This window comes from Sinohyriopsis cumingii, chromosome 2 (assembly GCF_028554795.1).
Source record: "Sinohyriopsis cumingii isolate HCF-2022 chromosome 2, ASM2855479v2, whole genome shotgun sequence".
NCBI lineage: Eukaryota > Metazoa > Mollusca > Bivalvia > Unionida > Unionidae > Sinohyriopsis > Sinohyriopsis cumingii.
The window spans coordinates 161,541,577-161,829,934 of record NC_142962.1 but is presented as its reverse complement, the minus strand read 5'-3'; the positions used below and the strand labels follow the sequence as shown (position 1 = coordinate 161,829,934).

General features: G+C 39.8%; 1 protein-coding gene across 1 annotated transcript; it reads left to right on the top strand.

Moving 5' to 3' along the window:
• Positions 1–108,852: 108,852 nt before the first annotated feature.
• On the top strand, positions 108,853–247,826 carry LOC149806224 (uncharacterized). Its single transcript, XM_089951175.1, has 10 exons — positions 108,853–109,275; positions 113,608–113,707; positions 114,851–114,985; positions 135,228–135,356; positions 153,147–153,275; positions 156,623–156,799; positions 186,338–186,491; positions 189,910–190,073; positions 243,016–243,166; positions 243,489–247,826. The coding sequence occupies exons 1-10, from the start codon at positions 108,943–108,945 to the stop codon at positions 243,655–243,657; spliced, it is 1,641 nt and encodes a 546-aa protein (XP_089807301.1). The 5' UTR covers positions 108,853–108,942; the 3' UTR covers positions 243,658–247,826.
• Positions 247,827–288,358: the final 40,532 nt, after the last annotated feature.

Below are 288,358 nucleotides of genomic sequence, written 5' to 3'. Positions count from 1 at the left end.
AGAACTCCAGATGCACCTGGAATATGCCAGGCGCATAGTAAACGAACTATCAGCGGAGGCTATCGTAGAAGAAGCAAGAATGAAGAAAGAAGAGGAGGAGAGAAGAGAGAGGGAAGAAGAGGAAAAGAAAAGAGAAGAGAGGATGTCGTTCAATATTCCCGAGACAGAGGATTGGGGTGTTGAAGTGAATCATCCTCCCTCTGCGCTCCCCAGAAGAAAGGTGAAAGAAGACTGGGGAAGAAGATGCGTGTGTGGCGCAAGGCCAGGAAGGTGCAACCATTAGATAGGTGCATCTGGAGTTGAAAAAAACCAACAGCCCTTTTCAGGGCTACCCAATACTCTAGAAAAGAAATAACTATTAATTTGCCAATGAGTGTAGGTAGAGTAGTGTGAAAATAAACACTAACTCTTTTTTAATACTGAAAGTGTATGTGTTTGTGTGTGTGTGTGTGTGTGTGTGTGTGTGTTTGTGTTTGTAAATGTTGAAGTAAGTTTGTGTTAGTAAATGGTGAAGTAAGTTTGTGTGAATAGTAGATTATGGGTTTCTTTATTGTTTCTTAGCAAATGTGGAGAGTATAGTTTGGGTTATATTATATGAAATGAAAAAGTAGGGGATGTTTTCCTTCACGTCCGCGCGTTGTTTGGTCATGATCTAGGTAAGATCCATTTTATGTTTTTAGGGGGATGTTTTCCTTCACGTACGCGCTTTAAGTATAAGAACCCACAGTATTCGTCGTTCAAACCATTCTACATAGAAAATGGCTTCAAACCACCTGGATAAATTTCAATCATTGCAAGACATCCTTGACAATTTGGGCATGAGAGAACAAATGCTCGTAAGACTCGTTGAAGACCACTATTCTTATAGTCCGCATAGAGTAAAAATGGAAATTAACAACTTAAGAAAAGCAAAGGACATGATCAGTGGTGTGATGAAGGAAATAAAGGAGGAGAAGGAGGATGAAGAGGAAAAGATAAGAATAAGAACATGGAACGAAAAAATTGAAAAAGAAGAAGAAAATGAGAAGAGGAAGAAAGAAGAAGAGGAGGAAGAGAAGAAAGAAGAAGAGGAGGAGAAAAAAAAGAAAGGGAAGAAGAGAAAGAGTGTTGGAGATAAAATAAGAAGTTGGTGGAGGAAAAGAAGAAATTAGAAGCAGAAGAAGAAAACCCAAAGGCCCTTTTCAGGGCCAGCAATATATCTCGAAAAGAGATAGTCTTTGAATTGCCTACCCCTTTTTTAAACAATTTTTTTTAAAAAAAAAAAGAAAAAAAATCCCATGTTCCATTCCCCTTGTCCCTAAACAAGCCCAAACTCTATTCCCCATGTTAAATTCCCCTTGTACGTAGAGTGACCCACGATTTATCGCCATGTTAAATTCCCCTTGTACGTAGAGTGACCCACGATTTATCGCCATGTTAATTCCCCTTGTACGTAATCTGACCCACGATTTTTCGCCATGTTAAATTTCCATTGTACGTAATCTAACCCGGGGGGGGGGGGTCTGTAATGCTAATTCCCATTGTACGTAAAGTGCCCCCATTCACTACTGCTGCGCGATTTGAGATATTTACAACGTATCCATGGCGTCATTCAACGGATAGGTTTTCCGGGGTTGTATCTGTTATATTAAATAGCGGAACCGAAGAAATATTTATCCTGGAAGCAGATGATAAGAAATTAACCGCAATATCTTACTGGTGGTGTTTGGAATTTGTAGCTGAAACACCTCAATTGGTTACTGCGTAAAAATATATGGACGGTGCACAATACAGATACAATCAAGCGTATGAATGGCAGGCGGCGCTAAAAGATCAAGTCGAACAATATACAGTAAAAGTAAAAAAATATCGACGACGATTAGTTATCGTTGATGCGATTGTTTATTCAGTATCCGCTGTTGTTGCTGGAGCAGGTGTTATATTATCAGCGGTGACAATGATGGCACAAGTAGCCGTAACTATTTGTATTTCAGCAGCAACAGCGATTGCAGGTGTGCTCAATATCATCAAAAAAAAATATGTACTTGCATGAATGAAAAATTATCCGATTACATGATAAGATTACATACAGCGACGGTCGCATACTCGAAGTTATCCTCGTTGTTATCAGCGAGTCTCAGTGACGGAATTATATCTGATTTCGAGTTTTCAATGATGACTAAAATATACGACGAAGGTATCGGTATTAAAGATGCAAGTACTAATAATGACAGAATTACTCCAGCAGATCGTGACTAATACAACTCCGTCAAGGATAACGATGATCTCGGTAAGTTCAACTAATCCTGAATTTAGTATTAATTTTCCTACTGCAATTCCAGTAAAAGAAATATCACTGGCTCAATTACGAGTATATTACAGCTGGCCAAATATCAGATCAAAATCATTTAATGATACACCAGCAAATAATTTACTTGTATTTTCTAACAAGAACAAACCAGATGGTATTCCTGACTGGATAGATGTTGGAATACCCACTGGCAGTTATGAGATCGAACAAATCAATGAGGAATTTCAACGTAGAATAAAAATCAATAACCGGAAAAGAAGCAAAAATATCAATTAACGTTCATGAACCGATGCTGTCCTCGACGGTTGAGATACGCTCTCCTGATTATGCCGTTGATATCTATCAATCCACGATAAGATCCGTACTAGGTTGGCCAGATGTTCCTCCAGTGTATGAAGGACCACCAGAACCAACTCGGGATGATTTTACATCATCGAAAAGTTTTCATCATAATATTAAAATGAATTATACAAGTTTCTGGTGGAACATAGAAAAACGGGTATGGGATAAACGGGATCAATTTCATGTCGAGCGAACTGGTGAGTACTACTGGCTCTTACACAACGTTGATGGTGGTAATCCATTTTACGATATAAATATCAATAATGTCATTGATATCATAAATTCAGATCACGAAGAACAACTAGACAATTTACGTGATAGTTTTCGAGAATATTTGTCTGATTTGACATCTACGCGTGAAGAAATTATTAAACGAGTAGAAATTTTAAATCATATAGCTGATACCATTGAATATTTTCATAATAGGATCATAAACATGGTTTTTGAATCATCGGGTTATAATAGAAGTTTTTTCGCAACCAAGTACAAAATATCCGAAGCTGACATTTTAACGTTTAAGTTCTCTGATTATAATCCAGATGGATTAAGAAAATCTGTCAATGATGTCATTGATGAATATTTTCCTAAAATACTCGATGCATGGAGAAAACTAGCACCACATCCAACCGTTCTCAGACATGATAATGATCCACACGGAGGCGGCAGGCACGTATCTCCGGGAATCGTTAATATAACCAGCACGATCGTGGTCAATCTAGTTTGTGACGTAGTCGATGATAGCTATCAAATAGATCTCGGAAAATCAAATCAGGCTCAACAAGGATATATTTTATATACATTTACACCACAAGTTTCCCCTGGAAGTTTAATAGGGCAAGAACCAACTAATCCTGTGTATCTGCGGTGTCACAATAATATGTTAACACGAATAAATTTTAAGCTCACAGACCACCTTAATCGCTTAATTGACATACGTGGAGAAGAGCTTGTGATAAATCTGTATGTGAAATCTTTATTAATCCAGTAAATGTATATAATGTACCAGCACGTGATTGTTTTTATACATGACAAAGAAGCACTTGAAAACGCCATCAGAACAGTGTTTTCAGAAGACACAGAGCAATTTAGCGTTAATTTAGTTATTGATGAATACGGAAGCGAGGATTTCTTATTAACACAAGAACAGTTAGATGAGCTCCGCCGAGAACATATTATCGAGATCATCTGTAACAGAGATCAGATTCTAAATTATACACATTCCTGTATTAAACTCGATCAACTTAAAAAAAATATTTCAGAATAAATAAATATAATCACTGATGGGATAAATTACACAAATTAATCAATTTTGTACAATCTGAAATAATTCTGAAATGAATCAATCTGATGGGGTGGTTGGTACTTAAAAGTATAGAAATCAATCAGTTTGCTAATTTTGATGGGGTGGTTGCTACTCAAAAGTATACAAATCAATCAGTTTGCTAAATCTGATGGGGTAATTGGTACTGAAAATTATACAAATTAATCAGTTTTCCAAAAAATACTACAAAAAAATATTGTATTATTATTCTGAAATATTTTTATTATTATTCTGAAATATTTTATCTTTTTGTGAATCAATCTGATGGGGTAATTGGTACTGAAAATTATACAAATCAATCAGTTTGCTAATTCTGATGGTGTGGTTGCTACTCAAAAGTATACAAATCAATCAGTTTATTAATTCTGATGGGGTGGTTGGTACTTAAAAGTATAGAGATCAATCAGTTTTCCAAAAAATACTACAAAAAAATATTTTATTATTATTCTGAAATATTTTATTATTTATGTAAATTAATTAATTTATTAATTCTGATTGGGCGATTGCTACTCAAAAGTATACAAATTAATCAGTTTTCCAAAAAATATTTTATTATTATTTTGAAATATTTTATTTTTTATGTAAATTAATTCTGATGTGATATACAGTGAGGGAAATTATAGTACTACTCAGGGTTGCTTTGGTCGTTACCCGCTGACATAATTTTTCTTAAGTATCTTATGCGGGTACTGATTGTTTTTGTTTGTTTCGTATTCGCTGGATAATCCCGACCTGATCTTTTCTACTGCAACAGAAAGAGGAATAAATTCATTTACTTGATCATCGTTCACCCTAGCCAGTGACTGAAACATTGCTGCCTGAATCCGCTTTATGAACTTATATTGAGATGATAGAACATACTTATTTTCATTTTTAAGTTCTTCTAACGTTTCAAAATCAGATATTATTTTTTCAGGATTTAGTTCATCAGATATATTAATTCCGTTTTCTTCTAGATTTTTAATAGCAGAAATAATGTCTTTGATATCTTCATGGTTCATTATGTAATATATAAATCTTTAAAATAAAAAAAAAAAATTATCCCTAGAACCCCTATCGAGTCTTTAGCGAGTTCGTCGGGATTTTTCAATGAAGAGCCCCTATCGAGTCATTAGCGAGCTCAGATTATGGATGATTATGGATGACGAGCCCCTATTCGAGTGTTTTAGCGAGCTCAGATTATGAATGAAGGACGGCACAAACATATATTATGAAATGAACTTCTCTTCGAGTTTTTTAGCAAGTTCATTAAGTATGAAAGGAAATATATACAATGAATAATTGAATAAAGGACGGCACAAACATATACGCTCAGCAAAATCCCACCCACAATAATCAAGCCCCTGGGTGATACGAAAATATGTATCAACCACCGGTTAATATGGTGGTTGAGTTTTGCTGAGCGGGGGGATTTGGCGGAGCCCCCAATTATTATAAAAGTCGCAATTATGCGCACACCACCGACATGTTGTTAGCCATGGGGATTCGATCCTGGACCGCGAGCGTCACAGTCCAATACGATACCGATTGAGCTATCAAATCTTGTTACAAACATATGTTTCGAAAGTTAATATATAGCTAATAATCATTGAAAAGGAACTAATTTCGAATATATTTACTCAAAATACAATTCTGAATTCAAGAAATACGTTTATATAATATATTTTCACCAAACAAAGCTGAATTAAGGAATTTCCAATTTACTATACCACGCCATCTATGATAGAACATCCGGTCTAGATCATCTAATTGCTAGATTTTCCATCCTCTCTATGACTGGTCAAAGGGAGTTTACAAATAAATAAATAATCACACATACATACACAATCTCGCATTATATTTCTGCACTGAACAAGGAAAATGCAACTGATTTTTAATTCCAAACAATATCATGGACCTATTTCTGTAATCGAGTCAGTACATGCTATACATTGGATCTAAAATTAACCCGCCACGATCGATACAGACTCGAAGCTGGATTCTGCACTCAGTAGGCTGGAATATACATGTCGGTTTTCTGTAGTTTAGATGTAATGTATATGCTGTCTATGTGTTGCGCTGTTCTAAATGTTTTACGAATAGGGCAGGACAATACACGTACTGTATATTTTTGTAAGTTAGAAATCATAAATACATTCTGTAATGCATACTGTTCAACTTGCTCCACCAGGCATCACGGACCTTGGATGTTGTATATGATTATGACCATAAATTACCTCCCTTTCATGAGTCAAAAAATAAGTAGTATAATAATGACAATTTCTGACCCCCCCAAAAAATAAATATAATTCGAGGTGGTGATGATAGTTAACAATACTGAAAGGTGATTTTCTGCTTATATTTTTTTGAGAAAGCAGATCTGGTTATATTTTATGCTACTTTTTGCACTGAATGCATGCAAATATCAAAGTATTTCGCAGCTGCATTCATTGAATGAAATATAATTTCTTCGCCAGTTTCTGTGTTTGTGGAATTTACCGCCCTCTTTCCGATTGTTTTACATCTTCCAGTATTACCACGTGCAGAGTTCACGCTTTGTGTGACAACACGAATGTTGGATAAATTATTGTTTTGAGGATCCCCGTCAGCATGATCAATAACAAGACCGTCATTGATCATCCCATTATGACATTCATACATAAATCTATAACAGAGATAGCTTTTCTTTCCTCCCTCATATGTGAACGCTAGATAACCAGAATTAATGACATGACCAACTGGTCTCCTCAACCTATAGTGTCTAATGACACCATTACGATCTGATGCATAGTTTGTTATGACAGGATGTGGGACAAATATATTTTGCTCCATATATGCAATAATATTATTTGTTTAAATCATTGTTTGTCTGAAATCTTGATATATAATCCTCCACGGATTGTATAGCGTTTTCACTATTATTATTTTTTTTGTCATAATATCTTTTAAGTTCCCTGAACCGTTTTCCACCGCACTTTCCACATAATTCTGTTTTTCCTCGCACTCCAACACCACATCGCAGACACGGTATAGGTTCTAGACTCCCTCGTCGTATGCCTTGTAAGTGCATCCAACAAAATTCACCTCTACAAGATCTGTTGCATCGATTTACTGAACCGATCATGAGCCATCTGCATTGAGACATTGTATATATCTAATTTTCTTTATTTAAATATTTGTTTTAATTATATGAATGAGTTTGAGAGATTATCCCAAACTAGACTTGTTGAATATAAATTCAACCTCGACAGATTATCTCCAGACTTGCCAGTACGAGATTTGGTTGATCCGAAAAATAAAAGTTTGATCAATAAAATTCACGACGCCAAGAAAGAATTTTACACGGATGGTGCATCTCATATATGGTCAACTTTCAAGATTATACGCAATACTGTCAAGGACGCCACAATGAATGACAAGCGAGCTGCAACTATCATTAACTACATCGCTGAATACGAGGGCAATCAAAAATATTTCTTTAGAGTAAAATTTATTGTACTAACAGAAACAGGTAGTTGGATTATCCGTGACAAATATGATCCTGTCCTTGGCAATAATAAAATCGCCATATTAAGTAAAAATTCCAGACCGGGTCTGTTGACGGGTATTGACAAACCGTATTATGAGCGAGCGTATCCTGTAACAGCGGTTATTTATGGAATCTATGAGATAAATAAAAAACCCAACGTTGATAAACTGACTCCCATGAAATTTTCAAGGTTAAATTGTGTAGCCGAACGAGTAATAGAACACTTTACAAACGCGATGCGTGGAAACGGATTAACTGATTTAAGCTTGAAAAAAATAAACTCGTGGGCTGATTCAGTTAAGGATACCGGTGCTACAATAAAAGATGTTGCTGAGTTAGGAAAACTATTAAAATTTCCAATCAAAGTATCAACGATAACGGGAGAAATACTGTACGAATCAAAATATAAATCAAAAGGAGCTTCAATAAATATTATTGATCATAACGCGCACGCATGGACCAGCGCAGTAACAATATTTCCACGTGATCGAACTGTTAGATTTTACCCCCCAGATATGAATATGCTTGATTTTATCAACGAAATAAGTAAAAACGATCCTGTATCGGTATGGTTATTTAAAAGTAATGAGGAAGGTGGATTTGATCAGTTTGTCACACCAAACGATGAAATATATCGCAGAGAATATCTCCATGATGAGATGAAAAATCTTGCGGAGAAGTTTTTCGCGGAAAATACTGACAAATTACTAACTAACTGCTTTACCGTTCCATCTGTTGTGGCTCATTTCGCTAGAGAAAAAAATTCATGGAAACCAACACGATTTGATTTACTCGAGGATGTACGCGCAAGTTGCGTCGAATACGGACACGGCGGATTGTGGAATACCAAACATAATTACAATGATGTTATTTCGGTTGATATGGTTGCATGTTATCCGGGAAGTTTTCTAGGATACGGAGATTGTTCTGTATACTTTGAAAGATTCGGTCACCATACAAACGAGATGACGCGAGTGTCAATTAATGAACCATTACCTGATTTTGATCTGACTGGATTCGCTTGTGTTGAATCATTCGAGCTTAACGAAAATCTTCACAAGATTTGTTATGTTTGGTTTGGTAGACATTTTTGTGAAAAACGTTGGGCGCCTATAGTTTTATTACAATATATGCTAGATTGTGCGGTACTGACATCATTGGTGGTTAGTGAAGCAATTATATCATATCATGCACAGACCGAAGTTTGGTTGCCCATGTCAGATTTTATCAGTGCTGATGAAGTTATTAGCGAGTTTAAGGAAAAATGTCCTGATGTTTCCGAAGATGATATTATCAAAGAAGCTCCTAAAATTCTCGAGATTAAACTTAAAACCACAAAAGATCTCGGTAGAAAAATTATAGGTAAATTTACTCAGGGTGGTGCATATGATCATAAAAGACATCACGCACGATTAATTCTAGATGATGCCGAGTACGATTTTATAATCGCTGATACAACAGCGAAAAATATATTTGTAAATCGAGAAAGTGTTTATTTATCCGACGGAACAAAATTGAGTACGATCGTTAGTTACATAAATGATATCTCCCCACAGTATACTCATCTAAGATCTTCCATGTTGGCTTATGTTTCTATAAATTTATTATCGATGATTAATAGATTTCCTGAGACGCAGTCAGAGTCGTAACAGATTCGTTTTATATTTCGAGTAAATATTTAGAGTCTGTTATGAAATTTACAAGTAATGATGAACGATGGAGTTCGTGGAGAATAAAAAAGGAAATATTACACAATTATACAGAATCAGCAGATGTCCCGATGAGACATTTTTATCGTAAGTGTAATAAAATATCAGAAATGTCGAAAGCGCCGCCGGTGAGTGATCCAATAACTAGATATAAGACAGTATATCTCAATGGACCTGGTGGATGCGGCAAGACGACTCGAGCGATTAATGTTTTTAGAAATTCAGATATGATCGTGCTGACACCCACACATAGGCTTGCACGGGAGATGAAACAACGGCAAGTACAATCGTGCACGTATCATAGTTTCTTTCGGTGGCGCGGGGATACATGGACTCCTGAACGAATGGGAGAAAAATATATACCTAAAATAATTATTTGGGACGAGATATGTGCGGTGTCATTGGATACATTAAAAATGTTTCTTGATTGGTTGCTGACGAAAAATGCCGCTATAATAATGTGTGGCGATCATGGTCAACCGCCGCCTTTTGTTGGACCATCTCCACATGATTGGTTAAAAAATTTCGTTGATTATTACGAAGAAATAGATGATGATCATAGAGCTCTCGATGCAAATTTAAAGGAATTTAAAAAAATAATCAGATTACAATCAAACAAAATTCAGTGTGAAATAATACGCGGAGTAATCTCAGAGACCTCAATGAGTGATTTTTTAAATTTATGGAGACCCACCGATTTGATAGTAGCAAGCAGAAAAATAATCAGAGACGATTTACAACAGCAGTTATTTCAGCTGCATAAAGAAAATATTCAAAATTACCCGTACCGTTGTGTTGTAGGCCATCAGATACACGAAAACAGAATATTAATGTTGATATTCCAGGGCAGACTGAGAAACAAAATCTCGTAATAAATGATATTGTCGCTGTTGATATCAGTGTGGTCGAAGATGCATTATGCGCTGACAAATCTTCATGGGTGTTGGGATACGTTATGACGATCCACTCGTCTCAGGGATTAACTATTTCTGACACACGAGTCTGGTTTGTAGACGATCACATCGAGTGGTCAAATTTAGTCTATTTAGCGGTATCGAGGATCAGAAAAATATCTAAATTACGGAGAATTATAATTCCTGAAATCGTTAATAAATTTAACGTCATTGATGATGATATAATAAGAAAAAAATTAATCGGATACAAACAATCTGATAAAAAAATAAACGCGACTTTGATCTTGATGTTGAATTTATTATTGAGTTAAAACAGCAGCAGAATAATCATTGCACAAGTTGCAATTGTATAATGCTGTGGAGGTATTCGAGTCATGATTCAAGACAATTCACCGTAGACAGAAAAGATAATAGTCGCGGTCATACACGAGAAAATACCATGTTGACCTGTCTTGAGTGTAATCGACGTCGGGGTGCTGACACCCTTGGCGCTAATTAAGTGCTCGCGGTGGTAGTTGTGTATCCGTGGGAATTATTTGTAGTTGCTCACGTACAAATCCACGTTGAGGAGCAGCCGAATCTAGTCTGTAGATTGCAGGTCTACCTGGCGATCTTGTCACGGTGGATATTTTGTGTGTGGTAACACTCCAAATAGGATCAGTCGCTCTCGCGCTACCACCTTCAAGTTCACCCGGTTCATATAAATATCTAACTGTAACATCACCCAATATTTTTTGTTTTTCAATATTCTTTCGTTGTAATGGTATATTTTTTTTGTAATTGCATTAATGGGTTTCATGTTAGTTGTTCGTGTAATCTCATTATTTAATGCAGCTATCACGCTTGGGAATCTTGCAACCCATTCGCGAGATGTTTTATCTTCAATAAATTCCTTTGCTTATTGATATCCAAATAACCGCTCAGCAAGTGTTCGATTAAATCTCTCAACAATTGCCTGATCACGGTGAATTGCAGTATGACCTCGTCGTATTTTGGTATTATGTCGTTTCATCAACGATGATACTGGACCAAGAAATTCCTTACCAGGATCAACCTGTAGCAGCTGTGGCCATCGTAGACCACTTTGTGGTCCACCACCTCGTTGGTAAATTCGTTCAAACGCATCGGCTACTTCAGATGATGTTTTCGTTGATAGCGGCTCTGCCTCTTTATATCTACTTGCAACATCAACTACAGTTAACGCGTACTTGTACGTTTTTCCACGCACAGTATCATGTGGTAAAAACAGAATATCAGCTTGATGAACTTCATTAGGAACACTGACATCGAAGTACGCTTACTGAATTCGTTTCGGTGGTGGTAGATAAATTTGCCATATTGCCTGTTTGGATAACCACACTTTAGCAGTAGAATGTTTAACCGCTGCTGCATCAGCGAGTTTACCAATTGCTGCTTTGCCTTTCCAATATCCTCTTGGTGAATAATAAATTAATTCCATTATATATTACCAGACCCAAACGCTAATTTACCTTTCATCGCAGATCTTACTAACCAATTAGCTAATGATTCTCTGATGTTTTTATTTTTTATGGAATTTAACGCGTGAATTAATTTCTCATCTGCAATATGCCTATCTTGTAGATTTTTACTCTTATAAGCTACATCATGAATATGACAAGCTCGATCAATAGCGTTTACTGGTTCCGCGCCTGGTTTTGGTTGATCTTGATTATCAAGTCTGATATCGAGTCGAGTACCATGACCGCAATAATTATATCCTGGTAGATGTTTTTCTCCTGGGTATTTAGCCCATGGAGCACCTGGAAACTTTGACATCAAATTAGCAACATCACCACCGCGCTTATTAGGTAAAAACGAAAATTTCTTTCTACCACATACAACACATTTTCCACCGTACGCTATTTTTTTATTTTTTGTTATAACTGTAGCTAAATCAGTAGTCGGAGTTTTAACTCTACAGCGTAAACAATATAAATTCATGTTATAATATATACAGATAAAATTGATTTCTCAGTGACAAGAAAACGAGGACCTGTTAAACATCATCCTGCGCTACCTAATTCCATCAGAATGATTATCATAGGACCATCTGGATCGGGTAAGGCGCAGTTATTACTTAATCTGATAATGAGATGGTTGAAATGGGATAAGTTATATTTAGTAGCACCATCCGTTGATGATCAACGATGTTATGAAGTATTAAAAGATTTTAACGAAACTGCAAGATTACTGGACGAAGATAATGATGTCATAGAGTTTATAACAGATATTGATGAAGCACCGTCCGTTGATGTTTTAGACGGATTTATTAATAATTTAGTTGTGTATGATGATGTAATGCTAGATAAACAATCAAATCCAGCCAGAATATTTTCTCGCGGCAGACATAAAAATACCGATGTGATCTATGTTACTCAGCGATATACACAAATACCAAAAGTGATCAGGGACAATTGTAATATTTTAGTTGTGTTTAATGGCGTAGACACACACACGCTGCGAAATATTCATCAAACCTGGTGCAGCGGTGACATGGATATAATTAAATTCAAAAATTTCTTTTCACGAGGGCAAGCTACTCCGCATGGATTTATAACAATAAATTTACATGATCCTAGAACAAGATATCGTGTGGGTCTTGATAAAATATTTGGATAGTAGGGGTGATGATAAAATTAAATTGAATTAAACAGATATCATTAATATAATGAACAATTGTACATGGCTGCGTCAAGGAACAACATATAAATGCAACAAAAGGTGTCGTGGAGAATATTGTAAAAAACATAATTATCTTATGAAGAAAAACCCTCATGCTGGTCCACGAAGTTGTGTTGGATGTAACAACGGCGTTAGAGGATTATATCAGATTTGCAAAAATTGCGGTAGAGATCGATACAGAAGTTTAATGATATATTACAGAAAAAGAAAAAACATAAATCCAAAAATAGAAAAACCACCATCAGAACTTGAATATTACTTGAAACATAGAACAAATTCACAGGATTCAGATGAAGATTCCCAGATTATTGAGCAGCAGAGTGGGTCCTGTCTACAATTCTGTTTGGGACAAACAATAATCGTAGACGTGGTATTGACCTCTATGAAGGGTCACTATTTTTTTTTGTCTAAACACAAGGGTGACCATTCCCTTAAGTGGTCTGTTTACCCTCTCTGCTGCTCACGTGGAATCGAGATAACGGAAACGGACATTGTTGACATTCAAGCTATTGTGCATCAATGCAAAATAGGATTTAACCGTTTATACGGAATCTTTAGAGATTTATTTACAAAACAAAACGTCAGGTACTTTAAAAAGAAAAACAAAAAAATTGCTGCTGCGTCCGTCAACGCCGGACGTTAAGACCCTGGCGTGGAAACATTGTGCTAATTTGAGCGCTATTCTAGAGCAGACAGCCCAAATAAAATGTGAAAAAGAGCTTAGCGATACCATGAAAGAGCTGTGAAAAGAACCGGAATATTACATTACAAAATAATTATGATAATTATCAAAAATATCTCAGTGATCGGATGTCACTAAAAATAAAGATGAATATATGAAAAAATTAGAAACAGGAAATCGTGACTAGTAAAAATGTTATCGTGGTAAGTTCCTCAGTATTCAAACCATAACTTGATTATAACGAAGGATAACCCTCAGCCAAGATTAAAGTCAGACGACAGGAACTGGAAACAGTGAGCCAGTTCAAATATCTTGGTTCCATAATCATCGAAGATAGATCAAGAGCAGAACTTTTGTCACGAGCAGCACAAACAACGGCAGCTATGTTAAAGCTTGAACCCATCTGGAGAGACAAGAATATCTGTCTGAAAACTAAAATCAGGCTATTGTGGGTACTATTCATCTCAGTCTTTTTGTATTCATGCGAGGCCTGAACCCTGACAGCAGAATTACAACGAAGAATCCAGGCACTTGAAATGAGATGCTACAGAACCATCCTTAGCATCTCATACATGGACCACATCACAACTGAAGAAGTACGTAACACAACCAGGCGTAAAGTAGGCCAATGTGAAGGCCTCCTCACCACCGTCAAAAAGAGAAAGCTGAAATGGTATGGCCATGTCAATAGATCCAACAGTCTATCCTCAACAGTCCTGCAGGGCAGCGTCCAGGGGGGGGGGGGGCAGAAGGAGAGGTAGAGAGAGAAAAAAGTGGACTGACAACATCACAGAATGGACAGGAAAAGTTTTACGGAGACACAGGCATTGGCACATGATCGAGACTAGTGGAGGGAACTGGTCAGCTGTTCTCAGATGTTCGGCAGCATAGCGCCTCGACGACCACACTAGGTCAAGAGACTGATGATGATAATGAACCCTCAGCGCACAGATGATATGTGTCTTGCACACAAGTAGTGTGTGTGTGTGTGTGTGTGTGTGTGTGTGTGTGTGTGTGATTTGGATTTTTAACGTAGCTTTAACAATTGTTCAGTCATATCGCTACGATGTGTGCAGTGTGGCAGTTTATAGTGATGTCTGGTACTGGGGCATCGTGTCGCAGACATGTAGCATGATGTCCCACCCAGTCACATTATCCTGCCACCAGGCCGACCAGTCCTAACACTAACAGCTTAATGCCGAGCGCCAAGCGAGGCAGCTGTTAGTGGTAAGTAGGGAGGGTATAGGGTCAATGGGACTTTCATGTTACAATAGGATCTTTGCACTATATGGTCTATGTAAATTTAACATGGGAGCACAGGATATGGAATATAGGGTCAATGGGAATTTAACATGGGGAATGGGACTGTTGAGGGTCAAGGGAAATGGAACATGGTGGAACTGTATAGCGTCAAGGGAAATGGAACATTTAAAAAAAAAAGAAAAAAAGAAATTGAGGCATGAAAGTGAATGTCTTTTCGAGAGTAGTGAATGGGGTCACTATAGGGACAATGGGACTTACCATTAAAAACACCCCTGGGTCACTATAGGGACTATGTAAATTTAACATGGGGAAAATTGCTGGGTCACTATAGGGACAAGGGAATTTAACATGGGAATAGATTTTGGGTTTGTCTAGGGACAAGGGGAATTTAACATGGGAGAAAAAAAACTACTTTAGAGACAAGGGGAATTGAACATGGGAGAAAAAAATAGCAATTCTAGGGACAAGGGGAATTTAACATGTGATTTTTTTGTTTTTTTTAAAATAAAAAAATAAAAAAGGGGTAGGCAATTGAAAGTCTATCTCTTATCGAGAGATGTGAGTGGCCCTGAAAAGGGCCTTTGGTTTTATATATGCCCTTAACATAAAGGGCATCTGTGACTTCTTCTTGTCCTTAGGCTTCGTCTAATGGTAGGACCATACACTAACACTCTTTTGAGGCATCCTTGCCTCTCCACGTAAATCCTACGTATCCACAGACTGGTGGCGGTCCTATGGACAACTGTTCATTCGGATCGGACATACATCGGTATGTCCGTCCTGAACATCATTGTTGACACAAGGGTGGAAGATTCAACGTCGGTCCACATGCTGAGGCGCCGAAAACAGGTGAATGAATGCAGTGAACTGCGCTTATTTATAGGCAGAAGAAGGATTGAAACGGATTGAGTTCATTGACCAATCCAAATAAGCGTTACATAATTCAGTCAGCCCGCATCCAATCCGAAGAGAGCAGTCTGTGACGTCACGTGATCTATATAGATTCGCTAGCACCTGTGTGCAGTCAATTCATGCATAAGTTATTCAACATGACGGAAACTCAGAAAACGATCAGTTGGGCTGCACCAGCAGGGGAGACCACCCAAGGGAACCCGGACTTACTTTCAGACCAGGTAAACTGGGATTTTGTGGATTTTCTTACCTCGCAAGAATTTGTTCTGTAACCTTCGTCACCTTATTCATTACTGCACGTGGAGAATTTTAGACAGAGACAGAAAGAAGAATTGGAGAAATTTATACAACAGCAAAAGGAAGCGGAACAAGCTTTTCTCCTACAGCAACAACAGCAAGAAGAAGAGGTAAGAAAAAAACAAGAAGAAGAAGAAGTAGCAGCAGCAAAGAAACAAGGGTGTGAAAATCAAACGGTCACGGTATTGTTAGACATTTTAGCGGAGTTAAGAAGTCTGAAACAAATGTATCAGACTTCTTTATTTCGACCGAAGAGAATACGACCTTCCCGAGCTAAACACTCCAACCCTGTAACTAAGCCTATCGTGCCACCCTTAGTGATTTCAACCAAATCATCATCATCATCAACAGTACGCAGTCCAGAAGTAGCCCTTGGCCGTGGCAAAGGCTTAAGGCAGTTAAAGTTGATTGCTTAAACTCACCCCTACACCAAGAAAAAGGCCCTTTTCAGGGTCACCCACGTCTTTCGAAAAGAGATAGAAGTAGTGAAGTGGGATACTTTAGCGTCAATGGAAATTAGCATTAAAAAATCCCTTGGGAACGTTTAGCGTCAAGGGAAATTTAACATGGAGAAAAATCGTGGGAACGTTTAGCGTCAAGGGAAATTTAACATGGAGAAAAATCGTGGGAACATATAGCGTCAAGGGGAATTTAACATGGGGATTTTTTTTTAAAAATTTTTTTTTTTTAAATTTAAATTTAAATTTAAATTTAAAAAAGGGTAGGCAATTGAAAAGTCATTCTCTTCTCGAGAAATATGGCTGGCCCTGAAAAGGGCCTTTGGGTTTATGTTAATGTATTCATTAACATAAAGGGCACCGCATTGGTCTTCTTCTTGTCCTTAGGCTGTGTCTCACTGTTGGCCCGTAAATCAGCACTCTTTTCAGGCATCCTTGTCTTTCAACGTAGATCCTACGTATCCACAGACTGGTGTTTGTCCTGTGGACAACGGTCCACTTGGACCGGACATACATGAGCATGTCCGTCCTAAACATCATGGAAGACACAAGGGTGGATGACTCGACTGTGGTCCACATCTTGAAGCGACGAGAACAGGTGAATCAATGCAGTGAACTGCGCTTATTTATAGGCAGAGGAAGGATTGAAACGGATTGAGTTCATTCACCAATCCGAACACGCGTTACAAAATTCAGTCAGCTCGCATCCAATCTGAAGAGAGCAGTCTGTGACGTCACGTAGTCTATATAGATTCGCTAGTGCTTGTGTACAGTCAATCTATGCGACAGTGATTCAACATGACGGAAATTCAGAAAACGATCCATTGGGCTGCACCAGCAGGGGAGACTGACCAAGGGAACCTGGACTTACTTTCAGAAGAGGTACATTGGGATTTTGTGGATTTTCTTACCTCGCAAGAATTTGTTCCGGAACCTTCGTTACCTTCTTCATTACCGCAAGTGGAGAATTTTAGACAGAGACAGAAAGAAGAATTGGAGAAATTTATACAACGACAAAAGGAAGCGGAACAAGCTTTTCTCCTACAGCAGCAAGAAGTAGAGGTAAGAAAAAAACAACAGCAACAACAGCAAGAAGAAGTAGCAGCAAAGACACAAGAGGGTGAAAATCAAACGGTCACGCTACTGTTGGACATTTTAGCGGAGTTAAGAAGTCTGAAACAAATGTATCAGACTTCTTTATTACGACCGAAGAGAATACGACCTTCCCGAGCTAAACACGTTAACCCTGTGACTAAGCCTACCGTACCACCCTTAGTGATTTCAACCAAATCATTATCATCATCAACAGTACGCAGTCCAGAAGTTGGCCTTGGCCGTGGCAAAGGCTTAAGACAGTTAAAGTTGATTGCTTAAATTCACCCCTACACCATAAAGAAAAAAGGCCCTTTTCAGGGCCACCCACATTTCTCGAAAAGAGATAGCCTTTCAATTTGCCAATAACTCAAAAAAACCCCACCCATTTTACCCTTATAGTACGTGTCTGTGTATGAGTGCGTGAGTGTAGCTTCTTCTTTTAAAATCAAAACTCAAAGACACTTACCTTATATCATTAATTTATTCTTTTATCCATTGTTACAATCCAATTCACAATTCACAACATAACACTTTAATAGAAAGTTCATTGACTTCTTCTGTCTCCTTGTTTAGTCTCTCTGTTTTTTGAATTTTTTCACCGTCATACTCTTTTCCTCTTCTTCTTCCTCCTCCTCGCTTTCTTCCCTTCTTCTTTTTTTCTCCTGTTTCTTTTTCTTCACCTGTCTTCTTTCTTCCTCAGAAGAATACATGTCTTCCTCTGAAGAATCCCTCTCTTCTTCTGAAGAATTCCTCTTTTCTTCTGATTCCTCTTGTTTCTTTTTTGGGCAATCTGGAGACCAATGTCCTTTTTCTTTACAATAATAACAGGTATCTTGACTTTTGTCTTTTTTAGTCCCTGTTTTTTTTCTTTTTTGACGGTCTGGACACTCTGAAGACCAATGCCCTTTCTTCTGACAGATATAGCAAGTATCTTGACTTTTATCTCGAAAGGAAGGAGAGTAGTCCGTCGGCTGGTCTGAAGAGAATTTTCTAATGACCCCTCGCAAAGCTCTGACGAAACGTTCGATTTGGTTAGTCTCTTCCATCGTTGTGCTCGGCTTGAGAGTGAAATGAATAGTGAAAGGACAAGACACACCCCCTTTTATATACGCTGGTTTGCCATGACTATAAATTAGTCTATTCTGTTTAAACTTGAGTCATTTGACGTTTTACACTTAAGATGAAACGATCCTATTCATTCGAGAAGAAAGAAGAAGAAAGTAAGAGGCAGAAACGTGATCTATCGCCTCGAACCAGGGCTGAAATCTTGGCACAAATTCATGACAGTGATTTTGAAGAGGACATGAGTGAACCAGAATTTGAAACCTCTAAACCAAGTTCACCACCCTTAGTCAACCCTGAAAAATACTATTCCATTCGAGAGACGGAAAAGCGCTCCTCTAGAAAATTTAGAACCACGGTTTATAAACACACGGTGAAGTTTAAAGATTTCAAGGCCGTTAGAGAAAGCAGAAGTGTTTATCACTGGGGTGTGGGATTCTTTGCTCACTGCACTCAAGCGACAATGTCAACCCAAAGAAGACGATCGCTTGAGACTTTCCATACAACACGACGGTTTGAAATCCCCTGTTTGGATCGAGTTTAGCACCCCTGCAGAATTGACCGCTTCCAAAGTCATGGACAAGATTCAACACGTACAACAATCCAATGACAACTTTGACATCACCGATGGTAAAGCCACACTGGACATGACCCACGTCTCTCCTCCTCAAGGGACTGGACGCAAAAAGATGTTATTGATGGACGACCTTCGCAACACCAAAAAGAGTCTCGTCCGAATTAACAACACTCATGACCAGATGTGTTTAGCCCGTGCCATCGTGGTGGGACGAACCTATGCCAACAAGAACGACACGGTAGAATGGAAAAGAACCTGGAAAACTATTCAACAATCCGACCGAGCCAAACAACGAAATGAAGCAGAACTCCTGTTACAACAAGCCGGACTGTCCAAAGACACACCCTGTGGCATTCCTGAGATGCAAAAATTGCAAGATGTCCTAGCTCCTTGCTACACCTTGAAAGTGCACCCTCAAGAAATGCGCGGGCCTCTGTTGCTTCGAGGCCAACATTTTAAGGACGGAAAATACATTCATGTCTATTATCACGATGACCATTTCGATACAATTACCAGTATCACTGGATTCCTGGGATACGGTTATTATTGTGAGAAATTTGATTATGCTTATAACAATCGAGAGCAACACAAGCATTGTGGATCGAAATGCCCAGGATGCTTAGCCTCTCCACCCTGTCTGAGCGAAGAACCAGTGCCTTGTTCAACTTGTCTGCGCACGTTTGTCAGCCCTACCTGTTACCAACATTTGAAAACACAAGGTTCACAGCAGAAATGTGCTTGTCAACTCCTGAAATTGTGCCCTACCTGTGGACAAGGCATACTTACCAATAATGCCAAGGCACACGTATGTCGAGGAAAGAAAAAATGTCACATTTGTCACCACATCGTGGACTTGGAACACCAATGCTACGTGCAAAAATACCAACGTCCACCAGAGAAAGAGGACGGTCACAAGAAGAAAGGCAATTTCATCTTTTTCGATTTCGAATGCATGCAAGAGACCGGTATTCACATTCCTAATTTCTGCGTGGCTCATCGAGCGTGCGAGAAGTGCATTCAAGAACCTATCTTCAGTCATTGCCCTCACTGCAGCAAGATTCCTGGAGGGCGTGAAAAAATCTTTCGGGGACCGAACACGCTAGCCGATTTCGCTCGATGGGTCTTAGACCCCATCGACAAGACGTGGAGCCAAGAGGACATCGAACGTTACGGAGATTGTCATCGTCATGCCACGGTGATGGCTCACAATTTTTCCGGATACGATGGACAGTTTCTTTTGAGATACTATATGGAACATGGCACCGAGAGTCCTAAAGTGACTTTGAACGGAGCCAAAATCATTTTCATGCAAGTGGGACAAGTGCAGTTTAAAGATTCGATGAGTTACTTGGCCATGCCTTTGAGTCGAATGCCTAAAACGTTTGGAATGACAGAAATGGCTAAAGGGTACTTTCCACACTTTTTCAATACGGAAGCCAATCAACACGCCGTTCTACCCCATTTACCTGAGGCTCACTATTACGACCCCGACAACATGCGTACCGAACAACGAGAAGCTTTCTACGCATGGTACCAGGCTCACGCCTCCGACCCTTTCGACTTTCAAGAAGAAATGCTAAAGTATTGTCGTTCCGACGTGGACATTTTACGACGTTGCTGTGGAAAATTTCGAGAACTGTTCATGGAACACGGAGGGGTCGATCGTTTGAAAGAAGCTTGCACCATTGCCAAAGCGTGTTCCTTAGTGTATCGACAACGATTCATGCCTGAAAACACCGTGGCTGTCATCAGTCCTCAAACGACCCCCTATGTCAAGCGTCAATACTCGGTCAAAGCCCTACGCTGGTTACATTACTTGTGCGACAAGGAAGACAAATGGATTCAGCATGCCCGCAACGGAGGGGGTGAAAAGACCATCGGAACGTATTCGGTCGATGGCTGGGACTTAGAAAACCCTAAGATCGTGTACGAGTTTAACGGTTGCTTATTTCACGGATGTCCCATCTGTTACCCTGACCGTGGCACTAAAAATCAGTTTTGGCAACGAACCATGGAAGACTTGTACCAGGACACTTGTCAGCGGCGCCTTAAGTTAGAACAGCAAGGATACCAAGTGGTGGAAATGTGGGAACACGAGTACGATCACCGTATGAAAACCGATCCCGAGTTGAAACGCCTCGTGTAAAGTTACCAGTTCATGGACCCGCTGAACCCGAGGGATAGTTTGTACGGAGGAAGGACCAATGCCACCTGTTTGCTATACCAAGTCGACGAAGAGAAAGGAGAAGAAATCAAATACTTGGACGTGTGTTCGCTGTATCCCTACGTGTGCAAATATTGTCGCTTTCCTGTAGGGCACCCACAATTGCTGACGGAACACATCGACCTGAAAAACATTCGACAATACGAAGGCTTGATCAAGTGCAAAGTTTTGCCTCCCACGAACCTCTACCATCCCGTCTTACCTCACCATTGTCAAGGCAAACTGATGTTTCCCTTGTGCCGTACTTGTGCCGAAACGTGCAACCAAGACCAACCTTGTCAGCACAGCCAGGAAGAACGTGCCTTGACGGGAACCTGGGTTAGCGTAGAATTGTTCAAAGCTCTGGACATGGGATACCAACTGTTAGAAGTGTACGAAATTTGCCACTTTCCCAAGACACAACAATACCACAAGGGTGATCCCAGTCAGAAAGGCATTTTCGCCGACTACGTGGATGCCTTTTTGAAACTGAAACAAGAAGCTAGCGGCTATCCTTCCTGGTGTCACACTCCCGAAGACCAAATAAAATTCAAAGAGAAATACTATGAACAAGAAGGCATCACTTTAGATCACATCGAGAAAAACGAAGGCAGGCGATCGTTTGCCAAAGTGATGTTAAATTGCTTGTGGGGTAAAATGGCACAACGACCGTGTTTACCCAAGACGGAATATTTGACAGAACCTTCCCGCTACTTCCAGATGATTCACGACAAAACCAAATACATGAAACACGTGGACGTCGTTCGAGAGAATTTGATCTTGGTCAATTACGAAGAAGATTTGGACTTTGTACAAGACGACCCTTTTGGAAATGTCATCATTGCGGCTTACGTGACAGCCCATGCTCGCTTAAAATTGTACGAAGCTTTAGAACTGTTAGGGGAACGCGTCCTGTACTTTGACACGGACAGTTGCATTTACATCCATCACCCGATTCAACATCACCCTGACATCGAAGGAGACCGTTTAGGAGCCTGGACAGACGAGCATCCCGACGACAAGATTCTAAGTTTCGTCAGTGGCGGTCCCAAAAATTACGGCTACGAATACCGGGACAAACAAGGAGAAGTGCACACGACGTGCAAAGTGAAAGGACTGACTCTGAATTATCGTACCAGTCGAGTGGTCAACTTTGGGGTAGTGAAAGAAGCCTTGCATTCGGGAGAGGATGCAAACTTTAAAGTGACCACTTACCAACCCAACCAGATTGTACGTTTACCCACTCACCACATCGTCAGTCGGCCCTTAGAAAAAGTCTATCAAATCGTGTACCAGAAGCGAGTGCGACTTCCCAATCATTTCACCTTACCGGATGGACACGTCGGTATTGGTCTGTATTTAGAAAGGAACCCTAGGCAAGAACGATAGTTCATTGGGACTACCAAGACCGAACGAACAAGATGAATACTTTCAGAGAAATGCAAAACAAGTTGTTTAGAAAGGCACAATTCAAGTGTGGGGCTTCGGAAGTGGAATGCGATTGTGAGCCTTGCGATGGGTACGATGCTGTACATTGTGACCTTAGCGATGCCGTAAAGCATCATGGGAACTTTAGTGTCACTACCCCTATCATGGAAAGTGATGCTGTGCGTGTCAAACCTGAGGGATGCGAAAGGGATGCCGTTCGTCCTCTTGGACATTTTACTGGGTTTCGTTTTAAAAGGGAATGTTCACCTTCACATCTACCCCCTTACGGATGTCATCCAGCCCTGAGCAAACTCCTACCCATGTTACTCAACCCTCATCGAAACGAACCTGTGAAAGACGAATATTCGTTCCCTGTGCGTTTGTCGGAATACTGCGACTTTGAAAATCGTCTTCAATCGTTCAAAGGAAAATGGCCTAAGTATCTGGGAGGACCTACCCCCGAAGAATTAGCCAGAGTCGGATTGTTCTACTTGGGCGAAGGAGATAAAGTCAAGTGCTTCAGTTGCGGTGTGTCACTTCACCACTGGGAACAGCAAGATTCGGCCTACGTAGAACATGCTCGATGGTCACCGAATTGTCATTACTTACCCTTAGTGGGACCGAGACATTGAAGTAACTTCTTACCATCATCTGTTCATGGATACTTTACAAGAGAACATTCGTGCTTTGCCTGTGGAGTTGAGAGAACGCATTTACCGAGAGCTGGTCAAAATACAAGTGAAACGTAAAGAACAATTGCATCCGTTACCTCACCGGTGTTTGAACCACTGGTACCTGAAGGCTCTACAAGGACTGATTCAATTGAAAGTGTTCCATCGGACAGACATTGATGAACGATCCTCTAGTTTTAAAAAGGATTGGTTTGGTATGGACGATTCTACCTACATCATTGTAAACGTACTGGATCGAATTCCAGAGGAAGAGTTAACGAATTACCAACATCTTGAACACAATGTCAACTTGGTGAAAGAGGAAACTTCTGAACGAATTGTAACGTGTAAATTAGTAACTAAACGATTTAGATTCGACAATGAATTGAAACCATGTCTGTGCAAACAGTACATGTCTTGTGTCAGACCAAAGAGGATTTAGTATGACCTATTCATGGATACTTTGTTAGAGAACATTCGTGCTTTGCCTGTGGAATTGAGAGAACGCATTTACCGAGAACTGATCAAAATACAAGTGAAACGCAAACTCAAAGTGATTCGTCCGTTTTTAAATTATGCTATGTTCCAGAGTACAAGAAGACTGATTATGAGTGGATATTATAATCAGGCACAAAGTTAAACGAGGCTATTGGCCACCACCCAACGATTCCAAAAACAGTGTATATACTTATGGATACTTTACAAGAGAACATTTTGGGCTTGCCTGAGGAGTTGAGAGAAAGGATTTACCGAGAGCTGGTCAAAATACAAGTGAAACGTACAGAACAATTGCATCCGTTACTTCACCAGATCTTTAACCACTGGTACCTGAATGGTACAAGAGGACTGATTCGTCAGAAATTTTTTCAGTGGTCAGACCTTGTTGAACACTTTCAGTTTATGGATGATGATGGACCAGACGTTCGTAATTTTGGTTACTTCGAGATTCACTTACTGCAACGTATTGAGGAAGACGAGTTAAAGGATTACCAACATTTGTTACATGGAATCTGTTTAGAAAAAGACGAAACATCTAGACAAACTATGACGTTTCAGTTACAGTATGTAACATTTAAATTCCCTACTGGAGAACGAACATGTTTGGTTAGAAATTACCTTTATTGCTTCCGAAACAAAGACACTATAAAATCAAGTTGCCATGCCACGGATTATGTCACATATCATTGAACAGATTCCGTGGAAGGTACTCAATGACCATATTCAAACCGTGGATCATTACCATCAATTATTACAAGAACTGTATCCATTCAATTTGGGACGACAAGTGGTGTGTGTCTTAGTGACTTGTTTTCTGGGATTTCGTTTACCAGCCGATTCTTTGTGGACTCTTTACGATCAGTACTTACCACCTCAATGGCCTTAAATGGTCACGAAAAACTCCTTTTGCTCAAAGCCTTGCGTTTTCATCTGGATACTTCTCGACCTCAACAGGAAAAAAAGATTCGTCAACTTTTAGCTACCCAAGACGTGTATGACGATGTGTGTGTGTAGCTTGTGACTTACATCCCCATTGGACAGATGTCCGTGCCTGGAAAGAATGGGGTTTTGAGGCTTGGACCCAAGAAGTGGCCCAGTATGCACGAGAGTTGTTCAAGGAAAAAAGTTACTTTTCAACCCGTGTTAGTGACGGTGCCAGAAGAAAACGTCACCCAGGACAGGACTGTCGTGGACAGACCTGAAAGACCCTTTCGGGAGGACACTTGTGTGACCTTACCCCCTACAATAGAACTGGTTAGAACATTACCCAAAACATGTTGTACAGACACTTGTTTTTATTCCACGTTCATGGTTATCATGTGCCTTTTATTCTTGTACTTAAGCCTTTGGCTTTTATGTATTTTTGTCTTTCATATTCATGTTTGAAAAAAAACATTCAATAAACGTGTTCTGAAAAAAGTATATAAACTCTTGTCTTGTTTGTTTTCGTGTCACAAGTGACATTTCTCACACAATGGCTACCTCTGCTGTCTCTGCTCCCTCTTCCTCTATTGTCAAAGGCATCGACGAACACTTAGATCGTGCCAGTTGGGAGGCTTTGTATCTTCGCCATCCCTTTAACATGCTCATTGCTGGACCTAGCGGTTCAGGCAAAACCGAATTCGTCAAACGTTTGATCGAACATAAACATCATTTGATCGATCGGCCACCTCAACGGATCGTGTGGTGTTACAAGGAGTGGCAATCGGCGTACAACCTCTTGCGAGAAAGTCAAGGCGATTCCATCGTGTTTGTGGAAGGCATTCCTAAAGAAGACGACAGCATCGTCTCTGACTCTCGTCAAACCCATTTGGTCATTTTCGACGACATGTTAGGAGAAGACGAAGAAGAAATAAAATTGTGGTTCACGCGCAAAGGGCATCACCGTAATGCCAGTGTCGTTTTACATCACCCAAAATTTGTTTCAACAAAGTAAAGCCCATCGCACCATCAGTCTCAATGCGCATTACGTGGTCTTGTTTAAAAGCCCTCGAGATAAATCGCAAGTGCAAGTCTTAGCCAAACAGTTAGGAACTCCTTGGCTGACTCAGGCGTACGACGATGCCACTCAAACGCCACACGCCTATTTACTGGTCGATTTGAAACCTACCACCCCCGAGGATTTGCGATTTCGTATCCACTTGTTTCACCACTGGTGCCAAGACGGAGGGCCTGTCCTGTACACGTCTCCGTCCTCGACTTCATTTCACTCCCCATAAAAAAATCTATAAAAACCTCAGACCCTTTTTCGTCTGTCTCACACAGTGTGAACATGACGTCCCTTCAGTCGCATCTTCCCGTCAAATTGATTCGTGCCTTGTATGGCATCAGTCGAGAAAAAAAATCCACAAACACGAGCTCGTGTCTTAGAAGCTAGTCTCAAAGAAGTCTTACGATGGTTTACGGTGACGGCACGTCAATTACTCCAAGGAATCATTCAGATTCCTCATCAAACCAAAAGCTTTTTCGATCGAAACAAAGTCGCTTTGGTCCAACTGGCCGATCCCCGCATCGACACTCAAACCAAAAAAACAAATCATTTTGAAACCTGGAGGGAGCGCTACTCTAGGAGGCGTCATCATTCGCTCACTCTTAAGATGGGATCCTAATGCCCCCAAAGTTATCCCCAAGACAAAAGTCCAACGAAGCCCTAAGAAGAAAAAGACCAAGTCCCCAAGGAGAACTTCTAGACTGGCGGGACCCTCCTCTGACCAAACACCACCCCGGAAAAAGAAAAGAAGCCCCCAGAAAAAGAAACAGAGAAAAAGTCCCCAGAAAAAGAAAAGTCCACAGAAGAAAACTAGTCGCAAGAGAGGCACTTCGGGCAGGACGCAACCTTACATTCGCAAACCACGAGCTGCCACGTCGGTGACTGTGTCTCCGGCAGCCTCACGTTTATCCACTTTTCCGTTGATGACACCAGGAACTGAAGAGTACTTGGAGACGTTGATCACACCAAGAACTTCTCCGTTGATGACCCCCAAAAGAACTTCCCCAGTGGCAGGACCCTCCAATTTAGTGGCAGTGGCTGCTGCTCACAAAGTACCTTCTCCCAAAATCAAAGTCCATGAAAGATCGGGCATGTTACAAAGTTTACTGGATTTGTCCAAGCAAGAACTGGCTCGATTTAGTCCGTTGCGTACCCCTGCACGACGTGTCATGCCTGTCCTCAAACTGATACGACGTCAAGACAATCAGTGGCGACGCTTTCCAGTATAAAAAAGGTGTGTGACCAAGTCGGGGGTATCAGTGTTTTTTGGTGCTCCTGAAGACTCAAAGATGTCACCCTCCAGAAAACCCCAAGGAAAGAAAAGGAAAGGACTACCACCACGTTTAGTCATACATGGGGACATGTTATCTGTCCTGTCCAAAGCGTCTTGACCTCTCCGAGAAAAACTCATTCAATCGGCCTCCAAAGAGGTCATCGATACCGTGTGCGAATGTTGTTTGAACGTTTTGAAAGGCACGATCCCTTTGTCCAAACACCAGAAACAATGCTTAGGCAAACATCGTCACGTTCTTCGCCAAATGGTTCGAAAGAAAATTCCCATTCGTCAAAAGAAGTAGATGTTAGTCCAACGTGGAGGCATTTTGCCTCTCTTGTTAGGCCCCATACTGAAAGGAGTCTTGGGAACCATGTTGGGAGGACTGGTGGGAGCAAGATAAAAAGGCCCTCGGAAGTCCCAAGATCTCAGAATCGACCCCTGACAACCCGATGGAAGGACGAAAACTCGCTTTAGTGCCTTACAAACGATGGATGGAATACCATCGGTGGCAAGAACAACGCACCCCGCATTTACCTCCCAATCCCAATTTGAGCGAGATGTCCCAGTTACAACACGAATTGCAATCCTTGATGGATCGCCAAGATTTGTCCGAAACAGAAAAATCGCAAAAGTACGGTCAACTTTTGCAACGACTGCAACTCTTTCACCAGAAAGCTTTAGACGAAACAGCTCTACCCACCTTGAAAGATTTTAAGACCTTGATGAGAAGTCCAGCACCATCACCAGTACCAGTACCAGTACCAGTACCGGTGGTCAAGACAGAAAAAAGGAAAAGAAGAAGAAGAAGAAGAAGGGTTCCAAACTCCACCAGAAAAAGTACGCAAGTTAACAACACCACCTACCTCCAGAATTGGATGGATTAAAAAGATGATGGCCACCCCTTCTTCATCACAAGAGAAAAAGAAAGTGAAGACAGAAGTGAAACAAGAACCGATATCCGCCGCTCAGACATCCTCCTCCTCTTCAACACCTATTGCTGGTCGCACACGCAAAGCATTGCAATCCAAGAAAATAGCCCAAGAGAAAAAGAGTAGCCTCTTCCAAGAGTGGGTGCGTTATTAACACACCAATCAACAGAAAAAATGGAAAAAGTCTTAGCTAGCATTTACTACGATCCCTCGCATCCTGCAGGTTACGCAGGAGTTCAAAAATTGTATCGTGCTGCCAAAACGCGACTGAAAAGTCTCCGTTTACCTCAAGTAGAACGATGGTTACAAGAACAAGCTACCTACACTTTGCACAAACCCATTCGACGCAAGATTTCCAGAAGTCGCACCCGAGTGGAAGGCATCGATCATCAATGGCAAGCCGATTTAGCCGATGTCTCTCATTTGGCCAGCTACAATCGTGGCTACAAATATTTGTTTTGTGTCATCGACGTCTTTTCCAAATTTGCCTGGGTCGTGCCCTTGACTTCCAAATCGAGCAGCGAGTTAGTGCGAGCCCTGCAACGAGTGCTGAAACAAAGCGGTAGTCACCCTCTTCGATGGCAAACGGACAAAGGCACCGAATTTCTGAACCAAGCTTTCCAAAAAGAATTAAAGAAACGTGACATTCATTTTTTTACCACCGAGAATCCCGAAACCAAAGCCAGCATCGTGGAACGTTTACAACGCACTTTGAAAGAACGCATGTGGAAATATTTTACGCATCACCACACTCTGAAGTACATCGACATCTTACCACACCTGGTGCAAGCGTACAACCAATCTTACCATCGAAGCATCGGACATGCCCCGCAAGACGTGACTCCCGACAACGAAGTGGTGGTGTTTGAGCGCCTGTTTGGTACGTCCCCGACGAGGGCTGTCCCCAAGAAAAGTGGAATGTTGACCGTAGGAGATTGGGTACGCATTGGCAAAACCAAACGCACTTTCGACAAAGGTTACTTACCTAACTGGACAACCGAACTGTTTTGCGTCACTGGACGAGTGCATGGCCGTCATCCTGCCGTCTATAAACTGGAAGACATGAACGGAGAAGTGCTCAAAGGAACGTTTTATTTGCCCGAGTTACAACGTGTCACCAAAAAATAAGACGACGTGTACGACATCGAAAGCATTCTCGAAAGCAGAACCCGTAAAGTGGGCAAACGACGTGTCAAAGAAGTGAAAGTACGTTGGAAAGGATATCCACCCAGTTTTGATTCTTGGATCGACGCTTCGCAAGTCATCGACTATAAAAAGAAGTGACCATCATGCCTTTTCACACAGACGCAGTAACGTCGACCACTCCTCCTTCACCTAGTTCTTCTGTGCAAGATTTACAAAAACAACCCTTGTGGGTGTGGTGTGGAGAACGTGTGCCTAAAACGCAAATTGTCTTTTTCTGCGAAATCTTCGTGGTGTATTGTGTCATCGGGGCAGCCATTGCCAATTTGAGCTTGCAACAAGGAGACAAACAATTCTGGACCATTTTATTGAGCAGGTGCATCTGTTACCTACTTCCCAATCCCTCCCTGAAATTCTCCTCGAACCTTGTGTCCAGTGCCAGTGCCAGTCACCAGTCCAACCACAACCAGAACCCTATTTTTGGTGGAGACACGCCTCTGACGTCCAGTAATAACCCCTCGGACAGCCACAGAACTCTGGAATTACGAGTCACCAAAACCAATTTTACTTAACCTTACCCAGTGACAGTTCCATGGAGGTGTTTCCCCACAACACGTTGTGCTGTTACACGGCCAAATTACCTCAGGCCATCCCCTTAGATCACGAAGCTTATTGGGAAGTGGCTCTAGTGGAAATGATTTACCCAACACAAATCAAAAACATCAGTGAAACTCAAAACACTTTTGACGTCGAAATTCTTGACCCAACAGTGCAGCAAACCATGACGACCACTTCTCAACATAAATCACTTCCCAAGGCCCCAATACTCAGCAGTAACACTTCTCCTCCTCTTTACGTGTATCACTTTAAAATTAACTCAGGTCATTATTTTAGTGGTCAACATCTGGTGGAGACCATCGCTGACAAATTCTATGCAGCCTTTGACAAAGTTCTGTCCAAACTAAATAAACGTGCCATCATTGAGTACCACAAACAGTCTCACCGTCTACTCATCAGATTTGAAAGTGAGGATAGAAGTATACGTATTAAATTTTGCCCTGGATTGTATGACATTTTGGGTGGAGACCTCAATTTGGTCACGGATAAGCAGACCAAACAAATTCACATCGCAGAGATTGACAACAACGGGCATTTTGCAAGGTATTTTCGTTTCCCGGTAGAACTGAACCAGGGACTGAATTTGATGTTTGTGTACTCCGATGTGGTGGAGTACAACGTGGTGGGACACACCTCTGTGCCGTTACTGCGTGTCATTCCTTTCAAAGTAAATTCTGTCATGGTCACTGACGAGGAAGGTGGAAACACTTACCACGTTCACCGCGAATTTGTACATCCTCACTATTTGCCTGTCAGCAAGTCGTATTTGGACACGGTCAACATTGCTATAAAAGGAGATTTGGGACAAAATATTCCATTCACCAAAGGAAAAGTCACGGTGAAACTCCATTTTCGAAAACGGTTCTCTCACGACTCGTAAGTCATGTATCCAGTGTACCGAGGGGTTGCTCGACAGCGAGGACACGGTTTAGGAGATATGTTAAAATCGGCCTTTCGTTCGGTGGCCCCGGTGTTGAAACCGATGGTGACACGCGGATTGCACGCCTTGAAAGATGCGGCACTGACGCAAGGCAAAGAATTTCTCCAAAATGTCATCATTGACAAACAAGACCCTAAAGAAGCCTTAATGAGGGCTGGTAAAAATATCTTGCTGCAAACGGGCAAAGACATTTTGGGTCGCCGAGAAACACCTATAAATGCCCTGCACGCTACCGAGTCAGGCATTCAGCAAGGACAAGGCAGAAAGAGACGACGACGAAGAAAACATCCTTTCACCAGACTTCAAGCGAGAAAGATCAAGAAAAGAAGAACCGTCCGAGACTTAGACGTTTTCGATTATTGAGACACAGCAACAAAAAAAATGATGCACCGAGAGTCTTGCGCCTATTCCAAGACGGAACTGGATCTGTTTGCCATGCCCCCTACCATGATGACCATGCAAGAATCGAAATGGGTGGAATTTCACCCCGTCTCCTCACTGGCCGATTCCGCTCCCATCGAGTTTGAAATCAAAGGACAGCCCGAAGATTACATCGATCTGAATAGCAGTTACTTGTACCTGAAAGCCAAAGTTCTAGATAAGGAAAATGATACAGTAGGAGACGGTGAGAATATAGCTCCTGTCAACAATTTCATGCATTCCTTGTTCAGCTCAGTGGACTTGTACTTGAATAACAAACTAGTCAGCAGCAGCATGGATACATACCCTTACCGTGCCTACCTGGAAAATCTCTTGACGTACGGAATAGATGCCAAGAATACTCATCTCAATGCTTGTGTGCTGTGGGAACCTGATGAAGCGGGCAAGTTTAAGGTAGGTGACGCAGATACCAATGATGGCTTTGGGGAAAGACGAAGCAGAATCAAAGATGGAAAGAGTTTAGAACTGATGGATCGTTTACATCTGGACATGTGGTTGCAAGAGAAATATTTGCTAAACGGGGTCAATGTTCGCCTGAGACTGAATCGCAGCAGTGCCTCTTTCCATTTGTTGGCTGATAAAACTGCTGGCAATCCCAAAAGCAAAATCGAGGAGGCCAAACTCTACGTACGACGCGTGGAAGTGTTACCTAAAGTAGGTAACGACATCAGTCAAACGTTGAGCAGAACGACCGCCAAGTATCCCATACGACGTGTGGAAGTGAAAACGTTCACCATTCCCGCTAGCCATCATTCCATGATCGAAGATCATCTGTTCCAAGGACAGTTACCCAAGCGTTTAATCCTTGGTATGGTCTTAAATTCAGCCTTCAACGGAGTCTTCGATGAAAATCCTTTCAACTTTAATCACTTCAACGTGAAGAAAATCGAAGTCAGTCGCGATGGCAAGACCTTGTGTACCCGACCTTTCGAACCTGACTTTTCTCTCAATAAAATGAATTACTTGAGATCGTACTTGTCCCTGTACGAAGCCACCGGACAGTTAGGAACCAACACCAGTCACGGCATTACGTACGAGGATTACGCAGGAGGCTATGCTTTGTGCGCTTTCGATTTCACTCCAGACCAAGGCAGCAACGAGGGACATTTCCACCCTATAAAATCTGGCCAGATTCGTGTGGAACTTCAGTTTGCAGAACCACTGGACAAGACAGTGAACGTCATCCTGTATGCAGAATTCGATAATACCATAGAAATCAACAGCTTGAGAGAAGTTTTTTTAGACTATTAGAAGCTACGGAAGACTGTTATCCCTCTTTACCTAGTGGAGAAACTTTGAAGATGGAATGTGAGGAGACCATGGAAAAAGAAGAAGAAGTGATCATGATGAAGTCAAGATGGCCAGAACAAGAAGCCCATTTAGTCTCCTGTTTTGCCAAACACTTGGTCGAAAAAATGACGGAACTGATCAAGAAAAATTGCTATGGATGTCAAAACGATCATCCCAGTCAAATTCGACACGATAAATGCCTGATGTTGAGTCAAGAAGAAAAATTGGACGAATATCTGGACGAAGCTTGGAGTCTCATCTCGGATAAAGACGTGTTGCATCAGTGGTATAAAGACTTGCGTGAACATTCTTGTCCACCATTAACCACTCAAGAGATCCATCGTATCGAAGCTCTCCTGAATCAGAGTGAGGAAACAGAACGAACAACCGTTTATTCGTCAGACATTTTCAAGCAAAAAGTCAGGATCGAATTGACGACGTATTATTACCTGTGAAGAAGAAAAAAAGCACACACAAAACATGGATACCTGGGAACTTTATTACCTTTTGAACCACAGTTCTTATACAGCTTCTTGGAATCCTGTCGTCTGTGCTAAAGATGAACTCCCTCATCGCAAACCTAAAGACCATCAAGCTTACGTGATCAACACGGACGACAGTCATCTCCCAGGAACCCACTGGGTAGCCGTTTACTTTCCTCAAGAAGGATGTGTGGAATATTTTGATTCGTACGGATTGCCCCCATTGGAAGACGATATCATCGACTTTATGAGAAGAAATGCTCAGACCACCCGATTCAATAATGTGAAATTACAAGGCACAGATTCCTTGGTGTGTGGACAGTACTGTGTGTATTTTCTGCATCATCGCAGCCTGGGCTATTCCTTAGAACATTTAGTGACTCATTTTGATCATCGTTCTTCTACTAGAAATGCTGTGAAAGTAGATCGATGGTTTTGTGACCATTATGCTTATCTTTTGTCTCAAGCTAGGAAACGTAGTGTCCATCAATGGCCTAATGATTTCCAACAGTGGAAATCACAATTTCATTCACAACGTTGTCAGCCCTGTTTAAAGTAGATTGCCAATTGAGAAAAAAATGTTTGTGATTTGAAAAAAATTGTTTGATGTTATATTGTTGGATTATTGTTAAAAAATGTTAGAGTTGTTGTTGGTTAGTGTTAAGTGATTTTTGAATAAAAATGTTGTGTTTTGAAAAAATGCCCTTGTCTTTTGTTTAGGTATAAGAATGTTGGATTGATGCTCTTTCATTTCTTTCTATCCCTCCCATAACACTCACTGAACGTTGCGACTCGAAAACCGTGTGGGGGATGTTTTCCTTCATGTCCGCGCTTTGACTTTAAGAACCGGGGTTGTTTCCAGTCTAACCATCCATTGTCGACTCATCCTCCTACGAAGATGTGCTCCAAACTAGCTAAGCTCAACGAAGCCTACGTGAATTTGCATAGGGTCAGACACAGTCTGATACCGAAGCCAGAAGAAATAGAGAATGTGAGAATGCTAAAAGTCACTGAAGACTTGATAGAAGAGCTCTTCAGAGAAGAAGTGAACAGAGAAAAAGAAGAATGGACAGAGAAGTACAGACTTCAGAGACAGCAGCAACAGCAGCAACAACAACAGCAGCAGAAGCAGCAGCAGCAGCAGCAGCAGCAACCTGAACCTGACAGAGGCTTTGTCGATTGTCGTATCGACACCAAATAGTGTTTCTTCTTCTCTTTCCGAAGAAGCAGACCTATCGCCAGAAAGTCTATCCTCAGAGGACATCGCATTCTTAGAAACTAAAAAAAGATTGTCATAGCAAACAAAAAAACAGCCCTTTTCAGGGCTACCCCAATACTCTAGAAAAGAAATAGCTATCAATTTGCCACTGTGTGTAGGTAGAGTAGTGTGAATATAAAAGCTAACTCTTTTTTTGAAAAATGTGAGGGTATGTGATTGTGTGTTTGTGTTTGTGTTTGTAAGTGCTCAAGTACGTTGGTATGGATAGTAGATTAAAATGATGTCTTTTTTGGTGTTTGAGGTGTAGATTTGGGGTTAGATTGAATTGCTTTGCGTATGTGGATAGTCTATTGAAGTGATTTATAAAAAAATTTAAAATAGTGATGGGTAGCATAAAAAAGTGAGTGAGTGTTTCTTTTAGGTCCGCGCGTTGTTTTTTTTTGGTCATGATCTAGGTAAAGATCAATTTTATGTTTTAGGTGATGTTTTCCTTCACGTCCGCGCTTTCAGTATAAATTGAAACTCGCTGGACAGTCTTGCTACCTTTGTTGATTGTTCAACACTAGAAAAATGAGCAGCAGACTGACTAAATTGATGGAACTTCAGATGCATCTGGAGTATGCCAGATGCCTCCTGAATGAGCTGGCTGCAGAGGCCCTTGTGGAAGAAGCCAGGATAGAACAAGAGGAAGAAGAAAGAAAACTGAAAGAAGAGGAAGAAAAAAAGAGAGGGATAAGGTCTCACGTGTTCATGATAGAGAAATGTGAGGTGAAGCCCTGGGTGATGGAACCTCCACAGGCAATGACTGCACCACAGTTACAACCACAACAAGAGGTAAGGAGACCAATTGTTCATCCTCGAATGAGGAATAGAAGACAAAGAAGACAAAGGGAAGAAGAAGAAGTGTTCACTATTCCGCAAACGGAGGAGTGGGATAGTGAAGCCACTCACTCCCCGTCAGCTCTTCCAACAACTTCAGTCAATTGGACCAATGATTGGAGTAGGCGTTGTGTCTGTGGTGCCAGACCCGGAAGGTGCCACCATTAACGAGGGCCTCTGAAGTTAAAAACAAACAGCCCTTTTCAGGGCTACCCCAATACTCTAGAAAAGAAATAACGATCCATTTGCCAATGTGTGTAGGTAGAGTAGTGTGAATATAAACACTAACTCTTTATTGATAGTGGAAGTGTATGTGTTTGTGTGATTGTGTTTGTGTTTGAAACTGTTCACGTAAGTTTGTGTGAATAGTAGTTTCTTTATTGTTTCTTAGCGTATGTAGAGAGTATAGTTTTGGTTTTATTATATGAAATGAGAAAGTAGGGAGATGTTTTCCTTCACGTCCGCGCGTTGTTAGGTCATGATCTAGGTAAGATCAATTTTATGTTTTTAGGGGATGTTTTCCATCACGTCCGCGCTTTCACTATAAGAACCCACAGTGTTCGTCGTTCGCACCATTCTACGGAATAACGGAAAGAAAATGGTAGCTGTATCTGACTTGTTCAAAAACTTGAGACACAGTTATTTTTGGATAGTAGATGGAGTATATGTTGTGGAAAGAGTAGAAAAGGAATGGAAATATCCAGTTACAAGGGATTTTGTGACCAGACAAGTGAGGAGTCTGAAACTAGCTATGGATCTCCTTGACAGTATGTTAGAAGAAGAAGTGAAGAAAATAAGAGGATTCATTAACCCTCCCTATGTAAGAGTAGGTAGCTTAAAGGAAGCTCTGGATAATACAACATTAGTAAGATGCTTCCTACAAGATATATTAGTATGGAGTGAGTGGTCTTTTGTGAAATGGGGTGTTGACCAACTTATAAAAGCCGAGGAACTTATGAAACGAGTGCTGACCCAAGAAGTAGAGAACATAAAGGAAAGGTGGACTAAAGAAAGAAAGGAAGAACAGAATAAGAAGAAGAAATTAGAATTTGACCAACTGAATAACAACTGGATGAAAATACAGGCCAAGTTCCGAGCCATGGGTCACCCGGACTGGATACCGGAAACAGAAAAGAAAAAGAAGAAAGGAATGATGGACAAAATAAGAGGATGGTGGAAAAAGTTAAGAAGTTAAAAGAAGAAGAAAAAACCCAAAGGCCCTTTTCAGGGCCAGCAATATTTCACGAAAAGAGAATGACTTTTCAATTGCCTACCCTTTTTTAAATTTAAATTTAAATTTAAATTTTAAAAAAAAAAATTTAAAAAAAAAACCCCATGTTAAATTCCCTTTGACGCTATATGTTCCCACGATTTTTCTCCATGTTAAATTTCCCTTGACGCTAAACGTTCCCACGATTTTTCTCCATGTTAAATTTCCCTTGACGCTAAACGTTCCCAAGGGGTTTTTTAATGCTAATTTCCATTGACGCTAAAGTATCCCACTTCACTACTGATAAACTTTCAATTGAAAATAACTCAAAAAAAAAAAAAATCAACCCATTTTACCCTATAGTATGCATGAGTGTTTGAGTGTACGTTCTTATTTTAAAATCAAAACTCTAAGACACTTACCTTTTTATACCTAATTTATTCTTTTATAAATATTTACAATCCAATTCACAATTCACAATTCTCAACATAACACTTTAAAAAGTTCATACACTTCTTCTGTCTCATTGTTTAGTCTCTCTGTTTTTTCAATTTCTTCACCGTCACAGTCTTTTCCTCCTCTTCCTCCTCACTTTCTTCCCTTCTTCTTTTCTTCTCCTCTTTCTTTTTCTTTACCTGGCTGCTTTCTTCCTCTGAAGAATACCTCTCTTCTACTGACTCTTCTTGTTTCTTTTTTGGGCAATCGGGAGACTAATGTCCTTTTTCTTGACAATAATAACAGGTATCTTGACTTTTGTCTTTTCTAACCCCTTCTTTTCTTTTTTTGACGGTCTGGACACTTTGAAGACCAATGCCCTTTCTTCTGACAGATATAGCAAGTATCTTAACTTTTATCTCGCAATGAAGGAGAGTAGTCTGTCGGCTGGTCTGAAGAGAATTTTCTAATGACCCCTCGTAAAGCTCTGATGAAATGTTCGATTTGTGTAGTCTCTTCCATCGTTGTGCTCGGTTTGAGAGTGAAATGAATAGCGAAAGGACAAGACACACACCCTTTTATATACGCTGGTCTGCCATGACTATAAATTAGTCCATGGTGTTTAAACTTTAGTCATTTGACGTTTTGCTATCAAGATGAAACGATCCAATTCATTAAAGAAGAAAGAAGAAGAAAGTAAGAGGCAGAAACGTGATCTATCGCCTCGTACCAGGGCTGAAGTCTTGGCACAAATTCATGCCAGTGATTTTGAAGAGGACATGAGTGAACCAGAATCCAAACCCTCTAAACAAAGTTCACCGATCTTAGTCAACCCTGAAAAGTACTATGACATTCGAGAGACGGAAAAGCGTCCCTCTAGAAAATTTAGAACCACGGCTTACAAATACACGGTGAAGTTTAAAGATTTCAAGTCCGAAGTACCGTTAGAGAAAGCAGAAGGGTTCATCACCGAGATGTGGGATTCTTTGCTTGCCACACTCAAGCGACAATGTCAACCCAAAGAAGACGATCGCTTGAGACTTTCCATACAAGACGACGGTTTGAAATCCCCTGTTTGGATCGAGTTTAGCACCCGTGCAGAATTGACCGCTTCCAAAGTTATGGACAAGATTCAACACGTGCAACAATCCAATGACCAGTTTGACATCACCGATGGAAAAGCCACACTGGACATGACCCACGTCTCTCCTCCTCAAGGGACTGGCCACAAAAAGGTCTTATTGGTGAACAACCTTCGCACCACCAAAAAGCGCCTCGTCCGAATTAACAGCCCCCAGGACCAGATGTGTTTAGGCCGTGCCATTGTGGTGGGACGAACCTATGCCAACAAAAACGACACGGTAGAATGGAAAAGAGCCTGGGAGAATATTCGAAAATCGGACCGAACCAAACAACCAAGTAAAGCAGAACTCCTGTTGCAGCAAGCCGACTTGCCCAAAGACACACCCTGTGGCATTCCTGAAATGCAAAAATTGCAAGATATCCTAGCTCCACTCTACACCTTGAAAGTGTACCCTCAAGAAGTACGCGGGCCTCTGTTGTTTCGAGGCCAAGATTTTAAGGATGGAAAATACATTCACGTCTATCATCACGATGACCATTTTGATACCATTACCAGTATCACTGGATTCCTGGGATATGTTTATTATTGTGAGAAATGTGACTGTGGTTATAACAATCGAGAGCAACACAAGCATTGTGGATCGAAATGCTTAGAATGTTTGGCCTCTCCACCCTGTCAGAGCGAAGGACAAGAACCAGTGCATTGTTTCACTTGTCTGAGCACGTTTGTCAGCCCTGTCTGCTACCAACAACATCTGAAGATGCAAGGTTCACAGAAGAAATGTGCTTGTCAACTGCTGAGATTGTGCCCTACGTGTGGACAAGGCATACGTACCAATAGTACCAAGGCACACGTATGTTCAGGAAAGAAAAATGTCACATTTGTCATCACATCGTGGACTTGGAACACCAATGCTACGTGCAAAAATACCAATACCAACCAGAGAAAGAGGATGGACACAAGAAGAAAGGCAATTTCATCTTTTTCAATTTCGAATGGATGCAAGAGACCGGCATTCACATTCCTATTTTCTGCGTGGCTCGTCGAGCGTGCGAAAAGTGCATTCAAGAACCTATTTTCAGACATTGCCCTCACTGCAGTAAGATTCCTGGAGGGCGTGAAAAAATCTTTCGAGGACCGAACACGATAGCCGATTTCGCACAATGGGTCTTAGACCCCATCGACGAGACATGGAGCCAAGAGGACATCGAACGTTACGGAGATTGTCATCGTCATGCCACGGTGATGGCTCACAATTTCTCCGGATACGATGGACAGTTTCTTTTGAGATACTATACGGAACATGGCACCGAACGTCCTAAAGTCACTTTGAACGGAGCCAAAATCATTTTCATGCAAGTGGGACAAGTACTGTTTAAAGATTCAATGAGCTATTTGGCCATGCCTTTGAGTCGAATGCCTAAAACGTTTGGAATGACAGAAATGGCTAAAGGGTACTTTCCACACTTTTTCAATACGGAAGCCAATCAACATGCCGTTCTACCCCATTTACCTGAGGCTCACTATTACGACCCTGACAACATGCGTACCGAATAACAAGAAGCTTTCTACGCTTGGTACCAGGCTCACGCCTCGGACCCTTTCGACCTTCAGGAAGAAATGCTAAAGTATTGTCGTTCCGACATGTACATTTTACGACGTTGCTGTGGAAAATCTCGAGAACTGTTCATGGAACACGGAGGGGTCGATCGTTTGAAAGAAGCTTGCACCATTGCCAAAGCGTGTTCCTTAGTGTACCGCCAAAGATTCATGCCTGAAAATACCATGGCTGTCATCAGTCCTCAAACGACCAACTATGTCAAACGTCAATACTCGGTCAAAGCCCTACGCTGGTTACATTACTTGTGCGACAAGGAAGACAAGTGGATTCAGAATACCCACAACGGAGGGGGCGAAAAGACCATCGGAACGTATTCGGTCGATGGCTGGGACTTAGAAAACCCCAAGATCGTGTACGAATTTAACGGTTGCTTATTTCACGGATGTTCCGTATGTTACCCTGACCGCGGAACTAAAAATCAGATTTTACAACGAACCATGGAAGACTTGTACCAGGCCACTTGCAGCGACGCCTGATGCTAGAGCAGGAAGGATACCAAGTGGTGGAAATATGGGAACACGAATACGATCACCGTTTGAAAACCGATCCCGAGTTTAAACGCCTCGTGGAAAGCTACCAGTTCATGGACCCCCTGAACCCGAGGAATAGTTTGTACGGAGGAAAGATCAATGCCACCTGTCTGCTGTACCAAGCCGACGAAGAGAAAGGAGAAGAAATGAAATACGTGGACGTGTGTTCGCTGTATCCCTACGTGTGCAAATATTGTCGCTTTCCTGTAGGGCACCCCCAAGTGTTAACGGTACACATCGACCTGAAAAATATTCGACAATGCGAAGGCTTCATCAAGTGCAAAGTTTTGCCTCCCACGAACCTCTACCATCCCGTCTTACCTCACCATTGTCAAGGCAAACTGATGTTTCCTTTGTGCCGTACTTGTGCCGAAACGTGCAACCAAGATCAACCTTGTCATCACACCCAGGAAGAACGTGCCTTGACGGGGACGTGGGTTAGCGTAGAATTGTTCAAAGCTCTGGATATGGGATACCAACTGTTAGAAGTATACGAAATTTGTCACTTTCCCAAGACACAACAATACCACAAGGGTGACCAAACTCAGAAAGGCATTTTCGCAGACTACGTGGATGCCTTTTTGAAACTGAAGCAAGAAGCCAGTGGCTATCCTTCCTGGTGTCACACTCCCGAAGACCAAAAGACATTCAAAGAGAAATACTGGGCACAAGAAGGCATTACTTTAGATCACATCGAGAAAAACGAAGGCAGGCGATCGTTTGCCAAAGTGATGTTAAATTGCTTGTGGGGTAAAATGGCACAACGACCGTGTTTACCCAAGACGGAATATTTGACCGAACCTTCCCGCTACTTCCAGATGATTCACGACAAAACCAAATTCATGAAACACGTGGACGTCGTTCGCGAGGATTTGATCTTAGTGAATTACGAAGAAGATCTGGACTTTGTACAAGACGACCCTTTTGGAAATGTCATCATTGCGGCTTACGTGACAGCTCATGTTCGCTTACAATTGTACAAAGCTTTAGAACTGTTAGGGGAACGCGTCCTGTACTTTGACACGGACAGTTGCATTTACATCCATCACCCGATTCAACATCACCCTGACATCGAAGGAGACCGTTTAGGAGCCTGGACAGACGAGCACCCCGACGATAAGATTCTAAGTTTCGTCAGTTGTGGTCCAAAAAATTACGGCTACTAATACCGGGACAAACAAGGAGAAGTGCACACGACGTGCAAAGTGAAAGGATTGACTCTGAATTATCGTACCAGTCGTGTGGTCAACTTTGGGGTATTGAATGAAACCTTGCAATCTGGATAAGATGAACACTTTAAAGTGACCACTCACCAACCCAACAAGATTGTACCTTTACCCACTCACCACATTGTCAGTTGACCCTTGGAAAAAGTCTATCAAATCGTTTACCAGAAGCGAGTCCGACTTCCCAATCATTTCACCTTACCGTATGGACACGTCGGTATTGGTCTGTATATAAAAAGGAACCCTAGCCAAGATCGATAGTTCATTGTGACTACCAAGGCCAAGCGAACAAGATGAATACTTTCAGAGAAACACAAAACATGTTCAGACAGGCACAATTCAAGTTTGGGGCTTCTGAAGTGGAATGCGATTGTGAGCCTTGCGTTGGGAACGATGCTGTACGTTGTGACCTTAGCGATGCCGTAAAGCATCATGGGAACTTTGTTCTCACTACTCCTATCATGGAAAGTGATGCTGTGCGTGTCAAACCTGAGGGATGCGAAAGCGATGCCGCTCGTCCTCTTGGACACTTTACTGGGTTTCATTTTAAAGGTGGATGTCAACCTTCACGTCTACCCCGCTACGGATGTCATCCAGCCCTGAGCAAACTCCTTTCCATGTCACCCAACCCTCATCGAAACGAACCTGTGAAAGACGAATATTCGTTTCCCGTGTGTTTGTCTGAATACTGCGACTTTGAAAATCGTTTTCAATCGTTCAAAGGAAAATGGCCTAAGTATCTGGGAGGACCAACCCCCCGAAGAATTAGCCAGAGCCGGATTGTTCTACTTGGGCGAAGGGGATAAAGTGAAGTGCTTCAGTTGCGGTGTGTCACTTCACCACTGGGAACCACAAGATTCGGCCTACGTAGAACATGCTCGATGGTCACCGAATTGTCATTACTTACCCTTAGTGGGACCGATACATTGAAGTAACTTACCATAACCTGTTTATGGATACTTTACAAGAGAACATTCGTGCTCTGCCTGTGGAGTTGAGAGAAAGGATTTACCGAGAACTGGTCAAAATACACGTCAAACGTAAAGAACAATTGCATCCGTTACGTCACCGGTGTTTGAACCACTTGTACCTGAATGCTATACAAGGACTGATTGAGTTGAAAGTGTTCCATTGGATCGACATTGATCAACGACCCCCTGGTTTTAAAAAGAATTGGTTTGGTATTCATAATTCTATATACTACATTGTAAACTTACTGGATCGAATTCCAGAGGAAGAGTTAACGAATTACCAACATCTTTTACGCAATGTCAACTTAGTGAAAGAGGAAACTTCTGAACGAATTGTAATGTGTAAATTAGTGATGAAACGATTTAGATTCGACAATGAATTAAAACCATGTCTGTGCAAACAGTACATTTATTGTGTCAGACAAAAGAGGATTAAGTATGACCTGTTTATGGATACCTTACAAGAGAACATTCGTGCTTTGCCTGTGGAGTTGAGAGAACGCATTTACCGACAGCTGGTCAAAATACAAGTCAAATGTAAAGAACAGTTGCATCCGTTACGTTACCAGATCTTTAACCACTGGTACCTGAATGGTATACGAGAACTGATTCGTCAGAAATTGTTTCAGTGGTCAGACCTTGTTGAATACTACCAGGCCCCCGATGATCCACGTGTTCATAATTTTGGTTACTTCGAGATTAACCTAGAGCAACGCATTGAGGAAGACAAGTTAAAGGATTACCAACATATTTTACGTGGAATCTACTTGGCGGAAGAGGAAACTTCTAAACGAACTCTGACGTTTCGGTTACAGTATGCAAGATTTAGATTCCCCAGTGGAGAACGAAGATCTCTGGCTAGAAAGTACGTGTATTGTTTCCGAAACAAAGAGGCTATAAAAACAGGCTGCCATGCCACGACTTATGGCACATGTAATTGAACAGATTCCGTGGAAGGAACTCAATGACCATATTCAAACCGTGGATCATTACCATCGATTATTACAAGAACTGTTTCCATTCAATTTGTGTCGACAAGTGGTGTGTGTCTTAGTGACTTGTTTTCTGGGATTTCATTTACCAGCCGATTCTTTGTGGGCTCTTTGCGATCAGTAATTACCACCCCAATGGCCTTAAATGGTCACGAGAGACTCCTTTTGCTCAAAGACTTGCGTTTTCATCTGGATACTTCGCGACCTCAACGGGAAAAAAAGATTCGTGAACTTTTAGCTACCCAAGACGTGTATGACGATGTGTGTGTAGCTTGTGACTTACACACCCTCTGGACAGATGTCCGCGCCTGGATAAAAGGGGGTTTTGAGGCTTGGACCCAAGAAGTGGCCCAGTATGCACGAGAGTTGTTCAAGGAAAAAAGTCACTTTTCAACCTGTGTTAGTGACAGTACCAGAAGAACCCATCACCCAGGACAGGACTGTCGTGGACGTGCCTGAAAGACCCTTTCGGGAGGACACTTGTTTGACCTTACCCAATATAGAACTGGTCAGAACATCACCCAAAACATGTTGTAAAGACACTTGTGTTTATTCCACGTTGATGGTTATCATGTGCCTTTTATTGTTGTACTGAAGCCTGTGGGTTTTTTGTATTTTTGTCTTTCGTATTCATGTTTAAAACATTGAATAAACGTGTTCTAAAAAAGTATATAAACTCTTGTCTTGTCTGTTTTCGTGTCACAAGTGACATTCCTAACACTATGGCTACCTCTGCTGTCTCTGCTCCCTCTTCCTCTACCGTCAAAGTCATCGACGAACACTTAGATCGTGCCAGTTGGGAGGCTTTGTATCTTCGCCATCCCTTTAACATGCTTATTGCTGGACCTAGCGATTCAGGCAAAACCGAATTCGTCAAACGTTTGATCGAACATAAACATCATTTTATCGATCGTCCACCTCAGCGCATCGTGTGGTGTTACAAAGAGTGGCAGTCGGCGTACAGCCTCTTGCGAGAAAGTCAAGGCGATTCCATCGTGTTTGTGGAAGGCATTCCTAAAGAAGACGACGGCATCGTCTCTGACTCCCGTCAAACCCATTTGGTCATTTTTGACGAGATGTTAGGAGAAGATGAAGAAGAAATTAAACTGTGGTTCACGCGCAAAGGGCATCACCGTAATGCCAGTGTCGTTTACATCACTCAAAATTTGTTTCAACAAAGTAAAGCCCATCGCACCATCAGTCTCAATGCGCATTACGTGGTCTTGTTTAAAAGCCCTCGAGATAAATCGCAAGTGCAAGTCTTAGCCAAACAGTTAGAAACACCTTGGCTGACTCAGGCGTACGACGATGCCACTCAAACTCCACACGCTTATTTAATCGTCGATTTGAAACCTACGACCCACGATGATTTGCGATTTCGTACCCACTTGTTTGACCACTGGTGCCAAGACGGAGGGCCTGTCCTGTACACGTCTCCGTCCTCGACTTAACTTCACTCCACAAAAAAATCTATAAAAACCTCAGACACTTTCGTCTGTCTCACACATAGTTTGAACATGACGTCCCTTCAGTCGCATCTTCCCGTCAAATTGTTTCGTGCCTTGTATGGCATCAGTCGAGAAAAAAAATTCACAAATACGGGCTCGTGTCTTAGAAGCTAGTCTCAAAGAAGTCTTACGATGGTTCACGGTGACAGCACGTCAATTACTACAAGGGATCATTCAGATTCCTCATCAAACTAAACGCTTTTTTGATCGAAACAAAGTCGCTTTGACCAAACTGGCCGATCCTCGCATCGACACTCAAACCAAAAACAAATCATTTTGAAACCTGGAGGGAGCGGTACTCTTGGAGGGGTCATCATTCGCTCTCTTTTAAGATGGGATCCTAATGCTCCCAAAGTTCTCCCCAAGAAAAAAGTCAAACGAAGCTCCAGGAAGAAAAAGAGCCACGGTGCAAAGTCCAAGTCCCCAAAAAGACCCGTGTCTCCAAGAACTTCTCCAGTGGCGGGACCCTCCTCTTACCAGTCACCACCCCGGAAAAAGAAAAGCCCCCAGAAAAGGAAACAGAGAAAAAGTCCCCAGAAAAAGAAAAGTCCACAGAAGAAAACTAGTCGCAAGAGAGGCACTTTGGCCAGGACACAACCTTACACTCGCAAACCACGACCTGCAAAGGTGGTGACCGCGTCTCCGGTAGCCTCAGGTTCATTCAGTTCCCCGTTGATGTCACCAAGAACTGAAGAGTACTTGGAGACGTTGATCACACCAAGAACTTCTCCGTTGATAACCCCAAGAACTTCCCCAGTGGCACGACCCTCCAATTTAGTGGTAGTGGCTGCTGCTCACAAAGTACCTTCTCCCAAAATCAAAGTTCAAGAAAGATCGGGCATGTTATTTAGTTTAATGGATTTGTCCAAGCAAGAACTGGCTCGATTTAGTCCATTACGTACCCCTGCACGACGTGTCATGCCTGTCCTGAAGTTGATACGCCGTAAAGACAACCAGTGGCGACGCGTTCCAGTATAAAAAAGACCTGTCACCGAGGAGGGGTATAAGTGTTTTTGGTGCTGAAGACTCAAAGATGTCACCCTCCAGAAAACATCCCTCTTTTAAAACCCAAGGAAAGAAAAGGAAAGGACTGCCTCCTCGTTTAGTCAAACATGGGGACATGTTATCTGTCCTGTCCAAAGCTTCTCCACCCCTACGAATAAAACTCATTCAATCAGCTTCCAAAGAGGTCATCGATGCCGTGTGCGAATGTTGTTTGAACGTGTTGAAAGGCACGATACTTTTGTCCAAACACCAGAAACAATGCTTAGGCAAACATCGTCACGTTCTTCGCCAAATGGTTCAAAAGAAAATTCCCATTCGTCAAAAGAAGTAGATGTTGGTACAACGTGGAGGCATTTTACCCCTCTTGTTAGGCCCATTGCTGAAAGGAGTCTTGGAAACCATGTTGGGAGGACTGGTGGGAGCAAGATAAAAAGGCCCTCGGAAGTCCCAACATCTCAGAATCGACCCTTGACAACCCGATGGAAGAACGAAAACTAGCTTTAGTGCCTTACAAACGATGGATGGAATACCATCGTTGGCTAGAACAACGCACCCCGCATTTACCTCCCAATCCCCATTTGAGCGAGATGTCCCAGTTACAACACGAATTGCAATCCTTGATGGATCGCCAATATTTGTCCGAAACAGAAAAATCGCAAAAGTACGGTCAACTCTTGCAACGACTGCAACTCTTTCACCAGAAAGCTTCAGACGAAACAGCTCTTCCGACTCTGAAAGATTTTAAGACCTTGATGAAAAGTCCAGCACCATCACCAGTACCACCACTACCAGTGACCAAGACAGAAAAAGGAGAAGAAGAAGAATAAGGGTTTCAAACTCCACCAGAAAAAAGTACGCAAGTTAACAACACCACCTACCTCCAGAATTGGATGGATTAAAAAGATGATGACCACCCCATCTTCATCACAAGAGAAAAAGAAAGTGAAGACAGACGTGAGGACAGAAGTGAAACAGAAACCGATATCCCCTGTTCTGACATCCCCCTCCTCGACACCTATTGCCGGTCGCACACGCAAAGCATTGCAATCCAGGAAAGTAACCCAAGAGAAAAAGAGTAGCATCTTCCAAGAGTGGGTGCGTTATTAACACACAAACCAACAAATAGAAAAAGTCTTAGCCAGCATTCACTACGATCCCTCCCATCCTGCAGGTTACGCAGGAGTTCAAAAATTGTATCGTGCTGCCAAAACTCGACTGAAAAGTCTCCGTTTACCTCAAGTGCAACGATGGTTACAAGAACAAGCTACCTACACTTTACACAAACCCATTCGACGCTAGTTTTCCAGAAGTCGCACCCGAGTGGAATGTCAATGGCAAGCCGATTTAGCCGATGTCTCTCATTTGGCCAGCTACAATCGTGGCTACAAATATTTGTTTTATGTCATCGACGTCTTTTCCAAATTTGCCTGGGTCGTGCCCTTGACTTCCAAATCGAGCAGCGAGTCAGTGCGAGCCTTGCAACGAGTGTTGAAACAAAGCGGTCGTCACCCTCTTCAATGGCAAACGGACAAAGGTACCGAATTTCTGAACCAAGCTTTCCAAAAAGAATTAAACAAACGTGACATTCATTTTTTTACCACCGAGAATCCTGAAACCAAAGCCAGCATCGTGGAACGTTTTCAACGCACTTTGAAAGAACGCACCTGGTGCAAGCATACAACAAATCTTACCATCGAAGCATTGGCCATGCCCCGCAAGAAGTGACTCCCGAGAACGAAGTGTTGGTTTTTGAGCGCCTATTTGGTACATCCCCGACGAGGGCTGTCCCCAAGAAAAGTGGAGTGTTGGCCGTAGGAGATTGGGTACGCATTGGCAAAACCAAACGCACTTTCGACAAAGGTTACTTACCTAACTGGACTACCGAATTGTTTCGTGTCACTGGACGAGTGCATGGCCGTCATCCTGCCGTCTATAAATTAGAAGAGATGAACGGAGAAGTGCTCAAAGGAACGTTGTATTTGCCCGAGTTACAACGTGTCACCAAAAAATAAGACGACGTGTACGACATCGAAAGCATTCTCGAACGCAGAACCCGTAAAGTGGGTAAACGACGTGTCAAAGAATTCAAAGTACGTTTTAAAGGATATCCACCCAGTTTCGATTCTTGGATCGACGCTTCACAAGTGATCGACTATAAAAAGAAATGACCATCATGCCCTTTCACACAGACGCAGCTACGTCGACCACTCCTTCACCCAGTTCTTCTCTGCAAGATTTACAGAAACAACCCTTGTGGGTGTGGTGTGGAGAACGTGTGCCCAAAACGCAAATCGTCTTTTTCTGCCAGATCTTCGTGGTGTATTGTGTTATCGGTGCAGCCATTGCTAATTTGAGTTTGCAACAAGGAGACAAACAATTGTGGACCATTTTATTGAGCAGTTGCATCGGTTACCTGCTTCCCAATCCCTACCTGAAATTCTCTTCCAACGGGAACAACGAGAACCTTGTGTCCAGTGCCAGTGTCAGTCACCACTCCAATAACAACAGCAACCCTATTTTGGGCGGAGACACGCCTCTGATGTCCAGTAACCCCTCGGACAGCCACAGAACTCTGGAATTATGAGTTACCAAAACCAATTTTACTTAACCTTACCCAGTGACAGTTCCATGGAGGTGTTTCCCAAGAACACGTTGTACTGTTACACGGCCAAATTACCTCAAACCATCCCATTAGATCACGAAGCCCATTGGGAAGTGGCTTTAGTAGAGATCATTCACCCGACTCAAGTCCTCAATGTCCTTCCCAATCAAAATTTTTTTGATGTGGAAGTTCATGACGAACAATTGCAACAGTACTTGAATACCTATGGCAAATATGACAAGAAAACCCCTGGCACAAAAAATCAAAAGTACACCATCTATCACTTGTTCGTTCCCCCAGGCTATTATTTTAGTGGTCAACATTTGGTGAGCACCATAACCTCCAGGTTTAATGTCGTGTTTCTGAAAGCTTTGGAAAGTGTCAAAAAAAGTGTCACCATGGAATACCACAAAGCAGCTCGTCGCTTCTCGATGAAATTTGACATGAGTAAAATCGTGTCCATTTTATTTCGTCCTGAATTGATTGACATGTTGGGCGGAGACATGAACATGAGAATGGCCATGCTCAAGAAAAACGAATTACCAATCATTTACGACAACGAGTCTTTTAGCAAGTTATTTCGTGCCCCGGTGGAACTGAATCAAGGACTGAATTTGATGTTTGTGTACTCCAATGTGGTGGAGTACAACGTGGAGGGACACACCTCTGTGCCGTTACTGCGTGTTATTCCTTTCAAGGTGGATTCTGCCACGACCGCTGACGAGGAAGGTGGAAACACTTACCACGTTCACCGCGAATTTGTCCATCCTCACTATTTGCCTGTCAGTAAGTCTTATTTGGACACGGTCAACATTGCTATAAAACGAGATCTGGGACAAAATATTCCATTCACCAAAGGAAAAGTCACGGTGAAACTCCATTTTCGAAAACGGTTCTCTCACGACTCGTAAGTCATGTATCCAGTGTACCGAGGAGTTGCTCGACAGCGAGGACACGGTTTAGGAGATATGTTAAAATCGGCCTTTCGTTCGGTGGCCCCGGTGTTGAAACCGATGGTGACACGCGGATTGCACGTCTTGAAAGATGCGGCACTGACGCAAGGCAAAGAATTTCTCCAAAATGTCATCATCGACAAACAAAACCCAAAAGAAGCTTTCATGAGGGCAAGGAAAAATGTCTTGCTGCAAACGGGCAAAGACATTTTAGGCCGACGACACATACCTATAAATGCCCTGCACGCTACCGAGTCAGGCATTCAGCAAGGACAAGGCAGAAAGAGACGACGAAGAAAACACCCTTTCACCAGACTTCACACTTCTAAATCTAGAAAGGCAAAGAAAAGAAGAACCGTTCGAGACTTAGACGTTTTCGATTATTGAGAAAGAGAAAAATGATGCACCGAGAGTCTTGCGCCTGTTCCAAGTTGGAACTGGATCTGTTTGCCATGCCCCCCCCCCCCCCCCCCGATGATGACCATGCAAGAATCCCAGTGGGTAGAATTTCATCCCGTCTCCTCTTTGACGGATTCCGCTCCCATCGAGTTTGAAATCAAAGGACAACCCGAAGATTACATCGATCTGAATAGAGTTATCGGTATTTGAAAGTGAAAGTGATCAAAACGGACAACACCAATCCAGGAGGCGATGCTAGAGTAGCTCCTGTCAACAATTTCATGCATTCCTTGTTCAACGAAGTGGACTTGTACTTGAATAACAAACTGGTCAGCAGCAGCATGGATACTTACCCATATCGTGCCTACCTGGAAAATCTCTTGACGTACTAAAAAGAAGCCAAGAATACTCATCTGGATGCTTGCGTGGTATGGAAACCTGACACGGCAGGTGTAGCCACCTTTGGCGACACAGTCTTGACAGAAGATGACAATCCTCACAATGTGAGGTTTAACGACCGTCGTAAGAAAATTCTGCAAGGGCGAAGTTTAGAACTGATGGATCGTTTGCATTTGGACATGTGATTACAAGAAAAGTATTTGCTGAACGGGGTGGATATCCGTCTGAGACTGAATCGTAGCAGTGCCGCTTTCCATTTGATGGCCCAATGAATACAAAATTATCATTCAAGAAGCCGACTTTACGTGCGTCGTGTGGAAGTCTTACCTAAAGTGGGAAACGACGTCAGTCAGACGTTGAGCAGAACGCATGCCAAGTATCCGATACGACGCGTAGAACTGAAAACGTTCACCATTCCCGCTGGACAGCGATCTATGATCGAAGAACATCTGTTCCAAGGACAGTTACCCAAACGTTTGATTGTTGGTATCGTCAGGAATTCAGCCTTCAACGGAACCCAGGATCAAAATCCTTTTGAGTTTCAACATTACAATGTGTCCAAGATCGAAGTCACTCGCGACGGCAAGACCTTGTGTACCCGACCCTTTGAGCCTAACTTTGGTGTCGCGAAGAATTATTTGAGATCGTACGTGTCCCTGTACGAAGCCACCGGACAGTTAGGAACCAACACCAGTCACAGTATTTCGTACGACGATTATGCAGGAGGCTATGCTTTGTGGTGTTTTGATTTCACTCCAGACCAAGGCAGCGACGAGGGACATTTCCAACCTATAAAATCGGGTGAGATTCGTGTGGAACTTCAGTTTGCAAATCCACCTCCAGATCACACAGTGAACGTCCTCCTGTATGCAGAATTTGACAATACCATAGAAATCAACAGTTTGAGAGAAGTCATTCTAGACTATTAGAAGCCATGGAAGACTGTTATCCCTCTTTGCATAGTGGAGAAACTTTGGAGATGGAATGTGAGGAGACCCGGGAAAAAGAATCTCAAGACAAAGACGAAGATGTTATCATGATGAAGTCAAGATGGCCAGAACAAGAAACCCATTTAGTCTCCTGTTTTGCCAAACACTTGGTCGAAAAAATGACGGAATTGATCAAGAAAGATTGCTATGGATGTCAAAATGATCATCCCAGTCAAATTCAACACGATAAATGCCTAATGTTGAGTCAAGAAGAAAAATTGAACGAGTATCTAGACGAAGCTTGGAGTCTCATCTCGGACGAAGTCGTGTGGCATCAGTGGTATAAAGACTTGCGTGAACATTCTTGTCCACCATTAACCACTCAAGAGATCCATCGTATCGAAGCTCTCCTGAATCAGAGTGGGGAGACGAAGCGAAGAAACGGTTATTTGTCAGACATTTTCAAGCAAAAAGTCAGGATCGAATTGATGACTTATTATTACCTGTGAAGAAGAAAAAAACCACACAAAACATGGATACCTGGGAACTTTATTACCTTTTGAACCACAGTTCGTACACGGCTTCTTGGAATCCTGTCGTATGTGCTAAAGATGAACTCCCTCATCGCAAACCTCAAGACCATCAAGCTTATGTGATCAACACGGACGACAGTCATCTCCCAGGAACCCACTGGGTAGCCGTCTACTTTCCTCAAGAAGGATGTGTGGAATATTTCGATTCGTACGGATTGCCTCCTTTGGAAGACGATATCATCGACTTTATGAGAAGAAATGCTCAGACCACACGATTCAATAATGTGAAATTACAAGGCACAGATTCCTTGGTGTGTGGACAATTTTGTGTGTATGTTCTGCATCATCGCAGCCTGGGTTATTCCTTAGAACATTTAGTGACTCATTTTGATCCTCGTTCTTCTTCTAGAAACGATATGAAAGTAGATCAATGGTTTTGTGACCATTATGCTTATCTTTTGTCTCAAGCTAGAAAACGTAGTGTCCATCAATGGCCTAATGACTTCCAACAGTGGAAATCACAATTTCATTCACAACGTTGTCAGCCCTGTCCAAAATAATGTGTTAGTTGGAAAAAAATATTTGTCATTTGAAACAAAATGTTTGATGTTATATTGTTGGATTATTGTTAAAAATGTTAGAGTTGTTTGTTAGTGTTAAGTGATTTTGAATAAAAAATGTTGTGGTTTGAAAAAAATGCCTTTGTGGTTTGTTTGACTATAGAAATCTTGATTCATGCTCTTTGACTTCTTACTATCCCTCTCATGGCACTCATTGAACGTTCCGGCTCGAAAACCGTGGAGGGATGTTTTCCTTCACGTCCGCGCTTTGACTTTAAAGCCGGGGCAGCCTCCAGTCTAACCATCCATTGTCGACGCATCCTCCTACGAAGATGTGCTCCAAACTAGCTAAGCTAAACGAAGCCTACGTGAATTTGCACAGGGTCAGACACAGTCTGATACCGAAGCCAGAAGAGATAGAGAATGTGAGAATGCTAAAAGTCACTAAAGACCTGATAGAAGAGCTCTTCAGAGAAGAAGTGAACAGGGAGAAAGAAGAATGGACAGAGAAGTACAGACTTCAGAAACAGCAGAGAGAGCAGCAACAGCAGCAACAACAGCAGCAGCAGAAACCTGAACCTGACAGAGGCTTTGTCGATTGTCGTATCGACACCAAAGAGTTCTTCTTCTCTTTCCGAAGAAGCAGACCTATATCAGAAAGTCTATCTTCAGAGGACGTCGCATTCTTAGAAACTAAAAGATCGCCCTAACTTCAACTTCGCACACAAAAAACAGCCCTTTTCAGGGCTACCCAATACTCTAGAAAAGAAATAACAATCGATTTGCCAATGTATGTAGAGTAGTGTGAATATAAACACTGACTCTTTTGTGGTGTGAGTGTATGTGATTCTATATAATGATCATGTTTTTTTTCTGGTGTTTAACGTGCGTGAAGAGTAGATTTGGGGTTGATTACTTTGCGTATGTGGATAGTATATTGAAGTGATTAATGAACATTTTTAAATTAGTAATGGGTAGTAAAAAAGTGAGTGAGTGTTTCTTTTAGGTCCGCGCGTTGTTTGGTCATGATCTAGGTAATATAAATTTTGTCTTAGGGGATGTTTTCCTTCACGTCCGCGCTTTTAGTATAAATTGAAAATCGCTTGGCAGTCTAGCTACCCTTTTCATTCGTTAACAAGACAATGAATACCAGAATTGTAAAGCTTCTAGAACTCCAGATGCACCTGGAATATGACAGGCGCATACTAAATGAACTGGCCGCGGAGGCCATTGTCGAGGAGGGAAGGATGGAAGAGGAGGAAAGAAGAAAAAAAGAAGAGGAGGAAAAGGAGAGAGGAAATTTCAGAATCCCAGAGACAGAAGATTGGGATTCTGAAGCCACTTATCCCGCCTCTGCTCTCCCCCAAAAAGAGTGAAAGGAAACTGGGGAAGAAGATGTGTGTGTGGTGCCAGGCCTGGAAGGTGCCATCATTACCCAGGTGTCATGGAGTTCAAAAAACAAACAGCCCTTTTCAGGGTTACCCAATACTCTAGAAAAGAAATAGTAATATATTTGCCAATGTGTGTATGTAGAGTAGTGTGAATATAAACACTGACTCTTTTTTTTCCTAGTGTGAGTGTATGTGTTTGTGTTTGTAAGCGCTCACGTACGTTTGTGTGGATAGTAGATTATTGGTTTTTGTAAGTGTTTAAGTTGGTTTGTGTGGATAGTAGATTTGGGTTTCATTTTAAAGCTTTGCGTGTGTGGATAGTAGATTTGGTTTTTTTTATTGCTCCTTCACGTATGTGGATAGTAGATAATGTAAAATGCGACAAGTAGGGGATGTTTTCTTTCACGTCCACGCGTTGTTTGATCATGATCTAGGTAATATAAATTTTGTGTCTTAGGGGGATGTTTTCCTTCACGTACGCGCTTTTCGTATAAGAACCCACAACGTTCGTCATTCACACCATTCTGCAAAGAATAAAAAAGAAGATGGCTTCGAACCAGCTTGGTAAAATGAAAACATTGCAAGACGTCCTGGACAATTTGGGTATGATGGAGCAAATGTTAGTTAACTTAAACGAGGATCACTATTCTTATAGCCCCCATCGAGTGTAGATGGAGATTAACAACTTACGAAAAGTAAAGGAAATGATCAGTGATCTGTTGAAAGAAATAAAGGAGGAGAAGGAGGATGAAGAGGAAAGAATAAGGATGAGAGCATGGAACGAAAAAATTGAAAAAGAAGAAGAAAATGAGAAGAGGAAGAAAGAAGAGGAGGAGAAGAAGAACGAAGAAAAAAAGAAGGAAGAAAAGAAAGAAAAGAAGAGAAAAAGTGTAGGACAGAAAAGAAGAAGCTGGTGGAGAAATAGAAGAAATTAGAAGAAGAAAACCAAAGGCCCTTTTCAGGGCCACTCACATCTCTCGAAAAGAGATAGACTTTCAATTGCCTACCCCTTTTTTATTTTTTATTTTAAAAAAAAAACAAAAAAAATCCCATGTTAAATTCCCCTTGTCCCTAGAATTGCTATTTGTTTCTCTCATGTCCAATTCCCCTTGTCCCTACAGTAGTTTTTTTCTCCCATGTTAAATTCCCCTTGTCCCTAAACAAACCCAAAATCTATTCCCATGTTAAATTCCCTTGTCCCTATAGTGACCCAGCAATTTTCCCCATGCTAAATTTACATAGTCCCTATAGTGACCCAGGGGTGTTTTTAATGGTAAGTCCCATAGTCCCTATAGTGACCCCATTCACTACTTTCGAGGCATTGGAGTGGCCCTGAAAAGGGCTTTTGGTTTTATGTTAACATACCATACTGTTAACATAGAGGGCACCGCATAGGTCTCCTTCTTTTCCTTAAACTCTGTCTTACTTCTGGACCGTAAATCAAAACCCTCTTTAAACAACCTTGTCTTTCTACGTATATTCTTCTTTTCCACACACATGTATCCGTCATCTTGACAATAGTCCACGTAGATCGGACGTACGTGGGTAAGTCCGTTCTAAACAGCATTGAAGAGACAAGAGTAGAGGATTCCACGTCGGTCCACATCTTGGTGACAAGAACAGGTGAAGGAATGCAGCGAATTGCAATTATTTATTGGGAGAGGGAGGATCGAAACGGATTGAGTTGATTGACCAATCCAAACACGCGTTACAAAATTCAATCACCATTCGTCCAATCGGAAAAGAGCAGTCCATGACGTCACATTCCCTATAAAGAGGCACTAGCGTTTGTGCGCAGTCAATCCATAAGACACAGTGAGCATAAACATGACCTAAACTTAATCTTCTTATTTGCCAAAGGAGATGTACCTCTGTACAGGAACGATCAATCGATAGACTTCAGAGGGAAAGCCGTGAAAATCTACGCCCCGCCGCCCCTAATAAAAATATAGGAGAGAAAGCAGTGGACGTGCATTTCACAGGATTACCGTTAGAAATACCAACCGTAGAGCTCCAAAACAAAATACAGAGGAAATATGGAATCAAGCCCATCAGAGCCCAAATGGCCACATACTGGGGATTTCCCTCAGTATACACTGTAGTGCTTCTCTCCAGAAGATGCCAAGAAAATGCCTCCCTTCTTCTACATCATGGATTTTCTAATTAAAACGTGGTACAAGGGGTGCCAAAACCATAGGCAATGATACAAGTGTGGGAACACCGACCATCTGGCCAAGGACTGTCAGCAACAAGCACAGCAGCAGGCTGCACAGAAGGCGTCTTCAAATACAGCTCCAAAACCATATGCAGCAATTCTAACAAACACAACGCCCAAAATAATAACAGAGACGGAGAGTATGCTAGAGAGTGTTCCAGAACCGGAACAGGAAATGCAGACCCCAAATGACGAAACCGAGAAATGACCAGATGACCAGACTAGTTCAGCTCAGAAAAAGAGGGCGGAAGCAAGAGCCAGAAAAATACAGAAGAAAAGAGAGGCGAAATTGATGGGGAAAAAAACCGCTCCCTTCTATGCTATAGAAGAGCCAAACTTCCCAGAAAGTCCAAATAGCTTAGAACAGACACTAGACAGTACCCAAACCAGTGTAGAAATTTCAAGAATAGAAGAGACGATAGCTACGGAAGAACAGCAAGTAGACGTGGAAACGACAACAACATCAAAAACAGGACAGACCGAAACACCAATGGTTACACAAAAAAGGAAAAGAACGGCGTCTACACCAAGAACACCTTCCGAAGCTGAAATCACTGACTTTATAAAAGAATGCAAATCACCAGGGAAAGAGAATCCAGAAAAGACTCAACAGAAAAAGAACAAATAAGAAGGACAGTAAGTCTCAATAGAGACGAAAAAAGAAGGATCATAACCATTGAAGAGTACAAAGCAAAAAGACTACCCACTAAATATAAAATTTAAAATAACAATCTAAATAATCCATATAATGTTATTAAAAAAACTTTTTGTTTTAAATAACAACCTAAGAACTAAAAAAAAAACTTAATTACAAATTTCATAGTCGAGATGGTTCTAAAATTGAAAATACTGACTTTGAACGTTAATGGTATAAATAATAAAATTGAAAGTATCACAGCACAAGCTAAGAAATATGATGTAATTTTAATACAAGAAACGCACGGAATGCCGATACACGTCATGAAAAAACTAGAGGAGGACTCAGACGCCTTAGTGTTTACTAGTAACCACCCAACAGAGAGAAAGGCTGGAGTGGCGACAATTATCAGGCAGACCGCCAAGGGACTAAACTTTGAAAATTTGGAAATACCGAATGACTTACAAGGACGCTTAGTCCACTTAAAATATTAAACAAATGGAACATATTTAATATATACATACCACCTGGAATTACAAGAAGAAAGACGACCTTTATACAAAACCTGAACCGATATACTCAAAAATTTGCCATGGATCCCTGCATTTTAATTGGGTAACTACCAAATTAGACAAATGTGAAGGACTAACTGAAAACGATAGGGCAATTTTAAAGTGGATTAGAACATTTTTAAAAACAAATAACATTGTAGACATTTTTAGATTTCTTAATAAAAACAAGAGAGACTATACGTATAAATATGATAACAATAAGGAAAGTAGGATTGATATATTCTATATCTCTGAAAGTGAAACCAATGCATTAATAAATTGTTAAATTTTAAAAGAAAAGATCTCAGACCATAACTCAGTACTTTTAGAGACAAAAATTCCAAACACATTGAAATGGGGACAAGGCGTGTGGAAGATGAACAGTGCTCTAGTGCTCGATGATGAGTACGTGAGCACTGTTCGCACGCACCTCAACAGGATGAAAGAACATACTGAGGATATAATGACAGACTGGGAAAAAATTTAAAATGAAATAAAACGGATAACCAAATATTATAGCAAGACAAAAAAGATCCAAAAAAGTGGATAAAAGGAAAGCATTCAGAAATTATGACCCTAAAAAGATCTCTAACAGAGTCAGAAAAAAAAACAATAACCAAACAATGGGAGGAGATGGAAAAAGAAATCACACACGGGATTAAACTAAGGGCGGGGAAATATGAAAACCTATACAAAAAAGGGAGGGGAATATATAGAAGATTAGAAATTAAAAGGGGAGAAAACAAAAAGATAGATGCAATAGTAATTAATGATAAAATTTATAAAACTAAAACTGACATATTAGAATGTATAAGACAGTACTATTCTGAAATATATAAATCTCAAGATATAGATGAAGAGATAATAAACAATTATATAGGGGAAACAATGTATAAGCAGATATCGCTAGATGACAAGAAGTTATGTGAAAATTTTTATTACTAATAAAGAAATGTTAGAAGCAATTAATAGCCTACAAAAAGGGAAATCGCCAGGCTCAGATGGCATAACCGCGGAATTTTATAAGACATTTAAGTATGAATTAATAGATTTTTTAGAACTCTTATATAATAATATACTTTTTAAAGGGGAGACGCCCAAAACACTAAGGAAAGGAATTATTATTCTAACATATTAAGGGAAGGGAAACAGAAAGATTTTAAAAAACTGGAGACCAATAACTTTGCTAAATAATGATTACAAAATCCTAAGCAAAATAATAACTAATTGACATAAATCAAAGCTGTTGGGGGAAGGGGAAAAATATTATGAATAATGCTCTATCTATAAGTGCTATAATTGAATTATTAAACATTAAAGGAGAAAAGGGAGTCATGTATCTATTCGATCAAGAAAAAGCTTTAGATCGAAAAGAACATGACTTCATTTTTAAAACATTAGAAAAGTGTGGCTTTGGACCTAACATGATAATCTGGGTAAAAGCCATGTACAATAATATAAGTTCTAAAATAATAGTAAATGGAGACCTCTCAAAAGAAATAAGTACATGTAGGTCAGTTAGACAGGGCTGTCCCCTGTCTATGCTGATATATGTAATAGCTATAGAATCCCTGAACATAAATATCAACCAAAATAACAACATTCAGGGAATAAAAGTACCAAATATGAAAAGAGATTTCAAAACTATATTACATGCAGATAACTGCACTAACTTCACCAGAGATGGATCGTCCTTCAAACATTTACAACATAAATTCACAAAATTTTGGAAAGCCTCTTGTTCAGCTATTAATCACGACAAGACAGAGATTTTACTAATAGGCAACTGGAGGGGCAACTACCCAGGGCTACCCCCAACCTGATTAAGAAACAAGTAAAAGCACTAGGAATTACATATGGAATGAACTCTACTCACAAAAGCTACAGTGAGTTATTAATCAAGATTGAAACGCAAATAGAAACTTGGCTGCATACGAAAATAAACCTCATGGACCGCATACAGGTAGCTAAAACCTACATGTATAGTCAATTGAACTATAAAATGAGCTCGATGCAACTAACAGAAGCAATGATTAATAACATTGAAAGGAAAATAATGAGCTTTATTTGGGACAACAAAATCTACCATCTAAAGAAATACTATATATGCAGACCTAAGGAGGAAGGAGGATTAGCCGTACCTAACTTGAATCGAATACAAAAATCCAATATTTTGAACAGATTTAAATATCTAAATAACTCTCCACAATTACCATGGGAAGCTGTTGACATATATATATATATATATATATATATATATATATATATATATATATATATATATACACACACACACATATATATATATATATATATATATATATATATATATATATATATATATATGGATACATATGCCGTTTTAATAATACAATATATCAAAACAATCTACTAACTATTACAACCCCCTGGGAGGTGTAAAAGAATAAGTGAATTATCATATAAATATAGAGATAACAAAGAAATATGGGACAAAAATAATAAGATATATAACATATTAAATGAGACAGCAAGTCAAGATAAGCATCCAGTAGAATTCAAACATCCGAACCTAAACTGGCCAATAATATGGAAAAACTTAAATTAAGTCACCAGCTATATAAGGTAGAATATTTTTATATCTACATGGAAGCTGGATGACCGGTGAGGCGGCTTTTAATAGACATATAATTAACACTATACCACGATGCAGGCTATGTAAGAACCATACTGACTCAAAAGAGCATCTAATATTAAGATGCCCAAAGAAGGATACAGAGAGACAAATCATAAAAAAAAAAAATTATAAGTAAATATGGAACTTTTAATGCTATGCAGTTATTATTTACAAATAATGTTGAGGAAAAGAATATATACAATGACCTAATAGGGTATATTAACACCATTATGAAAATAAGAAGGGAAGATTTTGAATCATAATTCTAATTTCTAAAATATAATACAAAATGAATAAGATATAAATACATTGAAACTGTTCATAAAAAAATATTTTGTTAAAAATCTATGATTTTAAAAAAAAAAATCTATGAATTTCTTTTTTAACTTTTTTATATCACCATAATAAGACATAACTTTTTCTGTAAAATAGAGGTCCTTGTAAGACTGCACTATCTTTGACAACAAACAACTACACATACAGCACCTACATAAACACAAATACTACTGCTTCTATCCACATTATATCTCTAAAAATAAAACTATTCTACAACCTATTATCTACCCACACTAAAATGCTTCTATACTATAAAAGAAATAAGAACAACTCGAAAAGATTTGATTTAGTAAAGACAGTCCGAACACAAACAGAAGAATAAAAGCAATCAAACAATATAGCACCATACATATAGCATACACCGGACAATATCGATCCACTGACCTGGATCACTTATGTAAATAACTCCAAAAACCAGCCAGGGCAATGGAGCTTTGAGACACTAGAGTAGGGCGGTGTGTAAACCCTATCAAAATTTATCCAAATGAAATTTGAAAATAAAAATATACAAACAACATACTAAATAATAAATAGCAACAACAAACAAACATAAAATCCTTTAATTTTAGGAACTGGGGGTTCGTCAAATGATATAATTCTGAGGCGGACCACACCAATAACGGCAAACTCAGAAGACAATGAATTGGGGTGCACCGACCGTGGAGACTACCCAAGTGAACCCGACTTACTTCGAGAAGAGGTGAATTGGGATTTTGTGGATTTTCGTTCGCAAGAATTTGTTCCGGAACCAGTACCTTCGCCACCTTCTCCTTCTTTACCACACGTGGAGAATTTTAAACAGAGATAGAAAGAAGAAATGGAGAAATTTATACAACAGCTAAAGGAAGCGGAACAAGCTTTTCTCCTACAACAGAAAGAAGAAGACGTAAGAAAGAAACAAGAAGAAGAAGCAGCAAAGAAACAAGAGGGTGAAAGTCAAACGGTTACGATACTGTTAGACATTTTAGCGGAGTTAAGAAGTCTGAAACAAATGTATCAGACTTCTTTATTACGACTGAAGAGAAAAAGACCTTCCCGAGCTAAACAACCCAACCCTGTGACAACACCTACCATAACACCCTTAATAATTTCTACCAAAACATCATCATCGACAGTACGCAGTCCAAAAGTAGGCCTTGGCTGTGGCAAAGGCTTAAGGAAGTTAAAGTTGATTGCCTCCTAAGTTTGTTATTTAAAACCAACAAATACCCAAAGACCCTTTTCAGGGCCACCCATGTCTCTCGAAAAGAGATAGTATTTTAATGGCCAACATCAATTAAAACTCAAAAGCTCCTTTTTTACCCCTATAGTACGTGTGAATGATTGAGTGCGTGAGTGTAGATTCTTATTCTAAAAATCAAAACCAAGATACACTTACGTTTTATAGACTGTCTTTTCTGGTACAAATTTTACAATTCAATTCACAACACAATATAGCACTTTAAAAAGTTCATAGGCTTCTTCTTTGTCTGTCTTCACTCTCTCTTTTTTTAAAATGTCTTCACTTTCAGAGCTTTATCCTCCTCTTCATCCTCACTTTCTTCCCTTCTTTTTTTCTCCTGTTTCTGTTTCTTCACCTGTTTGCTTTCTTCTTTTTCTTCCTCTCCATAACACCCCTCTTCTTCTTCTTGCGCCTGTTGTTTCTTAGGGCAATCGGGAGACCAATGTCCTTTTTCTTGACAATGATAACAGGTATCTTGACTTTTGTCTCTTCTATCCCATGTTTTTTTTTTGACGGTCTGGACACTCTGAAGACCAGTGTCCTTTATTCTTACAGATATAGCAAGTATCTTGACTTTTATCTCGAAAGGAGGGTGATTAGTCTGTCGGTTGGTCTGAAGAAAATTTTCTGATGACCCCTCGCAAAGCTCTGATGAAAAGTTCGATCTGTGTAGTCTCGTCCATTGTTCTGCTCGGTTTGAGAGTGAAATGAATAGTGGAAGGACAAGACATACACCATTTATATACGCTGGTCTGTCATGGATATAAAGTGACCCATGGTATTTAAACTTAAGTCATTTGACTTTTTGCAATCAAGATGAAACGATCCAATCCAATCGAGAAGAAAGAAGAAGAAAGTAAGAGGCAGAAACGTGATCTATTGCCTCGTACCAGAGCTGAAGTCTTGGCACAAATTCATGCCAGTGATTTTGAAGAGGACATGAGTGAAACAGAATCCAAACCCAGAGAGTCTGCACCTAGTCAAAGTTCACCACCCTTAGTCAACCCTGAAAAGTTCTATCACATTCGAGAGACGGAAAAGCGCTCCTCTAGAAAATTTAGAACTACGGCTTACACTTACAGGGTGAAGTTTTAACATTTCAAGTCCGAAGTACCGTTAGAGAAAGCAGAGGGCTTCATCACTGAGATGTGGGATTCTTTGCTCACCACACTCAAACGACAATGCCAACCCAAAGAAAACGATCGCTTGAGACTGTGCATAGAACACGACGGTTTGAAATCCCCTGTTTGGATCGAGTTTAGCAGCCCTGCAGAATTGACCCTTTCCAAAGTCATTGACAAGATTCAACACGTGCAACAATACAATGACCAATTCGACATCACCGATGGAAAAACGACACTGTCCATGACCCACGTCTGTCCTCCTCAAGGGACTGGACAACGCAAAAAGGTGTTATTCGTGAACAGACTTCGCAGCCTTAAGCGTAGCCTCGTCCAAATTCACAATTCTCAAGACCACATGCGTTTAGCCAGTGCTATCGTGGTGGGACGAACCTATGCCGACAAAAACGACACGGCAGAATGGAAAAGAACTTGGGAGAACATTCGACAATCCGACCGAGCCAAACAACGAAATGAAGCAGAACTCCTGTTACAACAAGCCGGCCTGTCCAAAGACACACCCTGTGGCATTCCTGAAATGCAAAAGTTGCAAGATGCTTTAGCTCCACGCTACACCTTGAAAGTGCACCCTCATGAAGTGCGCGGATCTCTGTTGTTTCATGGCCAAGATTTTAAAGACGGAAAATACATTCACGTCTATAATCACTATGAACATTTCGATGCCATTACCACCATCACTGGATTCCTGGAATACGGTTATTATTGTGAGAAATGTGACTATGGCTATAACAATCGAGAGCAACACAAACATTGTAGATCGAAATGCTCAGGATGTTTGGCTTCTCAACCTTGTCTGGATGAAGGGCAAGAACGAGTACATTGTCCTGCTTGTCAGCGCACGTTTGTCAGCCCTGCCTGTTACCAACAACATCTCAAGACACACCGTTCACAGCAGAAATGTGCTTGTCAACTCCTGAGATTGTGCCCTACGTATGGACAAGGCATACGTACCAATACTGCCAAGGCACACGTGTGTCGAGGAAAGAAAAAATGTCACATTTGTCACCACATCGTGTACTTGGAACACCAATGCTACATGCAAAATTACCAACCCCAACAAGAGAAAGAGGATGATCACAAGAAGAAGAAAGGCAATTTCATCTTTTTCGATTTTGAATGCATGCAAGAGACCGGCATTCACATTCCTAATTTCTGCGTGGCTCGCCGAGCATGCGAGAAGTGCATCCAAGAGCCTGTCTTTAGTCATTGTCCTCACTGCAGCAAGATTCCTGGAGGACGTGAAAAAATCTTTCGGAGACCGAACACATTGGCCGATTTTGCCTAATGGGTCTTAGACCCCATCGACAAGACATGGAGTCAAGAGGACATCGAACGTTACGGAGATTGTCATCATTATGCCACGGTGATGGCTCACAATTTCTTCGGATACGATGGACAGTTTCTTCTCCGATACTATACGGAACATGGTACCGAGCGTCCTAAAGTCACTTTGAACGGAGCCAAAATCATTTTCATGCAAGTGGGACAAGTGCAGTTTAAAGATTCTATGAGTTACTTGGCCATGTCTTTGAATCGAATTCTAAAACGTTTGGAATGACAGAAATGGCTAAAGGGTACTTTCCACATTTTTTCAATACCGAAGCCAATCAACATGCTGTTCTACCCCATTTGCTTGAGGCTCATTATTACGACCCCGACAACATGCGTACCGAACAACGAGAAGCTTTCGACACTTGGTACCAGGCTCACGCCTCGGACCCTTTCGACTTTCAGGAAGAAATGATAAAGTATTGTCGTCCCGATGTGGACATTTTACGGCGCTGCTGTGGAAAATTTCGAGAATTGTTCATGGAACACGGAGGGGTCGATCGTTTGAAAGAAGCTTGCACCATTGCCAAAGCATGTTCCTTAGTCTACCGACAACCATTCATGCCTGAAAATACCGTGGCTGTCATCAGTCCTCAAACGACCAACTATGTCAAACGTCAATACTCGGTCAAAGCCCTACGTTGGTTACATTACTTGTGCGACAAGGAAGGCAAATGGATTTAACATGCCCGCAACGGAGGGATGAAAAGACCATCGGAACGTATTCGATTGATGGCTGGGACTTAGAAAACCCCAAGATCGTGTACGAGTCTAATGGCTGCTTATTTCACGGATGTCCCGTCTGTTACCCTGATCGTAACACTAAAAATCAGTTTTTACAACGAACCATGGAAGACTTGTACCAGGATACTTGTCAGAGACGCCTAAAGTTAGAACATCAGGGATGCCAAGTGGTGGAAATGTGGGAACACGAGTACGATCGCCGCTTGAAAATCGATCCCGAGTTTAAACGCATCGTGGAAAGTTACCAGTTCATGGACCCCCTGAATCCGAGGGATCATTTGTACGGAGGAAGAACTTATGCCACCTGTTTGCTGTACCAAGCCGACGAAGAGAAAGGAGAAGAAATCAAATACTTGAACGTGTGTTCGCTGTATCCCTACGTGTGCAAATATTGTCGCTTTCCTGCAGGGCACCCGGAATTGTTGACGAAACACATCGACATGAAAAACATTCGACAATACGAAGGCTTCATCAAGTGCAAAGTTTTGCCTCCCACGGACATGTACCATCCCGTGTTACCTCACCATTGCCAAGGCAGGCTGATGCTTCTCTTGTGCCGTACTTGTGCCGAAACGTGTAACCAAGATCAACCTTGTCAGCACACCCAGGAAGAACGCGCCTTGACGGTTACGTGGTGAGCGTGGAATTGTTCAAAGCTCTGGACATGGGATACCAACTGTCAGAAGTGTACGAAATTTGTCACTTTCCCAAGACACAACAATACCACAAGGGTGACCAAACTCAGAAAGGCATTTTCGCGAATACGTGGATGCTTTTTTGAAACTGAAACAAGAAGCCAGTGGCTATCCTTCCTGGTGTCACACTCCCGAAGACCAAAAGACATTCAAAGAGAAATACTGGGCACAAGAAGGCATTACTTTAGATCACATCGAGAAAAACGAAGGCAGGCGATCGTTTGCCAAAGTGATGTTAAATTGCTTGTAGGGTAAAATGGCACAACGACCGTGTTTACCCAAGACGGAGTATTTGACCGAACCTTCCCGCTACTTTCAGATGATTCACGACAAAACCAAATACATGAAACACGTGGACGTCGTTCGCGAGGATTTGATCTTGGTTAATTACGAAGAAGATCTGGTCTTTGTAGAAGCCGACGAATTTGGAAATGTCATCATTGCGGCTTACGTCTCAGCTCATGCTCCCTTAAAATTGTACGAAGCTTTAGAACTGTTAGGGGAACGTGTCCTGTACATTGACACGGACAGTTGCATCTACATCGAGCGCACGGGTCAACTTCACCTTGACATCGAAGGAGACCGTTTAGGAGCCTGGACAGACGAGCACCCCGACGAAAAAATTTTAAGTTTCGCAAGTGGCGGTCCTAAAAATTACGGCTACGAATACCAGGACCCACAAGGAGAAGTGCACACGAAGTGTAAAGTGAAAGAATTGATTCTGAATTATCGTACCAGTCGAGTGGTTAACTTTGGCGTATTGAAACTTTAAAGTGACCACCTATCAGCCAAACAAGACTGTACGTTTACCCACTCACCACGTTGTCAGTCGACCCTTGAAAAAATTATATCAAATCGTGTACCAGAAGCGCGTGCGACTTCCCAATCACTTCACTTTGCCGTATGGACACGTCGGTATTGGTCTGTATATAAAAAGGGACACTGTCCAAGATCGATAGTTCATTGTGACTAAAAAGAGCAAGCGAACAAGATGAATCCTTTGAAAGAGACATCGTTCCAGTTTGGGGATTGTAAAAAAGTTTTACCTTCCCCTAGTGTGACTAATATTGAATGGATAAGACCCATGCATTGCGACGGAATTTGTCAGGAAGGAACCTATTTTACCACTTTAGACCGTTTACATTACAAGATTTCAGTGACATTCTTGGAAGTTACTCTGAATGGCACTGGCCAGAAATTACTTGTTATGTGAATTACTTTTGCTCTAGGAGAAGATTGTAAATTCAATCATACTGACTGACGTATTCATGGATACTTTACAAGAGAACATTCGTGGCTTGCCTGTGGAGTAGAGAGAACGCATTTACCGAGAACTGGTCAAAATACAAGTGAAACGTAAAGAACAATTGCATTCGTTACGTCAAGGGTGTTTGAGACACTGGTACCTGAATGCTATAAGAGGACTGATTTATTTGAAAATGTTTCATTGGAAAGATATTGTTGAACTGGACAAGGACAGTAAGATTTTGGTGTCTACTCATCCTACTACATGCATGTTAACTATTCTACAAAGAGTACCTGGGGAAGAGATAGTGGATTATCAACATCTTTTACCTGATCGAATTTTGTCTCTAGAGGAAAATTCTCTGCAATGTGTAATGTGTGAAGTAGAGATTAAAACATTTGGTTTTGATACTATAGTACAATCATATTTGTACGGAAAATTCACTTATTACCTCCGAAAAAAGAGGGTTTTAGTATGACCTATTCATGGATACTTTACAAAAGAACATTCGTGGTTTGCCTGTGGAGTTGAGAGAACGCATTTACCGAGAACTGGTCAAAATACAAGTGAAACGCAAACTCAAAATCATTTCTACATTTTTAAATTATGCTCTTTATCAAAGTATAAGAAGATTGATTATTAGTGGATATTACTTCAGTCACAAAGGTAAGCGAGGCTAATGGCCACCACCCAGTGATTCCAAAAAAAGTGTATATACTTATGGATACTTTACAAGAGAACATTTTGGGCTTGCCTGAGGAGTTGAGAGAACGGATTTACCGAGAACTGGTAAAAATACAAGTCAAACTTAAAGAACAATTGCATCCGTTACGTCACCAGATGTTTAACCACTGGTGCCTGAATGATATAAGAGAACTGATTCAGAGGAAAGTGTTCCAGTGGTCAGACATTGTTCAACACTTTGAGGTCGCAAACGATCGACATGTTCATATTTTTCGTTACTTCAAGATAGACCTACTGCTACGAATTGAGGAAGAAGTGTTGAAGGATTGCAAACGTCTTTCATGCAACATCTGTTTAGAGAAAGAGGAAACTTCTCAACGAACTGTAGAACGAACTTTAGAGTGTAGGTTAGCACATGGAGTATTTAGATTCCCTACTGGAAAACGAATATCTCTAGGCAGAAAGTACATTTATTGCATCCGAAAAAAGAGTATAAAAACAGGCTGCCATGCCAAGGCTTTTATTACATGTGATTGAACAGATTCCGTGGAAGGAACTCAATGACCATATTCAAACCGTGGAAGATTACCAACACTTAGTACAAGAGCTGTATCCATTGAATTTGGGTCGACGCATAGTGTGTGTCTTGGTGACTTGTTTTCTGGGATTTTGTTTACCAGCCGATTCCTTGTGGACTCTTTACGAACAATACTTAACACCCAATTCAACATGAAAGTGGTGCCTTTAAATGGTCACGAAAGATTCATTTTGCTCAAAGCTCTCCGTTTTCATCTAAATACTTCTCGACCTCTACAGGAAAAAAAGATTCGTCAACTTTTAGCTACCGAAGACGTTTATGACGATGTGTGTGTAGCTTGTGACTTACACCCCCATTGGACAGATGTACGTGCCTGGAAAAAAAGGGGGTGTTGAGGCTTGGTCCCAAGAAGTGGCCCAGTATGCACGAGAGTTGTTCAAGGAAAAAAGTTACTTTTCAACCTGTGTTAGTGACAGTGCCAGAAGAACCCGTCACCCAGTATAGGACTGTCGTGGACATTCCTGAACGACCCTTTCGGGAGGACACTTGTGTGACATTACCCCTTGTTGAACTGGTCAGAACATTACCCAAAACATGTTGTAACTTGTTTCTATTTCACATTGATCGTTTTCATTTGTATTTTATCGATCGTTTTCATGTGCATTTTATCGATGTACTTAAGTCTTTGGCTTTTATGTATTTTAATCTTTCGTGTTCATTTTTAAAACCTCAGTAAACCTGTCCTGAAAAAAATATAAAAACTCTTGCCTTGTCTGTATTCGTGTCACAAGTGACATTCCTAACACTGTGGCTACTTCTGCTGTCCCTGCTCCCTCTTCCTCCACTTTCAAAGTCATCGACGAACACTTAGATCGTGCCATTTGGGACGCTTTGTATCTTCGCCATCCCTTTAACATGCTCATTGCTGGACCTAGCGGTTCAGGCGAAACTGAATTTGTCAAACGTTTTATCAAACATAAACATCATTCGATCGATCGTCCACCTCAACGCATCGTGTGGTATTACAAAGAGTGGCAATCGGCGTACAGCCTCTTGCGAGAAAGTCAAGGCGATTACATCGTATTTGTGGAAGACATTCCTAAAGAAGACGACGGAAACGTGTCTGACTCCTGTCAAACCCATATGGTCATTTTCGACGACATGTTAGGAGAAGATGAAGAAGAAATTAAACTATGGTTTACGCGTAAAGGAAATCATCTTAATGCCAGTGTTATTTACATCACTCAAAATTTGTTTCAACAAAGTAAAGCCCATCGCACCATCAGTGTCATACTCATTACGTGGTGTTGTTTAAAAGCCCTCGAGATAAATGGCAAGTGCAAGTCTTAGCCAAACAGTTAGGAACGCCTTGGCTCACTCAGACGTACGACGATGCCATTCAAACTCCACACGCCTATTTACTCGTCGATTTGAAAGCCACTACCCTTGATGATTTGCGATTTCGTACCTAATTGTTTCACCACTGGTGTCAAGACGGAGGGCCTGTCCTGTACACGTCTCCGTCCTCGACTTAACCCACAAAAAGTATATAAAAACCTTAAACACTTTTCATCTGTCTCACACAGTTTGAACATGACGTCCCCTCAGTTACATCTTCCCGTCAAATTGATTTGTGCCTTGTATGGCATCAGTCGCGAAAGAAATCCACAAATACGTGCTCGTGTGTTAGAAGCCAGTCTGAAAGAAGTCTTACGATGGGACACGGTGACAGCACGTGAACTACTGCAAGGGATCATTCATATTCCTCATCAAACCAAACGCTTTTTTGATCGAAACAAAGTCGCTTTAACCCAACTGGCCGATCCCCGCATCGACACTGAAATAAAAAAACAAATCATTTTGAAACCTGGAGGGAGCGGTACTCTAGGAGGTGTCATCATTCGCTCTCTCTTAAGATGGGATCCTAATGCTCCCAAAGTTCTCCCCAAGAAAAAAGCCAAACGAAGCTCCAAGAAGAAAAAGAGCCAGGGTGTCAAGACCAGGTTCCCAAGGACTTCTCCAGCGGCGGTACCCTTCTCTTTCCGGTCACCACCCCGGAAAAAGAAAAGCCCCCAGAAAAAGAAACAGAGAAGTCCTCCGAAAAAGAAAAGCCTACAGAAAACTAGTCGCAAGAGAGGCACTTTGGCCAGGACGCAAACTTACACTCGCAAACCACGACCTGCAACGGCAGTGACTGCGTCTCCGGCTAACCTCAGGTTCATCCACTTCTCCGTTGATGACACCAAGAACTGAGAAATACTTGGAGACGTTGATGACACCAAGAACTTCTCCGTTGATGACACCAAGAACTTCTCCAGTTTCAGGACCCTCATCTTTAGTGGCAGTGGCAGCTGCTCACAAAGTACCTTCTCCCAAAGTCAAAGTCCAAGACAGATCGGGCATGCTACAGATTTTACTGGATTTGTCCAAGCAAGAACTGGCTTGATTTAGTCCGTTGCGTACCCCTGCACGACGTGTCATGCCTGTCCTCAAGTTAATACGACGTAAAGACAATCAGTGGCGACGCATTCCAGTATAAAAAAGGTCCGTGACAAAGTAGGGGTATCAGTGTTTTGGTGCTCCTGATGACTTAAAGATGTCACTCTCCGAAAAACATCCCTCTTCTAAAACACAAGGAAAGAAAAGGAAAGGACTGCCTCCTCGTTTAGTCAAACATGGGGACATGTTATCTGTCCTGTCCAAAGCTTCTCCACCCATGCGAAAAAAAACTCATTCAAACAGCCTCCAAAGAGGTCATCGATATCGTGTGCGAATGTTGTTTGAACGTTTCGAAAGGTACGATCCCTTTGTCCAAACACCAGAAACAATGCTTAGGCAAACATCGTCACGTTCTTCGATAAATGGTTCAAAAGAAATCCATCCCATCTTGCAGGTTACGGAGGAGTTCAAAAATTGTATCGTGCTGCCAAAACTAGACTGAAAAGTCTCCGTTTACCTCAAGTGCAACGATGGTTACAAGAACAAGCTACCTACACTTTACACAAACCCATTCGACACAAGTTTTCCAGAAGTCGCACCCAAGTGGAAGGCATCGATCATCAATGGCAAGCCGATTTAGCCGATGTCTCTCATTTGGCCAGCTACAATCGTGGCTACAAATATTTGTTTTGTGTCATCGACATCTTTTCTAAATTTGCCTGGGTCGTTCCATTGACTTCCAAATCGAGCCACGAGTTAGTGCGAGCCCTTCAACGGGGGTTGAATGAAAGTGGTCGTCACCCTCTTCGATGGCAAACGGACACGTTTTCCAAAAAGAATTAAAGAAACGTGACATTCATTTTTTTACCACCGAGAATCCTGAAACCAAAGGCAGCATCGTGGAACGTTTTCAACGCACTTTGAAAGAACGCATGTGGAAATATTTTGCACATCACCACACTCTGAAGTACATCGACATCTTACCGCACCTGGTGCAAGCGTACAACCAATCTTACCGTTGAAGCATTGGACCTTCCCCGCAAGAGGTGACTCCAGACAACGAAGTGCTGGTGTCTGATCGCCTCTTTGGTACGTCCCCGACGAGGGCTGTCCCCAAGAAAAGTGGAGTGTTGGCGGTAGGAGATTGGGTACGCATTGGCAAAACCAAACGCACTTTCGACAAAGGTTACTTACCTAACTGGACTACCGAATTGTTTCGTGTCACTGAATGACTGCATGGCCGTCATCCTGCCGTCTATAAATTGGAAGACATGAACGGAGAAGTGTTAAAATGAACGTTTTATTTGCCCGAGTTACAACGTGTCACCAAAAAAGAAGACAACGTGTACGACATCGAAAGCATTCTCGAGCGCAGAACCAGTAAAGTAGGTTAACGACGTGTCAAAGAAGTCAAAGTACGATGGAAAGGACATCCACCCAGTTTTGATTCTTGGATCGACTCTTCGTAAATCATCGACTATAAAAAGAAGTGACCATCATGTCCTTTCACACAGACGCAGCTACTGCGACCAGTCCTTCACCCAGTTCTTCTCTGCAAGATTTACAAAAACAACCCTTGTGGGTGTGGTGTGGAGAACGTGTGCCTAAAACGGAAATCGTCTTTTTCTGCCAAATCTTTGTGGTGTATTGTGTCATCGGTGCATCCATTGCCAATTTGAGTTTGCAACAAGGAGACAAACAATTGTGGACCATTTTATTGAGCAGTTGCATCGGTTACCTTCTTCCCAATCTCTCCCTGAAATTTTTCTCGAACGGGAACAACGGAAACCTTGCGCCCAGTGCCAGTGTCAGTCACCATTCCAATAACAACAACACCAACCCCATTTTGGGCGGAGACACTCCTCTGACTTCCAGTAACCACTCGGACAGGCACAGAACTCTGGAATTATGAGTCACACTAACCAATTTTACTTAACCTTACCCAGTGACAGTTCCATGAAGGTGTTTCCCAACAACACTTTGTGCTGTTACACGGCCAAATTACCTCAGGCCATTCAATTAGATCACGAACCGCATTGGGAAGTGGCTTTGGTAGAAATGATTCACCCGACCCAGGTCCTCAATGTCCTTCCCAGTGAAAAATGTTTTGTCAGTGAAATTTCATGACGAGCAAATGCAACGGTACTTGAATACCCATGTCAAATATGATATCAAAATAAATAACTCAGAAAATAAAAAGACAACCTATCGCTTGATCATTCCCGCCGGCTATTATTTTCGTCGTCAACATTTGGTGAACATCATTGCCTCCAGGTTTAATGTCGTGTTTCTTAAAGGTTTGGAGAGTGTCAGAAAAAGTGTCACCCTGGAGTACCATAATGTAGCTCGTCGCTTCCTGATGAGATTTCCTGAGGGGAACAAAATGTTGTCTTTCTTATTTTGTCCTGTATTGTTTGACATGTTGGGCGGGGACATGGAAATGAGGATGGCTATGATGAAGAAAAACGAATTACCAGTCATTTCCGACAACGATTCTTTTAGCAAGTTATTTCGTTCCCCAGTAGAAATGAACCAAGGACTGAATTTGATCTTTGTGTACTCCGATGTGGTGGAGTATAACGTATTGGGACACACCTCCGTACCGTTACTGTGTGTCATTCCTTTCAAAGTGGATACTGCCACGCTCGCTGACGAGGAAGGTGGAAACACCTATCAAGTAAACCGCGAATTTGTACATCTTCACTATTTGCCCGTCAGCAAATCTTATTTGGACACGGTCAACATTGCTATAAAAGGAGATCTGGGACAAAATATTCCATTCACCAAAGGAAAAGTCACGGTGAAACTCCATTTTCGAAAACGGTTCTCTAAGGACTCGAAAGTCATGTATCCAGTGTACCTAGGGGTTGCTCGACATCGAGGACACGGTTTAGGAGATATGTTAAAATCAGCCGGTGGCCCCGTGTTGAAACCGATGGTGACACGCGGATTGCACGCCTTGAAAGATGCGGCATTGACGCAAGGCAAAGAATTTCTCCAAAATGTCATCATCTACAAACAAAACCCTAAAGAAGCCTTCGTGAGGGCAGGCAAAAATGTGTTGATGCAAACGAGCAAAGACCTTTTGGGTCGACGAGAAACACCTATAAATGCCCTGCACGTTACCGAGTCAGGCATTCCTACTTCCCTGAAGCCACAGCAAGGACAAGGCAGAAAGAGACGACGAAGAAAACACCCTTTTACCAGACTTCACACTTCTAAAGCTAGAAAGACAAAGAAAAGAAGAACTGTTCGAGACTTAGACGTTTTTGATTATTAAAATATTGAGAAACAGAAAAATGATGCACCGAGAGTCTTGCGCCTGTTTCAAGTCGCAACTGGATCTGTGTGCCATGCCACACACCATGATGACCATGCAAGAATGTCAGTTAGCGGAATTTCATCCCGTCTCCTCTTTGACGGATTCCGCTCCCATCGAGTTTGAAATCAAAGGACAGCCCGAAGATTACATCGATCTGAACAGCAGTTACTTGTACCTGAAAGTCAAAGTTTTAGATAAGACAGGAGGTGCTATAAATGTGATCTAAGCACACTGCTAACTAAAATGACTGTTCCCTTGTGGTAAAACATCAGCCTGAATTAGTCTAAAGTACACTATCCGTAGCAGCTATTAAAATAGGGAAAATTAATTTTGCCAGGCTAACCAATACCAGCTTATGAAAGTGCAATGAATGAATTACCAAATATATAAAATGTAAAAAAAGTAGTATTTTTGATACAATTTCCCTCTGAAGTTCAGGAAGTGAAAATGACCAAGTCGAGATAGCACTTTTTTGAAAGGTGCACATCTGGAGTAAGGTCAAGTTGTTTACTCTATAACCCATATTACATCCATCAGTCATACACCAACATAAAGGGAATTAAAGGTTCTTTGAATTATACCTAAGCTTTAAAAGGTCTTTTTTAAAAAGCTAGTATGACCAGTGAGGAAAGCCGGGGAAATTCTTTTTCTTTAAAATTCTAACCCTATGCAAACTGTAGAGCGCCACCAAAATAGGGGAGTTGTATAGTAGCCACAAACAGAAAATAGAACAGGGTGGGACTGTCTAGCCTCAAAAGTTTTATATAAGGGACTGCCTAGCATCAAGGGGAAATGGAACTAGGTGGGACTGTTTAGCCTCAAGGGAAATCGAACAGGGTGGGACTGTCTAGTCTAAAGGGGAAATGGAACAGGGTGGGTCTGTCTAGGGTTAAAATGAATTGGAACAGGTTGAGTCTGTCTAGGGTCCAGGTTTGTATAGGGACAAACACAAACACAACATAGACATAGACATAAACAAACATAAACACATACACAAACAAGCAAAACTGGGCAAAGAGTATCGTTTTTAGTCAAGAGAGAAATTGTAAAACGCAACTATCTATTTATACCCTCATCTTGTAGTAAATTCTTAATTAAAAACCTAATATCTATATTTAACCATAATATGTGGTAAATACTATGTAAAAAAATAACATCTATTTATAGCTACAACATGTTGTAAATTCTATGGAAAAATCCAAGTCTATATTTATAGCCTCAGAATTTCCTGGCTGAATGAGGTCATTGTACTAGATACTGGGGAACAATTGGCAATCTTGTTAGAAATCGCTAACCTCCATTAGTCGGTTATTAAGTAACAGTGTTGCAAGTGGAGGACCTGAATACGCGCTATTGTATGTAGGTAGATGGAATGAATTTGACAGGGAAAAACTGTTTTTATAGTGACAGGGAGTTTGATAGGAACAAAAAAGACCTACACACACATTCACACATACGCAAGCACACACACACACAAACACACACACACTCCAACGCTTTGTGTTAGCTTATAATGTAAGCGAATGAGACAAAATCTCACAAAATAGACTGTCTCTTAACCACCAAAAATACTGTATGGAAAAACACTAGTAACTATTTATAGTCACAACTTTTAGGAAAGTCTATATAAAAACTCTAGTATATATTTATAGTCACAACATGTAGGAAATTTCTTCGGAAAACCCCAATATCTATCTATAGTCTCATCTTGTAGGAAGGTCATAAGGACAAATATAGTATCTACTTAATGTTAGAACTTGTGGAAATTCTTTCGGAAAAATCCAAGTCTATTTATAGTATCAAAATACAGACCTTATATAAAGGGACTCCGTTGGGTCTAACATTTAGTTATTTCGAAGTTTGCAATCGAGATGAAACGATTACACGATTTCATTGATGAAGAAGATGAAGAAATTAAGAGGCAGACACGTGATATATTGCCTCTCACAGGAGATGAAGTTTTAGGTGAATGCCACAAAAGACTTGATTCATTTGAAAGTGTTCAAATTGTCGGACATTCAACAACTACCTAATGGATATCAATGTACTTATTTCAAGATTCAAATAAATTGTGAAATTCAAGACGACAAAGAGCTAGAATAGAATTACAAAGACTGTTTTCAATTGCCATGTCGGGTGTGGGATCTACCAGTGGACATCATACCTTTACGAGAAGTCATTTGTGATCGTATGTTAGATGTAAAAACAAATTCCATTTGTGTTAAGATATACTATAGGCTGAAATTGACTCAGAAAAAACTATATCCTTTTGTTTGTCAAATCCACCCAGTAAAGAAAAGAAAACTTTAATAAAACAAAGGGACATTCAGAAGTGTCCTGCAATGTGCGTATAAATCTCGCTACCATGCCACGGCATTTATCAGTAGTGATGCAACAGATTCAGTTGAATGGAGTCAATGACACTATTCAGACTGCGGAGGATTACCAAAATAAAAACTGTTTCTTTTGAATTTGGGACGTCCTGTGATGTGCGTAGTAGTGACTTCGTTTCTAGGATTTCGTTTACAAGCATATTCTTTGTGGACTATTTACGAACATTATCTACCACAACATGATAACGGTAGTTCCTAAAATGTACACGAGAGACTCATTCTGTTAAAAGCTTTGAGCTTTCATCTCTATACTTCTCTACCTCTACGGGAAGGAAAGATTCGTAAACTTTTAGTCACTCTGGATGTTTACGAAGATGTATGTATAGCTTGTGACTTACTTCCTCACTGGAAAGATGTATGTGACTGGCAAAAGTTTTAGCTTTGATGCTTGGACAAAAGAAGTGGCTCTGCATGCCAAAGATTTGTGTTAATGACTTCAATAATCTAGTGACACATGTGACCTTTAAACCCATGTTAGCCACAGTGCCAGAAGAAGAACCTGACACCGAGGAAAACCACCCCATCCAGGACAGCAGTAGTACCGTCGTCGACATTGATACCCCTGAGGGGAGGGTACATGTGATACTGTGCCTAGTATAGAAATTCCAAGAACAATACAATCTGTCCCTTAAACACTACACCTTCGTCAAACACAATGTTGCATAGTCTTTTTATTGTTTTGCTTGTCACGATAAACATGTACATAGTCACTTGACTCTTTTACATTTTTGTATTTCGTGTCCAATTTTAACTTGGAATAAACGTGTCCTGAAAGGTATGAAAACTCTTGTCTTGTCTGTGTTAGTTTCAAAATTATGATCACGTGCACTATGGATACATCTTCTTCCGCTACCTCTTCCTCGACTTTCAAAGGTTAGATCGTTCCAGCTGGGAGGCCTTGTATCTTCGCCAACCCTTTAAGATGTTAATTGCTGGACCGAGTGGTTCAGGCAAAACCGAATATGTCAAACGTTTGATAGAACAAAAAGTAATTTAATCGATCGTCCACCTCAACGCATCGTGTGGTGTTACAATGAGTGGCAAACCGTTTAGCCTACTTCGAAAAAATCAAGGAGATGGCATCGTTGTTGTGGAAAGCATTCCTCGCGAAGACTAAGGGATCGTGCCTGACAGCAGTCTTTGTTTACGCGCAAAGGACATCATCGTAATGCCAGTGTCATTTACATCACCCACAATTTGTTCAACGAACTAAAGCCCATCGTATCATCGGTCTCAATGCTAATTACTTGGTGTTGTTTAAAAGTCCCAGAGATAAATCGCATCTACAAGTATTAGCCACAGAGTTAGGAACTAACTGGCTGACTCACGCGTACGACGATGCCACTCAAACACCTCACGTTTATTTACTCGTCGATTTAAACCCACCCACCCCCGATTATATGCGATTTTGTACCCATTTGTTTCACAGCTGGTTCTAAACACGTCCCCGTCGGTGAGAGAAAAATAATAATATTAAAACCTCCTACAATTCTGATCTGTCTCACACATCGTCAAATGACATCCCTCCAGTCTCATGTTACAGTCAAACGGATTTGTACCTTGTACGGCATCAGTCGCGACAAATCCACAAATCTGTGCTCGCTTCTTAGGAGACAGTCGCAAAGAAGTCTTGCGATGGTTTACGGTAACAGAACGTCAGTTACTTCGGGGCTTCTTTCACATCCGTCATCAAACCAAACGCTTTTCTGACAAACATAGAGTAGCCTTGTCGCAACTGGTTTATTCCAGGATCAACATTCAAACAAAACCCAAATTATTAGGTGTTATCATTCGGTACTTCTTTCCCAACTTGATCAAAAAATGGAAACCCGTGTCTCAAGGAACTTCCCATTCAGCGGTGACTGACGGGAGTAATGCTGGGAGGAGTTCTGCAGGTATTTTACCCATGGGTTCGAGATAAACAAAAAGGAAAAGATCTCATACGTGTTCTTTGGAATATCATGGAAAGTAGTAAATGGGGGCACCCTAGCGACAATGGGAATTAGCATTACAAGACCCCTTGGGCAACTCTAGCGACAATGGAAAATTAACATGGAGAAAAATCGTGGGACAATCTGGCGACAAGGGAAATTAACATGGAGAAAAATCGTGGGTCACTTTAGCGACAAGGGGAATTTAACATGGAACTATAGTGTGGGTCTGTCTAGCGACAAGGGGAAATTAACATGGGAATAGAGTTTGGGTCTGTCTAGGGACAAGGGGAATTGAACATATGGAAATTGAACATGGTGGGTCTGTATAGCGTCAAGGGGAATTGAACATGGTGGGATTGTCTAGGGACAATGATGGTAGAGGGTCAAACACAACAGAGACAGAAACATACATACACTAGTACAAGCGTGAGATTTATATATAAAGCATTACCAAGACCTGAAATCTTGCTGGGGTGTTCAAAAATTTGCATAATTGTAATGATGCTATAAATAGCTATAATCAAGGAAATGCTCAACGACAAAATGGATGTGACTAAAAGTAACGCTAAAATGACGAAATTGTCCCAGAATTTAAAGGAAAATAAACATATCCCCGAAAATTAAGTTACAATGGTTTAGACTAAAATGGATAAAATTAGTAACTACTTACAATATCAACTTCTGTGACGATCGTGAATAAATACCTATGTATCTATAATCAGCTGAAATTCCTATGAAATCCCACTATCTATTTATAGCTCCAACTTGTGGGTTTTTCCTTTGGAAAATCCCACTATCTTTTTATAGCCTCAGCTTGAGTGACGTTCCTGTTTATGAATTCTAGTATATATGTATAGCTACAACATGTGGAAATCCCCAAGTCGATATTTATAGTCTCAAAATTTCCAGCGTCAGTGACGTCACTGTACTGAACACTAGGGGATAAATGTCAACAGTGTTGCAAGTGGCTGACCTGAATACACGCTACTGCAGGCAGGTAGGTAGAGTGTATCTGATAGGGATAAAGTGAGTTTTTATAGGGACAAACAGAGACCAATACACACACACACACACACACACACACACAACGTACGCGCGCAGACATACGCACACACACACACACACACAGAGGGAAGAGGAAAAAACAAACCTCAAATATACTATCAATACAGAAGGGAGATAACACAAACCCCAAATAAACTATCAACACAAACGTACGCGAACGCATACAAACCCCAAATATACTATTCACACAACGTCGCTAACGCATACAAACCCCAAATATGCTATCCACACTCGGGAGGAAGAAGAAAAAACAACCAAATATACGATCTACACAACGTACGCGAACACACACACACACACACACACACACACACACACGCACACACAGAGGGAAGAGGAAAAAACTAACCCCAAATATACTATCAACACAGAAGGGAGATAATAAAAACCCCAAATAAACTATCCACACAAACGTACGCGAACGCATACAAACCACAAATATACTATCAACACAGAAGGGAGATAATACAAACCCCAAATAAACTATCCACACAAACGTACGCGAACGCATACAAACCCCAAATATACTATCAACACAGAAGGGAGATAATACAAACCCCAAATAAACTATCCACACAAACGTACGCGAACGCATACAAACCCCAAATATGCTATCCACACTCTGGAGGAAGAAGAAAAAAACAACCAAATATACGATCTACACAACGTACGCGAACAAACACACACACACACATACACACACACACAGAGGGAAGAGTCAAAAACAAACCCCAAATATACTATCAACACAGAAGGGAGATAATACAAACCCCAAATAAACTATCCACACAAACGTACGCGAACGCATACAAACCACAAATATACTATTCACACAATGTCGCTAACGCATACAAACCCCAAATATGCTATCCACACTCGGGAGGAAGAAGAAAAAAAAAAAACAACCAAATATACGATCTACACAAGGTATGCGAACAAACACACACACACACACACATACACACACACAGAGGGAAGAGGCAAAAACAAACCCCAAATATACTATCAACACAGAAGGGAGATAATACAAACCCCAAATAAACTATCCACACAAACGTACGCGAACGCATACAAACCCCAAATATACTATCAACACAGAGTGAAGAAGAAAACGTTTTTTGAAAGAACCTAAGCCCTCACCTGCAATGACCAACTCTGCCAAACATCTACACCCCACCCCCACTCCCAACACTACAAAACCCATTTAACCCGTTATTTTATGGCATCAGTGTGTGATTTAGGAAACATCAAGACACAAAATGATGGATGAATAGACTGACTATTGTTTACCGACTTGCATGCCTAAAGAGCGTGCGTGAAGGAAAACATCCTTCCATTTCAATTCTAACTAAAACATGATCCAGAGGGATAGAGAGAGGTGAAAGAGCACAATTTCATAAAGTGTGAGTAAAAACAAAACACGCCATCCTTATTATACAATGTCAAGACCAAGAGACACTTACGTTTTCTTTCTGGTCTATTCTCTTTTAGAAGGTAGTATGAAATTTCACATCAGGGCCAACGCATCGGCTTACATTGTCAATTTTTCCATTTCCATGTCTTTACTGGCACAAGTTCTTCATCATCTTCAATTTCTTCTTCTTCTGAATCCCTCTTCTCTGTTTCGTCTTGTTTTTGTTTCTTCTCTTTTCTCGTAGGGCACTCTGAATTCCAGTGTCCTTTCTCCTGACAACGATATTAGGTATCTTGACTTTTGTCTCTCTTTCTTAGACGAAGCAGGTATTCTGGAGACAAATACCCATTTACCTTTGCAGATATAGCAAACTTCATTAGCACTTACACACTTTCGTATGTCTCTCATCAAATCAACGATCAAAAGAGTAAGTTTTGTTGCCACTTTCGCATGTGAATTATGCTTTCGTATGACTTTTAGCAAATATTTGACCAGCAGGTCGATCTGTGCTGACTCTTCCATCTTCTTGATCGTTTGAGAGCGGAATGAATACTCTGACGCTAAGACACTCTCCTTATATACAGGGACCTGCTGCGTATGAAACCTAGTCAAATGTAATTTTGCAATAAGATGAAACGATTTCATTGAGGAAGTAAAAAGCAATGATGTACCGTATCGCCTCACACAAAACCTGAAGTGTTAGTTCAAATCCGTGTCAGCGATTTCGAAGACGACATAACTGAGCTTTAATCAATGCTCTCCAATTATGCCACAAAACCACGAGTCCTGATTCACGCCAAAAGAAATTTCGTTCGGTCCATAAAAAATAGTATCATATCTGAGAAACGCAAAAAGGAACTTCCAGAAAACTGAGAAAGACGGCTTACACCTACAACGTAAATGTATGAGTTCAAGTAGTGCGTAAAACTTAGTCAAATTAAATTTTTATAGTCAAGACGAAACGATCTCTTTTCGAACAAGAGAGCAGACACCAAGCGACAATGGCGATCCGTGTCACACAACACTTTTCAAAATGTATATTATCAGAGGTTTGTTCTAGCGATCTGCACGGTTAAATTAAATGTTGATGTATTTTGCAATAAGACGGACACAATTTCCATGGGATCGCCCATGGTACGAATGTTCGTGCATTAGTTTAATTTTTAAAAATATTTTTTTTATATAAATCGCCTATAGGATAGACCCAGTAAAGCATGGCCATTCTCGTCACTGTCTGAATAGCTACTCAAGTCAATTAGAAGCGAACGCGGTAAGAAAATAAGTATAGCCAATGAAATGGCTTACAACGGGTGATGCATTGTTTTGTTCTAGGACTGTGTGGCATAATAATCCCTATGTTCTTGCGTTGTTACCATTACAGTGCAGACAGACTGAAATGTGAACTTACAAGCCCTCTTTGTGTGTGTTGTACCATTTCCTCTTACCACATCAAAATACTGAGCGTCACAGTATTGGTTCGCGTTTTCAAACTGACCATTTTTTTATATCTCACTTAAACATTTCGACATAAACACTCACACTCACATCGGTAGAGTCAGAACAGTTAGTCCTACACCTGATTGGCTAAATTTAAAAGTAGTCTGTGAGTACATAAAAGCCTGGGGGGATGAGGCTTTCTTTCCTTCCCCAGGAGTAATTAAAAATCACGCGGTGCGTTATTAAACCTGTGATATATGCTCCATTAGAGCGAAAATCACTTTAATTCAAGTAAGCAAGCAAGCAAGTTCGGGTACCGTCTCTAGCACTCTTGATGACACCAACTGTCTGGGTTATTTTCTTTCTTGCAAGCCCCTATGTTCCACTTCTGTTTGTGATAATAACTTGTGATACTTCACATTTTCTAAAGTGGAAATCTTTACAAGCCGTACAAAATACAAAACTTATATGACTTTGGCTTTTGACACTTGCACAGACTCTTCACTTTATAAGTGTCACGAGAAAATTGTATATCCCATTTTTACCATTTTCAAAAACACGCACACACTTGCAGCTTGACCAGAAATATGTACATCTTGTTTTGTGGATAAGTCACAGACAAGTCCAAGCATATATAGGTGGTTATGAACGTTAGGAATATCCCCTCATTTTTTCAGAAATATCAAAGCTTGTATGTGCATTTTCCCTTTTCCACTCTATATTAGTGCTTAGATTTGTTCCAAAAAAAAGAAAAAAGAAACAAAACAATTTTGAAGAAAAAGAAACAACTGAATTTTGAATTCAGGTTTCTCTCTGTTTATAATTTTTTTCAAGTTGATGGTGCATGACAGAGTACATTCGCCTACCTTTCCGAAGTGAGAGGCATTTCTTCACATGTCATTGCCTTTGTGAAATTCGGTTTCATTGGTTAGTTATCGTTAATCTTTAATTTTTTTCATGCATTTCTTTTTGATAGAAGATTTAAGGCTTTCTATTGTTGTAACGATATTTATGTTGTTTAGTCTGTTGATGAAATTATCTATAGCAAAGTGCTTAAGATTTTTCAGTTTCTTTTATTATTTCAAGCCCTACAAAAGGAGACCAAGTTTGTCTTCAAAGACGATTGAAACTCTAAATTACACGGGCGTGAAGGAAAACATCGATGTGTTTGATCAAATCATGCTTGCCGTATCTCTTTGTGTTTTAGAGGTCATATTTCTTTTTAAGTAAATACACGCATCAATAGACAGACAGATTGGGTCATCATCCTTGAGTTTCAGTGTACTTTCGGTTCTTTACTTCATACAAGCCCCAAATTTATTAGTTTGAAAACGAAAAGATAACATACCCCTCAATACTGTAACACGTCTGTTCTGACTCTACCGATGTGAGTGTGAGTGTTTATGTCGAAATGTTTAAGTGAGATATAAAAAAATGGTCAGTTTGAAAACGCGAACCAATACTGTGACGCTCAGTATTTTGATGTGGTAAGAGGAAATGGTACAACACACACAAAGAGGGCTTGTAAGTTCACATTTCAGTCTGTCTGCACTGTAACGGTAACAACGCAAGAACATAGGGATTATTATGCCACACAGTCCTAGAACAAAACAATGCATCACCCGTTGTAAGCCATTTCATTGGCTATACTTATTTTCTTACCGCGTTCGCTTCTAATTGACTTGAGTAGCTATTCAGACAGTGACGAGAATGGCCATGCTTTACTGGGTCTATCCTATAGGCGATTTATATAAAAAAAATATTTTTAAAAATTAAACTAATGCACGAACATTCGTACCATGGGCGATCCCATGGAAATTGTGTCCGTCTTATTGCAAAATACATCAACATTTAATTTAACCGTGTAGATCGCTAGAACAAACCTCTGATAATATACATTTTGAAAAGTGTTGTGTGACACGGATCGCCATTGTCGCTTGGTGTCTGCTTTCTTGTTCGAAAAGAGATCGTTTCGTCTTGACTATAAAAATTTAATTTGACTAAGTTTTACGCACTACTTGAACTCATACATTTACGTTGTCGGTGTAAGCCGTCTTTCTCAGTTTTCTGGAAGTTCCTTTTTGCGTTTCTCAGATATGATACTATTTTTTATGGACCGAACGAAATGTCTTTTGGCGTGAATTAGGACTCGTGGTTTTGTGGCATAATTGGAGAGCATTGATTAAAGCTCAGTTATGTCGTCTTCGAAATCGCTGACACGGATTTGAACTAACACTTCAGGTTTTGTGTGAGGCGATACGGTACATCATTGCTTTTTACTTCCTCAATGAAATCGTTTCATCTTATTGCAAAATTACATTTGACTAGGTTTCATACGCAGCAGGTCCCTGTATATAAGGAGAGTGTCTTAGCGTCAGAGTATTCATTCCGCTCTCAAAACGATCAAGAAGATGGAAGAGTCAGCACAGATCGACCTGCTGGTCAAATATTTGCTAAAAGTCATACGAAAGCATAATTCACATGCGAAAGTGGCAACAAAACTTACTCTTTTGATCGTTGATTTGATGAGAGTCATACGAAAGTGTGTAAGTGCTAATGAAGTTTGCTATATCTGCAAAGGTAAATGGGTATTTGTCTCCAGAATACCTGCTTCGTCTAAGAAAGAGAGACAAAAGTCAAGATACCTAATATCGTTGTCAGGAGAAAGGACACTGGAATTCAGAGTGCCCTACGAGAAAAGAGAAGAAACAAAAACAAGACGAAACAGAGAAGAGGGATTCAGAAGAAGAAGAAATTGAAGATGATGAAGAACTTGTGCCAGTAAAGACATGGAAATGGAAAAATTGACAATGTAAGCCGATGCGTTGGCCCTGATGTGAAATTTCATACTACCTTCTAAAAGAGAATAGACCAGAAAGAAAACGTAAGTGTCTCTTGGTCTTGACATTGTATAATAAGGATGGCGTGTTTTGTTTTTACTCACACTTTATGAAATTGTGCTCTTTCACCTCTCTCTATCCCTCTGGATCATGTTTTAGTTAGAATTGAAATGGAAGGATGTTTTCCTTCACGCACGCTCTTTAGGCATGCAAGTCGGTAAACAATAGTCAGTCTATTCATCCATCATTTTGTGTCTTGATGTTTCCTAAATCACACACTGATGCCATAAAATAACGGGTTAAATGGGTTTTGTAGTGTTGGGAGTGGGGGTGGGGTGTAGGTGTTTGGCAGAGTTGGTCATTGCAGGTGAGGGCTTAGGTGCTTTCAAAAAACTTTTTCTTCTTCACTCTGTGTTGATAGCATATTTGGGGTTTGTATGCGTTCGCGTACGTTTGTGTGGATAGTTTATTTGGGGTTTGTATTATCTCCCTTCTGTGTTGATAGTATATTTGGGGTTTGTTTTTGCCTCTTCCCTCTGTGTGTGTGTATGTGTGTGTGTGTGTGTTTGTTAGCGTACGTTGTGTAGATCGTATATTTGGTTGTTTTTTTTTTCTTCTTCCTCCCGAGTGTGGATAGCATATTTGGGGTTTGTATGCGTTAGCGACGTTGTGTGAATAGTATATTTGGGGTTTGTATGCGTTCGCGTACGTTTGTGTGGATAGTTTATTTGGGGTTTGTATTTTATCCCTTCTGTGTTGATAGTATATTTGGGGTTTGTTTTTGACTCTTCCCTCTGTGTGTGTGTGTGTGTGTTTGTTCGCGTACGTTGTGTAGATCGTATATTTGGTTGTTTTTTTCTTCTTCCTCCAGAGTGTGGATAGCATATTTGGGGTTTGTATGCGTTCGCGTACGTTTGTGTGGATAGTTTATTTGGGGTTTGTATTATCTCCCTTCTGTGTTGATAGTATATTTGGGGTTTGTATGCGTTCGCGTACGTTTGTGTGGATAGTTTATTTGGGGTTTGTATTATCTCCCTTCTGCGTTGATAGTATATTTGTGGTTTGTATGCGTTCGCGTACGTTTGTGTGGATAGTTTATTTGGGGTTTTTATTATCTCCCTTCTGTGTTGATAGTATATTTGGGGTTTATTTTTTCCTCTTCCATCTGTGTGTGAGTGTGTGTGTGTGTGTTCGCGTACGTTGTGTAGATCGTATATTTGGTTGTTTTTTCTTCTTCCTCCTGAGTGTGGATAGCATATTTGGGGTTTGTATGCGTTAGCGACGTTGTGTGAATAGTATATTTGGGGTTTGTATGCGTTCGTGTACGTTTGTGTTGATAGTTTATTTGGGGTTTGTGTTATCTCCCTTCTGTATTGATAGCATATTTGGGGTTTGTTTTTTCCTCTTCCCTCTGTGTGTGTGTGTGTGTGTGTGTGTGTGTGTGCGTATGTCTGCGCGCGTACGTTGTGTGTGTGTGTGTGTGTGTATTGGTCTCTGTTTGTCCCTATAAAAACTCACTTTATCCCTATCAGATACACTCTACCTACCTACCTGCAGTAGCGTGTATTCAGGTCAGCCACATGCAACACTGTTGACATTTATCCCCTAGTGTTCAGTACAGTGACGTCACTGACACTGGAAATTTTGAGACTATAAATATCGACTTGGGGATTTCCACATGTTGTAGCTATACATATATACTAGAATTCATAAACAGGAACGTCACTCAAGCTGAGGCTATAAAAAGATAGTGGGATTTTCCAAAGGAAAAACCCACAAGTTGGAGCTATAAATAGATAGTGGGATTTCATAGGAATTTCAGCTGATTATAGATACATAGGTATTTATTCACGATCGTCACAGAAGTTGATATTGTAAGTAGTTACTAATTTTATCCATTTTAGTCTAAACCATTGTAATTTAATTTTCGGGGATATGTTTATTTTCCTTTAAATTCTGGGACAATTTCGTCATTTTAGCGTTACTTTTAGTCACATCCATTTTGTCGTTGAGCATTTCCTTGATTATAGCTATTTATAGCATCATTACAATTATGCAAATTTTTGAACACCCCAGCAATATTTTAGGTCTTGGTAATGCTTTATATATAAATCTCACGCTTGTACTAGTGTATGTATGTTTCTGTCTCTGTTGTGTTTGACCCTCTACCATCATTGTCCCTAGACAATCCCACCATGTTCAATTCCCCTTGACGCTATACAGACCCACCATGTTCAATTTCCATATGTTCAATTCCCCTTGTCCCTAGACAGACCCAAACTATATTCCCATGTTAATTTCCCCTTGTCGCTAGACAGACCCACACTATAGTTCCATGTTAATTTCCCCTTGTCGCTAGACAGACCCACACTATAGTTCCATGTTAAATTCCCCTTGTCGCTAGAGTGACCCACGATTTTTCTCCATGTTAATTTCCCTTGTCGCCAGATTGTCCCACGATTTTTCTCCATGTTAATTGTCCATTGTCGCTAGAGTTGCCCAAGGGGTCTTGTAATGCTAATTCCCATTGTCGCTAGGGTGCCCCCATTTACTACTATGGAAGGTCAAAAGCTAGCTTGAGCACCTTACAAATGGTGGCGAGAAAAACACACCCAGTATTTACCTCCCAGTCCTCATCTGACCGAGATGTCCCAGATAAAACACGAATTGCAGTCGTTGATGGATCGTTCCGATTTGTCAGAACAGAAAAATCACAATGGTACAGTCAAGTTTTGCAACGACTTCAACTCTTTCACCAGAAAGCTTTAGACTGAAACAGCTACATCGACTCTGAAAGATTTCAAGACCCTGATGAAAATCAATCACCACCACCACCAAAGCCATCTCCAGTGACCAAGACAAAAGCAGCCAGACGGATGCCAGAGGAAGTAGACACGCGAGAAGTCTTTCAAACAATGTCAGCGCCTCCCATCCCTTGTAAGATTTCAACGTCTTTGCTGACCCTTTCCCCCATACCGCAACTAGAAGAACTCAAAGCTTGGGTTAAAAAGATGTCCACTCCACCTTCGACAGAAGCGAAAAGAAAGAAGAGAGACGACAAGTGAAAAAAAGAAAGCAAGAACAAAGCCGTCTGACTGCCACCACCACTGACACCACCACCACTACCCTCGACTTCAACTTCTGTGACACGTCGGACACGCCAAACCGTTTCCAAACTACCCCACCAAAGCAAGAGTAGCAACAGTATATAGTGGGTGACTTACTGAAGATAGAGTGCTGATGGAGAATTTGTTAGCCAATATTTACTACAATGCTGCCCATCCTGCGGGTTACGGAGGGGTTACGAAATTGTATCGTGCTGCCAAAACCAGACTGAATATTTTTCATTTACCTCAGGTACAACGATAGTTACAAGAACAGGTCACGTACACTTTACACAAACCCATTCGATGAAAATTGTATAGAAGTCGCACCCAAGCGGAGGGCATCAACCTTTAGTGTCAAGCCAATTTAGCCAATGTCCCTCATTTGACCACCTACAATCGTGGCTAGAAATATTTGTTTTGTGTCATCAACGTCTTTTCCAAATTTCTTTGGATCGTGTCTTTGACTTTCAGATCGAGCTCTGAGTTAGTGCGAGCCTGAAAACTGGTGTTTTAAGAAAGTGGTCTTCACCTCTCCGGTGGCAAATTTATAATCCAAGTTTTCCATAAAGAACTGACAAAAAGAGATATTCATTTTTCATCACCGTGAAGTTGGAAACCAAAGTCAGCATCAACGAACCTTAAAAGAAAGCATGTTGAAATATTTTACGCATCAACACACTCTGAAGTGCATTGACTTTTTACCGCGTCTGGTCAAAGCGTGCAACGAATTTTACCATCAGAGCGTCGGATGCACCCCCGAGGAAGTGACTCCCGAAAACGAAGTGACCGTGTCTGAGGGCTTGTTGGGTACGTCCCCGACTACTGCTGCTGGCAAGAAACCTGGACTGTTGACGAAAGGAGATCGGGTGCGCATTGGCAAAACCAAACGTACTTTCGACAAAGGTTACTTAACCAACTGGACCACATAATTGTTTCGTGTCCATGGGCGAGACCGTGACCGTCATCCTCCTGTCTATAAAATGGAAGACATTAACGGCGAAGTGTTAAAAGGAACTTTCTACTTGCCCGTGTTACAACGAGTGACCAAGAATAAGACTGACAGCGAAAGCATTCTCGATCGAAAAGCCCATAAATTTGGCCAACGCTTTGTCAAAGAAGTGAAAGTGCGTTGGAAAGGATATTTTCAGAGTTTTCATTTTTCGATCGACGCTTCGAAAGTCATCGTCTATAACAAGATGTGATCATCATGTCGTTCAAAACAGCATCAGCAACAGCGACCACTCCTTCTCCCATTTATTCTCTGCAAGATATACAAGAGCAAACCCTGTGGGTGTGGTGTAAAGAACGTGTGCCTAAAATGGAAATTATATTTTTCTGCCAAATCTTTGTGGTGTATTGTGTCATCGGTGTCGCCACTGTCAATCTGAGTTTGTAACAAGGAGACAAACAATTGTGGACCTTTTTACTGAGCAGATACATCGGTTATCTTCTACCCAGTCCTTCCCTGAAATACTCGTCACAATTAGAGCCTTGTAGCCAACGCCAACTACCCTACAAATAGTCACAACCCGCTTTTGGAAACTCCTCTGACCTCGAGTGACTCCACGGAAAGCAGAACTCTGGAATTATGAATAACCAATTTTACTTAACTTTACTCATTGACAGTTCCATGGATGTGTCTCCCCACAATACTTTGTGCTGTTTCACAACTAAATTACCTCAAGCCATCCAATTGGATCACAAAACTCATTGGAAAGAGGCTTTGGTCGAAATCATTCATCCCATACAAGTTCAAAATGTCAGGGGAAATCAAACGAACTTTACCATTGAAATCTTGAACGAACGAGTGCAAGAATACTTGGATGCCAACGATCCTGGTTTTCACGTTTCCGAAAAGAAAAGCTATCACCATGCAATCAAGCATTAAGCATCCATAGCATGTGAATTCTTGCAGGCTATTATTTTAGCGCTCAACATTTAATGGAAACGATTGACAGTATTTTTCACGATCAATTTGGCAGAAACCTGGAGAAAACCATACGAAGTGTCAAAATCGAGTACCACAAAATAGCTTGTCTCCTGTCCATCACTTTTCATCCCACTGTTTTTGTTGTGGAGACCTCAAAATTTTCCCCAATTCCAGGATCATCAATAACGACTATCGATTTTACAAGCATTTTCGTCACATTGTGGAACTGAACGACGGATTGAATTTGTTCGGTGTGTTTTTAATTAAAAGTGTGCTAGACACCCCCCCCCCCGCATAACCGCTGCATTTAAATATTTCCCAAAAAGATATTTTCTGTACGTTTATGACAGTTGTGCCAGTAAAAAATGGTAATTGGTTAGAAGTGCGTGTGCGTGTTGCAACTGAACAAGATGAGTCCGAATAGGGCCTGCCGGTCGTGCAATTGTACAACGCAATTATATTATTATTTGGAAGAACTATAATGGACCATCAATTTTATTGACGTGAAAAAATAATCGAAGCGGAGGAACAGCTGCAAGGTGAAATTACCATGAGAAACGCTTTGATCGTGAAATACAAACGCACGTGTTGGGTCGTTGATGCTATTTGTGATCTTGCTGTGACAACAGCTGTTGGTCTTGGTATGACAGGAATCGCGATGACGACAACCATCATATGTGCACCAATCGGAATTATTGTCTGGGCTATGTCGATAGTAACCAATGTCTCTCGTGGTGCTATAGAATTAATTTCGTCACGATTACATTCTCGAATACATATTTGTTGAGTACCGCATGCATCGGCACTAAGTCTCAACCCAGTTAGTAAATTGTGTTCGGTGGCTATCGAGGAAAAGATGATTAGCGCATCCGAGTTCGAGATTGTTGTGGCAAAAATGAACAATCACTGACAACTCCGAGCACAGACAAAAAGTGGAGGAAAATAAATATAATACCAAAAACAATTTGTCACGTCGCAACATCCAAGACATTTTTATTATCCAGGACAGTTTTGCCTGTTTTGCCGGAACCTGCTCTACGTCACTGCGTCTACTTTTATGAATCTGACTGTTTATTTGTCCACTTTACTTTCGTGGATTATTAATGCTGATGCTCCTAATAATCCACGATGTGCATAAAGTATGTGGCTTGCTTGATACAACGGGCAAAAGTCATGGGGGATAGAGGTCCTGACCTACAATTGCAACAAAAATCTCAAAGTCCTAATACCATCTTATCGAGAAGGATATAAAGTTAGACATAATAAATAAATGAATTAGCTGAACTGGGCTAAACAGCGAGGAAGATAAACGATTAGACAAATAGATGCAGTTGTGTATACAATTAATGGGGAATCAGACCAATATTAATTCGATACTAGGTAAACGAATAAAATTATATTTGACAACTGAATTACTATAAATTTTAAAGGGGCTGTTAATTATTGCAAGATAATATAATTGTACCAAGAAAAATCATTTTAAGTTGAAACATACATTTTTTAATTAATAATTATTTAAATGTATTAAGTATAAACCCAAGGACTGTACGCAACGGTTAAAAAGTTTCAATATTTGTGGAATAAGCGTATGGATTTTGTGTTCGTAGAAACAATGGTAAATTCTAATTCCTTTTTTTCTGCTACTTTATGACATTTAAAGATGTCTTTGTTATTTAATTTGACGCCTCGACGATTGGTGGTATTATCTGATAGCCAATACTGATAGTTTGATGCCTACACTAGGTATCAGGAAGTGCTACGAAACTAGCATGTATCGCATCTAAAAGTGGACTACGGTAATTATATCTAACTCTGTACTTGTATACAGTATCGCAGTACTTGATACCCCAACCTCCTTCAGCAGCAGAGAGGGTGAACAGACCACTTAGGGGAATGGTCACCCTTGTGTTTTACCAAAAAAAATAGTAACCACTCATAGAGGTCAATTACCACGTCTACGATTATTGTTTGTCCCAAACAGAACCGTAGACGCCCCTCTCTGCTGCTATCAATATTGGGAATCATCATCTGAATCATGGGAATCTTCATCTGTTTCATCTTTATTTGTTTCATCTTTATTTGTTCTATGTTTCAAGTAATATTCAAGTTCTGATGGTGGTTTTTCTATTTTTGGATTTATGTTCTTTCTGTGTTTATAATATATCATCAAACTTCTGTATCGATCTCCACCGCAACTTTTACAAATCTGATATAATCCTCTAACGCCGTTGTTACATCCAACACATCTTCGTGGACCAGCATGAGGATTTTTCTTTATAAGATAATTATGTTTCTTGCAATATTCTCCACGGCATTTTTTATTACAATTGTTAGTGGTTCCTTGACGCAGCCACGCACAGTTGTTCATTATATTAATGATATCTATTTAATTAAATTTAATTTTATCATCACCCCCTGTTACCCAAATATTTTATCAATACCCACACGATATCTTGTTCTTGGATCATGTAAATTTATTGTTATAAATCCATGCGGGGTAGCTTGCGCTCGTGAGAAGAAATTTTTGAATTTAATTATATCCATATCACCACCACACCAAGTTTGATGAATATTTCGCAACGTGTGTGTGTCTACGCCATTAAACACAACTAAAATGTTGCAGTTGTCTCTGATCACTTTTGGCATTTGTGTATATCGTTGAGTAACATAGATCACGTCTGTATTTTTATGTCTCCCTCGGGAAAATATTCTGGCTGGATTTGATTGTTTATCTAGCATCACATCGTCGTATACAACTAAATTATTAATAAATCCGTCTATGGAATCTACGGATGGTGCTTCATCAATATCGGTTATAAACTCTATAACATCATTATCTTCATCCAGTAATCGCGCGTTTTCATTGAAATCTTTAAGTACATCATAACATCGTTGATCATCAACGGATGGTGCTACTAAATACAACTTATCCCATTTCAACCATCTCATTATCAGATTAAGTAATAATTGCGTCTTACCCGATCCAGATGGTCCTATGATAATCATTCTGATGGAGTTTGGTAGCGCAGGATGATGCTTAACTGGCTCTCGCTGCCGAGTTGCTGAGAAATCAATTATATCCATATATATTATAACATGAATTTATATTGTTTACGCTGTAAAGTTAAAACTCCAACTATTGATTTAGCTACAGTTACAACAAAAAATAAAAAAATAGCGTACGGTGGAAAATGTTCTGTATGCTGTAGAAAGAAATTTTCATTTTTACCTAATAAGCGCGGTGGTGATATTGCTAATTTGATGTCAAAGTTTCCAGGTGCTCCATGGGCTAAATACAGTGGGGAAAAACATCTACCAGGATATAATTATTGCGGTCCTGGTACTCGATGATCAAGATCAACCAAAACCAGGCGAGGAACCAATAAATGCTATTGATCGAGCTTGTCATGCTCATGATGTAGCTTATAAAAGTCAAAATCTACAAGATAGGCATATTGCAGATGTAAAATTAATTCATTCATTAAATTCTATAAAAAATAAAAATATTAGAGAATCATTAGCTAATTGGTTAGTAAGATCCTCGATGAAAGGTAAATTAGCGATTGGGGCTGGTAATTAATAATGGAATCAATTTATTATTCACCGAGAGGATACTGGAGAGGCAAAGCAGCAATTGGTAAACTCGCTGATGCAGCATCGGTTAAACATTCTACTGCTAAAACGTGGTTATCCAAACAAGCAATATGGCAAATTTATCTACCACGTCCTAAACGAATTCAGTACGCGTATTTCGATGTCAGTGTTCCTAATGAAGTTCATAAAGCTGATATTCTGTTTTTACCGCATGATACTGTGCGTGGAAAAACGTACAAGTACGCGCTAACCGTAGTTGATGTTGCAAGTAGATATAAAGAAGCAGAGCCGCTATCGGCGAAAACATCATCTGAAGTAGCTGATTCATTTGAACGAATTTATCAACGAGGACTTGGACCACAAGGTGGTCTACGATGGCCACAGCTACTACAGGTTGATCCTGGTAAGGAATTTCTTGGTCCAGTATCATCGTTGATGAAACAACATAATACCAAAATACGACGAGGTCATACTGCAATTCACCGTGATCAAGCAATTGTTGAGCGATTTAATCGAACACTTGCTGAACGGTTATTTGGATATCAATACGCGAGGGAATTTATTCAGGATAAGAGATCTCGTGAATGGGTTGCAAGATTACCAATCGTGATAGCTGCATTAAATAATGAGATCACACGAACAACCAACATGAAACCCATTAGCGCGGTCACAAAAAAAAATATACCAACACAACGAAAAGATGCTGGAAAACAAAAAATATTAGGTGATGTCACAGTCAGATATTTATATGAGCCTGGTGAACTTGAAGGTGGTAGCGCGAGAGCAACTGATCCTATTTGGAGTGTTACCACACACAAAATATCTACCGTGACAAGATCCACTGGAAGAAATGTAGGCGTTTCCAGACCTGCAATCTACAGATTAGATTCTGCTGCTCCTCAACGTGGATTTACACGTGAACAACTACAAATAATTCCCGCGGATACACAACTACCGCCGCGATCACTCCGGTGATTTCGATCACTTAACTAGCGCCTCTACATCGATTACATTCGAGACAGGTTAACATGGTATTTTCTCGTGTATGACCGCGACTATTATCTTTTCTATCTACGGTGAATTGTCTTGAATCATTACTCGAATACCGCCATAACATTATACAATTACAACTTGCGCAATGATTGTTCTGCTGCTGTTTTAACTCAATAATAAATTCAACATCAAGACCAAAGTCACGTTTATTTTTTTTGTCAGATTGTTTGTATCCGATTAATTTTTTTCTTAGTATATCATCATCGATGATGTTAAATTTATCAACGATTTCAGGAATTATGATTCTACGTAATTGAGATATATTTCTGACCCTCGATACCGCTAAATAAACTAAATTTGACCACTCGATGCGATCGTCTACAATCCAGACTCGTGTATCAGAAATAGTTAATCCCTGTGACGAGTGGATCGTCATAGCGTATCCTAACACCCATGGAGATTTGTCAGCGCGTAATGCATCTTCGACCACACTGATATCGACGGCGACAATATCATTTAATACGAGATTCTGTTTCCTTGACTCTGTCAAGGGTCCTGGAATATCAACATTAATATTCTGTTTTCGTGTATCTGATGGTCTATAACACAACGGAACGGGTAGTTCTGAATATTGTTCTTTATGCAGTTGAAATAACTGTTGTTGTAAAGCGTCTCTGATTATTTTTCTACTTGCTACGATCAAATCGGTGGGTCTCCATGAGTTCAAAAAATCACTCATTGATGTCTCTGAGATCACTCCACGTATTATTTCACACTGAATTTTGTTTGATTGTAATCTGATTAATTTTTTAAACTCCTTTAAATTTGCATCAAGAGCTCTATGATCATCATCTATTTCTTCGTAATAATCAACGAAATTTTTTAACCAATCATGTGGAGATGGTCCAACAAAAGGCGGAGGTTGACCATGATCGCCACACATTATTATAGCGGTATTTTTCGTCAACAACCAATCAAGAAACATTTTTAATGTATCCAATGAGACCGTGCATATCTCATCCCAAATAATTATTTTAGGTATATATTTTTCCCCCATCCGTTGAGGAGTCCATGTATCTCCGCGCCACCGAAAGAAACTATGATACGTGCACGATTGTACTTGCCGCTGTTTCATCTCACGTGCGAGTCTATGTGTGGGTGTCAGCACGATTATATCTGAATTTCTAAAAACATTAATCGTTCGAGTTGTTTTGCCGCATCCACCAGGTCCATTGAGATATACTGTCTTATATCTGGTTATTGGATCACTCAACGATGGTGCCTTCGACATTTCTGATATTTTATTACCCTCACGATAAACATCTCTCATTGGAACATCTGCTGATTCTGTGTAATTGTGTAATAGTTCCTTTTTTATTCTCCACGAACCCCATCGTTCATCATTACTTATAAATTTCATAACAGATTCTAAATATTTACTTGAAATATAAAACGAATCTGTTGCGACTCTGACTGCGGTCTCAGGAAATCTATTAATCATCGATAATAAATTTATAGAAACATAAGCCAACATGGAAGATCTTAGATGAGTATATTGCGGGGATACGTCATTTATGTAACTAACGATCGTACCTAATTTTGTTCCGTCGGATAAATAAACACTCTCTCGATTTACAAATTTATTTTTCGCCGTTGTATCAGCGATTATAAAATCGTACTCGGCATCATCTAAAATTAATCGTGCGTGATGTCTTTTATAATCATATGCACCACCTTGAGTAAATTTACCTATAATTTTTCTACCGAGATCTTTTGCGGTTTTGAGTTTATTAGGAATATCATCCTTAAACTCGCTGATAACTTCAGAATCTGACATGGGCAACCAAACTTTGGTCTGTGCATGATATGATATAATTGCCTCACTGACCACCAACGATGTCAGTATCATACAATCTAGCATATATCGCAACAGAACTATAGGTGCCCAACGTTTTTCACAAAAATGTCTGCCAAACCAAACATAACAAATCTTGTGAAGATTTTCGTTAAACTCGAACGACTCAATACAGGCGAATCCAGTCAGATCAAAATCAGGTAATGGTCCATTAATTGCCACTCGCGTCATCTCGTTTGTAGGGTGACCAAATCTTTCAAAGTACGTAGAACAATCTCCGTATCCCAGAAAACTTCCTGGATAACATGCAACCATATCAATCGAAATAACATCATTGTAATTGTATTTGGTATTCCATAATCCGCCATGTCCATATTCGACGCAACTTGCACGTACGTCCTCGAGTAAATCAAATCGTGTTGGTTTCCATGAATTTCGTTCTCTGGCGAAATGAGCCGCAACAGATGGAACGGTAAAACAATTAGTTAGTAATTTGTCAGTATTTTCCGCGTGCTTGCACTGTAAAAACGTCGCAAGATTTTTCATCTCGTCATGGAGGGATTCTGTGCGATATATTTCACCGTTCGGTTTGACAAACTGATCAAATTCACCCTCCTCATTACTTTTGAATAACCATACCGATACAGGATCGGTTTTACTTATTTCGTTGATAAAATCAAACATACTCATATCTGCCACATAATTATCTGCCACAGAATTATCTGCCCCAGAATTATCTGCCCCAGAATTATCTGTGGGGTAAAATCTAACAGTTCGATCACGTGGAAATATTGTTACTGCGTTAGTCCATGCGTGCGCGTTATGATCGATAATATTTATTGGAGCTCCTTTCGATTTATATTTCGACTGGTACAGTACTTCTCCCGTTATTGTCGCCACAGTTATTGGAAATTTTAATATTTTTCCTAACTCAGCAACATCTTTTATTGTAGCACCGGTATCCCTAACTGAATCAGCCCACGAGTTTATTTTTTCACGCCTTAAATCAGTTAATCCATTTCCACGCATCGCGTTTGTAAAGTGTTCTATTACTCGTTCAGCTACACAATTTAGCCTTGACAAGGTCAAGGATGATAATTTCATCGGCGCTAGTTTATCAACGTTGGGTTTTTTATTTATCTCATAAATTCCATAAATAACTGCTGTTACAGGATACGCTCGCTCATAATACGGTTTATCAATACCAGTCAATAGACCCGGTCTGGAATTTTTACTTAATATGATAGTTTTATTATTACCAAGGACAGGATCATATTTGTCACGGATAATCCAACTACCTGTTTCTGTTAATACAATAAATTTTACTCTGAAGAAATATTTTTGATTGCCCTCGTATTCAGCGATGTAGTTAATGATAGTTGCCGCTCGCTTGTCGTTCATTGTGGCGTCCGTGACAAAGTCAGTGTTTCGTATGATCTTGAACGTTGACCATGTATGAGATGCACCATCCGTGTAAAATTCTTTCTTGGCGTCGTGAATTTTCGAGATCAAACTTTTATTTTTCGGATCAACCAGATCTCGTACTGGCAAGTCAGAAGATAATCTGTCAAGGTTGAATTTATACTTAACAGGCCTAGTTTGGGATAATCTCTCAAACTCGTTCATATAATTAAAACAAATATTTAAATAAAGAAAATTATATATATATATACAATGTCCCAATGTAGATGGTTGATGATCGGCTCAGTAAATCGATGTAACAAATCCTGTAGAAAGGAATTTTGTTGGATGCACTCACAAAACATACGACGAGGAAGTCTAGGACCAATACCATGTCTACGGTGTGGTATTGGAGTACGTGGAAAGACAGAATTATGTGGAAAGTGTGGCGGGAAACGGTTCAGAGAACTTAAAAGATATTATGACAAAAAAAATAATAGCGGTGAAAACGCTATAAAATCCGTGAAGGATTATATATCAAGATTTCAGACAAACAATGATTTAAACATATAATATTATTATAATGGAGCAAAATATATTTGTCCCACATCCTGTCATAACAAACTATGAATCAAATATTAATGGTATCATCAGACACTGCAAGTTAAAAAAACCAGTTGGTTATGTTTCTAATACTGGCTATCTTAGATTTGTAGTTGGAAAGAAAAATTATCATTGTCATCGTTTCACATACGAGTGTCACAGGGGTTTGATCAAAGACGGTCTTGTTATTGATCATATTGACGGGGACACTCAAAATAACTCCCTACACAACCTTCGTGTTGTCACTCGAAGCGTGAACTCTGCATGTGGTAATACAGGAAGATGTAAGACAATCGGAAAGAGGGCGGTAATTTCTACAAACATAGAAACCGGTGAAGAAATTATGTTTCAGTCTATGAACGCGGCTGCGACATATTTTGATATTGACTCGCGTGTGGTAAAATACGTCGCAGATAATATAACCAGATCTACTTTCTCGAAAAAATATAAACAGAAAATTACATTTCAGTATCAATAACTATCATCACCACATTATTAACTATCATCACCACATTATTAACTATCATCACCACATTATTAACTATCATCACCACATTGAATTAATTTTTTAATTTATGTCACAGTAGGTCCTCCATACACTACTGAATTTTTGATTTAAGGGGAGATTACTTTGTAATATATAGTTTTCTTCGTAGATGGTTGGTTTTTTATGATCGTAATTAGTCAGTTTAACTAATTACATCGTAACTAATTACTCGTAGAAGTATTATTTATGTTTTTTAAATATTTTCCCATCATACAACACATGATCCGTAGGAAGCTGTGTGTGAAACAGAAACCGTTACTCATTGTAATTGACCTGCAGTTGTGTGTTCACTGAACTTACACTCTGGAAAGTTCTTTGACTGGTGCATTAATGCTACTGTTATTATTGATTTTCGGTCTGCTACAAATACAGAAACTATTATTCAGAAACTGTTATAAATACAGAAACTATTATTCAGAAACTGTTATAAATACAGAAACTGTTATTATTCAGAAACCGCTACAAATACAGAAACTGTTATAAATACAGAAACTGTTAAATACAGAAACCGCTACAAATACAGAAACTGTTATTATTCAGAAACCGCTGTTTAGTGTAAATATTGGTTCCTTAGCTATATATTAACTTCCGAAACATATGTTCGTAACAATGTTTGATAGCTCGATCAGTATGGTATTGGACTGTGACGCTCGCGGTCCAGGATCGAATCCCCATGGCTGACAATTTGTCGGTGGTGCGCATAATTGCGATTTTTATAATAGTGGGGGGAACCGCAAGAACCCCTCCGCTCAGCAAATTCACAACCACAATATTGACTTGTGGTTGATACATATTTTCGTATCACCCACTGGATTAATTATTGTGGGTGTGATTTTGCTGAGCGTATATGCTTGTATTGTCCTTAGTTAGTACCGTATTCATAATCTGAGCTCGCTAATACACTCGATAGGGGCTCTTCATTCATTGTATATAACCATTTCATTGAATGTATGTCCGATAAACTTGGTAGATTGCGGTGGCAAGCTACGAGTTTAATGAGGACTGTGCTGTCCTTAGTTAGTTATATGTTATGTGTATATCCTCTAAACTTTGTAGATTGCGGTGGCAAGCTACGAGTTTAATGAGGGTTGTGCTGTCCTCCCTCTTGGGCCTCTAGACCGTTGTTTGGCGGGTTAGGGGCTCTCGTAGAGGGAATATTTGCCTAATGAACTTGGTAGATTGCGGTGGCAAGCTACGAGTTCTTGGTTGTGCTGTCCCTGAAACATCCCGACGAACTCGCTAATACACTCGATAGGTGTTCTAGGGATATTTTTTTTATTTTAAAGATTTATATATTATATAATGAACCATGAAAATATCAATGATGTAATTGTCGCTATTAAAAAATTAAAAAAAGATGGAATTAATATATCTGATGAACTTAATCCTGAAAAAATAGTTTCTGACTTTGAGATTTTACAAGAACGTAAAACCATGGGGACACACACACTATCATCTGAATACAGTCTCATGAAACGGATTCAATCGGCAATGTTTCAGTCGCTAGCTACCGTAGAAGATGATCATGTGAAGGAGTTCGTTCCTCTTTCTACCGCCGTAGAAAGAATTAAGTCGTTATTATCCCACGAGTATGAGGCAAAGAAAACGATTAGTACTCGCATAAGACTATTAAGAAAAATAATGTCAGATCGTGAAACGATCCAAGGTAACTTCGTTACTGATGAAACGATCCAAGGCAACTTCGTTACTGATGAAACGATCCAAGGTAACTTCGTTACTGATGAAACGATCCAAGGTAACTTCGTTACTGATGATAATGAAAATGAAAGTTTTGGTAACTGGGGTCCATGTCAACGCTGACCACGTGTATTGGTAGTCAAAATCAAGAAAGTTCTAACCTTGTCAAATTTGTTCCTAATAAATTTTATTTATTATAAATTTTATTTATTAATAATATTATTTTTACTGAGGATTTATTTTTTTTTACTAAAATCAAGAAAAATGCACAAATTACTTGATTCTGACGGGGTAGTTGGTAGTCAAAATCAAAGAAAAATGCACGAATTACTTGATTTCTGACGGGGTAGTTGGTAGTCAAAATCAGGAAAATTGAGCAATTTCGTTGTATTTTAGTAAAAAAAAATAAAAATCTCAGTAAAAATAATATTATTAATAAATAAAATTAATTTATAATAAATAAAATTTGTTAGGAACAATTTGACAAGGTTAGAACTTTCTTGATTTTGACGGGGTAGTTGGTAGTCAAAATCAAGTAGTTCGTGCATTTTTATGTTTCTGACGGGGTAGTTGGTAGTCAAAATCAAGTAGTTCGTGCATTTTTATGTTTCTGAGGGGGTAGTTGGTAGTCAAAATCAAGTAATTTGTAAAATCAGGAAAATTAATAAATATTATTTTTTTTATTTTTTTAAGTTGATCGAATTTGATTCTGATCTCTGTTACAAATGTTCTTCTAACTGTTAAGAAATCCTCGCGTGTAAAACCCTCCATTACATGAAGATCTACGATAAAGTCTTACGACGGAAGTCCTTACGACTTTACATACAGATTTATTACAAGCTCTTCTTCACGTATGTCAATTAAGCGATTAAGGTGGTCTGTGAGTTTAAAATTGATTCGTGTTAACATATTATTGTGACACCGCAAATACACGGGATTAGTTGGTTCTTGCACGATTAAATTTCCAGGGGAAACTTGTGGTGTGAACGTGTACAGGATGTATCCTTGTTGAGCTTGATTTGATCTTCCGAGATCTATTTGATAGCTGCCATCGATTACGTCACAAACCAGATTGACCGCGACCGTCGGTGTTATATTAACGATCCGCGGAGATACGTGTCTTCCGCCGCCATGTGGATCATTATCATATCTAAGAGCAGTTGAAGGTGGTGGCAGTTTTCTCCATGCATCGAGTATTTTAGGGAAGGTTTCGTTGATAAGATCATTGAGAGATTTTTTTTGAGTCAGTTGTGTCAAATTCTGGTAATGCAAATTTTAATGCTTCCTCGGAGGTTTTTTTGTAATGATTGGTAAATAAATCATCATAAGAATCTGCTAACCTTGAACCTGTTTTTTTACCATTAAATACAATTGTTATGACTGATCTATTAATAATTGTTGCATTAGCATCATGAAAATCTGATATAACCTTATTTAAATGTTGTATTGACTCAATGATTTGTTGTTTTACATCATCGCTGTAAAATTGTGTAATACTAGAAAATAAATTCTGTAAAATTTTAAATCGAGCTTGATATTCATCCTTAAATTTTTTACTTATTGATTCAATTACTTCTTTGGTAATTATTTTATTGGAAAGTTCATAATCAAAAATAATTGAACCAGCGTAATCATGAGCGCTGATTCCATCAAGATAATTTAATCCGCTTGCATAATTACTCACGTTCGTAAGAAATTCATCTAACTTCGGTTCTGGTGATCCTTCATACACCGGGGGAATTTCAGGCCATCCTAGCACGGATCTGATTGAAGATTGATAAATATCAACGGCATAATCAGGCGAGTTTATTTCAATCGTCGAGGACAACGTCGGCTCATGAACATTAATTGATATTTTTGATTCCTTTCCCGTTATTGATTTTATTCTACGCGCAAATTCCTCACTGATTTGTTCGATCTCATAACTGCCAGTTGGTATTCCAACAACAACCCAGTCAGGTGTTCCATCGGATTTGTTCTTGTTAGTAAATACAAGCGAATTATTTGCTGGTGTACCATTAAATGATTTTGATCTGATATTGGGCCAGCTGTAATATACTCGTAATTGTGCTAGTGCTATTTCTTTTACTGGAATTGCAGTAGGAAAATTAACACTAAATTCAGGATTAGTTGAACTTACCGAGATCATCGTTATCTTTGGCGGAGTTGTGTTGGTCACGATCTGCTGGAGTAATTCTGTCATTATTGATACTTGTATCTTTAATACCTTCGTCGTATATTTTGGTCATCATTGAAAATTCGAAATCAGATATAATTCCATCACTGAGACTCGCTGATAACAACGAGGATAATTTCGAGTATGCTACCGTCGCTGTATGTAATTTTATTTTGTAATCGGATAACTTTTCGTTCGTACAAGTACATATTTTTTTTGTGATGATACCAAGCACACCTGCAATAGTTGTTGCTGCTGAAATACAAACAGTTACAGCTACTGGTGCCATCGTTGTCAACGCTGATAATATTACACCGGTTCCAGCAACAACAGCGGATACTGAATAAACAATCACATCAACGATAACCAATCATCGTCGATATTTTTTTACTTTTACTGTATATTGATCGACTTGATCTTTTAGCGCAGCCTGCCATTCACGCGCTTGATTGTATCTGTATTGTGCACCGTCCATATATTTTTATGCAGTAAACAATTGAGGTGTTTCAGCTACAAATTCCAAACACCACCAGTAAGATGTTGCGGTTAATTCCTTATCAGTTGCTTCCAGCATAAATATTTCCTCGGCTCCGATATTTAATACAACAGATACAACCCCGGAAAACCTGTCGGTGGAATGACGCCATGGATACGTTGTAAATATGTAAAATTTTGCAGCACTAAACACAGACAGCCTGTACACGCCAGTGACTGTTGCGGTATATTTGATGGTATTATTTTGTTTTGACCATGTTGCAAATCCCGATGATACTGTGCATACGATGTTTGTGATATGCCCGGGAGTTATTTCAGCTGGAATTTTAATCAGATTGGTTTTATTGATAATCTCAGGAATTCCCGCTAGGATGTCTAGTTGTGTTCGTTTGATCGTGTCTAGGTTACTTTTGATATCAGAAAGTTTCATGTCAATGACGGAAGGAGTTCCAAAGAACTTATTTATGGAATCATCGGTTTTCTGAAAATTTCTTCGAAGCCTTGTAAAACCGGTTACGTGAACGTCATACTCGGCCCGTAGCGTGGATAGTTTTCCATCCACGTCGTCGACGTATTGTTTGTTTGCGACGTCGTTGTCAGATTTTGGAGCTGTTACAGCTACTATTTTGTTCCCGTTCATGCTAAGTTCACCTGTCATTGTGTCACCGGTGTTTCTCACGCGATTAGCAACACTTTTTGCAATTTCATCTCTGATGGTTTTAAGTGACATACTTGAATCTCTGATTTTGCCGCTATCAGTAAACACGGGAATATTATCTGTAACTGCACCAAGTACTCGCCGGACTATATCATTCCATTTGATATTGCTGGTTTTTAGTTTACCGTATCGATCTTGAAAAATAACAACTTCATCTGGGTCAACTCCAGCAAGGTTCATAATATCAGCGAGGTCATCTTTAGTCGCATACTTTGACAGATCAACGTCGGATTTTATTTTCTTACCAGTAGAAGATCTTCCGTAAATATCAACCATTATAATAAGATCCGTTGTTTAAAATGCTTTACGCGCAACAAATCGGTTGCTTGTATAATCGTGCACGACTTTATGTGGCGGCTTGGATGATTTTGATATAGCGTCGAGTACATTAATTACTTCACGGCCGCATATTGGCGGATCTGTCATTGTTTGTGTGGGTAGCGTTGAATACCAAACTTTATAACCGCTAGTTGTTGCGTGGAGTGGTGCGACATACTTGATAAATTCAACAGGTGGAGCTAACCCGTACGAGTCAAAATAAACAATTCCACGCGGATCAATCGCGTATGATACCCAATGAGTACCGGGTCCGGAACGTTTGTCGAGATTAATAATCCCTGTTTCTAGTTTGTTTGGTTGTTTCGGTAATTGATCTCGCATAAAAACACCTCTAAAGGCAGATATTTTTAATTTTTTAGCAGCATCAAGTAAATCAAAATTTGATGATGGAACATTTAACGAAGTGACCCTGGAAGCCTTAGGCCTCTCCCCCAACGAGATCCCGGTAATCTTAGACCGCGCCCCTTTTTTTTGTTATATCGTCCACCAGTAGCTTTTTCGAAAATTTTTTTACCCGCCGCTCCAGCAACACCTCCAGCAACACCTAACGCGGCCGCTTTTGCTAAGGCCGGAGCAGCCGCAGCTAGTAATGCCGGAATGGCCGCAAATAGTGGGAATATACCACCCGTTTTAACCATGTCTTTGATGGCGCTCGGGGAGAGATGGAATTGAACTCCAGTTTTTGATTCTAGGGCTTTATTGAAATGTTTAATCTGATTATTTGTCAACGATAATTTGTTTGGACCACCACCAATCTGATCTCGTTTTAGTGATATTTTAGTTCCGCATTTGTTGGCGGTTTTTGATTGAAGCTTTTTTACCTGACCCGGGGTCAGAGTAACATTAACATGACTATACGACATTTTTATATAAAATATATTTTTCTAAATAACACGATTAAAGATTTTCCACCGGTGCATCAACGACCCTCATTCGACCACTGCCACCTTCAAGTAACATGGCCTTGTCGCTAAGTATGACCGCGATCGCTTTGTAGGCGCCGCGAACAATTGGTGGACCAGCTATATCAGGAGGAGGGTTAGTAACATGAGCTCGAAAGTGTATATCAACAACAGATTGTTTGGATAAATCAAGATGTTCTAGTGAAAAATAATAAATCGGATATAGACCTGTAAAATCTAGTTGTGATATTTGCAAACCAGTATCTATATTTTGATCACGTCCCATGAATGACATTAAACGATGATATGCGCGCGCTACATGATTTTGTGCATAATTTAGTTGTATATCCTCGGATGGTTCTTGATGTCCATTTATCCGTAAGGAAACTTCACTAACTCCAAGGTTGTCAAATATCATATGTGAACGTTCTTGATTATTCGTCCGAGCATTATCTTGTAGTGCAATAAAAATATGTCGTGGTGCAGAAACACCCTGTTGTGATGCTATATGCCATGTAAATAAACCATTAATATTGCTTTGAGCAGCATCTGTGGTTACTGTTAACCATGATAGCAATGATTTACCACCTTGATCCATAAAAGATAGTAATTTTTGTTCCTCAGTAATAGATGGAGTCATTACTGGCATCCACAATGAAAGTTTTGATATATTTACTTTACCCTCGGCAACACCAGCACCTCGCCAGATTGCATCATTATCATTACCTTTTCTTACGAGCACAATTGTGTGTTTAGCTCCAAAGATGACTTTTCTAACATTTCTGCAAAATCCAAAGATGTGAGATAATGGAATTGCACACGAAAAATTTCTATCACCTCCCGACAGCGCTGATCGGCGTGTTGCAAATCCCAGGTTGTAAGTCGCATTAACGCTTCCTATAATATCAAAAGCAGCAGCTGGTCTGGCTGCTTGTTCAAAGTCAACTGGCTGTGGATCAGCTGCAGTACCTACTGGTGTTTGTACTTTGGTATACTGAACATGATCAGCGTTGTCAGTAATATCCTTAGCAAACATCATTGTTGGACCAGCTGATCTTGTAAAGTCGTCAGAATATCTCGCTAGACCAATTATTGTTGTAGCAACATCAACATCCTTCTGAATTGATTCAATATTTTTTCCATCAATCATGTATGTGGCGCTATCAAACAGTGCCATAATCCCGTTGTTGACAAAACCAACACGTAAATTAGCAGCATATGCCGTATTAGCTACAACATTCGTTACAAGTCTACCTTCTACTTCAATAAACGCTTCAGCGGGCAAGAAATATCTACTTGTATCATGAACCTGTAATTCGATTCTCCCCTGATGATTTGGTTGTCTTGCGTCATAAGAATAAAACTGATAATCACGTACAGATTCGTACTTAAGGACAGGTGCCTCCATATCAAATGCTGGGTCTGATTCGCGCCTGAACATTTTTATTATAGTTACCATTTTTCCAAATGATGATCATCGTCGACGAAGACCGCTTCCTGCTATTAAATTTGCTGTTATATTTTTTTCTGCTTCTTCAGATATCGCCGCTAGTTTTTGATTTGCAGCCTGATTTATTATTTTACTAACATCTGCAGGCATCACCTCAGTACTTGCCAGTTTCACCGGTGGTTGTTGTTTTCGTCGCAATAATCGTGCTAGTCTTTCTTTGATCGCCGAGAACGCCTTACCAGCAACATTGACAATTGCACCAGGAGCTTTATCACGAACAATATCAATAGCCTTCATCGATAATTGTTTTGCAACAGGTGCTACTTTTGGAGCTATCCTCGTGAATAATCCCCGAATGACATCACCAAGTCCATTTCCGTAAATAACACTATAGATTGATAATCGTGAGTTTACCGCTCTAACCTGTGTGGGTTTACGATGATTATCATGCACGATCATCTTATTTTATTTACCATTTATCTAACAACTAGTCATCAACGAGTTCATCAATAAGTTCTCGGTAAACGCCAATATCCATGATACCACCTTGAAATAGTCGCCGACAAATATCAGCTGCTTCATTAGTTATTTCTGGTGAATTATTTCCGGCACGTTTTCCTCCTATGAGAACTTCTAACCGTGATACGTCATTGATGATATTATCAGGACATAAACCAGATCCTGTTTTAGGTTCATCTTGAGGTGTTTTAAATACTGGTGGTTGCATTACCGGAGCAAGTACTTCAGTGGTGGCCGGGGGTGAGTCACCTTCTCGAAATCCATGTGGTGAACCTGTCGGTGTAAATGTCATTTTCGGTGCAGAAATTTTCTTCGAGAAGGGTGATTTAAGTGACTTTTTAGCCTTTTTAATTTCCGACATCAACCTTTGTTGTGGCGAAGAAGATTGTTGTTGTTCTATTTGTTGCAGAGGTGGAGGAAGCTGATACTGGGAGGACTCTCCTTGTTCTGGTTGTTCCCGTCTCCCTCTAAGTCTTTCTACTTCTTCTTTAAGTCTTTTAAATTCTTGACCTCTAGCTTGTTTTTTATTGTAATATACGCGATATATCCATTTAATGAAATTATCATCATTTGTTTTTTCATGACCGGGTTTTAAAATACTAGATTTATTAGATATATTTTTTGATATCATCTCAGGTAATTTCTCTCTTTCAGTTTTTCTAATTTCCTCAACAACTCCTTCGTTAAATCTTGCAATTAATCTTAAACTCTCTTCTGCTGTTTTGGGTTCAGATGCAAGTTTTTTTCTCACATCGGCGACTTCAGCACGAAGTTCTCCAATACCTTCAAGTATTTCCTCACCAACAGGTGGAGGCTGAGCTGCAGCTATGTCAGTTGGAAGGTCTCGTAAAATCTTCTTTGCCTGTTTAGTTCTTCTTGCTATTTTTTCTGATACCGGAAGAAGATCTTCTTTGATGACAGTTGTAACTTGTTCAGTAGCTGCAGTGACGGGCTTAAACAGTTTTTTAGTGTCCTCTTCATACTCAACTTTTGCTTCTTGCTGCGCTTGTAGATTTTTTCTAAATGAGTCTTTGACAGGAAGAAATTTTTTAATTGCTTCTAATCGTTCTCGAGCTGTTCTTGCAGTATGAGATTCTGGATGTACCATTTTTATTATAACATAATAATTTAATTAATATCAGCAAAAGAGGAGCAGCAGAGAGGGGTGATGATAAAATTAAATTTAATTAAATAGATATCATTAATATAATGAACAACTGTGCGTGGCTGCGTCAAGGAACCACTAACAATTGTAATAAAAAATGCCGTGGAGAATATTGCAAGAAACATAATTATCTTATAAAGAAAAATCCTCATGCTGGTCCACGAAGATGTGTTGGATGTAACAACGGCGTTAGAGGATTATATCAGATTTGTAAAAATTGCGGTGGAGATCGATACAGAAGTTTGATGATATATTATAAACACAGAAAGAACATAAATCCAAAAATAGAAAAACCACCATCAGAACTTGAATATTACTTGAAACATAGAACAAATAAAGATGAAACAAATAAAGATGAAACAGATGAAGATTCCCATGATTCAGATGATGATTCCCAATATTGATAGCAGCAGAGAGGGGCGTCTACGGTTCTGTTTGGGACAAACAATAATCGTAGACGTGGTAATTGACCTCTATGAGTGGTCACTATTTTTTTTGGTAAAACACAAGGGTGACCATTCCCCTAAGTGGTCTGTTCACCCTCTCTGCTGCTCCTTCTATCTCTACGCCAGGCAAGTATCACTAAAACTAAAATCAATGCAGGTTTGTGTAATCAAAGCCCTTCTGTGAATATTTTTCTACGCAGTCTGCCTCCATCTCATTTTTCTTTCTGTTAAAAATTAACTCGAGGTAATCCCCTGATAATTGCTGACAACAGTAGGTAGTTTGAGGCTCTTAATCCAACACGAGAGGCAGCATACCGTGAAAACAGAATCCTGAAAATTACATCAGTTATAAATATATTCCAAAACTAGTCACCGATAATGAATTTTATATGCGCCAATCAACATATACGCTTCTATTGTAGATATTCGTTTATATTTCCCTTGAGATACAGGGTTGTTAAAATGTATACAGAAATATAGCTATCAGTTGATTTGAAATATTAATGTACAGACAACCTGGAGACTCAATTGTTTGGAGACACAGTTACCAGGGTATTGTTTGTGGCAAACATTTCAGAGATTAGAATCTCACGGCTAGAATCTTGCAACAGGTTTACAGGTTTAATGTTTGTGCATGATAAACTTTTCTGTCAAGTCCGAGGGAAATATTGACCGTGATGAAGTGGTCATCGTTTGTGTCAGTATGGTGGGCGCCCTGTCTCCTCCTTTTACAAACAGGGATAGTATATTCTAATACCTGCACATCTTCTAACCCGTTGAAAGTGGTAGACGGAAAATCTTTGCAAGGATTCCGCATTTGGGCCTTACAGGTTCGAGATATCGTGCAGTGTGCGCGAGCGTGTGTGCAGCAGACGATCTGCAGGTCCTTCAACTTCGACAATAAGACGAACTTCTGTGAACTAAACAGCAAGATCAAGGAAGAAAAGCCAGAATTTGTGGTTGACAACGCCGCCATGATCTACTCAGACATATCTAAATGGGAACCGGAAGTGAGTTTAGATACTGTCTCTTATGATCACAGCAAATGCTATTCTTTCGCCCCCCATCTCTGTTTTGATTTTGTGAAAAATCTTTCTTTGAAAGTTGTACGTATGCATTGAGTTAATCTATTCCATCCATTATCTGATATCTTGCAGATATCTGACGACCCATTTAATGACTGCTTTTCGCCATCACATTCCATGATTTCAAAGAGATCCGTCAGATCCTCACTCGCCCCACAATGTTTTCGATTCAATGGATATGATACATGTACATTTCTTGCTCTTGTAGGGTCACAACATCTACTTTATGGACCCATTGCACTCACGAATATCTTAATCATTGATTGGTACACGATCTCTCAGAGGGGAGTAGTGTTGGTGGTGGTAATAATGTCGTTCATAAATATGGCCCCATCGCCATTACAGAAAGGAAAAGGGGAGTTTGAGACGCATGAAAACTGTAGACCTTTAACACTTGCCACTTTATTTCAAAGTGTTTCCAGTATGTCCAGTTGAAACTCTCATATATTAATTAGCTATTTTTATCATCGGATAATCAGATTACATTTACAAAGATTCAATCTACCGATAGGTATTTATTTGCTTTCAAGGAAGCTGTCAAGTATTGTCTAGTAATTGATAGTTATATATGTACTTGTTCTATCGAAAGGCATTTAACAGGGTAAACCACAAAAAGTTTAATTTTTGAAGCTTTGGATAATGGCACCTCTGCATATATTGCTTGACTTTTGTATCACCTGAACAGTTATTCTCTGTTATTCTCTGCAAGATGGACTAAATACCAGTCCAATGTCTTGCAAGTACTGAATGGGATTAAACTTGGAGAAGTGTTGTCCCCTTTTATTTGTACGATTTATATTGACGATCATACCTGGAGATAATGTAAATCTAATGTAGGTTGTTACATTGTGTATGTCTGAACAGCTTTGGCTATCCTAATGAGTGTCCGTAATTGTTTCTTCTGTAAGAGCACAGGGTATGTAGATAAGTGATGTCTGTAATGTCGAAATTTATATATTGTTTGATACTAAGATAAAAATTAATTGCATTTATGCTATTAATAAGGTTTTGACATTGGTTTAAATCCACAGTTAGTATCGAATGGATACGTTTTACACTTTGTTACGAAATGTGCATATTTGTACCGTGTAATTTCTGCAAACGTGTCCGATGAAGAGGCCGATTTGATTTTCAGCAGAGCACTTGGTGTACGTTCGTACGTGCTAAAAGGAGGGTTGAGGTTGGATTTGGAGTGATTAGTTACTCTGTTAAGGCTTTATTGTTTAAAAACTTTCTGTAACATTTGTATTCCTCCTTTTGTGATTTAATGTTTTGAGTCAGTGCACGATGTTTATAGCTGGTTTTGAGAGAGAGAGAGAGAGAGAGAGAGAGAGAGAGAGAGAGAGAGAGACAAACAGAGACAGAGAGAGGTCTCATTTTGTTTTGTAAATGTGTGTCTTCTATTTATTTGGAACTATGCTTAACCCGACACATGTGTTTAAAGCTAGACTGCAGAATTGTAGTAATATTCTATAATTTCGCAGTTTGATGTTTGGGGCATACCGTGAGTCGAGATGGATTAAGTATTTTAATATTCAACTTTTTTCCTTTTTAGAAGATAAAGTCGATTCTGCATAGGAACTCTAGTCTAATGTCATGTATATAATTTCAAATTTCTGTTTTTATGCAACTTTGTATATATTATTCTATGAACCATTTAAATTAATGAACATTCATTCATTCATCCTTCCTTCGTTCCTTCTCAATAATTTTCATCTACTTTCAAGACCTTGATAGCTCAGTATATATCTGGAAGTCTAGTGTTAGGAAAATGTAGTATTGATCTTTTAAGGGAATAACAAGTTGAGCGTTCTAAGGTTTAGCTTAAATAATTGAGGCAAAGCTCAGCAGATCGCGAAAATGTATATCCCACGAGATGAGTTTAGTCGTTAGGCGACCAGGTTCGAGTAGAACAGACTGTGCAGTCAATATTGGATCTGCCGTCCGGTTTCATGAATATATAAGCTACTGAAAGGAAATTACGAATCGATCTTGGGGTGCGTGTTGGCGCTTTTACCTATTCATATCTACAGAGATACACTAGCCTAACACTTTACAACAGATGTTGCTCGATAAATATAATATGAAATATGGAGCGTGAAAGGACGGGTACATGAGTAATAATATGAAAGGCAGAAAGAAGTGAAGTAGTGTCAATCTACGTTTTTGTGCCTTCATACTAAGACAAATATGGGTACCGTGGCGGGAATGAGATGTATTTACCTAAACAGAATGTGACATACAAAGGCAGTAGATTTAGCGACTGCTTCCGGTAATTTGATTCATATCCCTATTATGCGTTGAAACATGCTGTACTTGAAAACATTTGTTGCTGCTGACTTTTATATGAACTTCTTAGTATGATTTGGCCTGGTTCGGCTTGATGCTAAGGTCCGATATTTGACAGCGAGTATGTCCACTTGGTTTTCGGTCTATTAAATAAAATTGTCAGCCGGGCCTTAGTTCTCGTGGACGCATGATATTCCTATTGGAGATAATCTAGCAAGGCACTGACACTTTTTTCCATATCTGTTTGTGGTGTATTTAGCAGCCTTCAGCTGAATCATCTATAGTGTGTTGATCAGAGCTCTGTTTTATGACTTCCACACGGTCGAGCAGCACTGAGGAACATGGTCAGGGTTTTGTTATGTGGGTTCCACACAGTCGAGCAGTAGTGGTCGCACAAGCGAAAAACATACGGAACTTTTAATTTCCTCGTTGCGGCGCAGGAAACATACCGTACCGTTCCTTTTTTCACCATCTGTCTATTTTGGCGTTTTCAAGAGAAGACTTGACTGAATTCCAGCCCAAGATAATAAGTGGCCAGCTTGTGCACTTTAAGGGTTTAGTTAGAAATGATCGTAGCTTTCTTCCTGTTCAGCCTTAAGGACGGTGTATATTTCTGGGCGGAAGATATACCACACGTTCTTCCCCAAATAGCCGGTAGGTTCGGGCCTTGGATAATCGTGCAGCGCTTGAGGGCGTTGATTTCCCAGTAGACTATGGAATCGTCTGCTAAAAGCCTTATGTATGATTTGACGGTTGATGGTAGGTCATTGACGAAGAAGATAAGATCCAAAACGTTCCCTTGAGGTACTCCGCTAAGAACGTGATGGGTCTGATGTTGTTCCATCTGAGATAACCCTCATGAATTGTCTGACAAAAAATCTTTGATCAGGTTTAGAGCATTACACCTGATGTCATAGTGGTCCAACTTCCAAAGGCGTCTGTTATGGGGAACACGGTCAAATTCTTTACTAAAATCAAGGCCGTACTACCATTCTGTTCTCCTCGATCTGCGGTTTGGGAAAGCTCATCCACAAGGGCTAAGAATCGAGTTCCACAGCTTCGTCTGGCACCGTGTTGGCAGTCTGTTAGGATGCTGAAGTGGAGAAAGAGTAGAGGGACTATTTTGTAACTGGAGCGTTACCAATACGAATTCTTATCTGTTGCAGCATTTCATTTCTTTTAAATCAGGATTCAATAAGTAGAAACGGATAAATGTTGTACTATTAGTACAAATGTTCGATTATTCCTGGAGGCAACCGACATAAATTAAAAGTTCTATACTTTCGAAATGCACATTATATTTAGGTCGTTAGTTCCAAAATAGTGATTGGTATTATTTATAGAATTTGGCATTAATGATATACGAGCTCAATAAAGTTGCATACGTTAATGCATCACTGTGCTTTATAGTTGACGAAAGATAATGTTTTGAATGTGGGTCCAGAAAGTTGAAGATTATATTCTCTTTGCCGGAGTAACGCACCCTGTAGGATAATAATGAAACTATAGGTTTTCTATCCGTCTGTAAGATTTATTTATTAGAGTGATTATATCTTTAATATTTTTCGCAGTAAGAATTTTTTGGATATTAATTTAATACACGTGTCGTCCCATAGATGCAGTGTACAAAATACGTCAATATACAGACTGAAATGTCTATAATTGATGCTTAAGGTATTTTTTGGTAAAGGGCACTGACTGTATTGAAAAGACTCTCCATCAAATATGAAATAGTACAAAGTGGTTTCAATGCTTGTTGGTGCAATCTCTTTCGTGAAAATGTCAAAAGTTAACCGACCAGTTTTCGTTACAATAAATGTAATATTCGTCGCAGCTTGCACATGTTTAGAATCATTAGTGTTGTTTTCTTTTCTTGTTTAAAAATCAATATTACTTGCATATCTTTGTACATGTGGCTGTCATAACATCAGAACTGAGCTATATTTACTGTGCAATTATTTATCACAGATATTTCCCGAGTGTTTCAACAAGCCCTGTCCAGAAAATGCCGTGTGTTTACCAAAGACTCTAGCCGAACCCGGATGCGAATTTGCATGCCTTGATATACGTAAGAAAAAAAAATCCATTGCTACACATAAAACCATTATGTCAATAATCCATATATTTAAGGTTTTACTTGCTTCCATTCTACTGAGTATTGATTGTGATGTTGCCGTCAATCCGAGTTAAACTGCAATTACACGGAAAAACATTATATCGTCCATGCCTGACGTGCACGCATGCAAAGCTAGATACTTATATTGTATCGCATATGCTTCGTATTGTAATAAATTTATAGTACACTCGTTTTGGTTATAGCGCACCGTTTTAAGGAATTCTTATATTGTGGTGATTACTTGCCAGATTATTGGAATTTGTTGCAATGGAAATATTCCTTAGCCCGAAATAATTAGCCAATTACTAGGAACAAACGTCACGGAGTGAAGTGTTAGTGACTTTCCATTATGTTATGGTTCACTAGTAGTGAATTCAGGTAAAAACTGAATGAGTGACCCTGTAATAACAAACAAAGTCCCTACTAAAATTTAGTGGTGTACATTGTTTGTGTGACTGCAGTGACAGTATTTACGGTAGCAAACCGGTAAATTGCACAATGCAATCAGTAAGAAGGGACTTGGCAGATACCGTTTATGTTGCCATGGTGGCAGATGTGATGCAGTTGTACTGGCGAAATGTGCCTGGAAGCCACAGTGTTACTGGCCTAAGGTTGGGTAGTTAAAATAGTTCTCTGTGTTAGGAGATAAATGCATAGTTTGTACGGCGTGAACTGCCGGCGGTACGGAAACCTGGTGAAGAGAAAACATGCAGATGTGCGGTTGATATATATTTGGCAGGTTGTGAGATCTGTGGTCTTGCATTGATTAGAGTAAAAATTATATATAGAACGGACACGTCGGGCTTTCTGATTTACAACTGAAGTTGTATGGAAGTCTTTGGAAATTTGAGGTAAACTTTTAACTTCTAGCGGGAATCGCGCCAGGGTTTGACAACCGCTCGGTCAAGTAAAGACCCCTGGCTTGTAACAGTATTATTTCTTGGTGTAATTAATACTTTGTTCTTGTAATTTTCATTGTCTATAGTTATCACGAGTTAAAATAACACTCATCTTCACATATTAGACAACGCTGAACATAAAACTGAATTATGGCATAATCATAGCATTTGTTTGTTTTGTCATTTATATATGCAGCCATCTCATGTCCAGGAGGCAAAACGTACGGCCAGAATCAATCTTATCCCTGCCCCAAAGGACAGAAAGGCAGCGGGTTCTCTGTATGTCAGGCGGACTCCACGTGGGGTGAAATCAATTTCTCAGGGTGTGAAGGTGAGTAAAAGCTTCATCAGTCTTAAGGATTTTCAACACTACTTTTGACAAAGGAGTAGTGAAGGGGGACGATTCAGCCTCAATGGGAATTAGCATTACAGACCCCCCCCCCCCGGGACGGTTTAGCCTCAATGGAAATTTAACATGGAGAAAAATCGTGGGATTGTTTAGCCTCAAGGGAAATTTAACATGGAGAAAAATCGTGGGATTGTTTAGCCTCAAGGGAAATTTAACATGGACGAAAAATCGTGGGACTGTTGAGCCTCAAGGGGAATTGAACATGGGACTGTATAGCATCAAGGGAAATTTAACATGGGATTTAAAAAAAAATAAATAAAAATAAAAAAATGGGGTAGGCAATGGAAAGTCATTCTCTTTTCGAGACCTATGAGTGGCCCTGAAAAGGGCCTTTGGATTTCTTCTGCTTCTAATTTCTTCTATTTCTCCACCAACTTCTTATTTTCTCTCCTACACTCTTTCTCTTCTTTTCTTTCTTTTCTTCCTTTTTTCTCTTCTTTCTTCTTCTCCTCCTCTTCTTTCTTCCTCTTCTCATTTTCTTCTTCTTTTTCAAATTTTTCATTCCATTCTCTTATTCTTATCCTTTCCTCTTCATCCTCCTTCTCCTCCTTTATTTCTTTCATCACACCACTTATCATGTCCTTTGCTTTTCTTAAGTTATTAATCTCCATCTTCACTCGATGGGGACTATAAGAATAGTGATCTTCGTTTAGTCTCACTAGCATTTGTTCCATCATGCCCAAATTGTCCAGGACGTCTTGCAATGTTTGCAATTTATCGAGGTGGTTTGAAGCCATCTTCTCTGTAGAATGGTTTGAACGACGAATACTGTGGGTTCTTATACGAAAAGCGCGGACGTGATGGAAAACATGCCCCTAAGACATAAAATTGATATTACCTAAATCATCACCAAACAACGCGCGGACGTGAAGGAAAACATCCCCCTACTTTCTCATTTCATATAATCTACTATCCACATAAGTGAAACAACATTTAACAAACCCCAAATCTACTATTTACACACTCAAATCATTAAAACAAAATCCATAATTTACTATCCACACAATTATACGTGAGCGGTTACAAAACCCTAACTATACTCTCCACATACGCTAAGAAACAATAAACAAACCCATAATCTACTATTCACACAAACATACGTGAGCGCTTACAAACACATACCCTTACACTAGGAAAAAAGAGTCAGTGTTTATATTCACACTACTCTACCTACACACATTGGCAAATCGATTGTTATTTCTTTTCTAGAGTATTGGGTAGCCCTGGAAAGGGCTGTTGGTTTTTAACTCCAGATGCACCAATCTAATGCTGGCACCTTCCTGGCCTGGCACCACACACACATCTTCTACTCCAATCTTTCCAGTTGACTCGTTTGACTGGGAGCGCAGAGGGAGGATGATTAGCTTCATCACCCCAATCCTCTGTCTCTGGTATCTTGTAAGCCATCTTCTCTCCTATTTTCTTTTCCTCCTTATTTCTTTTGTCTTCTCTCCTCCTCTTCTTTCTTTATCCTTGCCTCTTCTACTATGGCCTCCGCGGCCAGTTCATTTACTATGCGCCTGGCATATTCCAGGTGCATCTGGAGTTCTAGCAGTTTCACAATTCTGGTGTTCATTCTGGTGTTGATCAATCAACAAGGGTAGCTAGACTGCCGAGTGATTTTTAATTTATAGTGAAAGCGCGGACGTGATGGAAAACATCCCCTAAAAACATAAAATTGATCTTACCTAGATCATGACCAAACAACGCGCGGACCTAAAAGAAACACTCACTCACTTTTTTATACTACCCATCACTATTCTAAAAAATTTTCATTAATCACTTCAATATACTATCCACATACGCAAAGCAATCCAATCCATCCCCAAATCTACTCTCCCCACACCTCTAACAGCAAAAAAGACACGATCTTAATCTACTATCCACACCAACTTACGTGAGCACTTACAAACACACAATCCTATACACAAACACATACCCTCTCACTATAAAAAAGAGTTAGTGTTTATATTCACACTACTCTACCTACACACATTGGCAAATCGATTGTTATTTCTTTTCTAGAGTTTTGGGATAGCCCTGAAAAGGGCTGGTTTTTTTTGTTTGCTATGACAATCTTTTAGTTTCTAAGAATGCGTCGTCCTCTGAGGATAAACTTTCTGACGATAGGTCTGCTTCTTCGGAAAGAGAAGAAGAACTCTTTGGTGATGATACGACAATCGACAAAGCCTCTCTCAGGTTCAGGTTACTCCTGCTGCTGCTGCTGCTGTTGTTGTTGTTGCTGTTGCTGCTCTCTCTGAAGTCTGTACTTCTCTGTCCATTCTTCTTTCTCCCTGTTCACTTCTTTTCTGAAGAGCTCTTCTATCAGGTCTTCAGTGACTTTTAACATTCTCACATTCTCTATCTCTTCTGGCTTCGGTATCAGACTGTGTCTGACCCTATGCAAATTCACATAGGCTTCGTTTAGCTTAGCTAGTTTGGAGCACATCTTCGTAGGAGGATGAGTCGACAATGGATGGTTAGACTGGAAACTCCCCCGGTTCTTAAAGTCAAAGCGCGGACGTGAAGGAAAACATCCCTCCACGGTTTTCGAGCCGGAACGTTCAAATAGTGTTATGGGAGGGATAATAAGAAGTCAAAGAGCACGAATCAACATTCTTATAGCCAAACAAAAGACAAAGGCATTTTTTTCAAAACACAACATTTTTTATTCAAAATCACTTAACACTAACCAACAACTATAACATTTTTAACAATAATCCAGCCATATAGCATCAAACATTTTTTTTCAAATCACAAACATTTTTTCAATTTACACATTATTTTGGACAGGGTTGGCAACGTTGTGAATGAAATTGTGATTTCCATTGTTGGAAGTCATTAGGCCATTGATGGACACTACGTTTCCTAGCTTGAGACAAAAGATAAGCATAATGGTCACAAAACCATCGATCTACTTTCACATCATTTCTAGAAGAAGAACGAGGATCAAAATGAGTCACTAAATGTTCTAAGGAAAAGCCCAGGCTGCGATGATGCAGAAAATACATACAATATTGTCCACACACCAAGGAATCTGTGCCTTGTAATTTCACATTATTGAATCGGGTGGTTTGAGCGTTTCTTCTCATAAAGTCAATGATATCGTCTTCCAAAGGGGGCAATCCGTACGAATCGAAATATTCCACACATCCTTCTTGAGGAAAGTAAACGGCTACCCAGTGGGTTCCTGGGAGATGACTGTCGTCCGTGTTGATCACGTAAGCTAGATGGTCTTGAGGTTTGCGATGAGGGAGTTCATCTTTAGCACAGACGACAGGATTCCAAGAAGACGTATACGAACTGTGGTTCAAAAGGTAATAAAGTTCCCAGGTATTCATTTGTGTGTTGTTTGATTCTTCTTCACAGGTAATAATAAGTCATCAATTCGATCCTGACTTTTTGCTTGAAAATGTCTGACAAATAACCGTTTCTTCGTTTCGTCTCCTCACTCTGATTCAGGAGAGCTTCGATGCGATCGATCTCTTGAGTGGTTAATGTTGGACAAGAATGTTCACGCAAGTCTTTATACCACTGGTGCAACACGTCTTCGTCCGAGATGAGACTCCAAGCATCGTCCAGATACTCGTCCAATTTTTCTTCTTGACTCAGCATCAGGTATTTATCGTGTTGAATTTGACTGGGATGATCGTTTTGACATCCATAGCAATCTTTCTTGATCAATTCCGTCATTTTTTCGACCAAGTGTTTGGAAAAACAGGAGACTAAATGGTATTCTTGTTCTGGCCATCTTGACTTCATCATGATAACTTCTTCTTTTTCCACGGTCTCCTCACATTCCATCTCCAAAGTTTCTCCACTAGGTAAAGAGGGATAACAGTCTTCCATGGTTTCTAATAGTCTAGAATGACTTCTCTCAAACTGTTGATTTCTATGGTATTATCAAATTCTGCATACAGGATGACGTTCACCGTTACATCAGGGTCTCGGTCTTTAAACTGAATTTCCACACGAATCTGGCCGGATTTTATAGGGTGGAAATGTCCCTCTTCGCTGCCTTGGTCTGGAGTGAAATCAAAAGCCCACAAAGCATAACCTCCTGCATAATCCTCGTACGTAATGCCGTGACTGGTGTTGGTTCGTAACTGTCCGGTGGCTTCGTACAGGGACAAGTACGATCTCAAGTAATTCTTGTTGGTAAAGTCAGGTTCGAAAGGTCGGGTACACAAGGTCTTGCCATCGCGACTGACTTCGATCTTGGACACGCTAAAGTGTCGAAAGTAGAAAGGATTTTTAGCGATAGCTCCGTTGAAGGCTTCATTCTCGACCATACCACGATTAAACGTTTGGGTAGCTGTCCTTGGAACAGATGATCTTGGATCATGGATTGCTGTCCCCTAGGAATGGTGAAGGTTTTCACTTCCACGCCACGTATGGGATACTTGGCGGTCGTTCTGCTCAACGTCTGACTAATGTCGTTTCCCACTTTGCGTAACACTTCCACGCGTCGTACGTAGAGTCTGGCTTCTTGGATTTTGGTTTTGTAATCGTCAGTATCAGCCAATAAATGGAAAGCGGTACTGCTCCGATTCAGTCTCAAGCGAACATACACCCCGTTCAGCAAATATTTCTCTTGCAACCACATGTCCAAATGCAAACGATCCATCAGTTCTAAACTTTTGTTGAGTCCTTTGATTTTTTTTCTTCGTTCTACAAATCCCTCATTGTGTTCTTTCTTTTCATCACCTTCCATTATTTCAAACTGGCTTATTTCGTCAGGTTCCCATAGCATATATGCACTGAGATGAGTATTCTTGGCATCTATTCCGTACGTCAAGAGATTTTCCAGGTAGGCACGATAAGGGTAAGTATCCATGCTGCTACTGACTAGTTTGTTATTCAAGTACAAGTCCACTCCACTGAACAAGGGATGTATGAAATTGTTGACGGGAGCTACTGCTTCATCGTCTATAGGACCTCCAGTCTTATCTAGAACTTTGACTTTCAGGTACAAGTAACTGCTATTCAGATCGATGTAATCTTCGGGCTGTCCTTTGATTTCAAACTCGATGGGAGCGGAATCGGTCAAAGAGGAGACGGGATGAAATTCCACCCACTGGGATTCTTGCATCGTCATCATGGTGGGGGGCATGGCAAACAGATCCAGTTCCGACTTGGAACAAGCGCAAGACTCTCGGTGCATCATTTTTTTCTGTTTTTTTTTTTTGTTCTTTCTCAATAATCGAAAACGTCTAAGTCTCGAACGGTTCTTCTTTTCTTTGTCTTTCTCGCTCTAGAAGTGTGAAGTCTGGTGAAAGGGTGTTTTCTTCGTCTCTTTCTGCCTTGTCCTTGCTGAATGCCTGACTCGGTAGCGTGCAGGGCATTTATAGGTGTGTCTCGTCGGCCTAAACCGTGTCCTCGCTGTCGAGCAACCCCTCGGTACACTGGATACATGACTTACGAGTCGTGAGAAAACCGTTTTCTAAAATGGAGTTTCACCGTGACTTTTCCTTTGGTGAATGGAATATTTTGTCCCAAATCTCCTTTTATAGCAATGTTGACCGTGTCCAAATACGACTTGCTGACAGGTAAATAGTGAGGATGTACAAATTCGCGGTGGACGTGGTAAGTGTTTCCACCTTCCTCGTCAGTGCTCGTGGCAGAATCCACTTTGAAAGGAATGACACGCAGTAACGGCACAGAGGTGTGTCCCACCACGTTGTGCTCCACCTCATCGGAATACACGAACATCAAATTCAGTCCTTGGTTCAGTTCTACCGGGGTACGAAATAACTTGCTAAAAGACTCGTTGTCGTAAATGATTGGTAATTCGTTTTTCTTGATCATGGCCATTCTCATGTTCATGTCTCCGCCCAACATGTCAAACAATTCAGGACAAAATAAAATGGACAGGGTTTTACTCCGCTCAAATTTCATCGAGAAGCAACGAGCTGCTTTGTTGTATTCTATGGTGACACTTTTTTGGGCACTCTCCAAAGCTTTCAGAAACACGACATTAAACCTGGATGCTATGGTGCTGACCAAATGTTGACCACTAAAATAATAGCCTGGGGGAATGAACAAGTGATAGGTGGTGTACTTTTGATTTTGTGTACGGGTTTTCTTGTCATATTTGACATGGGTATCCAAGTACTGTTGCACTTGCTCGTCATGAACTTCCACATCAAAAAAATTTTGATTGGGAAGGACACTGAGGACTTGGGTCGGGTGAATGATTTCCACTAAAGCCACTTCCCAATGGGCTTCGTGATCTAATGGGATGGCCTGAGGTAATTTGGCCGTGTAACAGCACAACGTGTTGTGGGGAAACACCTCCATGGAACTGTCACTGGGTAAGGTTAAGTAAAATTGGTTTTGGTAACTCATAATTCCAGAGTTCTGTGGCTGTCCGAGGGGTTACTGGACGTCAGAGGCGTGTCTTCGCCTAAAATGGGGTTCTGGTTGTGGTTGTTATTGGAGTGGTGACTGGCACTGGCACTGGACACAAGGTTCCCGTGGTTCCCGTTCGAAGTGAATTTCAGGGAGGGATTGGGAAGCAGGTAACCGATGCAACTGCTCAATAAAATGGTCCACAATTGTTTGTCTCCTTGATGCAAACTCAAATTGGCAATGGCTGCCCCGATGACACAATACACCACGAAGATTTGGCAGAAAAAGACGATTTGCGTTTTAGGCACACGTTCTCCACACCACACCCACAAGGGTTGTTTTTGTAAATCTTGCACAGAAGAACTAGGTGAAGGAGTGGTCGACCTAGCTGCGTCTGTGTGAAAGGGCATGATGGTCATTTCTTTTTATAGTCGATGACTTGCGAAGCGTCGATCCAAGAATCAAAACTGGGTGGATATTCTTTCCAACGTACTTTGACTTCTTTGACACTTCGTTTGCCCACTTTACGGGTTCTGCGTTCGAGAATGCTTTCGATGTCGTACACGTCGTCTTCTTTTTTGGTGACACGTTGTAACTCGGGCAAATAAAACGTTCCTTTGAGCACTTCTCCGTTCATGTCTTCCAATTTATAGACGGCAGGATGACGGCCATGCACTCGTCCAGTGACACGAAACAATTCGGTCGTCCAGTTAGGTAAGTAACCTTTGTCGAAAGTGCGTTTGGTTTTGCCAATGCGCACCCAATCTCCTACGGTCAACTCTCCACTTTTCTTGGGGACAGCCCTCGTCGGGGACGTACCAAACAGGCGCTCAAACACCAGTACTTCGTTGTCGGGAGTCACTTCTTGCGGGGCACGTCCGATGCTTCGATGGTAAGATTGGTTGTACGCTTGCACCAGGTGCGGTAAGATGTCGATGTACTTCAGAGTGTGGTGATGCGTAAAATATTTCCACATGCGTTCTTTCAAAGTGCGTTGAAAACGTTCCACGATGCTGGCTTTGGTTTCAGGATTCTCGGTGGTAAAAAAATGAATGTCACGTTTCTTTGATTCTTTTTGGAAAGCTTGGTTCAGAAATTCGGTACCTTTGTCCGTTTGCCATCGAGGAGGGTGACGACCGCTTTGTTTCAACACCTGTTGCAAGGCTCGCACTAACTCGCTGCTGGATTTGGAAGTCAAGGGTACGACCCAGGCAAATTTGGAAAAGACGTCGATGACACAAAACATTGTAGCTGGCCAAATGAGAGACATCGGCTAAATCGGCTTGCCATTGATGATCGATGCCTTCCACTCGGGTGCGACTTCTGGCAAACTTGCGTCGAATGGGTTTGTGTAAAGTGTAGGTAGCTTGTTCTTGTAACCATCGTTGCACTTGAGGTAAACGGAGACTTTTCAGTCGCGTTTTGGCAGCACGATACAATTTTTGAACTCCTGCGTAACCTGCAGGATGGAAGGGATCGTAGTAAATGCTGGCTAAGACTTTTTCCATTTTTTTGTGTTTTGTTAATAAGACACCCACTCTTGGAGGATGCTACTCTTTTTCTCTTGTTGTCTTTTCTTGGATTGCAATGCTTTGCGTGTGCGACCGGCAATAGGTGTCGAGGAGGAGGATGTGTGAACAGGGGATATCGGTTCTTGTTTCACTTCTGTCTTCACTTCTGTCTTCACTTTCTTTTCCTCTTGTGATGAAGAAGGGGTGGCCATCATCTTTTTAATCCATCCAATTCTGGAGGTAGGCGGTGTTGTTAACTTGCATACTTTTTCTGGTGGAGTTTGAAACACTTCTTATTTTTCTCCTTTTTCTGTCTTGGTCACTGGTACTGGTACTGGTACTGGTGATGGTGCTGGACTTTTCATCAAGGTCTTAAAATCTTTCAGAGTGGGTAGAGCTGTTTCGTCTAAAGCTTTCTGGTGAAAGAGTTGCAGTCTTTGCAAGAGTTGACCGTACTTTTGCGATTTTTCTGTTTCGGACAAATCTTGGCGATCCATCAAGGACTGCAATTCGTGTTGTAACTGGGACATCTCGCTCAAATTGGGATTGGGAGGTAAATGCGGGGTGCGTTGTTCTAGCCAACGATGGTATTCCAGCCATCGTTTGTAAGGCACTAAAGCTAGTTTTCGTCCTTCCATGGGGTTGTCAGGGGTCGATTCTGAGATCTTGGGACTTCTGAGGGCCTTTTTATCTTGCTCCCACCAGTCCTCCCAACATGGTTCCCAAGACTCTTTTCAGTTAGGGGCCTAACAAGAGGGGTAAAATGCCTCCACGTTGTACCAACATCTTCTTCTTTTGACGAATGGGAATTTTCTTTTAAACCATTTGGCGAAGAACGTGACGATGTTTGCCTAAGCATTGTTTCTGGTGTTTGGACAAAGGGATCGTGCCTTTCAAGACGTTCAAACAGCATTCGCACACGGTATCGATGACCTCTTTGGAGGCCAATTGAATGAGCTTTTTTCGTAGAGGTGGAGAAGCTTTGGACAGGACAGATAACATGTCCCCATGTTTGACTAAACGAGGAGGCAGTCCTTTTCTTTTCTTTCCTTGGGGTTGTTTAGAAGAGGGATGTTTTCTGGAGGGTGAAGTCTTTGAATCTTCAGGAGCACCAAAACACTGATACCCCGACTTGGTCACAGGTCTTTTTTTTATACTGGAACGCGTCGCCACTGATTGTCTTTTCGTCGTTTCAATTTGAGGACAGGCATGACACGTCGTGCAGGGGTACTCAAATGGCTAAATCGAGCCAGTTCTTGCTTGGACAAATCCAGTAAACTTTGTAACATGCCCGATCTTTCTTGAACTTTGATTTTGGGAGAAGGTACTTTGTGAGCAGCAGCCACTGTCACTAAATTGGAGGGTCCTGCCACTAGGGAAGTTCTTTTTGGGGTCATCAACGGAGAAGTTCTTGGTGTAATCAACGTCTCCAAGTACTCTTCAGTTCTTGGTGTCATCAACGGGGAAGTGGATGAACGTGAGGCTGCCGGAGACGCAGTCACCGCCGTGGCAAGTCGTGGTTTGCGAGTGTAAGGTTGCGTCCTGGCCGAAGAAGTGCCTCTCTTGTGACTAGTTTTCTTCTGTGGACTTTTCTTTTTCTGGGGACTTTTTCTCTGTTTCTTTTTCTGGGGGCTTCTTTTCTTTTTCCGGGGTGGTGTCTGGTAAGAGGAGGGTCCCGCCACTGGAGAAGTTCTCCTTGGGGGTCTGGTCTTTTTCTTCTTCTTGGAGCTTCGTTTGACTTTTTTCTTGGGGAGAAGTTTGGGGGCATTAGGATCCCATCTTAAAAGAGAGCGAATGATGACCCCTCCTAGAGTACCGCTCCCTCCAGGTTTCAAAATGATTTGTTTTTTGGTTTGAGTGTCGATGCGGAGATCGGCCAGTTGGGTCAAAGCGACTTTGTTTCGATCAAAGAAGCGTTTGGTTTGATGAGGAATCTGAATGATTCCTTGGAGTAATTGACGTGCCGTCACCGTGAACCATCGTAAGACTTCTTTGAGACTAGCTTCTAAGACACGAGCTCGTATTTGTGGATTTTTTTGTCGACTGATGCCATACAAGGCACGAATCAATTTGACGGGAAGATGCGACTGAAGGGACGTCATGTTCAAAATGTGTGTGAGACAGACGAAAAGGGTCTGAGGTTTTTATAGATTTTTTTGTGGAGTGAAATTAAGTCGAGGACGGAGACGTGTAAAGGACAGGCCCTCCGTCTTGGCACCAGCGGTGAAACAAGTGGGTACGAAATCGCAAATCATCGGGGGTCGTAGGTTTCAAATCGACGAGTAAATAGGCGTGTGGCGTTTGAGTGGCATCGTCGTACACCTGAGTCAGCCAAGGCGTTCCTAACTGTTTGGCTAAGACTTGCACTTGCGATTTATCTCGAGGGCTTTTAAACAAGACCACGTAATGCGCATTGAGACTGATGGTGCGATGGGCTTTACTTTGTTGAAATAAATTTTGGGTGATGTAAACGACACTGGCATTACGGTGATGCCCTTTGCTCGTGAACCACAGTTTAATTTCTTCTTCGTTTTCTCCTTACATGTCGTCGAAAATGACCAAATGGGTTTGACGGGAATCAGAGACGATGCCGTCGTCTTCTTTAGGAATGCCTTCCACAAACACGATGGAATCGCCTTGACTTTCTCGCAAGAGGCTGTACGCCGATTGCCACTCTTTGTAACACCACACGATCCGCTGAGGTGGCCGATCGATCAAATGATGTTTATGTTCGATCAAACGTTTGACGAATTCGGTTTTGCCTGAACCGCTAGGTCCAGCAATGAGCATGTTAAAGGGATGACGAAGATACAAAGCCTCCCAACTGGCACGATCTAAGTGTTCGTCAATGACTTTGACAGTGGAGGAAGAGGGAGCAGAGACAGCAGAGGTAGCCATAGTGACAGAAATGTCACTTGTGACACGAAAACAAACAAGACGAGAGTTTATATACTTTTTTCAGAACACGTTTATTGAATGTTTTAAACATGAATACGAAAGACAAAAATACATAAAAGCCAAAGGCTTAAGTACAAGGATAAAAGGCACATGATAACCATCAACGTGGAATAAAAACAAGTGTCTGTACAACATGTTTTGGGTAAAGTTCTGACCAGTTCTATAGGGGTAAGGTCACACAAGTGTCCTCCCGAAAGGGTCTTTCAGGCCTGTCCACGACAGTCCTGTCCTAGGTGACGGGTTCTTCTGGCACCGTCACTAACACAGGTTGAAAAGTAACTTTTTTCCTTGAACAACTCTCGTGCATACTGGGCCGCTTCTTGGGTCCAATCCTCAAAATCCCATTCTTTCCAGGCACGGACATCTGTCCAATGGGGATGTAAGTCACAAGCTACACACACATCGTCATACACGTCTTGGGTAGCTAAAAGCTGACGAATCTTTTTTTCCCGTAGAGGTCGAGAAGTATCCAGATGAAAACGCAAGGTTTTGAGCAAAAGGAGTCTTTCGTGACCATTTAAGGGCATTGAGGTGGTAAGTGCTGTTCATAAAGAGTCCACAAGGAATCGGCTGGTAAACGAAATCCCAGAAAACAAGTCACTAAGACACACACCACTTGTCGACCCAAATTGAATGGATAAAGTTCTTGTAATAATCGATGGTAATGATCCACGGTTTGAATATGGTCATTGAGTTCCTTCCACGGAATCTGTTCAATGATATGTGACATAATCCGTGGCATGGCAGCCTGATTTTATAGTCTCTTTGTTTCGGAAGCAATAAAGGTTATTTCTAACTAGACATCTTCGTTCTCCAGTAGGGAATTTAAATGTTACATATTGTAACCGAAACGTCAGAGTTTGTCTAGATGTTTCGTCTTTCGCTAAGCAGATTCCACGTAACATATGTTGGTAATCCTTTAACTCGTCCTCCTCAATACGTTGCAGGTGAATCTCGAAGTAACCAAAATTACGAACGTTTAGTTCATTCACAAACTGAAAGTGTTCAACAAGGTCTGACCACTGAAACAATTTCTGACGAATCAGTCCTCTTATACCATTCAGGTACCAGTGGTTAAAGATCTGGTGACGTAACGGATGCAATTGTTCTTTACGTTTGACTTGTATTTTGACCAGCTCTCGGTAAATCCTTTCTCTCAACTCCACAGGCAAAGCACGAATGTTCTCTTATAAAGTATCCATGAATAGGTCAGTCCGTACAATTCACAATCTTCTCCTAGAGCAAAAGTAATCCACATAGTGAGTAATTTCTGACCACTGCCATTCAGGGTAACGTCCAAGAATGTCACTGAACTCTTTTTGATGTAAACGGTCTAGAGTAATACAATAGGACGAATGCACACTTGACCCAAAGAAATCTAACACACTGGTTGACTTTTTTCACTTTCCTCTTGTGAATTTCACGGCACAAAAGTTCTACAGTGACCCATTGAGATTTCACTCTGGCAAGTCCCTGCCAAACTTCCTTGTAAATCTTCTCTTGCAGTTCTTTAGGTAATGATTTAATATCGTTTTTGAAATGAAGTTTAAATACTGGTCTCGGTGATGTCCAACATTTGACTTCTAGCCAAACTGGTTTCTTCTTCGTCAACGACATGGTACGTTACTTTAATGTCTCGGTCCCACTAAGGGTAAGTAATGACAATTCGGTGACCATCGGGCATGTTCTACGTAGGCCGAATCTTGCGGTTCCCAGTGGTGAAGTGACACACCGCAACTGAAGCACTTGACTTTATCCCCTTCGCCCAAGTAGAAATATCCGGCTCTGGCTAATTCTTCGGGGGTCGTTCCTCCCAGATACTTAGGCCATTTTCCTTTGAACGATTGAAGACGATTTTCAAAGTCGCAGTATTCCGACAAACGCACAGGAAACGAATATTCGTCTTTCACAGGTTCGTTTCGATGAGGGTTGGGTGACATGGACAGGAGTTTGCTCAGGACTGGATGACATCCGTAGGGGGGTAGACGTGAAGGTGAACATTCCCCTTTAAAACGAAACCCAGTAAAGTGTCCAAGAGGACGATCGGCATCGCTTTCGCATCCCTCAGGTTTGACACGCACAGCATCACTTTCCATTATAGGGGTAGTGAGAACAAAGTTCCCATGATGCTTTACGGCATCGCTAAGGTCACAACGTACAGCATCGTACCCATCGCAAGGTTGACAATCGCATTCCACGTCCGAAGCCCCACACTTGAATTGTGCCTGTCTAAACTTGTTTTGTGTATCTCTTAAAGTATTCATCTTGTTCGCTCGGTCTTGGTAGTCCCAATGAACTATCGATCTTGACCATAGCCCCTTTTTATACTAGTCGCAATGCAGTCTCAAGCTTGTACATCGTTCTTTTTTTATGCTTTTTATGTCTTGTTTTGGAGGTACCGTCTCTAAGGTACCGTCATCATTGTACAGTAATGTCATGGGTGGAAAGGCCATAGAAAGGTAAGGGCAGTGCGGAGACCATCGAGTGTGTTCCAGAATAGCTGAATCTTTATAGATACATAGATCCATTCGTAACTTCAGGCCACAAGCGAAACACTGTACTTCGTATTACAATCCTGACTCAGGTCCCAAGTAGACAAATCCTGTTCTAGCTAAAACATGCGAAGAAGGTAATCCTTCCCTATCCGTAGGCCATTTCTGAAACGTGTCCAATCGACGGGCACAATCACAATAGTCAGGTAAGAAGACTGGAAAATGGTAGGGTTTGAACTTGGAGTTCTCATCGGGTTTCTCACTCGATTCTTGCTGTGGCGAAGTCATCCTTCTAGTGGGTGGCTATCCGCTTACAACCAAAGTTTTATACCAACATGTCCATACGGCAAAGTGAAATGATTGGGCAGACGCACTCGCTTCTGGTACACGATTTGATAGACTTTTTCCAAGGGTCGATTGACGATGTGGTGAGTGGGTAAACGTACAATCTTGTTCGGTTGATAGGTGGTCACTTTAAAGTGTTCATCCTCTCCCGATTGCAAGGCTTCTTTCAATACCCCAAAGTTGACCACACGACTGGTACGATAATTCAGAGTCAGTCCTTTCACTTTGCACGTCGTGTGCACTTCTCCTTGTGGGTCCTGGTATTCGTAGCCGTAATTTTTGGGACCGCCACTGACGAAACTTAGAATCTTGTCGTCGGGGTGCTCGTCTGTCCAGGCTCCTAAACGGTCTCCTTCGATGTCATGGTGATGTTGACTCGGGTGATGGATGTAAATGCAACTGTCTGTGTCAAAGTATAGGACACGTTCCCCTAACAGTTCTAAAGCTTCGTACAATTTTAAGCGAGCATGAGCTGTCACGTAAGCCGCAATGATGACATTTCCAAATTCGTCGGCTTCTACAAAGTCCAGATCTTCTTCGTAATTGACCAAGATCAAATCCTCACGAACGACGTCCACGTGTTTCATGTATTTGGTTTTGTCGTGAATCATCTGGAAGTAGCGGGAAGGTTCTGTCAAATATTCCGTCTTGGATAAACACGATCGTTGTGCCATTTTACCCCACAAGCAATTTAACATCACTTTGGCAAACGATCGCCTGCCTTCGTTTTTCTCGATGTGGTCTAAAGTGATGCCTTCTTGTTCACAGTATTTCTCTTTGAAATGTATTTGGTCTTCGGGAGTGTGACACCAGGACGGATAGCCACTGGCTTCTTGTTTCAGTTTCAAAAAGGCATCCACGTAGTCGGCAAAAATGCCTTTCTGACTGGGATCACCCTTGTGGTATTGTTGTGTCTTGGGAAAGTGGCAAATTTCGTACACTTCTAACAGTTGGTATCCCATGTCCAGAGCTTTGAACAATTCCACGCTAACCCACGTCCCGTCAAGGCACGTTCTTCCTGGGTGTGCTGACAAGGCAGATCTTGGTTGCACGTTTCGGCACAAGTACGGCACAAAGGAAACATCAGTTTGCCTTGGCAATGGTGAGGTAACACGGGATGGCACAAGTCCGTGGGAGGCAAAACTTTACACTTGATCAGACCTTCGTATTGTCGAATGTTTTTCAGGTTGATGTGTTCCGTCAGCAATTGTGGGTGCCCTACAGGAAAGCGACAATATTTGCACACGTAGGGATACAGCGAACACACGTCTAAGTATTTAATTTCTTCTCCTTTCTCTTCGTAGGCTTGGTACAGCAAACAGGTGGCATTGGTCCTTCCTCCGTACAAACTATCCCTCGGGTTCAGCGGGTCCATGAACTGGTAACTTTCCACGAGGCGTTTAAATTCGGGATCGGTTTTCAAACGGTGATCGTACTCGTGTTCCCACATTTCCACCACTTGGTATCCTTCCTCTTCTAACTTTTGGCGTCGCTGACAAGTGGCCTGGTACAAGTCTTCCATGGTTCGTTGTAAAAACTGATTTTTAGTGCCACGGTCAGGGTAACAGACGGGACATCCGTGAAATAAGCAACCGTTAAACTCGTACACGATCTTGGGGTTTTCTAAGTCCCAGCCATCGACCGAATACGTTCCGATGGTCTTTTCGCCCCCTCCGTTGCGGGCATGCTGAATCCACTTGTCTTCCTTGTCGCACAAGTAATGTAACCAGCGTAGGGCTTTGACCGAGTATTGACGTTTTTTCGTTTGAGGACTTATGACAGCCACGGTGTTTTCAGGCATGAATCGTTGCCGGTACACTAAGGAACACGCTTTGGCAATGGTGCAAGCTTCTTTCAAAGGATCGACCCCTCCGTGTTCCATGAACAGTTCTCGAAATTTTCCACAGCAACGTCGTAAAATGTCCACGTCGGAACGACAATACTTTAACATTTCTTCCTGAAAGTCGAAAGGGTCCGAGGCGTGAGCCTGGTACCAAGCGTAGAAAGCTTCTCTTTGTTCGGTACGCATGTTGTCGGGGTCGTAATAGTGAGCCTCAGGTAAATGGGGTAGAACGGCGTGTTGATTGGCTTCCGTATTGAAAAAGTGTGGAAAGTACCCTTTAGCCATTTCTGTCATTCCAAACGTTTTAGGCATTCGGCTCAAAGGCATGGCCAAATAGCTCATCGAATCTTTAAACTGCACTTGTCCCACTTGCATAAAAATGATTTTGGCTCCGTTCAAAGTGACTTTAGGACGCTCGGTGCCTTGTTCCGTATAGTATCTCAAAAGAAACTGTCCACCGTATCCGGAGAAATTGTGAGCCATCACTGTGGCATGACGATGACAATCTCCGTAACGTTCGATGTCCTCTTGGCTCCACGTCTTGTCGATAGGGTCTAAAACCCATTGGGCAAAATCGGCTAACGTGTTCGATCCTCGAAAGATTTTTTCACGCCCTCCGGGAATCTTACTGCAGTGAGGACAATGACTGAAGATAGGTTCCTGAATGCACTTCTCGCACGCTCGATGAGCCACGCAGAAATTAGGAATGTGAATACCGGTCTCTTGCATGCATTCGAAATCAAAAAAGATGAAATTGCCTTTCTTCTTGTGACCGTCCTCTTTCTCTGGTGGGGGTTGGTGTTTTTGCACGTAGCATTGGTGTTCCAAGTCCACGATGTGGTGACAAATGTGACATTTTTTCTTTCCTGAACGTACGTGTGTCTTGTCATTATTGGTACGTACGCCTTGTCCACATGTAGGGCACAATCTCAGCAGTTGACAAGCACATTTCTGCTGTGAACCTTGCGTCTTCAAATGTTGTTGGTAACAGGTAGGGCTGACAAACGTGCGCAGACAAGTTGAACAAGGCACTGGTCCTTCGCTCAGACAGGGTGGAGAGGCCAAACATCCTGAGCATTTCAATCCGCAATTTTTGTGTTGCTCTCGATTATTATAACCATAGTCACATTTCTCACAGTAATAACCGTATCCCAGGAATGCAGTGATACTGGTAATGGTATCGAAATGGTCATCGTGATAATAGACATGAATGTATTTTCCGTCCTTAAAGTCTTTCCCTCGAAACAACAGAGGTCCGCGCACTTCTTGAGGGTACACTTTCAAGGTGTATCGTGGAGCTAGGACAGCTTGTAATTTTTGCATTTCAGGAATGCCACAGGGTGTGTCTTTGGACAGGCGGGCTTGTTGCAACAGGAGTTCTGCATCGTTTCGCTGTTTGGCTCGGTCCTATTGTCGAATAATTTTCCAGGCTCTTTTCCATTCTGTCGTGTCGTTCTTGTTGGCACAGGTTCGTCCCACCACGATGGCTCGAGCTAAACACATCTGGTCTTGAGAATTGTGAATTTGGACGAGACTCTTTTTGGTGCTGCGAAGCTCGTTCACCAGTAACACCTTATTGCGTTGTCCGGTCCCTTGAGGAGGAGAGACGTGGGTCATGTCCAGTGTGGCTTTTCCATCGGTGATGTCAAACTGGTCATTAGATTGTTGCACGTGTTGAATCTTGTCCATGACTTTGGAAGCGGTCAATTCTGCAGGGGTGCTAAGCTCGATCCAAACAGGGGATTTCAAACCGTCGTGTTGTATGGAAAGTCTCAAGCGATCGTCTTCTTTGGGTTGACATTGTCGCTTGAGTGCGGTTAGCAAAGAATCCCACACCCCAGTGATGAACCCTTCTGCTTTCTCTAACGGTACTTCAACCTTGAAATCTTTAAACTTCACCGTGTATTTGTAAGCCGTGCTTCTAAATTTTCTAGAGGAGCGCTTTTCCGTCTCTCGAATGGAATAGTACTTTTCAGGGTTGACTAATGGTGGCGAACTTGGTTTAGAGGGTTTGGATTCTGGTTCACTCATGTCCTCTTCAAAATCACTGGCATGAATTTGTGCCAAGACTTCAGCTCTGGTACGAGGCGATAGATCACGTTTCTGCCTCTTACTTTCTTCTTCTTTCTTCTCGAATGAATTGGATCGTTTCATCTTGAGTGCAAAACGTCAAATGACTAAAGTTTAAACACCATAAACTAATTTATAGTCATGGCAAACCAGCGTATATAAAAGGGTGTGTGTCTTGTCCTTTCACTATTCATTTCACTCTCAAACCGAGCACAACGATGGAAGAGACTAGCCAAATCGAACGTTTCATCAGAGCTTTGCGAGGGGTCATTAGAAAATTCTCTTCAGACCAGCCGACGGACTACTCTCCTTCTTTTCGAGATAAAAGTCAAGATACTTGCTATATCTGTCAGAAGAAAGGGCATTGGTCTTCAGAGTGTCCAGACCATCAAAAAAGAAAAAAAGGGGCTAGAAAAGACAAGTCAAGATACCTGTTATTATTGTCAAGAGAAAGGACATTGGTCTCCAGATTGCCCAAAAAAGAAACAAGAGGAGGCAGAAGAAAAGAGGGATTCTTCAGAGGAAGAGAAAGATTCTTCAGAGGAAGAAAGCAGCCAGGTAAAGAAAAAGAAACAGGAGAAGAAAAGAAGGGTAGAAAGTGAGGAGGAAGAAGAGGAAAAGCCTGTGAGGGTGAAGAAATTTAAAAAACAGAGAGAGTAAACAATGAGACAGAAGAAGTTTATAAACTTTTTAAAGTGCTCTGTTGTGAATTGTGAATTGAATTGTAACTATGGATAAAAGAATACATTAATTATATAAGGCAAGTGTCTTTGAGTTTTGATTTTTAAAATAAGAACGTACACTCACGCACTCATATACACGTACTATAGGGGTAAAATGGGATTTTTTTTTGAGTTATTGGCAATTGAAATTGTATTTCTTTTCGAGAGACATGGGTGGCCCTGAAAAGGGCCTTTGGTTTTTTTGGTGTAGGGGTGAGTTTAAGCAATCAACTTTAACTGGCTTAAGCCTTTTCCTCGGCCGAGGCCTACTTCTGGACTGCGTACTGTTGATGATGATGATTGGGTTGAAATCACTAAGGGTGGTACGGTAGGCTTAGTCACAGGGTTGACGTGTTTAGCTCGGGAAGGTCGTATTCTCTTCGGTCGTAATAAAGAGGTCTGATACATTTGTTTCAGACTTCTTAACTCCGCTGAAATGTCCAACAGTACCGTGACCGTTTGATTTTCACCCTCTTGTTTCTTTGCTGCTACTTCTTCTTCTTCTTGTTTTTTTCTTACCTCTTCTTCTTGCTGCTGTTGCTGTAGGAGAAAAGCTTGTTCCGCTTCCTTTTGTCGTTGTATAAATTTCTCCAATTCTTCTTTCTGTCTCTGTCTAAAATTCTCCACTTGCGGTAATGAAGAAGGTGACGAAGGTTCCGGAACAAATTCTTGCGAGGTAAGAAAATCCACAAAATCCCAATGTACCTCTTCTGAAAGTAAGTCCGGGTTCCCTTGGGCGGTCTCCACTGCTGGTGCACCCCAATGAATCGTTTTCGTCATGTTGAATCACTGTCTCGCATCGATTGACTGCACACAGGCGCTAGCGAATCTATATAGACCACGTGACGTCACAGACTGTTCTCTTCGGACTGGATGCGGACTGACTGAATTTTGTAACGCGTGTTCGGATTGGTGAATGAACTCAATCCGTTTCAATCCTTCCTCTACCTATAAATAAGCGCAGTTCACTGCATTGATTGACCTGTTCTCGTCGCCTCAATATGTGGACCACAGTTGAATCATCCACCCTTGTGTCTTCAATGATGTTTAGGACGGACATGCTAATGTATGTCCGATCCAAGTGGACCGTTGTCCACAGGACAGACACCAGTCTGTGCATACGTAGGATCTACGTAGAAAGACAAGGATGCCTCAAAAGAGTGCTGATTTACGGTCCTACAGTGAGACGCAGCCTAAGGACAAGAATAAGACCAATGCGGTGCCACTTATGTTAATGGATACATTAACATAAACCCAAAGGCCCTTTTCAAGGCCACTCATAGGTCTGGAAAAGAGAATGACTTTTCATTGCCTACCCCATTTTTTATTTTTTAATTTTTAAAAAAAAAAATCCCATGTTAAGTTTCCCTTGACGCTATACAGTCCCATGTTCAATTCCCCTTGAGGCTCAACAGTCCCACGATTTTTCGTCCATGTTAAATTTCCCTTGAGGCTAAACAATCCCACGATTTTTCTCCATGTTAAATTTCCCTTGAGGCTAAACAATCCCACGATTTTTCTCCATGTTAAATTTCCATTGAGGCTAAACAGTCTCGGGGGGGGGGGGTCTGTAATGCTAATTCCCACTGAGGCTGAATCGTCCTCCTTCACTACTCAAAGGTCATAACAGAAAAATAAAAATTTATGGGAGCTGCACAAATTGCTCGCCTGATTGGATGATCATCTTTATTTGTTGCAATGTCAGGAAGAATAAGAAGAAACGAAAAAGTCGGCCCCATATAAGATTTAAATCATTGATGTTATAATATAGACCATATCGCAATATATCAAATTGGAATTTTAAAATCGTAATGATTTCACAGTAAACAGCTTAAAACCTCAGTGATTCTTTGAAATATTTTACCATTTCAGTAATTTTCAACAATTCGTGCAACGATTCAGCTGTCTGTGATGGTATTAACGGCACATGCAGCGAGCAGAAGAACTGTCAGTGTAAAATTGGGTCGGTATATGATGCCGTTAAGGCGACTTGTGATTACGGTATGTTAAAGATTTGGTTGTGCATACATTTTCTTGCCTATTTCACTTGAAATGAAGAAATATGATAATCACTGATTTTTTCAAGAGTATCCAATCAGACAGTGATTAAACAGATGTCGAAAGATAGACCATAATGTACTCATTCATTGCATAATCACATAAAAGATGATTGAAATACCAGAGGGTATCCCATATTTAAAACAGCTTTTCATTGCATCTGTATCGTCGACCCTTTTGCAACCATTTTGGGCGGACAAGGGCCATGTGGATTAGGGGTTTAGTGTAGAATAGGCGGTAGTGTCGATATTCGTGGCAAGTAAATAACGTCATATAATTGGATCATAAATGGGATATTTGCCACTTAACTTTTGAAGCTGAGACTGTCAGCCTTTGTTTTACCCTGTTGTGTATTGCCATTCCTCGTTTCACTTACGTCCGTCCTGTAAGTACCATAAAATAGTTAGGACACTCGTTTAGAATAATTTTCAACTTATCTCGATAAGTGACCAGCCATATTCGTAGAATTGTGTTTATGAGGTAATAAATATGATCTATACATGATGATGTACTTCTGATACATAGTGAAAACTATGTAAGTTAATTTGGTAAAAACACCAAATGATGCTAATAATAAGTTACAAACAAAATGGGGAAAGGATAAACACTCAACATAATCTTAGAGTGGGCAGTACGTGCAAGGTTAAACAAGGTTCAAAGTGTCAGATAATGGTGGATGTATAAGTCTAAAAAATGATAACAGCATGATTCATTGTGTACAAATGAAGAGCCGTTGAAATGGATAATTATGTTAGAAGTCAGCAGGCAGAACAGTTTCGATCATAAAATCAGATTTAGGAGTGTAACCAATACTTATTCATATCCCTTAAATTACACACAACGATCGTGCATTGTCTATGCATTGTCATGAGTTCCTCCCCAACACTTAGCCAGCCACTTAAAATATGTGAGGGTGAATGCTTAGGACAGGCGATAATCACTCAAAGAACGAAGACAAACAGAGGGAAATACACGAATAATATTATATTTATTGACATAATAACACTAATAAGGTTCATACGCACGCATTTCTACGAACAATACCTCTTTAGTGATGATAATAAAATGAAATAATAATAAGACTAATAAACTGATGTTAAGGTCCTATTGTTCAGTTGTCTTTTTAATTGTATAGTTACATCAATGCACTATATTAGGAACTCACCAAAGTCAGTTTTCCCACCTGTATCCTGACCTGAATATCACTTCACAATTTGGCTGCACAAATTTACACAGCTATCATCCATCAGTCACATACATACATACAAACATACATACATACATACATACATACGTACGTACGTACGTACGTACGTATGTACATACATACACTGTTGTTGTCTTGACTTCGCTTGCGAAGATTTAGGAAGGAGGAAGTCCTCGTCTATTGCACGAGCGCTGGTGGCTGACGAGCCCAATACGTGACAGGCACGTCTGTCCACTGAGATGCTGCAGGGGAATGTCTAGGTTGTGGTGGATGCTGCAGATGGTTTCCGGTATTTTCTTCGCAATCGTTTTTTCTCCAAGGTGGCCAGTCTGTTTTGTTCCAACGTGGCTGTGGCCCGGTGAACTGTACGTCGCCAGCTTTCACGGTCAGCAGCTTGTAGCTCCTTTATAGAGTCTGCCAAAGGCGCTGTTTGCTTTGGCCAGTCTGTTGTCTATTTCTTTGTCGATCTTGGCATCTGATGCTATCACACATATTCCAACGTGGTCGAAACATAACAGAAAAAACAAGACATGTCCCACCTGCCTCACATCGTGGGAAAAGACTAAAACTGGCTTGTTGGAACATAAGAACAATGCTAGACTCAACGGGCAGCAACAGGCCAGAACGACGCTCTGCCTTAATTGCACATTGACTCTCTCGCCTTGGTGTTGACATTGCTGCACTTAGCGAAGTCCGCCTTTCAGGGGAGGGAAGTCTGAGAGAACTCTGCACTGGATTCACCCTGTACTGGGCAGAAAAACCAAAGACTGACAAACGACTTTCAGGAGTCGGTTTCATGGTCAATTACTCAATCGCCACCAAGTTAACAAACCTTCCCACTGGTCACACCGACCGCATCTTGTACATGCGTTTCCAGTAAGGGAACTAACAACACACCACACTCTTCAGTGTGTATGCTCTAACACTCCAGGCAGATCATTCTAGAAAGGATGCATTCTACGCTGACCTGCGCAGACTTCTCAAGAGAGTCCCAGAGAGCGAAACACTAATCATCCTCGGAGATTTCAATGTCAGAGTGGGCCGATATTCAGAAGCCTGGAAAGCCATTCTAAGGAAACATGGTGTGGGTGGCTGCATTGACACAGAAGAAAGCAACATTCCGCCTTACCGTCAGATGCCTCCAGTATAGGCTTCGAGACAAACAAAATGAATGATGGACAAGGCTTGCAGAAAGAACCAAGTTGTACCCTGACACTGGTGACTACAAGGGGTTCTATGAAGTGTTGAAAGCAGACCATGGTCCTTCCTTCCAAATACAGAGCCCCCAACGTAGTGCAGATGGACAAGAGCTACTCACTGACAGGGACTCTATCCTGAACCGCTGGCCAGCGCACTTCCGCACCCTCTTCAGCACTAGCCGTACAGTCCAGGTGGCAGCTATTGATCACATCCCACAACAGCCACCAAAAATGAAACTCGATGAGGCACCCACAGTGCAAGAGACTGTAAAAGCCATAGAACAGCTGAAGACTGGGAAGGCTACAGGAAAAGATGGTATACCACCAGAGATACGGAAGTGAGGAGGCCCAGCATTGCACACCAAACTCCACGAGTTCTTCGTTTGTTTTGCTGCTGGGAGCTAGGGAAACTTCCACAAGACCTCCGAGATGCAGTCATCATCACCTTGTACAAAAAAACAAGGGGGAAAAGTCTGACTGCTCAAACTACCATGGGATAACTCTGCTCTCCACTGTAGGCAAAATCCTTACTAGAGTGTTGCTGAACAGACTGGTGCCCACCGTTGCAGAAGAACATGCTCCAGAGAGTCAACGTGGCTTCAGAGCCAATAGGGGCACGACTGAAATTGTGTTCGTCCTGAGGCAGATCCAAGAGAAAAGTCGAGAACAAAACAAAGGACTGTACATCACATTTGTGGATCTGACGAAGGCATATGACATGATGAGCAGAACTGGACTGTGGAAAATCCTTGAAAAGCTTGGCTGTCCTCCAAAGTTCCTTACCATGGTTATCCAACTACATGAAGACCAGCTTGGTCAGGTCAGAAACAATAAAGTCCTGTCACAGACATTCCCCAATGTAAATAGCGTGAAACAGGGCTGATTTGTAGCCCCACACTGTTCTCAATCTTCTTCAGCATGATGTTCCAAACAACAACAGAAGACGTTGATGACGAAGATGGCATCTATATCCAATTTCGTACTGATGACAACCTCTTCAACTTAAGGCTATTTAAAGCTCACACCAAGACCTTGGAAAAACTGATTAGAGAACTTCTCTTTGCAGACGACGACGCACATGTTTCCCACACGGAAGCCGCTTTACAGCACGTAACATCCTGCTTTGCAGAAGCTTGCCAGCTCTTTGAACTTGAGGTCGGCCTAAAGAAAACTGATGTGCTTCACCAGCTGTTCCCAAGGAAGAGTACCGGCCACCAAGCATCTTCATTGACCAGACAGAGCTGAATGTAGTCCACCAGTTCACTATCTGGGCTGTGTGTGTGATATCCACATACATACATACATACATACATACATACATACCTTGGTCCAGAATTTAACAATTTCTCTTGCTTTTCTGCCCACGTTCTAAAATCTCCTCGTCCTAGACTAGAACACTCGACGAGGTTCGTTAATTTTTACGTTTCCTACTCGCATTCTAGAATAATCTCTTCACCGACCAGAATGCTCGGTGAGTCCCCTCTTGTGAAGTTACGCACTCTGCCTTCCAATTTACCCTTCACCAACCAAAACGCTCGGAGAGAGCTATGGGGTCACTTACCTCCTCCTGCACTTCATCTCTGACTGACTGCTTTATATTCTCAGTACAATGTATGTATGACAGCTTGATTTCCACCCAGCACAGGTATCGTGCATGAACGCACGTTTTTCCTTAAAATCGCAACGTCATTATTGCTCAGGGTGTATATCCCATGATCACTCTTGGGAACAAGTTTCGATCATACTGTTAATTTGAAGGGTTTGTGCGACATGCATACCTTTCGAAACAGGCAACTGCAATTTAAATATTAATGAAATCTTGCTTCATTATTGCATCTATTTGTCAAAACAATATTGATATTGTTGGAACTGTGATAACTTTTGACTTATAAATGTATGGCATGGCTATGCATTGAACTTACTGGAACAGATATATAAAACGATTTTCTGCAAAGTAAATTATAGTTGGGGATGGGGGATCGGTATAGCCTCCCAAAATGTCACTATGACCTCATGGGACATTTAATGTTTAAAACGACTATTCAATTAGCAATGGGTGTCACCATGATCTAAAAGGAAACTTAACATGATTTATAATACTTACAATACACTACAAGCTAAGACCTACAAACTGACCAATGACGATACCTATTGCTATACATTCTTATTAACCAGCATCCATAATACTAACCAGCATATCGAAGTACTAACAGACACACTTCCTTACTGACCGAAGTTGAAAGTCATTGATACAGGATAAATTCGTAAAAAATTGCGAAACTGTCACGGAATTCAGCGGAGACATTAAGTTCAACATACATGAAATGGTGTTGACTAGAAGTAGTACGCAAATGACTAAACTGACAGAGATAATAGGTGTGACTCAAAACCTGGAGGGTTATATTTAAAAAAAATGCATAGGCCAAAGATGAAGACAAACTTTCGATACTATCGCGGAATTTAACGAAGACTACAAAAAAAAAAAACCAGTAGATTTTATTAGTATAAAAGTAACATAAGAATTACCAAACCGTTACAGACTTTAGCAGAGATTATATTTACAGGAAAATAAAAAATAATTTAAATACTGCAATAATAGAAAATTAAAGAGTTGCACAACAACAGTGAAATGGAAAAGAAAAATTAAAGCATTTGAAAATTAAGATAAAATGTTAAATTTTTTAAGGGTATTAAACTTATTGAAATGTTAAAAACATTTTTGCACAGAAACTAATAAATTGTACAAAATAGTTTAAAAATTGTAACTGTACAAAATGTAAAATAATTGAAAAGTGAACAAAATTTAAAATGTTAAAATGTAAGAAACAAATTGCAATCTTTGAGAGCTGAATTTCGTTTACAGTTTGTTATGCTATTGTTAGTTAATTTGTTTATAATTTCTTCATTATTTTACATTTGTTCTCATTAATTGAATTTTGTTTTGTAAATTAAATTGTCTTTGTTTATAATTTTTTATTTTTTCAGTTTCAATTATTTCTTCTCCAAGTTTTTACATTTCTCGCGTACAATATTTGTAATTTTTTTAAAAGTATATATATTTTGAATTTATTAATTGTTTTCTATTATTTTGATTTTATTCTTGAAATTTAATTTTCAATCATTTTTATTTATTGGGGATTTTTTGTAGTCTTCCCTAAATTCTGTGTCAGTTTTACAATTTAAGTAATACTTTTAGTCTGCTATTTAAATAGGATGTACCGATTTATTTGTACTCTTCGATTAATTCTTTGGTTTCTAGCATTCTTTTAATATTAGGCCTCTGTTCCAAAGGTAATGATTCGAATACTTATATCTTCATTACAAATTGTGCCAGTTTCGTAATGTTATAGAAAACCATCTTGTGTTTAATATCGATAATGATAATATGTGACTTTCTAAAGATACAAACGTGTTTGGTCATATTTTTTACTTGCTTTGTTTAAAGGATTTGGAATGAAAATAGGTAATGGTAGGCGTTTTATAAATTACGGGATTGGTACATTTAGCTACATAAGTCCAGATGGAGGTAGTGCTAAAGACTTAGTTTTACATTTTGAAGGTACTGCTAAAATACTTTCCGATTTTTATATCCACGATGGTAAATCTTTTTCTGATCATCCATCATTAGAATGTTTTGTAAAGTGTAACGCTTTTGATATTTACTACGTGCATGCTCAGTATACTACAGTTAGGTCCAACTGAGATTCGCAACACGTGCAGCTTTTCTTCCATAGTTAGAAAATAATAATGCCTCTTTTGATAGCAGATATTCATGTTCAGAATTCTGTGATCCTGGTAGCATAGATATAGCTTTGAGAGCATTTACGAATATGGTAAATGTCCTTGAAAAACAGCAATTCCTAAAGAGAAAAAGTGAGTAGTGTTTATTTTATTGATCAGAAAATCAAAACCTATGGTTTAATAGTGAAATTAGTGATCTCAATAAGAACTGTGTAGATCAATTAGTAATCGTTCATAAAACACCGAGAGAACCGGATGTGTTATTGATGCTTGAGAAAGGCAAAGTTCCAAAACAAAAAGAAGTTTTGAAAAGTTAGGGCACTGGCGGATCTTTGGGCAGAAGGAGCTTGTAAAAATTCCTTTTCAAGAAATTGACTGGTCTCAGCTCGACGCTGGGCATCAATGATATAATTTTCTCTCAACTTGTCCCTAAATAAGTATTCGTCTTTGCTGTAAATTCTACTTTTGTGTTATGTCCAACTTGGTGATGTTATCGTAGACGCTGACAAAGGCTAAGTCGGTAAGAACAGTTTCCTTATGTCGTTCCCCAGAAAGAAAGACAATATTTGAGTATAAATAACATATATGTTTTGTCGAATGTAAAAACGCAAACACGCTCTTGGTGGATCCGAGGCCACCGATGACCATGGCACAGTGGCTGTAAATTGAACAAAATGTCGTGCAGGCATCTATTTAAGACGTGGAACTTGCGCCACTGGTTGGGTGCTAGATTTGCCAAGAGTCCAATGGCTGGCATAAACTGGCTTTTTTGTATGTTGAGCTGGAAGTTCATGATACTATATAAGTAAATGTTTACCAAAGGATGCATAATTATAGAGTTCTTTTAATTTTTAATGAGCTCAGTGCGTTTTTCTGGCCAGTTGTGCGCGCGATATTTCGTTGACCTAATATTGATGTAGATAACAAATCAGGGTTTTCAGTATTGAATGGTTGGCGTCACCCAGAACTGTAATTGTGAATGGTAGCCTGTCAATAAGCTGGTTTTAATATATGATGCTTGGGTTATTAGTTACGATATATATGATGCTTGGGTTATTAGTACTCAGGGGCTACCTTTCCACTTAGCGGTCAGTGAATGTGCGTAATGGGTCGAGTTTCGTATTTCAGGTAAATATTTTGGAATTTTCCAATGTGTAGCGTCATAGGATATTTTAGAAAGTTCAAATGGTATTTGAAAGTTACAATAAGTTAGGATTCCTATATAAACCTTGTTATAATTTAGCAAATTTTTAAAATTATCTAGATTTAATTTTGTGAAGAGAAAAAAATTTAATAAACAAAATTTAAAGTTTCAAAAAGCTTTAAACTCGGTTAAAATTCATACATAATTTTTGAAATTTTCAAATTTTTCCGGATTATTAAAAATTTTACAATTTAAATTTTATGTAATTTATATTAGTTTGGGGTTCCTATTTAATTTATATAAAATTTAGGATTTAAAACCAGTTGAAATTTTTAAATTTGGTATTGGATCCTAAGGTTTGGTGGGACTCATGTTTGGGTCGGGGGATGAGTTGGAGACTCTGGCCTGCGCACAGACAGTATCACACCCCTAGTGGGTAACCAACCGAAGCTCTCTCTCCCATCCCCCCTCCCCATTTTTATCCTCCTCTCCTCAGGATTCCAATTTCTTGACAGGTTATTTCATAATTATCTCCCTATCACTATTATTTGCCCACAGGCCCTCATTGTTCCAACAATGTAATCTGTAATTTTATAAAGTGTGTTTTTGTCAAATTTCCCATCTAAAAATAAAATGTTATCTCTTTTATATTTGTCTTTTTTTAAATACATGTTTCCCCTATTAACTTTAGTCTTTCGTCCTTTCGTTTTTCGCATTGTGTCATAGTATGATATTTACTGAAAGGGGCGTCCTTACACAGTGGACATTTTAGCGATACTCTGATCATGTGCCATCTCACTGCCACCTCTCATGTCAACCATGCATTTGTGCATGTATTTGAAGCAGATACTTTGAATTTGAAATGATCCTAAATTATTCCAGTGCCCCCAGGCCCTGTCCCAGTTTAATCCTAAATTTTCTTGTTCTTCTTTACTCCTACGTCTTTTTGTTGTATCTTCTCTTATCCATTGGTATGTATCTTTTTCATCCTTTTCCCATAACTCTGTTTTATCGCGATATTTAATTAGTAATTCTTTAACATGCCTGAACTTCCTAGGTATTTCTAATTTTTAAAAAAATTATTATTTTGATATATTTCCCTCCTATTCCTCATAGTATATATCCCTTCCCACGGTAGGTTGGGTTCAGATTTTAATTTTTTAAATCTATTTACAATATGGCATATTTAATTAAAATGGGATAGTCACCCCTCTTCTCTCGCTCTATATAAAGTTTTATTATTTATGGAGTGGGTTTTATAATCCCATATATAATTAATAATGTCATTACATGTATCTATTTCATTTAATATGGCATTTTCTATTTCTGTAGATTTTAAAATATAGTTTATGTTAGAATACATGTATGTTTTGGCCACCTGGGCCCGTTCCATTCTACATAATGGCGTTAGTGCCCAGATATTCACATTTTCTTCTATTTTCTTTTTCATATTTTTACAATCTTCCTGTTTATTTCTTCTCCCGAAAAACACTTTCAGTGCCTTAACTCGATCTTTGATTAGATGGGTAATCCGGGTTGGTTGACCCACCAGTTCCCTATCTTTAATATTTCTGTTTTATCGTGGCTGATTTTAGACCATGAAGCTTGACCAAATTTTTCAAATTCCTTTTCCAGATGTTTGAAGGAATTTGGGTCTTTTAAAAAGTTAGCACAATCATCTGCCTGTTGTAGCATCTTAATTTCGTCTTTTATATTTGGAACTTTAATACCTTCAATTTTACTGTTAAGACTAATTCTTATACTTAGGGTCTCAATCACTATTACATATAATATCATATATAGTGGGCATCCTTGCCTCACTGATCTTTGTATGTCAAATTTTCCCGTGTTCGCTCCATTTACCTGTACCCTTGAGGTTATTTTGTTGTACAGGATTTTAGTCCACTTTTGAAAATTATTTCCAAATCCAATTTTTTCTAAAACCTTTTGCATATAGTTGTGTTCTAATCTGTCAAATGCTTTTTCCTGGTCAAAAAGTACCATAGCACCTTTTAGCCCACAATCCTGTATGTAATCTATAATTGTTTTAATACTTAAAATGTTATTCTGAATGTCCCTCCCTTGGCCCCATATGTTTGATTTATGCTTATGATTTTGTCCATTCCCTTTTTAATTCTTTCTGCTAAAATTTTATTTAATAATTTATAATCCGTTTTTAGGAGGGAGATGGGTTTCAATTTTGTTTAGATCTTCCCTATCTCCCTTCCCTTGGTATATTAGTGTTATAATCCCTTCCCTCATGCTTTCTGTCGTAGTATCATTTCTCAAGTTAATATTATTGTATAACCATTCTAAAATGGACGACAACTCGCCACGGAATTTCATATAAAAATCTGCGGTGAGTCCATTTCTACCTGGGGATTTTCCTTTGGTCAAATTATTTATGCTATTAAAGATTTCTTCTCTTGAGATGAAATAATCACACGAGTTCTTGTGTTCTGATGATATCATCTCGCAATCAATTCCTTGTAGGTACTTTTCTATTGTGTTGTTATTAATTTTTTGTGATGTATACAACTTACTATAAAATTCTCCAATGTGTTTTAAAATTTCCTTCCTATCTGATACCCCCTGTCCCGCATTAATTTTTAAAGTTTCAACATATTTTTCGCCCCCTCCCTCCTTAACTCCTCTCTTTTATATAGGCCCTCCGCTTTTTGTATATTGTGGTAAATTTTCCGGCCCTTATTTCTCTCCCTTTGTTTTCTTCATCTAATATCTGATTTAATTTCTCTTTGAGTATTTTTTCTCCGGCTTCAGTAAAACTCCGAATGTGATATTTATTGTCGACTGACTGCTTAACATTTTCCTGTTCATATTCCAGCCTGTCTGTACTGCAATTGTAACAATGCAAGAGCGTAGGCATTTGCCACACTGCCTTAGAACAAACAATGCATCACTCATCATAAACGATTTCATTGGCTAGACTTATTTTCTTACCGCGTTCACTTCGAATTGACTTCAGTAGCGCTTCGGTGTCGAGATAGGTCGTGTTTAACCGCTAGACGATTTATAAAATAATAAAAAAAAGTAAAACTAACGCAAGAACAATCGTACCCTAGAGCGATCCCACGGAAATTGTCAGTTGTATAGTCAAATATATCACAGCATATTTGGATGAACTCCTCTGTGAGAACTGTACATCCACGTTATCAGGAAATGAGGACTTTTTAGTTGCCTACATTTTCAGTTCACCCTTGTGATATTTAACAATGGTGTATTTTTATGGATGTAATTATCTAAGTGGAATGTATGTTTCTTTGAATCTTTCTTAAGGAAAATATACCGGAAAAATAAACGTAAGTGTCGTGATATTTTCTACAGTAGGAATAACATTCTCTCTCTCTCTCTCTTTCTCTCTCTCTCTCCGTTCTCTCTCTCTCTCTCTCTCTCCTCCTCCTCTCCGTCACAGTAGTTTTGATTGAATTCCTAATGGCATATGCTTCTGTTGGAAGATACCTCTCCAAAATTGTGATCAGTGCTCAACCATAACTATGTGAACTGTTCCGTTTGTCATGTAATTTTTTTCCAACACTTAAACTCTTACAAATTATTAATCAGTAAATCGTTGGATGAAATAAAATCTTGAGTTGAAGAGCTTTTACAATTTAGGTATCGTAGCTTTGTCCTTATTTTTGGCAGTGCGAAGTGTCACGGAAAAAAATTATAACATAAGATCTAACGTTCTTTTAAGAACGGAAAAAAACACAAGGCTTTTTCTAGAATGACGCGAGTGACATTGCACTGTATAACCCTGCCAATGGTTAACTCTGAATTCTAAACCAAAACACACGTTCGGAAAAATTGTAACAATGTTCGACCTATTTTCTCTCAGTTTAGACTGTCGATAGAACAAGATGCGTTTTGGTGCTGTTTTTTAATTAATTTTTTTTACCCGGCCGTAGATTTGTGAAAACTTTGCAACAATGTTTGTAGCGTGTGCTGCCAAACACAGGACATATCTTAAGTTTGAGATATGTAAAGCAAATGTTAAGCGGTCAGTCTACAATAACTATCACACAATCTTTTTATGAAATCGATGAACAAATGAAAACAATGAACATTTCACATAGAATGTATGGTTGTCTCACTTATATTTGTCCTATAATACAGCAAAAATAACAGAACGAAAAATTGGTGTCATACGTTTTATTTCTTTACAATTATTTCTTTCTCTCTCCACTGTAATGTTAAGTCTATCTGTCCATCTCTTAAAACACTCCAGACTAAAGTACTGCCAGTTCTACTGTCACCCAATGCAGTAACACTTGTGTGTGTGTGTGTTTGTTAGCTTTTGCTTGCACACATATCGTTTGTACGATCATTTAATAACAAAACAAAATCAACCATTGACTAAATCATTTAATTTAACCGTGTAGGTGTATTTCATCGTTCTAAATTTTTATGCAAGTCACTTTTGGGGCTACTAGATTGTAAAAGATAATCTTCATGAGGTACCAATTTTTTTTTATTTCTTCACTGGTCTTGCTAGTTGTGTCAACCTACTGTATTTACCACCATTGTTCTCTCATTCTGTAGTGGATGCAAATGGTTTTGAATATGAGATAAATATATCATCTTCGAGATCGCTAGCACAAACATCTACCAACACATTTCTAAAAGTCGTGTGTGACACGGATCGCCATTGTCGCTTGGTGTCTGCTTTCTCCTTGGAAAACAGATCGTTTCGTCTTGATTATAAAATTTTAATTTGACCAAGTTTTACACACTACTTGAACTCTTAACATTTCACGTTGTAGGTGTAAGGCGTCGGTCTCAATTTTCTGGAAGTTTCTCAAATGTGGTAATATTTTTTATGGACCGAACGAATTTTTTTTGGCCTTGAATCAGGACTCTTCGTTTTGTGGCATAAGTGGAGAGCATTGATTCAAGCTCATTTATGTCATCTTCGAGATTGCTAGCACGGATATGAGCTAACACTTCAGCTCATGTGTGAGGCGACACGGCACGTTGTTGCCTCTTACTTTCTCAATGAAATCGCTTCATCTTATTGCAAAATTTTTTTCATTGGACAAGGTTTCGCATGGAGCAGGTCCCTTAGAGTCAGAAGAGTATTCATTCAACTCTTAAACGATCAAGAAGATAGAAGAGTCAGCACAGATCGACCTGAGGTCAAAGATTTGCTAAGAGTCATACTAAAGCATAATTCACAAGTGGCAACAAAACTTACCCTTCTGGTCGTTGATTTGATGAGATTCATACGAAAGTGTATACGTGCTGATGAAGTTTGCTATATCTGCAAGGTAAATGAGTAGATGTCTCCAGAATACCTGCTTCGTCCAAGAAAGGGAGACAAAAGTCAAGATACCTGTTATCATTATCAGGAGAAAGGACACTGGGCTTCAGAGTGCCCTAAGAGAAAAAAAGAAGAAACAGACGCAAGAAGAGAAAGAGGAGGGGGATTCAGAAGAAGACGAAATTGATGATGAAGAAGAACTTGTGCCAGTAAAGAGATCTAAATGGACAAATTGACAATTTGAGCCGATGCGTTGGCCCTGATGTGAAATTTCATACTAACTTCTCAAAGAGAATAGATCAGAAAGAATGCGTAAGTGTCTCTTTGTCCTGAGGTTTTGTGATGAGGATGATATGTTTGTTTTTATTGCCACTGCATGAATATGTGCGATTTCACCACTCTCTCTATCCCTCTGGGTCATTTTTTATTTAGATTTGAAATAGAAGGGGTGTTTTGTTTCACGTCGGCACTTTAGGCATGCAGATGGGTAAAATATAGTTAGTCTGTTCATCCATCATTTTGTGTCTTGTTTTTTTCTTCTAAAATTACACACTGACACCAAATAATAATGGGTTAAATGGGTTTTGGAGTGTGGGTGGGTGTGGCTGCTTGGTAGATTTGGTCATTGTAGGTGAGGGCTTAGGTGTTTTCAAAAAGTCTTTTTCTTCTTCACTTGTATTGATAGTGTATATTGGGTTATTTTTTCTTCTTCCCTGTGGTGGATAGTGTATAATGTTTTCTTCTTTTCTTCTCACCTATGTGTGGATAGTATATTTTGCGTTTGGTTTTTCCTCTTCCCCTGTGTTGTTAGAATATATGGGGTTTGTTTTTTCTCCTTCCGTCTGTGGCGTACGAATGCGCGCGCGCGCGCGTGCGCGTGTGTGTGTATGTATGAGTTCGCGTACGTTTGTGTGGATAGTAGGGAGTGTATTTGTAATACTTTGTATGAGTGCACCTACGTTAGTGTGGATAGTATATTTGGGGTTTGCTTTTTCCTCGTCCCGTATGTGGATAGTCTATTTATGGTTTGTTTTGCTCCATCTTGTGTGTGGATAGTATACTTGGGTTGGGTTTTTCTCCTTCCCATGTGTAGATAGTTTATTTTGGGTTTTGTTTGAGTGCGCGTATGTTGTGTGGATAGTATATTTTGGTGATTTTTTCATCTTCCCGTGTGTGAATAGTAGATATTGGGGTTTTTGATAGTAGATATTGGGTTGAAATTTTGCTCCTTCCCTTGTGTAGATAGTATATTTTGGGGTTGTTGTTGTTTTCCTTCCCGTGTGTGGATCGTATATTTTGGGGTTTGTATGAGTGCGCGTACGTTGTGTGAATAGTAGTTATTGGTTTTTTTTTGATAGTATATTTTTGGGGTTGTATGCGTTTGCGTACGTTTGTGTGGATGTTAGATATTGGGGCTTTTGACAGTATATTTTTTGGTTTGCATGCGTTCGCGTACGTTTGTGTGGATACTATATAGGTGGGTTGGTTTTTTCTCCTTCCTGTGTGTGGATAGTATATTTGGGTTTTGTTTGTTCCTCTTCCCGTGTGTGGATAGTAGATATTGGTTTTTAAAAGTAGATATTGGGTTTTGTTTTTTTCTCCTCACCTTGTGTGGATAGTATATTTGTGTTTGTGTTTTCTTCTTCCCTGTGTGGATGGTAGATATTGGGTTTTTTGATAGAAGATATTGGGTTGTTTTTTTGCTCCTTCCATTGTGTGGATAGTATATTTGTTTTTTCCCCTCTTCCTTCTGTATGGATAGTAGAGTGTGTGGTTTTCTGTGTTCGCATACGTTTGTATGGATAGTAGATATTGTGGTTTGTTTTTTCTCCTCTTTTGTTGATAGTATATGTGTGATTTGCTTTTGATCCTCACCTCTGTGTGGATAGTATATGTGTGGTTTGTTTTTTCTTCTTCGCGTGTGTAGATAGTTTTTTTGTGGTTAGTTTTTCTTCTTCGCGTGTGTGGATAGTATATTTGTGGTTTGTGGTTTGCTTCTCACCTCTGTTTGGATAGTAATTTGTAGTTAGTTTGTGCTCTTCTTCTTTGTGTGAACAGTAGGCTATAATTACCAGTTTACCTTTTACAAACAAACGCCTGGGGGATGAAGCTCTTTACCCCCCCCCAGGATCAATTATCAGGTCGCTGTGCGACCATTAACAGTGGTACATGCACAACGTGCGCACACCACTATACTCCAACCAATCAATGTGAAGTAAATGTAAGGGATGTTTTCTTTCACGTCCGTGCTAAAGTCAAAGCCATTCGTTGTTCGCGCCATTCAACCTTGAATAAACCAAGATGGTAATACACTAGTTCAACAATTTGAAGGATAGTTGGTATTGGATGGTAGGTGCGAAGTATGTAGTAGAAAAACTTTAAAGAGAATGGAGGTTCCCAGGCAGACTGAACTTCGCGAACAGCCTGAACGTAGCCAGGGACCACATACAAGGGATGATATAAGAGGAAGTGGAGAAGTTGAGAGGTTTCATCAATCATAAATATGTAAGAGTCGGAACGTTGAAGCAGGCCCTTGATATTGTTATCAAAGTGAGGTGTTTTGCGGATGATATCTTCAATTTGACAGTGGTCATTTGTCAAAAGGGGACTGGACAGACTAAAGAAAGCTGAAGAAATTATGATAAAGGTAATGGAAGACGAAGTAAAGAAAATTGAAGACACCTGGGGAAAAGAGAGAAAGGAAAAGGAAAACAAAAAGAAGAAGAGGAGTTTGACAAACTGAATAAGAATTGGATGAAGGTATACAAAAAATTAGATGAGCCATACTGACTGGATAGCAGAGGATGACAAGAAGAACCCAAAGGCCCATGTCAGGGCCACTGATATGCCTCGAAAAGAGTTGCTTTCTTGCCTCAAATTTTGTTTAGTGAGTTGTGTAGCTGTTTGTATAATGTCTATTATCTCTGTCTCTGTTCCACCAGTCCCGTTCCGGCCAAGCCTTCTAGGACTTTTATTGCACTGTTTGCTCCGATTGAGGTCAGCCTCTTGCCACATTGTTGCAAATCGTCAGTACCGTGACGTCACCTTACCTGTTCCATTCCTATTGACCTTATACAGGCCCAACCTTTTAGTCCGTGTATAGCCCCAGGTATACATTTTGTCCGAATAGTGCCCCAGGGAAGGGTGTCTGTAATGTATTTTCCCATTGTCCTTAAAGTGCCCCCCCCCCCCCGCTTCACTACTCACAGATGACGGAATTAACAACCACTAGAGCCATTGTTTTGCCTTTTGCAATTAGAAATCGTTCTAAACGTAAAATACAACGTGAAGTAGGTAATGAACACAAATCATTGGTATCGCCAGCCAATCCTGATAACGACTGCGGAATATTGGAGCAGCCTGCAAAAGTTATCTGATATTGACAGAAAATAAATCCGCGAGATGGAAGAGTCTCTCGCCAACGTGGAGCTGACACATCCCGGTTCACATTGAAACGAAGTGATGATGCAAAGCAGAAAAACATTGAGCACAGTGACCAGCCAGAGTATCGTAGACCAAGTCACGATCAGCTTGGACTTATTGCGTTCTCTCTGTCGATGCAAAACCCCAAACTATTGCCATTGTTAGGCAGCTTGCGTGATTATAATGTCGTCGTATTATTTGACTAATATAATCTTATGCGGGTAACCTTTCCTTTGCGGCATGCATTGTCATCTATCATTAGATTAATGAGACTTGTAAACATCATGATCCTCAAAACTGATATGCTCTGTCTCGTCAAAGCAGTCGGCCGAAAATAATTAAAACAATCGCTGAAACTGTGAATAGATGGTATAATGGTTGTGTTTCTTGGCAAGTATCGGCCGATATCTTCAAGAATAACGATATCAAAGTCAGTGATATATTCTGTAATCTCATCGCACTTGAGCTAGTACAAATAGAGGATGAAATGCAGGTAACTAATTGTGTTTATGTGTGTATCCAGTTTTAACCAGAACCAACAGGCAATCAGCTTTTCCGCTCTAGGGAATAAATGATTACTAGCTAATAGCTCTAAATACAAAAAAAAAAAAAAAAAAAATAAAATTAAAAAAAATAAAATAAAAATCAGTTCTCATGCTGGGTTTGACTACACAGTCGAATGCAAGCCTAAGATCCGTTTCCAATTTGTTACTTAAACCACAAACAACAACTCACCACATTAAGCATATTTTATGTTTAACAAACTATTTCTCAACTGACCCCAAATTTTTCCCGGTGGACTGACTAGTTTGAAAACGACACCAGAATAACGTGTAATAAAAAAGAATCTTGTAGAATGTTTGGTATGGCTGCTGGGTGTATGCCAACTTGAGCAAGTCCGTGCCAAAAATTAACTTTCAGATTTTTTGGCGTTGCCCACATAACGATGGTATTACGGCAGAACAATGATGCACACTACACAATGTTAGCGCTGCAAGTATTAATGAAAAGGTTTCATATTCGAAGCCGTTTGCAAAGATCACCAACAGGGAGCTTGTGTTTTAGCGCCCCCCCCCCCCGCCCCCGTGGGACCAAAATCATTTTCCCTTCGCCCAAAAGGTAAAAGTTTTTAGTTTGAAACGTTTGGATGCCAGATAACAAACAGCAAATGCGCTTGAAGAGCTAAACTATATACTGCGTTAATTCAGTAATTTGGCTTAAACCGGCTGGTAATATTTAGATGCCTCAGATAGAACTGTAGCTTTCTTCCGGCTCAGCGGGCACCGTGTCATCAGGTGCCCTGCTAACACATTTATTTGCAATCAGACCTGCACTAGATAAAACAATTCGAATATTTGCTGACATTGTCTGCGGCTCAAATGCGACGACCCAAAAGCAACCAAGACACATTCAAGTTAAGTATATGAAACGTAATGCATTTCTCCAAGACGTGTTATGGTCTGCTCCCTGCTGGTGTCTTCGCCAGCCCAACAAAAATGTTAGGTGATCTTCCTGCGTCTTGTGAGTGGGGGGGGAGGGATGAGAGGGGCGTGTGGAGAACAGAACGGCTGGCGGTACTCCACACACATACCCTGCAATTAGGTTTGTTAAACTTTCCAGTTGTTCTTTATTCATTCCAAAATTGCGGTTAAATTTAGAGGTTTACCTGTCTGTAAATGAAATACATTTTAGAGTTTGTTGCATGATATCAACTAAATTAAATATTTTCCTTTCTGAAAAGGTATGTTTGGACGGCCCTGTTCATCTCCAGAACACTGTAAATCAATAAATGGCAGCTGTTCGTCTACCCAAACATGCGAATGTCCCAAAGGCACGACGTATTCTGAGAAGGATAGATTGTGTGTAATTGGTTGGTATCAAAACAATATTTGGACGCAAAGCTGACATTAGAAAGATTTAATTATTTTCCATACACTAAAATAGAAGCTTTGTTTTCCTTAAGAATGCTTTGTATGATGTTGAGATTGTAACTTGAATTAATATTCATTCTCTTTTGCATGATGTTGAGATGGCAACTTGAATTAATATTCATTCTCTTTTGCATAACGTTGAAATGGTAACTTGAATTAATATTTATTCTCTTTCGCATAATGTTGAGATGGCAACTTGAATTAATATTCATTCTCTTTTGCATAACGTTGAGATGGCAACTTGAATTAATATTCATTCTCTTTTGCATAATGTTGAGATTGTAACTTGAATTAATATTCATTCTCTTTCGTATGATGTTGAGATTGTAACTTGAATTAATATTCATTCTCTTTTGCATAATGTTGAGATGGTAACTTGAATTAATATTCATTCTCTTTTGCATAACGTTGAGATGGCAACTTGAATTAATATTCATTCTCTTTTGCATAATGTTGAGATTGTAACTTGAATTAATATTCATTCTCTTTTGCATGATGTTGAGATGGCAACTTGAATTAATATTCATTCTCTTTTGCATAATGTTGAGATGGTAACTTGAATTAATATTCATTCTCTTTTGCATAATGTTGAGATGGTAACTTGAATCAATATTCATTCTATTTTGCATGATGCTGAAATTGTAACTTGAATTAATATTCATTCTCTTTTGCATAATATTGAGATTGTAACTTGAATTAATATTCATTCTCTTTTGCATAACGTTGAAATGGTAACTTGAATTAATATTAATTCTCTTTTGCATAATATTGAGATTGTAACTTGAATTAATATTCATTCTCTTTCGTATGATGTTGAGATTGTAACTTGAATTAATATTCATTCTCTTTCGCATAATGTTGAGATGGCAACTTGAATTAATATTCATTCTCTTTTGCATAACGTTGAGATGGCAACTTGAATTAATATTCATTCTCTTTTGCATAATGTTCAGATGGTAACTTGAATTAATATTCATTCTCTTTTGCATAACATTGAGATGGCAACTTGAATTAATATTCATTCTCTTTTGCATAATGTTGAGATTGTAACTTGAATTAATATTCATTCTCTTTTGCATGATGTTGAGATGGCAACTTGAATTAATATTCATTCTCTTTTGCATAATGTTGAGATGGTATTTTGAATTAATATTCATTCTCTTTTGCATAATGTTGAGATGGTAACTTGAATCAATATTCATTCTCTTTTGCATGATGCTGAAATTGTAACTTGAATTAATATTCATTCTCTTTTGCATAATATTGAGATTGTAACTTGAATTAATATTCATTCTCTTTCGTATGATGTTGAGATTGTAACTTGAATTAATATTCATTCTCTTTCGCATGATGTTGAGATTGTAACTTGAATTAATATTCATTCTCTTTTGCATAATGTTGAGATGGTAACTTGAATCAATATTCATTCTCTTTTGCATGATGCTGAAATTGTAACTTGAATTAATATTCATTCTCTTTTGCATAATATTGAGATGGTAACTTGAATTAATATTCATTCTCTTTTGCATAATGTTGAGATGGTGACTTGAATTAATATTCATTCTCTTTTGCATAACGTTGAAATGGTAACTTGAATTAATATTCATTCTCTTTTGCATGATGTCGAGATGGTAACTTGAATTAATATTTATTCTCTTTTGCATAACGTTGAAATTGTAACTTGAATTAATATTCATTCTCTTTTGCATAATGTTGAGATGGTAACTTGAATTAATATTCATTCTCTTTTGCATGATGTTGAGAGGGTAACTTGAATTAATATTCACTCTCTACATTAGCATTATATAATTGAAGTCAACGTTCTTCTAAACAGTAAAAATGAATTGCACCTTTTGATGACATTAGAACTAGTTAGTGACTAATTTTGTACATATACAGCCAGTCATCAAACCTTTAGAATGATATACAAATCTAGTCAATATGGGACGTTTTAATCCAGAATAGTATGTACAAGTGTATTTCAGAATAAACCTCTTCGCACTGTAACTTTTTTGTAGCAATCGATATACCACGATACAGAATCCAATTCTGGGCTAGTTTAACGACTGTGTGAAGACGAGAGTCATTCTGTGTACATAAATATAAGAACGGTTTTCCTTGATTATTTATGCATTTTTTCAATTGTTTTATATGAAGGAAATTGTAAAAAATGATTTGAAGATCAAAAAGAGAATAATCTCAAAGAGGAAACAAAATATTTATACACTATAAAGATTCGGCTATGTGATAATCAATGACACGCTTGTGGATGAGGTGCCCATATTGTAGAAAAACCGATGAAAATGAGTCATTGGTACAGTCATACTGTAGAAAACCGATGAGAATGACTTATTGGTACAGTGGGTTGTAGAAAACCGATGAGAATGAGTTATTGGTACAGTGGGTTGTAGAAAACCGATGAGAATGAGTCATTGGTACAGTGGCTTTGATTACTATGGGCAGTTTCCGTTAAAGTTACGTTTAGATGCCCAGGTTCGATTGTAGAAAGATACCAGTCTGGAAAATGAATATGTGGTGTAAAATTTTAAAGCATCGGGTTTTGTGGTGTGCCATTTGCAGACAGTAAAAGCTACTAAGTATTACTATCTGTTCCTCGCGTCTTCAAAATAAACGATATTGACCTATTACAATGCTGATTGAAAACATAAATGTTTTCAGTAAGTCTCTTTTCTTTGATATGGGAGTGATTATCCCTAAAAGTCTTGCTGATGTACATGCCGAACATATAAACTAATTCGGAAACATGCATTGCTTGCTTTATGAAAGGACTTTCTGTTATGGAGTAACTGTTTAACATTTTGATAATCTGTAGTCTATCTGTATTTGTGATAATGGTGTTCGATATTTAACAATATGGCTATCTTTATTCCTATTAAAAGTACACGTTCTTTCCTTAATCTTTAGGACATATTCAACAAAGATTAATGACATCAGTTTAAAAAACATAAGCGTAGGGTTAAAGATCCACATAGTATCAATAAGTAAGTGCTTTTTTAATTTAACCTTTCTTGTATGCGAATACAATTTTCAGGAAACTTGGAGTTATGTCCTTGAAATTTATTTTGATCTGAAAATGTGTAAAGTTTTACATAATATCATCGTTGAGGCTATATGAGAGTGGTAATTGAAAAGGAATATTTATTAAAAATATCTCTAACTTGCGTTTGTATAGTGTTAAAAATTTGACTTAAGTTTGAGATTTGTTGTATGTTTAAATCTCATGTTGGCAACTTAAACATATAATACAAGAAGACATTTTTAACAGATTGTGGGCAGCCGAGTGCCAGTCTTACACTGAATATTTTGGGCGGTGGAACACTGGTAAAAAGCATAAGACAAGTGAAGTGCGCCGAGGGATTGCAGGCGGCAGGCGTCGACAATGACACTATTGTGTGTCAGCAGAATGGCTCTTGGTCCCATCCACAGAAGATAGACTGCAGAGGTAGGCGTATGCTATGTATGCTATATATCTATATATGCTATATGAATTTGTCTGTGCTACTGAGGTTAGAGGTTTGTCATTTTTTTAAAAAAAAACAACATATTTGCTAAAATTTGTATTTAAAGTTTAAATATGTTTACGAGCTTAGAAGGTTCTGAAAAGGAACTTGCATTTGATTGAATTTGTTTCCAAAATTACGGTTTTCCAGAGCAATATATTGCAATATCGATCAAGGGATATATCTCTCTCTATGATTTGGAAAACAATTATTCATTCCATTTTCATATCAATCTTAGCACTTTGTAATTCCAATAGCTTCAAGAACCAGTTCCTCTCAAACAATACATGCATATGTAGACTGGTGTTTAAATAGGAACATAGGAAATATGAATCCGAAATTTTACTCATTAATTAAGAATTAATCGCATATTTCTCCCTTTCTCTCTCGATCGATGTTTGAGAGAAAGAGAGAGAGAGAGAGAGAGACAGAGAGAGAGAGACAGAGAGAGAGAGAGAGTGAGAGAGGAAAATATTTCGACTGTATTGCTCAAGAGTACTTACGTAAAAATTCTCACATCTCCATGTCACAGTACTTTTACGCATGACCCAGCAAACTAAAACTTTCTCCAGTCTAAGGACCACATATGTAAGAGAACAGTTAAGCACACTATAAATACATCATGCACAAAACATTACACACAATATAAATATATATAACACAATGATATCCACATGTTTATGCATACACCAGAATATCATCAACAATACTATATTTTAACAATTTACGCCTAAGATGACAGCATGAAACTCCTATGTGGACCTGAAAGAAAAAGAACGTATTTAACCTGAATCAGACCGTTTGGGTATGCAAATGCCGTTAACGCGCATGCATCATTAGCGATCGGCACATCACTATTATTTGATGGGGTTTAGTTTTGAAACATATCGATGCCCTTCATTCGATAAAAGTCTGTGACATTTTTTTTTGTTCCATCTTTTTTCCTAATCAATTCCACTAGGAAAGGAATACGGGGAATATTATGATTCAGCCACCCAGTTCTAGTATTTTACCTACCTCTTCGTCGATTGTCTCCCGTGTACTATAGAGTAATATATAACCTATATTTCTGATTGGCTCTGATTTATATAAGTTTATTTCATGTTTTATTAACACAGGTTGACATAATCTATCTGTAAGCACGCACGTATGCCTATTTAAAATCTCTGCGACTTGTCTAGGCTTACAAATGTGTAGCTCTGGACCTTATATACACTTTTCCCATTACATTTATCAACCTATGGGAATTATATTTTACCGGGGTTTACTTTTAGTCTGCAACTTGACTCGTGGTCCATTACCGCAGTACATAGTAAATTCACTGGTAATTTTATATTATTCCTCGGACCTCTCTGCATATAGTTTGAACATATTTGCACGACATATTTTCAACACATAGCCTATATAAATATTCTGTAGTATATTTTGTCCTGCTTGACTTAATAGGACCCTTTATATTGAACCAAGGGATTGTTCGAATAATAGGAAGAAACAGTAATACTCCCCCACCTACGTCGAATTTTGTAATTCTCGTTCCGCAGTTGTAATTGGACGACCCGACTGGCAAAAAATCCCAAGTTTTCGTGCCATTTTGTTTCTAATAGGAAATAAGGTTCCCGCTATATCGACGGCCATTCTTTAATACGGATAATCAATTAAAGGCATATGGTCTAAATAAACTCCTTTTACTCTTTGTTTCAACACTGTCTTCTGGAAAACGTCGTAGGGTCGACAGATTCGTGCTACGTCGCTATTCATGTCAGACTAGTCAGACTAGTATAATACGACCAATATCCTATCGGTTTTGTTATCTTTCATGTCAAAATCGAACTGCCATACTGGACCTGTGTACCACTCTGAGCACACGGGTCCTGGATTTCTGAGGGACAACAGTTGGAACAACTTTCTATCAATCAACGTGGTAAATTATTTTGAATTTTCCCCACCTTTGTAACGTTTCTCAGTACGCGTCATGCACTTGCTCCCGTATAAACTCATCAGGAAAGATGTGTTCTCCCAGATAATAAGTTCTATCAGTGGTCCCCACCCCCAGGTCTGCGACCTAGCTTCTCGCCTGTATGATGGGAAAACGAAAATCTGACACAGTTGGGGGTATGGAACCCTCGAAATTTCCAATTTTAAAGTCTTATGTGGAATTTTCCACACACAGAACTTCGACAGTAACTTCTGGGCCGTTAGTTGTAATACTAGCTGTCGGTATTTTCGTCTCGGGAAACAGACAAGAGTCGATTTAATACCATCCCGCTTTCTGAGAAAGCACCGCAAACTCTTGTTCTGAAATCGAGTTATTTCTTCCCGAATTACCATGCGAAAAATCCATACGCCTGTTGCCTCATGACCACCCCACGCTTTCATTAGCTTAGACTGATCACATTACTTCTCCATTTTCGAGACCACGTTCTGAGTACCTCACCGAGCGTCGGCAGTAGTTAAGTGGGAAGTAGTGAAGTGGGGTGGTATAGCCTCAAGGGGACTTTAATGTTAAAATAGGGTATATCGAATATAGCCTCAAGGAGAATTTAACATGGGGAAATTTAACAGAGAGTGAATGGGGAATGGAACATAGCGACAAGGGATTGGGCCACTCTAGGGACAAGGGGGACTTACCATTACAAACAGGGTATATCCACTCTGGGGACAATGGGAATTGAACATGGGGAATTTGAACAGGGATGGACCTGTAGAGCGACAAGGGGAATAAGCATTACAGAATCCCCATATCGAATATAGCGTCAAGGATAATTGAACATGGGAGTAAAAATATATCTATTCTGACGTCAAGGGGAATTGAACATGGGAATATATTGTGGGTTTGTGGAGCGTCAAGAGAAATTGAACATGGTGGGACTGTCAAGGGACAATGGGAATTGAACAGGGGAGATAGAGAGAACACAGACAACAGACAAGAGACATTTGTTTTTAAATTAAAATAGGTATGAAAGTCAATTTCTTTTCGAGACCTCTGAATGGCCCTGAAAAGGCCTTTGGGTTTCTTCTTCTTCTTTTATTTCCTCCACTTCTTCAGCCATCCCCTTATCTTTCCCACTATTCCTTTCTTCTTCTTATCCTTCTTTTCCTTCTCTGGCATCCAGTCAGGATGACCCATCGCTCTGAATTTCTGTTGGATCTTGATCCAGTTCTTGTTGAGTTGCTCAAATCTTTCTTTGGTCTTTAGGTTTTCTCGTTCTTTCCTCTCCTTTGTCCACTTTTCTTTGATGTTCTTTACCTCTTGGGTTAGCACTCGTATCATCAGTTCCTCGGCTTTTACAAGTTGGTCTAAACCTCACTTCACATATGACCACTCACTCCACACCAAGATATCTTGTAGGAAGCATCTCACTATTGTTACATTATCCAGAGCTTCCTTTAAGCTACCTACTCTCACATAGAGAAGGTCAATCAATCCTCTTATCTTTTTTACTTCTTCTTCTAACATACCCTCAAGCAGATACATAGCTAATTTCACACTTGTCACTTGTGTGGTCACAAAATCCTTTGTAACTGGATATTTCCATTCCTTCTCTAGTCTCTCCACCACGTACATTCCATCTGCTATCCAAAAAATAGCTATGTCTCAAGCTGTTAAACAATTCTGTCACAGCCACCATCTTCCTTGTCGTTATTCCGTACGCTATGCATTCTTATATGAAAAGCACGGACGTGAAGGAAAACATCCCCTACTTTTCTCTTCTCATATTATATACTATCCACAAACGTCATGCAGCAAAAGCATAACCCTAATCTACTATTCACACACGCGAAGCAGCAAAATCAAATCCAAATTTACTATTCACACGTAAAGCAGCAAAACAAACTCTTCCTTTACTATCCCCAAACCCCATTATATACTATCCACACACACGCGAAGGAGCCAAAACTAAATACTCATCTACTATCCACACACGCGAGGAAGCCAAATCAAACCCAAATGTACTATCCACACACGCGGAGATGCCAAATCAAATCCCATAATCTACCATCCACACATGCCAAGAAGCAGAAACAAACCCATCATTTACTATGCGCACACGTAGAGATGACAAATCAAACCTTATAATCTACCATCCACACATGCCAAGAAGCAAAAACAAACCCACCATTTACTATCCACACACGTAGAGATGTCAAATCAAACCCCAAAAGCTACCATCCACACACGAGGAGTAGCCTAATCAAACCCTAACTATACTATCCATACACGCTGAGAAGCAAAAACATAACCACCATTTACTATCCACACACATGGGGGAAGCTAAAAAACATAGCCATAATCTACTATTCACACACGCGGAGAAGCCAGTAATCAAACTCCAAAAATTTACTATCCACACACGGAAAGGGACAATAACATCACCATAATCTACTATTCACATACGCGAAGAAGTAAAAATCAGACCAAAATCCTACTATCCACATACACACGGGAAGGTTTAAACAATCATACACTCTACTATCTACACAAACGTACGTGAGCGCTTACAAACCCCAATCATCTACTATGGGCCTGTAAACGTACGTGAGCGCTTACAAACACACACACACATACACACACACATACACACACACACACACACACACACACACACACACACAATAACATCAGGAAAGAAGTGTTTAAAATCACACTACTTCACATTCACACATTGGCAAATTGAATAATGTTTCTTTTCTAGAGTTTTGGTTAGCCCTGAAAAGGGCTGTTTTTTTCTGGAACTCCAGAGGCACCTGGTTAATGACGGTACCTTCCGGATCTGGTACCACAGACACATCGTCTATTCCAGTCATTCTCCCAATTCACTCTTGTGGCTGAGAGTGCAGAGGTTTGATGGTTTGCCTCAGCATCCCAATCTTCAGTTTCTGGGATTCTGAAGATTTCCCTCTCCCTTCTATGTCTTCTGTGCCTTATCCGGGGATGTCGTTCTTGCCGTGGCTCCCGCTTTCTCTCCAATTCCTCCTCCCGGTTCTCCATTTGGGGGACAGCAGCTCTTTTTACCGGCTGTGGTTGTTGTGGCTGTTGTGTCGCTACTGGCTGTGGTGCAGTCATAGCCTGTGGAGGTTCCCTCACCATGGGCTTCACCTCACAACTTGGTCTCATCATGACGTGAGACCTGATTTCCCTCTTCTTTACCTCCTCTTCTTTCTGTCTTCTCTCTTACTCCTCCTGTTCTATCTTGGATTCTTCAACAAGAGCCTTTGCTGCTAGTTCGTCCAGGAGCCGCCTGGCATACTCTAGGTGCATCTGAAGTTCCATGAATTTAGTGAGTCTGCTACTCATGCTACTCATTTTGCACTGTTGACAGGTCAACGATGTATGGCCAGACTGACGAGCGTTTTTTCAATTTATACTTGAATCACGGACGTGAAGGAAAACATCCCCTAAGACCCAAATCTTACATTACGTAGATGATGACCAAAAAACGCGCGGACCTAAAAGAAACACTCACTCACTTTTTTACTACCCATCACTATTCTAAATTTTTTTTGACAAGTCACTTAAAGAAAATGCTTATACACTCACTTTCTAACACAGCTAAATAATTCATGTGCTTATAGACGCACTTCTAATTTTTTTCTAACCTATCATAGGCAATGGATTGTTATTTCTTTTCGAGAGTATGGGTAGCCCTGAAAAGGGCTGTTTTTTGTGTGAACTTGAAGCTATAGCAATCTTTTAGGGTCCAAGATTGCAGCCTCCTCTGACAACAGGCTTTCTCACAGGATAAGGTCTGCTTCTTCGGAAAGAGAGGGAGAACTTTTTGGTGTCGACACGACAGTCGACAAAGCCTCTGTCAGGTTCTTGTTGCTGTTGATGTTGCTGCTGCTCTCTCTGTTCTCTCTGCTGTTTCTGAAGTCTGTACTTCTCCGTCCATTCTCTTCTCTTCTCCATCTCTTCTTCTTTCTCCCTGTTAATTTCTTCTCTGAAGAGCTCTACTATCAGGTCTTCAGTGACTTTTAACATTCTGACATTCTCTATCTCTTAAGGCTTCGGTATCAGACTTTGTCTGACACGATGCAAATTCACGTAGGCTTCGTTCAACTTGGCTAATCTTGAGCACATCTTCGTAGGAGGATGAGTCGACCATGGATGATCAGACTGGAGACTGCCCCGTTTTTATGGTCAAAGCGCGGACGCGAAGGAAAACATCCCTACATGGTTTCGAGTCGGAACGTTCAAATAGTGTGATGTGAGGGATAGAGAGAAGTCAAAGAGCATGAATCACGATACCTATGGCAAAACAAATGACAAACGCATTATTTTTTCAAAACACAACAGTTTTAATTCCAATCACTTACCACTAACAAGTAACAATAAAAGTTTAACAATGACCATTCATTTCAACTAACAAACATTTTTCAATAACACTCTATTGTAGACAAGGTTGACAACATGGTGAATGAAATTGAGTTTTCCATTCTTGGAAATCATTGGGTCATGGATATACACTACGTTTCCTAGCTCAAAGACAAAAGATGACCATAATGAGCTATGTAAAGAGGGATAACAGTCTTCCATGGCTTCTAATAGTCTAAAATGACTTCTCTCAAACTGTTAATTTCTAGGGTATTATCCAATTCAGCATACAGGAGAACGTTGACCATCTGGGGTAAAGGTTCGGCTAACTGTAGTTCCACACGCAGTTGACCAGATTCGATAGGGTGGAACTGTCCCTCGTGGCTGCCTTGGTCTGGAGTAAAATCAAAAGCCCACAAAGCATAGCCTCCTGCATAATCGTCGTACGAAATGCCGTGACTGGTGTTGGCTCCTAACTGTCAGGTGGCTTCTTTCAGGGACAAGTACGATCTCAAGTAATTCCTGTCACCAAACTTAGGCTCGAAAGGTCGGGTACACAAGGCCTTGCAATCACGACTGACTTCGATTTTGGACACTTTGTAGTGATTAAACTGGAATGGATTTTGATCGTGGATTCCCTTGAATGCTGCATTGCTCACGATGCCAACGATTAAACGTTTGGGTAACTGTCCTTGGAACAGATGATCTTCGATCTTTGATCGAGGTCCAGCAGGAATGGTGAACGTTTTCACTTCCACACAACGTATCGGATACTTGGTGCTCGTTCTGCTCAACATGTGACTGATGTCGTTTCCCACGTTAGGTAACACTTCCACACGACGCACGTACAGTCTGGCTTCTTGAATGATGGTTTTGTACTCGGCATCATGGGCAATCAAATGGAATGCGCTACTGCTACGATTCAGTCTCAGACAGATATCCACCACGTTCAGCAAATACGTCTCTTGCAACCACATGTCCAAATGCAAACGATCAATCAGTTCTAAACTTCGTCCTTGCAGAATTTTCTTACGACGGTCGTTAAATCTTACATTGTGAGGATCGTCATCTGCTGTCAGGGCTGTGTCGTTAAACGTGTTCTCCCCTGCTGTGTCAGCTTTCCATACCACGCAAGCATCCAAATGAGTGTTCTTGGCTTCTTTTCCGTACGTCAAGAGATTTTCCATGTACGCTGACCAGTTTGTTATTCAAATACAAATCCACTTCGCTGAAAAAGGAATGCATTAAATTATTGACGGGAGTTACTCTAGCATCGGCTCCTGGAGCAGTGTCGTCCGTTTTGATCACTTTGACTTTCAGGCACAAGTCACTGCTATTCAGATCGATGTAATCTTCATGTTGTCCTTTGATTTCAAACTCGATGGGAGCTGAATACGTCAAAGAGGAAACGGGATGAAATTCCACCCATTGGGATTCTTGCATCGTCATCATGGTGGGGGGCATGGCAAACAGATCCAATTCCGACTTGGAACAGGCACAAGACTCTTGGTGCATCATTTTTTTGTTTCTAATAATCAAAAACGTCTAAGTCTGGAACAGTTCTTCTTTTCTTTGCTTTTCTAGTTTGTAAAGTGTGAAGACTGGGGTATTTTTTTCGTCTTCTCTTTCTGCCTTGTCCTTGCTGATTCGTCAGGGAAGCAGGAATGTCTGATTCGCTAGCGTTCAGGGTATTTATAGGAGTTTCTCGTCGGCTCAAAAGGTCTTTACCCGTTTGCAGCAATACATTTTTGCCTGCCCTCATGAAGGCTTCTTTCGGGTTTTGTTGGTCAATGATGACATTTTGGAGAAATTAATTGCCTTGTGTCAATGCTGCATCTTTCAAGGCATGCAATGATTAGCGGAGCGGGACATATAACTTTATCGAACGCTTGGTGGACATTGTAACAAATGCCCAGTACCGCGACGTCACCTACCTATTCCATTCCTATGATCCCTATACAACAATCAAACTTTCCCTTGTGGGTATCGAAGCCAATTATTCCCCATATTCAATTCCCATTGACGCTAAAACGTGCCCAGTGAACTTACCCGCTACCCGCTACACTATACAAAAACCCCACTTTCCCCTGTCGCTATACAGGCCCAATATTCCCCATGTTCAATTCCCCTTGTCGCTAGACTGTCCCAGGTGATCTAAAAAGTCTTGTCGCTATATCGTCCGTGGGGGGGGGGGTCTGTAACGTATTTTCTCGTTATCGTTAATATTGTCCTACTTAACTACTTTCGGCGAAATAATCTATGTGCCATGTCAAATATATTTGATTATTAGTCATCCCAGAGTTACCACTGCTGCGTACACAAAGCATCCGCGATGGATAAACCATCTTACGTCGATTTCTCTGTCCGTTGACGAGACCGCATCGAAAGGTTTTACCACAAATTCTCTGTTTGCCGTCACAATACAGATGAGTCTTGCCAGAAAGATATCACTTTACTGTAGCGAACTTTATTTATACAGTTGTGTAGAAAAGAAAACTATATGTTTGTGACAGTCCTTTCTGTGTGATGAAAGTTTTTTTTTTAATAAACATTTTGCATGATTCGGAATTTATTCTAAAATTTCTAGAAAGTCAGAACTTTGTCATATATAGGTATATTATAGGATATAATAGTCAGTTGCAAGTTAAAATTTTAATGCAGAACAGACAAGCTGAACTTAGTTATATCTTGTACGCGTTCAGTGATGAGAAATGCGATTATTCTTGCTGGATACAGATTTATATACGAACATGGTTCTTATATTAAAAAAAATGTACAGTCGTTCTTGTGGAAGAGTTTATTGTGAACGAAGTCAGTTCATGTGCACACATGCTTAATGCATATAATTGTAAGCACACTTAAACATTTCTCGTGTATTACACTTCTCAGTCATTATATTTTTAGCTGTTATGGGGAACCATTTAACTATGTTGTGTTGTCTAATCCGATACGGCATTCAGTTTAATGTCGGAAGCTGTGGCTTGGAAATATCTAGTTTGATCACATGAATGCCATAGGATAACATCATTATAATAATAATAATAATAATAATAATAATAATAATAATAATAATAATAATAATGAGGACTTTGTATAGCGCCTAATCTTTAGAAGCTCTAAGCGCTTTACAACATTAGACAACAGCTATAAGATAAAAAACATATAATGATATGAGTACAAACACCATGAAATTAGAAAACTTAAAAAAACATGCTGAGAATATTTAAGTTAGGAAACATTATTAGGTCTTTAAGTTTGTTCTTGGAATGGGATCACTGTGACTTTGTGTCTAAGTTCAGTGGGCAATTCATTCCACGTTGCTGGGCCCTGGTATGCAAAAGAACGCTGTCCATATGACTTTGTTTTCATGGTGGGAATAATGAGTATACGATTGTCAAAGAGGAGCGTAAGTATCTTGCTAGTGTGTACACATGGGTTAGGTCTGAAAGGTATGTTGGACTAGAGTCCGTCAATGAAACGTAGTACAGAGAACAAATTTTGTGTTTGATTCTGGATCGAATGGATAGCCAGTGTAGGGTACAGAGCAGCGGGGAGGTGTGCTCTGATCGTGGTACTCTAAGTATGATCCGAGCAGCTGTGTTTTGAACTTTTTGAAGTTTCTGGAGCAGATATTGAGATGAACCAGACATAATTGAGTTACAATAGTCCAGTCTTGAAAGTACTAATGAACACACAAGTGTTTTAATGGTATCAACTGAAAGATCATTGCGAATTGAGCTGATGCGATTCAGCTCAAGATATGCAGCCTTGCATATATTCATGACATGTTGGTGCAATGTGAGAGTACATTCCAGAGTAACACCTAGGTTTCGTACTGATTGTGTGAATTTAATGTTGGAGTTGCTGATATTTATTGTTTGAGGTAAATGATGTGAATGAGAAAGTCTTTGTGTTGTGATCAGAATGGCTTCAAGTTTTATCATCATTCATCTGCAGCTTGTTACATGTCATCCATGATTTCACATCAGAAATGCACCTCTCTACACCTTGGATGGTAGCATCATCTTCAGTTGGGTGGCTAGATTTGTATATTTGGGTGTCATCAGTATACAATTGGTGAGGCACTGGATGATGATCTATGACACTTGAGAGCAACTGAGTGTATAGAATAAAGAGAACAGGTCCAAGAACAGACCCCTGTGGAACACCACAACATAGATCAACTGGGCTGGAGTGTATTCCATTTGCAGATATATTTTGTGTCCTGTTGACCAAGTAGGACTTGAACCACAGTAAGGCTGTATCATGAATGCCAAATACATGATGGAGACGATGAAGCAATATATCATGGTCTATTGTGTCAAATGCTGCAGACAAATCAAGGAGGGTGAGGACTTAATCTTTCCGCTAACCAAAGCAAAGAGAATGTCATTAACTACTTTTAGAAGAGTAGTTTCAGTACTGTGTCAAGGGCGATATGCAGATTGTACATTGCTAAAAAGACTGTTTGAATTCAGATGAGATACAAGCTGGGATAGAACAACCTTTTCTAAGATTTTTTATATTAATGGGAGATTAGAAACTGGGCGGTAGTTCTTTGAATCGTTATCCTCTAGTGTTGGTTTCTTCAGCAGAGGCTTTACAATGGCAGTTTTGAAAACTGATGGGAATTCTCCTGATGAGAGAGAGCTATTAATAACATCAGTTTGTGAAGGCAATACTGGATCTAAGCAGTCAAGCAGCAGTGATGTTGGAATTGAATCAAGTTCACATGACTTTGGTGCACTCTTCATCAGGATTGTACGTACGAAATCCATAGAGACAGGTTCAAATGCTGCTAATGGTTGCCGCTCAAATTCTGTATCAAATGCTTTTGCTAGATCCAATCTGACCCGGTTTCATCCATTATAGTGATGGCAGACGTGGGACTGTATCTAGGAAAAAACTTTACACAATCACGTGATGAGATTTTGTTTATAATTCAATTGAATGATGACGGAATCATATTACGTTTCAAATTCTCATTCTGATATCAATTTCCGTATCATTTTGAAGACTATATCGTCAATTATGAAGAAACAATCCCTGTTAAAATACAGTGTAATTTGCCAGAACTCCTTTGTATAAAAATATTTAACTGAAAACACAAACATGGACACATCTTTGTAAGCCACTCCAAAAAGGATATTGAGATATTTAGATTTGAATGTTTTCTAAAACTTTACTACATTCTCATAAGATAAACTGTTTCGTGCCATAAAGCAAAGCTGTAACAAAAATACGATTGCCTGCAAAAATGTACAATTAACGTTTTAAATCTGTTCTTAGCAAAATCAATAACAGTTTAGAATTATAGAGACAACTGTTATTATGCTTGGAACGGAACCTAGTCAAATTGCAATTAACCCTTAACAAAGACCTGTTTTCACAAAAGATGGTCAATATAGCCCCGTTTATGTAAATAAAGTAGAGGATCAACAACGTTTTTCTGTCTTTACATGAGAAAAATATTACGTCATTAGAGATAAGATCTATATAGATACAGATAACAATGTGTCATTTAATAGGTTTTAATAGGTATGTTTGAATGCCATATGATGCATTTGAGTTATTAATTTTAGACATAGACTATATAAATAAAGCGGAAACTTTAAAATGACCTAACTAAAACATGTGCCGATCATTAATTCACCAGGAAGCATGTTTTACTATGTTGCATTATTTTAGCTTACATAAGTAGTTAAGTGGGATACTATAGGGACAATGGGACTTAGCATTAAAAAGACCCCTGGGACACTTTAGGGACAATGGAAATTTAACATGGAGAAAAATCGTGGGTCACTTTAGGGACAATGGGAATTTAACATAGAGTTTGGGTCTGTCTAGGGACAAGGGAAATTAACATGGGAATAGAGTTTGGGTTTGTCTAGGGACAAGGGGAATTGAATATGGGATTTTTTTTTGTAAAAGTTTTTTTTAAATTTAAATTTAAATTTAAATTTAGAAAAGGGGTAAGCAATGGAAAGGCTATCTCTTTTCGAGAAATATGGCTGGCCCTGAAAAGGGCCTTTGGGTTTATGTTAATATTAATATTAACATAGATGGCATCTGTCACATCTTCTTCTTCTTCTTCTTAAACTCCTTCTAACTACCGGTCCATACACAAGTACCCTCTTGAGACATCCTTGTCTTTCTATGTAAACTCTCCTCATCCATTGACTAGTATCTGTCCTATCAACAACAGTCCACTTGGACCTGACATACATGAGCATGTCCGTCCTAAACATCATGGAAGACACAAGGGTGGATGACTCAATGAGCGGGTACAAACACAAACACACAAACACAAACACACAAACACAAATACACAAACACATACGCTAAGAAACAATAAACAAATCCATAATCTACTATCCACACAATCGTACGTGAGCGGGTACAAACACAAGCACACAAACACATACGCTAAGAAACAATAAACAAATCCATAATCTACTATCCACACAATCGTACGTGAGCGGGTACAAACACAAACACACAAACACACACGCTAAGAAACAATAAACAAATCCATAATCTACTATCCACACAATTGTACGTGAGCGGGTACAAACACAAACACACAAACACAAATACACAAACACATACGCTAAGAAACAATAAACAAATCCATAATCTACTATCCACACAATCTTACGTGAGCGGGTACAAACAGAAACACACAAACACATACGCTAAGAAACGATAAACAAATCCATAATCTACTATCCACACAATCGTACGTGAGCGGGTACAAACACAAACACACAAACACAAACACACAAACACATACCCTCACACTATCTTTAAAAAGAGTTAGTGTTTATATTCACACTACTCTACCTACACATTGGCAAATTGATGGTTATTTCTTTTCTAGAGTATTGGGTAGCCCTGAAAAGGGCTGTTGTTTTTGGAACTTCATGGACACCTGGTTAATGGTGGCACCTTCCAGGCCTGGCGCCACATACACATCTTATCCCCCAGTTACTTTTTACTTTTTTGGGGGAGAGAGCAGAGGCAGGATATGTCGCTTCAGAATCCCAATTTTCGCTCTCTGGGATTCTGAAATTTATTCTTCTTCTCTTCTTTTCCTTCTCCTCCTCCTCTTCTTTGTTTCTTCTCTCCTCCTCTTTGTATCTTCTTTCCTCTTCTTCTTCTTTATATCTTCTCTCCTCCTCTTCTTTTTTTCTTCTTTCCTCCTCCTCTCTTATCCTTCCCTCCTCCACAATGGCTTCCGCGGCCAGTTCATTCAACAGGCGCCTGGCATATTCCAGATGCACATGAAGTTCTAACAGTTTAGACAGTCTCGTGTTCATTTTTGGTGTTGATCAATCAACAAGGGTAGCTAGACTGCCCAGCGAGTTTCAATTTATAGTGAAAGAGCGGACGTGAAGGAAAACATCCCCCTAAAAAACATAAAATTGATGTTACCTACATCATGACCAAAAACAACAACGCGCGGACCTAAAAGAAACACTCACTCACTCTTTTATGCTACCCATCACTATTTTAAAATTTTTTATAAATCACTTCAATAGGCTATCCACATACGCAAAGCAATCCAATCTAACTCCAAATATACACCTCAAACACCAAAAAAACATGATTTTAATCTACTATTCATACCAACTTACTTAAGCACTTACTAACACACAAACACATGCCCTCACATTTTTTTAAAAAAGAGTTAGTGTTTATTTTCACACTACTCTACCTACACACATTGGCAAATCGATCGTTATTTCTTTTCTAGAGTATTTGGGTAGCCCTGAAAAGGGCTGTTTTTTTGTTTGCTATGGCATTCTTTTTAGTTTCTAAGAATGCGATGTCCTCTGAGGATAGATTTTCTGGCGATAGGTCTGCTTCTTCGGAAAGAGAAGAAGAACTCTTTGGTGTCGATACGACAATCGACAAAGCCTTTGTCAGCTTCAGGTTGCTGCTGCTGCTCTTGTTGTTGTTGTTGTTGCTGCTGTCTCTGAAGTCTGTACTTCTCTGTCCATTCTTCTTTTTCCCTGTTCATTTCTTCTCTGAAGAGCTCTTCTATCAGGTCTTCAGTGATTTTTAACATTCTCACATTCTCTATTTCTTCTGGCTTCGGTATCAGACTGTGTCTGACCCTATGCAAATTCACGTAGGCTTCGTTGAGTTTAGTTAGTTTGGAGCACATCTTCGTAGGAGGATGAGTCGACAATGGATGGTTAGACTGGAAACAACCCGGTTCTTAAAGTCAAAGCGCGGACGTGAAGGAAAACATCACTCACACGGTTTTTGAGTCGCAACGTTTAGTGAGTGTCATGAGAGGGATAGTAAGAAATGAAAGAGCATCAATGCAACATTCTTATAGCTAAACAAAAGACAAAGGCATTTTTTTCAAAACACAACATTTTTTATTCAAAAATCACTTAACACTAACCAACAACTCTAACATTTTTAACAATAATCCAACAATATAACATCAAACAATTTTTTTCAAAACACAGCATTTTTTATTCAAAAATCACTTAACACTAAACAACAACAACTCTAACATTTTTAACAATAATCCAACACTAAAAGTTTCTCCACTAGGTAAAGAGGGATAACAGTCTTCCATGGTTTCTAGTAATCTAGGATGACTTCTCTCAAACTGTTGATTTCTATGGTATTATCGAATTCTGCATACAGGATGACGTTCACCGTTTCATCAGGGTCTCGGTCTTTAAACTGAATTTCCACACGAATCTGGCCGGATTTTATAGGGTGGAAATGTCCCTCGTCGCTGCCTTGGTCTGGAGTGAAATCGAAAGCCCACATAGCGTAGCCTCCTGCATAATCCTCGTACGTAATACCGTGACTGGTATTGGTTCCTAACTGTCCGTTGGCTTCGTACAGGGACAAGTACGATCTCAAGTAATTCTTCTTGGTAAAGTCAGGTTCGAAAGGTCGGGTACACAAGGTCTTGCCATCGCGACTGACTTCGATTTTGGACACGCCAAAGTGTTGAAAGTAGAAAGGATTTTTTTCGGCAGCTCCGTTGAAGGCTGTATTCTCGACGATACCAACGATCAAACGTTTGGGTAACTGTCCTTGGAACAGATGATCTTCGATCATGGATCGCTGTCCCTTGGGAATGGTGAAGGTTTTCACTTCCACGCGTCGTATGGGGTACTTGGCAGTCGTTCTGCTCAACGTCTGACTGATGTCGTTTCCCACTTTAGGTAACACTTCCACACGGCGCACGTAGAGTCTGGCTTCTAGGATTTTGGTTTTGTAACCGTCACTATCAGCCATCAAATGGAAAGCGGCACTGCTACGATTCAGTCGCAGGCGTACATCCACCCCGTTCAGCAAATACTTTTCTTGCAACCACATGTCCAAATGCAAACGATCCATCAGTTCTAAACTTGTGTCGGCTCCCGTGATTCTCTTTCTTCGTTCTTCAAATCCATCATTGTTGTCTTTCTTTTCATCAGTTTCCAATATTTCAAACTTGGTAGGTTCGTCAGCTTCCCATACCACACAGGCATTGAGATGAGTGTTCTTGGCATCTATTCCGTACGTCAAGAGATTTTCCAGGTAGGCACGATAAGGGTAAGTATCCATGCTGCTACTGACCAGTTTGTTATTCAAGTACAAGTCCACTCCACTGAACAAGGAATGCATGAAATTGTTGACGGGAGCTACTGCTTCATCGTCTATAGCACCTCCAGTCTTATCTAGAATTTTGACTTTCAGGTACAAGTAACTGCTATTCAGATCGATGTAATCTTCGGGCTGTCCTTTGATTTCAAACTCGATGGGAGCGGAATCGGTCAGTGAGGAGACGGGGTGAAATTCCACCCACTGGGATTCTTGCATCGTCATCATCGTGGGGGGCATGGCAAACAGATCCAGTTCCGTCTTGGAACAAGCGCAAGATTCTCTGTGCATCATTTTTTTGTCTCTTTTCTCAATAATCGAAAACGTCTAAGTCTCGAACGGTTCTTCTTTTCTTGGCCTTTCTCGCTTGAAGTCTGGTGAAAGGGTGTTTTCTTCGTCGTCTCTTTCTGCCTTGTCCTTGCTGAATGCCTGACTCGGTAGCGTGCAGGGCATTTATAGGTGTTTCTCGTTGGCCTAAAATGTCTTTACCCGTTTGCAGCAAGACATTTTTGCCTGCCCTCATGAAGGCTTCTTTAGGGTTTTGTTTGTCGATGATGACATTTTGGAGAAATTCTTTGCCTTGCGTCAGTGCCGCATCTTTCAAGGCGTGCAATCCGCGTGTCACCATCGGTTTCAATACCGGGGCCACCGAACGAAAGGCCGATTTTAACATGTCTCCTAAACCGTGTCCTCGCTGTCGAGCAACCCCTCGGTACACTGGATACATGACTTACTTACGAGTCGTGAGAGAACCGTTTTCGAAAATGGAGTTTCACCGTGACTTTTCCTTTGGTGAATGGAATATTTTGTCCCAGATCTCCTTTTATAGCAATGTTGACCGTGTCCAAATACGACTTACTGACAGGTAAATAGTGAGGATGGACAAATTCCCGGTGGACGTGATAGGTGTTTCCACCTTCCTCGTCAGCGTTCGTGGCAGAATCCACTTTGAAAGGAATGACACGCAGTAACGGTACGGAGGTGTGTCCCACCACGTTGTACTCCACCACATCGGAATACACGAACATCAAATTCAGTCCTTGGTTCAGTTCTACCGGGGCACGAAATAACTTGCTAAAAGACTCGTTGTCGTAAACGATGGGTAATTCGTTTTTCTTGAGCATGGCCTTTCTCATGTCCATGTCTCCGCCCAACATGTCAAACAATTCAGGACAAAATAAAATGGACACGATTTTACTTCGTTCAAATTTCATCAAGAAGCGACGAGCTGCTTTGTGGTACTCCATGGTGACATTTTTGTTGACATGCTCCAAAGCTTTCAGAAACACGACATTAAACCTGGAGGTTATGGTGCTGACCAAATGTTGACCACTAAAATAATAGCCTGGGGGAATGAACAAGTGATATGTGGTGTATTTTTGTGTACGGGTTTTCTTGTCATATTTGACATTGCTATCAATCCACTGTTGCATTTGCTCGTCATGAACTTCCACATCAAACAAATTTTGATTGGGAAGGACATTGAGGACTTGGGTCGGGTGAATCATTTCTACTAAAACCACTTCCCAATGGGCTTCGTGATCTAACTGGATGGCCTGAGATAATTTGGCCGTGTAACAGCACAACGTGTTCTTGGGAAACACCTCCATGGAACTGTCACTGGGTAAAGTTAAGTAAAATTGGTTTTGGTGACTCATAATTCCAGAGTTCTGTGGCTGTCCGAGGGGTTACTGGACGTCAGAGGCGTGTCTCCGTCTAAAATGGGGTTCTGGTTATGATTGAAGTGGTGACTGGCACTGGCACTGGACACAAGGTTTCCGTTGTTCCCGTTCGAGGTGAATTTCAGGGAGGGATTAGGAAGCAGGTAACCGATGCAACTGCTCAACAAAATGGTCCACAATTGTTTGTCTCCTTGTTGCAAACTCAAATTGGCTGCCCCGATGACACAATACACCACGAAGATTTGGCAGAAAAAGACGATTTGCGTTTTAGGCACACGTTCTCCACACCACACCCACAAGGGTTGTTTTTGTAAATCTTGCACAGAAGAACTAGGGGAAGGAGGAGTGGTCGACGTAGCTGCGTCTGCTGTGTGAAAAGGCATGATGGTCACTTCTTTTTATAGTCGATGACTTGCGAAGCGTCGATCCAAGAATCAAAACTGGGCGGATATCCTTTCCAACGTACTTTGACTTCTTTGACACGTCGTTTGCCCACTTTACGGGTTCTGCGTTCGAGAATGCTTTCGATGTCGTACACGTCGTCTTCTTTTTTGGTGACACGTTGTAACTCGGGCAAATAAAACGTTCCTTTGAGCACTTCTCCGTTCATGTCTTCCAATTTATAGACGGCAGGATGACGGCCATGCACTCGTCCAGTGACGCGAAACAATTCGGTCGTCCAGTTAGGTAAGTAACCTTTGTCGAAAGTGCGTTTGGTTTTGCCAATGCGCACCCAATCTCCTACGGCCAAGTCTCCACTTTTCTTGGGGACAGCCCTCGTCGGGGACGTACCAAACAGGCGCTCAAACACCAACACTTGGTTGTCGGGAGTCACGTCTTGCGGGGCACGTCCAATGCTTCGATGGTAAGATTGGTTGTACGCTTGCACCAGGTGCGGTAAGATGTCGATGTACTTCAGAGTGTGGTGATGCGTAAAATATTTCCACATGCGTTCTTTCAAAGTGCGTTGAAAACGTTCCACGATGCTGGCTTTGGTTTCGGGATTCTCGGTGGTAAAAAAATGAATGTCACGTTTCTTTAATTCTTTTTGGAAAGCTTGGTTCAGAAATTCGGTGCCTTTGTCCGTTTGCCATCGAAGAGGGTGACGACCGCTTTGTTTCAGCACTCGTTGCAGGGCTCGCACTAACTCGCTGCTCGATTTGGAAGTCAAGGGTACGACCCAAGCAAATTTGGAAAAGACGTCGATGACACAAAACAAATATTTGTAGCCACGATTGTAGCTGGCCAAATGAGAGACATCGGCTAAATCGGCTTGCCATTGATGATCGATGCCTTCCACTCGGGTGCGACTTCTGGCAAACTTGCGTCGAATGGGTTTGTGTAAAGTGTAGGTAGCTTGTTCTTGTAACCATCGTTGCACTTGAGGTAAACGGAGACTTTTCAGTCGCGTTTTGGCAGCACGATACAATTTTTGAACTCCTGTGTAACCTGCAGGATGGGAGGGATCGTAGTAAATGCTGGCTAAGACTTTTTCCATTCTTTTTTGTGTTGGTTGGTGTGTTAATAAGGCACCCACTCTTGGAGGATGCTACTCTTTTTCTCTTGGGGTATTTTCTTGGATTGCAATGCTTTGCGTGTGCGGCCAGCAATAGGTGTCGAAGAGGAGAAGGATGTCTGAGCGGGGGATATCGGTTCTTGTTTCACTTCTGTCTTCACTTCTGTCTTCACTTTCTTTTTCTCTTGTGATGAAGAAGGGGTGACCATCATCTTTTTAATCCATCCAATTCTGGAGGTAGGTGGTGTTGTTAACTTGCGTACTTTTTCTGGTGGAGTTTGAAACCCTTCCTCTTCTTCTCCTTTTTCTGTCTTGGTCACGGGTACTGGTGGTACTGGTACTGGTACTGGTACTGGTGATGGTGCTGGACTTTTCATCAAGGTCTTAAAATCTTTCAGAGTGGGTAGAGCTGTTTCGTCTAAAGTTTTCTGGTGAAAGAGTTGCAGTCGTTGCAAGAGTTGACCGTACTTTTGCGATTTTTCTGTTTCGGACAAATCTTGGCGATCCATTAAGGACTGCAATTCGTGTTGTAACTGGGACATCTCGCTCAAATGGGGATTGGGAGGTAAATGCGGGGTGTGTTGTTCTTGCCACCGATGGTATTCCATCCATCGTTTGTAAGGCACTAAAGCTAGTTTTCGTCCTTCCATGGAGTTGTCAGGGGTCGATTCTGAGATCTTGGAACTTCCGAGGCCTTTTTATCTTGCTCCCACCAGTCCTCCCAACATGGTTCCCAAGACTCCTTTCAGTATGGGGCCTAACAAGAGAGGTAAAATACCTCCACGTTGCACTAACATCTTCTTTTTTTGACGAATGGGAATTTTCTTTTGAACCATTTGGCGAAGAACGTGACGATGTTTGCCTAAGCATTGTTTCTGGTGTTTGGACAAAGGGATCGTACCTTTCAAAACGTTCAAACAACATTCGCACACGGTATCGATGACCTCTTTGGAGGCTGTTTGAATGAGTTTTTTTCGTAGGGGTGGAGAAGCTTTGGACAGGACAGATAACATGTCCCCATGTTTGGTTAAACGTGGTGGCAGTCCTTTCCTTTTCTTTCCTTGGGGTTTTCTGGAGGGTGACATCTTTGAGTCTTCAGGAGTACCAAAAAAACACTGATACCCGACTTGGTCACAGGCCTTTTTTATACTGGAACGCGTCGCCACTGATTGTCTTTACGTCGTATCAGTTTGAGGACAGGCATGACACGTCGTGCAGAGGTACGTAACGGACTAAATCGAGCCAGTTCGTGCTTGGACAAATCCAGTAAACTTTGTAACATGCCCGATCTTTCTTGAACTTTGATTTTGGGAGAAGGTACTTTGTGAGCAGCAGCCACTGCCACTAAATTGGAAGGTCCTGCCACTGGGGAAGTTCTTTTGGGGGTCATCAACGGAGAAGTTCTTGGTGTGATCAACGTCTCCAAGTACTCTTCAGTTCTGGGTGTCATTAACGGAGAAGTGGACAAACGTGAAGCTGCCGGAGACACAGTCACCGCCGTGGTTTGCGAGTGTAAGGTTGCGTTCTGGCCGAAGTGCCTCTCTTGCGACTAGTTTTCTGTGGATTTTTCTTTTTCTGGGGGCTTCTTATATTTTTCCGGGGTGGTGGTGGTGTCTGGTCAGAGGAGGGTCCTGCCACTGGAGAAGTTCTCCTTGTGGACCTGGTCTTTTTCTTCTTGGGGCTTCGTTGGACTTTTGACTTGGGGATAACTTTGGGGGCATTAGGATCCCATCTTAAGAGTGAGCGAATGATGACCCCTCCTAGAGTACCGCTCCCTCCAGGTTTCAAAATGATTTGTTTTTTGGTTTGAGTGTCGATGCGGGGATCGGCCAGTTGGACCAAAGCGACTTTGTTTCGATCGAAAAAGCGTTTGGTTTGATGAGGAATCTGAATGATTCCTTGGAGTAATTGACGTGCCGTCACCGTGAACCATCGTAAGACTTCTTTGAGACTAGCTTCTAAGACACGAGCTCGTGTTTGTGGATCTTTTTCTCGACTGATGCCATACAAGGAACGAATCAATTTGACGGGAAGATGCGACTGAAGGGACGTCATGTTTGCACTGAGAGTGAGACAGACGAAAAAGGGTCTGAGGTTTTTATAGATTTTTTTATGGGGAGTGAAATGAAGTCGAGGACGGAGACGTGTACAGGACAGGCCCTCCGTCTTGGCACCAGTGGTGAAACAAGTGGGTACGAAATCGCAAATCCTCGGGAGTCGTAGGTTTCAAATCGACGAGTAAATAGGCGTGTGGAGTTTGAGTGGCATCGTCGTACGCCTGAGCCAGCCAAGGCGTTCCTAACTGTTTGGCTAAGACTTGCACTTGCGATTTATCTCGAGGGCTTTTAAACAAGACCACGTAATGCGCATTGAGACTGATGGTGCGATGGGCTTTACTTTGTTGAAACAAATTTTGGGTGATGTAAACGACACTGGCATTACGGTGATGCCCTTTGCGCGTGAACCACAGTTTAATTTCTTCTTCGTCTTCTCCTAACATGTCGTCGAAAATGACCAAATGGGTTAGACGGGAGTCAGAGACGATGCCATCGTCTTCTTTAGGAATGCCTTCCACAAACACGATGGAATCGCCTTGACTTTCTCGCAAGAGGCTGTACGCCGATTGCCACTCTTTGTAACACCACACGATTCGTTGAGGTGGCCGATCGATCAAATGATGTTTATGTTCGATCAAACGTTTGACGAATTCGGTTTTGCCTGAACCGCTAGGTCCAGCAATGAGCATGTTAAAGGGATGGCGAAGATACAAAGCCTCCCAACTGGCACGATCTAAGTGTTCGTCGATGACTTTGACAGTAGAGGAAGAGAGAGCAGAGACAGCAGAGGTAGCCATGGTGTGAGAAATGTCACTTGTGACACGAAAAACAAACAAGACAAGAGTTTATATACTTTTTCAGAACACGTTTATTGAATGTTTCAAACATGAATACGAAAGACAAAAATGCATAAAAGCCAAAGGCTTAAGTACAAGAATAAAAGGCTCATGATAACCATGAACGTGGAATAAACACAAGTGTCTGTACAACATGTTTTGGGTAAAGTTCTAACCAGTTCTATAGTAGGGGTAAGGTCACACAAGTGTCCTCCTGAAAGGGTCTTTCAGGTCTGTCCACGACAGTCCTGTCCTGGGTGACGGGTTCTTCTGGTACCGTCACTAACACAGGTTGAAAAGTAACTTTTTTCCTTGAATAACTCTCGTGCATACTGGGCCACCTCTTGTGTCCAAGCCTCAAAACCCTGGTCTCGGTGATGTCCAACATTTGACTCCTAACCAATCTGGTTTCTTCTTCGTCAACGACATGGTAAGTTACTTCAATGAACAATGAACTATCGATCTTGCCTAGGGGTCCTTTTCATATACAGACCAATACCAACGTGACCGTACGGTAAGGTGAAGTGATTGGGAAGTCGCACTCGCTTCTGGTATACAATTTGATAGACTTTTTCCAAGGGTCGACTGACGATGTGGTGAGTGGGTAAACGTATAATCTTGTTCGGTTGATAGGTGGTCACTTTAAAGTTTCCATCCTCTCCCGATTGCAAGGCTTCTTTCAATACCCCAAAGTTGACCACTCGACTGGTACGATGATTCAGAGTCAGTCCTTTCACTTTGCACGTCGTGTGCACTTCTCCTTGTTTGTCCCGGTATTCGTAGCCGTAATTTTTGGGACCACCACTGACGAAACTTAGAATCTTGTCGTCGGGATGCTCGTCTGTCCAGGCTCCTAAACGGTCTCCTTCGATGTCAGGGTGATGTTGAATCGGGTGATGGATGTAAATGCAACTGTCCGTGTCAAAGTACAGGACGCGTTCTTCTAACAGTTCTAAAGCTTCGTACAATTTTAAGCGAGCATGAGCTGTCACGTAAGCCGCAATGATGACGTTTCCAAAAGGGTCGTCTTGTACAAAGTCCAGATCTTCTTCGTAATTGACCAAGATCAAATCCTCTCGAACGACGTCCACGTGTTTCATGTATTTGGTTTTGTCGTGAATCATCTGGAAGTAGCGGGAAGGTTCTGTCAAATATTCCGTCTTGGGTAAACACGGTCGTTGTGCCATTTTACCCCACAAGCAATTTAACATCACTTTGGCAAACGATCGCCTACCTTCGTTTTTTCGATGTGGTCTAAGGAGATGCCTTCTTGTGCGTAGTATTTCTCTTTGAATTGTATTTGGTCTTCGGGAGTGTGACACCAGGAAGGATAGCCGCTGGCTTCTTGTTTCAGTTTCAAAAAGGCATCCACGTAGTCAGCGAAAATGCCTTTCTGAGTAGGGTCATCCTTGTGGTACTGTTGTGTCTTGGGAAAGTGGCAAATTTCGTACACTTCTAACAGTTGGTATCCCATGTCCAGAGCTTTGAACAATTCCACGCTGACCCAGGTTCCCGTCAAGGCACGTTCTTCCTGGGTGTGATGGCAAGGTTGGTCCTGGTTGCACGTTTCGGCACAAGTACGGCACAAGGGAAACATCAGTTTGCCTTGACAATGGTGAGGTAAGACGGGATGGTATAGGTTCGTGGGAGGCAAAACTTTACACTTGATCAAGCCTTCGTATTGCCGAATGTTTTTCAGGTCGATGTGTTCCGTGAACAATTGCGGGTGCCCTACAGGAAAGCGACAATATTTGCACACGTAGGGATACAGAGAACACATGTCCAAGTATTTGATTTCTTCTCCTTTCTCTTCGTCGGCTTGGTACAGCAAACAGGTGGCATTGGTCCTTCCTCCGTACAAACTATCCCTCGGGTTCAGCGGGTCCATGAACTGGTAACTTTCCACGAGGCGTTTAAACTCGGGATCGGTTTTCAAACCGTGATCGTACTCGTGTTCCCACATTTCCACCATTTGGTATCCTTGCTGTTCTAACTTTAGGCGTCGCTGACAAGTGTCCTGGTACAAGTCTTCCATGGTTCGTTGCAAAAACTGATTTTTAGTGCCACGGTCAGGGTAACAGACGGGACATCCGTGAAATAAGCAACCGTTAAATTCGTACACGATCTTGGGGTTTTCTAAGTCCCATCCATCTACCGAATACGTTCCGATGGTCTTTTCGCCTCCTCCGTTGCGGGCATGCTGAATCCATTTGTCTTCTTTGTCGCACAAGTAATGTAACCAACGTAGGGCTTTGACCGGGTATTGACGCTTGACATAGTGGGTCGTATGAGAACTGATGACAGCCACGGTGTTTTCAGGCATGAATCGTTGGCGGTACACTAAGGAACACGCTTTGGCAATGGTGCAAGCTTCTTTCAAAGGATCGACCCCTCCGTGTTCCATGAACAGTTCTCGAAATTTTCCACAGCAACGTCGTAAAATGTCCACGTCGGAACGACAATACTTTAACATTTCTTCCTGAAAGTCGAAAGGGTCCGAGGCGTGAGCCTGGTACCAAGCGTAGAAAGCTTCTCGTTGTTCGGTACGCATGTTGTCGGGGTCGTAATAGTGAGCCTCAGGCAAATGGGGTAGAACAGCATGTTGATTGGCTTCCGTATTGAAAAAGTGTGGAAAGTACCCTTTAACCATTTCTGTCATTCCAAACGTTTTAGGCATTCGGCTCAAAGGCATGGCCAAGTAACTCATCGAATCTTTAAACTGTACTTGTCCCACTTGCATGAAAATGATTTTGGCTCCGTTCAAAATCACTTTAGGACGTTCGGTGCCATGTTCCGTATAGTACCTCAAAAGAAACTGTCCATCGTATCCGGAGAAATTGTGAGCCATCACCGTGGCATGACGATGACAATCTCCGTAACGTTCGATGTCCTCTTGGCTCCACGTCTTGTCGATGGGGTCTAAGACCCATTGGGCAAAATCGGCTAACGTGTTCGGTCCCCGAAAGATTTTTTCACGCCCTCCAGGAATCTTGCTGCAGTGAGGGCAATGACTGAAGATAGGTTCTTGAATGCACTTCTCGCACGCTCGATGAGCCACGCAGAAATTAGGGATGTGAATGCCAGTCTCTTGCATGCATTCGAAATCGAAAAAGATGAAATTGCCTTTCTTCTTGTGACCGTCCTCTTTCTCTGGTGGGGGTTGGTATTTTTGCACGTAGCATTCGTGTTCCAAGTCCACGATGTGGTGACAAATGTGACATTTTTTCTTTCCTCGACATACGTGTGCCTTGGCATTGTTGGTAAGTATGCCTTGTCCACAGGTAGGGCACAATCTCAAGAGTTGACAAGCACATTTCTGCTGTGAACCTTGCGTCTTCAGATGTTGCTGGTAACAGGCAGGGCTGACAAACGTACGCAGACAAGTTGAACAAGGCACTGGTTCTTCGCTCAGACAGGGTGGAGAGGCCAAACATCCTGGGCATTTCAATCCACAATGCTTGTGTTGCTCTCGATTGTTATAACCATAATCACATTTCTCACAATAATAACCGTATCCCAGGAATCCAGTGATACTGGGAATGGTATCGAAATGGTCATCGTGATGATAGACATGAATGTATTTTCCGTCCTTAAAGTCTTGGCCTCGAAACAACAGAGACCCGCGCATTTCTTGAGGGTGCACTTTCAAGGTGTAGCGTGGAGCTAGGGCATCTTGCAATTTTTGCATCTCAGGAATGCCACAGGGTGTGTCTTTGGACAGGCCAGCTTGTTGCAACAGGAGTTCTGCTTCGTTTCGTTGTTTGGTTCGGTTCGATTTTCGAATGTTCTCCCAGGTTCTTTTCCATTCTACCGTGTCGTTCTTGTTGGCATAGGTTCGTCCCACCACGATGGCACGGGCTAAGCACATCTGGTCTTGAGGGTTGTTAATTCGGACAAGACTACGCTTAATGTTGCGAAGGTCGTCCACCAATAACATCTTTTTGCGTCCTGTCCCTTGAGGAAGAGAGACGTGAGCCATTTTCAGTGTGGCTTTACCATCGGTGATGTCAAACTGGTCATTAGATTGTTGTACGTGTTGAATCTTGTCCATGACTTTGGAAGGGGTTAGTTCTGCAGGTCTGCTAAACTCGATCCAAACAGGGGATTTCAAACCGTCGTGATCTATGGATAGTGTCAAGCGATCGTCTTCTTTGGGTTGACATTGTCGCTTGAGTGAGGTGAGCAAAGAATCCCACATCTCGGTGATAAACCCTTCTGCTTTCTCCAAGGGTACGTCAGCCTTGAAATCTTTAAACTTCACCGTGTAGGTGTAAGCCGTGGTTCTAAATTTTCTAGAGGAGCGCTTTTCCGTCTCTCGAATGGAATAGTACTTTTCAGGGTTGACTAAGGGTGGTGAACTTGGTTTAGAGGGTTCGGATTCTGGTTCACTCATGTCCTCTTCAAAATCACTGGCATGAATTTGTGCCAAGATTTCAGCCATGATACGAGGCGATAGATCACGTTTCTGCCTCTTACTTTCTTCTTCTTCTTTCTTCTCGAATGAATGGGATCGTTTCATCTTGAGTGCAAAACGTCAAATGGCTCAAGTTTAAACACCACAGACTAATTTATAGTCTTGGCAAACCAGCGTATATTAAAAGGGTGTGTGTCTTGTCCTTTCACTATTCATTTCACTCTCAAGCTGAGCACAACGATGGAAGAGACTACCCAGATGGAACGTTTCGTCAGAGCTTTGCGAGGGGTCATTAGAAAATTCTCTTCAGACCAGCCGACGGACTACTCTCCTTCCTTTCGAGATAAAAGTCAAGATACTTGCTATATCTGTCAGAAGAAAGGGCATTGGTCTTCAGAGTGTCCAGACCGTCAAAAAAGAACAAAAACAGGGACTAAAAGAGACAAAAGTCAAGATACCTGTTATTATTGTAAAGAAAAAGGACATTGGTCTCCAGATTGCCCAAAAAAGAAACAAGAGGAGTCAGAAGAAAAGAAGGATTCTTCAAAAGAAGAGAGGGATTCTTCGGAAGAAGAGAGGGATTCTTCAGAGGAAGAAGAGGAAGAAAGAAGACAATTCTATTTAAAAGAAGCAAAGAAACAGGAGAAGAAAAGAAGAAGGGAAGAAAATGAGGTAAAAACGGTGAAGAAATTCAAAAAACAGAGAGACTAAACAAGGAGAAAGAAGAAGTCAATGAACTTTTAATTAAAGTGTTCTGTGGTGAATTGTGAATTGGATTGTAAAAAAATGGATAAAAGAATACATGAATGATATAAGGTAAGTGTCTTTGAGTTTTGATTTTAAAATAAGAAGCTACACTCACGCACTCATACACAGACACGTACTATAAGGGTAAAATGGGTGGGGTTTATTTTTGAGTTATTGGCAAATTGAAATTGTATTTCGTTTCGAGAAATGTGGGTGGCCCTGAAAAGGGCCTTTTTATTTTGGTGTAGGAGTGAGTTTAACCAATCAACTTTAACTGCCTTAAGCCTTTGCCACGGCCAAGACCTACTTCTGATGATTGGGTTGAAATCACTAAGGGTGGTACGACAGGCTTAGTCACAGGGTTGGCGTGTTTAGCTCGAGAAGGTCGTATTCTCTTCGGTCGTGATAAAGAAGTCTGATACATTTGTTTCAGACTTCTTAACTCCGCTAAAATGTCCAACAGTACCGTAGCCGTTTGATTTTCACCCTCTTGTTTCTTTGCTGCTACTTCTTCTTGCTGTTGTTGCTGTTGTTTTTTTCTTACCTCTTCTTGTTGCTGTTGCTGTAGGAGAAAAGCTTGTTCCGCTTCCTTTTGTCGTTGCATAAATTTCTCCAATTCTTCTTTCTGTCTCTGTCTAAAATTCTCCACTTGCGGTAATGAAGAAGGTAAGGAAGGTTCTGGAACAAATTCTTGCGAGGTAAGAAAATCCACAAAATCCCAGTGTACCTCTTCTGAAAGCAAATCCGGGTTCCCTTGGGCAGTCTCCCCTGCTGGTGCACCCCAATGGATCGTTTTCTGAGTTTCCGTCATGTTGAATCACTGTCGCATAGATTGACTGCACACAAGCGCTAACGAATCTATATAGACCACGTGACGTCACAGACTGCTCTCTTCAGGTTGGATGCGAGCTGACTGAATTTTGTAACGCGTGTTCGGATTGGTGAATGAATTCAATCCGTTTCAATCCTTCCTGTACCTATAAATAAGCACAGTTCACTGCATTGATTCACCTATTCTCGTCGCTTCAAGATGTGGACCACAGTTGAGTCATCCACCCTTGTGTCTTCCATGATGTTTAGGACGGACATGCTCATGTATGTCAGGTCCAAGTGGACTGTTGTTGATAGGACAGATACTAGTCAATGGATGAGGAGAGTTTACATAGAAAGACAAGGATGTCTCAAGAGGGTACTTGTGTATGGACCGGTAGTTAGAAGGAGTTTAAGAAGAAGAAGAAGAAGATGTGACAGATGCCATCTATGTTAATATTAATATTAACATAAACCCAAAGGCCCTTTTCAGGGCCAGCCATATTTCTCGAAAAGAGATAGCCTTTCCATTGCTTACCCCTTTTCTAAATTTAAATTTAAATTTAAATTTAAAAAAAACTTTTACAAAAAAAAAAATCCCATATTCAATTCCCCTTGTCCCTAGACAAACCCAAACTCTATTCCCATGTTAATTTCCCTTGTCCCTAGACAGACCCAAACTCTATGTTAAATTCCCATTGTCCCTAAAGTGACCCACGATTTTTCTCCATGTTAAATTTCCATTGTCCCTAAAGTGTCCCAGGGGTCTTTTTAATGCTAAGTCCCATTGTCCCTATAGTATCCCACTTAACTACTTACATATAATGTTTTAACATTAAGATATAATTGAAGTGTTTATATTTGTGCACTGTCAAGGATGAGTGAATGACAGGCGGGAGTGCGAGAGAGCGTGCACATTTTGAATGATAACATTTTATGTTAGATATTTAATAATATATGGCTTTGTCCTTGTCATATCCTTTTGTTGGGTGAAAGACAATAAATTAATTTATCAATGTTTTTCCTTTTCTTTGCTTTTTCTCCATCGCCTCTGGAGTTTTAGATATTGCCTTTCTGTTTTGGGCACTGTTCAATATTATCCAGTTACTTTACAGGCCTGACTCAAAGTGGAAAGTCAGATTTGATCACTACATACGTTGTAGGAGGGAGACAAATATTCACTGAATTTACTTTGATAAGAATGAGTAGTGCATTTTACATCAGTCAGAAATGAAATTAAATTAGTATAAATCTACATCTAGGGAGTTTTCGACCTGGAACGAGAAAATGCCATACCCCCCCCCCCCGGAAACCCCGCCCCCCCCAAAAAAAAACCAAATTCATTGTTGCCCACAACATTATCCTTTCATGTGACAACTTTGCAATTTAAATCCGGTATGTCTCAGTTGGTTTATAATGGTATAAGCTTGACGTTGATATTTATTTTCATACTTTTAATACCTGATATATACCCTCATATTCAGGATTCAGATTTGCTAACATGACTGGTGCAGCTGGTGCGGTTAGTGTAACTGAGGGACGACTTGAGATGTTCTTCAAAAATGAATGGAGAGACGTTCACAAAGACCAATGGAACCCGGCATGGACTCGAACTGCCTGTGAATCCATGCACTTCAAGTACGTTACTCCGGCCATTAGCATTTGTTTTGATTTAGGTGAATTTCAAATTTATTTTTAACTGAAACATGTCAACACATTAAAATATGACAGTTATGAGGAAAGGAAGAGGTATGGATGCCTTGACATGTGACCTATACACCTAGCTTTTGACTTTCACCACTCTTTCTTCCTAAATTTATTGTAGACCACTGAGCCAGAGTCTTTATTCCAATCATTTCAAAGTAACTGAGCCAGCGTTGTTCTTCCATACTTTGTCAAGGTCATTTAGCCGGCGTTTTCGATGATTACAAAAGTTTTTTTTTAAAGACTACCTCTGAGCACACTTTTTTATTGTTATAGCAACCATTTTTGATGACCACAGAACAAATGTTTTTCAGACCTTTTTAAAGACCACTGAGTCACAGTTGTACTGTTTTTGGTAGCCTACACCAAATCGGTTATTTTGTGGCGCAAACGTCTAGGCCCAATTTTTTTTTACAAAGTTATGGACTCTTTCAGCATACATTTAAATCTTCAAACGTTTATTGCAGAATATAAACACCAATTGTCAAAGAACAGAGTAGACATCTAAGTCCTGACTTTCAATCCTAAATGTCACTGTCCCCACCAAAATATTATTAATTTTCCTAACTGCTATGCACTGATATAGGTGTATACATATGCATGTAGATATCTCTAGGCCACTGACTGTTTAGATATGAGGCAATGACAGATATTTCTAGATGTGCATAAGTATAAGACACAGCACTTTCATTTTCAGAACTATAATCAGATGAAGTAATGAGGTTAATATGCAAAGAACTAAGCAGTCTACCCTGCCTTTCTCTACAGTGAGAATGGGTGGAAAGTGTAAATCTCTTGCCAGGCTTTGCTTTATTTACTAAGACTGGACATCAGGACCAGTCTTAATTAACGCATATATATATATATATATATATATATATATATATATATATATATATATATATATATATATATATATATACATATATATATATATATATATATATATATATATATATATATATATATATATACATATACATATACATATATATATATATATATATATATATATATATATATATATATATATATATAACACTCTTTATGTAATTTACAATAAATTGGAACAAATTTACTGATCAAAGATGTTGTTCCCAGTATTATTGCAGATGTCAGTGACTTTGACATTTTGGCTGATTTAGCATTTAGAAAAACTTTGAATGCTTTATTGGTCTATTTTGAATCCATTTTATTCAACTCCTTGTTTGTTAAATATTTACCAAACATTGTACGTTCTATTATCTATAATAAGTTTTCATTCTACTTTGCATTCTTTATGTCAGCTGGTCTTTTTGTAATAATATTGTTCGGAGTTGATAAAACCTAATTAATGTGCAAAGTGGTTATAGAAGAAACTAATCAAGGGTTTAATAATCCAACCTAGATTCAAAAAGTTTATCCAGTAATAACGGAAGACTCTTTAAGTAATAATGTATGTAAGTTTATCCAGTAATAACGGAAGACTCTTTAAGTAATAATGTATGTAATAAGGGATCCAGTAATAACGGAAGACTCTTTAAGTAATAATGTATGTAATAAGGGATCCAGTAATAACGGAAGACTCTTTAAGTAATAATGTATGTACGTTTATCCAGTAATAACGGAAGACTCTTTAAGTAATAATGTATGTAAGTTTATCCAGTAATAACGGAAGACTCTTTAAGTAAAAATGTATGTAAGTTTATCCAGTAATAACGGAAGAGTATGTAAGTTTGTCCAGTAATAACGGAAACTCTTTAAGTAACAATGTATGTAATTAAGGGATCCAATAATAACGGATGACTCTTTAAGATAATAATGTATGTAATAAGGGATCCAGTAATAACGGAAGACTCTTTAGGTAATAATGTATGTAATAAGGGTTTTGGAAACTCCTTAATAAGAAGCTCAACAATTTAATTGATGAATACAAATAAATTATTATTTATAAATCCGGAATAGATGATACACAAAATAATTTCACTAAGCATAATTAATTATGAGTAGGAAAAACACGGTACATCACGAAATAATTGATAAATAAAGGGTGAAAATTTAAAAACTTATTAAACCAGGTATAATTCTTTATTTTACTCTTTTAAGTTCAAGAAGAATAGGAAAGTTTCAGTATGAGAAACATGCTAAGTCAACATTATTTTAATAGCCTAAAAGAGCACTGGGGGAACAGAAACTCCAAGATTTAGGTTCGATGTACCCCTAGTAGCAGCAGTTATACGTATACAAGCAATAAAGATGAAAATCGATTGTGGAACGTTTGGAAAGTGCATAATGCAAAAGAGAACCAATAATCTGGCATTTAATAGATTCAGAGAATGACTTTTAAAGAAAATATTACGAAGATAAATCTAAAAATTAGAAAAATGTTACAATTAGGTTAAGGGTTAAAGACAGCTATTTAAATCAAATTAGTGACAATAGCTAGGATTGTTACGGCTATTGGTATGATGTAATTAATGTAACAACATAAGATTTTGTAAGACATTCAGCAGAAGGAAGCCGATATGCTTCTGGTGGAGGTTGTGGTAGTTCATTAGATTCATCCATTTATAAATTTAATTAAAAAGGTCGGAAGTAGCATTACATTGTATAATGTTTCATGTTATTAAGTGACTTCTTTCACCAACTGGAAAAAAGTAATTTTTCATAGCTGATAATACCATTTTAATCATTATTATATTACTTAGTTAGACCTCTGTCCACGTGTATTGAATGCCTTTAGTAACGAAATCAATGCAAATTAAGGAAAGATCTTTCAGACTCTTACAACATGCTATTAATGTTGATTTGCATAGAAAATATCTAACCCTAACCCTAACCCTAACTGCTAATATAGAAAAATGAAACAAAATTATACAACACTTTATTTTTAGGAAAGGAACAACACAGGGAATCAAATGAATATACAAATGAATTAACTTTTATGAAGCCAGTATTTATTTCCAATAATCGATAAAATGAGCTTACAGATGGTATATTTTTTATGGAAATGTGCTATGTAATTTCCGGGCTTAGAGACCGAATACACACACACACACACACACACACACACACACACACACACACACACACACAGTATGTTTTGTTTTGATTTGGACTGGTTAGGTGTTTACTGCCCAACAACACAAGTAACTTATTTAGTACCGAGGTAATTGGAGTAAAGTGCCTTGTCCAAGGACACACAACGGTAAATGATATATGCCAGTCGGATATTAGGATTCGAATCCGGCACACTTACCACTGATCCACGAATTAGTTTTCTAATAAAATATATGCTACTTTTCTTCTTCTTCTTCCTATTATTATTATTATTATTATTATTATCATTATTATTATTATTATTATTACTTAGATATGGTGGTAGTTGGCACGAACCATCTGTATTCGGTGCAGCCCCTAGTGGATCGAAGCTGTGGAAAATGAAGGCTGAATGTCTGAACCCCATTAACTGTTCACAAATCGAGGATGGCTCGTCGGATGCTATTGGAATCACCTGCTTCACCGAAGTATTAAACAGTAAGTTAAGTTACTTTTAATGTGGAAAACATTCTTGTATAAATGCAGATATGGTCCATACACTGAGTTATTTTCCATTGGGACGTACACTGAGTAATTTTCCACTGGGACGTACACTGAGTAATTTCCACTGGGACATACACTGAGTAACTTTCCACTGGGATATACACTGAGTAATTTTCTACTGGTACAGTTTGTCAAAGAAGATAATGATAGCACTGCACATACATATTACCGATTTTTCCATATAATGTAAATGTTCATGGGAAAGCTAAAGTGCGCATAGTAATACTTCGTTTGCATTAGCAGTATAACATAGTCAAGTTGATCTTATAGATAGTTAATATTTTGAATAAAATACAGTTTTATTTTCGTTTGACGCGAATGAGACAAATCTGAAATAATCATGCTGCTCCTTCAGGTTATTGCAGAAAATGAATACAATTTAATGGAAAACTTCAAAGAAAGTCCCCAAAATGTTATGAGTCTTTCCCTTTTGACTTCAATCAATGGCAATGGCAATGTTGGATTGTAAAACTGAATCTTGTAAGAGCGACTATAAGCCATTATTGGAAGCAAAGTAAAAATCTATGTCCGTTTATATATTATGTACAGTTATCAAATTTAGGGTAAAGAGCAATCGTTGAGGAGTTAATTCACACAAGCTGATCCCAGTACTGTAAAAACCCCATTGCAATATAGTTTAAATTATAACACTTATTACAACAGAGCCACAATTGCATGCAATATTATGCTTGTGGTAATAATCAATGCAGCTTTGAGATAGGAAATATTTTTTGTATTAGGTCGTATTTCATGGTGCATGGCATAAAGTATTAATTTTTGGCTTGGAGAGGCTTGCTCATAGATATTACAAATGTGAAGGAAGAAATTCCATTCAAGTGTGAATGTATTGTTTGTAATGCGCCTCATTAGGTGATTCAAGAAAATTATTTTATTGTATTTGGGCGTTGAATAACATTTCGCATGACAATGGCCTTGGTTGTGCGGTCCTTGAAAATAGGTGAATCATCGATCTTACGACAGGATTATTATTATTATTATTATTATTAGTGACTGAGGATTTCCATTAACGCAGACTTAAATATCTGAGTAGATATGTGGGGCACTTTACGGACAATGGGAAAATACATTACAAGACCCCCTTGAGCCCGATTACGGACACGACTTTTCAAATCACACTGGGCCCGATTACTAACAAAGAGAATTTAACACAGGGAATATTGGACCTGTATACGGACAATAGGAATAGAAAAGGTGAGGTGACGTCATGGTACTGCAGATTGGTAACAATGTTCCAACAATGTAGCAAGTGGCTGACCTCAACAGGGAACCAAGGAGCGGGGAAAAAAATCTTGAACGGTTGGCGGTACATATACATATATAACGCATACAATATACAACATACATATATTGATGAATATCAATCTATTACACAAACAACTAAACAAACGACTAAAATATTTTTTTGGCAAGAAAGCAAATCTTTTCGAGACATATGAGTAACCCTGAAAAGGGCCTTTGGTTTTTTGTTAACATCATTCCGTTAACACAGAGGGCATCGCATAGGTCTTCTTCTCTTTCTCAAACTTCTTCTGACTTAACGTCTGGGCCATAGATGAGGACTTTCTTCAAACATCATTGTCTCTCCACATAAATTTGTCTTTTCCGAAAGCTCGTATCGGTGGTTCGGATAATTTTCCATGATGATTTCACATACATGGGTAAGTCCGTACGGAACAGCATCGACGATACGAGGGTAGATGATTCTACGTTTGTCGACATCTTGTGACGAGAACATATGAAGGGAATGCAATGAACTGCGGTTATTTATAATGGAAGAGCGCATCGAAACGGATTTAGTTCTTTCACAAATTCAAACAAGCGTTACAAAATTCAGTGACAGTGTGGAGTCTGTCTTCCAATCCGAAGAGAGCTGACTGTGACGTCACATCCCTATATAGGTGCGGTAGCGTCTGTGTGCCGTTAATCAATGCTACAGAGTTTTCAGACATGACGAAAACTAAGAAGACAATCAATTGGTGTGCACTGGCCGTGGAAACGAGAAGCGATGGTATAGCAGCGGCTGCCAAAGTCAACACAGTCTTACTTCCAGAAGAGGTCGATTTTAATAGGGATTTATTCGATTTTTCTTTCTTCTTTGCAAGAATGTGTTCCGGTACCAGTACCTTCGGCATCTTCTCATTCCTTACCACACATCGATAATTTTAAAGAGACACAAAGAAGAACTGGACCAATTTTTACAGCAGTAGAAAGAAGCAGAACAAGCTTTTTTCCTTCAACAGCAACAGCGAGAAGAAGAAGAGGCAAGAAGAAGGAAAGGACAGGAAGAAGAAGCAGCAGCAGAGAAAAGATCTAAGAGAGAAGGAGGACAGTGAAAGTCAAACAGTGACTGTACTCTTAGACATTTTAGCAAAGTTAAGGAGTCTGAAACAAATGTATCAGACTTCTTTAATACGACCCAAGAGAAAACGACCTTCCCGAGCAAAACAACCCAACCCTGTTACTACACCTGCGATACCACCCCATGTGATTTCTACCAAATCATCATCGACAGGAGCCAGTCCAGAGGCACAGAAGGCTTAAGGTAGTTAAAGTTGATTACGTCCCGTTCCTGAGATTATTTTAAATTAAAAAAGTCAAATACCCAACGGTCCTTTTCAGGGTCGCTCACTTCTCTCGAAAGGACATTCCGAAAGGACACCTGTGTGACTGCATGCAATCATGTAGAGACTGTACCAACATTACGCACATGTTGTACAGTGACTTGTTTATATTTCACTTTGGCCGTTTTGATGTGTATGCTATCTTTGTACTTAACCATTTGGCGTTTATGTATTTTTGTCTTTAACTTGCAATAAACGTGTCCTGAAAAAGTATAAAAACTCTTGTCTTGTTTGTTTTCGTGTCAAAAGTGATATTCCTACAAACTACAATGGTTACATCTTCTGCATCAACTCCCTCTTCCTTCACAGAAAAAATGCTTAGCCAAATATCGTCACGTTCTTAGCCAGATGGTTAAAAATATATACCGATTCGTCAAACGAAAAAGATGTTGGGAAAATGCCCCTTTTGTTCGGCCCCTTGCTAAAAGGAGTATTGGGAACAAGATAAAAAGGACCGAGAAAATAAAAGGGACCTCTGGAGTCCAAATTCTTAGACAGGACCATTGAAATCAAATGACGAAAACTTGCTTTAGTGCATGAAAAACGATGGATGGAATACCAACGTTGGCATGAACAACGGACCCCGATTGGAGTTGGTGTTGTGTCTGCGGTGCCTGGCTTGGGAGGTATCACCATTAACCAGGTGTATCTGGAGTTTAAATAGAAGCAGAGGGGGCCAACAGACCGACTTTGGAAGCGTCCAAAAACCGAAATAAGGCTTCTAACTCAAACATTTTTCGAGCTGAACATTTGCTTGAAATAAATGATTGTCTAAACAAATTGAGGATTCTCCGGTTAGTTAGACCATTTATTTTCGTAAATTGTTTCCCTGATCTGTAAACTCATCAATAGCGAGTATATTACAAAAAATGAACCAACTAGAGACATGGCCCCCTCTGCTGCTATTAATTTATCCAAATATTTTATCAAGTCCGATTCGATATCTTGTTCTAGGATCGGGCAAATTTATTGTTATAAATCCATGCGGAGTAGCTTGCGCTCGTGAAAAGAAATTTCTGAATTTAATTATATCCATGTCACCACTGCACCAGGTTTGATGAATATTTCGCAACGTATGTGTATCAACTCCATTAAACACAACTAAAATATTACAGTTATCTTTGATCACTTTTGGTATTTGTGTGTATCGTTGAGTAACATAAATGACATCGGTGTTTTTGTGTCTACCACGGGAAAAAATCCTAGCTGGATTTGATTGTTTGCCCAGCATCAAATCATCGTATACAACTAAATTATTAATAAATCCGTCTATGGAATCAACTGATGGTGCTTCATCAATATCGGTTATAAACTCGATAACATCGTTATCTTTATCTATTTGCGCATTTTCATTAAAATCCTTAAGTACATTATAACATTGTTGATCATCAACTGACGGGGCTACCAAATACAATTTATCCCACTTTAACCATCTCGTTATAAGATTGAATAACAACTGTGTCTTTCCACTTCCAGATGGTCCTATTATTATCATTCTGATGGAATTTGGTAACGCAGGATGGTGCTTGACAGGTTCTCGTTTTCTTGTCGCTGAGAAATCAATTATATCCATTCTGTATAAAATATTTATGGATTTATATTGTGTGAAGTGCAGGACGCGTACCCCGACGGATACACTAACAACTATTACCACAAAAAATAACAGATCAGCGGTTACGGGTAAGTGTACGCGGTGTGGTACAAAGAAGTTTAAATTTATTCCCGGTGATAATTCAGGGACAAAGTCAACGTTAAAAAAAAAGCAACACGGGGGGTGATATTGCAGCAAAATTAACAAAATTACCCGGGACTCCGTGGGCTAAATACCCAGGAGAGAAACACCTACCAGGATATAATTATTGCGGTCCTGCTACTCGACTAGATATCAGGCTTGATAATCAGGATCAATCAAAACCAGGCGAAGAACCAATAAACGCTATTGATAAAGCATGCCATGCTCATGATGTTGCGTATAAAAGAAATGACCTGCAACATAGGCATATTGCAGATGTGAAATTGATTCATGCGCTAGATTCTATAAAAAATAAAAATATCAAAGAAAAATTAGCTAATTGGTTAGTAAGATCTGCGATGAAAGGTAAATTAGCGCTTGTGGTTGGTAATAAAGCAGCAATTAGTAAACTTGCTGATGCAGCAGCGGTTAAACATTCTACTGCTAAAGCGTGGTTATGCAAACAGGCAATATGGCAAATTTACCTACCGCCACCTAAGCAAATTCGATTTGCACATTTCAGTGTCAGTGTTCCTAATGAAGTTCATCAAGCTGATATTCTGTTTTTACCACATGATACTGTACGTAGAAAAATGTACAAATACGCGGAACTGTTGTTGATGTTGCAAGTAGATATAAAGATGCAGAACCGCTATCAACGAAAACAGCATCTGAGGTAGCCGATGCGTTTAAACGAATTTATTAACGAGGTGGTTAATCCTGGCAAGGAATTTCTTGGTCCAGTATCATCGTTAATGAAGCAACATAATGTCAAAATACGACGAGGACATACTGCAATTCATCGTGATCAGGCAATTGTTGAACGATTTAATCGAACACTTGCTGAGCGGTTATTTGGATATCAATACGCGAAGGAATTGATTCAGGATAAAAGATCTCGTGAATGGGTGGCAAGATTACCAAATGTGATAGCAACGTTAAATAATGAGATCACTCGAACAACCAACATGAAACCTATTCATGCAATTACAAAAAAATATACCTACACAACAATGTGATCTTTCAGCACAGCCAGTATTAGGTAATATCACTGTCAGGTATTTATACGAGCCCGGTGAACTTGAAGGCGGTAAAAAAGAGCGACTGATTCTATTTGGAGTGTTACCACACATAAGATATCCACCGTGACAAGATCCACTGGTAGACCCGCTATCTACAGACTGGATTCAACTGCTCCTCAACGTGGATTTGTACGTGAACAATTACAGATAATTCCCAATGATACACAATTACCACCCAAATCACTTAACTAGCACTGGTGCCAGCACCCTGACGTCGGTTACATTCAAATCAGGTCAACATGACATTTTCTCGTGTATGACCAAGATTGTTATTTTTTCTATCTACGGTAGATTGTCTTTGATCATTTTTCAGATACCGCCATAGCATTATGCAATTACAACTTGCACAATGATTATTCTGTTGTTGTTTATGCGCATTAATAAAATCAACATCAAGATCAAAATCGCGTTTGTTTTTTTTTTGTCACCTGCTTATAACCAGCTAGTTTTTTCTTATTATATCGTTTTGACATTCGTCAATATCATCACTAGTCACTGACGAGTCCATGACGATTCGTCTTAATTGAGATATTTTTCTAACTGGAGACACTGCAAGATAAACTAGGTTCGACCATTCGATACGATCATCAGCGATCCAAACAACTGTATCAGTAATAGTTAATCCCTGAGATGAATGAATCGTCATCGCGTATCCAAGCGTCCACGGGGATTTATCAGCACGTAGAGCATCTTCAACAACATCAACATCAACGGCAAAAATACCATTCAACACAAGATTCTGTTTCCTTGACTCGGTCTGTCCTGGTATATCAACGTCAATATTTTGCCGTCGCGTATCTGCTGGTCGATAACATAACGGCACTGGCAATGTTGGAAACTTTTCTCGTTGTAACTGAAACAACTCCCGCTGAAGTGTATCACGAACTATCTTTCTACTTGCAACTATCAAATCGTTTGGTCTCCACGCGCGCAGAAAGTCTTTCATGAGTGTTTCTGAAATTGTCTCGCGCATTACTTCACACTGAATTTTATTCGGTTGTAGTCTGATTAATTTTTTAAATTCCTTCAACGTTGCATCAAGTGCTCTATCATCATCAGATACTTCTTCGAAGTGGTCAACGAAATTGTTCAGCCAATCATCTGGAGATAGTCCAGCTACGGGTGGTGGTTGACCGTGATCGCCGCACATTATCACAGCAGTATTTCTTGTTAATAACCAATCAAGAAATGTTTTTAATGTTTCTAGCGGTACAGTGCATATTTCATCCCATATTGTAATCCTTGGAATGTATTTCTCGCCCATCCTTAACGATGTCCATGTATCACCCTTCCATCGGAAGAAGCTGTGATAAGTACATGCCTGTTTCATTTCTCGCGCGAGTGTGTGTGTAGGTGTTAGCACAATCATATCTGAATTCTGAAATAGTTCGATAGCTCGAGTGGTTTTACCAGAACTGCCAGGTCCGTTTAGATAAACTGTTTTGTGTATAGTTATTGCATCGTATACCGATGGTGCAGAAGATATCTGATTATTTCTGCCTGATTTTATCAGGTAAATATCTTTAACCGCAACATCAGCGGATTCGGAATAATCGAGTATATATTCCTTTTTTACTCTCCATGAATCCCACAATGCATAAGTGCCTATGCTTAATCTTTCTAACAGTATTGAATATTTTTTACTTATATAAAACGAATCAGTAACAACTCTGACAGCGAGTGTAAAAACCTTATTTATCATCGATAATATGTTTATTGAAACGTACGCGAGCATCGATGATCTTAAATGAGTATACTGAGGTGACTCACCGTCCATGTAGCTCACAATTGTACCTAGTTTAGTTCCATTTGACAAGAAAGCTATTTCTCGACTTATAAACGTATTTCTATTCGTTGTATCAGCGATTATAAAATCTAACTCAGCATCATCCATAATCAATCTTGTACAATGTCGTCTGTGATCATATGCTTCTCCTTGGGTAAACTTGCCGATTATTTTTCTATCATGATCTTTTGTAATCTTGTTCTCGTAATCGGTTTCATCAGAATACTCCTTTTGTTGTGGTAACCAAACTTCGGTTTGTTTTCGATATGATATAATTGCTTCACTTACAATCAACCGTGTTAACATCGCACAATCAAGCATATACCGTAATAGTACTATTGGTGTCCACATTTTTTCTGAAAAATGTTTTCCAAACCAAACATAACAAATTGGATGAAGTCCTTTAGACATTTCGAATGACTCGATACGAGCAAATCCAGTCAGGTCAAAATTCGGTAATGGTCCGTTTATCGATACTCGCTTCATTTCGTGGGTCGGATGACCGAATCTTTTAAAGTACACAGAACAATCTCCGTATCCAAGAAAACTCCCGGGATAACACGCGTCCATATCAACTGAAATAACATCTCTCTGATTGTATTTAGTATTCCATAGTCCGCCTTGTCCATATTCCACAGAACTCAGTATTATGTCATCAAGAAAATCAAACCTAGTTGGTTTCCACGAATTTTTCTTTCTAGCAAAATGATCCGCAGCTGACGGAACAGTAAAACAGTTGCTCAATAGTTCGTCAGTGTCATTAGTATATTGCAGTGCAAGATTTTTCATTTTCTCGTGAAGAAGATCTGTTCGATATATAATGCCATTTGGCCTGACAAACTGATCAAATTTATTTTTTTCTTCCACGCAAGACTGAAATAACCATACTGACACAGGATCGTTTTTACTTATTTTGTTAATAAAATCAAACATACCTCCATCAGAATTATCTATGGGATAACATTTAACAGTTCGATCTCGTGGAAATATTGTTACTGCGTTAGTCCACGCGTGTGCGTTATCATCAATAATTTCGATCGAAGTTCCTTTTGATCTATATTTTGATTCATACAAAATCTCTCCTGTTATCGTCGCTACAGTTATTGGAAATTTTAATCTTTTTCCTAACTCAGCGACATCTTTGATAGACGTACCGGTATCTTTAACCATTTCTCCCCACGTGTTTATTATTTTACGTCTTTTATCCGTTACACCGTTTCCACGAGTCGAAACGGTAAAATGTTCTGTTACTCGTTCAGCCACACAATTTATTTTTGAAAATTTCATAGGCGCCAGTTTATCAACGCTGGGTTTTTCATTTATCACATAGATTCCATAAATAACCGCTGTCAAAGGATATGCTCGTTCATAATACGGTTTGTCAATACCTGTCAATAGACCTGGTTTGGAATCTTTACTTAGTATGACAGTTTTTTTATTACCGTGGACAGGATCATATTTGTCACGGATAATCCAATCATCTGTTTCTGTCAACACGACAAATTTTATTCTGAAAAGATATTTGTGATTATCAAGATAGTTAATGATAATTGTTGCTCTTTTGTCGTCCATCATAGCGTTGATGATATCTTTGTTGCGTATAATCTTGAACGTTTACCAGACATGAGATGCACCATCTGTGTGAAATTCTTTCTTGGCGTCGTGAATTTGATTAATCAAACCTTTGTTTTTTCGGATCAACAAGATCTTGCATCGGTAGGTTAGGAGATATTCTGTCGAGATTAAATTTATTTCCGCTCAAGGGCTTTATTCGGGATAACCTATCGAATTCGTTCATATCATATTTCAAGCAAATATTTAAATTAAAATAATATGTATACAATGTCTCAATGCAAATCGCTCATGGTGGGTTCATTGACTCGTTGTAATAAATCCTGTAGAAAGGAATTCTGCGGACAACACATGCAAAACATTCACCGTGGAAGCTTAGGACCAATGCCATGTCTGCGATGTGGTGCTGGAGTGCGAGAAAAAACACAGTTGTGTGCGTGTTGTGGTGGTAAACGATACAGAGAGCTTAAAAGATCTTATAAAAAAAAAAATAACGTCAATAATAACGCTATAAAATCCGTGGAGGATTATCTAACTAAGTTTTCAGACAAATTATGATTTAAACAAATAATATTATTGTATAATGGAGCAAAATAAATTTATTCCACATCCTACAATAACAAACTACGAATCAAATATTGATGGTATGATCAGAAATTGTCGATTGAAAAAAACAGTTGGTTTTGTAATTAATCCTGCCTATATGATGTTTACTGCAGCGAAGAAAACTTATTTCTGTCATCGTTTTATATACGAGTGTCACAAGGTGTTGATCAAAGACGGTCTTGTGATCGATCACATTAACGGCGTGAAAATTGACAATAGTTTATCCAATCTTCGAGCTGTTACACAAAGCGAGAACGCTGCACGGGGAGGTACTGATAAATATGACAGAACAATTGTAAGGAGGACGGTAAAATCCACAAACATAGAAACTGGCGAAAAAAATTATTTTTCAATCAATGTATTCAGCTGCGAAATACTTTGATAGTAACTCGCGTGTGGTAAAATACGTCGCAGAAAATATGACCAAATCCTCTCTTTTCAGTAAATATAAACAGAAAGTCACCTTCCAATATTGTTAATGAGATAAACTATCATCATTTTCAATTAATTACCTCGAATTTATATATATTTATTAACCATTTTTTTAATTATTTATCCTTTTTTGTCAGAAAGGCTCACTTTTATACTACTGATTTTTCGATTATGCGAAAGGGAGATTATTTCTGTAATATATATTGTTTTCTTCGTAGATTTCCGATTTTTATGGTCGTAATTGGTTAATTAATCATCTACGTCGTAAATAATATCAATAATTATACCAAAGAAAGATATTTATGGTTTCTAACTTACAAAATAGAAAAATAAACGTATTTCACATCGTACAATATAGCGAGTTATTTTTAGATCTGTTATGAGAAATCGAGGCAAAACACGTATTTAATGCAGATATTTGCAATCTGTTCAGAAATGCACAAGTATTTAAACCGATCTGTAGGTGGTGAAACGTTTGATGGTGCCGTGGTAGTATGTAAATAGATAGAACACGCTGTTAGTGCAAAGATATTTACAATCTGCTACAAGAAATCTTGGCAGAACACGCTGTTTTTAATACAGAAATTTACAATCTTTTCAGAAACCACTGTTTTTAGTACAGAAATTTACAGTCTATTCAGAAACCGCTGTTTTAATACAGAAATTTACAATCTATTCAGAACCGCTGTTTTGATGCAGAACTATTTAAACCGATCTGTAGCTATATAATAACCTTTGAAATATATATTGTTAGTTGATTCGATAGCTCAGTTGGTAACGTATCTGGCCGTGATGCTCACGGTCCCAGGATCGAATCCCATGACTGACAACCGTCAGTGGTTACGCATATTAGCGATTTTTATAATTAATTGGGGCACCGCCAGCCCCTCTCCGCTCAACAGAACCCTCCAACCACACGTCACTGGTGGTTGATACATGTTTTGTATCACCCACGGGCTGATTATTGGGGGGTGTTCTGTTGAGCGTAGAAAATGGCATCATTTATGTTTGTGCCGTCCTTAATTAAGATTTCTTTCATTGTACATATTTCATTTCATTCATTGCAATTATTTCATTGCATTCATTCATTTCATACTTACTGAACTAGCTGAAACACTTGAATAGTGGTTCATTCATTCATTTATATATGTTTGTGCCGTCCTCCCTCTTGGGCCTCTAGACCGTTGTTTGACGGGTTAGGGGCTCTCTTAGGGGTTAGTGTTTCGTGTGCCCGTTGAACTTGGTAGAATGCGGTGGCAAGCTACGAATTCTGGGTTGTGCCGTCCTTAATTAAAATTTCATTTATTGTATATATTTCATGTCATTCATTGATTGCATACTTACAATCATTCATTGTATATGTTGTGCTGTGCCCCTTCCTGAACCTGCTAAAAGACTCAAATAGATGTTCATAGGGGAAATATTTTTTTATTATATATATATATATATATATATATATACTAAATAATGAACTACGAAAATATTAATGATGTAATTGTTGCTATTAAAAAATTGGAAAAAGATGGAATTAATATATCCGATGAACTAAATCCTGAAAAAATAGTTTCTGATTTTGAAATTTTACAAGAACGTAAACACCAAGGAATACACACACTATCATCTGAATACAAGTTCATGAAACGGATTCAGGTGGCGATGTTCCGGTCACTAGCTACTGTGGAAGATAATCAAGTGAAGGAATTCGTTCATCTCTCTGCCGCAGTAGAAAAAATTAAATTAGAGTTATCCCACGAATACGAGGCAAAAAAAAAAAAATAATCAGTACTCGCATAAGACAATTAAGACAAATTATGCTAGCGAGTAACCTAGTTGGTGAAGTAGTACAAAATAATTCTGGTGAAAATGAAAATGGAAGTTTCGGTAACTGGGGTCCCTGTCAACGTTGACCACGTGTAGATCTTTGATCTTAATATTTTATTTTATCATAGATCTTTGATATTAATATTTTATTTTATCATAGATCTTTGATATTTAATATTTTATTTATTCTGAAATTATATTTATTGTGAAATATTTTATTTTTTCTGAAATTATATTTATTCTGAAATATTTTATTTGTTCTGAAATATTTTATTAATTCTGAAATATTATATATTTGTTCTGAAATATTTTATTTTTTCTGAAATTGATGGGCTAGTTGGTACTCAGAAACATGCAAACCAATCAATTTCGTAATTTTCATGGGCTAGTTCGTACTCAGAACTATGTAAAATGATCAAATTTTCAGAAAAAATAAAATATTTCAATACTTTTTAGTCAAATTTGTTAATTTTAGTCGATTTGTCAAGGACAATTGATGAATTTTCCAATATCATTCGGGTCAAACCTCAAGCGGTTCTCTAATCGATTTATCGATAAATCATTAAAAATCAGTAAAATTGGCTCAAAAAATGAGATTTTTCATGAGATTTTTGTTAATTTTTCTGCTAGTTTTCGAACAAAATGAGGATTTTTAACGATTTATCGACAAATCGACTAAAAATAACAAATTTGACTAAAAGTGTTGGAATATTAAGATCAAAGATCTATGATAAAATAAAATAAAATAAAATATTTCTTATAAAATAAAATAAAATAAAAATATTCCTGATAAAATAAAATAAAATAAAATATTTCTTATAAAATAAAATAAAATAAAAATATTTCTGATAAAATAAAATAAAATAAAATATTTCTGATAAAATAAAATATTTCTGATCAAAGATCTATGAAGAAAAATTATTATGATAAAAGTATTTAAGATTTTACAAGTAGATTGACAATCAATTCCTCCCCACGCAGGTCAATTAATCGTCCTATGTGGTCTGTGAGTTTAAAATTTATTCGTGCCAAATACTGATTATGTGTACGTAGATAAACAGGATTGGTTGGTACTTGCACGATCAAATCCCCAGGGGGAACTTGTGGTGTGAACGTGTATAGGATATATCCTTGTTGAACCTGATTTGATGTTCCAAGATCTATATGATAGCTGCCATCGATTACGTCACAAACTAGATTAACCGCGATTGTCGATGTTATATTAACGATTCTGGGAGATACATGTCTGCCGCCGCCGTGTCGATCATTATTATATCTAAGAACAGTTGCTGGTGGGGCTATTTTAGGAAAATATTCATCAATGACATAATTGACAGATTTTCTTAATCTATCTGGATAATAATCAGGGAACTTAAACGTTGCAATGTCAGCTTCGGGTATTTTGTATTTGGGTGCGAGAAACCTTTTATAATCGCCCGATGATTCAAAAACCAAGTTTATGATTCTGTTATGAAATTATTCAATGGTATCAGCTATATGATTTAAAATTTCTTTTCGTTTAACAATTTCTTCACGCGTAGGTGTCAAATCAGACAAATATTCATAAAAAAGAACATGTAAATTAACTAGTTGTTCTTCGTGATCTGAATTTATGATATGAATGACATTATTGATATTTATATCGTAAAATGAATTATACAGGTTATTACCGTTATCAGCGTTGTGTTAAAGCCAATAATATTCACCAGTTTTATCGACACGAAATTGATCCCGTTTATCCCATACTCGTTTTTCTATGTTCCACCAAAAACTCGTATAATTCATTTTAAAATTATGATGAAAACTTTTCGTCGATGTAAAATCAGCCCGAGTTGGTTCTGGTATATGTGTAGGTATTGGTGGTGATATTTCAGGCCAACCTTGCACGGATCTTATCGTGGACTGATAAATATCAACGACATGATCAGGAGAGTTTATTTCGATTGCAGAAGATAGAACATTAATCGAAATTTTTTATTCTTTTCCTGTTATTGATTTTATTCTACGTGCAAATTCATCATTGATTTGTTCGATCTCATAAATGCCAGTTGGTATTCCAACAACAACCCAGTCAGGTGTTTCATCGGGTTTGTTTTTATTAGCAAATACAAGTGAATTCCAAACACCACCAGTAAGATGTTGCGGTTAATTTCTTATCAGCTGCTTCCAGAATAAATATTTCCTTGTTTCTGCTATTTAATATAACAGATACAACCCCGGAAAACTTATCAGTTGAATGACGCCATGAATACGTTGTAAATATTCCAAAGTTTGCAGCACTAAACACAGACAACCTGTACACGCCAGTAACTGTTGCGGTATATTTGATAGTTTTATTTTGTTGCGACCATGTTGCAAATCCCGATGATACCGTGTATACGATGTTGGTAATATGCCCGGGAGTAACCCCGTCGGGAATTTTAATCAAAATGGTTTTATTAACGATCTCAGGAATCCCCGCTACGATGTTTTGCTGTGTTTGTTTGATCGTGTCTAGGTTAGTTTTGATATCAACGAGTTTTACGTCAACGTCGGATGTTGCATCTCTTAAAACTACCATCTTATTCCAGTTCATGCTGAGTTCACCTGTCATTGTGTCACCGGTATTTTTCACGCGACTAGCAACACTTGCTGTAATTTGATCTCTGATGGTTGTAAACGATACACTTGAATCCTTAATTCTGCCGCTGTCAGTAAACACAGGTATATTATCCGTAATTGCACCAAGTAATCGTCGAATTATATCATTCCATTTGATATTGCTCGTTTTTAGTTTTCCGTATCGATCCTGAAAAATAACAACCTCATTTGGGTCAACTCCTGCAATATTCATAATATCAGCGAGTTCATCTTTAGTCGCGTCCTTCGACAGATCAATGTCATCGGACTTTTTCTTAACGCGTGAAGAAGATCTTCCGTAAATATGAATCATTATAATCTAAGATCTGTTTAAAACGCTTTATGCACAACGAAGCGGTTGCTTGTATAATCATTCACGACCTTATGTGGCGGTTTGGATGATTTTGGTATAGCGTTAAGTACATTAATTACTTCACGGCCGCATATTGGCGGATCTGTCATTGTTTGTGTGGGTAGCGTTGAATACCAAACTTGCGCGTGAAGTGGTGCAACATACTTGATAAATTCAATGGTTGGAGCTAACCCGTATGAATCAAAATAAACGATTCCACGTGGATCAACCGCGTATGATACCCAGTGAGTACCAGGTCCTGAATTCAAGTCAAGATTAATAATACCTGTTTCGAGTTTGTTTGGTTGTTTCGGTAATTGATCTCGCATAAAAACACCTCTGAAGTTTTTTATTTTTAATCGTTTAGCAGCATCAAGTAAATCAAAATGTGATGCTGGAGCATCTAACGAAGTGATCCTGGAAGCCTCAGACCTCTTCTCCAACGAGATCCCTGTAATCTTAGGCCGCGTCCCTTTTTTATATCCATTTCCAGTTGCTTTCTTTAGAGCCATTTCAGCAGCTGTTCCAACAGCACCTAACGCGGCTGCTTTTGCTACGGCTGGAGCGGCAGCAGCTATTAATGCAGGAATAGCCGAGAGAAGTGGAAAAATACCGCCTGTTTTAATTGGGTCTTTAACCGCACCCGCAGAGAGATTAAGTTTGACGCCTATTTTTGATTGTTTAGCTCCGTTGACATGTTTAAGCTGGCGTTCTGATAATAATAGTTTATTTTGACCACCCGTGATCTGATCTCGCTTTAGTGATATTTTCATTCCGCAGTTTTTTGCTGAATTTGATTGAAGGTTTTTAATCTGACCAGGAGTCAGACTGACACTAATGTGATGATATGGCATTTTATGATAAATACTTGCCACGCTCCAAATAATGATTACAGATTTTCCACTGGTGCATCAACGACTCTCATTCGACCACTACCACCTTCAAGTAACATGGCTTTATCGCTGAGTATAACCGCGATTGCTCTATAATTAACACCACCTTTATCTAACATTGCTTTAAGATGTATATCAACGTCAGATTGTTTTGATAGATCAAGATGCTCCAGTGAAAAATAATAAATCGGATACAAAGTTCTGAAATCATGCTGTGATATTTGCAACCCAGTATCTACATTTTGATCACGTCCCATGAATGACATCAAACGATGATATACACGTCCTATACTATTTTGTTCATAATTTAGTTGTATATTCTCTGTTGGTTCTTGTTGTCCTTTAATCCGCAAGGAAATATTTGTGATACCTAGTTTATCAAATATCATATGAGTACGTTCTTGATTATCTAAATGATCATAGTTCTGAAACGCAATAAAAATATGCCGTTGTGCAGAAACACCTTGTTGTGATGCTATGTGCCATGTAAACTGATAGTTAACGTTAGTTTGCATACTATCTATGCTTGTTGTTAACCATGACAACAAGGATTTACCACCTGTTTCCATGAAAGAAATCAATTTTTGTTCTTCTGCGATCGTTGGAGTCATTACCGGCATTCACAGTGAAAGTTTCGATAATACTACTTTACCAGCATCATCAGCGGGTCTCCACAGAGCATCGTGATCATCACCCTTTCTTACAAGAACAACCGTATGTCTAGCTCCAAAAATAACCTTTTTAACATTCCTACAAAATCCAAAAATATGCGATAGTGGAACTGTACATGAAAATCTTTTATTGGCTCCTAGCAACATATTTCTGCGAACTGCAAAATCCCAAGTTGAAATCTGGATTAGAACCATGAACAACCGGCGTCACATCAGCATCAGCGTTTCCGGCAAAATTTCTTGGTCGTCTTATATTATATGGAATATCATCGGGGTGACCAGAATTATCTTTTACAAACATCATTGTGGGACCTGCTGATTTTTATTAATCATCAGAATATCTTGCCAACCCTATTATTGTTGTAGCAACGCCGACATATTTCTGAATCGATTCGATATGTTTTTCCATCAATCATATATATGGCGCTACTAAACAAGGCCATAATTCCGTTATTGACAAAACCGATTTTAACCTCTGGTCCGTATGCTGTATCATCTGTTTTTATAATTTCACCTTCTACTTCAATATATGCTTCAGCGGGTAAAAAATATCTACTTGTATCCTGAACCTGTAATTCAATTCGTCCTTGCTTATTTGGTTCTCGTGCGTCATAAGAATAATACTGATAATCACGCACTGATTCATTTTTAAGACCCGGTTCGTCTATGCCGAATGCTGGGTCGGATACGAGCTTAAACATTTTATTGTAATTATTTTCGTCTAACACGTTGATTACCGCGTTTGGAAAATTCCACCTCGGGAAGTTCCACTTCCTGATATCAAACCTGAGATATTATTTCCCGATTTACCGAGTCCCCGATCTGCTAACGCTGCTAGTTTTTGATTTGCAGCTTGATTTATTATTTTGCTGACATCTGCGGGCATAATTTCAGTACTTGGTAATTTTACTGGTTGTTGTTTTCGTCTTATTAATCGTGCTAGTCTATCTTTGATCGCCGAGAACGCTTTACCAACATTGACAATTGCACCAGGAGCTTTTTCACGAACAATATCAATAGCTTTCATCGATAATTGTTTTGCAATAGGAGCTGCTTTTGGGGCTAACCTTGTAAATAATCCCTGAATAACATCACTAAGTCCATCTCCGTAAATAACTCTATAGATTGGTAATCGTGAGTTTACCGCTCTGACCGATACGGATTTACGATGATTATTGTGTACGATCATCTTATTTTATTTACCATTTATCTAATCGCGGTGACTAATCATCAACGAGCTCATCAATAAGTTCTCGGTAAACGCCAATATCCATGATGCCGCCGCGAAATAATCGTTGGCAAATATCAGCTGCTTCATTGGTTATTTCTGGTGAGTTATTTCCGGCACGTTTTCCCCCTATGAGAACTTCTAACCGTGACACGTCATTGAGTATATTATTAGGACAAACAAAATTATTTTCTCCTGATGCAGTCAAAAAAACCCACTTCCTTCAGCGCTCGGAGGATCATCATCATCCTCCCCTGCCAACATCCGTTCTCTTTCTTCTTTAAACTCCTCAATTGGTTACCTCAATATAGTACTTCGTCGGGTGTATAATCGCTGCAGTGGTGACGGTTTTTGCTGTGGTGGAGGAAGTTGATATGAAGGTTCCTACTGGGAGAGTTGTTCTTGTTCTAGTTGTTTTATTCTCTCTCTATAATCTTTTTACTTCTTCATAAAGACTTTTGAATTCTGGACCTCTAGCTTGTTTTTTGTTGTAATATACGCGATATATCCATCTAATAAGATTATCATCACTTGCTTTTTCATAACGGGGTTTTAAAATACCAGATTTATTAAATGTACCAAATAATATTATTTCTGTTAATTTTTCTATTTCATTATTCCTAATACCTTCAACAAAACCTTCCCTAAATTTTGCAATCAATTCTGCGTTTACTTCTACTGGTTTGGTCTCAGGTGCAAGTTCTTTTGTCACGTCGGCGACTTCAGTACGAAGTTTTTCAATATTTTCAAGTATTTCTTCATCGACAGGTGGAGGATGAGCTGCAGCTATGTCAGTTGGAAGGTCCCGTAAAATCTTTTTTGTTTTCTTGGTTCTTCTTGCTATTTTTTCAGTCTGCGCTGCAGTTTGTTCTAATACTGGAATACTACCCTTTTTCCTCTTCTCATCTTCCTCCGCAATATCTCCCCATATAGTTTTTTTCAACAGCCGCTGCAGCTTTCTTAGTAGCTGCAGTGACGGGTTTAAATAGTTTTTCAGTGTCTTCTTCGTGCTCAACTTGAGATTGTTGCTGCGCTTGCAAGTGTTTTCTAAACGAATCTCTAACAGGAAGAAATTTTTTGATTGCTTCTAATCGTTCTCGAGCTATCCTTACAGTATGAGATTCCGGATGTACCATTTTATTATAACATAATGATTTAATTAATAGCAGCAGAGGGGGCCATGACCTCAAGTTGGTTCGTTTCTTGTAATATACTCGCTATTGATGAGTTTTCAGATGAAGGAAACAATTTACGAAAATAAATGGTCTAACTAACCGGAGAATCCTCAATTTGTTTAGACAATCATTTATTTCAAGCAAATGTTCAGCTCGAAAAATATTTGAGTTAGAAACCTTATTTCGATTTTTGGACGCTTCCAAAGTCGTTCTGTTCTCCCCCTCTGCTGCTTAAATAAAAAAAACCAAACCTTCTCAGGGCTACCCCAATACTCTATAAAAGAGATTATTTAAGTTGCCGAGTTATGTGATTATAAACACTCACTCTTTTAATGATGCGACTGTGTTTGTGTATGTCTCGCGTACGTTCGTGTGGATAGTATATTTGTGGTTTGTTTGATTTTTTCCTCCTTCCTATGTGTGGATATTATATTTTTAGGTTTTGTCCCTCTTGCCGCGTGTGGATAGTAATTTTGGGGTTTGTTGATGTATATTTAGTTGTTTGTTTCCTCTTCCCATGTGTGGATAGTAAATTTTGGGGTTTGTATTGTTATCGTAAGTTTGTGTGGATAATAGATAATAAGTGAAGTGAGTGTAACAGATGTTTTTCTTCACGTCCGTGTTTGTATATAAGTCATAACGGTGGTCAGTCTGTCTACCACAGCGTTGACTAGTCAACACATTTAGAAAAAATGGATTTGTTTAATAACTTGAAAGACAGTTGGTATTGGATGGAGCCGGAGTGGTTTAAAGGCTTTCAGATGAATGGAAGTTTCAAGGTAGCCTAGACTTAGTGACCAATCTGAAAGTAGCCAGGGATCTGGTACAAGGCATGATAGAGGAGGAAGTGGATGCATTGAGAGGATCCATTCAACTTCTGTATGTGAGCGTGGGAACATTCAAGGACGCCCGTGATGGTTTGATCAAAGTCAGGTGCTTTTTAGACGAAACATTGAATTTGACAGAGTGTTTCTTTGTAAAGTGGGGGCTAGACCAAATAAACAAAGCTGAAGATTCGATGACAAAGGAAAGAGGAGGTGAAAAAATAAAATATAACTGGGCAAAGGAGAGAAAGGAAAAAGACAACAGAAAGAAAAATGATGTCTTTGAAAGACTGAATAAAAAACTGGATGAAGATGCAGAAGAAGTTTAGATCCATGGGACATCCTTACTGGATGCCAGAGAAGGAAAAGCAGAAAGGAATCATTGAGAAAGTGAGAAAGTGGTGGAAAAAGTCGAAAAAATAGAAACCAAAGGCTCTTTTCGGGGCCACTCATATGCATAAAAAAGATTTGATTTCTTGCCTAATTATTTTAGTCGATTGTATAGTTGTTTGTGTAATAGATTGATATTCATCAGTCTATGTCTCTATGTTGTATATTGTATGCGTTATATATGTCAGTGTCCCGCCGAACGTTCAATGTTTTTTCCCGCTATTTGGATTGAGGTCAGCTACTTGCTACGTTGTTGCAACATTGTTAGCAATCTTCAGTACCGTGACGTCACCTCACCTGTTACATTCCTATTGTCCGTATAGAGGCCCAATATTCTCTGTATTAAATTCATAGTGTCCGTAAACGGGCCCTTGATGATTTGAAAAGTCGTGACTGTAATCTGGCCCGGGATGTGTGTCTTTTAATGTATGTACACAATGTCCCTATAGTGCCCAAAATAACTACTTATCTGTAACGAATAGTGATATTTCTGAGGCGAGAGCCTCTTTCACAAAGAAAAAAAAATGAAAAACAGTTTGGTCCACTAATAATCATTTTGGATGAAATTGTTTTGGGTTGGATTTGTAAGTTTGTATCTCTGACTTGAAAGTAATATAATTGAATTTAAATACGGATATAAATAGAGTTACGAAGGCTTCAGATTCGCAAAGAGAAAGAAGAGAGACCAATCAATGCAGGTGAAGAAAGAAAAACAACAGAGACAAATAGAAATAGAGAATGATGTACAGGAGAGGAAAATGCAGCTGCAGAAAAGATGAGAGAGAGAAAGAAATGCAGTTGCAGTTGCAGAAATAGAAAAGGTAGAAAGAGAAAGAGAAGATATGCACATGCAGGTGCAATTGCAAACGAAAAAAGAAGCGATGGAAATGCAAGTTAGACTGAATGAATTAGAGCTGACAAGTGTAAAGAACTCTCCTACTTTACATACAAATTTAGGTGTTGATGTTACTTGAAATATAAAATTAGTGCCCACGTCACAAAGAGAATGACGATGAAAACCGTTTTCCTCATTTTGAAAAAGAACTGCTGAAAATTTGTAATGGCCAAGAGAGCATTTGTCTCGAATACTGCAAAGTGTACTTATTGACCAAGCTTTGTGAAGTCTACACTTTACTGTCAGTACAACAAAGTACTGATTAGCATGTGGTTAAAGAATGTATCCTTGAGGTTTTGAGTTCGTACCTGGGGCATATGACTAAGGTTTAGGAACTGAGAAAAAGAAACTGGACAGACCCATGTGCAATAGAAAAATAACAATCTTTTGATAGGTGGTGCTCAGCAAGGAAGGTTGGTCAAGACTATTATAGTATCAGACAAATCTTATTATTGAAGAATTAAAGAATTACATGAATAGTGATGAGCAAAAGTTCGAAACTTAAGAAACTTATGCTCGTAAGCTGATGATTATTCATTTGACTCACAAGGTTTTTTTACCATTGAAAATTCCATAGGTTATTATTTTCTTATAGCAAAAAGCTCAGTCTCATATAAGAACTTCTAAATCTCTATCTGGCAACATGTTTATGAAAAGCCTATTCAGAGCTCCTAATCTCTTCCTACCTGAACGTATTGCAAGAAGAAAGAGCACCTTATTCCTAATTGCTAAAGATTGAAATCAAGACAGAGCTATTCGAAATGCCCTTATTTCTAAGGGTCAAGGTATTGGTCATGTATTGAATGCAATGTCAGGTCAAACAAACCTCAGTGGGTTTTATTATGGAGAATTTTGAATCATTCATGTCGGACGATTCTATATCACTTATAAGCGATTCTGCCGAATCTCTCCCTATTAAAGGTTAAAGCGACACACGAGTTTTCCGGGGTCTTTTATTATCAGGCACTTTGATTTTTTCTGATATGACTTTTTCTAATGAAAGATTTCTTATTCAATGAATAGAAAGCAACGTTGTTACTATTCTTCTCTATTGTGTCAATGTGTCATTAGTCTTAATATCAGGACCCGTGAAATTCGGACCAGTGACATCCTTATCATTCGATGGTATTCATATATTATTAGGGAATTACCTAGCTGGGGATAATGTTGTGGTTGGTACACTTGTAACTGACAAGCCTTGTTTGGATCATAAAGTCGATTTTGTTGAAGATGAAATTCTTGACTTATAACAGGTTTTGCAATAACTAGATATAATGCAAGGAATGCTCTTCAGAATGAGTTAATTAGGAAATTACTCCTTTAGCTGGCATATATATTGGTCAGGGTTTTGATGACGTCAGGATTGGTCCTGGATCAAGTAATTGGTATTGATCATGTTTTTATTAATCATTTACTTTATTCATATCAGGGCGACAAAAGGCAATCAGTCATTTTCGAACAGGAACGAAATAATGATATCTCTTGTTTGTGTCAGAGAGCTATTAGCGAAACTAAAGTCACACCTATACCAGTTTTTATTTGTCAATTATGGAGTCTTTATGAGAAAATGGGGACCACCTGAGGTACTCGCTGATAACGAGCAGGCAGTCAGCTATCAAATTGTTATTCCTAGGCTAGTCCATAAAACGCCCATACCTGGTCATTTAGTCATTTTTATTGGTTAAAAATTAAAAGTAATCTTTTGGAAATACTACTGATCTTGTCACACTTGTCAAATTGCAGGAAAACTCAGTCATAAGATACATGAGGCTCATCAGCAATTTACTCATGCCTTTGACAAACCATTTAGTAGAATAATGGTAGATTATGTGAGAGAGAATTGAACATTTAGTTTTTCTAATTCCTAATACCTGTTATTGTTTTTGTTTAATATCATTCTGCAAATATATTTAATTTTGTGCTTTTATTTATTTTGAGAAATAATATTTTATTGAAATTATTTATTAGAACTACAACGTGTCCAGATGATAGTCTGGGCAAGAGCAACATTTTGTGAGAATTGTGAATAGATTAAAAGATCTTATTGACAATGCCATTATGGTACAACAAGACATTTAGTACTTCAACACCTTGAATTCATTCAGAACACTATCAGATGGACGTGTTATAAAACTATTATGATACTTTTGGATTTAAATTACAATACAGTTAGTTACTTTTAAATTTTTATTTTATAACTTAGAGAATTACGCTATTTGTTATTGTTTTATGCAATTTGATGGTTTTGCTTTTCTGTTATTTAGTCAAAGACCACAGAGGCATAGCATTAGGACACTCTGAAGACTAATTTCCTTTTATCTGTCAATGATTTTAGGTATCTTTACCTTTCGTTTTGATCCTATCTTTCCTTAGTTTAGATGTCCTGAATATCTGGACCCCAGAATAATTTTCCTTGCATATATAGCAAGTATGTCGACTTTTATCTAGAGAGGAATAGTCGGAAGCTTTATCTGATGTTATTATTAGCAGCAGGGGGGGGGGGCGAATCCGACATTTTGTCCAATCGTTATTTTGCTTAATTATTACTTTCTGCACTCAGCGGATCCGGTGTAGTCAGCGCCTGGTAAAAAAAAAACGACGACGGTCCATCCTACACGACGGTGACGTCATTTGGTTTAATGTTATTTCCCCCCTGCTGCTAAGAAGTTATTTACAATGAAAATTATTTACAACTAACCGAATATTTGGTCAAGTCCAATACGATATCGTGTCCGAGGATCATGTAAATTTATCGTTACAAATCCATGTGGGGTCGACTGAGCATGACTAAAAAAGTTTCGAAAACCATTAAAGTCCATGTCACCGCCGCACCATGTCTGCCAAATATTTCGTAGCGTGTGTGTATCAACGCCGTTGAATACAGCAAGAATATTACAGTTGTCTCTGATTACTTTTGGAATCTGAGTGTATCGTTGAGTGACATATATCACGTCGGTGTTTTTATGCCTGCCTCTGGAAAATATCCTTGCTGGGTTTTTTGATTGTCTAACATAACATCATCGTACACGACTAGATTGTTAACGTCGCCATCAATATCATCAATACCTGGTGCATCATTGATATCTGTAATAAACTCAATAACATTTTTTTCAGCGATCGCTGATGCATTCTCGTTAAAATCTTTCAACACCTCGTAGCATCGTTGATCATCTACGCTAGGGGCGATTAAATACAACTTATCCCACTTCATCCATCTCATTATTAAATTGAGTAACAATTGCGTCTTGCCGGATCCAGATGGTCCGATGATAATCATCCGGATCGAGTTTGGTAACGCTGCAACATGCTTAACTGGTTCTCTCGTTTTAGTCGCCGAAAAATCAATTATATTCATATCTCTATACATAAATTATGGATCTATATTGTGTGAAGTGTAGAGTGCGTACTGGCACAAATGATATGACAACCGTTACAACGAGAAATAACAGATCGGCGCTTACTGGTAAGTGTGTACAATGCGGTACAAAGAAATTTAGATTTATTTCTGCTAGACCCGGGGATGCTTTAAAAAAAAGCGAGGAGGTGATATTGCAGCCAAGTTATCAAAACTCCCCGGAACACCGTGGGCAAAGTATCCAGGAGAAAAGCACCTCCCAGGATATAGCTACTGTGGCCCCGGAACACGATTAGATATCAGACTCGATGATCAAAATCAGCCGCGACCCGGTGAGTATCCAATAAACGCTATCGACGAAGCATGTCGGATACATGATATAGCTTATCGTAGCGGTGATCTGCAACAGCGTCATATCGCGGATGTAAAATTAATTCACGCGTTAAATGCTATTCCTGATAAATCCGTCAAAGAAAAATTGGCCTCATGGTTGGTAAAATCGGCTATGAAAGGTAAATTAATGATTGGAAGCGGAGCTTCTCGCGCTGGTAATTGAAAACGCTAGCGTTTATAATAACAACATGGAATCCATCTATTATTCTCCGAGAGGATACTGGAAGGGGAAGGCCGCAATTGGTAAACTCGCAAGCGCTGCAAAGGTAACAAAGGCCACTGCGGCTAATTGGTTATCCAAACAGGCTATATGGCAAATTTATCTACCACCGCCTAAACAAATCAACTTCTCGCACTTTGATGTCAGCGTACCCAATGAAGTTCATCAGGCTGATATACTATTTCTGCCGCATGACAACGGTTACAAATACGCACTAACCGTAGTTGATGTTGCGAGTCGATACAAACAAGCGGAGCCCTTGAAAACAAAGTCAGCAACTGAAGTAACCGATGCGTTTGAGCGGATTTACCGAAGGGGTCCTCTGCGCTGGCCAAATCTATTACAAGTTGATCCTGGTAGTGAATTTCGCGGTGCTGTTTTATCAACGCTGAAACATCATAGCGTCGCGATACGACGAGGTCATACTGCGCTACATCGTGATCAGGCAATTGTTGAACGATTCAATCGGACTCTTGCTGAACGGTTATTTGGGTATCAATACGCGAAGGAATTCATCCAAGAAAAACGATCTCGTGAATGGGTCAAAAGGTTGCCAGGCGTAATTGCAGCGTTAAATAACGAGATTACCCGAGCAATCAACATGAAGCCCAGCGACGCGATTAAAAAAAAGTATATACCCGGAAGATCAAAAATAGATAGCGTTTCCAAGCCGATTCTCGGCGATGTCACTGTTAGATATCTGTATGAACCAGGAGAGCTTGAAGGCGGCAGAGCAAGAGCTACTGATCCTATTTGGAGTGTTACCACACATAACATATCAACGATAACACAATCAACTGGTAGACCACCGATCTATAGACTGGATTCAACTGCCCCACAGCGCGGATTTACTCGCGAGCAACTACAAGTGATACCTGACGATACTCAATTGCCCCCACGTGGCCTTAACTAGCGCCGTTGCGTCTATTGCACTCAAGACAGGTCAACCTCACATTGTTTTTGACATGACCGAGACTGTTATCGATCCTGTCCACGGTAAATTGGCGAACGTCTTTATCCGAATAACGCCAGCGCATTACACAATTGCAACTCGCGCAGTGATTATTCTGTTGTTGTCGTAACGCAATTATTAATTCGGCATCAATATCAAAACGCCGCTGTTTTTTTTTTTATCCTGTTGGCGGTAACCCGAGAGTTTCTATCAATGACGCTAGCATCAATAATGTCATCGTTGTCACTGGCTTCGTCAATAACAATTCTTCGAAGCTGATTTATCCTCCGTACTCGGGACACTGCAAGATAGACTAGATTTGACCATTCGATGCGATTATCAACTATCCAAACAATTGTATCCGTGATAGTCAATCCTTGCGAGGAGTGTATTGTCGTTGCGTATCCTAGCGTCCACGGGGATTTATCAGCACGTAGCGCGTCCTCGACGACGCTGATATCAACGAGCACAATATCATTCAGCACACGAATTTGTTTTTTTGTCCCTGACGCTGTCGGGCCCGGGATTTCAACTTCAATGTTCTGCCGTCGTGTGTCCGCGGGTCTATAACATAACGGCACTGGACGCGTTGGAAACTTTTCCTTATGCAACGCAAACAACTTCCGCTGAAGTGTGTCTCTGACTATCTTTCTACTCGCTACAATCAAATCGTTTGGTCTCCATGTTTCCCAGAATTCATTTAACGGCGTTTCTGGAATCACCTCGCGGATTATTTCACATTGAACTCTATTCGGCTGTAATCTGATTAATTTTTTAACCTCGCGCAGTTGTTCATCAAGTGCTCGGTAATCAGTATCAGTTTCTTCATAATAGTCCACAAAACCCTTTAACCAATCATGTGGACCCTCGCCGACAAATGGTGGTGGTTGGCCATGGTCGCCACACATGATTACCGCTGTATTCGCGCGCAGCAACCACTCAAGAAACATTTGTAAAGTATCTAACGAAACAGTACATATCTCATCCCAGATGATAACCCCAGGAATAAATTTTTCCCCCATTCGATCAGGAGTCCACTCACCGCCGCTGTAATCGAAAAAAGCTGTGATAAGTAACGGCGTCAACATTTCGTTGTTTTATCTCTCTTGCTAGTCTATGGGTCGGTGTAAGCACGATTATACTTGCCCGCGTTCGAAATAATTCAATTGCCCGAGTCGTCTTTCCTGACCCGCCACAGCCGCTTAAATAAACTGTTTTGTATCTACAAATTGGATCAGAACACGGTGGTGCATTAGACCATTCTGATAAATTATCACCGCGTAAGTAATTATTTTCAACGGTGACATTTGCTGACGGGGAATAATCGCGTCGTATTTCATTTTTAATTCTCCATATACCCCAACTCTCGTCCGGACTAGTAAACTCGGCTATGTTTCCCTTGTACTTTACGTCTATATAAAATGAATCAACGGCTACTCTAACCGCGGTGTCGGGGAATCTATTTATCATCGAGAATAAATTGATAGCGGCGTAACCCAGCATAGACGCCCTCAAATGTGGATATGCCGGGCTGTCTCCATCGCTGTAGGTAACAACTGTACCCAACTTTGTTCCATTGGACAAGAAAGCTGTTTTGCAGATCACGTATCTATTTTTTGCCACTGCGTCCTTGATTACGAAATCATATTCTGCGTCATCTATAATCAGCCGTGAGCAATATCGTTTGTAGTCCAGTTTTTTCCACCTTGTGTGAACTTACCAATTATTCTTCTACCGAGATCTTTTGCCTCGCGGTTTCGTTGGTTGAATATCTTTTTGGACCATTCGATGATATATTCCTCGTTGGCATCAATGTGTGCTCTGGATTCGTCAATTATGCTATCTAGACGCTCCGGTTCTGGTAACCAGACTTCAGTCTGCGCCCGATATGATATAATCGCGTCACTGACAATCAACGATACAAGCATGCTACAATCAATCATAAACCGTAGCAGCGCTATTGGAAGCCATCTCTTTTCAGCCATGTGTCTACCGATCCAAATATAACAACAGCGATGAAGTCCTGCCGCGAATTCAAATGATACTATGCGAGCGAATCCGGTTAAATCAAAATCAGGCAGTGGTCCATTAATAGCAACACGAGTCATTTCATGTCTGGGGTGTCCAAATCGTTTGAAATACTCAGCGGCGGATCCATACCCGAGAAAACTCGCTGGATAACAGGCAACCATATCAACCGAGATCATAGCGTCGCGGTTGTATTCAGTGTTCCATAGTCCACCGTGATAATATTCCAAACAACTGGATTGTACATCCGGTAGAAATTCCTTGCGCGTTGGTCTCCACGCATTTTTCCTTGCTGCAACATGAGCCGCAACCGATGGAATCGTAAAACAATTTGTTAGCAGTTGTTCATCATGCTCTTCAAATTCCATGGCGGTTTTTTTCATCTTGTTGTGAAACGCTTCAGTGCGATATAATTCACCGTTTGGTCTTACAAACTGATCAAAGGTATCCACATCGTTTTCAGCACTGCGAAGTAACCACACTGATACAGGGTCGTTTTTACCCAAGCAGGCAATAGCATCAAATAGTTTCCTCTCCGCGAGAAAACCATCCTCTCCCAGGAATTCCCCCGGGATATACTTTACTGTTCTATCCCGTGGAAATATTGTGACCGCGGGCGTCCACGCGTGTTCGTTATGATCAATAATTTTGATTGGGGCTCCATTTGATTTATACTTTGATTCATATAATACTTCACCGGTTATCGTTGTAACGGTTATTGGAAATCTCAACGACGTTTCTAATTTCGCTATGTCGCTGATGGTTGCTCCTCGCTCGCGCACTGTCTCCTCCCATTGGTTTATTTTACTACGTCGTAAATCAGTCAATTTGTTTCCTCGACACGCATTTGTAAAATGCTCTATTACTCGTTCTGCTACACAATTTATCCCCGTTGACTGTTTCATCGGCGCTAGTTTTCCGATATCAGGTTTCTTATTTAACGGGTATATTCCATAGACAACTGCTGTTTCAGGATACGCTCGTTCATAGTATGGTCTGTCAACTCCGGTTAACAGCCCTGGCTTGGAGTCGCGGCTAACAATGACTGTTTAAATTTATCACGTATGATCCAATTACCTGATTCCACCCGGACAATGAATTTTACTCTGAAGAAATACTTGCTGGAGCCAAGTTGTGATATTATCGTTGCCGCGCGTTTGTCGTTCATGGTAGCATCAACAACACCATCAATTCGAAATGTTGACCAACTATGAGATGCACCATCACGCTTGAATTCATTGATACAATCGCGTATTTTATTCAACAGGGTTCTATCGTTTATTAACGCTTTTGGTGCGTCCTTGAGGACTCTATCGAGATTGAACTTAATATTTTTCCAGGGCTTAATTGCTGCTAATCTCTCGAACTCATCCATATAATTAAAACAAGTATTTAAATGAAAGAATATAGTATAATGAATCACTGCAAAGGGTTGATGATTGGGTCGACAACCCCGTGCAATAAATCATGTAGAGGTGAATTATGCGGGTATCATTTACAAAGCGTTCGTAATGGTTCTCTTGGCCCCCTACCGTGCTTGGTTTGCCACGTTGGTGTAAGAGGAAAATCGCAATTATGTATCAATTGTGGCGGAAAGCGATACAGGGAGTTAAAACGTTATTACGACAAGCGAATTAAAAACGCCGTCATTGACCCCACCGCAGACTTCGTCATCAAAACTCCTCAGGACTACATTGCAAGGTTTATAATTAAACCAAATAATGAATTAGACAAGTAGTATTATTATACAAATGAACCAAGAATTTCAGCCGCATCCTGTGCTCGTTAATTACGAGGCATCTCGCGATGGCGTTGTTAGAAATTGTAGACTGAAGAAGCCGATTGGTACCGTAAATAATCAGGGATACTTGCAATTTACTGCGGGAGGAAAAAGCTATTATGTTCACAGGATTGTATTTGAAGCATTCAACGGATTAATCGAAAATGGGCTTGTGATTGATCATATTAATAACACTGGACAACAAATTTTTACAAAAGTCATGTTACTGAAATAAAATTAGTCAATTCTTATCAATTTTTATGTGCTGAACACGAATATGACAGTCAAATTGCAAAATTGGCTCTAGTTTTTTTGTAATCTGCAAGAAATTAATGTTTACATAACGAAATGCATTCCAATAGTAAAAGGTCAACTGTAATAGCCTACCTATAAAAAATCAAGTCATTGACTACATCTTAGATTTCTTCGCCTGTCTCTTGTACAGCTGTTCGGGAGCATCTCTGAGGAGTGTCCAGCAGTAGTCAGCCAGCATTGTAGTGGACCATTTTCCCTGGTATCTTTGTTCCATTGTTGCGATATCTTGATGAAAACGTTCGCCGTGTTCATCACTAACAATACCACAGTTGCTAGGAAAGAAATCCAAATGGGAATGAAGGAAGTGAATCTTTAGAGACATATTGCAGCCAAGTTTCTTATACTTCATCAACATGTCTTCTACTAGTTCCTTATAGTTTTCTGCCCTAACATTTCCGAGGAAGTTTGTAGAAACTAGGCGAAAAGCATTCCATGCTTGTTTCGCGTCACCTTCCAGCAAGTTGTTGAACCGGTCATATTTGAAAAGCTCTCGAATCTGAGGACCCACAAAAACTCCCTCTTTAATCTTTGCTTCGCTGAGTCGAGGGAATTTTTCATGCAGGTATCGGAATGCTGGCAAAGTCCGGTCAATGGCTTTCACGAAGTTCTTCATCAAACCTAGTTTGATGTGAAGGGGTGGTAGCAAGATTTTCTGAGCCTCAACCAGAGCTGGGTGTTGGATATTCTTCTCTCCAATGGCTACATTCTGCCTGTGAGTCCATTCCTTCCTCATGTAGTGCATTTCCCTTGCTCGGCTATCCCACTCGCATAAGAAACACATGTATTTTGTATATCCTTGCTGCAGTCCCATTAAAAGGGCAACTACCTTCAAATCACCACAGAGGTGCCAGCTGTACTTGTTATACTCAATGGAATTCAGTAGCTGCCTTAAGTTATCGTATGTCTCTTTCATGTGGACAGCATACGCTACTGGAATAGATGGAAGAATGTTTCCATTGTGCAAAAGCACAGCCTTGAGACTCAGTTTCGAAGAGTCCACAAATAGTCTCCATTCTTGTGGGTCATGAGTGATTTTTAAAGCATTCATGAGGCCCTCAATATCGGAACAGAATATCAGATTACTTTCCTTTCTGAAGAAAGGCTCCAATTGCTGGTGGCGCTTTCGATATGCAGCAATTATGACATCTTCTTCTAGAAGATTCCATTGTTGGAGTCTTGATCCTAGCAATTCTGCCTTGTTCTTTGATAAGTCCAAATCACGAATCAGGTCATTTAGTTCTTCCTGTGTTATTCTGTGTGGGGTTGATGATGCACCACAGTGAAAATCTGGATCACTGCATGCTGATGGACCAGGAGAAGAACAGGTCGACTCACCTTTGTCTTCGTCAGATGAATCAAGAGAATATTCTGCTGGAGGTTCTGGAATAGGAAGTCCCTCACCATGTGGAACTGGTCTCAATGCAGACGGAATGTTTGGGTAGACTATTCTCGACTTCTTTCGCTTCGTTATTCCGCCGGAAAGAGGAGGAACCAAGCAGAAGTAACAGTCATTTAGGTGGTTGCTTGGCTCTCTCCACACCATTGGGACTGCAAACGGCATTGATGACCTTTTGCAATTCAACCACTGTGAAAGCTGTGTTGTACATGTAGCACAGCATATATGCGGAGCCCAAGGCTTGTCTTGGTCACCAACCTTGCATCCGAAGTAAAGATGATATGCCTTCTTCACTTGAGAATTGATACTTTTCTTCTGGTTGGCAAATGTCACTTCCCCACAAATATAGCAAAAATTGTCCGCGGTATTAACACACTTTCGAGGCATTACTGTTCTTTATTGTACGTAAATGGATAAAATAATAAGTTTTATGTAACAGTAGCTTGAACTGTCTCGCACAACGTCTAAAATATTTTAAATGCTGAACCTATCTGATTGGGCTTTATATAGTACACTGCTTACGTCAGCTTCAGCAGCCGCCTGGCATTAGTATAATAGGCCTACACATGTATAGTACACTGCTGACGTCAACTTACTTCAGCAGCCGCATGGCATTAGTATTGCATTGCATCAGAAAATGATGCAATCAACTGTGGATGATGTGAGCATGATGGTATTATGCAATGTTACATCATTATTCCGGATGTTGCTGCAGTCCTACTGGAGAAATTTACACAGTGAAACATAGAAAATGAGGTATATGAATATCTTCAAAACGAGAGCCAATACAAATTTTTCACGGTTATATTCGTGTTCGGCACACCAAAATACTACAGATTAGGGCCTTTTCAAGTCAGTAATGATTTCACTGTTGACCAGTGTAATAATAAGACTGATAATTCTCTTATAAACTTGCAAGCCATCTCGCAGAGTCAAAATACCAAAAAGGGCCAAACTGGTAAGTTTTCAAAGAAAGCAAAACCCGTAAAGTCATTTGATACAACAACTCACGAGGAAAAAATATTTCAGTCGATGAATGAGGCAGGAAAATATTTTGACATTTATATCGCCTCAATACGATTTGTTGCAGAAGGAATACAGAATTCAGCGATCTCAAAAAAGACGGGTCACAGAATTCGATTTTCATATGTAACAGAAATCAGCGAGTGACAAGGTCACCGTGACAGTGCGAACGCTACAATAAATTGTCTCTTCCGGAAGAAATACCGGAAGGAAACGAATTATCCTACGGTTTCATCGAATGTTAACACACCTCGGGATTGATACGCGGGGTTCATTTTGTAAAACATTTTTTTTTTATTTAAAAATAAGATGTTTTATAAGAATATGAATATCGAAGACATCAATAATATATTAACCGAGATTTTAAAATTAAAAAATCAAGGAATTGAATTATCTGATAAGCTTGATAACCAAAAAATATTATGAAATTATTAACGAGCAATCAAAGAAAGGTCGATATACCCTGCCACGCGAGTATTCTTTTATAAAGCGATTACAATATACGATCAATGAAAACCTGTATGGCAATGACGTAAATGCATTTATTGGACTATTTACTGCCGTTGAGACAGTACGAAAAAAACTCGGACAGGCTTTGGAACGACGTCGAGAAATCTCTAATAAAATTAAAAACATTAGAAGGATTATAGACGAAAACTCCCTGGAGCCCCTGGGACATATCCCCGCCACACTCGGCGGGAAATTAGAAATTACGGAGCAATTGCAATAATGGTAGGCGAATCACTTACTACTCGGCTAGCCAGAGAGCGGCTAGTAGCGCTTAAAAAGTTCATACCGTTACGAGACAGGGTTCGAAAACAACTTCAAACGCGGCAACAACTACAAAAAAAATTTTGCTGTTGGAAGCGAACAGCTCTTTGCTCCGGTAACTAAAGCGACCAAAGATGTTACGGCGGCAACTGTGCCCGTCCTCGGTGCGCTTGAAAAGACAGCGGCTCAGACCGAGCAAACAAAAAAGTCTCTGGAAACACTCCCTGCGAAAATAGCATTCGCTACAACACGGAGGCCGCCACCACTCGCTATAACGGACCCACAAGAACCTTATGTTACAATGGCCGATGAAGAAGAACTAGGCGCCACCGCAAGAGAACCAGAAGAAGAAATACCGGAAGAAATACCGGAAGAAATAGAGAAAGAGGGGAATATACCCCGTAATGTGCTTAAAAAGAGCACAATAGACACAATTAGAAATCTCGGCTACGAAGAATTAGTTGATTTTACTGTTACAAATTTTGCTAAGGACACACGAGATGAGCATATCAATAGCGGCTACGAGAAAAATATAAGGTCGTTAAAGGACTGGACAAGAATAGTGTATTTGGCAAATAAATATAAAAATGAATTACCACCGCGTGATAACAATTATATAATATTCCACAATAAAGTAAAAAGTGAAAGACCAAAGCACGGAAAAGGATACTCTGTTGGTAAAGACGTTACTTGTTCTGGTAATGTTCTCAGTGATATATCACGGCTAGAAATACTAATCGGAGGAAAACGAGCCGGAAATAACTCTCCGGAAATAATCAATGAGGCCGCTGATATTTGCAGGCGGTTATTTGCCGGTGGTATCATGGACATTAATATATATCGAACGCTCATAGACGAGTTAGTGGATGATTAAAAAAATTATAAAATTGTCGTTTTTTGTCAGTTTTTGGTCGTTTTTTGTCGTTTTTGGTCGTTTTTTGTCAGTTTTTTGTCGTTTTTTTTGTCGTTTTTGGTTAGTTTTTACGGGTGAAAACCCCAGGAAATCATTTAGAGAAAATCGATATTTTTTACCAAAAACCGGCAAAAACCAACCAAAAACGACAAAAAACGACAAAAAACGACAAAAATTGACAAAAATTGACAAAAACCGTGGATTTTTACCGCCGATGAAAACCCCAGGAAATCATTTAGAGAAAATCGATGTTTTTGACAAAATTTATGATTCGGTGGTGGGAAGGGGGGTGATCAACCACTAATTGGAAAACACTGGTGTTTTTTATAATAAAGATGATTATACACTACAACCATGATAAACCAGTCAGCGTCTACGTGGTAAACTCACGATTGCCCGTATACCGCGAGTGGTACGGAGACGGTCTCGGTAGCACCATTGCGGGGTTATTTACAAGAATGGCTCCAAAAGTGGCACCGTTAGCCAAACAATTAGGAATGAAGGCTATTGATGTTATTCGTGATAAGGGAATCAGCGCTATTGGAGATGTCGCCGGAAGGGTGGTTTCTGCAGCACGAGATAAACTAATGTCGTTGGTAAAATCCAAAGGATTTTCACGAAAAAGAAAACAGAAACCACCGGTGATGCCATCAACGACAGTGATGCCTGCAAATGTCAGTAAAGTAATAAATAACGCCGTGGAAGAAAAACTAGCGTCGTTGGTAAACAATAATCAAGATGACATCGCAAACATAATAGCGGGAAATGGTTTAAAACGACGACGATGATTTAGATGCATCAGCGTATTATTAAATAAAATGTTTAAACGAACAGCTGACCCGGCGTTTGATATGGACGCACCAGTGCACAAGGATGATTCTGTCCGTAATTATCAATTTTATTCCTATCATGCAGTACAACCCAACATACGATCGCGAATTGAACTTCAAGTCCATGATACCAGTAAATATTTTTTACCGTGTGAAACGTTTATTGAAATCGAAGGAGAACTTGTAACAGGGGTCGATACTCCTGCTGTATCGGCACCGTATCCAGATGGTACCAAAGTTGGCTTAGTCAATAACGGCGTAATGGCGCTATTTGAGAGCGCAAAATATCTCATTGACGGGCGAGAGATCGAGTCTATAGAACGCGATGTTGATGTTGCTACAACAATAATCGGGCTAGCAAGATATTCCGACGATTATACAAGATCAGCGGGTTCATCTATGATGTTTGCAAAGGATACTAGAAACACTGCTGGAAACTCGCAATTTGTGGTAAGACGACCAAGAAATAATGCTAATAACGCTGATGCTGATGTTGAGAATATGATTATAAACAGCGATCCTAATTTTAACATCGGAGCTGCAACACGCATATCAATGTTAACAGGGGCGCGTAGATCTTTCTCATGCGCGATTCCACTGCATCATATATTTGGATTTTGTAGGAACGTGCGAAAAGTTATCTACGGAGCAAAGCATACCGTGGTGCTTGTGCGAAAAGGTGATGATAGAAATGCAATTTGGAGAATTCCAGCGGATCTTACGAATCCAAATAATGACTCTGATAAAGTCGTTTTAACTAAAATATTATTGTGGATGCCAGTAATGACTCCATCCATTACCACAGAGGCACGATTGCTATCCTTTATGGAGCAGGGGGGAAAATCATTACTAAGTTGGCTAACAACAACAACAGATACTAAGCAATCAAATATCAATGGTATATTTACATGGAACCTGGCATCACAACAAGGCATTTCGGCTCCGCGTCATATATTTGTTGCGTTGCAGGATATGACGAGAGTTGATAATCAACTATCCAGCCATATGATATTTGATCGATTAGGCGTTACTGACGTCTCGCTGAGAATAAACGGCCAGCAGGAACCATCTGAGGATATACAACTTAATTACGGTCAAAACCATATTGCACGCGTGTACCATCGGTTGCTGTCGTATATGAGTCGTGATCAAAACGTCGACACTGGTTTGCAAATATCACAACATGATTTCAAAGAACTATATCCGATCTATTACTTTTCGCTGGAACATCTTGATTTAACAAGACAATCCGTCGTTGATATACACTTCCGAGCTAATGTAACTCGCGGCGTTATTGCCGATTATAGAGCGGTTGCTGTCATTCTCAGCGATAAATCAATGCTGTTGGAAGGTGTTGGTGGACGAATGAGAATCGTTGATGCACAAGTGGAAAACATGTAATTGAAAACATAAACGCGTTTACAATAAAAATGTCGTATAATGTTGTCGGTGTAGAGTTGACCGATGGTCAAGTCAAGAAATTACGATCAAAGTCGGCTAAACAATGTGGAACCACAATAACGTTAAAGCCGTCACAGATGGCAGGTGGTAATCATAAGATATCGTTGACGGCGCGTCAAATAAAACATTTCAATGATGCGATGAAGAATAAAAAGGGTGTTCAAATAGATTTTTCAGCCGCAGCGATTAAAAACATGGAAAAGACCGGTGGGATATTTCCGTTGTTAGCTGCGATTCCAGCGTTGATTGCCGCGGCGGCCCCAGCAGTGGCGAAGGCGGCGGCGTTAGGAGCCGTTGGTACCGCGGCGGGAATGGCATTGAAGAAGGCAACCGGGAAAGGCTATTAAAAAAAACGACCCGTAGCAGGAAAGGGTCTAAGACTACCGGGAACCCCGTATTCATGGTACTCGGGGAAGGGTCTAAGACTACCGGGAACCGTTTATTAACGCAAGAGTCAATGACTCCTATGTCTAATTTTGATTTAATAGATGCCGCAAACGCGTTAGCGATGAAAAACTTCAGAGGTGTTTTTATGAGGGATCAATTACCGACAAAACCAAGGAATATTGAAACCGGTATAATTAACCTCGATAAATCCTCCGGAGCGGGAACTCATTGGGTTGCATACGCAATTGATCCGCGTGCGATCGTCTATTTTGATTCATACGGGTTAGCCCCGCCAAACGAGTTCATGCGGTATATCCGGGCGTGTTCAGCCCCGGTTTTTTATTCCGCGCTGTCAACACAACAATTAAGTGACCCACCGATATGCGGCCGTGAGGTATTGAACGTACTCGCGGCGATTTCATCATCGCGGAAACCACCTCATGTGGTTGTAAACGAATACACTAGTGGGGTCGTAGAGGCCCGGCGGGTTAATTAAAAACACTGTTTTTTTTTACAATAATAATGATTGATATCTGGGGACGACCGGTTTCGGCGCTGAAAAAACCCACGGAAACGCTCGCCACCGATGACATAAAAAACTAATTGAGGATGAAATCGCTGATACGTTAAATTTAACCAGTGTTGACCCGGGCGAAATAGTTGTATTTCAAGACCGCCAGGGTAAATTGAAATCCAGTAATGTGTCGCTGAATGACGTTTTAATACGACAGCGTGATGCCGCCGAGAACACCATCGCGTTGTATACCGATGACGGACGACTTAAATCAGGTGAATCCATCTTGACGATAAATGGAAAAATAAGTACACTTGGCAACAATTATATATCCGTGTCAGATTCGTTAAAAAATTTGTATGATAAATTTAACGCGCAAGCAAATCAGTTCGAGGGGATACAAAAGTCTGTCACCGATATACAACTCACTACTGCTAGTTTTTTTGAACCCCGACGGTAACCGAACCGAATCTTGTGGGGATAAAAAATACTATTTCGGAGTTTACAACGCTGTCGGGCCAATTTTACATGTTACGAAAAATTTTTAACAGGGCTGATAACACCATTGATAAATTCTTTGGTAAAAAAAATACCAGACCGGATGAAATTACAATAACTATAAATGATATCACTGCGTATGGACAGGAAATAGGAACAATCAAAACTGATGTTGCAACGATCATAAATAATGTAGACGCGCATAAACTGATAATAGAAAAAATCAGCTCTAATGTTGCAACGAACATAAATAATATAGACGCGCATAAACGGATAATAGAAACAATCAAAACTGATGTTGCAGCGAACAAAAAGGGTATAGACGCGCATACACAGGAAATAGGAACAATCAAAATTAACGTTGAATCGATTAAAGACAGACTACCGGAGGTGACAAAAATAAAAATCCCTCATGAAAACACCATCAACACAGTATACACGATTCGGCATGAATCATTCGCTTGGACTCCTACACAGAATACAGTAAAAATCACCGCAACTGTTAAGGGTATTTATCGATTGACACTGGTTTCAATGATGCAGTTTAATATATTATCGTCGAGTTCATCCGGGTTTAACAATACAATATCAACAATTATAGACAAGGACGCAGCTGAACTGTTTACAATTTATGCCGTCGATAGACATTTAACCGGGGCAAACATTACATGGTATGTGGAATTTGTAGCGGATCTAAGTAATTAAAAACACTAGCGCTTTTAAAATAAAAATGACCACCAAGGTAATTGAATCAGAGGTATCACCGACGTCACATCAATATCGATTCAATACCGTAAAAGAATACTCCGCGAATTTGAAAACGCTTTCCGAACAATACCGTGTAAAAATAAAAAAATACCGTCGAAAAATAACCACCATCGACGCGGTCGTGTACTCGGTGTCGGGTATAGCAGCCGGTACCGGTGTTATTTTATCCACGGTAACCATGATGGCCCCGATCGCTGTTCCAATCGCTATCTCCGCGGCGACAACAATTGCTGGAGTCGCCAACGCAATCACTAGAAAGATATCATCGTGTTCTCAAAAAAAACTCAACGAGTATACAGTAAAACATCAAATAGTATCCGACGCGTACTCGAAATTATCCGGGTTGATCTCGTTGGCGATAGATAATTTGTTTATATCCGATGCTGAATTCTCCACGATGGTCCAGTTGTATGACTCCGCGATGTCAAAAATCGAGGATTTTCAACTGGAAGCTGGAAACCACGTCGCTGAAACAACTTCAATGGGCTTAAAACATTCTCCTGAAACAACTTCAATGGGCTTAAAACATCCTCCTGAAAACAAGCAGGTTGTTAATATTCGGTGTTGAAATTAAACAATAGAAACAGCGAATAATAATAATGTCGCTGAACCCCGAAGGGTTGCAATTATTTCAACGGATCGCGGAGAACACCACGCCGGTACAAACAAATATGATATCGATAACATCAACGAAGCCAGAATTCAGTGTAAACTTCCCTTCTCCGATTCCAGTGAAGGAAATAGCGCTGGCAAAATTGCGAGTATATCACAGTTGGCCTAATATCCGAGCGGAAGCATTTAACGGACAACAACCTAATAACTCGCTGGTTTTTGCATGGACAAATAAACCCGATGGGACCCCAGACTGGAATGAGGTTACAATACCAACTGGGTCATACCAAGTAGAACAAATCAATAAAGAATTCCAACGCAGGATAAAATCGATCACAGGAAAAGAATCAAAAATCGATATTACGGTTCATGAACCGACGTTATCATCGACGATTGAAATAAGCACACCGGGGTATATGGTTGATATTTATAACAGTTCAATAAGAACCATACTAGGTTGGCCCGAGAATCCACCTAATGAAATTCCCGCGGATTTGCACACGAATGCGCAATCGTATCATGAAATTAATCCCAGTTATCGAGATAATTTGTCTATTATAAAAAGCACGTTATTACCCAGTTGGTTTTTATTTCAAAACAGGAATATCATGCAGTGGTTTTTTCAGTATAAAAAAAACCCTGAATCGATCGTCATATTAACAGTTATTTTAAATGATATCACTAATGCTTTTATCGAGATTAATCATAATTACCAATTGCAACTAGAACAACTACGGAAGACAAAAGCACGAAAACACGTTGAGGTGTTAAATCAACTTATATCAGACATGGAATATATCAATGAACGAATCGTTAAAATGATATCCGATAACAGCGATGGTAATAAACAAAAATTCCTAACCGAGTATAATATCACAGAAGCCGATTTACCCGATTTCAAGTTTCCAGAATACAACGCGCCAGAACTAAGAAAGTCTCTTAATGATTTTCTCGGTCCATCAATTATCCTCAGACACAATAACGGAGATGGTGGTAGGCATATTGCTCCATACAACGTAAATATCGCATCGGTGATAGCAATCAATCTAGTGTGTGATGTTATCGAAGGGAGTTACCAGGTAGATACCAAGCAATCAAATCAAGCTCAACAGGGGTATATCCTTTATTCATTTTCGCCAACAGCCCCTCCCGGATTCTTAATCGTTGAGAGCCCGATTAATCCGGTCTATATGCGATGCCATAATCGGTTTTTAACGAGAATTAATTTTAGACTTACCGATCAGTCAAATAACCTAATTGATCTACAAGAGGAGGAGTTAGTGATCACTCTATTTGTGAGATCATTGTAAATAGCCCCTTAGCAGCAGGTGGGGCAATGACATCGACGCGGTCGTCGCTGTGTTTACCGGACGCTGACGACGCTGGGATCGACGCGCAGAAAAGTGTATTAAACCAAATGACGTCACCGTCGTGTAGGATGGACCGTCGTCGTTTTTTTTTTACCAGGCGCTGACTACACCGGATCCGCTGAGTGCAGAAAGTAATAATTAAGCAAAATAACGATTGGACAAAATGTCGGATTCGCCCCCCCTGCTGCTTTATTGAATAACCCTCTAGATCTTTCAAAGAAGACATTCGGTTTTGATTCTTCCTTCTTCTACTTACAATCTGAAAGCTGAATCAAGATATACTATTAGGCATACACGCTATCTCTCTATACATAGGGAGCGAATGTGTGTAAAAGGTTCTCATATCAAATTTTGGAATAAAGATTAAACGATGACATTTTGCTGAGAACAAACCAGAAGAAGCCATGAGACGACGATGAATTTTGTGTCACATCATAAGCTAACTGAAGCGTTAGCACACGTACATGCCAGCGATTCAAAGATGACTTGAATGATCCTGAACCATCACCCGCTATGTCTGCCCCCAGAGCAAGAGAGACCCACGAAAAATAAAGTCGCTGAGTACCTATCGAAGATTATTTTCACATTTATGATACACTAAAACTGACTTCCAGAAATTTAGAACACATACGTACTGACATGCAAAGAGTTTGTATTTTTAAGCGCTAACAGGAAACAGATGCCAAATATATTGGTTTATTGTTAGAGGCATTGGACAACAATCCTAAGCTAAAGAGGACCATAGTCGGAGGCTTTACATCCATCAAGAAAGTGTGAGGTCTCCTGTGTGTATCGAGTTTTGTACACCGACAGAATTAACACTGTCTAAAGCCCTCGACAAAATTCCATCAAACCAATGACAAATGTATCTTAACTGATGGAAAATTATTTTGTCTCATTATCCACGTTTAACTTCTTATAGGTAACGGAAACAGGCAATGCTATTGATGGGAGAATTCGCAGTACCAGATGGGGATAACAATAAGACCGTTGCACGAAAACGATAATGGGAGAGCATACGCAAATCGGAAGAGCCAAAGAACAAAAGGAGCAGAACTCATTTTGCAGGAGGCATGCACTTCAAAACAAATGGTGTGTGGCATTCCTGAAATGTAGATACTTCAGTACGTGTTGGGTCCTCGTTGCACATTGAAAGTGTACTCTCAAGTGTTTCACGGAGATTTCGTGTTTAGAGGACTATATTCCAAAGACGAAAAATCCATTCATGTTTATCGTCATCAATAGCATTTCGTTGATATTACTTGTATCACTGGAGTTATTGACTCTTTCAATACAATTGAGATTGCAGTTTCCTTGTTTGCAACATCCCCTACTCCCAAACGAGAAGACATCAATGCTTGGATGATGTTGACACTGTGTTTAGCAGAAAACAAAAGAAAGAAGAGAAGCCCTAAAGTGAAAAAGACATTAAGAAAACTGTCACTAACAAACAATTGTCTCTAACTTTGTTTGCTAGTCGGACACGTCAACTCATAGCAATCCCAAAACAGTTAAACTCATTATGGAGAAAGTATTTAGCTAGCATTTGCTACAATCCTGCATATGCAAGTTATGGAGGAGTTTCAAAATCCTATCGTGATGTTGAAAAGAAACTTACACGTGTGCCTCTACCATATGTACGACAATACCCATTGGGTCGCTTGCTATCCGTATAAATTCGCTGAATCATTGTGGCCAAGGCATTATTTCTTCTACACAACAGAAAGGACAAGTCAGAAAGAGATGTAGACACACAGCCAGTTCTCTTAAACGCGTTCGGAAAGAATACCAAAAGAAGAACAGGTACAGTGTTTGTTTACTACCTAGAAAAAGAAAAATACAGTGATACACCATTGCAAACGTTCCAAGACAGATAACGATCTGTTTGCAATGACAGCCACAATTTGGACCATTAAAGATTCTCAGTTCATATAATTTCATCCTGTGCCGGTTTTGGCTACCTCAGGTCATGTAGAATTCCAAATCAAAGGAGAAACCAAATATTACTTCGATCTTAAAGTCAATCACTTGTACCTTAACCTCAAGGTTCTCACACTCTCATCAATATAGGCGCCGATGCCAGCTTAGCTTAGTAATGGTATCGTCAGTAGTGCGGCCCTAAACGGAGTAGTCCCTCAGCTTCCATTCCATTGCCAACAGTACAATGTATCCAAGATAGAATTCACTGGAGATGACCAAACGCTGTGTAGCAGACTCTTTGCCCCCCCCCCATCAGTTTACATCTTATCTGACACTATCTGAGGATATGGCGGAAAATCACAAAGAAGATAGATTAGGATGTCAAATCGATTATCCTAGTCAGAAACAGTACCACAAATGTATGACGATGATTATAAAAGGAAAATTGAAAAAAGTATCTGGAAGATTCATGTACCGTCCTCTCAGAAGAGAAAATTGTATGAAAATGATGTAAAGACTTTCGTGACCATTCCATTCCTGTAATTGACTCCCCTGGAGACCAAACTCATCGAAGCTCTCGTGCAACATAGGATGGAGACTACCATTGTTCATCGACCCATTTGACAGAATACTTTAAGAAGAAAGTAGGTGTGGATTGATGACTTACAATTACCTGTAAAAACAAAGGAAGAAAAAGAAATGGATTCCTGTGAATTTCATTACATTTTGACTCACAGTTTGGTCACTACTTCTTGGAATCTTGTAGTGTGTACTATAGACGAACGTCCGCATCTCAAAACTAAATATATTCAAGCCCAGGTGAACGGCACAGACGAAAGCATCAACCAGGAACTCATTGGTTACCTGTCTATTTTACTAATGGTCAAAGTGTTGAATAATTTTATTCTTATGTATTACTTCCTATGGCAGACGACATTATTGACTTTATGAGGTGAAGTGCAATGCACATAATGTCAATCTTTTTTTTCTTTTGCTCAGACACGTAGTGTGCATCGATGGCAAAATGACAATGCCTTCGATCGTTGAAAGTCAAGTTTGACTTCACAACGTTATCTTCTTTCTAAATACGTTCACGTTTACTAGTGATTCTTGTTCGTATTCCAGATTTGAGTTGGAGAAGCTTCTTCGTCTTATCAATAAACATGTTGATTTGTTTTTATTGATTTAAAACAAAATTGCATTACAATTCTTTTCACATTTCTCTATATCGATCTTTATCGTGTTTTCCATTACGTCCGCGCACCAAATCAGGGATTAAGGTCTATTCATTCACGTCCATACTTTCACAGAAGGATAAGATTTTATTAGTTTGCATCTTCGTTGATGAATTTGAAAGGAACCGATTGGGGGCGCAACAGGACACTCTTCTTACACTTAAAAGATATTGATTCGATACAAAAATGGAATATGGACGACAAAGCTATGCTTCAGCTAATTCGACACTCCTTAAGAAACTTGGTCAAATACAGTACCAAGCTCTATCTATCTCCACCGGAGCTCTCAAAAGTACATTCGGGGAAGAATTGCAAATTCTAGTTAGGGAACTATCCTGTCAGCTAGGAGGAGAAGAAATGCTTCTGAGATAAGGGGCTAGAACTTCTATCCATCCATCGTGGCATTCTACCAGGAATTATCATACAGAGATGCAACAAGTTCTACAGACATAAAATATTATCAAATCTACCAGAGGAAAATAATTCATTGAATTTCAAAACGTTTTGAAGATCAATGACCTGCAGGCTGAGATGGTCAATTTTCCTGCTCTTCCCCTATAGACATGTATCATCCCCACCAAAAGAAATAAACATTACTGCCTTAGAATATGGCTCCAAAAAAGAGCAATCATTAGACATAAGGGAACAAATTCTGTCGGAGATAGAATAAAGTATTAAGGATTTACAGGCATCTACACGAAAGGTTCTAAGTCGCAAAATCCGGAATGACACTTAGTATTACCTCGTGGATCTGTTCGTGAATACTATAAATCGCGCAGAAATAAATCAAAATCACAATCAAACGTGAATGCACAAGCACAAATAGATAAAACTAAACGCAATACATCAGGCAAATGAAAAAATAATAATAATTCAAGCGATTGCATTTTCTGATCCTGATAAGAACACACAATAAAACAAGTTATCGACGGAATTTCCAAATTAGGGAGCCATTTCAACTCCCCTTAGTGTAAACATGCCTACTGTGCCACAGCTAACACAGCAGCATTGAATTTAATACCAATTCCTATGAGAAAAGCAGAATAATTGAATTATTAAGAACCATATTTCTACCAAATCCATCACGTGGCAATTATTCCTCCCACCTATGCATCAGGCAAAGACGATTGACGAATATGATTCCTGAAATCGTAGCGGTCTTACAAAATTTTGGTCAAGCTGGGGTTCAAGGAGACATTATTTTTACTGCTCATCTGGTTATGCCGTTATGTCGTAACAATGATGGACTTAAAACTACTACTCCGTGGATTCACGGTTTTGCCCGTGTAATCCTGAACCGCAAAGACAGCAGCACCATTAATTATGAAATAGGTAGAGGCATCGAAAAGATCATTATATATATATCATTACAGGATTGGGATGGACTGTCTAATTATGCGCGAAACTCAAAGTAATTTCACACTGTGTCAGTCATTTCGCGGATCCAGTTACATACCAATACTAAACTGGATCTCGATGGTCAGTTATCAACATGAACAGCTTTGATAACAAATGTTTTGAATGGACAATTTGTTCGACACTATATCCGGCTAGTGATCACTAAGTCATCACTCGCAAATATTAGGAACACCTGGATGAACTCAGCTTTGGTCATATTAAATTTTCCATGCAGGTTACCAGAGTCAAACGGAAAAATTTGAAACACTTAACCGATGTATCTCCGTTAACGAGTTCACTTATGACATTATCTTTCCATAGTCAACACGAACAAACTCAGATTGACTTGTTGCTGCCGTGTGAAATGAAAGTATTAGAATCGATATCGCAATCTTACTCTTGCCCATCACAGCAGGAATAAAGGAAATAAATATCCGTGCAGAAGTTGCATGCATGTACTTACACCCAACAACTGCTCACCAGTCATGATTTTCACTGCGGTGTTTTCAGTTTAAAACCACAGCGAAGAATTATGCTAGAGCTTGGGAAAACACTGTCAAACTCACTGCAGTACAATGAAAGATGAATGTCCCGTATATCATATACGCGTATTCTGAATGCCTGAATGTTTCAGTGGAAAGTTATGAGCCCAGCTCTGCTAATAAAGACACAAATGCGCCTGATATCGATCAAACAGTGCAAGGTGCTGAAAAATTACCTGTGGGTTCTGTTATGGATTGGTACAATGCAATGAAAAACAGAGCTGTCAGTCCTTGTATTGTGCCCAGAGTGTTAGCCCTCTAAATTCAGTACAGATATTTCTCAGATTTATCGAAGTTACAGTAAAGTGGATTCGGCAGCAGCTCTGCTCACCATCATGCATAATTATGGTGATAACGTTTGTGCATTTTTCAGGACCGTTCATTCCTGGATTTACGTAAAAGCTTTCATGTAAAATCCCTCCACCAATAAAGAGTAAAGCCCGTGCAATGATAAAGAGCAAGGTCTCTGTTCAAAGGTTCGTGATCACTGTCACATCCCTGCTTTGTTCAGGTACCACACGAAACGCTTGTAATTTGCAGTTGAAAATGTACCCCAAATAACAAAACTCCTTTTGATGCGTCATAACCTGGGTGGGTATGATGGCCAGTTAATAATGCTAGCAGCAGTCACGGCATCAAAATCACCGATGAGCGTGATCTCCAAAATCTTGGAAAAATACCTGACGTTTCAGCTGGGACAATTGCAATTTATCGATTCTATAAATATTTTGAATTCGTCCATGTGCAACGTAGCGACGAATCCAACGGCGGAAAAGTTCAAGATCTCTCATCGATACTGTCCAACCAATACAGACCTGCTGACGAGAAAAGATGTGTATCAATACGTGTACTTGAGTGACTGAAATGCGTTGCTGAAACTCTGTTACTAGCGATCGAAGCGTTTTATTCATCGTTGTTAAATGAAGGTATTTCAGGAAAGAATTGCAAACACGCAAAGAAAATTTGTCAGAATTTGACTGTAAAAATCTTCGCGACTATGATGATCCATATCTGCTCACTGATATGTCGTCGCTTACTGATGTGTTGAAGAAATTTCGTGATACTGTCACGCAGGTGCACAAGCTAGTTTCTGAGAATTACTCCTCAACGGGTATGGATTGAGATGCATTGTTGTCCAAAAGCAAACTCGAGCTGGAATTTCTCACTGACATTGATCAGCATGTCTATCGAGCGTTCACTTCGTGGCGGAATATCAATGACAGCTCAAAGATATGCTCGTTCCGACAACCCGAACGTGGAAGGGTATGTCCCTTCTGATCTCAGCAGTTCCATCTTGCATGTCGATTCGCATAATCTTTATGATTGAGCAATTATGCAACCACTTCCGGTTGGTAGATTTCAGTGGATCGATCCTGTGCACGTTGACTTACAAAACATGTGCACGATAACAACATCAACAATGACCATGGTTACTTCTTTGAAGTTGACCTAGAATGTCCAGTGCATTTACATGACGCACACAACGGTTATCTGCTGACCCAATAGGCGATTCTGGTGCCGGGTACATTTTTATCCACTTATCAGTGCACGATTGTCGTTGAATCCAGACACATATACACTGATCACACCAAACTGATACCAAGTCTGAAGACCAAACACAATTATGTATTACAAGTTGTACTTACGATTGGGTATGCGTGTAACCAAAAAAAACGAGTGCTTGAAATTCCTCAGCAAGCTTGGATAACCCCATACATTCAGATGAACATGGACCGACGCACAAAGGCCACCATTTGACGTTGAGAAAGACTTTTTCAAAGTCATGAACAATGTTGTGTTTGGAAAAACCATGAATAATCTGCACAAAGGAATTCGAGTCGATCTTGTTCATGATAGCGAGCAAGTCAAACTTTGAAGGCTCATTGCGAACGCGGTCTTTGAATCCAGAAAAAATTCTTTGATGGCGAGATTATTGCCGTTCACAGTAAAAAATAAAAACTAATGCTGATATAACCAATAATGGTTAGATCGTCCGTACTGGACGTGTTGAAGCTGCTCATGTACTAATTTTACAGTGACAATATCAAACAGTTTTATCAGGATCGGGTCAAGATGCTGTACACCGACGATAATTCGTTGCTGATGCATATCATTACCGATGGTGTGTGCGTTGACATGGCACAACCAAATATGATCTAAGAATTTGATACCAGCGAATATCCGAAAGACCATCAGTGGTTTAACAACGCCAATAAATGGTGGTTGGCAAGTTCAATGATAAATGCTAGGGCAAAAAAAAAAAATCGAAGAGTATGTGGTACTGCGACCCAAAGTGTACTCGATTGTTTTCGGACGGCAGAGCTTCGGCAAGAATATTAAGAAGGCCAAAGATGTTTCAAAGGTGATTCTAGAAAAAGATCTCAAACACGATCTATACCTGTAGTGTCTTCGACACCGACATGCATACTCACACACCGTACAAAATTATGTGATCCAAGAAGCATCGCATGTCAATGCAACAAGGGGAGTTTATCTCAGCATGATACCAGGCGATGGATAATTCCCAAAGGAATCACCACTTAAGCATTTGGTCATCGTGCTACTTGTGATTCAGCTTGCGATTGATAGTGGATAATGATGTGTTAAAACAAATCCTGGTGGGATCTCCATATTCGCTGAAACAACTTGCAATCCTCTAGCACAAATGCACGGCTGGGGAGCTTTCCCCCAACAAAATAATGACAACCCCATTCGGTTATGTATTGATTGTCTTGGATTATCAATCAGCTCCAAAGTCAAGAATACATCCACCGACCACACCGGGTTAGTTGCACTACGTTGTTGACCGCCTTCCAACTCACCATGTGAATACAAATACCGAACAATCTTATCTCCCAGTTGCTGTATCGGTGCTGGATGTAAATTAATTTCTGAGTAAGAGTAACCGTTTTTGATGGAATCGCATTGTCTGGTTTTGCTCTAGTCGTGCGTGTGGCTTCATTGTTCAATGCTGCTATGATCAATGGAAGTCATGCTACCCAACCCTGCCTCTGGCCTCATCAACAACTCCTGTGCATAATGATGACCGAATAATCGTTCTTTGAGAATGGTCACGATGCACATTGATACGTCCAACACTTACTCGCACTTGGTGTTTGACCAGCATCACATCCAAAGATCCGAGAAATTCTTTGGCAGGATCCATTTGTGACAATTGTGGCTATGTGAGCGGTCCGCGTGTATAAATGAGCTCAAGTGCATTTGCAACACTTGCAAAATCTTTTGATGTCAACGGCTCCAATTCTTTTTATCTGCTGGCCACATCGACAATGGTTAGGCCTACTTGTATATGCGCAATCTGCCTTGTCGGTCAAGGACATGATGGTTTGAAAGAAACATCAAATTCTGCCTGATAAACCTCATTTAACGTTTGGACTTCCGATGTGTTTGTTCATATCTGTATAATTTACTTTTAATGAGTGAAGTTTTGTCCACGGGAGGCTATTTGTTCACAACGAGAGTCAGTGCCTCCAAATGCAATCTTGACTTTCATACCATCATGCAATATGTTGTCACAATGTTGGATTAATGAATGAGATACACGTCGGCGCATTGACGTCCACGCAAAAGAAAATTTGCAGATTTTTCCGTCATCGATTTCTCCGCACAAACAGCACCCAAACTGTCCAAGCTTGGCGATGGAACCGTATTTCCAAAACACAGTTCGTGCACTAATTATTGGCCCGGCTGGATCAGGAAAAACTCAACTGTTGTTGAATATGGTTGTACGATGGCTAACATGGGATTAGTGAACGTGATTGCACACTCGTCTGATGAGTAACCGTGCTATAATGTTTTAAAAGATTTTCAGAAAGATTTGAGTAACAAAATACCTTTGAGAAATGCTAACAATACTTCCATCGATTTCTTTTTCACCTCAGATGAAGCACCTACCATAGATAATCTTGTTGTATACCAAGATATGATGCTTAAGAACCAAGTCAGTCCCGCAAAAATATTTTCACAAGGCGGCACAAAAACGCGGAAGTGATCTATTTGACTGAACGAGACGCATGTTTGCCGAAAGTGATTCATGACAGCTTCAACATGTTGATGATATTTCGAGGCATTGATGCGCGAAATGTTGGAAGCTTTCATTCGACTCGGTGTGCCGCCGATCGCAAATGGGATGTATTTGGTGAAAGATATGTCACAGTCGCGACAGACTGCACGAAGAAATCTCACGGCTGAGTTACACCAGACATTTGCTTCGCCGATTAAAGAAATTTCTGAAGGTGCCTAGGATATTAAAAAGGCCACCAGAACAACTGTATAACAGGTGTTAGCGCTCGTTCGAACAGAAACGACCCCTGATAAAAAAAACAACAAAATGTCACAAGAGCAACTGAAGAGACGATTACATGTTGTCAGAAGAAAATAAGGAAGACAAAGAAGAGCGTGCTGAAATTCGAGAAGCCGCTGGTGCACTAGGCAAACGTACATGTGAACTTGATAAGGATGCAATAAAGGCACTTCAGAAAAATATCAGACGTGCCACTCAAATACAAGTTGCAGTTTTGAACACCAGTTCAATTGTTTAACAAAAATTCTCGCCCGGAGAGATCTCCCGACTGGAAAAAGCGCATCATGATAAAAATGCCATCAAACATAAATCTTGTTTTGCGTAAAATGCAAATTTTAAACCATCGTTTTAGAGAAATAATCACAGCTGGGCTTCTAAAAATTGAGACGTAAAGGTATTTCTTTTGTCGTGTCATTTGAGAATTACAGTTTAATGTTTATTCAAATTATTTGTATTAAAAAGGATTAATTCTTTTCTCTGGATAATACTTTTGAGTTCTCATACAGAATTCTTGAACAAAAACATTTCTTAAATTTTTTATTTGGATATCAGAACTGGAGGATTATTTATTGTGTTTCTGCAAGGAACTGTAGACCACAACACATTACAGGATACAGCCTTCCATCTTGGATTCTTCGTCGGGACTCTAAATTGAATTAATTGAAACATTTGAATTTTAAGACTTCTTACATTTTATTCGTTGATTATTCTTGGATTATTTTTGGATTTGATTCTTAAAACCGTAAGTTCTTTTTTTCCAATTTAAACAATATTTTTCCAGGGAAATAAAAAATGTGTTAAATTTCTCAAAGCTTGTAGTTTTCACTCTTTCTTGTGATACTGTTTATTCGAGCCTAAACAAGTAACAATGTGCAGGACAGGTCTAGGTTTTCCTTCCATATGACCCATTCTTGGAAGTTGAGATAAATCTTAAACAGAATGATAACACTTGATTACCCCGCTATGCCTGAGTGGCATATATTAATAATGGTATCATGGCGTTGTTCAACAGTGTATGTTATTCAATTGATGAAAGGAAATCAAATGAATTTTGAACAACGTCTACGTAGCCGCAAGAATTCTCGGACTCAACAGATACAGCGATGATTACATGAAAACCTATGGCCTAACACAGTTCAAGGCAGTACACAACGGCTCCTGTTAGTCGTACTTCGTTTGAACCAAACCTTGCTGTTCACACCATCGTAGTCCTTGGCTCCAACCCATATTTCAACCTAGGATATAAAAAACGTTTCATTCATTTATACTTTTTTGCGCAATTCCCCTTAGTTACATCTTTGGAGTTTGTAAAGATGTTTGCAATGTTTATTTTTGCGGTCAAACGAACACTCACTTTGTTTCGTAAAAGCTACTCCAACAATGTAATTTGACGTACAGGAGGTGCTGCTGATAAAGTTGCTTTAGAAACATTAACGTTGTGGATGCTTGTGTTTTTCCCCTTTACTGAGTACAGAATCACATTCCAGTTTATGCAGCTGAAGCGTTTCGTGCACTAAACATGGCAAACACGTTGATTTCACATTAAAGTACGTGCAATATTATACATCAATCTCTATTAATATTTATCGGCGTTACTCAGATCGCCGACACGGTGCTGATGTAGATCGGAACCGATTTGCCACCAAAGCGGATTTGTCTGAATTTACTACTCGTGTTGGTGTCGAACCAGGTGAAAGTGGTAAGCTTAAAGCATCTAATGTGGACATTCAAGGTATTATTGTGATGTTGAAAGACAACTTCTTGGTAGAAATCTGCTTGAGTTCACTAGAAACGGTGGAATCATTAACAGCGGCGTGCCATTTGGTTTTATCAAAGACTATGTTGATACAGGCAATGATAGAGTGAAACAATACATGGATCAGCTGATTGTTAAGGCGCTCGCAAGGTAACCTTTTTGGAACGCAATTGTGGGAATATTACTCAAGGAAGAATTTTTTAAAAAAAACAACTGAAATGGCAACTTAGCAAATGGTCTCCTTTATTTAACTTCTTTTGAGGGAAATGGTATTGACAGATCTAAACGTCACATAGTAAAGTAAAGCGAGTCTGGATGATTATAGTACGTGGAGTTGGCTGGGAATGTTGATAAGTGATAAGGGGCATCTTTGTGATCATTATGTACCACTGACATCGCAAATTAACAGGACGGACTACATTGCTTTAGAATTGTACATTGTTGCATTATCACAATCATTACTTCCTGGAAAAAAGATTCAGCTCAAAGCACTTAGCGTATATCATGATGGGTTCTTAACCGTATTTGGTGTTGTGTTTAAGAGTAGATTTTTTATATCTTATTATATATATAATGGAATCTGACTGCTATGATACGATGCGGAATTTGACAGCCGGCAGCAAAAATTAACATTGATAACAATTTTGTTTCACTTCTCGAGGAATATCTGTTATAACGGTGTTACCAAACACTCCTATGAATTATCGTATAATGTTGTTAAGGGCCAAGTACATATTGCCATTTGGAATCTCCCTGGTGTATCACTACTAACTCGACGTCATCTAATCACGTGATCAAATCTAGAAACTAATTGACCTCTTTGACTGACACATTTAATGTATCAATTTTCTCTTTGATATTTTATTTATATAAGAACATTACACAATTGACTACAGACATATGTAGATCACTGAAAAACTCTTCAGAATGATCTGTATTTAAAAGATGTTTTTTTTCTTCAAATTTTATCATACGATCGATGCGGTTCGAATCCATATTGTTGATGTGGGGGTTTTTTTTGCCGAAAGATATCTTTCGAAACGCAAAGAATGTATGCCAAGCTACAAAGATTATATTTTAGAAGAGCAGTTAAATGTGACTTTTGTGTTACAAATGGTCTGAAAATGTTCAAAACACTAAAACCTCAGTTCATAAATAATACCGAGAAACTGATGGTACATAATATTTACAAGGTGAGTCTATTACTTCTCGTGAATCACAAATATTGGTGCACATCTCTTAGCTATTCTATTTATACATATCTTTAAACGTGTAGACCTGGAGGAAAATAAAACAAATATCACGTACTAAATTCTACAAATTTAAAAAAAAAAAAACTTTTACATGCATATTTATCACGACTGATCATCAAACCAACATTTCTTACGATACCAGGGTCAAACGTCAGACTGGTACAGCGAACCAACATGAATGCGACAGAAGGCTATGTGGAATTACTCTACCGTGGCGAATGGGGGACAGTTTGCAATGAAAAATGGGATAAGAATGATGCGATCGTTCTATGCAATATGATGAGTCATATTGGGTAAGTTTTATTTATAAGTATTTACCAATTCATCACGAAATGGTGCTTTAAGTTTTATTGTAATAATATTTCATATAAATTTATATCATAGTCATTAGTATGGTGATAACACCCAGTCTGGCCTGAAGTATATCAAAACTGAAAGTTATGACGGGTTTTATATTAAATGTCAATATAATATACCACCTCGTCACCAAAAATTAAAATAAAGAAGCTCGTCATCGTGGAATCGTAATAAACAATTCACTATTTTGTTTTGTAGTACCGACATACATCCGGTATAATGCTCAGTTTAAAGAGTCTATTTGTCTCAATTTTCTAGGGGTGACGCTGTAGATCCATCATCTTATTTAAACACTACGGTCACTACCAACGTCTGGACATCTGGGGTGCAGTGTACTGGAAATGAAATGAGCATATTTGAGTGCAAGAATTTTGGCTGGAACAAAAGCAATTCTACTTGTCCGAAGAGCGGAGCAAAGTGCAAATAAACCCACCTTTAATTAAACAAATGGTTACATTTCCATTCCTGGGTCATTCAAAGGATCTCCGGATGGTTTCCAAGTGATCTTTCCAGCTGTCTTTGTAGATGAAGATAACATTGATGTAAGCATTACAATTATAGAGACCAGATGTAATCATCTTCATTGAACATTGGAAAGCACAAGTCGAACCTTACATCACTAACGCCAGAACTTTATATTGATAATGTTCATCTTGAGCTAAGAATGCCGAATTTTCCTTGCCCATTCCGGGAATGGAATTTGTTTTAGTCCGTTCTAAAGGTCAAACCAAACTTGGTGAAATATTTTGCATTGTCAATTTTATCAATGCAGTCGTCAATTCTTGACAATGGAAACAAATTTGTTTTGGTCACACTGTTAACTTTCCTCTAGTCAGTGCACATGTATAAATTATTATATAGTCTCTGCACAAAGAAACATGGTGAACTCCTTTGACTTTTTATTCCTTCTATAAAATATGTAATTTCTTTCAATTAAACATTCTTGCTTAAGAGGGTTCATTATGTATATATGGATGCTTTTCACAGGAATCTACAATTTCAACGTCATATTAGATTGTATTTGCTCGTGTTGGACCATTTGGAAACAAGTGTTCATGTTCAACTAATAACTATTTTAGTTCATTCTTTTCCTGTGGCTATAATCCAATAGTTTCTGCTCCAGAATATTCAATATTTCTGAAGATCGGTAACTCCAAATTCACTGCAGTCTAATTGTATTCCGCCGTTTAAATCCTCTGTTAGGAAGAGGTGCAACTAAACTTACTAAATAATTAACAAGGCTGTTTCTATCAAAATATTCATTTAACATATTAACATCCAATCAGTATTAATTTAAGTCTGGTTCTTTCTAACCTCATAAAGATCATAATTTGTATCCTGAAGATGATTTGTAGGTACAGGCATGAGAGCCAGAACTTAATCACCAGGCTGAAACTCATTTCCGTTGTATTTCTGTCATACTCTAATTTCATATTACACTTGGTCTTAGGTAAGAGACCTTCACAGTCTATCGTTGTTTTGTAAAATGGTTTACCAAATGAAGGAATATGTTTCAGAAGTAACTTGGATAGCTTCTGACTAGGTTTTCTCAAAATTTGACAAGTTCGCCAAGATCAACAGGTGTTTACAAACATCACTTTTAATTTTCAGCCATGCAAAATGATTCAAGATCATGTGATAAGGCATATTGACACCTATATGACTAGCTAAAGAGAATTCATTGGCTAGACTAAGTATTTCCAGTCTATACGACTCAGTTGGTTTCCATTTTCTCATCATGACACCACTTTTAACAAATAACAACAAGTACTTCTTTGGCTTCAGTTTCTTTCAAAATCTTCTGTAACGAGCATGATATCTCAGGATCTTATTCGTACTCGACGATGAGCGATAATAGTCCGTCATTCTGATTAGAGTTAAGAGTATGAGTAGTAAAAACAAAATTGCTGTGAACAATATCTTTATAATGATGGATACTGTAGCAGAAGTGACCTCATCACAAACATTACCAACACATGTGTCAGCAAAAGGAATAATTGTCTGATAAACATTTTTCTCAAGAGCATTCCTTGCCATATCTATGGTAATTGCTCATGTTGGGTATAAATCAGGGATTTCATTTTCAATAGGATCGAGTTTCTTACAAATGAATCCACCACAACCTTATCCCCAACTAGATCATTCCCTAGTAATTCAATAATTCCTTTGATGGGTAATGGTGTCACTCTTACGAGTGTCAGAGGTCATCAGACTAACTCTGATGACAAATATACGCAGTGAAGAGGACCATTAACAAAATCGCACTCTACTTCCTGAATCAGAACACTTTCAATAAAAAGTTTCTTTAAACACATTGGCAAACGAAAGACCGAGAAGCTGCTGTATTGCTTAAACGTTCAAAATAAATAGGCATGAATAGTATCACCAATAAGCGATATAGAAAATTTCGGCAGTACAGTTCATACTTCTCCAAAATAAAATCAGACTAGGGTTTCTTTGGCCCAATAAATGTATTGCTTACAGTACATGACCGTAAGTGTAACATTTTAGAAATAATAGCATTCGAAATAGATCTGATATGATTTGGTTGCTTGTTTCGTAATCTGTTGAGATCAGAACTATTCTTGCAACAGGAAAGAATAAGGAGTTCTGATTAGTCTTATCATATATTTGATTCCTGCACGTAATGTCAAGTTGATGCTTGGAGGTGTCCGTACGAGGCTGACATGGATTTGGGGGAGGGTGTTTTTTTCTTTTTTTTTCTTTGGCTTGTTGTTGTTGTCGTTTGTTGTTGATTTTTCCCCCCAAAGAAACTGCTGATTTGAAGACTTGTTGATAAACGAAGCTTTGCGAGTCAAGTAATAATCTCACAGCATTTTCCAATGTTTAGACTATTTTCTCATCACAATATTGTCTTGATATTACTCTGGTTGGAATTCTTGCACACTTCAACTAATACGGGTTTTCTAAGGTTATCATAATATTTATCAACCTCTTTAGAAGAACACCACTTATCAAATTACTTGCTTTTTCCCATGTAAATTTGCCATAGTTCTGGTGAGTTGCATTTTTACATTTCCAAAACCCTTGTCGATAGTTATCGGGTACGAACTCATTACGTTTCAAGATATATTCCTTAAAGATATCAGCAACTCTGCTATACCGACAACGAAATGCAAATATCCCAAGCTCTGGAGAAAAGTATACTTTCTGATAACAAGGTCTGATGCTCTCTTGGCCGTTTCATATTGTCAACAAGTATCTTAAAATGAAACCAATAATGGTTATACTTCGTTTTCGTGAAAAGGGGAACTAACTTAATATTTCTGATAACATCAAAGCCTGAAGTTATGTATGTAAATGGGAGTGTGTTTTACACCTGTCAGCTCTAATTATTTTAATCTAAATTGAAATTCCTTTTCTTCTTTTTTCTCTTTTTCTCTCCATCTGTATTTTTCTCTCTTCATTTTCTATTTGCCTTTCCATTAGCATATCTTCCATTTCTTTCCTTCTAACTTTCATGAAAAACTCTAACCCCCTGGGTATGGTTCAAAACAAGGTTCTCTACTTTAGATGACATTTGAAAGAACGCTTGTTGGTTTCGCTAAAGATTCATAATACATGTTACATCAAATTACCAGAATTCCGAAACAAGATGAATCTAAATTTAAAAAACTATGCTCTCTTAAATATTTTATAAAAGTTTGTATCCCTGACGAGTCGTCAAGTTTCTGCACTCATTTGTACACATACACACCTACATATGTGTGATAGATGTATATGCATAAGCACCTAGATATGTATTTATGCATGTATATACCTGTATACTCTTCTAGCAAAGTCACTTCGTAGCTATAAATCTAGTTCATTACAATAGATTTTAGAAAAGATTCTAGGAATTATATAAATTTTAACTTCTTTCATTTGCGATGAAACAACTATGAAACATTGTGTAAAGGAAATAAACCTTTCCTATTAATAGCAATTAGTATTTTGACTGCATTATTTGAATGTCATTATTACATCAGTTTAAATATTTGATAGAAATTTTTCATTAATCAACATAATTTGCGAAAGCCTTACAAAAATAATCCCTTCAGTGTCTCCATAATCTAACTTAATTTGTATCATTTGCTACGCAGAATATAATCACTGTCAATTAGGATAATGTATATAATGATCAGAACAGAACAGAATTGTACTATTTTACTGATTTGAAATTTGCAAAATAAACCATAGTCAATACATAACAAAATTTATATAGACTGTACCATTGCCTCAATGAATGCATACATTAATGATTAATGGCAACTAAACCTGTGTGCACAAAAAGTCATCGGGCACTCGATGGGAAGGAGAAAATACCCTGAGTTGAATTAATTTATACGCATATTTACCCTGGCATTTTTTATTTGCTACATCTTCATTTTTAGTGTGTGTTAAGTTTGTACAGATTAAAACAAAATAATAGTTATCTTCGATCTTAATAGTTACTCAAGGGTCACACCGCCTTTCAGGTTTCTTGTTTGCTACACGTCTACCAACTTCAGCATTTACTGAAGTCGTGAAACCCGTAATTTCGTTAAAACCTTTATGTGGCTGACCATACTCTAAGATAAAAATTGGTTTCGAACATATGTTTTATATCTTTATATGACGTTTTCAATGCAACTGATCAATGCCAGTCAGATAAGTATTTTGTTCGTTAGTAGAGAAGCAAGAAAAAAGAAAAGAAGCTATATCGACTGAGAGTAATACTCGACCTCTTTAAATCAACTGAGTTAGAGCAATACTCGACCTCTTCATATCGACTGAGTTAGAATAATTCTCGACCTCTTCAAATCACTGAACAAAAGTATATTAATAAGATTTTATACCCGGTTCATATAATTGTTACTATCTCATTCGCAAACATTATTTGGAAATTTTTAAGTATATAATTATTTGTATATTGCACTTTAACTCCTGGCCTGATGATTCCCGTATATATATTTAAATAAATCGAATATATTACCAAACCCATGCTATACAAACACATTGTTGGAAGAGAGTTTAACATCTAGTAAATACTTGCAATATTTCCTAGTTCCCGGTCGATATTCTGTTTAAAAATATACTTTACTCGGTTGCGACATGCCAGTAGTAATGTGGGATACCGTAGCCTCAGTGGGAATTAACATTACAGACACCCCTGGGAACGTATAGCCTCAATGGAAATTTAACATAGAGAAAAATCGTGGGAACGTATAGCCTCAAGGGAAATTAACATGGAGAAAAATCATGGGACGATATAGCCTCAAGGGAATTTAACATGGAGATAGGGGACTGTATAGCGTCAAAAGGATTTTAAACAGGGTAGGACTGTATAGCGTCAAGGGAAATTGAACATGGGATTTTTTTTTATTAAATTTTTTAAAAAGGGGTAGGCAATCGAAAGTCATTCTCTTTTCGAGAAATGTGGGTGGCCCTCAAAAGGGCCTTTGGTTTTCTTCTGCTTCTAATTTCTTCTTTTTCTCCACCAACTTCTTATTTTCTCTCCTACACTCTTTCTCTTCTTTTCTTTCTTTTTATTCTCCTCCTCTTCTTTCTTCTTCTCCTCCTCTTCTTTCTTCCTCTTCTCATTTTCTTCTTCTTTTTCAATTGTTTCATTCCATTATCTTATCCTTATCCTTTCCTCTTCATCCTCCTTCTCCTCCTTTATTTCTTTCATCACACCACTTATCATGTCCTTTGCTTTTCTTAAGTTATTAATCTCCATCTTTACTCGATGGGGACTATAGGAATAGTGGTCTTCATTGAGTCTCACTAGCATTTGTTCCATCATGCCCAAATTGTCCAAAACGTCTTGCAATGTTTGCATTTTATCCAGGTGGTTTGAAGCCATCTTCTCTGTAGAATGGTTTGAACGACGAATACTGTGGGTTCTTATACGAAAAGCGCGGACGTGATGGAAAACATCCCCTAAGACATAAAATTGATCTTACCTAGATCATGACCAAACAACGCGCGGACGTGAAGGAAAACATCCCTTACTTTTCTCATTTCATATGATCTACTATCCACATACGTGAAGCAACATTTAACAAACCCCAAATCTACTATTTACACACTCAAATCATTAAAAACAAAATCCATAATTTACTATCCACACAATCGTACGTGATCTGTTACAAAACCCAAACTATACTCTCCACATACGCTAAGAAACAATAAACAAACCCATAATCTACTATTCACACCAACGTACGTTAGCACTTACTAACACAAACACACAAACACAAACACATACAATCACACTAGAAAAAAAGAGTCAGTGTTTATATTCATACTACTCTACCTACATACATTAGCAAATTGATGGTTATTTCTTTTCTAGAGTATTGGGTAGCCCTTAAAAGGGCTGTTTGTTTTCGAACTCCAGATGCACCTATCTAATGTTGGCACCTTCCTGGCCTGGCACCACACATGCATCTTCTACTCCAATCTTTCCAGTTGACTCGTTTGACTGGGAGGATGATTAGCTTCATCACCCCAATCCTCTGTCTCTGGTATCTTGTAAGCCATCCTCTCTCCTATTTACTTTTCCTCCTCTTCCCTCTGTCTTCTCTCCTCCTCTTCCTTTTTTATTCTTTCCTCTTCTACTATAGCCTCCGCGGCCAGTTCATTTAACAGGCGCCTGACATATTCCAGATGTATCTGGAGTTCAAGAAGTTTGCTTATTCTGGTATTCATTCTGGTGTTGATCAATCAATAAGGGTAGCTAGACTGCCCAGCGAGTTTCAATTTATAGTGAAAGCGCGGACGTGATGGAAAACATCCCCCTAAAAACATAAAATTGATCTTACCTAGATCATAACCAAAACAACGCGCGGACCTAAAAGAAACACTCACTCACTTTTTTATACTGCCCATTACTATTCTAAAAAATTTTCATTAATCACTTCACTTATACACAAACACATACACTCACACTATAAAAATGAGTTAGTGTTTATATTCACACTACTCTACCTACACACATTGGCAAATCGATCGTTATTTCTTTTCTAGAGTATTGGGTAGCCCTGAAAAGGGCTGTTTTTTGTTTGCTATGGCAATTTTTAGTTCCTAAGAATGCGTCGTCCTCTGAGGATAGACTTTCTGACGATAGGTCTGCTTCTTCGGAAAGAGAAGAAGAACTCTTTGGTGTCGATACGACAATCGACAAAGCCTCTGTCAGGTTCAGGTTCCTGCTGCTGCTGCTGCTGTTGTTGTTGTTGCTGTTGTTGCTGTCTCTGAAGTCTGTACTTCTCTGTCCATTCTTCTTTCTCCCTGTTCACTTCTTCTCTGAAGAGCTCTTCTATCAGGTCTTCAGTGACTTTTAGCATTCTCACATTCTCTATCTCTTCAGCTTTCGGTATCAGACTGTGTCTGACCCTATGCAATTTCACGTAGGCTTCGTTTAGCTTAGCTAGTTTGGAGCACATCTTCGTAGGAGGATGAGTCGACAATGGATGGTCAGACTGGAAAACTGCCCCGGTTCTTAAAGTCAAAGCGCGGACGTGAAGGAAAACATCCCTCCACCCTAACTCCACGGTTTTCGAGCCGGAACGTTCAATGAGTGACATGAGAGAGATAGAGAGAAGTCAAAGAGCATGAATCAACATTCTGATAGCCAAACAAAAGACAAAGACATTTTTTTCAAAACACAACATTTTTTATTCAAAATCACTTAACACTAACCAGGAACAACTCTAACATTTTTAACAATAATCCAACATTATAACATCAAACATTTTTTTCAAATGACAAACACTTTTTTCAATTTACAGTCTACTTTAAACAGGGCTGACAACGTTGTGAATGAAATTGTGATTTCCACTGTTGAAAGTCATTAGGCCATTGATGAACACTACGTTTCCTAGCTTGAGACAAAAGATAAGCATAATGGTCACAAAACCATCGATCTATTTTCACATCGTTTCTAGAAGAAGAACGAGGATCAAAATGAGTCACTAAATGTTCTAAGGAATAGCCCAGGCTGCGATGATGCAGAAAATACACACAATATTGTCCACACACCAAGGAATCTGTGCCTTGTAATTTCACATTATTGAATCGGGTGGTCTGAGCATTTCTTCTCATAAAGTCGATGATATCGTCTTCCAAAGGGGGCAAGCCATACGAATCAAAATATTCCACACATCCTTCTTGAGGAAAGTAGACGGCTACCCAGTGGGTTCCTGGGAGATGACTTTCGTCCGTGTTGATCACATAAGCTAGATGGTTTTGAGGTTTGCGATGAGGGAGTTCATCTTTAGCACAGACGACAGGATTCCAAGAAGACGTATACGAACTGTGGTTCAAAAGGTAATAAAGTTCCCAGGTATCCATTTTTTTTCTTCTTCTTCACAGGTAATAATATGTCATCAATTCGATCCTGACTTTTTGCTTGAAAATAATGTCTGACAAATAACCGTTTCTTCGTTTCGTTTCCTCACTTTCATTCAGGAGAGCTTCGATACGATGGATCTCTTGAGTGGTTAATGGTGGACAAGAATGTTCACGTAAGTCTTTATACCACTGGTGCAACACGTCTTCGTCCGAGATGAGACTCCAAGCCTCGTCCTGATACTCATGCAATTTTTCTTCTTGACTCAACATCAGGCATTTATCGTGTTGAATTTGACTGGGATGATCGTTTTGACATCCATAGCAATTTTTCTTGATCAAATCCGTCATTTTTTCGACCAAATGTTTGGCAAAACAGGAGACTACATGGGCTTCTTGTTCTGGCCATCTTGACTTCATCATGATCACTTCTTCCACAGTCTCCTCACATTTCATCTCTAAAGTTTCTCCACTAGGTAAAGAGGGATAACAGTCTTCCATGGCTTATAATAGTCTAGAATGACTTCTCTCAAACTGTTGATTTCTATCGTATTGTCAAATTCTGCATACAGGATGACGTTCACCGTCTCAGTTAGAGCTTCTGCAAACTGAAGTTCCACACGAATCTGACCAGATTTTATAGGGTGGAAATGTCCCTCGTCGCTGCCTTGGTCTGCTGTGAAATCAAAAGCCCACAAAGCATAGCCTCCTGCATAATCCTCGTACGTAATACCGTGAGTGGTGTTGGTTCCTAACTGCCCCGTGGCTTCGTACAGGGACAAGTACGACCTCAAGTAATTCTTCTTCTCAAAGTCAGGTTCGAAAGGTCGGGTACACAAGGTTTTGCCATCGCGACTGACTTCAATCTTGGACACTTTGTAATGTTTAAACTCAAAAGGATTTTGATCGTGGACTCCGTTGAAGGCTCTATTCTCGACCATACCAAGGATTAAACGTTTGGGTAACTGCCCTTGGAACAGATGATCTTCGATCGTGGATCGCTGTCCAGCAGGAATGGTGAAGGTTTTTACTTCCACGCGTCGTATGGGATACTTGGCAGTCGTTCTGCTCAACGTCTGACTAATGTCGTTTCCCACTTTAGGTAACACTTCCACACAACGTATGTAGAGTCTGGCTTCTTGGATGATGGTTTTGTAATTGTCACTATCAGCCACTAAATGGAAAGTGACGCTGCTACGATTCAGTCTCAGGAGAACATTCACCCCGTTCAGTAAATCCTTTTCTTGCAACCACATGTCCAAATGTAAACGATCCATCAGTTCTAAACTCTGGCCATTTTTGATTTTGTCTCTTCGTTCTACAAATCCCTCATTGTAGTCTTTTTTTGTATCAATTTCCAATTTGTCAAACTCGCCTGCATCGTCAGCTTCCCATAACACACAAGCATTGAGATGAGTGTTTTTGGCGTCTGTTCCGTACGTCAAGAGATTTTCCAGGTAGGCACGGTAAGGGTAAGTATCCATGCTGCTACTGACTAGTTTGTTATTCAAGTACAAGTCCACTCCGCTAAACAAGGAATGCATGAAATTGTTGACGGGAGCAACTGGCTCGTCATCTATTACTCCGCCTGTTTTATCAAGAACTTTGACTTTCAGGTACAAGTAACTGCTGTTCAAATCGATGTAATCTTCGGGCTGACCTTTGATTTCAAACTCGATGGGAGCGGAATCCGTCAAAGAGGAGACAGGGTGAAATTCCACCCATTGGGATTCTTGCATGGTCATCATAGTGGGTGGCATGGCAAAAAGATCCAGTTCCGACTTGGAACAGGCTCAAGACTCTCGGTGCATCATTTTTTTTTTGTGTCTCAATAATCGAAAACGTCTAAGTCTCGAACGGTTTTTCTTTTCTTTGCCTTTCTAGCTTTAGACGTGTGAAGTCTGGTGAAAGGGTATTTTCTTCGTCGTCTCTTTCTGCCTTGTCCTTGCTGAATGCCTGACTCGGTAGCGTGCAGGGCATTTATAGGTGTTTCTCGTCGGCTCAAAAGGTCTTTGCCGGTTTGCAACAAGACATTTTTGCCTGCCCTCAAGAAGGCTTCTTTGGGGTTTTGTTTGTCGATGATGACATTTTGGAGAAATTCTTTGCCGTGTGTCAATGCCGCATCTTTCAAGGCGTGCAATCCGCGTGTCACCATCGGTTTCAAGACTGGGGCCACCGAACGAAAGGCTGATTTTAACATATCTCCTAAACCGTGTCCTCCCTGTCGAGCAACCCCTCGGTACACTGGATACATGACTTACGAGTCGTGAGAGAATCGTTTTCGAAAATGGAGTTTCACTGTGACTTTCCCTTTGGTGAATGGAATATTTTGTCCCAGATCTCCTTTTATAGCAATGTTGACCGTGTCCAAATAAGATTTGCTGACGGGCAAATAGTGAGGATGTACAAATTCGCGGTGGACGTGATAAGTGTTTCCACCTTCCTCGTCAGCGAGCGTGGCAGAATCCACTTTGAAAGGAATGACACGCAGTAACGGCACGGAGGTGTGTCCCACCACGTTGTACTCCACCACATCGGAGTACACAAACATCAAATTCAGTCCTTGGTTCAGTTCTACTGGGGTACGAAAGAACTTGCTAAAAGAATCGTTCTCGGAAATGACTGGCAATTCGTTTTTCTTCATTATGGCCATCCTCATGTCCATGTCCCCGCCCAACATGTCAAACAATTCAGGACAAAATAAGAAAGACAACATTTTGTGCCCCTCAGGAAATTTCATCGAGAAGCGACGAGCGACTTTGTGGTACTCCAGGGTGACACTTTTTCTGACACTCTCCAAAGCTTTCAGAAACACGACATTAAACCTAGAGCTTATGGTGCTGACCAAATGTTGACCACTAAAATAATAGCCTGGGGGAATGATCAAGCGATAGGTCGTCTTTTGAGTTTCTGGGTTAAATATTTTGTGATCATATTTGACGTGGGTATTCAAGTACTGTTGCATTTGCTCGTCATGAACTTCCACTGAAAAAAAATTTTGATTGGGAAGGACATTGAGGACTTGAGTCGGGTGAATGATTTCTACCAAAGCCACTTCCCAATGGGCTTCGTGATCTAATGGGATGGCCTGAGGTAATTTGGCCGTGTAACAGCACAACGTGTTATTGGAAAACACCTCCATGGAACTGTCACTGGGTAAGGTTAAGTACAATTGGTTAGTGTGACTCATAATTCCAGAGTTCTGTGGCTGTCCGAGGGGTTACTGGACGTCAGAGGCGTGTCTCCGCCCAAAATGGGGTTGTTGTTGTTGTTGTTGGCGTGGTGGCTGGCACTGGCACTGGACACAAGGTTCCCGTGGTTCCCGTTCGAGGAGAATTTCAGGGAGGGATTAGGAAGTAAGTAACCGATGCAACTGCTCAATAAAATGGTCCACAATTGTTTGTCTCCTTGTTGCAAACTCAAATTGGCAATGGCTGCCCCGATGACACAATACACCACGAACATTTGGCAGAAAAAGACGATTTGCGTTTTAGGCACGTTTTCCACACCACACCCACAAGGGTTGTTTTTGTAAATCTTGCACAGAAGAACTAGGTGAAGGAGTGGTCCACGTAGCTGCGTCTGTGTGAAAGGGCATGATGGTCACTTCTTTTTATAGTCGATGACTTGCGAAGCGTCGATCCAAGAATCAAAACTGGGTGGATATCCTTTCCAACGTACTTTGACTTCTTTGACACGTCGTTTGCCCACTTTACGGGTTCTGCGTTCGAGAATGCTTTCGATGTCGTACACGTCGTCTTCTTTTTTGGTGACACGTTGTAACTCGGGCAAATAAAACGTTCCTTTGAGTACTTCTCCGTTCATGTCTTCCAATTTATAGAGGGCAGGATGACGGCCATGCACTCGTCCAGTGACACGAAACAATTCGGTCGTCCAGTTAGGTAAGTAACCTTTTTCGAAAGTGCGTTTGGTTTTGCCAATGCGCACCCAATCTCCTACGGTCAACTCTCCACTTTTCTTGGGGACAGCCATCGTCGGGGACGTACCAAACAGGCGCTCAAACACCAGTACTTCGTTGTCGGGAGTCACTTCTTGCGGGGCACGTCCGATGCTTCGATGGTAAGATTGGTTGTATGCTTGCACCAGGTGCGGTAAGATGTCGATGTTCTTCAGAGTGTGGTGATGCGTAAAATATTTCCACATGCGTTCTTTCAAAGTGCGTTGAAAACGTTCCACGATGCTGGCTTTGGTTTCGGGATTCTCGGTAGTCAAAAAATGAATGTTACGTTTCTTTAATTCTTTTTGGAAAGCTTGGTTCAGAAATTCGGTGCCTTTGTCCGTTTGCCATCGAAGAGGGTGACGACCGCTTTGTTTCAACACTCGTTGAAGGGCTCGCACTAACTCGCTGCTGAATTTGGAAGTCAAGGGTACGACCCAGGCAAATTGGGAAAAGACGTCGATCACACAAAACAAATATTTGTAGCCACGATTGTAGCTGGCCAAATGAGAGACATCGGCTAAATCGGCTTGCCATTGATGATCGATACCTTCCACTCGGGTACGACTTCTGGCAAACTTGCGTCGAATGGGTTTGTGTAAAGTGTAGGTAGCTTGTTCTTGTAACCATCGTTGCACTTGAGGTAAACGGAGACTTTTCAGTCGCGTTTTGGCAGCACGATACAATTTTTGAACTCCTGCGTAACCTGCAGGATGGGGGGGGGGATCGTAGTAAATGCTGGCTAAGACTTTTTCCATTTTTTGTGTTTGTGTGTTAATAAGGCACCCACTCTTGGAAGATGCTACTCTTTTTCTCTTGGGGTATTTTTTGGATTGTAATGCTTTGCGTGTGCGACCGGCAATAGGTGTCGAGGAGGAGGAGGAGGAGGAGAATGCCTGAACAGGGGATATTTTTTCTTGTTTCACTTCTGTCTTCACCTTCTTTTTCTCTTCTGATGAAGAAGGGGTGGTCATCATCTTTTTAATCCATCCAATTCTGGAGGTAGGTGGTGTTGTTAACTTGCGTACTTTTTCTGGTGGAGTTTGAAACCCTTCCTCTTCTTCTTCTCTTTTATCTGTCTTGGTCACTGGTAGTAGTAGTGGTGGTGGTGGGGGTAGTGATGTTGCTGGACTTTTCATCAAGGTCTTAAAATCTTTCAGAGTGGGAAGAGCTGTTTCGTCTAAAGCTTTTTGGTGAAAGAGTTGCAGTCGTTGCAAGAGTTGACCGTACTTTTTCTGTTTCGGACAAATCTTGACGACCCATCAAGGTTTGCAATTCGTGTTGTAACTGGGACATTTCGCTCAAATGGGGATTGGGAGGTAAATGCGGGGTGCGTTGTTCTTGCCAACGATGGTATTCCATCCATTGTTTGTAAGGCACTAAAGCTAGTTTTCGTCCTTCCATGGGATGTCAAGGGTCGATTCTGAGATCTTGGGACTCCAGAGGGCCTTTTTATCTTGCTCCCATCAGTCCTCCCAACATGGTTCCCAAAACTCCTTTCAGTAAGTGGCCTAGCAAGAGGGGTAAAATGCCTCCAAGTTGGACCAACATCTTCTTCTTTTGTCGGAGGGTGATTTTCTTTTGAACCATTTGACGCAGAACGTGACGATGTTTGCCTAAGCATTGTTCCTGGTGTTTGGACAAAGGTATCGTGCCTTTCAAGACGTTCAAACAACATTCGCACACGGTATCGATGACCTCTTTGGAGGCTGATTGAATGAGTTTTTTTCGTAGGGGTGGAGAAGCTTTGGACAGGACAGATAACATGTCCTCATGTTTGACTAAACGAGGATGCAGTCCTTTCCTTTTCTTTCCTTGGGGTTGTTTAGAAGAGGGATGTTTTCTGGAGGGTGACATCTTTGAGTCTTCAACACCAAAAACACTGATACCCGACTTGGTCACACACCTTTTTCATACTGGAACACGTCGCCACTGATTGTCTTTACGTCGTATCAACTTGAGGACAGGCATGACACGTCGTGCAGGGGTACGTAACGGACTAAATCGAGCCAGTTCTTGCTTGGACAAATCCAGTAAACTTTGTAACATGCCCGATCTTTCTTGAACTTTGATTTTGGGAGAAGGTACTTTGTGAGCAGCAGCCACTGCCACTAAATTCAAGGGTCCTGTCACTGGGGAAGTTCTTCTTGGGGTCATCAACGGAGAAGTTCTTGGTGTGATCAACGTCTCCAAGTACTCTTCAGTTCTTGGTGACATCAACGGAGAAGTGAATGAACCTGAGGCTGCCGGAGACGCGGTCACCGCCTTTGCAGGTCGTGGTTTGCGAGTGTAAGGTTGAGTCCTGGCTGAAGTGCCTCTCTTGCGACTAGTTTTCTTCTGTGGCCTTTTCTTTTTCTGGGGACTTTTTCTCTGTTTCTTTTTCTGGGGGCTTCTTTTCTTTTTCCGGGGTGGTGTCTGGTAAGAGGAGGATCCCGCCACTGGAGAAGTTCTCCTTGGGGACCTGGTCTTCTTCTTCTTCTTGGGGCTTCGTTTGACTTTTTTCTTGGATAGAAGTTTGGGGGCATTAGGATCCCATCTTAAGAGAGAGCGAATGATGACCCCTCCTAGAGTACCGCTCCCTCCAGGTTTCAAAATGATTTGTTTTTTGGTTTGAGTGTCGATGCGGGGATCAGCCAGTTGGGTCAAAGCGACTTTGTTTCGATCAAAAAAGCGTTTGGTTTGATGAGGAATCTGAATGATCCCTTGTAGTAATTGACGTGCCGTCACCGTGAACCATCGTAAGACTTCTATGAGACTAGCTTCTAAGACACGAGCTCGTGTTTGTGGATTTTTTTCTCGACTGATGCCATACAAGGCACGAATCAATTTGACGGGAAGATGCGACTGAAGGGACGTCATGTTGACGTTGTGTGAGACAGACGAAAAGGGTCTGAGGTTTTTATAGATTTTTTTATGTGGAGTGAAATTAAGTCGAGGACGGAGACGTGTACAGGACAGGTCCTCCGTCTTGGCACCAGTGGTGAAACAAGTGGGTACGAAATCGCAAATCTTCGGGGGTCGTAGGTTTCAAATCGACGAGTAAATAGGCGTGTGGAGTTTGAGTGGCATCGTCGTATGCCTGAGTCAGCCAAGGCGTTCCTAACTGTTTGGCTAAGACTTGCACTTGCGATTTATCTCGAGGGCTTTTAAACAAGACCACGTAATGCGCATTGAGACTGATGGTGCGATGGGCTTTACTTTGTTGAAACAAATTTTGGGTGATGTAAACGACACTGGCATTACGGTGATTCCCTTTGCGCGTGAACCACAGTTTAATTTCTTCTTCGTCTTCTCCTAACATGTCGTCGAAAATGACCAAATGGGTTTGACTCGAGTCAGAGACGATGCCGTCGTCTTCTTTAGGAATGCCTTCCACAAACACGATGGAATCGCCTTGACTTTCTCGCAAGAGGCTGTACGCCGATTGCCACTCTTTGTAACACCACACGATCCGCTGAGGTGGTGGATCGATCAAATGATGTTTATGTTCGATCAAACGTTTGACGAATTCCGTTTTGCCTGAACCACTAGGTCCAGCAATGAGCATGTTAAAGGGATGGCAAAGATACAAAGCCTCCCAGCTGGCACGATCTAAGTGTTCGTCGATGACTTTGACAGTGGAGGAAGAGGGAGCAGAGACAGCAGAGGTAGCCATAGTGTCAGAAATGTCACTTGTGACACGAAAACAAACAAGACAAGAGTTTATATACTTTCTTCAGAACACGTTTATTGAATGTTTTAAACATGAATACGAAAGAAAAAAATATATAAAAACCAAAGGCTTAAGTACAAGGATAAAAGGCACATGATAACCATTAACGTGGAATAAACACAAGTGTCTGTACAACATGTTTTGGGTAACGTTCTGACCAGTTCTATAGTAAGGGGTAAGGTCACACAAGTGTGTCCACGACAGTCCTGTACTGGGTGACGGGTTCTTCTGGCACCGTCACTAACACAGGTTGAAAAGCAACTTTTTTCCTTGAACAACTCTCGTGCATACTGGGCCACTTCTTGGGTCCAAGCCTCAAAATCCCATTCTTTCCAGGCACGTACATCTGTCCAATGGGGGTGTAAGTCACACGCTACACACAGATCGTCATACACGTCTTGGGTAGCTAAAAGTTGACGAATCTTTTTTTCCCGTAGAGGTCGAGAAGTATCCAGATGAAACCGTAAGGCTTTGAGCAAAAGGAGTTTTTCGTGACCATTTAAGGCCATGGGGGTGTGGTAAGTACTGATCGTAAAGAGTCCACAAAGAATCGGCTGGTAAACGAAATCCCAGAAAACAAGTCACTAAGACACACGCCACTTGTCGACCCAAATTGAATGGATACAGTTCTTGTAATAATCGATGGTAATGATCCACGGTTTGAATATGGTCATTGAGCTCCTTCCACGGAATCTGTTGGATTACATGTGATAAAAGTCGTGGCATGGCAGCCTGTTTTTATAGTCTCTTTGTTTCGAAAAGAATACACGTACTTTCTAGCCAGAGATCTTCGTTTTCCAGTGGGGAATTTAAATGTTGCATACTGTAACCGAAACGTCAGAGATCGTTTAGAAGTTTCCTCTTCCACTAAGTAAATTCCACGTAAAATATGTCGGTAATCCTTTACCTTGTCTTCCTCAATGTATTGCTGTAGGTGAATCTCGAAGTAACCAAAATAATCAACACGTGGATCATCGGGGTCATGGAAGTATTGAACAAGGTCTGGCCACTGAAACAATTTCTGACGAATGAGTTCTTTTATACCATTCAGGTACCAGTGGTTAAAGATCTGGTGACGTAACGGATGCAACTGTTCTTTACGTTTGACTTGTATTTTGACCAGCTCTCGGTAAATGCGTTCTCTCAACTCCACAGGTAAAGCACAAATGTTCTCTAGCAAAGTATACATGAATAGGTCATGCTAAATCCTCTTTGGTCTGACACAAGACATGTACTGTTTGCACAGACATGGTTTCAATTCATTGTCGAATCTAAATCGTTTAGTTACTAATTTACACGTTACAATTCGTTCAGAAGTTTCCTCTTTCACCAAGTTGACATTGTGTAAAAGATGTTGGTAATTCGTTAACTCTTCCTCTGGAATTCGATGCAGTAATTTTACAATGTAGTACATAGAATCGTCCATACCAAACCATTCCTTTTTAAAACCAGGGGGTCGTTGATCAATGTCTGTCCAATGGAACACTTTCAACTCAATCAGTCCTTGTATAGCATTCAGGTACCAGTGGTTCAAACACCGGTGACGTAACGGATGCAATTGTTCTTTACGTTTCACTTGTATTTTGACCAGCTCTCGGTAAATGCGTTCTCTCAACTCCACAGGCAAAGCACGAATGTTCTCGTGTAAAGTATCCATGAACGGATTATGGTAAGTTACTTCAATGTCTCAGTCCCACTAAGGGTAAGTAATGACAATTCGGTGACCATCGAGCATCTTCTACGTAGGCCGAATCTTGCGGTTCCCAGTGGTGAAGTGACACACCGCAACTGAAGCACTTGACTTTATCTCCTTCGCCCAAGTAGAAAAATCCGGCTCTGGCTAATTCTTCGGGGTTCGGGCCTCCCAGATACTTAGGCCATTTTCCTTTGAACGATTGAAGACGATTTTCAAAGTCGCAGTATTCCGACAAACGCACAGAAAACGAATATTCGTCTTTCACAGGTTCGTTTCGATGAGGGTTGGGTGACATGAACAGGAGTTTGCTCAGGGCTGGATGACATCCGTAGGGGGGTAGACGTGAAGGTGAACATTCCCCTTTAAAACGAAACCCAGTAAAATGTCCAAGAGGACGAGCGGCATCACTTTCGCATCCCTCAGGTTTGACACGCACAGCATCCCTTTCCATGATAGGGGTAGTGAGAACAAAGTTCCCATGATGCTTTACGGCATCGCTAAGGTCACAACGTACAGCATCGTACCCATCGCAAGGCTCACAATCGCATTCCACTTCAGAAGGCCCACACTTGAATTGTGCCTGTCTAAACTTGTTTTGTGTTTCTCTGAAAGTATTCATCTTGTTCGCTCGGTCTTGGTAGTCACAATGAACTATCGATCTTGCCTAGGATTCCTTTTTATATACAGACCAATACCGACGTGTCCATATGGTAAGGTGAAATGATTGGGAAGTCGAACTCGCTTCTGGTACACGATTTGATAGACTTTTTCCAAGGGCCGACTGACGATGTGGTGAGTGGGTAAACGTACAATCTTGTTGGGTTGGTGAGTGGCCTCTTTAAAGTTTCCATCCTCTCCCGATTGCAAGGCTTCTTTCAGTACCCCAAAGTTCACCACTCGACTGGTACGATAATTCAAAGTCAGTCCTTTCACTTTGCACGTCGTGTGCACTTCTCCTTGTTTGTCCCGGTATTCGTAGCCGTAATTTTTGGGACCGCCACTGACGAAACTTAGAATCTTGTCGTCGGGATGCTCGTCTGTACAGGCTCCTAAACGGTCTCCTTCGATGTTAGGGTGCTGTTGACTCGGGTGATGGATGTAAATGCAACTGTCCGTGTCAAAGTACAGGACGCGTTCCCCTAACAGTTCTAAAGCTTCGTACAATTTTAAGCGAGCATGGGCTGTCACGTAAGCCGCAATGATGACATTTCCAAAAGGGTCGTCTTGTACAAAGTCCAGATCTTCTTCGTAATTGACCAAGATCAAATCCTCGCGAACGACGTCCACGTGTTTCATGTATTTGGTTTTGTCGTGAATCATCTGGAAGTAGCGGGAAGGTTCTGTCAAATACTCCGTCTTGGGTAAACACTTTCGTTGTGCCATTTTACCACACAAGCAATTTAACATCACTTTGGCAAACGATCGCCTGCCTTCGTTTTTCTCGATGTGGTCTAAAGTGATGCCTTCTTGTTCATAGTATTTCTCTTTGAATGTCTTTTGGTCTTCGGGAGTGTGACACCAGGAAGGATAGCCGCTGGCTTCTTGTTTCAGTTTCAAAAAGGCATCCACGTAGTCAGCGAAAATGCCTTTCTGAGCGGGGTCACCCTTGTGGTATTGTTGTGTCTTGGGAAAGTGACAAATTTCGTACAATTCTAACAGTTGGTATCCCATGTCCAGAGCTTTGAACAATTCTACGCTGACCCAGGTTCCCGTCAAGGCACGTTCTTCCTGGCTGTGCTGACAAGGTTGGTCTTGGTTGCACGTTTCGGCACAAGTACGGCACAAGGGAAACATCAGTTTGCCTTGACAATGGTGAGGTAAGACGGGATGGTATAGGTTCGTGGGAGGCAAAACTTTGCACTTGATCAAGCCTTCGTATTGTCGAATGTTGACCAGGTCGATGTGTTCCTTCAACAATTGCGGGTGCCCTACAGGAAAGCGACAATATTTGCACACGTAGGGATACAGCGAACACACATCCAAGTATTTGATTTCTTCTCCTTTCTCTTCGTCGGCTTGGTACAGCAAACAGGTGGCATTGGTCCTTCCTCCGTACAAACTATCCCTCGGGTTCAGTGGGTCCATGAACTGGTAACTTTCCACGAGGCGTTTAAACTCGGGATCAGTTTTCATACGGTGATCGTACTCGTGTTCCCACATTTCTACCACTTGGTATCCTTGCTGTTCTAACTTTAGGCGTCGCTGACAAGTGTCCTGGTACAAGTCTTCCATGGTTCGTTGCAAAAACTGATTTTTAGTGCCACGGTCAGGGTAACAGACGGGGCATCCGTGAAATAAGCAACCGTTAAACTCGTACACGATCTTGGGGTTTTCTAAGTCCCAGCCATCGACCGAATACGTTCCGATGTCTTTTCACCCCCTTCGTTGCGGGCATGCTGAATCCACTTGTCTTCCTTGTCGCACAAGTAATGTAACCAACGTAGGGCTTTGTCCGAGTATTGACGTTTGACAAAGTGGGTCGTTTGAGGACTGATGACAGCCACGGTGTTTTCAGGCATGAATCGTTGTCGATACACTAAGGAACACGCTTTGGCAATGGTGCAAGCTTCTTTCAAAGGATCGACCCCTCCGTGTTCCATGAACAGTTCTCGAAATTTTCCACAGCAACGTCGTAAAATGTCCACGTCCGAACGACAATACTTTACCTGAAAGTCGAAAGGGTCCGAGGCATGAGCCTGGTACCAAACGTAGAAATCTTCTCGTTGTTCGGTACGCATGTTGTCGGGGTCGTAATAGTGAGCCTCAGGTAAATGGGGTAGAACGGCATGTTGATTGGCTTCCGTATTGAAAAAGTGTGGAAAGTACCCTTTAGCCATTTCTGTCATTCCAAATGTTTTTAGGCATTCGACTCAAAGGCATGGCCAAGTAACTCATCGAATCTTTAAACTGTACTTGTCCCACTTGCATGGAAATGATTTTGGCTCCGTTCAAAATCACTTTAGGTCGTTCGGTGCCTTGTTCCGTATAGTACCTCAAAAGAAACTGTCCATCGTATCCGGAGAAATTGTGAGCCATCACCGTGGCATGACGATGACAATCTCCGTAACGTTCGATGTCCTCTTGGCTCCACGTCTTGTCGATGGGGTCTAAGACCCATTGGGCAAAATCGGCTAACGTGTTCGGTCCCCGAAAGATTTTTTCACGCCGTCCGGGAATCTTGCTGCAGTGAGGGCAATGACTGAAGATAGGTTCCTGAATGCACTTCTCGCACGCTCGATGAGCCACGCAGAAATTAGGAATGTGAATGCCGGTCTCTTGCATGCATTTGAAATCGAAAAAGATGAAATTGCCTTTCTTCTTGTGACCGTCCTCTTTCTCTGGTGGGGTTTATTATTTTTGCACGTAGCTTTGGTGTTCCAAGTCCACGATGTGGTGACAAATGTGACATTTTTTCTTTCCTCGACATACGTGTGCCTTGACATTATTGGTACGTAGGCCTTGTCCACACGTGGGGCACAATCTCAGCAGTTGACAAGCACATTTCTGCTGTGAACCTTGCGTCTTCAGATGTTGTTGGTAACAGGTAGGACTGACAAACGTGCGCAGACAAGTTGAACAAGGCACTGGTCCTTCGCTGAGACAGGGTGGAGAGGCCAAACATCCTGAGCATTTCAATCCACAATGCTTGTGTTGCTCTCGATTATTATAACCATAGTCACATTTCTCACAGTAATAACCGTATCCCAGGAATGCAGTGGTACTGGTAATGGTATCGAAAAGGTCATCGTGATAATAGACATGAATGTATTTTCCGTCCTTAAAATCTTGGCCTCGAAACAACAGAGGCCCACGCATTTCTTGAGGGTACACTTTCAAGGTGTATCGTGGAGCTAGGACATCTTGCAATTTTTGCATTTCAGGAATGCCACAGGGTGTGTCTTTGGGCAAGTCGGCTTGTTGCAACAGGAGTTCTGCTTCGTTTCGTTGTTTGGCTCGGTCCGATTGTCGAATAGTTTTCCAGGCTCTTTTCCATTCTGCCGTGTCGTTCTTGTTGGCATAGGTTCGTCCCACCACGATGGCTCGGGCTAAACACATCTGGTCTTGAGAATTGTGAATTTGGACGAGGCTACGCTTATTGCTGCTAAGCTCGTTCACCAATAACATCTTTTTGCGTCCAGTCCCTTGAGGAGGAGAGACGTGGGTCATGTCCAGTGTGGCTTTTCCATCGGTGATGTCAAACTGGTCATTAGATTGTTGCACGTGTTGAATCTTGTCCATGACTTTGGAAGCGGTCAATTCTGCTAGGGTGCTAAACTCGATCCAAACAGGGGATTTCAAACCGTCGTGTTGTATGGAAAGTCTCAAGCGATCGTCTTCTTTGGGTTGACATTGTTGCTTGAGTGTGGTGAGCAAAGAATCCCACACCCCAGTGATGAACCCTTCTGCTTTCTCTAACGGTACTTCAGCCTTGAAATCTTTAAACTTCACCGTGTATTTGTATGCCGTGGTTCTAAATTTTCTAGAGGAGCGCTTTTCAGTCTCTCGAATGGAATAGTATTTTTCAGGGTTGACTAAGGGTGGCGAGCTTGGTTTAGAGGGTTCGGATTCTGGTTCACTCATGTCCTCTTCAAAATCACTGGCATGAATTTGTGCCAAGACTTCAGCTCTGGTACGAGGCGATAGATCACGTTTCTGCCTCTTACTTTCTTCTTCTTTCTTCTCAAATGAATAGGATCTTTTCATCTTGAGTGCAAAACGTCAAATGACTCAAATTTAAACACCATAGACTAATTTATAGTCATGGCAAACCAGCGTATATAAAAGGGCGTGTGTCTTGTCCTTTCACTATTCATTTCACTCTCAAACCGAGCACAACGATGGAAGAGACTAGCCAAATCGAACGTTTCATCAGAGCTTTGCGAGGGGTCATTAGAAAATTCTCTTCAGACCAGCCGACGGACTACTCTCCTTCCTTTCGAGATAAAAGTCAAGATACTTGCTATATCTGTCAGAAGAAAGGGCATTGGTCTTCAGAGTGTCCAGACCGTCAAAAAAAGCAAAACAGGGGCTAGAAGAGACAAAAGTCAAGATACATGTTATTATTGTAAAGAAAAAGGACATTGGTCTCCAGATTGCCCAAAAAAGAAACAAGAGGAGTCAAAAGAAAAGAGGGATTCTTCAGAAGAAAAGAGGGATTCTTCGGAAGAAGAGAGGGATTCTTCAGAGGAAGAAATCAGACAGGTGAAGAAAAAGAAACAGGAGAAGAAAAGAAGAAGGGAAGAAAGTGAGGAGGAAGAAGAGGAAAAGCCTGTGACGGTGAAGAAATTCAAAAAACAGAGAGACTAAACAAGGAGACAGGAGAAGTCTATGAACTTTTTAAAGTGCTCTGTTGTGAATTGTGAATTGGATTGTAACTATGGATAAAAGAATAAATTAATTATATAAGGTAAGTGTCTTTGAGTTTTGATTTTAAGATAAGAACGTACACTCACGCACTCATATACACGTACTATAGGGGCAAAATGGGTTTTTTAGTTATTGGCAATTGAAATTGTATTTCTTTTCGAGAGACTTGGGTGGCCCTGAAAAGGGCCTTTTTGGTGTAGGGGTGAGTTTAAGCAATCAACTTTAACTGCCTTAAGCCATTGCCACGGCCAAGGCCTACTTCTGGACTGCGTACTGTTGATGATGATGATGATTTGGTTGAAATCACTAAGGGTGGTACGGTAGGCTTAGTCACAGGGTTAACGTGTTTAGCTCGGGAAGGTCGTATTCTCTTCGGTCGTAATAAAGAAGTCTGATACATTTGTTTCAGACTTCTTAACTCCGCTAAAATGTCCAATAGTACCGTGACCGTTTGATTTTCACCCTCTTGTTTCTTTGCCGCTACTTCTTCTTGTTGTTGTTTTTTTTTCTTACCTCTTCTTCTTCTTCTTGCTGCTGTTGCTGTAGGAGAAAAGCTTGTTCCGCTTCCTTTTGTCGTTGTATAAATTTCTCCAATTCTTCTTTCTGTCTCTGTCTAAAATTCTCCACTTGCCGTAATGAAGAAGGTAACGAAGGTTCCGGAAAAAATTCTTGCGAGGTAAGAAAATCCACAAAATCCCAATGTACCTCTTCTGAAAGTAAGTCCGGGTTCCCTTGGGCGGTCTCCACTGCTGGTGCACCCCAATGAATCGTTTTCTGAGTTTCCGTCATGTTGAATCACTGTCGCATAGATTGACTGCACACAGGCGCTAGCGAATCTATATAGACCACGTGACGTCACAAACTGCTCTCTTCGGATTGGATGCGGGCTGACTGAATTTTGTAACGCGTGTTCGGATTGGTGAATGAACTCAATCCGTTTCAATCCTTCCTCTACCTATAAATAAGCGCAGTTCACTGCATTGATTCACCTGTTCTCGTCGCTTCAAGATGTGGACCACAGCCGAATCATCCACCCTTGTGTCTTCCATGATGTTTAGGACAGACATGCTCATGTATGTCCGGTCCAAGTGGACCGTTAACGACAAGTCAGACACCAGTCTGTGGATAAGAAGAGTGTACGTAGAAAGACAAGGTTGCCTCAAGAGGACACTGACTTTTTGCCCTCGAGTAAGACGCAGCTTGAGGACAAGAAAATGCTGCAGATGCCCTTTATGTTAGGGGCATATTAACATAAACCCAAAGGCCCTTTTCAGGACCACCTACATTTCTCGAAAAGAGAATGACTTTCGATTGCCTACCCCTAAAAATTTTTAAAAAAAAATAAAAAAATCCCATGTTCAATTTCCCTTGACGCTATACAGTCCTACCCTGTTTAAATTCCTTTTGACGCTATACAGTCCCCTATTCCCATGTTCAATTCCTCTTGAGGCTATATCGTCCCACGATTTTTCTCCATGTTAAATTCCCTTGAGGCTATATCGTCCCATGATTTTTCTCCATGTTAAATTTCCTTGAGGCTATATCGTCCCATGATTTTTCTCCATGTTAATTTCCCTTGAGGCTATATGTTCCCACGATTTTTCTCCATGTTAAATTTCCATTGAGGCTATACGTTCCCAGGGGTGTCTGTAATGTTAATTCCCATTGAGGCTACGGTATCCCACATTACTACTCATTCCTCTTTTACCATATCGCTAACAAAAATGGTTATTTACATATATATGCTTTATTTAATTTATATTATCGCATGCGGAAATATATATGTATCAAGCGTTCAGGCAATAAACAATAATATGGGATGTCTTATGGTACGTGTTTAGGCTCGAATAAGCAGTAAAACAAAAAAGAGTGAAAGCAACAAGCTTTGAAATATAAGACAAATAATTTATTTCCTGGGAAAAATGCAGTAAAAATGAAAAAATATGAGAATTTAGTTTCCAGAATAAAATCCAAAAATAATACCAGAATTATCCACGAATAAACAATCTTCAAGTTCTAATATTGAAATATTTCAATGATTACAAGTTCGGGTCCCAACGAAGAATCCAAGATGGAAGGTGATGATGTATGCTGTAGCCTGTACTGTGTTGACGTCTACAGTTCCTTTGTACAAACATAATAATTAATCCTCCGGTCATGGAAATCCAAATAAAATTTTCAAGAAAAGTCTTTGTTCAAGAGTTCTGTTTGAATAAAACAATATTTTAAGAGAAACGAATTAATCTTCTAGAGTCCAAATAATCTAAAGAACAATTAGTATATAACTGAAAAACTCAAAACTGCAATGCTGGTCACAACAGAAGAAAACAACTTTACATCAAGCATTTAAAGCCCTGGACTCTCTCCTCTCTCTCTCTCTCTCTCTCTCTCTCTCTCTCTCTCTCTCTAAACATCACTATTAATACTAAGTATTTCACAATTTTGGAAATACCTAATTGAGAAATATATTGCGAAACAGAGGATCATGTATAAATGTAAAAGTCGCATAGCTCCTGTATGTCCTTGATAAGAACCAATCATTTTACTCCAGAAAATGTTGTTTACTTGACCCTCAATCAAGGCCAGGAAATAAGCCAGAAATAGAAACAATTGTTTCTATTAATATGTATGTAAGGAAAACTCAGATCAACTGAATTTTCTGGAAAATATCAAATTCTTAGCAAACAAAATTACATTACATTAACATGTAAAAAAAAATAAAAAGATCGCAAAAAACAACAACAATCAAATCAAATCAAAAACAAATTAAATCAAATATAAATTAAATATATGTAACAGATGTCTTTGTTTATTTGAGCTGTTAGTGGAGCTTTTCTTTTCATGTCAACCGGATACAGTCTTTTATTCACCTGATTTAAATTACATATGTGTTGTGATAATATGCATCATTATACCCGTGACCAAAGGTCAGTCTATTAATTGTGTCCATTGTTTAAACTTAGTAATTCATTAATACTAATATAAGATGGTATTCGGTTTGAGCCGTTTCTCCCAGTATTTATGTGCTCTGTATGATTTAGCTGTTAGTACCATTTTTGTAACTATTAGGTATGACTCGGCCAAGGATCGAACACACGACCTCCCGCATCCGAGGCGGACGCTGTAACCACTAGGCCACCGGAGAGGTCTACTTACAATTGTAAATAAAATTTATATTAAGTTATTTTAATAGTATATTTAACAGTATATACCATTATAATATAATAATTTGTTTACGTACGTGTCATACTGAAAGTTCATGTGATAACTCAAAGAGCTATAGATAAAAGACAGACAGACAAATGGACAGACACAGACAGAGACAGCGAGACACACATAGACTCCCTGCAAGACACACATAGACAGACTGAAAGAGAGAGAGAGAACATTGGATAAAATACAAACAAGTTGTGATATTTTATTTGTACCGAAATGTAGCTTAAATAATGAACGGATCGATTTTAGACAAGACTTACACATGCAAAGAAAGAAGGAGGGGGTGGTGCGGCAAATCCTATATTCCAATTAAGTCAATTTCGCTACGAAAACAATAAAATATGAGAATTCACAGTAATCTAGGCTATGCTTTCTTGATGTAAAGAAATCTGGTTCAAAGAAGCATGTATTCACTCCTGTCAAACTTGTTTTCAATAGCACATGGTATCAGAATGAATTAGTATTAAAACAAGACAAATGCTACACACGTAGAAGTCAGAATATTAAATAATTGGAAGACTCAAACCAAAGATAAGTTAAACTGTTTTTGCATGTTCCTGCTGAAACTTTATATCACATGGCAGAGTAAGAATTACCTTCTATGTATTGTCTCTATATAGTCCATATACCGTCAATGTGCATCCTATGTACACTCCAGGTACAGTCTATATACCGTCAATGATGTATACTCTAGGTACAGTCTATATACCGTCAATGTACATCCTATGTACACTCTAGGTACACTCTATATACCATCAGTGTACATCCTATGTGCACTCTAGGTACAGTCTATATGCAGCCAACGCTACATGCTCTTGTTTCACAATGTTACTCATGTTATATCTCATTTTTATGCAACTTTAAAACTTGTTTCAGAGTAGCTTATACTGATTCTCAGGACTTTAATTAGTCTATTCATTTGTGATAACAACACTACTTCTACTACTACTATTACTACTACTACCACCACCATCACTACTACTACTACTTGTCGCAGAATAGAAACCGAGTGGGTCTTTGGACCAAATGAATAAGACAAACACAATGTGAGAAAGATGGAAATGTATGAAATGAATTAATAAAGAAAAATATATGTTGTAAAAATACAATGATTCTCTCACACTCTCAACATACGATTGACTCAAATCACTCTACAAAACATTCACCCATTGAAAATAAACCAAAACTGTGAAATCAATATGAATTACAGATCCAAGAAACCTCATGGACTGTATATAAGCTTCAAACAGTATTTTACACTACAAGAGAGATTCACATAATCTCGAATATGAACTCCTATTAAAATTCAAAATAATCTTATGAACACAACTAAGATTCAAAATAATCTTATGATTCAAAATAATCTTATGAACACAACTAAGATTCAAAATAATCGTATGAACACAACCAGGATTCAAAAAAATCTTATGAACATAAAAATGCAATTGGAACAACAATTGAACCAAACGTATGCTTCTAGATCCCTTGTACAGTCGCACGATTCCTTTGGTTGGCCCACACTCTTATCGGCCGCTCGCACCCTTTATGGATCCACCACATGTACAGTCATACGTATACACACGTACAGACAGCATACAGCACCCATTTTAATTTGCTACGTCTACGTCCGTGGCACAGACATACGTACATACATACATACGTACCGACAGCATGTAGCCTTAAATACTCTGGAAGCTGCAGACAGCTCTAAACAACTTTAGACAGCTTCAGACAGCTCTAGTCATATTTACAGTCACAATCACAGTGACAATCCCAATCACAGCGACAGTCACAATCAGCTACAATAAAACCAAATTGGTCATAATAATAGTTTCTGTATAATCTCTATATATATTGTAATACTTTAACCTCTAATAGTGACCAGTAATTCAATGTTCAAATCTGCGTTGTAATACATACATTATTACGCGATAAGACATTACAAATCGAATAAGCTTCGCATATCAAATGAAATGTAAATTTAACACTTACCCCTATGGCTGGAGAACAATGGAGAGCGTACACTCCTTGACGTGATCCAAAACGACCAGTGTCGGTTTTAGAAATTGATCTTTCTAAAATCCATTGGAGAGTGAGCAAACGTTAGGGTAAAATACCAGAGCATATCATGTTATTAATGTTCCTCCGTGACAAGTAATTTCTGGAGAGGTACATGTTAATGCAGTCACTTACCTGGAAAAACACGTATGCACCTAGATAACATTGTACGAATGTATAACGAGGAATAGTCAAATAGTTCTAAAGCAAAACCAAGTTATTTCTTTGCCTAATTCTGTGTGTGACACTACTACTAAACAACAACAACAACAATAATAATAATAATAACAATAATAGTACCAACCAAAACAATAAAAATAATAATAACAATAATAATATGAAGAATAAAATTAAAAGAATAATAACAACAACACCAATAATAATAATAATAATAATAATAATAATAATAATAACAATAAGAAGAATAATAGCACTAAAACAACGATACAGCAATAATAACAACAACCACAATACTAAAATAATATAATAATACTAATAATAGTTATAATAATGACAACAATAATAACAACAACAACATTACTAATAACAACAATAATAATAACGATAATTGAAATAACAACAACAATGTTAATAATAATCATAATAACACAAATGATATAAATAATAATACTATTATTATATTATTATAATTATTATTATCTGATAATATTCAGCTGTTAACGATTTTCATCTCAAAAGAGACGCGTATATAATTAATGTAAGTTCAAATATGAAACCAAACAATGTTTCCAACTCATGCAAGCTTGCTCGTAATTTGCATGGATGTATGTGAATTACTATTAATGATATGGCTATTTAACCGGCAGCAATTCTTGCAACTGACAGTGGTGAAGCCGCTAGTGCTCGTGTTGCATTTTACCTCTTTATATTTATCCCAGTTGAACTCAGAAGAATATTCCAATGACACTAGAATGCATAGGGGTGACAGTGCCATTATAGTACATTAACAGTGTCACACTACAGCATGTCAGGTGTTACCCTGGGCTTTTTGAATCACAGTGGAAAAAGTCGACTGGGTTCAGCATTTTATTTCCCGGCAAATGAGAATATAGTTCTTGACCATGTTTCATATTTACTTTACCTGTGTGATGTCAGGTTTTAATGTGTTTAATGGACTGTAAACTAAGTATGGAACATAGCTGTATTAACTTTCAGTTACCATAATCGTCTTTTCTAAAGCAATGGAAAGCTCTCTAAACCTCATCAAAAGTAAATAGAGCACGAACGGCAATGAGAATCCTTAATTTTAATTTGGCAAAAAAAAGTGTTACTTAAACTATAATGAATCTTTGAAACTTGTTGATAAATATGTTGTTTAATTGTCTAATTACTCAATGAATGAGATATATGATGCCGACGCCATTGTAGAAAAACAGCGAAAGTTATTAAAATATTGTGTAAATGTAACATTGTTTTCTTTCGACGTCTGTGAATATGGGTAACTTGCAAGATTACCGCCTACATATGTTACAGGATGAAGCCGGGTTGGGACTGGATTAGGGAAGACACCAAAAGCAACTGCGTTTACAAGATCTTTATTTATGTTCGCAATTTAAATATTAACAAATCTGACACCATTATAAACAAAAAGATAAAGAAAGTTATAAAGTTCCTAACATGGAACTATCAACAACAATTAACTCAACGAGAAAAAAACTCAAACATGAATTTAACAAATGGAATTTCAAACAAACGTGAATTAAGTCCTATCACCGATCAACAAAATAAAAGTATTTGATCTTCACCCCAGTATAAACAAACTTGAATGTATCGTTCACACAATGATATTGAAATGCATGTAAATTTGAATGTATCGATCATATGACGATATTGAATTGCATGTAAATTTGAATTCATCGTTCATATAACGATATTGAAAAGAATATAAATTTGAATGTATCGTTCAAATAACGATTTTGAAATGCAGGTAAAGTTGAATGTATCGGTCGTTCATATAACAATAGGAATGAATGAAATTATGAACCTATCGATAGTAAACCGATATTGAAATAGGAATGATGAGATTATGAACCTATCGATCGTTCACATAACGATATTGCAATGGGAATGAATGAAATTATAAACCTATCAATCGTTCACATAACGATATTGCAATAGGAATGAAAATTTTCTGAGATAGCAATAGTGGAAATAACATGGAACCCTATATATAACTATCGTGGCGCTCATTTGACGTCCAAGATCTAACTCCGGTTCCACTCGCTCCAGTCAATGGCCAGAGAAGCATCCACCTATGCTCCGCTTCTCTCAGTCTGTTGAAGGGTCCCTCGAGAGCCCTCACATTTAACACAGACCCGATGGTCGCGAAGCCTTGGTCCCTCGCATCGAGAAAACCAGTACACTCTTCCGATCCAACGTCACCATAACACAGCGTATAAGTCACACGAAACCACACATAGTTCTGTGACTCCACATCAAACGATGTATAAGGCATGGCAGGCATGTATAAGGCAGCTCTACAGCTGGTGACTCCACATCAAACCATATGAAAGGCTTGGCATAAAGCAGCTCTACAGCTGTAGATTTGCTTCCGTAAAGAGGTAAGCGTCCTGACAAAACTCGGCGTAATGTAATTTGGTTATAGAGAATTTGCTCTATATGTACACTAGCTGTGACAGATATGCGCGGCTAGGTACTTAGGTTTCCTGCTGCAGGGGTCTGAGTTTTGCTCAGGATTTCGAAATAACTAGAGCCGAAAAAATATACCACGCTCGGGTGACCCTGTACGCGGTAACGAAACCCGAATACATTTTTGACAACATATACATATTGATATAACTGATACACAATTCCGTGACAACATATTTCAGGCTGATTGAGTTGCTTAAATATTGATTTAGACTGAAATATTCTGGAAATATTAAGCTAACAACTGAAGGCAGGCAGTTATATGTTGAAAATGAATCAAAAAATAGTATCAGCGGGACTGCACTCATAAATGAGACTTTAAACAGGTTTGGGTATAGTAAAGTGTGTCATAATTTATTACGAAATTCTAAACAACTGTCTATATATAAACATATAAAACCTACTTCGGATACAAAGATTATTAAAATACTTACGTAATGATAAACATCGATCATCTTTGACTAAATTCCGAGTGTCAATAGCGAATGGGGATAGCGTAGCTCAAGGGGACTTTAATGTTAAAATAGGAAGGTTGAACCCTGGCGTCAAAGGGAATTTAACATGGGGAGCACAGAGTTTGTACCCTGGTGTCAAGGGGAAATTAACATGGGGAGTACAGAGTTGTACCCTGGCGTCAAAGGGAATTTAACATGGGAATAGATCGTGGGACTGTCTAGCGTCAAGGGGAATTGAACATGGGAATAGATTTTGGGCCTGTCTAGCCTCAAGGGGAATTGAACATGGGAAAATGTCTTGGGCAACTCGAGCCTCAAGGGGAATTTAATAAAGGGAATTTTAACATGGTGGGACTATATAGCGTTAAGGGAAATTGAAGATGGTGGGACTGTCTGGGGACAATGGGGAATTTGTATCGGACCTGTCTAGGGACAATGATGGTAGAGGGCCAAACACAACAGAGACAGAGACAGACATACACTAGTACAAGCCTGAGATTTATATATAAAGCATTATCAAGACCTAAAATTTTGCTGGGGTGTTCAAAAATTTCCATAATTGTAATGATGCTATAAATAGCTATAATCAAGGAAAAGCTCAACGACAAAATGGATGTGACTAAAAGTAACGCTAAAATGACGAAATTGTCCCAGAATTTTAAGGAGAATAAACATATCCCCGAAAATTAAGATACAATGGTTTAGACTAAAATGGATAAACCTAGTAACTACTTACAATATCAACTTGTGTGACGATCGTGGATAAACACCCATGTATCTATTTATAGCTATAATCAGCTGAAAGTCCTATGAAATATCACTATCTATTTATAGCTACAACTTGTGGGAAATTCTTTTGGAAAACCCCACTATCTTTTAATAACCTCAGCTTGAGTGACGTTCCTGTTTATGAACTCTAGTACATATGTATTGCTACAACCTGTGGAAAACCCAAGTAAATATTTATAGTCTCAAAATTTCCAGCGTCAGTGACGTCACTGTACTGGGGACTAGGGGATAAATAGCAACAGTGTTGCAAGTGGCTGACCTGAATACGCGCTACTGTAGGTAGGTAGGTAGAATGCATTTGATAGGGATAAAGGGAGTTTTATAGGGACAAACAGAGACCAATACACACACACACACACACACACACACACAGAGGGAAGAGGAAAAAACAAACCCCAAATATACCATTCACACAGAGGGAAGCGGAAAAATATACTATCCACACGGAAGGGAGGGAAAACAAACCCAAATATACTATCCATACAAACGTACGCGTACGCATACAAACCCCAAATAATCTATCCACACAAGGTCGCTAACGCGTACAAACCCCAAATATACTATTCACACAGAGGAAAGCGGAAAGAAAAAAACAACAAAATATAGTATCCACAGGGAAGGGATGGAAAACAAACCCAAATATACTATCCATACAAACATACGCGAACGCATACAAACCCCAAATATACTATTGACACAACGTACGCTAACACACACACACACACACACACACACACACAGAGGGAAGAGGAAACAAACAAACCCCCAAATATACTATTGTCACAGAATTAGGCAAAGGAATAACTTGGTTTTGTCTGAAAACAATTAGACTATTTCTCGTTGTACATACGTACAACGTTATATAGGGTGAATGTGTTTTTCCAGGTAAGCGACTGTATTACATGTACCTAGCCACAGATTACTTGTGTCGGGTATCATGACTTACATGAGGTGCACGGGTATTCTACCCCGATTTGTACTCACTCTCCTATGGATTTAAGTAAGACGATTCCCGAAAAACCACACTGGCCATTTTTTTGGATCACGTCAAGGAGTATACACTCTCCTTTATTCTCCAGCCATAGGGGTAAGTGTTAAATTTACATTCTATTTATTTGATAGGCGAAGCTTATTCGGTTTGTACTGTGTTATCGTGTAATAATGTTTATTACAAAGCAGATTTTTAAAAGTACTATCATATATATAGAAATTATGCATAAAACTATTATGTCCCATTTGGTTTTATTATAGCTGCGTATGTGAATCTGTAGCTGCGTCTGTGCGTCTGTGTGTCTGTGTTGGCAGCTGTGTCTGTGTTGGCAGTAGCTGTGTTTGTGTTGGAAGCTGTTTCTGTATTGGAAGATGATTCTGACTGTGTTCGTAGCTGACTGTTATAGTAGCTGACTATTATGGTAGCTGACCGTGTCTGTAGCTGTGAATGTATATGAAATGTTATAGTGAATATAACTAGAGCGGTCCGAAGCTGTACGAAGCAGTCTAAAGTTTCATGGAGTCATCTGGAGCTTCCAAAACAACGCTATCTGTTGTGATAGCATTATTGTGAATCTTAGTCGTGATAAGATTATTGTGAATCTTAGTCATGATAAGATTGTTTTGAATCTTTAGTTGTATCAAAGATTATTGTGAATCTTTAGTTGTTTCAAAGATTGTTTTGAATCTTTAGGTGTGTCAAAGATTATTTTGAATCTTAAGTTGTTTCAAAGACAATTTTTGAATCTTTATAATTTTGTTCTTGTTGAACAACATACTGTTTAAGGGGTAAGTGCAGTCCATGAAGGTTCTTGGATCTGCATTTCATTTTATTCAATATTTGTTTTGTTTATTTTCAATTGTATTTTTTTCATCATATATTTATCATTATTAACTCATTCATAAATTTCCATCTTTCTTACATTATATTTGGCTTGTTCATTTCGTCCAAAAACCCACTCAGGTACAATTCTGCGACAACTATCAACACAGGGGGAAGCGGAAAAAAATCCAAAATATACTATCCACACGGAAGGGAGGGAAAACAAACCCAAATATACTATCCATTCAAACGTACGCGAACGCATACAAACCCCAAATATACTATCCGCACAACTTCGCTAACGCGTACAAACCCCAAATATACTATCCACACACGGGAGGTAGAAGAAAAAAAAACCAACCAAATATACTATCCACACAACGTACGCGAACACACACACACACACACACACACACATAGGGAAGAGGAACAAACAAACCCCAAATATATTATCAACACAGAAGGGAGATAATTACAAACCTCTAATATACTATCTACACATGGAAGAGGAAAATGCAAATCCCATACCTACTATCCACACAGAGGTGAGATGTAACAAAATAAACCTCAAATCTACAATCCACGAAGAGGGAAGAAGACACAAATAACCCAATATACACTATCCTCAAAGAGGGAAGAGTAAAAAGCCATAATATACTAACCACACAGAGGGAAGAAGAAAACCATTATACACTATCCACACGGAGTGAAGAAATAACCCTTTATATATACTATCAACATAGAGTAAAGAAAATAACCCATTATATTCCATCAACACAGAGTGAAGAAGACAAAGTTTTTTGAAAGCACATAAACCCTCACCTGCAATGACCAACTCTGCCAAACACCTACACCCCACCCCCACCCCAACACTACAAAACCCATTTAACCCGTTATTTTATGGCATCAGTGTGTGATTATAGGAAACATCAAGACACAAAATGATGGATGAATAGACTGACTATTGTTTACCGACTTGCATGCCTAAAGAGCGTGCGTGAAGGAAAACATCCTTCCATTTCAGTTCTAACTAAAACATGATCCAGATGGCTAGAGAGTTGAAAGAGCACAATTTCATGAAGTGTGAGTAAAAACAAAACATGCCATCCTTATTATAGAATGTCAAGACCAAGAGACACTTACGTTTTCTTTCTGGTCTATTCTCTTTTAGAAGGTAGTATGGAATTTCACATCAGGCCAACGCATCGGCTCACATTGTCAGTTTTTCTATTTCCATGACTTCACTAGCACAAATTCTTCCTCATCTTCAATTCCTTCTTCTTCTGAATCCCTCTCCTCGTTTTTTCGTCTTGTTTCTGTTTCTTCTTTTTTCTCTTATTGCACTCTAAATCACAGTATCCTTTCTCCCGACAGCGATAATAGGTATCTTGACTTTTGTCTCTCTTTCTTAGCCGAAGCAGGTATTCTGGAGACAAATACCCATTTACCTTTGCAGATATAGCAAACTTCATCAGCACTTCTACACTTTCGTATGACTCTCATCAAATCAACGACCAAAAGAGTAAGTTTTGTTGCCACTTTCGCCTGTGAATTATGCTTTCGTATGACTTTTAGCAAATATTTGACCAGCAGCTGACTCTTCCATCTTCTGGATCGTTTGAGAGTGGAATAAATACTCCGACTCTAAGACACTCTCCCTATATACAGGGACCTGCAGCGCATGAAACCTAGTCAAATGTAATTTTGCAATAAGGTGAAACGATTTCATTGAGAAAGTAAAAGACAATGACGTACCTTGTCGCCTCACACAAGAGCTGAAGTGTTTAATCAATGCTCTCCACTTATGTCACAAAACCACGAGTCCTGCTTCACGCCAAAAGAAATTTCGTTCGGTCCATAAAAAATAGTATCACATTTGAGAAACGCAAAAACAAACTTCCAGAAAACAGAGAACGACGGCTTACACCTACAACGTGAAATGTATGAGTTCAAGTAGTGCGTAAAACTTAGTCGAATTAAATTTGTATAGTGAAGACGAAACGATCTCTTTTCGAAGAAGAAAGCAGACACCAAGTGACAATGGTGATCCGTGTCACACAACACTTTTCAAAATATATTATTAGAGGTTTGTTCTAGCGATCTGCATGGTTAAATTAAATGGTTTCTATTTGTAATTAAATGTTTGTACAAACGATATGTATGTAAGCGAAAGCTAACACACACACACACACACACACGTGTTACTGCATTGGGTGACAAAAGAACGGGTAGTACTTTAGTCTTGAGTGTTTTGAGAAATGGGCAGACATAACATTACATTGGAGAGAGAAAGAAAGTATGGTAAAGAAAAAACGTAGGACAAAGATAACTAAGACAACCTCACATTCTATGTGAAAAATGCTCATTGTTTTCATTCATTCAATTTTATCAAAAGGTATTGTAATATCTATTGTCAACTGATTGCTTAATATTTTGTTGTATATCTCAAATTTAAGAGATGTCCTGTCTTTGGTAGTCGACGCGACTGACAATGTTGAAGAGTTTTCACAAATCTAAGGCGGGGAAAAAAAAGCAGCACAAAAACGCGCACTGTTCTAGAAGTCACGGTATTAATTAATTCCCCATAGTAAACCTATGCAAACCCCATGATGTTCAAAGTTCAATAACTTACAGTTTTTGAGTACTCATGATCAAACCTATATTTATCAGTATAGATGAAACCTGGATGTCAGCTTCTGTGTAGAGGAAAGGATATGAGCCGTGGCATTTTCTGGACCTGCATTTGTTTGAAACATGTGCTTTCAATTCTGCACCAAAGAGTCAGGTGCTAATTTTAGTAATGAGTGTTCCAAACTCAAGAATGTTAAAGGGCTGAAATTCCATCAATAAAACAATGTCTCTATTTGTTTCACTTACAAGTAGGATAACCTCTCAAAAGGTTCTTTTTCCTACAACATAACTTACATTATTAACCAATCCTGGTCAGCCTAACCCATATAAATACTCTATTTTAGGCAGGCTGGTTCCCATTTTGCCATACTATTAGTACGTGTGTCCTCTATCGACAGTCTGAACTCAGAGAAAGTAGGTCGAACATTGGTAGATTTGTTTCTGAACGCATGTTTAGGTTTTAGAATTCAGAGTTAAACGTAGGTAGGGTTATACAGTGCAATGACACTCGCGTTATTCTTTAAAAAGTCATGTGTTTGTTGCCTTTCTGAGAAGAAAAAAATGTTGTACGATTTACTGATAGAAGAAAAAAATCATCGTTATACAAAATGAACAAATACTATTAATATTTCAACAAAAACTACTATAAGAGAGAGAGAGAGAGAGAGTACGTTATTCCTACTTTTAAAAAGAATTACGACAAATACGTTGCTTTTTTATGGCATATTTTCCTTAAGAAAGTTTGAAGGAAACACACATTTCACTTAGAAAATACAATCCATCATTGTAAAATATCACCAGAGTGAACTGCTGACAAATGCGACTAAAACGTACTCACAGAATAGTACAATTAAACATCATTCCTTGATGTATTTTGCAATAAGACTGACACAATTTCCATGGGATCGCCCATGGTACGATTGTTCGTGCATTAGTTTAATTTTGTAAAATATTTTTTTATATATATATCCTATAGGATAGACTCAGCAAAGCATGGCCATTCTCGTCACTGTGTGAATAGCTACTCAAGTCAATTCGAAGTGAACGCGGTAAGAAAATAAGTATAGCCAATGAAATGGCTTACAACGGGTGATACATTGTTTTGTTCAAAGGCTGTGTGGCAAAAGTGTGTGCGTGTTGTGGAAAATGGTAAAAATTGGATATACAATTTTCTATTGAAGTGAAGAATCTGTGCAAGTGTCAAAAGCCAAAGTCATATAACTTTTGTATTTTGTACGGCTTGTAAAGATTTCCACTTTAGAAAATGTGAAGTATCACAAGTTATTATCACAAACAGAAGTGGAACATAGGGGCTTGCAAGAAAGAAATAACTCAGACAGTTGGTGTCATCAAGAGTGCTAGAGACGGTACCCGAACTTGCTTGCTTACTTGAATTAAAGTGATTTTCGCTCCAATGGAGCATGTATCACTGGTTAATCACGCACCGCGTGATTTTTAATTACTCCTGGGGAAGGAAAGAGAGCCTCATCCCCCAGGCTTTTATGTACTCACAGAGTACTTTTAAATTTAGCCACTCGGGTGTAGGACTAACTAGTCCTTAACAACCTGACTGAAAGGCTTTAAACATGAGTGGAAATAGTCTCACCACACACTCATTTGTCTTAGTTTGATTGAAATGCCTCAGGTGTCAACCCAAGCATATGTAACGCCCGCTACGATTGGTTGGCAGCGATGACGTCACATTAGGACACATGGGCGTGTGGCAGGTGGAAATCGTTCCACATTCTGCCTCGTGTACGATGTCCGAGCGTGGTAAAGGAGGAAAAAGGTGCTCAGCAAGCCAGCCATGGAAGTAGTATATGGGGGCAATTCCGGGTCTATGGGACTTGCCATTAAAAACATGGTCCCGGCACTATAGGGTCTATGTAAATTTAACATGGGGAAAAATAGCCCGGAAATATAGAGTCTATATAATTTAACATAGGGAATACAGGACCGGCACTATAGGGTCTATGTAAATTGAACATGGGGAATACAGGACCGGCACTATAGCTTCAAGGGGAATTGAACAGGGTCGGGACCCTATTTTAATACGGTCCCGACCTTATGGGTCTATGGAAATTGAACATGAGAAAATTTAAACAGGGACGGTCTCTATTTTTTTTAAAAAAAAAAAAGAAAAGAAAGGTGTAGGCATGAAAGCCAAGGTCTTTTCGAGGCATATGTAGGGGCCCTGAAAAGGGCCTTTGGTTTTATGTTAACATACCCAACTGTTAACATAGAGGGCATCTTTGAGATATTCTTCTTTTCCTCAAACTACGTCTGATTTCAGGGCCGTAAATGAGAACCCTCTTTAGGCATCCTTGCCTCTTCACGTAAATCCTTCGTATCCATAGGCTTGTTTCTGTCCTATCTACTTGGATCGGACATGCAGCGGTTTGTGCGTCCGGAGCATCATGGAAGAGACAAGAGTTGATGATTCCACTGTGGTCCACATGTTGGGGTGTCGAGAACAGGTGAAGGAATGCAGTGAACTGCGCTTATTTACAGGGAAAGGAAGGAATGAAACGGATTGAGTTCATTGACCAATCCAAACACGCGTTACAAAATTCAGTCAGTCCACGTCCAATCCGAAGAAGCAGTCTGTGACGTCACATTCCCTATATAGATTCGCTATCGCCAGTGCGAAGTAAATGCATGCGACAGTTTTCAACATGACGGAAACTCAGAAAGCGATAAATTGGGGTGCACCTACCGTGGAGACTACCCAAGGGAACCCAGACTTACTTTCAGAAGAGGTGAATTGGGATTTTGTGGATTTTCTTACCTCGCAAGAATTTGTACCGGAACCTTTGTCACCTTCTCCTTCATTACCGCAACAGCAAAAGGAAGCGAAACAAGCGTATTGTTCATTTCGTCCAAAAAGGGTTAGGGTTAGGGTTAGGTTATATCTATATAAGGGAGTAATGTAGCATTACTCCAAGCACTGGCCTAAGGAGAATTACTCTAAAGACTATATACTTAAAAATATATATATGTATATTAAAATCCCTATGGTTCACGAATGTAAGGACATTAATTACTATTAATAGTACTAGAACTATTCCAACCTTACCGCTAAACAAGCATATCAATAATTCCAGTGTCATGGAGCGAATGGGTTAGGGTTAGGGTTAGAGTTAGGGTAAGGGTTAGGGTTATGGTTAGGGTTAGGGTTAGGGTTTAGGGTTAGGGTTAGGGTTAGGGTTAGGTAAAACGGAATATAAGGTAGGAATTACTAAGATTCCTACGAGCATTGGCCTAGGGAGAATTACTTGCGTTCCTTATTTTATTCCTAATTAGTATATCACTTAGGTTTTTATTTCTCCGGTATCCTGTCACAAGTTTGTTTCGAAAGACTCGAGGATTCTTGTCTTGAATAGAAGCGTACCCCTTTCTAATCCATTTAGCCACCTGGGCTGCTTTGGAGTTAAAGGTTATCACAAATGGTACGATTTCCTCAGTTTCCTCGTGCTGATTGAGATAACAATTCTTTAGAGTTTTTAATTTTTGCATCCAATAGTTTTCTCGTTTTGTTAGAAATTCCTTTTTTCCAACCACTTCAATTGGAATGATGGCGCAATCTTTCAGGGAATGGTCAGTACCGTTAAAATGATTTGCCACCGCTTTATTTTCTTTGTGATTAATGTCAAATCTATTTCTGGTGAAGCGGTCTCTCAGTGTGAGAGTGGTCTGCCCAACGTATTGTTTTCCGCATTTTTGGCACGAGATTAGGTAAATAACGTTTCTCGAATCGCAGGATAAATTTTGTTTGATTGCATACGTCTGATGAGTGGCATGGCTAGAAAAGTGTCTTGATTCTTTCAGAAAAGGGCAAGTATTGCAACGTTTGCTGCGGCAGGCTTTCGCTGTTCCGAATGTATGTGTGAAGGAGTGAAAATCCCTTATTGTGTTCATTTTAATTGTTCTCAGAAATCGCCTTGAATAACCCCTTCCCCGAAATGCTCTAAATAGAATATTTGTCGCTCTTTGAAAATCTTCCTGTCTAGTGCATAATCTGTGAAATCGGATAATTTGTGATTTCAGAATTCCACTGAAAGTGTGTTTTGGATGGAAAGATAATTTATGCAGTAGTTGGTGAGTATCCGTGGGTTTAAAAAAGACTTTAGTGTCTATGAACCACGTTTTGCTAAAATCGATCCCTTTAAAAACAGTTTTGTCCAGAAAATCAATGGAAGTTTCCTTTACAGTCGCCTTTAGTTTAATCGAGGGATGGAAATTATTTAAAATCCCAAAAAATCTGTCAAACTCTTCCCTTGAAAATGTCCAAATGAGAAAAATGTCGTCTAGGAATCTAAAATAGACCAAAGGGAGAAACGGACATTTCTTAAATACTTCCTTTTCCCAGTTGGCCATAAAGATATTAGCATAACTAGGGGCGAACTTTTTACCCATAGCTGTCCCTGAGGTTTGTAAATACCAATTGCCATTGAATTCAAAATCGTTATTTTCTAATCCCAGTTTTAATAACTCTAAAATTTCATGGTCTGGTCTCTTCGGGTCAGGGTTATTCATGAAACAATTCCGCACCGCCTTCAAGCCCTCCTTGTTGTCAATATTGGTGTACATGCTTTCCACGTCTAGAGTAACGAGAAAGCTTTCCTTTGGAATTTTGATACCTCTAATTTTATCTAAAAAGTCGTTCGTATCCCTGAGATAAGATGGATGTTTCGATGCTAGCGGAGCTAAAAACCAGTCCACATATTCTGATATTTTATAGGATTCACTCCCTACATCTGATACTATCGGTCTTCCAGGTGGAATTTCAAAGGGGACCCACCACGATTCCGGGTCTTTATGTATTTTCGGTAAAGTGTAAATGTGTCTAGGTCTAGCGTTCCCTGGCGGTGTTAAGTACACCGCTTGTTTTTTGCTGATAAATTTATTCTTGACCAATCGATTGACAATTTCCGTGATAGTTTTACTAGTCTCTGGGAAGATTGGATTGTCTATCGTTCTGTAATGATTTTGGTTTGCCAATTGTTGTTCAATCTCCTTTACGTAGTCGTCCTTATCCATAACCACTGTTGCCGAACCTTTATCTGCTTTTCTAATAATGATGGATTGGTCTTGTTTCAGAGTTTTTATAGCTTTTACTTCTTCCTTGTTCAGGTTCGGTCTTTCTCTTTCAAATCGCATCTTGGAGATTTGTACCAGCACCTTATCGGTTATTTGTCTAATTGTGGATGGGAATGTTGTAGATGGTGGACACCAAATACTTTTCTCCACGAAGGGTTCCTTCTCCCTATTTACGTCCGAACGAAAAAAGTTTGTAATCATCAATTTTCTAGTAAATTCTCTAACCGGTTCTATAAGCGTCTCGGTGAAATGGATCGGCGGACCTTGACCTAAGTCCGGAGACAAGAGAGGGAATTGACGGTACAGACATACATTTAAACATGTTTTGTAACGGCTTCACAGAGGGCAAGACATCAAAGATATTTTCAGGACCTTTGGTTGATGCCGAAAACATATTGCCTAGAGATTTCCGTGCCTTATCCGGTGTGGGACCACGTTGTCGTTGTCGCGTTGGGGTCTCTGTGGTCCCAAGCATGGGAGAGTGAGACATGCGCCGCTTGGAAGGTGTTCTAATCGGCTGAGTGTCCAGTGGTTGGATTGGTAAAAAGCGATTACTGAGCGTGATCGGCATTACCGTCGGTTCCAATGGGTACTTTCTTGGGCTGGGTCTTTTCGGGCTTTTGTAAGACCAGCCTGGTTCGTTTGTCGGGTTGTTAGATGCTTGGGGCCTCAATGTCGAGATTTTGCATTAGTTTGTTTAGGAAGTCCCGGCGAAAGTGTTTTGACAATTGACAAAAACTCCTGGATAGTTTCCGTTTAAAGTTTTTTCCTCAAATTCTTTTTCGCCCAGTCAAGTGCCTGGTGCAACAGAGTCTTGATCGTCCAATCCGCAAAGCTGTAGCCAGCAATCATCCTCATTAGTTCCGAAATTCGTTCACGATAATGTTCCGATAAGGTCTGTGCGACCTTAGTTGCCAATGTTCTATTTAAGTTTTGTAATTTAGCAACGAGTCCTGTGTTCGTCTGGATCGGTTTAAGAAACCTATCCATATAGTGAACCTGTTTTTCGAATCCCTTGGTCAGGGTAAGGGTTAGGGTTAGGGTTAGGGTTTAGGGTTAGGGTTAGGTTAGGGTTTAGGGTTAGGGTTAGGGTTAGGTTAGGGTTTAGGGTTAGGGTTAGGCAGGGTTAGGGTTAGGGTTAGGGTTAGGGTTAGGGTTAGGGTTAGGGTTTAGGGTTAGGGTTAGGGTTAGGGTTAGGGTTAGGGTAAGGGTTAGGCAAAACGGAATATAAGGTAGGAATTACTAAGATTCCTACGAGCATTGGCCTAGGGAGAATTACTTGCGTTCCTTATTTTATTCCTAATTAGTATATCACTTAGGTTTTTATTTCTCCGGTATCCTCTCACAAGTTTGTTTCGAAAGACTCGAGGATACTTGTCTTGAATAGAAGCGTACCCCTTTCTAATCCATTTAGCCACCTGGGCTGCTTTGGAGTTAAAGGTTATCACAAATGGTACGACTTCCTCAGTTTCCTCGTGCTGATTGAGACCCCAAGGCTTTAGAGTTTTTAATTTTTGCATCCAATAGTTTTCTCGTTTTGTTAGGAATTTCTTTCTTCCAACTGCTTAAATTGGAATGATGGCGCAATCTTTCAGGGAATGGTCAGTACCGTTAAAATGATTTGCCACCGCTTTATTTTCTTTGTGATTAATGTCAAATCTATGTCTGGTGAAGCGGTCTCTCAGTGTGAGAGTGGTCTGCCCAACGTATTGTTTTCCGCATTTTTGGCACGAGATTAGGTAAATAACGTTTCTCGAATCGCAGGATAAATTTTGTTTGATTGCATACGTCTGATGAGTGGCATGGCTAGAAAAGTGTCTAGATTCTTTCAGAAAAGGGCACGTATTGCAACGTTTGCTGCGGCAGGCTTTGGTTGTTCCGAATGTATGTGTGAAGGAGTGAAAATCCCTTATTGTGTTCATTTTGATTGTTCTCAGAAATCGCTTTGAATAACCCCTTCCCCGAAGTGCTCTAAATAGAATATTTGTCGCTCTTTGAAAATCTTCCTGTCTAGTGCATAATCTGTGAAATCGGATAATTTGTGATTTCAGAATTCCACTGAAAGTGTGTTTTGGATGGAAAGATAATTTATGCAGTAGTTGGTGAGTATCCGTGGGTTTAAAAAAGACTTTAGTGTCTATGAACCACGTTTTGCTAAAATCGATCCCTTTAAAAACAGTTTTGTCCAGAAAATCAATGGAAGTTTCCTTTACAGTCGCCTTTAGTTTAATCGAGGGATGGAAATTATTTAAAATCCCAAAAAATCTGTCAAACTCTTCCCTTGAAAATGTCCAAATGAGAAAAATGTCGTCTAGGAATCTAAAATAGACCAAAGGGAGAAACGGACATTTCTTAAATACTTCCTTTTCCCAGTTGGCCATAAAGATATTAGCATAACTAGGGGCGAACTTTTTACCCATAGCTGTCCCTGAGGTTTGTAAATACCAATTGCCATTGAATTCAAAATCGTTATTTTCTAATCCCAGTTTTAATAACTCTAAAATTTCATGGTCTGGTCTCTTCGGGTCAGGGTTATTCATGAAACAATTCCGCACCGCCTTCAAGCCCTCCTTGTTGTCAATATTGGTGTACATGCTTTCCACGTCTAGAGTAACGAGAAAGCTTTCCTTTGGAATTTTGATACCTCTAATTTTATCTAAAAAGTCGTTCGTATCCCTGAGATAAGATGGATGTTTCGATGCTAGCGGAGCTAAAAACCAGTCCACATATTCTGATATTTTATAGGATTCACTCCCTACATCTGATACTATCGGTCTTCCAGGTGGAATTTCAAAGGGGACCCACCACGATTCCGGGTCTTTATGTATTTTCGGTAAAGTGTAAATGTGTCTAGGTCTAGCGTTCCCTGGCGGTGTTAAGTACACCGCTTGTTTTTTGCTGATAAATTTATTCTTGACCAATCGATTGACAATTTCCGTGATAGTTTTACTAGTCTCTGGGAAGATTGGATTGTCTATCGTTCTGTAATGATTTTGGTTTGCCAATTGTTGTTCAATCTCCTTTACGTAGTCGTCCTTATCCATAACCACTGTTGCCGAACCTTTATCTGCTTTTCTAATAATGATGGATTGGTCTTGTTTCAGAGTTTTTATAGCTTTTACTTCTTCCTTGTTCAGGTTCGGTCTTTCTCTTTCAAATCGCATCTTGGAGATTTGTACCAGCACCTTATCGGTTATTTGTCTAATTGTGGATGGGAATGTTGTAGATGGTGGACACCAAATACTTTTCTCCACGAAGGGTTCCTTCTCCCTATTTACGTCCGAACGAAAAAAGTTTGTAATCATCAATTTTCTAGTAAATTCTCTAACCGG

Excerpts from the sequence above, each read along its gene's own strand:
- LOC149806224 (XM_089951175.1), top strand. The coding sequence starts at position 108,943 with ATGAAGTGGTCATCGTTTGTGTCAGTATGGTGGGCGCCCTGTCTCCTC. Across the intron at positions 114,986-135,227 it reads CAATTTCTCAGGGTGTGAAG|TAATTTTCAACAATTCGTGC; the intron begins GTGAGTAAAAGC and ends TTACCATTTCAG. Across the intron at positions 135,357-153,146 it reads TAAGGCGACTTGTGATTACG|GTATGTTTGGACGGCCCTGT; the intron begins GTATGTTAAAGA and ends CTTTCTGAAAAG.